Here is a 288358-nt window from a genome sequence, read left to right on the forward strand (position 1 = left end):
TCAGGAAACCCTGCAAACTGTCAAACTAATCTTGCAGGTTCTGCATGTGTGTGTGTGTGTGTGTGTGTGTGTGTGTGTGTGTATGTGTGTGTGTGTCTGTATCTGTGAGAGAGAGAGAGAGAGAGAGAGAGAGGGGAGAGAGAGTGTGTCTGTATGTGCATATGTGTGTATTTGTATGGTTCATACTCGACAGATGCAATTCTGTGTGTGTGTGTGTGTGTGTGTGTGTGCGCGCGTGTGTGTGTGTGTGTGTGTGTGTGTGTGTGTGTGTGAGGAGGATGGCCACTTCTGCAGCAGCCAATTGCTACCTGCAGCAGCTTTGACCGGCTCCAACACCTCAGGTGTGGAGAAACCAAATCGAAATTTACCCTGAAAACTTCCGGTAAGTTTCTCTTCTATCAATGCAGTTTGTGTTTGTTTGAACAGGAAGTCAAGTCTCTTTTCCCTCCAGTGACTTTTATTTATCAATTAATGTAACTGTTTATCTTCACAGAATGCATCCAAATTCACCATGCATTGGTATTATTATTATTATATAAGAAATCTCCAGATGTGAATTATGAATAATCTCTTGATTTTTTGATTGATTGATTGTTTATTATTAAGTTTCATGGAATTTCCTGCCAATTTCAAATTCTTTCATTTCTTTTAAGAGCTCAGGTAATATTCTGAATAACTCAAAACCAAAAGTTTGATGTTGATTTTTCCTGTGTGTGTGTGTTTCGGGCCAATATTACAAATTCTAATATAAGCTATATAGTTCTAACTCAATTATACGCCAGTACAAGAAATTAAAGACAGCGATTATAACTGCACCGTTAAAAATTTAAAATGTATCCAAAAGCACACATTTTTTCAAATGTTTTTTTGCAATGTATTTTTAGCTTCACAGTTTGACAGCAAAATATTTTTTTGATGAAAACGCATCTAGTTTCAAAACAATCTTTTTTTTTCTTATTTCTATAAAAAACACAAAATGATAGCAAAAATAAACAGGCAGTATTAAAAAGATAGATTTGATAACCAGAATAGCCACCATTAGCCTTGTAAACATTACACCTCCTCTTATACAACAATCCATTTCTACCAAATTTTAGTGGGAAATTTTTCCACAGTGAAAAAAATTTCTCTTTTAACTCAACCATATATTTAGGGAGTGATTTAATCAATTCTTTTGTTAATAATAATTTTTAATATTAATTCATCATATTTTTTTTAGAGGAACAGTTCTTTACATAGACAGATTTTTATCATTGACCTGTTTACCTCCTTTACACTAAAACAAAGGAAAAAAATTGGACTTAGTGTTACTTCTAGTTCATGATTTTACCAGTCCGGCCCCCTTGGCATCAAATAGGCCGTATGTGGGCCAAAATGAGTTTGACACCCGTGGATTAGATGATGTCTCTGGGGGATGGATGCCAAGGGTCTCCAAATTAATGTGATTCCATAAATCCGACATCTCCTTTGGCAGAGAGCTGGTTACTGTCATGGTTCTCCTCACCCACGTCAGCATCCTGATCCTCCTGGCGTGTTTTTCCCATCATCTGATGTTCGCCAGCTGCCAGAGAAGAAGCAGAAAGCGAGGGAGAGGAGAAGGAGGGGGTAAAGGTCGAGATGGGATCGGGGGCTCGAGGGCGAGCCGGCCGCCCGAACCCGTCTCCCCGCAGACCACGAGGGGGGAGGTCGTCACGAAAGACAAGTCGCGGTGCACCTGGTCGGCGGCGGGCCAAGACCTGGTGACCCTCAGCGTGGCCTGCGAGAAGGGGGAAAGAACCTTCAGCTGCCGGCTGGCGGCCAGACCGTCCGCCTGCCGCCGTTACTCCTCCAGGGCGGAGCTGTACTGGAGGCAAATAAACCAGGCGCTGAGGCGGCAGAAGAATCTGTGCCGGAACGGCGGCGCGGTGGTCAAGGCCGGGGTTTGCCGAGGGGCCGCCAGAGATGCTCATTTCAGGCTGGTGCCGCCGCAAGCCGGACCCTCCGCCGACCCCCGACCCGCCAGGGGGGCCGCCAAATCCTGCCGGCGCGTCAACAGGGAGCTGGCGGAGGAGTTCTGCGCCGACTCCTGGTCCAGCTTGTGCACGCTGTTTTTCACCATGGTGCAGAACGACGACTGCTGAGCGCACACTCATCAAGTCCCCTTGTGCAGATCTGGGCATTTTACGGCCACATCCGTCCATTTTTGCTTTTTTTATCTGGCTATTTTCTAAACTAATTTCTTTGAATATTTTAATAAGTATTTTCAATCCATATTGAAGTAATTTTTGATGATAACATACAATGTCGAGAGTGTGTCTTGTTATATGATTGTGTGTGTCAGTTATATGATTATATGATTTTATATGATTGGTTATATGGTTATATGATTTTACAGAAAATGTAAATATAAAAATTTTAAATATTTAATTTTTTATTTTGTTCAATTTACATGATACCAATTTGGCATGCGCATTGAAATTAAATAAGAAATGTGGACCGCAAGTCAAAATAATTGCCCATCCTCACCCGTAGACCCAGGTTTTCAAGCGCCTTTATCTTCTAAATTACTGTTTGGAAAATCATGTTTATAATGGCGTCAAAATGGTTCAAAAATACAGAATTTGATTTTTTTTTTAATAAATCTCAAATGAAGAAAAAAAACAATTGAATTAGCAAAGAAATAAACTCAAAGTGAATCTAAATTTATATGCTAACAGATTATTTAAAATGTGTACTACATAACGAAGCCTCTTACACCAGTTGCTCCTGGTGGTTTGTTTAGCATCTTGCAGGAATGTGTGTGTGTGTGTGTGATTTATGTATCGCCTTCTATGACATAAACCACTGTGGACCATTTTGAATTTATCGGTAATCCTCATCAAACATTTTAATCTTTGCATTTGGGACACGGGGATTCGGTTTGAATCCAGAAAGATTTTTCTCTCCGAGGCCTTAACCTGCATACCTCCACACCGATAAGCTTCTGAATCCCCGGCTGGAAACTATTAACGCCTCACATGATCACTTTGCAAATTTAAGCCACGGGAGGACATCGGCTCGATTCCAGAAGTTGCTATGTAACCGTAGCGACTCTGGATGAGGAATCTGAATCTCGATCCGTATCGCCCTTTCGTCAAAGAACGTGTTCGAGCTTTGTTTGAACACTGTCTTCCAAATTCGTTTAATCATAATTTTCAATTTTTTTTTTTTTTTGATGATTTCTGTGGTTATAGCATTAGTATTTTTTTTTTTTTTTGAGGAGGCTATGATATTAGTCTATTTTTTTTTTCTTTTTACTTTTATTTCCTTATATATTTATCTTTACTCTTAGAAAAAAATAACCCTCTCTGTTCTGACTTTTAAATACATTATATATTTTATAACCCAATACTATCATTTCTCAATGTCGACTATATTCCAAAAAATTTTACCGGAAAAACAAAAAGACACCTGCGACAAGGAACAGTGCAAATTCAGGCCTTTTATTTTGGTGAAGTAACAGAATACTCCAAATAAGCAAAAGCTTTCTATCCAGTATTTTATCCAGTGAACTAAAAACAGCTTAGCTGTGTGTGTGTGTGTGTATATGTGTGTGTGTGCACGCTTGTGCACATTTCAGGAACTAAATTCTCTTCTTTTTCCCGAGGTCATCTGTGCAGGATAATGTGACCCCCACCAAGGTTTGCATTAAACCAAAACCAAAAACAGGCTTTAGCATTAAACCTAATGCCTTTTCTCAGCCAATGAGCACAGAAACTGCTTCAACCGAGCAGAAAATCACAGCCTCGGGACGACATGTCTTTTGAGAGGGAGGAAGAAAAAGAAGACAAATTGTAGCAACTCTTCTTCTCGATGATTTATGCTTCGCCTCACCCACCGCTCCCTCAACTCTGCAGGGGGCGCTCTGGGATCATCGATATCCTCCCACCAAACATCGAATAAGGGAGGAACTGCGACGGATGAAGTGGAACGCAGAATGAAAATATATGGCAATGTATTGCATCATGATAATAATACAAAATGTTGTTTGTTTGTTTGTTTGTTTACTGAAGCACCAGTTAATTGACCAAGAGGATTTGGGCTCTGCAAGGCTCTGCTAGGTATTTGCATGTTCAAATGCATCTCGTTTTTAAACTCAAACACAACATTAAAAGTGACTTTGTGGGCATCCCGTCTACTTGGGTCAGCTGAAGAGGAGCTTCCAGTGAGGACTGTGTATATGTGTGTGTGTCGTGTGTGTTTTCTGGTCACTGACCCATGGTTCAATTGCCGCTGGTGCTTGTTTTCCTCACTCAGTTTCACTTGATCTGTCTGAGCGGTGGCTCGGCAGATGAGGGCATTAAAACTGTCGGTTTTGTTTTCAGGGGAAAAGATGTGTAAAGTCTCCACCAGAAAGATGGTTGAACAATCTGATTCTGTAGTTCCTTTCATTGTTGATGATAATGATAAAAACAATAAGAACAATAATAATGATGATGATAATTATAATAATTATAATAAATAAAACAAATAATAATGATAATGATAATGATAATGATGATAATGACATTACATTACATTTGGCAGACGCTTTTATCCAAAGCGACTTACAATAGAGGACATAGGTACTGCAAATACACTTGCGAATACACGATGCACAGGAATCGTGCACAGGAATGATAATGATACTGATAATGATAAAATAATAAGAACAATAATAAAAAATAATAAGAACAATAATAATGATGATGATAATTATAATAAGTGAAACAAATAATAATGTTAATGATAATGATAATAATTATTATTATAATTAATAATTATTATATTGTAATTTATAATGGTATTGTATTGTATTATTCATAATTATATTATTACTAATAATAATAATTATTATTATTATTATTGTTGTTATTGTTGTTGTTATTGCTATTATTATTATCATCATCATTTTTATTATCATTGTGATGATGATGATATACTACTACTACTAATACTACTACTACTACTACTATTAATAATAATAATAATAATAGTGATAATGATGATGATAATAAAAACCGGACCGGACCAGAAGCCTTTCTGTAGGTGAATTGCACAGGTGAAGGGTTGAAGGGGAGCCGAAGTCCAGAAACAGCATCCTCACGCGTGTGTTTTACCCTTCTAGATCAGTGGTTCTTAACCTGCGTTCGATCGAACCCCAGAGGTTCTGTGGAGGTCAAGACACACACCAGACTCATATAATTCGTGAGGACACTCGCCGCTCTGACATGACTGGCTGCAGGTGATCACGATTGGCGCCACGCTCTGGTGCAAGGAGGTGTTTAAATGAGAATGGCTCTGCATGACATTCGAACCAGAGCGTGAGTAGTGATTGTATGAATGACATGCGAATGAGTGAGCTAATGGTTCTTTGTCTTTTTTTAATTAAACAAGTTCATCCTGGATTTTTTTTCTCCATTAAATATCCATGCTTAGTTTCTAGCAGTAAAATTAAGAAGTTTATGTATCACGCTACATCCCAGTAGATGCGATGCTGAACATTCAAAAACTGCACGGCCCCGAATACCACTGGAATATGTCACCGTGAGAAGTGAATATTTCTTCTCGACTGCGTTTTCCTCCGCTCACGCCCCCCGACTGCTCAGCGTGGATTTACAGGTGGCCTGACTGCCTCTGCAGCCTGATTGGCCACCAAGACGTGGGCTTCGATCTGATCAGATGTGAGCGAGAACGCGCCCTCACACACCACTGACACGAAGGAGATTCGGCGCGTGTGTTTACTCACCGCAGATTACATGCTTGTGTGAACGCCTTTGTGTTTCGGTGAGGAAAGAGCTTTGGGTTCTGTGCAGCCCAGATTACAAAGGGCATTAATGAAATCCGGCATTGTGAGTGTAAAAATGAGAGTGATAAGTGTGTGTGTGTGTGTGTGTGTGTGTGTGTGTGTGTGTGACGCCCCCATCAGCCTTGCACACACCAGACGGGGAAATTGGCTGTGGCCAACAAAGACTGGAATATCAGATATCATGTTCTTAATAAGGATTGGAATGGAAAAGCTAAGTATACCTGCATAACACATAACCAGCAGTTGTGTGTTAAATTACGTAAAACATCCAAAGAGTAGGAAAAGCGTATGGAAGAGACGTAACTAAATTACAATAATTACACAGACGTCAATTCAGGAGACGTTTAGCCAAATTGAGCGAAATGGCCGTGCAGACCCCACCCCCGTGCCAAGAGGACGACAGATTTGTTTTTTTCAAAATTGAATGTTCAGGTTGTTTTTAAATAACTGTTGTCTGGCTTGCTGACATTTGCGTGAAAACACTTAGGGACTCTGGTGCACGGGCAATCTGCCAGAATCACTCCGCCTCACTTTGTGACACAATTAATATTAATTTGTAAACCCAGAGTCGTACTCATTTGCATTTTCCACTCTTAGAGTAAACAAGTTCCCATCATTAAGGTCCCTTTTACCGGAAAAACCCGTAACCCGCACATGAAGCTTGAAGTGATAATAATAATAATTATTTAAAATAAGCGGTCAGGACATGTATGCTCGCTGTGAGACAATATAAAAATATATTCATTCATTGCCAAGAGAGGAGCTCTGGTATTGTAGGAGGAAATCTGGAGTGGCAGAGAAGTATGTTAGACTGGTGCAGGACATGTATGCTAGCTGTGAGACAGTGGTGAGGTGTGCTGTAGGGGTAACAGAGAGGTTCAAGGTGGAGGTGGGACTCCATCAGGGATCACTTCTGGGCCCCTTCTTGTTTGCAGTGGTGATTGACAGGCTGACAGATGAGGTTAGACAGGAATCTCCATGGACCGTGATGTTTGCAGATGACATTGTGATCTGTAGTGAGAGCAGAAAACAGGTAGAGGAAAATCTAGAGAGGTGGAGGTATGCTCTGGAAAGGAGAGGAATGAAAGTTAGTCGCAGCAAGACAGAATACATGTGCGTGAATGAGGGGAACTCGGGTGGAACGGTGAGGCTACAGGGAGTGGAGATCAAGAAGCTGGAGGATTTCGGGTACTTGGGGTCAACAGTCCGGAGCAACAGAGAGTGTGGAAAAGAGGTAAAGAGACAAATTGAAGCAGGTTGGAATGGGTTGAGAAAAGTGTCAGGGGTACTATGTGATAGAAGACTCTTGGCCAGAATGAAAATAAAGGTGTACAAGACGGTGGTGAGACCATTTGTATGTACCTACTGTATGGACTAGAAACAGTTACAATGACGAAAAGACAGGAGGCAGAGCTAGAGGTCACAGAGATGAAGATGCTAAGGTCCCCTTTGGGAGTGACCAGGATGGATAGGATCAGGAATGAGTCAATCAGAGGGACAGCACATGTTAGATGTTTTGGAGAGAAGGTCAGAGAAGCCAGACTGAGATGGTTGGGTCATGTACAGAGGAGGGATAGTGAATATGTTGGTAGAAAGATGCTGGAATTGGAGCTGCCAGGCAGGAGGTCTAGAAGACGACCAAAGAGAAGATTTATGGACGTAGTGAGAGAAGATATGAAGGTAGTTGTTGTGAGAGAGGAGGATACAGAGAATAGGGTTGGATGGAGAAGGTTGATTTGCTGTGGTGACCCTTGAAGGGAAAGCTGAAAGGAGAAGAAGAAGAAGATATAAAATATAAGCAGTAACAATATCAGTACCTTCCTAGCTGAGGAGCCAGTGGTTCAAAAGAATAATTCTGAAGAACAGATTTGTCTCTTTATATGATATTTAAAATACCCATAAAGTCAATTTGTCACAGATTGTTTTTTCCCATACAAATTATGTTTATACATATATTTTATAAGTATAATGCTAATAACGGCCAATAAATTTACTAGTGCAAGAAATACATGTGAGAAGAAGTGTGATGGATGGTAGATTTATGGATGCAGCGAAAGAGGACATGAAGCTAATTGCTGTGAGAGAAGAGGATACAGAAAAAAAAAATGATGATTCACTGTGGCGACCTCTAAAGGGAAAATTCAAAAGTAAAACAAAAGGAAGGTGTCATTAGAAGTAGCGACAGTATATTACCGTTGCACACTATTCTGAGTCCATATGCATCCAAAAATATCGCATCAAATATATGTCAAAAAGCCAAATTCCAATTTAATTGCCGATCCCGAGCCATCCTCTCTGATCGTCACTGCTTTGACCTGCTCCCAGTTCCACACTTTCTTTCCCTGGGCTGTGAGAACATTAAACAATAACTCAGTCCACTACATGTGCAATAACTGAAGCTGTATGTACAATAACTCATGCTACGTGTGAACAAAACTATATGTGCAATAACTCATACCAACATGAGCAATAACTGAACTATATGTGCAATAGCCCATACAAACATGCAATAACTCAACTCTTTTTGTAAAGCTGTGCCTTGTCTTACAATATATTTATACTGCATAAGTATATATTTCTTATTTTTAGATAATTATATTTTAACACGTACTGGAGGCTATCCGGGCGCAAATGAATGGTTACATGCTGCGTGTCGTCAACTGAGAATATGCGGTCTTATAACGGGTTTTAGCTAATATATAGGATCTCTTTCTTTCCTTTTTAATTTGATATATGTTGATATGAAGTGATGGTTTTGATATGACAAGGACATTTCGCATTTCTTGAAGATTCACATTGTGATACAAAAACTCAGAATGGATCCATATTGACTTGAAAAAAAGGGGATGGATGGATGGATGGATGGATGGATGGATGGATAGATGGATAGATGGATAGATAGATAGATAGATAGATAGATATCTTACTGTTACATAAACAGCGGGGTTACAGCTCAGTGTATAAATGGATTAAATGACTCAAAGATGTCCAATCTCATGGAGCACACTTTTTATTTATCTATTTATTTTTCATGAATGTACTTTCATCCAGTCCTTCACACTCCTTCAAATACAAATTTGTTTGTTTTGGTCAGTGAGAATCATGACCATTTACTGACTTTCTATTGCTATACTTTTAATTTGTTCAAAAATGTGTATGCTTACATTTCATCAATAGGGGAGACAATGCTTTCTTTGCAAGAGTAAACTGGTCTTTCTCCATGTCAGATTGGGGCTTTGCTGCCATCCTGTGGTCCGGCTCCATCTGAGACCCTCTAAAAAGAGAAATGTGATCAATGTCGGGAGAAATCCTCCAGAAAAGATCCGGAGCACAGGATGGCAGCGATTATCTTATAGTGTCTCGTTACTTATTGATCGCTGACAGCAGCATTGCAAGTCAAATCCGGATCAGCGGTTCATTTGTAATGAAAGTGAGCTGGAGCACGTTGACATGACGTGTTTAAAATTTAAGTAGCAGGTGTTACATTCCTGTTGCGCGTCGGCACAAATAAGGGGAACAAATGACAACAAACTCTTCTGTATATTGCAGACTAAAGAGATACAATTTGGGATTCAAAAAACTTTTGATTATCATTCTGACATTGAAAAGATGGACTCTTTTCATGCAGCGGATAGCCATAAATGAAAAACAATACACGGGCAATTCACTCAAACTCAGGTCAAAACAGATTCAGCAACTTCCGGATCAATGGGAGCTTCATCCGGCAGCGGTGACTCATCATTTCCCGCCCTCGAACGCCAAAGACCACGACTAATCATTTCCACCGCAGAGGTAGAGGAGAGCCTTCTGGTAATCGCCCGTCGTGTCCTCCTGTGCGGACGACATGACGGAGAATCCTATCAACATCGCCGTCTTTATCCACCTCGGATCGATAGACAGACCATTTATCAAACCGCCCGAGCCTGGAGGTTTAACACTAATACGCTTTTAGTTTCTAGACATTTTGGGTCAGTGTGAACCGGATATTTATAAGAATGCAGTTTTTTTTTTTCATATATATATAGACAGTATAATAATCAAATGCAACTAATAAAGTATTTACAGTATTTATTTCCTCTACCATTAAAACGCCCACAGTATGTGCAGAACAAACCTAAATTAAGAAGAATGACATGTAATATACAGGAAACACAAAATGTTGTGTCCTCCTATGGCTGGCCACTATTTTCTTTGAATATTTTAGTATTTTTTAATATTTAAAGTATTTTCAATCCATATTGAATTTAGAAATGGCTTATTTTTTTCCTTTTATTTAATTTTGTATGGCTGATGGAAGCAAAATAATGTTGGTGCATTTATATGATCATTGATGATATCAAAGTTGAAATAAAATGCCAAAAATGTTTAAAATTTATATTGCAATTTTCATTTTGTTCAATTTACCTGATACCTAGTTGGCCCGCACATAAAAATGAAATAAGAAATGTGGCCTGCCGGCCAAAATAAACGCCCACCCCTGCCATAAAGCATGATTTTGTCTGAAACAATGCAACAAAATCATAATTCCAACTGTTTGTTGGAACGTGTTTTCATCCACATTCCAACATCTTCAAACTCCTGGAGTTTGAAGCATAGAAATACAGCGACGTATGTCAAGGATACATTCGATTGTGTCAAATACACGGACGGGAGATACAGACAAATGTGGAGTCGCACAGTCCGACATTTTCAAGATGTGATAAGACAAGTGGGGGTTAAATGTGATAACTTCCTTCAGAAATACATGTAACCAGGGGACTTTGGCATATAGCGGGGAAAAAAGTGCTTTTTCACATCGCTAAAAATGGAAACGCTTTTTCTGACCGGCTTTTGAAACCACAGTACATGATGACAGCAAGATTCAATCTCGAGGTACCTCTTCAAAAAATCCAAACATTAATGCTGTAGTCTGAGTTTTGTTTTCTTGCTGATTGATTTAACCCTATGATGGCGTCGTGGTTGGTGCTTCTTACTCAGAGCAAGGAGGTTTGCATGATTCCAACAGGGGGCCTTTCTGTGCGGATGGGTTTCCCCGTTTTTCTCTCCCGATCCAAAACTAATCAATTGTTTCAACAGTCTCTATGTGATCGACAGCCAGCGGCGGCCGGGATCTGCTGTAGCGCCACTGCGACTCTGAGAGCAGGCCAAGCATTATGGAGAATGAAGGAATAAAATGTAATGTTTTCAATTATAGACCAACTCGAGATACAAAGTCATTGATGGCTGACTGCTAATTTATGCCTTCCAGTCTAGGAAATCCTAATAAAAAGCCATTAAGTTCTAAAAATGTGCATGGAACTCTTCAAAATACACCAATTTTTATATAATGCCTCATGAAAAAAAAAAAAAAAAAAAAAAATAGAAATTGAATTTTTTTTAAGCTTCTTGCATGTCATTTTTATTACAGTGACAGACAATGTTTCTATCTCTTTTTCATATAACTGTTTCTCAAATCATTTATATGATGACTAACGATAACAACACCCGTAGGAACATCTGGTCCCTCGGGGGATTAATTTGATTACTTCAGCATGTGTAAAAAAAAAAAAAAACAAAACAAAACCGGAGAGCAGTCTCATCATGCTGATCAAGGCATTCAAAAATAAATCACTAAGCCATCGCTGCACCGACATGAATGATGCAGGAGCATTATCATAGTAAACCCAGCTGGTGCTTCAAACGCACTCTGAGGAATAGATGAGTTGGGCGAAATGGGAGGGGGGTCATTAAAAAGACGGTGCGGTGACTGCGGTCCTACCTGGATGGTGGTGTACAGAGAATTGCCGTATTTCTTTTTGAAGCAGGACCGGATGTCCAACATGTCCACCTCGCTCCTCGACACCATGATCCTCATTAGGGTTTCGTCGTCGGTTCCGGCTCGCTGGACACAAATTCGGCGGCTCCGGTTAACAATGTTGTCTCTAAAAGGCCTTCTTTCACGCGTCGGTCTTTTTTAACACAGATTCAGGTAAAGGAGCTAATTTATTTGCACTTTACTATTTACTACTTCTATGTCTTACTATTGTGCCATAACTGTAGCTCTTCCACAGCATGTTTGCTTATTACAACAGTCGTCTTTGAGCAAACAAAGCGTTGGGCTCGATGGGACGCCATTATCAACATGAAAGGGAAAATTCTGGGTAGAATGATGGTTTGGTAACTCGAGCAGGGGTGACAAACTCATTTTCACCGAGGGCCACATAATGGTTGCTCTCATAGGGCCACATGTAACTGCAACGGTATAAATGTGACGATATATCACCAAATGTGATGTAAAATAAATAAGTCTGAATTTATTACTCATTCAAATCCAAAATGTCACATACAAAGATAGCTTTCACTGCCAAGGGGTTTTTGGATGCGGCTTTTGTGAACACGCTCTGCTGTCGTTGTAGTTTGGCTTTTTATTCTCAGACGATTTGTTGGTTTTCTGGAAGGCTAACTTTAGCATACTTAGCTTCGAGTTGGGTGTCAAAATGCCGACGTAGATTGCCTCATAACGCCAAAGACATACCGCTTTTTCTCCTTGAAGCACAAACATGTATTGGCTTTCTCATCTTTCTTGAAACAGCCCTGCATCTGCATCTACTTTCTCTTCCTGGACATTTAGGGATCATTTGTATTTCTCAATTCCACTTGTTGAAAATGGTAGGAATTGTGGGAAAATGTAGTTTCGGGTCAATGCACACATTTGACTTATTTATTTTAAGGCAACCAGACCTTTTAAAATGTTCTCGCGGGCTGCATAAAATGACGTGACGGGCCACATTTAGCCCGCGCACTTTGATTTTGACACATGTGGCCTACAGGAAGACCGAAGAGTGAAAGAGGACATAAAGTTGGTCTGTACAGAGATACAGACAATAGGGTTGGATGGAGGAAGTTGATTAAGAATGGCAACTCCTGAAGAGAAGAGCCCAAAGAAGAATAAGAATAGAATAGGCTCTTACATACGTATGTCTGACTAACATCAGCCTCTATGGCAAAGGAGTCCTTAAACCGCCTATCATAAGCCTCATTGAAGAGTACAAGTTCTCCAAAGTAAAACTCCAAATGGACTCCAGAAACCTGACCAGCAGCAATGCTAGTCCACCCCTGTTCACTGGATGGAAATGGACACCATTGGACGCGTTGCAGCATGCTGAGGCACAGCGACATGGTGGGGCACATCCAGCTGGGAAGTGTAGACTTCGACCCTAGGACAACGGAGTCAATTTGGCCTCAACACCAGAGAGGAGGAGCGTTGTCAGGAGGAGTCATAGAGAAGCATCTCTCTTGCCGAGCAGGGACAGTTGATGAGGTCAGGCAAAAGGTATGGCGAGGACCCAACCTGTGCCCTCTGCCCAACTTCAGAAACTCTCAAACATATCTTGAGAGTAAGACCGGCCTCAAACAAGGCCGTTACATCTGGAGGAGGAACCAGGTCCTCAAGAGTTGCTCTTAGGAGAAGAGGAATACCGCCAACTTCTTCCCTCTGACAGCAACCAATACCATCACAACCCGAACCTTCATTCGAGAGGAAAAGAAAAAGTCCAACCATCCCGCGACCAAACCAGAAGCTGGACCGGTAGCCCCAGCCCTTGACTGGAAGATGCTAGTTGATATGAGCCAGCGACTGACCTTTCCACAAGAAATTGCAGCCACCTCCCCGAGGCCGGACTCGATATTCTGGTCCCTGAAGTCTATTTACATCTCAGACCTCACTGCCCCGTGGGACAGTTTAACAGAAGAAGCCTATGAGCGCAGGAAATCGCGCTGCACAGAACTGGCAGCAAAAGAAGATAGATGGTGAAAATGTATCCGTTTGAAGGGGGATGCGGAGGTTCTGTGGCCTCTTCCAGCCTCGGGCTGCTGTAAGATCCCGGCTCTGCGACGGACAATTATATCAGTCTCTGAAGCGCCCGAAAGAAGGAGCCGCTGGATATGGATCAAGCGGAAGGACCCTTGTTTGGCTCAAAGAGCCTCAACATGACGCACCTCCACCCCATCCCTCACTGGAGGACCCAGTCCACAACCTTCCAGGAGGGGCATCAACCAGGTATGCGGTCAGCTCGAGGTTTGACTCGGGTGGTAAAGACGACGTCCCCTGACTTGTATGCTCCCGTGGGCTGCTGCAGAAATTGGACCTATTTATGGAAGTCATCCGCTGATTTCATTAATATCTAAAAGTCTAATACACACTTGAAAATCTCATTTGAACCATCTGCTCTAAATGGAGGTTGGAGCAAATAAGGAGGTGTTTAAACTGCACTGCAAAAATCACAATTTCATTATAAAGTTTCGAAATGACAAATTGCTATAAGCCAATTTCAGAACGCCTTACAAAATAAAAAGATAGTCTCAAGACACGCTAACAAGCTTTATGTCAATGAGCATTATTTAAAGAAAAGATCTTTTCAATTACGTTTGTCAGTCGTTATATATAACCGTTTCCCCCCTCATTTGTTTCGGAGGTTGTTGTTTTGTTTAATCCCGGTCTCATCAGTTTTAGTGTTTCCATTGAAAGATGGGGGGAGTCTGCCAGCGGAAAAATCTATTTTGAAAAATAACTGCCTGTGACCTTCTCGGCACCAAATGACAAAAAGATACAATTTGCGGACGGAAAACAAAGCGGAGCATTTAGCGACAAAAGAGATTTCCCTCCGGAGTTATTGGACATTCAAGTCAGAGCTACAATTAATTTTATGCTTTTCGTTCATCAAGTGGGCATAGATGCAGCTCTGAAAGAAATTAAATCTCGATTTTTCTACTGAGGATCTGAATATTGATCGCTCAGAGAAACTTCACTTTACCAATTTTGAAAGACAGCTTGTCGTAGCTTTGGTACGTAAAATCAACCGTGTTGCACCAAAGTGGATTTTAGATTTTTCGTTATATTAAATAACAATCCGACATCTTATGAACTATTTTTTGTCTGTTTAAACTCCTGCGTTGCAGTTTGATATGAGTATAGAATTGGATTCAAGCGGTTGCCTTTCGGTCCTGGTACATGATGGGATGCTAACATGCTGTGAAACATGCATAATCAGCGATGTGAATTTAAGCAACCTTGACTACTTATATATTGATGGGGTCGGATGCATTTAAAATCTGTTGAGCACGGTGCTTTAAAAGCATCAGTTTTAGGGAAGGTGTTGAAAAAAGATATTGGAAAAAAAATCATAGATTTTCCAGTCAGCTAGTAGATCTGAAACGTCAGACGGCCCTCCCCCAGTCATTTTTAAATTATTCTGAAAACAGCCAGATGATGGACATTGAGAGTAAAGGGTCGGAGTTCCATACTGATGGCGAGTAATAAAATGTCAGCTCTGTCCAAAATGACGTCTGAAAAATAATATATTTCACATCCAGCGGATGTGGAAGGCATGCAGCCGGCTATAAATGAACTCGCAGAAAACAAAGACACCTACCCGCATGGATTTGTACAAGGATTCGGCGAAGAAGGCCGGGACACTGCGGGCGCACTTAACTGTGAAACAAGGAAAACAACATGAGGCTCTCACAACGCAGCGTCGCCTTCCGATGCTTGTCGTGTTAATCTGATTTGGATTTTTTTTTTTTTTCACCGGGATGTTGCACCGCATGTCACTGTACTGTGTCGTATAAAAAACAGGTTGTTATTCATCTGGAGTTAAAGGGGAGTCGGGTTACACCTTGAAGAATCATCTGTCTTACCAACAGCCAGCAGTAAGTTCTCCAGATTCCCCGCGGTCTCGCCTTCGATGCTCTCCTCTATATCCAAGCCAGATAGTTTCTTATAGGCATCAAACACTGGAGAGAAGAAACAACCTCAGCAACACTTATGTAACACCAAGAAGTCCAATAAATGCACTTTAATTGCAACCAATTGGAGGTAGCCAAGTAAGAAAAAAATAATTTTCCTTTTGCACTTGTATTTTGTTTAAGCGTCTCATATTAATTGACTTTTTTTTTTTGCCATTTCCCCACTCGGCATTGCCAAAATAAATCATCCACATTGCTTCAATATATTGATGATTTTGATGTATAAGGGTAAGTGAGACATCGGGGAAGGTAATTTCAAGGTACCACTGCTGTTGATCAAATGTGAGAAAGTAGAAGAGCTGAGTTTTCATCAATATTTAACACAATGCAGTCCCGAGTCATAACATCATCAAATAAAATAAAAATATTCAAAAGTGAAAATACACTCATTTGTGTGGAATTTTATATGTTTTAATACTAAATAAACACATGTTCCCCCCCTCCCAAAAAAAAAAAAAAAAAAAATCAGAGAAAAAAAATTTCTATGCAACACTCATTTTAAATCAAATTCGTAAATTCAATTCACCCATCTTTATTGAATTAAATTGTCAATGGTATTAATTTTCCAACGGATTTTTGATCAAAATATCCAAATTGTTGCCAGACAATCGCGCCTTGAATAAAACACATTTGGACTGTTGCTATGAAAGAATCCCATTTTGTTTAGAAACACAGGAAAAAGAGTACCATGGGCACCAAAGGGTTCAATCCATATAAAATATATCAAATTATTGAAAGAGTTAAATACTGTACCTGCAAGATAATGAAATAAAAGTTGTTGCACCACCTTGGTCGAGCGTGGATGAACAGAGCATCTTGGAAATTGAGATAATAATTAAGATAATTATATTTGTGCTTGAAAAATGCACCTCCAAAGAGGCTGTGAGGGTTGTTCCCAAATTCAACAGATGGCGAGAGGCTTTGTGTTTGAATGTCTCCCTCCACGGCCGAACTGACGTACAGGTGCTATTAGAAGATAACATTCGTGCGACAAGAATTTCAGGTTCAATGTCGTCGGCATCAGGAAACGACTCCAGCGAGAATTTTAAGCGGAGGATTTCAAAGGTCCAAAAATACCAGGTCGGATCCATAAAGCTGCATATTCCCTGCTTGTCATTCGAAAGACGAGACGCAGAAAATCCATCCTCATTGCCAATAAAGTTTGTAAATTACTCCCAGGCTTTCTATCTCTACACTGTTGACACTGACGGATGACAAATGGGAAATGTTCAGAATCGGCCTCCCAGATTTGTTGCATTGAGCATACTAAAGATTTCCCCTGTTTTTAGCCTTTTTTATAAAGATATATCGACGACATTAGCATCACTAATCTGCTTCGGAGCGTTTCTCCGAAACTCATCCGACCCTCCCGGATCAAACACGCAAACTCGATTCCAGATTATGCAAGATGCATGACAGGCCCGAAACCGCAAACCGTGACTTTTATATATCAAATTATTTTAATATATATACATATTTATATATATTGGGATATCTGTCCCAGGTTTCAGCCGGGTCAAAGTCTCGCCATTGTTGTTGCAAGTGCTTGCTCATTGGGGAAATTTGGGTTTCTGTAAATCGTTTTAAAGACCCAGACCTGCCCTGAGTGGTAAGTTTTTGGACAGATTACGAAAAATGTCGGCGGAAACATGTCAAAGTAAGTGGAGAGGGGATTTTACCGGCTTGTTTAAAACCAATGAATCAAATTCTGCCGACCAAGGAAGGAATCCAAGAAACCTAAATACTTATACCCGTTTGTTTTCCACGAGTCATTTAATAACTCCTTCAATTTCTATTGCCAGCGAGAATTTCCATTTTTAATCATTTTAATAGAAAATATCGAAGTAAAGCCTCTGTTGACGATTTTTTTCCCAACAATTTCCGAGGATCAAAATATTCATATCACCTTTTCTTAGATGCTCAGCGCTCCTGTTCCCCAGGATTTTGATCAGCGTTTCCTCGTCTGTGCCGAACTTGCCTTCCCCGGCGGCATATAAATCCTGGAAAAAAAAACAAGCGGAGACTCTCCTGTGCACGCCTGCAGAGGCTCGGTATGCCGCGCTAATTCAGGGAATTGCTCAGACAAAAAGTTTTGTTTTTCGGTTTCCCGTTCGTATGTGCCTTATGAAATCGCCGAGGGACAAATATCATTTGAGCTCATTTGCCGAGATTGAAAAATCACTTGTATAAGCGATGACTTTTTCCTGATTAATTACACATCGGTAGTTCCTTCCTTTTTTTTTGTTGACGGAGCGGTTGGCAGTTTGGCGGGAGAGCGTTGTGAGTCAGACAGGATTGATAAATATCCAATCATTAACCTCCTGAAACACAACATTCAGCTTGTTTAAATTTTCTAAACCATTTGGGATCAGAAGGGCGTGATTGAATATAAAACCGAGAATTGTCGCTGAGCACGCTCGGTGTTCTTTCTAGGGAAAAAAATGTACTAGGCTGATGGGTCAACATCAAAATAAAATAAAAACTGCCTTTTGTAACGTTTGAAAGTGGATGCAAATTTTCAGTAAACACAAAATGTACATTCTTATCAATTTAATCCAATAAAACAACTGGATTGTTGAGATTAAGTCCTGATGTTATCTACATAAACCACATTTCCACCTTTTAAAGCAGTTTGCATTGATTTAATTTACATATAAACAATGATACAAAATACAATAAATACACATTTAAAATAAGACCTTTAATTCTTGACTTTAATTCCTCCCCTGAAGATGTTTCACTTCTCATCCCAGTTCTTCAGTTCAAACAGACTCCGGGGAGTTATGCGTAAATAACTTGCCTGGGTCCAAAATACACTGCTCAAAAAAATAAAGGGAACACTTAAAAAACACATCCTAGATCTGAATAAATGAAATATTCTTATGAAATACTTTGCTCTTTACACAGTTGAATGTGCTGACAACAAAATCACACAAAAATGATCAATGGAAATCAATTGTATCAACCCATGGAGGTCTGGATAAGAATCACACTCAAAATTAAAGTGTAAAAACACACTCCAGGCTGATCCAAATTTGATGTAATGTCCTCAAAACAAGTCAAAATGAATCTGTGTTGCTTCCTGAGTGGACACTATGATTTCACAGGAGTGTGATTGACTTGGAGTTACATTGTGTTGTTCAAGTGTTCCCTTTATTTTTTTGAGCAGTATATTAGGAAAGACTATTAACATTTGGGCTACTCTGATTAGGCCTTTGCCAAAACATAAACCTGAAGAAGACAGAACAGGAAGACATGTAAAGACATTGCTACGCCGTACATTTTTTGTATTTCGGAAAAACTCAGAAGGCTTGTCAACCAACGCCTAATAGATACATTTCAAATCTTACAATACCCTGAAGGAAAGAGCGGTGCATCCCTAGGATGAAACACCAACGCGTAAGATCAAGACTGTCGTGTTTGCTTTCAACCGTAATGAAGATTGTCACGGCGTCTACGCCAGGGAGACAGAACAATCTTTGGACAAATGGATGGTCCGACACAGGAGAGCCACCACTCCGGAACAAGACTCCGCAGTCCACCGACACCTGAAGGGCAAAGGCAACTCCTTTGAATCCAGCAAAGCTTTCATTCTGGCCAGATGGTTTGAGAGAGGAGTCCAAAGAACCGATCTTTGTCAAAAAGGGAAAAAAAAAATGGACGGGATCCATCCCGAGACAGATCAGCTCACACAGAATCTGAATAAACAGAGTGCGCATAAAATGTCGGTCGAGAAGACTGTTCCCAGGATACACGATATAATACAAGATGTAAAGAGGAAAAAAAAGGGTAAAAAGGAATGGCCTTCTGCAGGACGGTGGCGATAAAAAAATCTTTTGTCGTCTTGAGGAATATGTACTTGATGTAAATAAAAGTTTTGCATGGATGAGGGTGGTAAAAAAACAGAGATATAGGTCGTGGGGTAGTGCAGAAAAGTGTTTCGGGATGCTAGTGAGCAGCATCGGCACTGATGGAATGAGGGACTTGTATTCTATTCTTGCTGTGTCTATTCAAATTTTAACTCAGGTAAAACCCCCAAAGTTGTACCTTCGTTCTGCTCAACGACGCCGCCATTAACACAACAATCCCAGTCGATCCACATTTCGCGAAAACAACCATTATCGTGACAAGCCGTCGTAACTCAGACCACTTAGAAAATTCCCCTGCGGTCCAACGGAACCAAAGAAGCCTCTCAGATAAGAGTTGAAACGTCTTCAAGGGAAGAAATTCAAGTTCATTTCTAAGATTTCAACAAGAATTAGCCTTGAACTGGTTGCCCGAGAACTTCCATAGATGAGCTTTAATGCCTTTTCTACCAAAGACAGTAAATCAGGGGTCTTTATACAGTGGGTTTAAAAAAAAACAGGCAAGGAAAAAATGAAAAAGTAACTTTGCAATGTATTTTTTTTCTTGAAATTTGAAAACAAAATAATTTTTGATGAAAAAGCGTCTAGTGACATTGCTAAAACTATCTTTTTTTTCTTATTTCTATAAAAAATCACAAAAACAATAGTAAAAAAAAACGGCAAAATTAAAAAGATAACCAGAATAGCCACCATTAGCCTTATAAACATGATACCTCCTCTTCTATATGCTACCAATCCATTTTCTAATAAATTCTACTGGTGAATTTTCCCAGAATGACAAGATTTTCTCTTTTAACTCAACCATATTTTTAGGGTGTAATTTCATCAATTCTTTTTTAATATTCATTTTTCATATTAATTCGCCATGTATTTTTTAGAGGAGCAGTTCATTACATATAAAGATTTGTATAATTTACCCGTTTACCTCCTTTACACTAAAACAAAGGAAAAATCTGGACTTAGTGTTGCTTCTAGGTAATGATTAACCGGTCACATAATAATTTTATGTGGCCCCCCCAGAGCAAACTGAGTTTGACACCCCTGCTGTAAATGTACCAAAATGTAACGACATTGCCGAGTGTTCAAACTGATACGGAAAATAATTGGAGTTTGGAAGTCAATAAATATTTGATTTTAATGCAAAATGATTTATGCAGCAATCAAAAAGGGAAAATTTGCTTCTTACCTTTGCATCTTTCTCAATCTTGCTCTCGTCTACACCCTCCTCCCTCCTCCCCTTCACAGGGGGACAAACGTTGAACCAACCATGGAAGCAGAGAGACGGGAAGGCAGCCAGTGAGTGGAGAGATTAGATCAGTCCAGGACCGTGAAAATAAAATTTGGGTCGTGTGAAGCAAATTGAAGCAAAACATTGTGCCCTCACCCAACGCCACCCACGTCTAAACCTCATGACTTTCTAATGCTGCAACCAGACGTTGCCGTTATCACCAAAGGAAATACGAGTCCCACTACCTGCAGCAGGATCACCAGCAGTTTCTGATAGTGCCCCGAAGTGTCGCCGCAGATATCTTTCTCCAGCTTGCCACCGAACTCTAGAGGGGGATGAGAGGCAGAGGACGGCTTACGCTCCCGTCACTAATGTTTAGGATCAACCTCAGCAGGGAGCACTACATTTTCTACATTGCTCTCTGACAACACAGGTTTGATTGGTGTGGAACGGAGTGTGTGGCCTTTTCCTTTCCCAAGATTAAATAAGCCTGCCTCTTTGCCTTTGGCCTCTTATCGCAAAGGTTTTTTGGGTTTTAATTTGTTTAATTTGTTTACAAGACAGAATGTTAATCGCTGGTAGTGCGTGGGAGTCGTCCTTACAAGTTTGGGTATTCTTCATACTACAGGTACACGCTAAGTACTGTGTTTTCCGCACTATAAGGCGCACCTAAAAGCCTTTAATTTTCTCAAAAACCGACAGCGCGCCTTATAATCCAATGCGCCTTATATATGGATCAATATTGGTTAGTTATGGCTACCGTAGTGGGATTGTCGCCAAAGTTGCAGCAGTAAAAATGGTAAACTTGTGCTTGTCTAAAGACCTCACAATGGCAGTTTTCAAGAGACACGCTTACGACGCAGAGTTTAAACTCAAGGCGATCGGTGAACACGGGAACAGAGCAGCAGCGATTAAAAATTCAACATTAATGAATCGATGGTGCGAAGTGGAGGAAGCGACAAGATGACCTGCGCCGAGTAAAGAAGACTAAACAGAGTTTCCGAGGAAACAAAGCGAGATGGCTGCAGTTAGAGGACAAACTCGAACAGTTGAACAAAGAGCAGCAAGTAGAAGAGTCTCTACAGTCACTATTTTAATATAGGCAACAGCGCTAGCTAGCGACATGAACATCAATGAATTTAGAGGCGGTCCTTCTTGGTGCTTTCGTTTTATGAAAAGCTTTGAACTGTGACAAATGGAGCTGGATATACATTGCTTTCAACGAAGGCGGCGCAAATTCTGGTAAGAGCTACCGGTACATATGATACCGTTTTGTGAATGCACTAACTTGTTTAGGGAGTGAACGGAGTTGTCAGAACATTGGTTGGTATTCTAGTCATGAAGTTTGACTGACTTATCTGACTGTTTTGTTGACATTCCCTTTCGCGCAGCTTCATCTAGTGCATGCATAACGCAACCCCAGCCATCACTGTATCTTCTATTATATGCGCCTTATAATACGGTGCAGCCTATATATGAAAACAGTTTTAAAACAGGCCATTGATTGAAGGTGCGCCTTATAATGCGATGCGCCTTATAGTGTGGACAGTACAGTACCTACAAAGTGATGACAGTAAATTATACATTTACTATTGAATAAACTTTATTTAATGGGTATGATTAGCACACAACGTGAAAGTATTTACTAATCATTAGCAATGCTTTCGCACACAGGCAGAGTTGGTGTAAACTATGTGGGTTCACTACAATCCTGAATGGCAGCAGCAAAAAAATGCAAACTGAAACAGAAAAAATTATAGATGTGATATCTCCCCCGCCTATCAGAAATTTCGAGAGAATACGTTAAAAAGTTATCAATAATTACCAAATAGTAGTGGTCAATATTTGTGGAATGTGTTTCAGTATATTTATATATACTATATATACATATATATAATATGTGTGCGTGTGTGTATATATAATATATATGTTGTGTGTATATATACATATATATATATATATATACACACACACACACACACACACACACACACACACACACATGCATTCTATCAACATAAAAATAATAAAAATATAGGATGTGATGTTTCTTTTACTGTACATTTCACTTTTATTCCCTGGTATATTCTTGGATTTCCTTTGTTTTTGCACCATGTTTAAAACAGAAATGACATTCAGCCTAAAGTGCGGCAAATGGAGTAGCACAGGGAATCTGTGAGGATGTCAATAAAGAAACGTTTGGGTCTGGAAATCCCTCCATAAACATTTATGGTGATGAACCGTATTTTTCTGCACTCTTTCAGTGTTTTTTTTTTCCACTGTCTCAGTCACCTGTGTGATCCTGCTGTGATGGATTAGATAGTTTCTATTTATTTATAATGAACTAGAGAAAATGACATACTGCCAAAGAACTAATCAATTACTTTTATGATAAATGTATGCTCAAGGAGTCAAGAATCAAATTAATATTTATTAATTGCAACCATAGGTTTGCAACCACTTCTATTGCTGAGGTCTGTTTTGAAGTCATATAAATAAATAAGTTATTGATGTCTGATGCAAAATTCTCAAACTGATGCAACCTCACTCATCACATTTTATAGCCATAATCTGATTAATCCCACTATTAATTTGATTAACTGCTTTCAAAAACGTTTGGTTCTGATCATTTGTGACTATTTTTATTCCCATTTTCTTGCATTGGTTTATTCACCAGACTATGCTTTTTCCTGTCATTTTTGAAAAACGATCTGTCATTCGCTTGCTTTTTACGCATTTCTTTGGTGATTTCATTGAATTTTCTTCTCATTTAACCTGATATGAACATTTCAACGCTGCTTTGTTGCTCAGTTTTTTTAACTTGTCAGGTAATTTCCTGCACTTTTTTAAGACAGCGACTCCCTAATTTGGTGCTGAATTCTCTCACAGCAAGATCTCTTATTACTCATTTTCAAAAAAATGTCTTGTAATCACTGGGGTGCAAATCAGGCACTAGATATTGTTTAAAGCGAGTAGAACAAAAAAACGGATTCATATCAGATTATAACGAAGACTGTCATTTTGTGCCCAGCTATGCATTCTTGATCCATGTCTGGGAATGGGGTAGATATAGATCACATGCATCTGGGGATTTATACAGCGAGTTTAAAAAAAAAAAAATCAGGCAAGGAAAAAATGAAAAAGTAACTGTGCAATGTATTTTTTGCTTCAAAATTTGAAAACAAAATGATTTTTTGATTACAAAAAAAACATCTAGCGACATTGTTTAAACAATCTTTTCTTATTTCTATAAAAAACACAAAAACGATAGCAAAAGAAAGGGACAAAATTAAAAAAATTGATTTAATAACCAGAATAGCCACCATTAGCTTTGTATACATTGTACCTCCTCTTCTACATGCTACCAATCCATTTTCTAATAAATTCTAGTGGCAAATTTTCCCACAGTGATTCGACATTGTTAAAAATATCTTTTTTTTTTCTTATTTCTATAAAAAACACAAAAACGATAGCAAAAAAAAAAAACGGGCAATATTAAAAAGATTGATATAGTAACCAGGGTAGACTTGGAAACGTGATACCTCCTCTTCTACATGCTACCAATACATTTTCGAATGAATTCTAGTGGCAAATTTTCCCACAGCAATTTTCTCTTTTACCTCAGCCATATTTTTAGGGCGTAATTTCATCAATTCTTTTTTAATATTTATTTCTAATATTAATGTCATGTATTTTTTAGAGGAAAAGTTCATTACATATAAAGATTTTTATAATTTACCTGTTTACCTCTTTTACATTAAAACAAAGGAAAAAAATTGGGATTCAGTGTTACTTCCAGGTAATGATTTTACTAGGCCGTATGTGGCTCCCGGACCAAAATGAGTTTGACACCACTGATATAGATAGTATATCTAAAAAAAAGAAATGCGGTAGGGTGTAAATGACCTGTACATTTTCATACGTTACATTTATCAGTACTTGGAGAAAAGTTGATAAAAAATGAAAAATGAGGAAATTGGGGACCAGCATGGAGGGACGTCTGGAGGAAATGAGGCAAGAGAGAGACTGCCGGGATCCAATCCAGTCCAGAACAGAGGGTTGCTGCAAGGTCAGACTTGATAGGCAAAAACGGGCACATTATCGGTTACTGCCGCATTTTAAATGTGTACTTCAAAATACAAGCCCCAAGTGGAAACTATTGATCGATCACCTTAATCGTGATCCTTCTTCTAGTCAGCTAAACCACCGGTCTAAATCCATAAAGGTTCGGCAGGTCAACAAATTATAAGATTATGTAACAAATCCATCGCTTGCTTCATGTTACCCAACGACAACCGATGTTTGTCCCCCTTAAGCAACGAGCGCAACGGTTTCCTGACCTTTCTTGTAGAGTTTGATGATATCTTTTATCTCTTCGCCGGTTCTGGATGCCAGAATCTCAATTAACACCTGGTCATCTGTGCCAATGCCCTGGGAACCAAAAACAATGACCACAAACTCAGTCTGAGACGACACGGGGTTCGTGTTCACAAAGCAATCTTATCTTTTCTCGTGTTACCTCGTCTTATCTTCGGCTATAATTTGAGCCCAGAGGTGTATAATTAAAGAACGAGTGAGATCACTTTTGAAAGTGTGGCACAACAGCAGATTCGCTTCTCGGCTCAGCTGTAACTCCGAGTGCTTATTTTTAATTAACTTCCGCGCAAGATTTTATCATATTTGCATTGTATGTGACGGTTGCCCAGATACATGCAGCTCTGCTGTCTATCTTAACAATTTATAGTTAGAAAATCAATTTAAACAAGTTTAAATATAAAAATCACCTCTTAAAAAGGTGTGCCGATTGGTACTGAAAGTAGGTTTTAACAAAAGGAACTGTGTCATGATACTAGAGGAAAATGTTCATGCACAGCTTGTTATAAGATAAACTTAATCAATCCCCATAGGGGAAATTCCTTCGTCACGGCAGCGTAACAGTTATGTCAAAACAAAAGGAAATAAATATCAATAGAAATATAAATAAAAAGACAGAAGCACTGACAAACAACCTTTTTGGGACAGCAACCATTTTCAAGCGGATCCTTCAATTTTCTTTCTGCTTGTATTCTGTTGTTTTGCACACAAAAAAACCTTGCCATTCTGGATGTAGGACTGTTGAGCCGCATTTTGTAATAACAGTGCATTTTGTAATAAATGTCCAAAATGTAAAACCTTTTTCATTGCACTTTAATAGACGCATTTTGTAATAAACTGCCCCAACGCATTTTGTAATAAATTTTGCCGCATTATGTGATAAGTTATTACATTTTGAGAAGATTGTTACAAAATGCACTTGCAACTTTTTTATTCTGTAGGAAATGTAATAACATGGAATTTATAGAATATTCTCTCTTAATGCAACTTTTGAATAGTGTACTGATAGTAATTGCTAAGTACTGCTACTAGGCTAATACAGTGATACTAATAATAGGCCTAGCTTTTACAAATACTTTAAAGTAAAATAAAACACAATTAACAAATAAACTATGCTTTAGAATTTTTATTACATAATGCACCAAGTTATTACATTTCCTAGAGAATAAAAAAAGTTGCAAGTGCATTTTGTAATAATCTTCTCAATATGTAACAACTTATTACATAATGCGGCAAAATTTATTACAAAATGCGTTGGGGCAGTTTATTACAAAATGCGGCTTTATTACAAAATGCGGCTCAACAAGGACCAGAAAAAGTGCACAAATTCACCTTTTCAACTATGAAAGTGATGGGTTGGAAACCAAACTTTCACAGCAAATGATAAGGGCCTCTATCTTGTAGACAACATTACATACCCAGGGGTTTATGGATGACCTAGTGAGGATCCAGAGGTGCCTCCTTAAAAATATCCCGGAGGAGGTTTTAATCTTTGGTAGACGTTGAAGGATGAAAAATTGGTGAAAGGGCTTTTGGTGGAACTTGAGGACCCTTCTGACCTTTGGGCATCTGCGTGAGTGTGTTTTACTAAAGTCATATAATCGTGTGCGCAAGCGTCAGATCACGACTTCGTTTCCACGTCGATGCAAGTCCGTCGCTCACGTTCCAGCGTTCTACGCTGCGTCGTCAGTCATTTCTTGATGAATTCCGGTTTCCCTCGGTCCGGATCGGTCCGAACTCCCGCCTCCGTTTCCCTGCCGTTCTGATTAAAAGGTAGCCTATGTTCCCCCCAAAGCGCAAACCCAGCTCCGCACAGCCGAGCCGTCTCGCTCTATCCGGCTCCCACTTGCCCTTTTGACTAAAGCAAAAGGGGCCGCAGCATTTATTTCGAGAGCTGAGGTTTTTTTTTAATTGTCTGCAATGGGAGCGGCGCGTTTCATGCTGCGGCACAAACCCCAGCGCAGCGGCGACTCCTTGACAGTCGGCAGACTTTTTGTCCAAGTGTTGAAAAGGGTCTTTTGGTGGATGCTGCGCTCATCACTCTGACAAATACCGCAAAATGAGTTCTTCCCTCCGGGGGCAGACAATACAAAAACAATGCTGGGAGATGAACCCGGAGCAGCAGGTCCAACTATTATTTTATGTAGATAAGGAGCTCAATCACATTTTTTTCTGCACAAATTTTCTGTTTCATAGCAACCAAACCCTCTGAGCTGGGAAAAAAAAAAAAAAAAAAAAAAAAATCAGCGCTTCCGAAGCAATCCTTCCAGGGGCGCACCTGGTAGTTGGAGCTTTGGGGAAAAAGACTATTTGGCTGAAAGGTCCTTCAAGAGTGCCATATTGCTTGTAAATTCCTTATTTTTCTTTTTTTTTTGCCTGTTTTTGTTCTATCCCAGTACAATCCAGTGTAATAACTCCCATGTATTAGCTTGCTGGTGAGTTAAAAGGCTATATACTGCAAAGCTAGGAGGCCAAAAGTTGTGAATTTGAGGTGTTTCAAAAAGCCCTGCTGTGCTTTCCATTTTTAAACACACCTTTTGAGAACGTGGTCGGAATATCAGAGAATGAAGCCCCTCTTTATGAACGTGTCATCAAACTGGAAATTTGTCAAGACTTTTGAGCCTTCGGGTGATTTTTGCTGTAGCCGAAGTGAGCGTCAAATCTCCCCCCGGTTGGGGAAACATGAGAGGAAGGAGGTTTTGGAGACTTTTACTGTTGGTTTTTCCAAAATGAATAATAAGGTAAAGCCTTTAGAGAGGCTTTTTATGTGTTTATATATAGCCTGACAGTTTCAGGAAAAAGCAATATAAGGCTACTACTACTCAATTGGTGAGTGCCTCTGCAGCCAAATAACATTACTGTGGTCCCAAAGGTACCTGGGAGGTTTTACCTTATTTAAAAAAAGGGCTTCCAACAAGTTCAGTTCTCTAACCTGTAAACCCCCAAAGCCCCCTGACTTAACCAAGCAGGGAAAATAAGCGGCGTAAGATAATGGTTTCCACATCGATTCAAGTTCTTTGCCATAAATTACATTTAATTGTGAAAAATATGCATCATCCTTGTTTGGTTTGACAGCCAAAGATATTGGTGAAACTACAAAAGAGCAATAAAACCATCAAAAAAAAGAATTCTACTTGGCAAGGGCAACTTTAACTGTTTTCATTTTAAAATTGAAATGAGGTGAATTTGGCAGCTGGCTAATTGCAAACCTTTTCAGGGAGGCCCAAAATCCCAGGATGATAGAACCCCGTGCTTTAAATGGACCTCGATCTGGTAAATGGACTTATTTGGTTTATTTGATTTATTTTGTGCCTCTCAACCTTAACAGTTGAGGCACATTTGGTTCACACCCAAACTGATTGCAGCCATATTGGACATCACAAACCCAACAGTAACAGGCTCCTCCTACTGGGATAGAGTCTCATCAGGTTTTACCAATATAATCAATAATGACAGGAATGCATTTCATGAAATAGAATAGTTTCACGCAAGGTACCTTGATGGCCTTGTGGAGTCGGGAAGCGTCATATAAGGCGGGTGGCGTCATCAAGGCGACTATCAGACTCTCCAGCAGGCCACCCAACTCCGACTTCAGCGCACTCACCAGGTCCTGTGAGGAGATAAAGGACGAGAGCCAAAAATAATTGAATATGCGTTATTCTATCAGCAAAAAAAAAAAAATCCAAAAGGAGGATCAACACAAGCCTGGGAGAAATTACATTTCCATGGTCCTTGTAGATTCAAGATTGCAGGCATGATGACATTTTGTAGTGAGAGCGGAGTATGTACAAGATTATAAATAGACAAGTTATATACATAATTGTCACGGGGGCGGACTCGGGCAGGGAACCACACCTCGGAGCAGGAATCTGGGTTGAAAGCGCTTTATTTGGGTTGAACGGCAGGTAGGGTGTCGCTGGTAAGCCCCTGGCCCCGAGACAGGGTTGCACAGGGCTGGGTCTCACCAGGACAGCGTCAAGGTCCAATGTTACACCGGCCAGCTGGGTCCGGTTGTAACAGGGTTTGTTGGGCATGGCTCCAGTAGGGGTAGGGTCATGGCAGGGCTCCGCAGTGGTCTGGGACCTCCACAATCCCCCAGCACCAGGCAGAGCGTGCCGCTGCCCTTTATAGGGCTCTTGATTAGCGGCAGCTGCTGCGGCTGGCGCCGATTGCGAATTAATCCCAGGTGTGAGACCCTGACAATAATGTAGAGCAGGGGTGGGAAATTAATTATTACAAGGCCGTTTAAGAAACCCGAACGCCATTGGAGGGCCGAACCGATGATAACAGAAAAGCAACACGCTTGTATAACATGAACAGAATACATGTTTTGTCATCGTCTGTGGTGGTTCTCGGTCATCCAGGTGAAGGTGAATTCGTGACGAAAATCTTGTCGAAAAGGTCGCCCCTTTGTCCCCGACGAACAACTCCCATAGACATAACAACTCCCTCAGACCCGGTTTCTGCCCCATAACCTAGACCCATCAAAAACCCTGGCGGTTTTATTCGGAAACTCGCCGCATTTCATTAGAACTAAAGAAGCCCTTCTTCAAGTAAAGAGATTCAAGTCCAGCTGCCACGACAGGAAGAATTCAACAATAATATTTGGTCATTCATGTTGTGACTGACCCCGCGTGGATGAACGGTTTACACCAGTGAATATGATTTATACATATAGCAGCAGGATGGCATGAAGGGTGATATGTATGAAAAAAGTGCATTTTAGTGCAAGGAGGTCTCTCGCAATGGGGAGACGGTTTGGGAGAGAGATCTTGGATAAAAGCTGGTTTTCAGCTGCAACGTGTGGGTTTTGATTGTACCGTTTTCCCGCTGGGAGCGACACAAACAGACTGTTGTGCCGTCCGGGGGGGGATGTGTTGCCATGTTCCTGGTCTTCTTTTGCATTACATTACATCTTACCCACTTACTGTAAATCGTAATAATTTATCTGTATATATATTCATAACTGTGCAATATTTCATTTCATAACAGCTGCATGTGCTATACTTTCATACTCTTGTGCACTCCTTATTTTTCACTTTATAGCCTTGACTTGTTACTTAGACACTTTATAGTTTTATCTGTATTTCTTATTCTCCCCCCTTTTGTATACTGTTTATACAATTTCCTACTATTATTTATCATTGTTATGTTTTACTTGAAACTCTGGCACAACGATTTTCTTCGGGATAAATAAAGTTGTTCTTAGTCTTAGTCTTATTCTTATTCTTATTCTTATTCTTATTCTTACTCTTACTTTTACTCTTACTCTTTCTCTTATTCTCATTCTAATTTTTATTCTTATTCTTATTACAGTCATTTGGCAGATGCTTTTATCCAAAGTGACTTACAAAAAGTGCAATTCAGTCACCGAAGATCCGAAGTACCAGTAGTCTGGAGTCAGAAGGGGCCACTCAACCAAACATCCATCTCAAAACCATATACGTACCTGTACATACATTCATTTCATCCCCTTTTTTGTGGGGGGTTGGGGGCAAAGTGCGATTAGAAGGGTAGTGCTTGGTGAAGAGGTATGTTTTCAACTCACGGCCAAAGATGGGCAGCGACCCCGCTGTCCTGACTATTTTCAGGAGCGGTTCCACCGTTGAGGAGCCGAGACCGAGAAAAGCCGAGACCGGTTCGATCGGCAGCTCCGAGAGACGGGGTGGACGGTCGCCCAGAGGTGGCAGATCGGAGGGGACGGGTAGGGACATGTAGCTTGACCACAACCTGGAGATAAGACGGGTCCGTCCCGTTCACCGCCCGATAGGCGAGCACCAGGGACTTGACCGGGTGCCGGTGAACGGTGTTGAGCCGTTTTTTGTAATAACGGTGCATTTTGTAATAAACGTCCAAAATGTAATAACTTTTTCATTTCATTTTGTAATAAGGCCACATTTTGTAATAAACTGCCGCATTTTGTAATAAACTGCCCCAACGCATTTTGTAATAAATTTTGCCGCATTATGTAATAAGTTATTACATTTTGAGAAGATTATTATAATATGCACTTGCAACTTTTTTATTCTCTAGGAAATGTAATAACATGGATACATAGAATATTCTCTGTTAATGCAACCTTTGAATAGTGTACTGATAGTATTTGCTAAGTACTGCTACTAGGCTAATACAGTGATACTAATAATAGGCCTAGCTTTTACAAATACTTTTAAGTAAAATAAAATACAATTAACAAACTTATGCTTTAGAATTGTTATTACATAATGCACCATGTTATTACATTTCCTAGAAAATAAAAAAGTTGCAAGTGCATTTTGTGATAATCTTCTCAATATGTAATAACTTATTACATAATGCGGCAAAATTTATTACAAAATGCGTTGGGGCAGTTTGTAACAAATTGCGCCTTTATTACAAAATGCGGCTTTATTACAAAATGAAATGAAAAAGTTATTACATTTTGGACGTTTATTACAAAATGCACTTTTATTACAAAATGCGGCTCAACAAGGGACATAAGAAGGGGAGTTGTGTGGGGAAAACTTGGGACGGTTGCATATATAGAGCCCAAACTGTAGCGCTGCTTTCTGTTGTTATCTTGTAAAAGTCTGTGAGCGTCCGTGAGGTGTTAGTAGCCCAGGTCAGGTCGGATGAGATGCGGACACCCAGAAGCTGTAATAGTCAGTCATCCCGAAGAAGTGCAACGAGACGTAATTTGTTTTGCTCTTATGTTGAAAAGCGGAGAAATTATTAGCAATTCACTGCTATCTTGCCATTTCAAAAAATGCAGGCTGATCATTAGAGGAACGGCCGAGGGGACAGATTTGTTGTGTAATATTGCCTTCAAAAACTAACTTGGAAAATTGCCTTCATTACAGACTAATTTCAATTTTCAACATAAATGTGGAGCGGGGCACAAGAAGATTCTAAGAAATCAAATAGAATTTAACCTGATTCAAAGTTGCCTATTTTGGCCATTGTGGTTGCAAAATTGATATAGACTGAAAGTTCATTTCAGTGTTTTTTAAAAGATGTCTGTTTCTAAATGTCTTGTTTGAAACGCAACAAAATCAGAATATGACACACTGATGGTCAGATAAATAGATTAATAGTTGATTTTTTTTTTCCCAGGCCTTTTATTGGCACATTCTCTGCATGGATGTTATCTTTTGTTTCTGTAAAGCCCAGAAAAAAAAACAAAAAAACTAAAGTTCTGTTTAAGGATTTGAGATTGGAAGAGTTTGGCAAAATATACAATATAAAGTTAAACCCCGTCCAAAAAAGAATCAGCATTTCAAAAATAAATGAAATTCTGAACATACAAATGGGAACAATCTTAAAGACAAATAACACTTACACTATTCGATTTGTCCTAACCAGTCTGCAGTCTTTTTGTCAGTTATTATTGCAAATGAGAGGCTTAATAGTTATTTCCGATGCCACAATTTACCCATCGAAATCGTCCCATGGTGATGCGGTTAAAAATAAATGGGCTCATTCAGTGCCTCATTTTGATTAAGCACCAATGTTTAGACCTTGCAATAGGAGGTACTTTGTGATTTTTCCAATGTATTTGTTTTTTTCTCTTCACTTTCGGAACCGCTTCGCCCGTTACATCTCAGATAGCAAGACCGCTTTTAAATAGCATCCGTAGAAAATAAATTGACTCGCTGTTTTCTGTTCACGGGTCTCCATAAAACACCTTGACGTTATGGCGGAACGTGGCGCACAGAAGAGCATAAAATGCCACGATTCCGAGTAACTAACGGCGCAGCATCTCCTCCGTGGAGGCGGCGAGCGGTTCTTTCTCGTTTTTCCATTATAACAATGAGGTTTTTTCCTCACTACGACCGTCGGTGCCACATATAGCGCCGTATTCAATTCTTAACGGCACGGAATTTGGGTTTAACAACTTGTTTTCAGGGCGGCGTGTAGCTAAAAACATCCGACAACAGCGAAAAACGTCACTGTTGCTGTTTCGACAGCGAAGATGTACATCTATTATCACTGAATTTTTCACACGTTGTAACATCTTTAAGCGGCACGGTGGCACAGTGGTGAGCGAGAAGGACCATTGTTGTGGGTTTTCTCTGAGTTCTCTTATGCAAAAACATGCACAAGGTTAATTGGAAACAGTGGAAAATCGGCCACGAGAGAATAAACGGTCGTTTCTCTCGAAATGTCGCCCCGCGATCGACTGGCGTCTGGTAACACGCCTTATATTATTAAGGATAAATACTTTCGTTGAAAAATATTCGGCACAAGCGGTGCATTTTGTGAAAGAAAGTTCTGACAAACCCACATTTTATACACGCAGAATTATTGAAGGTGCGAGTAATAATCTATGCTCCTAAATGTTCATCTCAAAGCCGGATTGAGATTGATGAAGGTAATGTCGGCGAGTGAAAAGACCCGCAGCCATCCATTAATGTAACGTCGGCCCCCTGCTCCTTCGCCACCAGCTCACCTTACCTTCCCATAGGCCTTTTTGTAAGCCGCTTTAATTTGCTGGCGTTGATCATTGCTGCGCGCCGCCAGTAGCATGACGATCGCGTCTTCATCCGTGCCTGGATCGGGGAGACGACGATACCAAAACAAATGTTAAAAAAAACATGAAAAACCTCACTGCAGCAAGTATTCTTCTGAGACTTTAAATCAAATTGTCTTTGCAAATCATTTTAATCTCTTATAGAGCGCAAAGTGCGCTGATTTGGCCCATTGAGAATAAATGTCGGCTTTCCAAATGAAGGGTTGAGCTCTTCGAATCGGAGTTTAGGGATCCAGAGGGATCAGTCAAGCTGCGGATCTGATAATCAACAGCGGCTCCGCAGAGGGATTCGGGCCGGGACGGTAAACAAGTTACAGAGCGACATGAATTTTCTCCTCTGAGGGATCAAAACGGCTGGGTAATTATAACACAAAGGCCTGTTGACCTGTTTTTTTAAAAATAGTTCGAGGTAAGGTAGGCAGGCAGGTAAAAAAAGGCACGTCTCATTTTTACATCCAAGAACCGAGTTGGCCAAAATCAGTCTCTCCTTCGTGGTGTCAAACGATGAGAAAGTCCACGTTTTGATGAGACCAGAGGAGAAACCTGGAGCCTTTTCAGTTTGTCAAGGAGTTATTAAACACAGATTGAAATTGAAGGTGATGTGACATCAAAAATGAGTCTCATAATGAGGACGTGGGTCCTAACAGGTTGAAAGTGAGAGACTACAAAATCTGGTTTTAACCAAAATTACTTGAAAAACAGTAAAGGGATGGTAAAAAAAAAAGAAGTACATACTAATGTCTGAGTTGAAACGTTCGAATTAATTAATGACAAAAATTAAATGGTCTGAAAATTTGGTATCATCGTTAATCGGTGACTTAACGCCGGAACGCTTCGCATTACATGTCAATGAAAAACAGCACGAAAGCACGGCGTGCATTCGTCCGTGCGGGTAGTTCGCCGCTTGTGATCGACTCCACAGATTTTTATTAATGAACGCAGGCGTTCTTATTGAGGGCTTCCATTTCATATCAGAGCAATTGAGTACAGATCCGCTGGCGGGGCAGAGAAGGTCAGAGGTCAAAGCATAAAAAAATACAGCGAGGTGAACCATGCATGCGTTGGAAAACACAAGAACTGCCGGACAAATGCACGATATGTGAAATGAAAACAGGGGTGTCAACCTCATTTTGGTCCAAAGGCCACATACGGCATAATTTAATGTCAATGGGGCCGGACCGGTAAAATCACTACCTAGAAGTAACACTAAATCCCAATTTTTCCTTTTTTTCTGTGTAAAGGAAGTAAACAGGTAAAGTATAAAAATCTTTATATGTGATGAACTGTTCCTCTGAAAAATACGTGACAAATTAATATCAAAAAAAGAAATGACACCCTAAAAATATCATTGAGTTAAAAGAGAAAATCTTATTACTGTGGGAAAATTTGCCACTAGAATTCATTAGAAAAAGGATTGGTAGCATGTATAAGAGGTATCATGTTTACAAGGCTAATGGTGCCTATTCTGGTTATTAATACAAACTTTTAATTTTGACATTTTTTTTTGTTTGTTTGTTTTTGGCTATTGTTTTTGTGGTTTAAATAGAAAAAAAGAAAAGAAAAGATCTTTTTAACAATGTCACTAGAAATTTTTTCATCAAAAAATCATATTGTTTTCCAATTTTGATGCAAAAAAATACATTGCAGAGTTACTTTTTCATTTTTTCCTTGCCCGTTTTTTGTTTTTAAACTCACTGTATAAAACCCCCAGATGCATGACAGAAAAAACAAACTAACGCAAAGATTTGATTTCAGGCAGGGGGCCAAAAAATATTGTTCCAAGGGCCACAAGTCCAACATCCGTGCTCTAAAACCATGTCTGCAGATCGTTTTCTCTGCACAGGGTTTGCATCCTTATTTAGGAGAAATCATTCAGCGGAGGAAGTTGAACGGTGGGAATGGTGTGAAATTGCATTATTTATAATGAATAAATCCAAGAAGAAAAGCTGGAGAGTTCACTTGGCAAAACAAACATAAAAAAAATGAATTATCTAATCAGACGTCTTGTCACAAACCAGTCGTTTCAAGATTTTTCAAGGTGGAAGTTGACAGCTGATGATTTTCGGCCGTCCGGTACAGAACTGTCAGTTTCAAAGCACTCCGTCATTAAAGTTCAAACTTTTAACTTGTTTAAGCACAACTTGGGCAACTGACTTGAACATTAACCATATTTTACACCATGCAACTTTAATTGTAACCAATTTAGCCGCGGAATTTTGTTGTCCTTAAAAGGAACAACTTCAACTCAAAAGCATTACGGACAATATTTGAAAAGCCCAAATTTAATTAACTTTATTATATATTATAGCTGTCAGAATTTGGTGAATGTACCAGAGCCCACAATTGAGTTTTTCCTTCATAAATAAGTATCTCACAGAATTAAGGAAAAAAAAAAAAAACAGGAAATGTCATATCACTTTTCCTTCACCAAAGTGCTCATTAGCGGAGTGTTTCTGCACACTATATGTGGAAGTGAAATGTGGGCTGTTTGCGGAATCGTCACTTCAAACCGACACCCAAACCCACGTTTAATTATTGCAGCCGCAGTGGAAAAACAGTGGAAAAACATATTTAAAAAGTTTCCCTGACAACTTCAACTATACTGCAAAATATTGTTTAAATATTGTTGTTGAGACACAAAACACGGGGAAGAGCAGGGGATTATATTTCGATTAAATAATGAGGAAGAACGCCGACATAAATTTGTAACATGAAAACAACAACAAGGAAATTAGAATACAAATTAGCTATTTGTTGCGAACCTTTTATTCTCAGAATCTGTCAAATTTGATAAAGACTACATTAAAAGTGTCACGTCACAGAGTCTGCTGCAAAGCCAATTCTAATTCTTTTTTTTCCTTTGACTTCATAGAGACATTCATAAACTTAAACCAATAAATGTGGCTAGAATTTGGAAAATGATTTAAAAAACAAATCTTGAATTAAAACAAATCACCCAGAACTTCTTCACCCCTTCTTCTTACTTGACCAAATGTACAAAATGTTCAACATTTTTGTCCCATAAATAAATCAGGTAAAGCATGATTAATGGCGATATTTGTCTTTACTGCCTCGAACAGCGTCGATGTGCAGAAATTATATCCTAACAAATGATGACATGTGAAAAAAAAAAAAAAGTGTGTAAAAGACAATGATTAAATGTTGATTAATATTTAATAAGGTGCAAACCCATGGTTTGGTATTACCTAACACAAAAAGCAACTAGAAAATAAAGAAACAATGACAAATCTAGTATGAAATATATTTATCACACTAAGTGATATGTTTTATTACCTATTTAAATGTTCTTTATTAAGGGAAAAAAAAAACTCCTGACTATTGATGGGCATCTGAAAACCTGTACCTCGCTTCTGTCTCTGCCTTGAATTTCCAAAAAAGGCCTTCCGTTGTTTACTTCGTCCCGGGATGTTTTTTTCATCTTTGCAAACAAAAAAACAACTGCAAAAAAACTGTGCAAAGCCAAAATAGGATAAAAATTCAGACAACCATTCTGGGCACACTGACCTATTCCTTTCATTGCCTTGTGGAGGAGCTCGGCGTCTTGTTTGACGTTGAAGCCAACAAAGGGTCTAACGCTGCCTCGGTGCGCCTAAAGGAAGACAACAACATAAATAAATGAGCAATAAACTGAAAAGTGTCTTACATTTTTAGAGTACATTGATCTAAGTTGGGGGGAAAATGTGAATAAGAAAGTTTTTATTGAACAGGTTAGAGAGCAGTTCATAAATACGCTTTAGAACAGGGGTCCCAGACTCGCGTCCCGCGGGCCAATTGTGGCCCTCAGAACAATATTTTGTGGCCCCCCGCCTAAAATCAAATCTTTGAGTTAGTTAGTTTTTTTTCTCTTATGCATCTTGGGGTTTTATACAGTGGGTTTAAAAAAACAGGCCAGGAAAAAATGAAAAAGTAGCTCTGCAATGAATTTTTTGCTTCAAAATTTGAAAACAAAATCATTTTCCGATGAAGAAATATCTAGTGACATTGTTAAAACGATCTTCCTGTCTTATATCCATAAAAAACACAAAAACGATAGCAAAAAAAAAAAAAACAGGCAAAATTAAAAAGATTCATTTAATAACCAGAATAGCCACCATTAGCCTTGCAAACACGATACCTCCTCTTATGCTACCAACTCAATTTTCTAATAAATTCTAGTGCTAAATTTTCCCACTCTTACAAGATTTTCTCTTTTAGCTCAGCCATATTTTAAGGGTGTAATTTCATCAATTCTTTTTTAATATTCATTTTTAATATTAATTCGCTGTGTATTTTTTTAAGAGAAACAGGTCATTAAAGATAAAGATTTTTATATTTGGCCTGTTTACCTCCTTTGCACAAAAACAAAGGAAAAATTTGGACTCAAGTGTTACTTCTAGGTAATGAGTTTACTGGTCGGGCTCCTTGACATCAAATTAGGCCAAATGTGGCCCCCGGACCAAAATGAGTTTGACACCCATTCTTTAGAATGATAGGTTTTTGACAGTCCAGTCACAAAGGAGTAACAACTTCAACTTTTGTCATTTGATGGATTAAGTTTGACCACCTTTAGTGAACGCCATTGAGGTGTGCCACATGTTTAAGATTGTGCCGTCCAAAAAATAACTGCAAGTCTTGGCCATATAATGGTTAATTTCAGTCCTTCAAAAATACAGTTTAACATTTTGCAAGATGAGAACAATAGTTTTAACTACAATGCAAAAGTCAAAAAGCTGGTCTCCTCCTTCACCTATATGTCCTGCTTTATTCCGACCCAGAATTATCTTGCCTCGCCTGCACGTGCAGAATAAAGCATGTTTGTTTTCCCCAGAATCTGATATGGAAAAACAAATAGTGCAGTCACATGAGCAACAGCTTGTCCAGGGCACAACAGGGATGAAAGTGATGTAAAATAATAAGATCCTTGGGCATAAAAACCACAGCAGGGAACAATATTCAAAATCCAGGTCGGAGCAAGATTGAAAAAAAATAAATAAATAAATAAATACATGGAAGTCATCACAAGATGACCGTAAAAATCTACCAATTCCTTAAACAAACTCAAAATGATAATATTAAAAAAAAAAAAAAAAAAAAAAATGCTGAATTCAGAAATATGATTAATGGGATTAAAAACAGCAACACATTACCTAGAATTATGCTTATAAGGAGGACAAGCAATTCCTAAAAATATCCCCTGATTCCAAAACATTATTTAGAAGTAGAAAATTAAAAATAAAAAAATTTAAGATAGGGGTTCTCGGGGGCCACCTCAAGGCTCCATGCTATATAAAGCTGTCCCCCATTCATCCTTAATTAAAAACCATAAAATCAGATATATCTATAAAATATTATCACCTGGGTGTGTTTTAAGTGCTTTTCTAATCTAGTGGAAATAAAACATCATCAGACGCAATGAAAATATTTCATTTTTCAGATATGAAAAATGTAACGGACCTGAATATCAAAGGAAAAGACTTATTGGCTGCAGCACCATAAAGAAATGTCCCGAGGCCGTCACAGCCCCAAAACGGATTCGGAAAGGGTTGGTCGTCACTCCGGGACAAAGTATGTTGGAATAACCTCCATCAAATCTTTGTCGATTTGTATCGCTGTCAATTTCACAAAAATCTGTATCTTTTGTTGCTGTTTATGAATGTTTAGGTGCAGGATAAGGAGCGGAGGATGGATAGACGAATGGAAAAAGAAAATGAAGTCGTTACTTGGTGCAAAGCGCTTGAAATGGGTGATGGAAAAAAATATACACTGCTCAAAAAAATTAAGGGAACACTTAAAAAACACATCCTAGATCTAAATGAATGAAATATTCTTATGAAATACTTTGCTCTTTACACAGTTGAATGTGCTGACAACAAAATCACACAAAAATGATCAATGGAAATCAATTGTATCAACCCATGGAGGTCTGGATTAGGAATCACACTCAAAATTAAAGTGTAAAAACAAACTCCAGGCTGATCCAACTTTGATGTAATGTCCTTAAAACAAGTCAAAATGAATCTGTGTTGCTTCCTGAGTGGACACTATGATTTCACACAAGTGTGATTGACTTGGAGTTACATTGTGTTGTTCAAGTGTCCCCTTTATTTTTTTGAGCAGTATATATTCCATCAGTAAACATTGTCTTCCCGCTCTCTTCATATGAAACTGAAACCGAGTGGCAGTACGATAGAGGCTCGTAACACAATATGTTACAAATTACACCCGAGGATGGCACTCCGACCGAAATCGGCTTATCGTCATCAGCTTCGTCTTTAATCAAGCCAGAGAGGATTGAATGAAATCAAGGATTTCAAATGAAGCCGCTCCCTATCTCCTCGAAAAAGTCAGTTTGACGGATCCGTGCGGCGCGTTAATGCATTCTTGTACGTGCAGAAAGCGCCTCTGGGAACAGAGTTAACAGGTAGAAATCATAATGTTCGGGCGACGCGGGGACGTCATTACGTTTGAATTCTTGGGAATTTGCAGTTTAATGCAAATCGGACGCCGGTGAAACAGCGTGGTGCCACTGGCTGCGAAAAGAAGTTGGACTTTTTAAACTTTAAAATGCGTCTTTGCTCAAAAACTGTCAGACACAGAATGGATGAGCTCGTCCTCCGACGTAACATTTTTCTTAATAATGGCTTATTCGAGTGACCTCTTGTTCTTTTGCAACTATCGGGTTTTTCATTTCAAGGAACATCTTCAGCAACTTTCTAATATGGCGGTTTTTAGCTCGATGCAATTATAAAGGCAAAAAAAAAAAAGAGTTTTCTTCATTCGCCGAGGGGCCTCAGACATTCAAAATCAATGCGCGTTTTCACCGACGAGGCGCCAAACATTTTAAGGATCTGTTTCATATCTTAATCATTCCATGCATGCGCGCTTGGGCGATCACCCGAGGACATTTTTGGGATAAAAAAGCTCACATCTGGTGCTCCGAGGAAAGCTCTTTGTCAGCGCACATTGTTTACGACTGATCACGCGGCACCATCACTGCAGCTCAAGAAGCCACTGACCTTTACAACATGAAGAGACACTTCAGTACACAAACAAAGTTTGTCTGGGGACAGAAAACCAAATCTCATCGACTATTGTTGCAGCGCAGGATGGATAGATGGATAGATGGATAGATGGATAGATAGATAGATAGATAGATAGATAGATAGATAGATAGATAGATAGATAGATAGATAGATAGCGCAAAAAAGAAAAAAAAAAAGAAAACTTACCATTCTCTCGGCTGATGGAAGCTGGAAGACAGAAGAAATAAATGATGTGAGACAATGGAAGGACCTTATTTGCGGCCTCTGCTGTGTCAGTGCCGTCCGTTCTCGCCAGCTGTTGATCTGGATCTGTAACACACCCGCACTTTGGGAAAGGGTTTTCTGGAGGATGCGGTTTTGTAGGGCGGCAAAGCCGACAAGAGGTTTCCTGGTCGGCGGTGTTTTCTTTCATTGCCTGTCAGCCGAGAAGGATACGTGACCTCGTTCACTCGGCCGGCTCTTTGAGTGACAACGGACGCGAACGTTTCCACATCTCCAGCTCGGCACTTTTGTCGTGAAGCATAATGAGGATTTTCCGACGTTATGATGAAGGAAAATGACTTCAAATTGCTGTTAAATTTGAGTGAAGTTTGACATTTGAAGTCACAATACAGGGAGCATTGCTGGATGATGGAGGAGGTGATGAAACACACCGCAGATCCGCTCCTCTGGGACCGGGCATTTAAAATGCATTACCCTTCTTTTGTTTCTCTTTCTAGCCCAGACTATCTTATTTTATTCTTGCCTCAAAAATTACATTGTTATTCCTCTATTTCTTGTGTTTATTCTTTTTTTAATGAGTGGACGTTTGCGGTGTTTGCAGCCAAACTCACGATCCATTCTCCAACTAATTCATGAGATTGTTATATATTCCTTTACTTTGATTAATATGTATGTATCATTTCCTGCTCCTATAATTACTTTAGTTTTTGAAGACTTAAGAGAGGGTCGGATGGTGTAACTAAGGTTTATACCACACACACTACGTGTTTTTTTTTCTCGTTTTTCTTGCAACTGCAAAAGTTGGACTGAATAATTTATCTTTTAATTAATAATTATTCCGCTGTTATACCGATACGCTGCTGTAATGTTTCCAAATAAAAAACATTTCCAAACAAAAGCTCAGTGCTGGAAAATGTATGTCAAGACCGCGGCATAATGTGGTCTTGGAACAAAACACACAAGAAATTAAATTGGAACTTAGGGACGCAAATTACATCAGTAAGGTGGACATTGAGCTTCAAAAGGGTAGAACTGCAATTATTTCAGTCACATTGTCATGGTTATGGTTATTCTGTTAATATTATATTATATTTCTGTTCATATAATATATTGAGTTTGGTAGATCGTTAAAATATCATGCCAGCTTTCTCAATACCCAGTTGTCGTGGTATTAACTATTGATCAGAAGAGCATCTATACGTACGCACTATTCCCATATTGTAATATGAAAAACCATTAAAACTTAAAACCACTGATATTGCATCTGAAGATGAGGAAGAACATTTGTCTTAATCACACTTTCCTGATGAGCCAGTGTTTGAAGGATGCTGGCAATATTTTTATGTAATTATTTCTAAACGATTAACTGGTAGCCATTTTAATTAAGCCTCCTGTGTCAATCGCTTTTTCTATCATTTATTTTTTTAATGTATACATTTTTAAATGTATATTTATTTATATATTTATATTTTATTTATGTATTTATTTATCCATTCTATTGTCCATTCTTATCCTTGATGTTTTTGTTGTTCTCTCTGCTGTCTATTTATTGGGGATGTCTTTTGCTACCTTCTAATAGTCTCTTTGTTTATATCTATATTTATATATGTATTTATTTATCCATTCTATTTTCCATTCTTATCGTTGATGCTGTTGTCCTGTCTGCTGTCTTTCTATTGGGGATGTATTTCACGACCTTATATTTATATTCATATATTTATATATTTATTCATCCGTTTTATTGTCCATTCTTATCCTTGACGTTGTTGTTCTCTCTGCTGTCTATTTGTTGGGGATGTTTTCTGCTACCTTCTATTTATATTTATATTTATATTTATATTTATTGACACTATCAGTATTATGCTGGTGTTACAAAAGAATTCCTCCTTGGCGATCAATAAAGTTTCTTATGTTAGACTACGTGTGTCGCAGTCGGGTCAATCTCAGACGAGTGTGTGTTACAAACAGGAAGTACAGGAAGATGCTCGATGCCAGGGGATCAGCAGAGCAAACCACGGAGGTGCAGGCTCGAATATCATCGCTGCTGTCGGCTTCGTCGCAACCCATAATTAAAGCCAGCACTTGTTAGATGATGAGAGAGCGAACGCCATCTCATGTTATCCAGTTACAGACGCTCACTGCTTCATCTTGCAGCCTGGCTGGCTGGCTGGGACCCAAGCCAATTAATCACAACCAAACATGCAGCTAAGAGCATTTATAAGATTAAATTAAGATTTTCTTCCCAAATAACTAAGCTTTGATTGTTTAATATTATCTTGTCAAATGGGCTCAGACTAAATCTCTTGAGAAACAGACAACAAAAACTTGATTTTGGCCAAATTACAATGTTGGCAAGATGAAGAGGGACATCTCAGCATTTTTTTTTTCTCAACAAGCTAGTAGAGCTTGTGTGACAGGCAGTGAGAAGTCATGTTAGAATTTAATTTTTACGTAAATACCCATAAATTTGGTAAATTAAGCAATTTTGATTTCTTTAAATCAATACTTTTCCCCCAAAATTCAAAAGTCTTCAAATACGCATCAACATGAGTCCAATATATTGTAATGAATGGACAAATGGGGGTAGTAAGATAAGATAAGATAAGATAAGATAAGATAAGATAAGATAAGATAAGATAAGATAAGATAAGATCAACCTTATTGATCCCCATTGGGAAAATTCCTTTGTCACCGCAGCGTGAAAATTATGTCAAAAAAAGGAAATAAATATGAATAGAAATAGAAATAAAAATAGAAATAGAAATAGAAATAAAAGGGCGGACGCAAGACAAAAAAACAAACAAACAAAAAATTCTGTAAATAAATAGACAGCAGACAACAACAACATCAGGGATGACAACATCAAGGAATAGTGGTGCGGGAAAATTCATAACTAGAACTAAACAGCAATATAAATAGAGCGACAAAAATAAATAGCAATGATTTAAATAAATGTAGAAAAATAGGCAGGATAGTAGAGGTTATCTTTCAGTCAGAAATGCAGAAATACAGCCACGAGCAGGAGCTCTCTCAAGCTGAGCATCGCTTCGCTTGCAGCTCCAAACCAGCCATAAAAAAAAAAAAAATGTGTCCATTATTTTAGAATTGCTCACTATTGTATGCAAATTGACGTGCATGCATATGCATGCAAGTAGCACTCATAGGCCATTACTTCTTTTTCCTTTCCACATTTGTGTAAAATAATTACGTAAATGTTAATATTGAATGTGCACCAAAGTAAGTTGATACGGTATGTTTATGAAAGGCAGTAGCTTGGCCACCCTACTCACTGTTACCTTGCATGCTTAAACTAAAAAATATTTGAACCTGGGTTTTACCTGTGTTATTTGCAAAGCTTAGTATTGAATGCACAATAACAAGGGATGTTTTCCACATGACACCAGCCCCGACTTAATATAAAAAGCAAGGGGTCTCAACACTGTCTCCATTCTTGTGGGGGTCTTTCACCTGAAAAACTAAAACTGAGAGACTAAGTGGGGGAAACAACCGGGCAAAACAAGGAAAAGCGTACAAAACGTTTGGTTTGTGGTTAGAGTTGTCGATTCGATTTACGGTCAACAAAAATTATCCTCACCTTGCAGCTGCCGTGGTGAACGGGCGAAAAAATGCCAAATCTATCATTCGATCATCGCGTCTCGAGCGCCATCCCCCCCCCCGCCATGACACGTGTGACAGCTGATGTCAACAAAAACATAAACATCAATATCTTAGCCTCTATAACACAGATCCTAAAAATTCACTGTCACAATTATATGATAACAAAGAAACATGAGTTATCACAATTGTCCTTGTTTACAGTCCATCAATGTGCTCTGCTCTTTCTGTGTTTTTTTACTTTTCTTTTTCTCCTTTTTTTCTGAGACTGTTAAAGAAATTTCTCATCTTGAGCATTTTTAACGTCTTAATCAGACTCAGACAACGGGTCTTCGTCCTGTGACAATATTTTTAGCCGTTTTTCTGACCGAAAGTTTGCAACACTAGAACTGCCGTCCAGCCTTACCTTGGAGTTTCTCCTGAAGACAGTTTTTGTTTCTGAAAGCGCTATCACAGTCTGACTTACAATGATAATATTAATTCTCCTTGGAAATAAGCTTTTATTTCCACTCTGTGTGGCATTTTCTATTACACGCTGGTCGCTTTCACTGAACTGCTGCTCCCTGAGCTCCAAGTTCAGGACTGACATTCTGTTAAGTCACAAAATCCATTCCATCACCACCGTCTCCTCCCAGTGGTCCATCAACGGTCCGACCAAGGAAAGTCTTAATGGCACAAGATCCATCGTCTTTGGTGCATTTGTTCCGATCAACGGCTCAACTTCGGAGTCAATCTCAGGTAAGTGAACATCTCCCAAGTAAGGCCACTTCTGAAGATCCTTTTGCCACAGAATATTTCCCTCATCCACTGGCATGGATCGGGCGAATCAAAGTAGTGCCAATAAGCCGACTGGCTACCAGAGCACAGCCTTGCAGCACCTGGTTCTCCCTTTGCCACTGGATCCTTTTCCTTTGCGTGGATGTGAAGCAGTGCAGTGGGTGCAGTAGCGCACGCACTTTAGCCAAGCTTGCAGCAATTTCTTCGTCCAATTGAAGCATCTCCTTGCGAAACAGGACCTTTTACCACTTCCAGAACTTGTTCCACTCGCAACACTTTTATGCAGATCGTCTGCGTTGCGCATTTGATATACTATCACATGGCTACACATCATCCTGTACGCCGGGGGTACCCACACTTTTTCGGCTTGTAAGCTACTTTTCAAATGATCTACCTCCACTAAAAATGCTGAATATATATTTATTGATATATCTACTGAGTATACTTAACACAATGAAAGTTTGTGGATCTTGCATAACTGAATGAACCCTGTTGGCACACTACAACAGTGTACTTTTTCGGTAAATACCTTATTCTGATGACTTGAATGGACTTAACAGCATAGTTGAAGGTAGCTGGGAGAAAAACGACTGCTGTCCTGACAGCTGGGATTTTAGTTCCCTTACCTTTCTCCTTCTCGGTTCACTTTCCCAAGGGAAGTCGGCGTCGTAGTTTTTATGAGGCAAACGCGCTTTGAAAATGACAGTAAAAAAAAAAAGTCCACCTCCCGTTCCGAATGGAATTGATACGTTTTGGTCTTTTTTACTCGGTCCGGCTCCCCCTATCATTTTTATACCCATAAGTTTAGAGGACATAAATTGGAGGCTAACGCGCTAGCTTGCTAGAACACGCCGAGTCAGAAAAGGTCCGATTGGACAGACCGACTGTCAGTCAAGTGACAAATTTTATAGGATGATAGCCTGACGTCTTCGTTTTAATGCCATGGTATCTACACACACTACCTTTGCGATCGACCGGTAGATCGCGATCGACGTATTGGGCACACCTGCTGGACGCCTTCTCGAAATTTGATGGGTCCAGTGCCGCTGCCGGTGGGGTGTCATCCGTCTGAAAGAGACGCACATCCTTTGATACTGCAACCGAATCATTTTCAAACAGGACTGGGAACATGTTCCTTTTTATCCAAACACTGAATCACATCATTCTTTAATATGCCGATTGAATATTCAAAACTTGATAACCGATCATTCTGTTTAACTCTTTCATCCTCGGGTAAGAGAGGAATTATTGTTTTATGCGGGTTAACAGCTGTGTCGAGGAGCGGAGTGAGAGTTTGCAACTGAGATTTCAACTCTCGTGCGTTTTCATTTTGTTCCATGAGCCTCTTCACTGCAGGTATGAAGCCTTTTATTTTATCTTAACTTTTCTTTTGCAGACTTTGCAGATATTTGCCAAGGCCTTTGCAGTAAGTTTGACATTTCGCTTCGCCTCCACCCCTTCAGGCCCATTGTTTTCCGCTCGTTCATCCGTTTCACCCAGTGATGTGCACAACAATACCCCAGCAAAGTTTTGTTTTTCCGCCTCCATAAGAAAACGACACATTCAATCCGTGCACAGCGTGATATGGTCCAATAAGTCTCTTATATAACACAGCGGTCGGGAACTTATGGCTCGCAAGCCATATATGGCTCTTCGGGTGACGGCATACGGCTCCCAGACAATTTTGAATTGAAAAAAACAATCGGTTAGGAACTGATTTTAAAACACTTGTGATATTTCTCCATCATACTCTGTCATTTTAAAGTAAACAGAAATTCATTTTGAAGATAAATTTCACAGGTCACCTGTCGGTCGGGTCGGGAACCGTTGGCTTCCGAGCACGTCTGGGTCATGGTAAAGGTGAAGAAATTAATTTTATCACATAGCCAACTGGTTTATCCACGTCAACCCTCGTAACCGAAAAGATGCATGGAAAGAGAAATTTGCATTTGGATCTGCGATATGTCTAATGTGCTATGATAAAATTGCACAAAACAGAAATCGACGAAACAGTCAAATATAAAGCGGCACTTCGAACAAAACCACGCAACACCAGAGGTCGCATTAAAAGTAAGACATATTTAATTTATCATATATTAAAAATACTATATGGCTCTCAGTGAAATATATTTAGAAATATCAACAAAAAGTCAACAAAAGTTAGGTTTTCCCAACTCGTCCCCTCACCGTGTAGCCGCCGGGGTGAACGGGTGAATATAATAACCAATCAATATATGCGGAAGAGGTGTGAAATGGATCGCTGATGTTGACACAAACATAAACGTAAACGTCTTTGCAAATGGCCTATAAACCCCTAGTCTAAAGGGGTAAACAGCGTGTTGACTCAATATTTATTATTTCATAGCATGTCTAACACACCCGAGGAGCCGTGAGGAACTTTTCAGAGTATGCGAGGCTCCAGTGGCATCTTTACACAAAAAGTTTTTTTTTTTCCAATGTTATACAAACTAAGACATATCAAGGGATTTCATCATCGCTTTTGTGCAGCGGGTTCAAAAATTGATCAAATAGAATTATAATAATGTCTTGGTAACCAGGGAACCCTTCAAAAAAGGGAGTTATTTCAATTTTACTGCAAATTTTGCCCAAAACTTTCTATTTTGACAGCAAGGAAGGACTAATGAGCCATGCTGAGAAAATAGGTTTTACACTCAACCCTGCAAGAAAAGTCATTTCAACACAGAATAATAATCATATTAAAAGAGCTGCAACATTAACCTTAATGACATCACTACATTTGTATTGTACTGTTGTTGTTGTTTTCCCCTCTGATAAGGGAGTTGTTTTCTTTCTCTGCTGTGTGTGTGTGTGTGTGAGCATAGAAAAAATCCACAGTGGTTTGCAGAGACTGTGAGTCAGCAGTGTGAACAGACGTTGACTAACATTTCCATCACTCCACCTTTAACTCATTAATTACAGTGTTTGATCATGTGTTACTTTGACTAATGGCATCGCGTCCTGCCTTTTGTGTTCATCTCAATGAGTTCATCAAGTTAACTTTGCTTCCGGACATTTTCATTGATTTCTCGGCGAGTGTCACGTGGACCCCGATGAAGGTTTGGATGCAATGAAAACACACACACCTCAGTTTCAGCTTCAGCTCCAGACAGCGACGGCCCGCGCAGCGTCGTGCCTTCAAGGACGCCTCGACTGGCGCTCCATCGAATTCGGCCGTTATCGAAACTCTCCGAATTCCCTCATTCTGTGAAGTTATCGGTCCTCCCGTGCTTCCGGTCGGTGCGGAAACGAAGCAAATGCGGCGCGCTTCGGTCTGGATTTCTTTTAAGTCATTGTGAGAAAGGCAGGCAGAGGAAAAAGCAAGAGTAATTCACTGAGCCGATCTTTTGCAGACTCTGTTATCGCTGAACGGACGGTGATTATTTCCACAAACCGTAACTTATGACTGGAGGCCGATGGCTCTGTGGTGTCCGATGACACGTCCACACGTTCTTACTTTAACCTCCGCGGTGAAAAATATCTTTTTTATGATGAGAGGAAAAATCGGGATCCCGCACACAAAGCTAAACTGGGAGATTATTTGGCACGGATGAAGCCACTCTGGAAATCAATTTGGTTTTTTATGAGAAAAGGATATTGGTTGTTTCCAGCCCGCAAAGTGCTGACAGTTGCTTTCACATCCAGCTGACATTCCTGAGTTGACACTTCGAAAACTGAATTCTCTGGGGATTTTAATTCACGAGCAGAGCGTTTGGAGTCAGCCCGGTATGCCGAGGTGTGGACTCAATTTGTCAGGTGTTGACTGACAGATAATAAACTCTATTATCCATCTGAGGGTCTCCGGAGCCGCAGCAGATGAGCTCTGTTTGCTGTCATCCTTTGTTTCAAACACTTGCCAAATATTGATAGGTCCACTTCAACAAATATGAACCTCCCATATTGCCCTTTCAGGGTTATTGTCTTGCAAAGCACCAGACTGGCTGTAGATAAAAGCTTATTTTTTCCTCATATGCATTAAGTAGAATGATGTTTCCTGTTGCATTTTAAATAACCGAGCAATGTCATCTTCCCTAAAATCAGGGGATGTTTATTGCTCGGAAAGGTTCTTCATCTTGCGGATAAATGCAACAGCAAAGGCTTCCTTTCACACATATTGATGATACCGTAAATACTCTACGTTCATCGGAAATGCAGTCTTTACGTGGCGTGTCCACAGGAGTGATTAGTGACACCACAAATATTTCAGAAGCCAATTTTGGTCAGGTATTGACAGTTTTGATGTGGAAACCTAGTGCTTGTGGTAAATACATGCACAGAAAATCAATGTCATCCTGCAGCTTGAGACTTTTAATGCCCTGCAGTTCATATCTATTTTTTTAATCAGAGAGGAGGAAAAAAGTCTGTATCGTAAGAATTTTAATTAGATAACCAGGGGATATATTGTATAATTTTTTTTTTTTTTTTGCAAAACTCAATTAGATTACCATTATTATATCTGAAAGTGAGTACTATGAGAGCACTGTTGAATGCCATGATCTATAACCTGAATCAGTTTATATTTAAAAGCTAAAACACCCTCACATTAACATTACTTTAGTGTCACTTTGTGCTCATCATCTTTAAGTGATATACATAGATGGCAAAAATTATTCAAAATTTAACTCTGCAGCCAGTTGCAGTTGTTGGACAATTTTCAATTGTATGTAGCATAATAAATCATTTTTAACATCATTAAAACATGTATATCCTTTCTGAAATATATTTACCCTGATTCATCTTCCATCCATTATATACTTTTATCTAAGCAGTTAATTTACCTAAGCTGTCAAAGAGCAATGTCTTGATATTTAGCTTACTCATGCTGTGTCATGTTAGAAAAAAAAAAAAAAACATTTGATAGTTTTTGAAAAGTAATATCATTGCAGACCCCGTGAACACTAAAAATAGACCTATTCTGTCTGTCTTATAACAACCCAAGCTGCAGGTATAAATCAGAATTTGTACTATTACCTCTGTGTTAACACTACATCCACAGCAACTAAAGATATTCGGCTTTTTTGTTCGTAAATTGAAATGAAACTCTAGGGCAATATGGGAATTTTCAAAATATTTGGGGAAAAACTGCATGCAAAATAAATATTTCCTGGTCTCTTTTCAGCAGTTGTTATCACTGAAAATGCACATTAAAATAAAAAGGTTGATACGCAATATATCAAAACAACAGCCAGGGACCAGCTAGTCCAACTGCAAACATCTACATGGAAAGCAAAAGCCCTTGGATAACAAAAAACAATATGGATGAAAGTATTCTGCCAAGTAAACATTGGTTAAAATTTGGTATAATATCATTTAATGTCACCTACAGTGGTCCACACTTTTTCACATCTCTTGCAAACCAGTGAGATAGGGCTCGCAAGCAAGCTAGTTTTTTTTTTTTTTTTTTGGACAAGTTAGTCCAATGAAGGGGAATTTCAGAGGAAACCAATGCAGACATAGAGAACTTGCAACATAAAAGCTCCCTGTCAGAACTGAATCAGGGAATATTTTACTGTGAAGCAGAAGTGCCAACCCATCACATATTTTAGGACTTGTGCATCATACTGTTAGGGGTCTAGCTTGCATTAAAAATATTTTCCTTTGACCACTGAGCCAATGTTTTCACTCTGAAGGGTATCATGAGCACAAAACACCACCACTGCCCTGCATGGAGTTGACATCCTGCCATGTTCGGGATGAGCCTTTGCTGATTTTCTGCTGTAATTCGAGAAAAGTTATCACGTTGCGTCAGTGTCGCACAAGAACCTGCTGGTTGGGAGCACAGATGAGACGTTTCTGTCTTTTATTCCCAAATCGAATCCAGTGCTTTGCTTCTACCTCCCACTTCTGCCACCCATTCCAAATCAGCTCGGCTTTCTCTCCACATGCTTACAGGTTTACATCCCGAGTAATTGCAACAGCACAAGGACCGAGTGTGTGTGTGTTATTGCAGTGCTGTACAATGGAATCATCTATGGTGTAATTAACACACCCCCCTCGGGGCTAAGAGCTTATTGATTCCTCTCAGACAATTCAAACAAGGCCCGATGACTGAAGAGACAAGGGGGGGAAAAAAAACCCTTTGCAAACAAACAAGAGCCTCCGACTCCCATGATGGACGGGAAGTTTAATCCTCTCTTTCCTCAAGCGCTGTCCCTGCACTTGAAAATTACCTAAGAGATACCAAATAGCAGACAGGCTCTTGATGTAAGGCAAAAGGTCTTGTTTACTTTCTATGCACTGGCAAGGACCGGGGGAATGGAGAAACAAGTGACAGACGGCACCCCCTTTTGTAATTTTCATCAGCAACATATCCTCAATAACCCTCCTGCCAATTCACCAATTAGATGAGACGTGCAAATTACCCTCCTGGATGTTTTCCTTGTATCAGCATGAACAAAGATGCAGGTTAAACAACAGTTAATGCTTTTTTTGTTTGTTTTTACTCTGCAATTGAGCTGCTTGATGAGCCCGGTGTCATCGGAGGGATGGAAAGAATTAGATCTTGCATTACAAAAATCGTTTTAATTACTTGGCACAGACTGGTCCAAGAAATAAGGCGGTTGCAACATAGATGGATAGAATAAGCAATGCTTTGTATGACCAACATGGACAAGGGAATATTAAGCACTCAAGTCCATAAATAAGTTGAAGCAATTTCCTTACATGAAAATGCAAAAGGTACATTCAAGACTGGCAGTTTTTTCAGAACGGTCCCTTTTTTCCTCCCCCCCAAAAAAAAAAAAAAAAAAAAAAAAAAAATCACACCTGCTGGAACCCTTTATCGAAGCACGGCTGCCTGAAGGAGTGGACCGGGTGCAGCATGGTTTTTGCGATCGAGTTCCTGAGCTGTTTCATGAGCATCCAGAGGAGAAGCAACATGAGCATCAAGAGCCCGAGCAGCATCACCAGGTACAAGCTCAGGTTCCAGCCCCAGCCCAGCGAGAGGGGCAGCGAGGTGGACGCCACCAAAAATTTTCTGGGCGCCGGCATGGAGGGGGGTCAAGGCATCAACCCTCTCGGATCTTCTCAGGGGCTTAAAGGATGTGCTGTTACGGCCATCGTTGGAACGGGTGCCAAGATGCTTTAAGGTTATAGAATTCCCATGGTTTAATCCCTCAGTGAGACTTGTGCTGTCAGAGATAAGGCAAACCTGCAGCTAGTCAGCATGGTCTCTCCACAGATGAAACAGTGAATATTTTCCCCTGCAGCTGGGCTGAGCTTCCCCTCTCCTGTCAGACTGCTTGCACAAAGCCAGCCTTCCCCATTTGTCATGAGAGAAAAGGGGGGCGAAGAGGGAACAGACCTTCAATTCCATTGGCTGCCTTTACTCCACTTAAACAATTGATTGAAAGGATGGGCCAATCCTTGACTCCACAATTTCGACCATCCGCTCCCGCAATTGTTGGCACGCAGCCGCCAACATTTCAAACAGTCTTGCTTGAATTTAAAGCAGCTTTTGTCTCAGACTTCCATCATACAGCTTAATGGTAGGATGACACCCCCCTCCCCTCAGGTTGTCGTCAATCCAATGACCACTAGTACAGCCTGGCCTTAATTCTAGATAATTACATTTAGCATTCTGAATTTCACTAATTTTAAGTTTCATAGTAGAGCTGCCTCCATTTTTGCCTTACATTTGGTGAATTTAAAAGCTTAAGTCTGGCCTAGCAACATTACTATTCAGACATTTAAAGATCATGAGGACAAAAGCATTTGCCGGTCCTGATAAGCGTAGGACCAGGCATGGTACTCTGCTGCCCCCATGAGTCCAGTCACAAAATGGAACAGAAATCTTAGTTATGGTTTATTTACAAGAGCCTATATTACAGTGCAGAGAATGCCAATAAGACATGTACTTCCCAGACAAGAGCTGACTTCGTTTTAATCGGTCCTTATGTGACACATTCAGCAGCAACTTCATCATTGTAAACCCGCAAAAGGTTTCATGTTGTCCAAGTCAGCTAAGTGATAAAGTCCCACAATGGTCTGATTAAAACTGCTGGAGCCTCAACGGTAACAGGAAATTAAAAAAGTTAAAAATACTATGTGCACGCTACTCCAAGAAGAGCAGGCCATGTCAATTTAAAACGTTACATTTCAAAAGACCGACGGGGTACAAATCTGAGAATGGGGACATCAGTTCAACAGCAATGTCGCTGGAGCATCAATGAGGGATACTTCGTGGTACCTGGAAGAGAAATAGAGTCATGTTCCAAAGGAAGCTCCTATTAAAAAAAAAAAAAAAAAAAAGCAGACTTACTTTGAGCCCTTGTACTTTTCCCTGACGGACTGCTGTGCATGCTGTGATGCATTGAGGTGCATCTGATGAAGATCCTGAACACACGGCATCAGATCAGTCAGGCTGTAGCTCGTCAGCTCCATCAGTGGCTCCGGCTGGAGAGACAGACAAACTGTTTACCTGCACTCGAGAAGTCCAGGAGCCTAAACTGCAGGCTAGCTTTTCATTTCTGGAATAAATCATTTCATAGCAACGGAAGACTTTTCAGGAAAGTCCGAGGCGAGCTGGAGAATTTGTAGTCACTGATGCGCCCCACCAACAGGATAATGAAGTCAGTTCAGATTAATTAGGTGTTTGTTATATAAAGAACCAGTGAGTAGAGTTCCATTAAAAAAAAAAAAAAAAAGCCACCCAAAAAAAGTCAACTCTGGCTCCGTAATCTGCATGTAAACTCCAGTGATACCTGGAACATCATGTCGAGCAAGCAATCGTAAGTAACCAAACAGCTTAATGTCATTTAACCCCCAACATGCCTGGATGAATTCTTAAACTCAGTTCAGTGTCATGGCCACTAGCTGAGCTATGTTTGAATATTCTTCATTAAAAAGGGTGCATAGCCAAGCTTTGACAAGAGTCCACATTTGAGTTTTCAAACCCACCCATGAGTGTCCAGTCACTGTGTAGATGGCCAGTAGGTAGGCAGCAGCCGCTGTATGTGACGGCAGGTACTTCAAGAAGGGATCGGAGTCAACCAGGCTGAGCTCGCACAGGTACTGAGGAGATTTCAAACGCGTTAAGGCTTTGCTTTTAACAAGTGGTTGATTTTATTAGCCACTACTCACCATCGCCAGGCTCTCTGTCTGTTTGTTAACCGCATGATGGTTGAAGTATTGAGTGAGAAACTGGTTGATTGTCGGTGCTGTCAGATCAAACGCGAGCACTTTGAGCACCAGATGCTCCATTCTTAACACTTGCTTCTTTGTGTACGTGTCATCTGTGATGTAAACAAACTCTGCCACTTCAGGGGGGTAGATTTCCTCAAGTTTCCTGAATTAAAAACACAGCAATAGTAGCGCAAGTAGCAAATCATCTTTGGAGTTCTTTTTTTAAAGCACTCACGAAGCCAAGAGCATGGCTGCAGTTCCAACCAGCTGAAGTTTCCCTCTCAGGACCGACATTGAAGAGAGGAAGCGGTCGATGTAGTTTACAGTCAGATACAGGGTCTCATTTTGGAGCTTGTATTCCTCCCCAACCTCAACCAGCCAGTCCACCAGAATGGCCCTCATGCTGTTTGTGATGTCTGGTTGCTTCTTCATGTAGCCAGCCTTGGGTCTGCTTTTCAGCTGCGGCAGAGAGGTCAAGTGTGACTCAGGGTCTTTTCCAAGGAGTTAGTTTGTTAGGCAAGCAGGCTCACCTCCCTCTCCCTCAGGTGGGTGTGAATTTCATCGGCATAGTCGGGCACCTCATTCACATTGACCAACTTTTCCTCGCTTTCAATCAAGGACATGTCCATTGGGGAGTCTGCTCAAACAAAATTCAGCATTAGTCTTGAACGCCGATTCAACTTTGTAATTCAGTTTTGTTTGAGACACGGCATTAGAAACGCTTACCGAGAGTGATCTCCATTGCTGCTGGGATGTCAAGTGTGGCCAGGGGCTGTCGAAGCTGTGCTGCCACATTTAATTTCAGGGGGGACTCATCTCTGATGGCTTTAACTTTGACAGCTTCCACCACCCGTGGCTTCCTAGGGCCATCAGGCTCATCCATGTGAACCTGGAAAGCTGGCTGCTTTGAGGACAGCTTTGCAAAGCAGCCTTTGTGGAGATCTCCATTTTTACAAGACAATGGTGGTGACGAGTCCTGGAAGCACACATAAGTTAAGCTGTGCAACAAGGGAAAGAGTTTCACAGCAAGCACTAATTGTGCATCAGTGAAAATGTGCTTAATGCAACAGAGACAAGAGTCAAAAACTGGTTCCTGTCTGAGTGAATCAGTAATTCATTAAGCTGTTTTTTTCTTTTTTACCATGCATGAGGTAACGGATCAGTATAATACATATAAAAGGACACATGCTCATTGAACGCGGTTGTGACTTTGCATGGCTAAAATGGCGGACAAAGTATCATGGGTCAACCCCGCTACATTAAAAGTCTATAGGTGCTAAAAGTAAGTTCTTAAATCCAATGTCGATTAAACGGTTAACGTTTTCTATAGACAACATAAGTTATATTTTGGCTCCAAAAAAAAGCGCCACCACGAAGCTAGCGACGGCTAGTTAGCATTATCGACCAACCTGTTTTGTTCCGAGCTGATTCTGGTTTTTCCCCTGCTTGTTGTTGTTGTTCTGCAGGGAACCCAGGGTGGTTCGGGTCCCCGCTGGTTTGGGTGGGAAATTCTCTTGGTTTTCGCCTGCAGCCGCCCGGGGTTTTAAAGAATCTCTGAGTCTAAGCTGCATGTTTTCCTGGTTGTGATGGTCACTCGCCACGCTCGCCTGTCCCCGGTTAGCCCCCGACATCGTTCAGTTTAATACGGATAAAAAAAAAAGAAAAAAATACGGCCTTTTCTGCACCGAGCTCCTGCGAAACAGTAACCTCTGTATGCTCTTGTACGTAAAACAAAAAGTAAAAAAAAAAAAAAAAAAAAAAAAAAAAAAAAAAAAACTAGCGTTAACAGAGGCCCGAGGCGAGAGTCAACGGTAGGTGCAACCTTCAAAACCAAACGGTTAAAACGGCATCTGCGTCGGCAACCGACAACTATGAACAGTCTCGCGATTCTGCTAAGAAAGAGATAAAACGTCACTTTAGGTTGCCATAGCACTTTCCTACCGACTTGCGGGCAAACATGTAGTGGTGTTGCTTCTCTTTCAGTTCAAGTAGCCCGCGAGGATTGAAATTGGCCAATCACTGGCCGTCCCGGCAGTGACGTAAAACAACTACGGAAGCCGACGTAGAACCGGTTGTCTGATTGTGGATTGAAAACCGGTTTGACGTTTGAATTCGGCGGTTGCTGGACTTTTTGGGTGTCACTCTTTCCGGAAAGTTCATTTTTTTGCAATGCAAATGCAAACAACGATAGACTCTAATTCTTTCCACAATGATGGTCAGTCATAGTTATATTTCATGCTGAACATACTTGTTGTAATTTGGCTTTTGTGATGTGTTATTTTATTGAATGGCTGTTAACCAGTCAACTAAATGCTTTACATATTCAAATATATTTATTTCTCTCTTATTATAGGTTATTGGCCTTTATTTGGGTTTGAAACATTCTCAAAAGTTCCCTGACATGTTGGGCATTGTAGAATCGTGTGCAAATACAGGGTTCAATCTGATCCGATGCATGGATGGGAATCAAAAATGTCCTAGTTCAGTGCAGTTTCCTTTCTCGTATTTTAGATCTTTGAGTTTCAGCATCATCTATTCACAAGAAAAAAAGGGAATATAAAAGTCCCCAAAAATATATAATTATGCTTTTAACTGGTCTCATATTTAATAACAGAACCAGAAAACGCGTGTCGCAGGAAAGCAAACACACAAGGCATAACAGCCTAGAGCTAACTATAGTGATTTATTAATCACATTATTTTTCAAAAGCCAAAGATTTATGAGGAACCTTTACATATGATAAATCATAGACTGAAACAGCAGTATATAATGACACTATGACAACGGTATTTACATTATAAAAGTATGTCAAAAAACAAAAAGCTGATCTACATACAATTATACGTCATTGAAAAATTCTAACAGGGAATTCAAATCATAATTATCCAATATCTCCAGCAAGGAAGACACCCTGGTTTTCACATTCTGTCCTTTGAACTTGAATTTATCGATGAAGAGGTCTGTGATCATTCCTGCAATAAAAAATAAAAAGTGGTTATACATTGTAACTTGACTAACAAGCTGCTACTTCTACTATCAACACAAAATGAAATTTACTCTAGGAAACGGTATTTTTAATCAATAAACTGGACCAGTCTGTGCTCCATATTGATTTTTCCTAAAATGCTGAAGGCAATCTATTTTTTCCTGGTATTTGTGACATGATGCTGGCAAGTGATAAATAATTCGATGTCTCGTGAGTATTTTTTGCCTGAATTATTCAACAACAATAATAATCAATCCTAAATGATGTTTAGCCATGCCAAGTAACAAGTGTAATTTCAACCTCTTTTCAATGCTTCTCGTTTAATCTGGATTATGGTGAGAATGGTTTAGTTTACAGCGGTGGCAGCTGAATAAAACTTCAAAGAGAATACAATGCAGTAAGTCAGGGGTGGGCAATTATTTTGGCTGGTGGGCCACGGTTCTTATTTCATCTTTATGCATGGGCCAACTAGGTATTATGTAAATTGAACTAAATGAAAATTGCAATTTAAATATTTCAATTTTTTGGCGTTTTAGTTCAACTTTAAAATCATTCATGATTGTATAAATGTGCCAGCACTATTTTGTATGTAATCATCCATACAAAATTAAACAAAAGGAAAAAATAAGGAGTTTCTATGTTCAATATTGATTGAAAATACTTATTAAAATGTTCAAAGAAAATAGTTTGGCGGGCCGGATAAAAAAGTAAAACAGGCCAGATGTGAAATGCCCAGGTCTGCAGAGAGTCTTGCCATGATTGTAAAAGCTTCAGGGAATAACTGAAAGGATCCTTGCTCAACTGATATGTTTTGTCTTTATGAATTCAATTCCCTTTATTTGTTGTTTTTTTGATGTTATGTTATTGGATACTGTTGTGTGTTTGAAATGGAAGACTGAAAATTTCTGTACATGGCAAGTGGGGCTGTGAAAAATGTAAAAAGAATGCCTGAGAAAACACCAGGAACATATTTCAGAGAAAGTTAGTGGATGGGAATAAACACCATAAAGTCTCTCCAAGTGTGCTGGCTGCTTTTTGTATTCCTCCAGGAGAGAGGCAGACTCATCCAGGATGTTGCGGTATTCTGCGATGAGAAAGTCTGCGTTTCCCTCGTGAACCTGAAGCTCCTACGGGGTGAGGAGGAGAACGGAGTTGATCACCAGCCGCGCTGAAAGATGTACACACTCACAGAGGTGATTGACCTTCTGTACGCTTACCTTGAGCGCGTCAATCAGCTGGACTTTTCTGGCCAGCAGTAACTGACACTCCAGTTTGGGATGGATCATCTTCAAGGTGTGACTCACAGAGTCATCATTTATATCTTAGCAAATTATAAGAAACGACACGAAAGCAGGATTAAAATCTTGATCAAAGAGTACAGGATGTCAGATTGCAGAAAGTGGATCAGACACAACTCACCGTAAGAGATGTTTAGATTGATTTTACGTTTAGTGGCCTCTTTCGACAGAACATCACTCAGGATGGAGATGGTGGATATGTTATCAGACTTGAAGTGGCCCTCCCCTTTGCTGTGAGAACAATGTAATAAATCAGAAGTTAACTGGTGCCCTGATTAGACAGAAGTCATGGAACTGAGTCAAAGTCAAACATAAGACAGGGTCTCTTTCAGGAGGTAATTTTCCTGGAGTTTTCCCAGAACAGGCAGTTAATCATTTCATGTATCTTGTAACAAATACGTAATGCTTCTGTTTTGGTGCTTTTCCTCATAAATTCCCCTTCAATTCTAGGCAGTTTATTTTCACTCCCATCCAACCAAACTCAGTCATGAAGCTGGGCTGGATGATCGGATACTTTAAGGTATTGATGTGCAATGATTTCAAATGCATCAACATACATGTTGATACTGATAAAAAGTCATTGTCTGATGAAGGCCAATAAAATGGGTTTAGAAAAGAATTAGCAAGACTGGAGCCAATCTCATGGAGACATACAACCGTTTACTCTCTCAATCACACCTCTGGACAATTCAGTGTTCATTGAACCTGAAGATCGTTTTTGGACAGAAGAGAGAGAACCCACCCGGGGTGGGTTCCCAAACCAAAACCGATTCACCACTGCAGCGCCTAAAATCTTCAGTTTAAAAAAACACTAATCTTTAAAAGTGTCATACAGGTATCACACATTTAGATATAAAAAATCTAGAGTCCATAAATTAAAGATGTGTGAGTTAATGATTGTACGTCCCTAAATGTGGCCGTGAACCGCAATTCTTACCCCACGACAGTTAGGATAGACTCCAATCGCCCCCGACCTTAACTGCTGGACATGCGGTACAAATATTAAAGAATGTAATTTTCTGATCATTTGTTTTTTCCAAGAGATTAAGATTGGGAATTTTTTTTATATATCATTTTTGTGCAACTTTATTCAACCCCACTAATTCTCATTTTACAGCTCTTTACTATCAAATAATTCATGTTCATAAGATTATTTTGAGATCATTCATATATATATTTTTACCCTTTCAATCTAGCAATTAACTCATCACTTTTTTTTAAGGTCCAGCATTTGCAATTCTTTCTTGCTTGTCGCCAAACTGTGCAATTGTAGTGAGTTTGTCCGCCCTGGAGCCAAAATCAAACAGAAAACCGAGCTCATGGTTACCAGTAGGTGGCTTCCAGCTGCGTGCCAAGGAAGGTATTGTGGAAGTAGAAAGTGATGTTCTCCCCAGCCGGCGTCTTCTCGGGCACCTCAGGCAAACAGAAAACCACCCAGGAGTGGATCTCTGCGAAACTGAACTGCCCCACTAGACTTAGGCTGTTCATGGGTCTGTTCCCGGTAGTAAAACACAGAGTTCACTTGTATTATTTAGAGCAGAAATAGAAAAATGATTTATATCACATTATCCGTTTCGATAACGGAAAAAAATCTGGCTTGGTATTGCCTCCCTGACATTTAAAGACATTGTATAATTTCAATAAGTTGGTATATTTTAATATGGCCCCTGATCTCTTTCTGAGCATTTGACTGGTAAGCTCTCAGCAATTTCTTGCCTATTTTCACATAAATGAAGCTGATATTCTTAAGCTATTTCATGAAAACAATGTGAACATTTATTTTCAATAACTATATAATTTTATTAAAAGCAGCATATCTTTGAACTAATATTTGGGACATTTTTGAAGGTTATTAACAAATCCAAGGATAAAAAGACTTAAATGAAGAATAAAACAGACTGGAACAAAGGAAACTGTCAACAACAAGACTGAAAGTGCTTGAAATTGTAATTTCCTGTAATAAGAAATAACAGTTCAACAATATTTTGGATTGATATGCTATCTTCTTCAGGTGGTTTCCTGATTTTCAGTGACATCAATCTGATTTATGGGTAATAAATCCATAGTCAGTCTTCACCTTTCCTGGTCAATGCTGTGTGTCCGCTGGTGCAGAGACAGAGGTTTGATCTGGTACTGGCGAACCTGGCAGGTCTTGGGCTGCAGTCGGGGCGTCACGTAAGCCTGCAGGGTGCCGTACTGTCCCTCGATGGATCTCACCTGCACGTGACACACACACACACACACACACACACACACGTCTTGTTCAAGTAATGGTGCTAAGGGACCAAAAAAATTCCATGGTATTCAGAGTTTGTATGCAAAAGTTACCTTCAACTCCAGTCTGGTGGTGTTGGCCTGACACCTGTATGTAGCCAGGAGGAAGTTCCCATTAGGTTGCTGTGAGAGAAGAGAGAGTCAGTAGAAAGACACACAAGTACACTGGGTTTAAACCAAAAAGCTGCTGACCTCAGAGTCGCACTCGCTGAAACTAACGACAGCGGAGTTCTTGTCCACATCCAGAAGGTCGATTGGGACGTCACTCTGCATCGGAGGGGAGGGTCACTCGGTTAAAGTTTATAACACATGTTGCACCATTGAGGGGCTTTCTTGCAGCGTGCTACCTGGAGCAAAAGGTTGTCTATGGCAGTCTGCACCTCCAGGGTGAGGCTGTAGCTGGCGTCGTCCTGGCAGAGGGTGAACTTGTCATTGATGCTGAACACGGGCACGACGGAGAAAGCCGTGCTCGACTGGGAGGTTTGCTGGTACTGTTCACGTCCCTGCAGGACTTTCACCTGCAGCTGCTCCAGCTCAGCCCTGTAGATTTAGGAATATCATGTGAAATTATTGTCAAAAAGTCAGACAAGAGTCGGGAACAAGACTTTTTACTGTTTATACAATTTTCTACTATCATTTATTATTGTTATGTTTTTCTTGTAACTCTGGCACAACAATTTCCTTCGGGATAAATAAAGTTGTTCTTATTCTTATTCTTGATATTGTATGTTTAGTGAGAACAACTATACCGGAGAGCCTCCACTTTAGACTGTGTCTCTTTACTCATCTTGACTTCATCTCCAGGGCCAACTTCAGCCCTTTGGGGTTCAGTGGTCAAACCTGTCACCCACCCTGGAAGTGGCAGTGTAGGAGATAGTGAATGTGTCACATTTGTATGTCTGGCATGGCAACATGTTCTTATATTTATATTCTTCATTATATTAATCTATATTAGACCCTGTTGGAATTGTTCTCCTCGTGGATCGTTTGAGCCTTTGAGCTGCATTTAGTAAAAAATTGGCAAACGGTAGAATCTGTTCAAGAAAATAGATGGATGGAAATAGCTGCAGCTAACCATAGCGTTACCCGCAGTAAATATTTTGATAGAGTAACATTCACACTCAAGTAAGCTGCATTCATCAATTTGCCTTTTTTACCAATAATGATTCTTGTTTCTAATTCATCACTTTTCAACTAGAAAGAGTTTCATCTAACCTGTATAAGTGGCAGCCAGCACCTCATCATAAGACTCCTTCCCCACACAGCCTCCCTGGATGGATGTCACACTCTCTGACAACACCTGTGGTCAACAACAACACACTGACCAATATCTAAACCTCAAATGTCGAATGGCTCACAGACTCTATGTCATCATTGTTTCATTTAGGGATGACTAGCATGTGACTTGCATATAGAAACAACTAGTAACTGAATGCATAGAAAAAATATTTAGAAAAATAAGAGATCTATATGAAAATGTACATTGTTCATAGTATTGTTGTTTTGAAACGATAGGAGTATCAACTCGCTCCAGTTCATCGTCTGTGCAAAGTGACAGCAACTCACATGCTCGAATCGCAAAATGGGTTCATTCGAACTGTCAAAACCGTACACCTCCACGGTCCCATCATCTCTGCCCACCAGGATGTCGCTTACTCCATCTCCGATAATATCGTAGGTGTCAAGGCAAAGGACTCCTGGAAACAGAACACGGTCCAAAAAAGGATGGGCGAAGAGTATGTGTTGCGGTGATTTTGCAATCATAAATACAAAAAGACATAGGATTTTACAGCAATGATTTAAAACCTTCCTTCAAGCTCAGTTTCTATGCTGAAAATGGCAGGTATTCAAGACAAACCTACCTCCTTTCTTCTTTTGATTGTCGATCTCCCATTTAGTTACACCTGCACTCTCATCGATCTTAATCAGACCTATTTTCCCATCCGTAGTTCCGTGGAGGATTTCTTCTCCTGGGAGATCATGAAAATTTTCATGATTTCAGTTTGCATCAGTTAAAAAAAAGTTTCATGCATCACTACGGTAGTAAGGTCACCCTAGAGCAGTTTCCATTGCACTTTGAGCATTAACTCACCTCCGTCTTTGTTGTACAATTCGAGGACGGACGGAGGACCAGGTACTTCAATGTCATAGGCGAGCTCAGATCCCTACAGTTACAACGGGACAACACAAAATTGGTTCCGTTGCTTTTGTACGTCAAAATACAGAGACAGAAATTGAACGTAATATGTCATTTAGCCTACTTGCAAGACTCTAATAATGCGATCCTGGCATGCTAGGATCGGCACAATGCGAGTGAGCTTGTCCGAGGATAGACACGTGATGTCGTTGATTTTGTCTCCAGACAGGTAGTAATCCTGGTCCTTGCAGTCACAGTAGTGGTTATAGATGTAACTTGCACAAACATAGAGGTCAGCACCTGAGATATGCCTGAAAATAAGTGTAGAAAAGCACTGTGTCTACAGACTTACAAAAATTAAACCTCAATATAGTGAAAAACAAAGAAAGGCTGTTCCTACATGGCATTAATGCTCTCGGTGAGGTTTGCATCAAAGGTGAGGAACTGTTTGCCTTTCTTAGTGAATCCTCGGACCTGAGAACCAGAACAAACAAAGATCTTCTCCTGAGGAGTCCCAACAGCCCCTCCAAGGTCCATTCGGGTTATTTTCTGCCCCGGCAGTGTTTTAAACACAGGCTGCAACAAATAAAGAATATTAAAACAAGCTATTAGAGACATGTGAATTGATACACATTTCACAAGTACTGCTGATTATTCAAAACCACCCACTACTGCCTCTCCCTTCTTCATTCCAAAACACATGAGTACGCCATCTTGGTCCGCGATAGCAACCTACAACAAAAAGATACCCGTTACCTTTCATATGAAATAAAATATTTTAACAACTGCATGATTTACAGCCCCTCTAATGTATCATTATTAGTATATCGCAAGCCATCAAAACATTGTAGTTTAGAGATGTCAGGTAGATTTAATACCTTCTGAGTTGCCTTTTTCCCCAGTGCTGGGAGCAGCCTCATGGTTTTCTGGGATGTGACACCCACCTGTTAGGAAGGATTAGAGGTAGATGATTGTTACTATGACCTGCATCAGAACAAAATGAATGAACGATGAATGCAAGGTCTGCGCTTGTCCGAGGGGCTCACTGTGACCAAGTTGCCATCGGCAGGGAACCATAGTAATAACATGAAGTAACTTTGAAAACACAAAAATAATTTTATATTTTCAGACATCCCTAAAAATGCTAAATAAAAAAATGACTACCAGCATGAGAAAAAGATTTTTCTCAATTTAATTTGATCACTTCAACAATCAGATCTTTTATTTAAACAGGTCTGAAAAGGAATGACAAATTATGTCAGAAGGGGAAAAAAAACATTTCTGGTTTGTTTTCCGTTTCTTCAAAAGGATACGCTGTCAGTGTAATATCCCGAATTCTGTACTTCGCACTGGGGAAATAATGTGATTTCCCACGAAACAGATATACACGAAACAGGAACTTAATACAATGATCCAGTGTTGTTACCTGGACATAATCGACGCGATTTAAATTGATCTCCATCGTCTTTTCCCTTTGAAAGTCTTCGAATTGTTAATTCTATCCGGTTAGATCTCTGTTCACATCACATATCGAGGTCCATTCGCAGCAAGCCCTCATTCCAAACTCTTTTCATACATAGGAAACGAAAATCGACATAATTAGTGAAGACACTGGGATTATCCAGATTAGCTCTGCATGCTAACGCCAGCTAGCAAGCTAATTGGCTGTACACGATTTATCCGCACGGCAGATGGCGGCTCGAGACACGTCGGTCGCTCCCTGGGCGATAATAAAACGTATTGACGGGAAAACTCAACGTCGCAAAATCCAAATAAATTATTAGTCGACGCGTTTATGGGGCTCGAACAACACAACTCATCTAAACACTTAAAATACACCGAGTGGACTAGCAATGGATGTTACCATGGCAACGTATCAAGCCATCAACAAAACGCGATTTCATTGGATGTCATAGTCAAGCGGAATAACAAGGCGGTGCTTCGATTGGCGGAGTGGCTTAGCAGAGGAGGGACGTAAGACTGAATAGTCATGTATTTTAGAATTCAGCTAATACGAAGGAAGCACTGAATGTACAGCAGACAAATAAAAACTATGCTTTCCCCTCGTATATGCGTCTTAGTTCGCTGACAGCTCAGAGTACAGCTTTACTGCTACATACACGCAGTACTAGAGAAAGTAGTTCAATACAATATTGAGACAACAGATTTAAACGTAAGGGTCAAGTAAATCGTTCCTAATAAAGCTTTTCAATCACAACAGTCAATTGTAGTACACAACCATGTTAGAGTTCTTCCATATTTTATTGGTTAATTTGAGATAAATTTGTAATAAAAATGTGATTTGTAGACAAATGAAACACATAAAAGGTGGCAGAAACTATTGAGAGCATGCACAAAGCTGGAAAGTGGCCAGACAAACGTGAACCATTCCAAAATGAGTTGAAATGTAGAAACTAGGTAAGAATGCATTTAACAGCAGTATATTTCCCTATTACTGACATGCATTGCACAACCCATCTAAAGAATGAATCCTACAGCAATTTGTCAGATAGTTTAAAGGTATTTGATAAAATACAGCAGATGTACATTTCATTTCAACACCTTAAGTAGACTGCTTTCCCAAAAATCTCAAGTGTATCTTGATGGCATCGACAAAGTACATTGAAAATTAGGCATTTAGATAGATCATAGTGGCAATTTGCACATAAAGAATATACCTAACTAAATAGAAGCGTCACACATACCCGCCCGCCTTCCCCCCAAGCACAGCATAATTAAAATAAAACCCTTAAAATTATGCACCACATTTTCATTAAGTTAAAAATATGTGTTTCAAAATTGAGTAGGCAAGGAATAAATAAGGAGATAAATGGTACAAACAGCAAAAGAGGACAGTTGATGTCCACTGTGCTCCACTCAGTCAATGTACAAAGTTAAGGGTGTCCACTGCTTGAATGAGGTCGTGTTTAGAAGACCGGGGGAAAGGAGGATCACAAGGAGACTTCAGTGCTTTACAGGCTGGTCTTCAACTTCTCTCAGATGTACAGAAGCTGGCGCACAGACTATTAAATTGACATTCAAAAAAAAAAAAAAAAAAAAAAAAAAAAAAAAGAGAGAAAAAAAGTTCCTTCTTTTATTTGGATATTTTTTCCCCCATCAAAGTGTAAGTCACATCCTAAATGTTGGTAAAACAAAATTAGAGAAAAGCCTTCAGGCAATCAGAGCCCCGTGGGTGCGAGGCGGCTGATAAAGGAGATACTGTTGAGGCACATTCTCCTGAAGAAGATGGGGCAAGCAGGCTTCATGATAAAGTGCTCCAAGAGAATTCGCAACTCTGTGAAGAGGGTTCTGTTGGTACAAGCAAAAAGGTCAATAAATATTCAAGCATTGTTGGCCATTCTGACATCACATTAAGTGTACATTCATCTTTTTTGGTTGACTTTTCTATTCCAAGAAACAGGATCCTTGGTTTCCTATATGGTAACATTTTACATTAAATGCACAAAATTATACTCTGCAGACCATCATGAAACACCCCTATATATACACATGCAGTGCCATATATGCATAAAATACAGCATATTCTTTCTACACTTTGGAGCATAGCTCAAACACTCAAAACATCTGGACTTCATCTCCAGGGCCAGGGATGAGGACTGAGGGAGAGAGTGGGACAGAAGTAGTGGGACGGAGGAAATATGGATGCGCAAACTGATTGTTATTATTGTTTATTGTATTATACTTTATAAATCCCTTGCGGGAAATTATTATTCACCCATCATGAGATGAGATGAGAACAACTTTATTAATCCCGAAGGAAATTGTTGTGCCAGAGTTTCAAGTAAAAACATAACAGTAATAGACAATAGTGGAAAGGAGGAAGAATAAGAAATATAATGAAATATAAATTGTCTTAGCTGTTAGCACTAACTACAAAGATTGAAGATTCCCTGCGGCTGAGGGAAGAATAATTCAATTAACTTAATAGTTACTAAAGCAAGAAGAAGTAATAGAAAAATAGAAGTGGAGAATAACCATGGCTATAAATAAATAACCATATTTCTCATGGCTGAACCATGAGCAGTTGGCAGCCACTTAGCGGCCTCAAGGGAGCAGTTAGGGGTTCTTTGCTCAACAACGTTCCAAAAGGTTCGGGATATTGCGGGAATCCAACCAGGAAAGCTCAGTTCCAAGGACAGTCATTGTTAGCCCTTAGTTTTGATAAAGATTGAATTCTCCTTTTTCAGCCCACTGAATTCAACAAACATGATTAACTTTACTAAAGTCTGTTGATCCATCGTTTGGCTAACTAGATCTGCCATATTATTGGCATTTTATAGATATATATTAAAGGTGTTACCAACAGGCACACAGCTGGCGACTGGTGTTGTTAAAATAATTCAATGTCCTGACATCTAATTCCTAAAGGAGATTTAGAAATCAACCATCAGTTAGTGTCTAATGAATATTAATGTTTTTTTTGCTCAAGAATTTCACACTTGGTAGAAAGCCAGAGTACATTACACCGAAATGCACACGAATATATGTGAAGTCTTATTTTTACATTTAAACAAAGTGCAAATTAAAATTAAGTATCTCCAAATTCCACAGCCTTGATAAAATTGTAAACATCACAAGAACCAAGACTAAACGGCCACTTTGTGATTGCCTGCTGTAAGAATCACTAGCAAGATGTAAAAGTAACTTTTGTATCAAATTTCTGGGCAATTTGTTGAACAATCATAAAAACTTTATCCTTTATTTTTCTTACAATTGTGGTGGGTGTTCAGGGACATGGTTGATAAGGTAAGGCTCCCTAAGAGCATGATTTAGAATAACCACTTAAGGTCAATCAGGAAAAATAATAAGAGACTAATTCTCTTAATCACACTTCATGACTGCCGTTAGTAAGCGAGACCCTCTGATGGTACCCAATGGCAATAAATAATGCTCTTATTTGGGATAGATTTGCCTCTAAAGTTAATATTTGGGTCATAATGTATTTTGGAGCCGAGCATTTCTCCATGCTTCTACTTTGTACAATTACAATGATGTAATGGATATCTCTTCAATCTGGGATTCATGCTCTTTGAAGCAGATTGATAAGATTTTACTAGCCAAACAAAATGCTGTCAATTTCCCGGGCATCATCTGCATGAGGGCTACACAGCACCTTGGAAGGATACCCAGCGGAGTTGGCCATATATTTCCATTATACTGTCATCATCAAACATCTTACCGGCAGTATGGGTTTCTTCTTGATGTGTAGCGGAGAGTGAGGAATCGGTAGTAAATGAAAGGCAGAAGCAGGCTTCCCTGGCCACTGGAAGGATGACATGAATAAGTGAGAAATTAAAAGATTATAAATGGTAAATGTTCCAAAACCAAGTCTGCGCATAAAATACAGCAAGACATTTAATCTGTTACTTTGGTGATGAAAAATTTCCTGCAGATCGCTTGACTTACTGCTGAAATGCACATATTAATAGTCAAGTGTTACCCATCCCAAATGTCAATATCTAAATATTGGAAATTATTGATCAATATCCAGATTAAAATATCCAAATTCACAAAATTAAAATATTCTTTCTTTCGAAGTGAATCTTCATTTACACAAACCATTCTAACACTACAAAATTTGAATGATCAATCTACTGTCACGATTTTCTCATATCCCACATAAATTGTTCATTCTTGGGCCACATTTGCTTAAGATATATTTACAGGTGCCGACAAACAATAGTTATGTCAATGACAACCGTTGATAACATGATAAACAAAAGGCATTTAATTGCGGTGTTCATAATTTTATTCACAGAGTTTGGAAGATAGGACTGACTGAGAGGCAAAATTAAACTTGTGCGGGAGTACGTGTATAAGTTGAAGAGTCAAATAAACAAAAGGAGCTACAGCAAACTATTCAGAAAATTAGTAATAAATAAATAAAAACAGAACTATATTGTGTGAAGATCAATGTCAGATATCAAACAAGAACTTTAAATAAAACCTGGGGAAGATTGTAAGATAGGTGATGAACATCAAATGAATGACCATATAATTATTCATATACATTCTGTTAGGGTCTCCTCACAAGAATAATAGCAATCATCTGAGTAGATTATGGGACCATTAACATCTTCCCTTCTTGTTTGATATTTTGTTGTGCTGAAATTACAAATTTGCATTTGAGTTATTAAAATAACTTATGTATTCACATCTAACTTGGATTGAGGTTGACACAGAAAACTTATTTTGTGAGCATGGAAAATTTTCAGATTGTCAGTGTTATGTACATAAATTGTTCTGCACACTGTCTGAATACATTTCAATTAACTCTTATAACAGGAGCTTCCTTCTGAATATGACTTGTGAGTATAAAAGCTGATCAGATGAAACACATTGCCTTCGTCTAATATTTGATACCCTAACCTCAGCTAATATCAATTTAGCTTCAGCTAAAATGTGAGTGAAAATGACATTTCAGTGGAGATGTGCACTGTACTAACCTGAAGAGCATGAAAATGGTGGCAGGCATCAAAAAGATCTCATTACAGGCAATAAACTTGAGAATGTTCTGCTGATTGGATGAAAGTTTGTCCAAGAGGTTCCTGACAAACATCAGGCTGCTCGGGCCCATGGACTGAAAGAGAAGTCAAAAGGATACCAGAACAGAAATCATGACCTCACTTTGGGTAGAGCACAAAAGCACACCGTTTGACAGGCGTTCATACTCCACTTGTGTGTTTCAAACTTTTCAACCATATAGTTTTGAACCTTGTCAGTAAATTATAGGAAGTAAATGTATTTGTACTTACATCGAGTACTTTTTTAGTGTAGGTAGTTGCGTGAAGCAAGGAGAAGAGGAAAACTGGAAAGATGCTCACTGGAGACATTTGTTAAGGATAAATATAGAAACAAAAGTCCAACATTTCTTGTCAGTTACAAGCTGCACAGCTGGTAACAGAAATCTGATTAAGTTTTAAAAAAAAAGATTAAAATCCTGGGATGAAAAAGCATTTGTTATTTTTAATCCCTCTGGAAGTTGAACACAAAGCATTTCCATGTGAAAGGAATTAAAAGCAAAGGATGGCATTCTGAAATAAGGGGGGGGAGAAACATTTTCCAAATTTTGAATGGGGGAGAAAACCCCATATAAACATAAGCAAAAGCAATTCTTTGTAGGTTTCAAAAAATACAAGCGGTATGAATAATCAAATTACTTGAGCCTGTTTCATTATACAACAACACAATCTAGATAACTTTCACGGTATCTGAAGGATACTTGTGATTGGGTAGGAGTTAACAAGGATGAGTGAGTACAGAAGGTAATGGCAGCTGTCCTCCTGAAGTGCCTGAGCCAGGAATGTTCTGCTCAGTTGGAATCGAGGAAGCCTCTGATGCAAGCGAAGAGCACTAGTGAGAGCATTGGCTAATAACGCCCGCTGATAGAAGTTTGCTGCAGCATAGGGTCTGAAAAATACAAACAGTGAAAAATATTCTGATATCTATACTGGGTGGGGAAAAAGGACAAAAACAAATGATATGCTGCTGCTAGTCTTCCTTGACATCCGATCAATCATTACAAAAATATTTTGTCTTTCACATGTCACTGCACTCACCCCAAGACTGGAAGAATAAACATGATGGAGCAGTAGACAGTGAAGAGCCGTGACAGCCACATTGCAGTTTCCAGTTTGTTACTCATTAAAAATTGCTGATGAGGGAGAGCAGAGAACATTGATACAAACCATGCACAACATTTTCAGAGCTGGAGACCCTGTCACACCTATGTTTGTTATCTCTGTTGGTTAGTAAGTATGATGTGTTGTACAAGCATCTATATTGTAATGCTAATTTGTTGACCCATGATTTTGCAATTCTGAAAAGCAAATTTAGCAGAAAGGCTAAGGCCTTGACTCGATGTCTCAGGCCAGCACAAAATGAACAAACTGGAAAACAAGTTAACTTAATCTGAGAGTTGTTTCTCGCACCCTTTCATTAAGTCAGCTGACAAGATGAAATTATACCTTATGAAAGTCCCTGCTCCCTCAGTTCAACTGATCAAATAAAGTTATCCTGATAGTTGAAAAAAAAAGCATTTTGAGAGATGCTAAAAAACAAGATGAATCAAGAGTTTTAAATACTGACTCTGTGAAAGAAATCAAAATGTTTTCAAGTGCTTCATGTCAAAAGTGACCAGACTGCCCTAATGAGCAGAACAGAGTTGGAACCCCTTTACACAAGATGAGCCTTGATATTTTGCAGATTTATCTATTGATTTATTTTTAATGGGAGTGAGACGTAACACATCTAACATAAAGTTCAATATCACAACAATTACCTCCACCTCTATTAAAATCTCACAACCTTGAAATTGTACCACTACTAGCTAGTGCTTGGTTAATGACCTGTCACATGTTTTTATAGATGATTTCAAAAGCTGCATCAAAAGTTGTTCGAGTAGGTCTATATATTAGAGCAAATAGTCATAAGATTAAGTTGCCAAGTAAAGAAAGCGCTTACCACAGGCCCTTGTTGAGGAGGAGGGCTTTGGTGGTTGGTGTCTGCCATCTTTTGGAGTGTGAGTTGTCCTGTTTAGACAAAAAAATGGTATTTAAGAGAGAAACCCTCACTCACTCACTCTGTCTGTCTCTCTCTCTCTCTCTCACTCACATTCATTCATTACTTAATCTGAAATGATTAATTTTAAACAAGTCTCAGTTATGATATGACTGTTTATTATTAGAAGATTTGGTCTCTGGTGCGACCGATTTATCCAACTAAGGGCTTCATCTAATTTGTTGATTAGCAAACATAAAATTAAATCAAAATAAAATGTGATCATAGATAACTTTGAAGTCAACAGAAGCACTTTTCTTTCTTTATTTCTATGAAAGCACAATGTGTTGCCCTATCAATTAAATTTACTATCCATAAATAAAAGAAATGACACACACACACACACACACACACACACACACACACACACACACACACACACACACACACACACACACACACACAACCAAACGGCCTAAATCCAACATAGGTATGATAGGCAGGAAAAAATGAGAGTTTGAGGGTGTCATACAGTTAAATGAATGGTAGAATGAAATTAAAAATGTCCGGACTTTTAGAGTAAATAAATAAATCAATAAGCTGTCAATGAGAGAAACCTTTATCGAATTAATCGTCATACGAAGAGCAATGGAGAAACAACTACTGCTGGCGTCTATGACTTGACCCTTTGATAAGTGGCTACGATATGCTAACTCTAACATGATGCTCGCCATGAAGTAACGAAGTTTTAAAAGGAAAACAAAGCGTCAGAACACAATAAAGGTGGATTACCAAAGACCAACGAGTGTAAAATGCCTTCAATTCTCTAAATATGTTTTTAATGCTACCCTTCTACCGGCGGGCATTAGCGGCAGGTGGATCTAGAATATTCTCTTACTTAGACTAGCGTGGGGGAGCAACCGTCTTCGCTAACGATAGCTACAAAGCACCACGAACGCTTGAATTTAGCGCCGGGTCGAGGCTAACTGACTCTGCTTTCTAAACATGCCAATTTAGAGTCAAATCACTACACTGAAAATAATCAAAGGGTATATATCGTACCGGCTTTCCTGCGTCGTATTGTACTGCTGAGTTACAGGGATGCTTGTCTCCTCTCCACATCGAAGTGAATGATCAGCTGACCTTGTGCCGTAAAGGCTTAAGTTATCGCGATGTTTCACGAGAGCTCTTTTGAGTGACGCATACCATTGCCGCAAAGAATGATACTCAAAGCTGTGCTTCCAACACAAAAATCATAAACAGACAAAAATGTGAAAAAAAATCAAATAAATAAAATTATAATGTATTGTACTGTGGTGTTAGTCCAGCTTAAAGGTGACACGTTAGTCTTGATTACAATTGCTGCACAGTTTCATTCATTAATACACAGGGCATGGTGTTAATGTCCCTTGTTTTTACCTTGTGCCTTGGTAAAAACACGCCTAGAAACCCAATCCGGGCTGTAGAGAAGTTGTCTAAAACAAACAACAAGCCAGATACCAGTAATGATGACTCCTAACCGCTCAACATTTCTACTTGCCTTAAAATGTCTGTTTATTTGGCTATATAAACTGAGTGATAACATTGTTCTATAATACATTAATATATGTGTAACTTACCAGCAAAGTGACAGTGCAAACCCTGCACCACAGGTTTCATTGAAACTGTTAAACCTTTAAATAGGGGATTATGGATCAAATGCAAAGTTACAGTTACTCATCTGTTAAGTTACAGTTATACATTGTTAGACTTGACCTTTGCACCAACACAGCATCCTTTATTGACCTCATTGCACTTGACACAAAACAAACTTCAGGGAATAATCTTTTTTTAAATATAATATGAACCATGAACAATTCATTAAAATTGAGGGTTGGACTCACAAGAAATAGGAACATTTGCACTGGGGAGGGAAGTATAAAGAAAATATGCAAAATTTTGGATGTATTCCACTGCAGGCCAATTACTGTAAGAGATTTCTGAGGGAACCTATTATTAAATTGTTTAGATGCATGGGGGGGGCTCATACCCACTGGCCTGCTCTCCTAATTATATCATTTCTAATATCTCTTCCTCTGCAAACAAGGGTATTTGGGGGGGGGGGTAAATGAGAAAATTGGAGACATCGTGTTCGTACCGTGCACCTCAGAAGGAGCTTGCAGCTGCTGATTATAGTTTCCCAGCAGGACAAGTCATATGCTCAGCTACACGAGGACGCTTCCCCTAGACATCACTTTCACAAATTTTGATGAAGGGGTGAATTCAGTGCACAAAAAGGTGTATCAGCAGATATCAGCCAAGTGTCATGATAAAAAAAGCATCTCTAAAAATACTTTATTTTCTGTTTACTGTCAAAAGGACTCATTGAAGCTGTTCCTTATCCAATAATTTAAGGTTCTACAGAAACCAGGAATGCACAATTTGATATGACCTACTCATTGTAAAAAAAAAATCAGTTTTAAATTTACCGGTTCTAGCATGGAGTTCATGTTTGGCAGAATAAAACAGCTTTAGTCTGAAAAACATTTCTATGGCCAGATGAGAGAGACAAACAATTCAACACAACAATAATCCAAAGCTCTCTATCCCATTTTAATAAATATATCATCCTATGGGTATGAAAACTTGTGTTGCAAATCAATTAATTCACTGCCTGCAGAGTAAATGGTTGATTTTTATTTATTGTGTTTTTTTCTCTGCCTGACTTACATTGGGGGAAATTAAATTTCTTGCGGGGTACGACATATGGTACATTTTATGCATTGTTTTTAATAATTTCCTCACAGTTTTTAAGATGTTTCTCAGTACTTAGAAATTCTTTTAATATAAGATAAGATTCTTTATGATTACTGGAAATTCCCATAGAGACTTTTTGTTTTACAGCAGCCCTTTTCACAGCAGCACACATGTGTTTGTAAAGATCAGAGCATAAATGATAAAATAGAATATAAACATTGCACTAGATATTAGCTTGTAGCACTTTCTTGCAAAATTCCAATCAGAAGTACGTGGTAATGGATCTGCTATCGATTGGGGGAAAGATGCAAAAAGAAACACAATAAGCTTTTATAATTGAAACCCACAGACCCAAAAAAGTAGGCAAGAGGTCACCCCATGGCAGGATGAGTAAGACATTTCCGTAAAAGTATTAAAATCACGAAATCACGAAACGCAAATCCCCCAAATCACTCAGAATCAAATGAAATTGTATGCAAAAGGACTACTGCTTTCACCAGGGAAGAAAACAAGCGTGCGCATGCGCGGCGGTCAACGCCCAAACCGTTCCCGTACGCAGTTGCAATACCACCTTTTGCCGCTAGGAGTCGCAGTTGACCAGGCGTTCGCAGCCGTGCAGCCGCTCGGTTGCGGCCGCAGCAGCGCATCGGATTATTATTTTAGCTTTAAGTGCACCTTATTTGGTCTCAACATGTTTTAAAAAATCTCACATCTGACCGCCGCCGAAGTGCGAACGTCGGCGGCCGACCGTCACAAAGTGTCGTGGTGGACGAGTGTGTTTCGCGTCGGATGCCATTTTGAAAATATAGGCAGTGTAAGCACCGTAGAATCTAATTATTTCTTTGCCAAAACCTAATTAGCCATTAAAAAAGGTTAACGCCAGCGCCTGAAACGTTTTTGTTTAATAATCCCATTACTGACGGCTCATCATGTATAAAATGGTGCAGGAGGACACAAAGTTTCCACTTGTAAAAGGGGAATCTCTGAGAAATAGTCGCAGATTTTTTTTTTCTTCTCTTTCCACTCTATTTTGCGTTTGGGAAATTAGAGCTTTAATTATACAGCGGAGAGCCCGCTCACAGAAGTAAGTAAAAAGGCTGCAGACTCCTGCTTTGCATGTGTTTTCTCTATTTCACCGATGATTCTGTCTTTCTAATGGTACACATTTATTCACCTCTCGTTTTGGTCTTAAATGTCTTTAAATGTGTGTTTGAAGCTTGGACTGTGTGGATAACCCCTCCTCCCACCGGAGATTATTTTATTCGTCGGTTTCGTCTTGTAAAATAATAATAATAGTTACAATAAAAAAAAAAAAGGGAGGATTTTTTTTTGTTTTAAGTCACTGAGAATGGGGAGGGAAATTGCCGGAGCGCATGTTTAGGAAGAAATCTGTCCCTCTGCCGTCCAATGAAGAAAATCATAAATAATGCAGATGTTTGTCTGAATTTATGCTAAAAAAAAAAAGAAAAAAAAGAAAAAGGAACCCCCCCCCCTTTCTTTTGATGAACATCAGGCAGTAATGAAGCATATTACATTGCAGTTACCAGTATAATATCTTCTTTTCAAGGAAATTGGAAATGAACCGATATGACTTCATGAGAAGAGGTTTATTTACTGATCCTCTCGTATAAAATATTTTTCTCTCGATATATTAAGTGTGTCAAGTCCCGAAACAAAGATAATGTTGTTCATGAAAAGTTCCAAAATGGGATATTTCCCTTTTTAAACATGTTCTGTTTAAAAACAAACGAACAATTTTACAATTCTTTTCCACTTTATATCAAATAGACAAAACGCAATTAAACAAAAAAGTGCTGGGATTTAGTGCATTCCTGTTAGATCGATTTAATAGTATATTGCTGTAATTATTTGAAACTGGGTTATAAAAAATACCGTTCACCAATTGAAAATCCCTTTATAATCTAATATCTTTTCAGCGTTAATCCCTTTTTTCGTTTTTTTTTTTTTTTAATTTCAAACGTTTTCCACGTCTTATTTTCCAGCTTCTTATTTGCATCTAAAATAGTATTAAATATCTATACATCTTTATATAAAAAAAAAAAAATAAAAGTGAGTGACAGACCGAAGTTAAACTGTTTTCTAAAGAAATAAAGCACCACGTCTTTCAGGGCCCCCCCTTTTTTTTCTCCCTTTTGGGCCTTAAACAAACAGGGTGTTGACGGGGCTGAAAATCGGGACAAGCGAGGAAGACGACGGGAAGAAAGAGCAAGTTTGATAGTGAGGAAGAGGAGGACACGGCGCATTTCCCTCTTTTACAAGCGAGTTATCAACATCCCCCTTCTTTTTTTTTTTTTACTTCTCCCTCTCCTCCATCGTCCTCGACCTTTCAAATGCACCGGTGAAGGGGAAGAATAAAAGAAAAAGAAAGAGGAGACAAACAAAACACGCACCGACTCATTGAGATTCACTTTCAAGATCTCATCTTTGCAGCAGAAAATAATAAGGGAGTCAAAAAGAAAAAACAAAACAAAAGAAAAAAAAAAAAAACGAGGAGTAATCGAAGTTGCATCATTTATCTTCCTCCTAACAGTATTATTCCCCGCAGAGGTCAAGGTTCTGCTTAACATTCTGCTTCTGGCTCCACTGCATCCTGCTAATTTAGTTTGCAACTTGCAAACAGGTTCTCATTCACGGCTTGTCAGATAAAGGCCTTTTTGGTGGTGTTTAGGAGCATGTGGACAGAAAACATTTATGACGCTTAGTCATATCTTGCAACCCCCCCCCCCATCCCCTCATGCCCCACACTTCTTTATTTTATTTTTTGGATTTTTTTTTTTTAATATATTTATCAGGATGGCTGCAAGTGTACTGCTTTTTATCAGGGAAACAGAAATAAAAGTAGGCTGTTGTTAAGAGGAGGTTATTTTGGGGTGGGTGGAAATGTGATTCGAGCTGTCCATCAGGGGCCACATGGAAAAGCGGTTCTTCTCCGGCGGGAATTCAAAATGTTGGATTTCTGCCTTCACGCTTATGCATTTAGAAGTACAGTTTAGTCATTTAAATTAAAAAAAAAAAGATTTATTTTTTAAACGATGCTGATGGAGCAACGCCGCCGAGGGTTACGGCTACAGCATCATTATATTTCCGGTTTGCTTGATAAACAGATCGGTTTCCTACGAGATCTTGGCCTTTATGATTAAGGATGTTATTTTACTTTATTTTTTTCCTTTTTGGAGAAGAAGTTTATTAAAAATTCAATTTCTTCATGTTATCCACAGTTCATCATCAGAGCATTAAGTTACAAAGTCATTTTGAAATATTGAGATGCAAAATCATTTTTCAGCATCTGGAAATCATGAAATCCATCAGTTCCCGAGCGGGTAAACCTTTGTTTGCTCTTTACCAATGATAATGACATTGTTGCACGCTGTTATTACACAGGATATGTCAGAGAGCAGCAACCTTTACTGCCTCCGAAAATAACAACAAATATATTAATTTATTTACCACATTCAAATTGCTACGACAAACCCAGATCGTGTTTTTTTTTCATTTCATTTTTTTTTTTTTTATAATTTTTACCTTTTTCGGGAAGAGGAGGTCGGATGGCCTGAAAGGTCTCCTGTGCCCACAGGAGTCAGGAGTCAGAAAACTAGTGACATAAAGCAGAGTGGATCAAGCAGAAAGCTGACTTTTCCCTTTTGGGTGTGTGTGTGTGTGTGTGTGTGTGTGTGGGGAAGGGGAGGGGGGGTTGAGCTATGTTTGTTTCTGGGCTGAATGGGGGCCCATAATGGATCTGATGGCATCAGGATTGTCACCACAAATGGTCTGGGCGTTTTGCGAGGCTGTTTGACAGAGCCTATTATGTCATTGGTCACGTCCCTCCACTCCTTGCTCGCTTGGGCTTGAAAGGGAGTGAATTAATCAAATGGTTTGAGAGAGATCGGCCAACTTAATGCACTTTGTGTCAAAGTCTGTGGCGTTGGCAGGGACCCCCCCCCCCCACCCCCGGCCCAACCCGGCCCCTCGGCCTCCCTCTACCTGCACAGATCCCGACGACGGGCGGCGGCAGCAGTCGGGTTACTGTCACGACATTTAATAAAAGGAAGTGACCGCTATTTTGAAAAAAATGATTGGAGGATTGGGCGACATGGGAAAATCAATTAATATCATGATATTAAGAAGCCCCTTTTTGATATTAGTATATATATATCACACTTATGCACTCAAGTATACGAAATCACAATTCATGCACAAACAATTCAAGCCGTAGTTTTACTTGTTGACAATTTCTGGGTGATTAATAGTTACTCCCCGAACCCCCATGCCGATTAAAAGACTGTTAATTCTAATTCTCGAGCTTTTCAAAATGGCTTGTTACGTTTTTTGACAATTTGGAGTGTCTTACTGCAAGTTCCTTGCAAATTGTTTTTTTTTTCATTTCTTTCTAACAATTTCAGACCATTTCTGGAATATCTGGGGGTCATTAATCACAGGTTATCATCCTATATGTGTATTTGTTCATTTAAATAAAGTCTCTTTCAATCCAATGGTGGCATTTTCCACAATTTCCAAGACAGTAGATTATATTGAGATGATTTTTATTTATTTTAATCACATTAAAAACAGAGCTTACCAGGCGGTTGACCATGTCTTCATATCATTTCATGACATTCACGACAAAATGAAAAATCCCAATTATAAATCCCCGATGGAATATTGCAATAGTCGATATACAGTGGAGCCCAACATTATTCATACCCAAGGAGTATGAATGATTTCTGGCCTGACTGTGTATTTACATATATATATTTTCAACAAAATGTTTCTATTTTTTCCTCCTTTTTATTCTCCCTTCATATTTTCAAGGGAAGAAAATCATGTTTTGCTGTATTGAAAGTCATACATCTGCCAAATCAAAAAATACATTGATATAAAAGAGTGTGAATCACCGGCTGATTAAATCCATGTTTGCAGTTCTGTTATCATCATTATTATTTCTTAATAATAGAAGGGGCCGGTGGCACCGACAATACATCCCCCCGACCCCCAAAGGTCGGCCCGGAAGTCAGAGGACCCCACCTGGATAACCACCAGAACTGACCCTAAAAAAAATGAATCTCCGGGCTTTCTAAATGAATAATTGATATTTGAAAATCGAAACACGGCCGGCGTCGTGTGCGTGTCGCATGGAGAGATGGCTGTGGGGGTGCGGTCCAAAGTCAGGCGCTATATTGCTTTATCAAACGCAATCAAAACGCGAATTAATCAAAGCGCTCGGCGGCGGAGCACGTATGCATGAGCATTGTTGCGGCCGTAATGGATGGCTTTAAAATTTGACGTTATTATTTTCCCGTCCTTTCTGGAAAACAAATTGAACATTTATTGCATATATATTAAAAATTATACAGTCGTCGAGAGAGGCTGATGTCTCTTTTATTGAGGCGCACCAAGAGGTGAGGTCTCACCGGATCAATTTCCCTGTCTTGTTACTCCCGCAAGAGGATGTTTGGAAAATGCCTGCACTGCTAAATTGATTCAGAAGCGAATTCATAACTTGAGGGGTTTGAGCAATTTCACCGCCCGCCGTTTCTATCCCTTCCTTTTTTTCTCAGCGTTGAATTTTTTTTCTTTTTATTTTTCAGACAGGTTTATCCTGCAGCCAAAAAGTCTGCAAAGCGAAGCCTATTTTTCATCCTTTGGAGAGAGAGAGAGAGAGAGAAAAAAAAAATGCATTTAATACACTGGGTTTTGGGTGGCTTCACAAACATAGCCATTAAGAAGTCACAATGCTTTTATTGTGCACTTGATCTCAAAATAGAGCCCGGTCTGACTGCAGGATCCAGACGAAACTATGGAAAAGGCCTTGTCTTTGTCCGCCCACCGGGAGATGAATGGCCCGTGTCAACCGGATGATTAGTTTGCACTATTAAATTGTCAAAAAGGAAGGATTTTTTTCCCTAATAATGCCTTTTGGTGAAGAATTATGGAATTCAGAGTTGTTTGCCACTGCCGGGGTACTTGCAGGGCTTCGCGAGGGGGCCGGGGCGAAGGTCAGACAGAGTTCTCAGCGCCGTGTCCGCTGTGACAGTAGACAAAAGTGGGCCTATTTCTCACAGCAGAGGAACAGAGCGGAAGCGTGCAAGAAACGCCGGCCTCTCGGATCGATCGATGGCGATATTTGTATTTGTCTGAGAGGCGAAGGGAACATGCAGGCGGCTCGGCGGCAAATACTCACCCTTGATATTAGAAAGTACTCTGGGAATACTTTGAAATGAGCACTGCTTTACCCGGCCAATGCGGATTCAAAAAGTGGCCGCTGGATGATCCCAGGGGCCGATTACGGCAAATGTCTGACGATTACGGCCCGATTCGACTTCTGACACGTTTCTCCCGTCGAATACGTGGATTTAAAAAAAAAAAAGGCGTCGGGTTCTCGCCGCAATTTCTTTTAAGCGCCGCGTCAAAATGGAATTAAAGTGTATCGCTAATTCCTTAAAACTCCATGTGCCTGGCAGCGCCACCTTCGACCACCGCATGTGCTGTCTTTCAACACGTCCAGCGCCATCTTGGAAAACCCCCCTTCCATTCTGCCAAACCTCTATTCTATTGCCAAGGTTTTTGTGTTAAATGTTAACAACTTGGCCCGATCCATTTAATCCCCAACAACAAATCTGTGTTGACTCTAACACTCGCCTCCATTGTGCCCATTATGCGCCTGCCCTCACTTGAAGATTTATGTATTTTTGATATTAAATTCCTTCTGTCATCAAGACTGCTCTCTTGTTGACTTTTCTTGACCTTTCGACCCCGTTCCCCAAACTTTCCCATATTTAACGCGGGACCCGGAGCCTTCCGCGCCCCCCTCCTCCCCCGCCCGCCCACCCTCCGAGATGTCCCGCTCTGGCCCGAGCTGAATGCGCTGTGGTCCCCTTTGTTGGCATGTGCTGTTTGCACTGTTCTTGAACTTCAGTCCCCCCATCCTGTACTTTGAACCCGGCGGCGCCATCTTTGCCTCGGGAAAATATCGTCTCGTTATGAACTCGCGTTCCGGACGAGGACTGTAAGCACTGCCGAGACGTCGTCATTTCTCCGGCTGCGATTTAATTCCCCCAACACACACACACACACACACTTCATCGCTCTTCCCCCCCCCCATGCTGCAGCTCTCATGTCAACGGCGTGCAGCTTCTCCCAAATTTCAGCATCAGTCACTTGGCATTCATGCCGCGTTGACGCAGACTGACGTATGCGCGTACCTTGGCGTATATGACGTCCGTGTTGCCTATACAAGCCTCCCCTCTGGCTGCCCAGCTTGCTAATTAGTTAAACAAACGCTCAAACTAATGATCCGACTGGCCTGGGGAGCGTTCGGGTTTTTGTTCCCCGCTCCTTCCCCGGTTTCTCCTGCTGGAAACTTGGCCCTGCTGACCCGAGCTATCAAGGCGCCGTGGAGATGGCCGGACCGCCCTGTCCGGAGTCCAACCCCCGGGGGTCAAAGGGCAGCGACCAAGGCCCGGGAATGCCACCACCAGCTGCTAGCGGTGACACGCCGTACAAAAGGGGCTTGGTGAGCAATCCCTCTATGGGCTGTCAGTGTTGTGACAGTGCCGGCCTGACATTTATTTTCCCTCCGCCACCCAAAAAAATGCACATTTTGGTCGAAACATTCAGACGCGCGGTCGCAGGACGTTAATAACCGGCGCTAAATGTGAATGTAAAAATGATTTATGCCCAGCAGCAACTGTGAAGGGTTGGCCGGTGGTCATAATATTTTAATAGGTATTCTCGAGATGATAAGAAATTGCAATCCTTAACTTGATTAAGCCTGATTTTGTTGTGTTGTGTTTTTGTTTATAAAATGTCTGTCTGTAACGCTCCTCGGACTACGTCTTGGTTTAACTAGGATGTAGTTTGTAAATCTTGACAAGTCTTCAATAGAATGTATCAAACCGGTGTTTGAAATGATTTTAACCTGCCGCTGATTTATTAGCCGGCGCGATAATTCATTTAGGTGAATCGATTCGTGCGTGGGGTTCCACAGTCGGGGACTGTTTTATAATTATTCTTCAACGTGTGGGGAGCCTTTCGCTGCGGGAAGGAGGAACTTAATCGTCGTGCCGGACCGGTGACGTCACGGGAAGACGCCCGTGGCACAGGCGAAGCAGCGTCAGGTCAAAAATCAAAAAATGTAAATGCATTTGTAGAAAGATCGCATTCGGGAAGAGTTTCCCTTTGCACGTGCCAGTTTACTTCAAGATTGACGATTGTCCCGTTGCAAAGGTGTCCTTAGTGCATCTTTGGAGGGGCCTCTGGGGATGAGGGAAACTTTAAGTCTTAATATTTAAAAAGTATTAAAAATGTCAGGGTACTATGAAACGTTTGGGTATTTTGGGATTTCTATCAAATATCAAGGAACTTTGAAGTATTAATAAACCTTAAGTATCAAGGAACCCGTAAGAAACCTTGAATTTAAGGAGCCTTTAGGAAAAACCTTTAAAGAATGTTTACGTTTCAATAAACCTTTAACTATCGAGGAACTTCTACGATTTAAGAAACCTCTGGGAACCTGTTAAGTGTCCAGGAACCTTGAAGCATTAAGGAATCTTAACGTATTAGGCGTGATTCTTAAGGAAAGTATTCAGAAATGCCGATGAGTATCACTGAACCTGAAACTGAAGTTTTAAGAAACCTTTAAATGGCAAAGAATCCTCTGTGTATCAGTGGACCTTTGAGTATTAAGGACCCTTAAGTATTAAGGCATCTTTCAGTGTCAACGAACCTTTAGATATTAAAGAATATTATAAATATTTTAGCGTTTTCTGTGTGATTTTGGAGTTGCTGGGAATTTTGTAGGTGTGGTTTGGGCTGCGATGAATTCTGTTTCTTTTTTTTACCTGGAATAGTGCGGTAACAGTTAGTCTTATTACAAGCTTGTGTGGCGTGGCTGCGGCCAACAACAGCTATTGCTTATTTATTGGATGTTTTACCGTCAACCAGGTGTTTCCCTGACTAAAACACTACAATATTAAGAAATGGCCATGAATATCTCTGAACCTGAGACTGAAATTTTAAGGCACCTTGAAGTATTGGCATCTTTCAGTGTCAAGGAACATTTAAATATTAAAGAATATCATAAATATTGTAGCCCTTTAATCAGGGAAACACCCGGGTGACGGTAAACCGTGTGTTTAATGAGCAATAGTTGTTGGTCACAATCTCGCCACACAAGCATGCATTGTAACTAACTGTTCCTGCTCAATTCCAGGTAAAAAAACAAAAACAAAATAGAATTCATTGCACGCCGAACCACATCACATTGCATGCCATCCCCCAAAATCACACAGAAAACAAGCACTAACATAAACCCTGACCCAAACCCCAGATATATGTTCAGGAAATTTTAAATATCAGGAAACCCTAATGAAAACTTTAAATCATGAGGATCCCTCAATTGGAAATAGCGGCCGGACACACACTCACACACAACCGAAAACACACATTTGCACAGAAACCCCGCTCCCTGTTGGGGTTCCTGCACGACGCGACGCTGGAGCGCAAGGACGCGTAAACGCGCACACTCCCAAGGAGGTCTGGACAGAAATGGACACTAATTGCGGGGTGGAAGTGGGAGTGGGAGTGGGAGTGTGTGTGTGTGCGTGGGGGGGGGGGGGGGTGACGTGCACGCCGCTGGCCTGCAGGCGCTCTGGAAGGAGCCGCTTGTCAGCGGCTAATTGACAAGGGCCTGTCTGTCCTGGGAGCAGCTGCTCCTAAGCGCCGGCGCGCAGTCGCGGTGGGGACACGGCCTCCTCTCGCCCGGAGGAGTTTTCTTTTTCTTTTTTTTTTTTTTTTTTTTTTGAGGGGAAACCGCCGTTAAAGGGAGATTTATTGGATCTCCCTGTAGGCTGCGACGGGGGGGATTAAGTACGCAATATATTGGCTTATTTGCGCCAAGGCGCAAAGGGGAGCCGCCGCTCCCGGTATTAATAAAAGGAGGGGCCGATCAGGGGAGACAGGTGACATTCTGCGGTCGCCTTATAAATCACGGCGTAAACAAGGCTGGGAGTTTATAAAAGCAAAGCGGGAAACCGCTTTTAAGGAATTTTCTTCGTTTGTAACCCTATCTTTAAACACGGGAATAACCTCAACAGTACCGGATAACATAATCAATTCATCATTCCGGGCTGGTTCTATCGGTTAATGCCTTTATATATATATGTGTGTGTGTGTGTGTGTACGTGGGGGTGAAGGGGGGGGGGGGTATTGTTTTCCTCTGCAAATGGAAAAGGGTTTTCCTGCACTTTCCCACTGCCTGTAAAGAAACGCTGCTTTTCTGGCGCCTTTGAACGGAAAATCTCGACCCCCTCCTCCTCCTCCTTTACCTCCTCCTCCTTCTTCTTCTTCTTCTTCTTCTTCTTCTCTCTCTTCTTCTTCTTCCACTTCTCCTCCTTCGCCGTCCTCTCCCCTCTGGCGCTCCCCGGACGCGCTCCTTTCTTCCCCCGGGGAACAATGACAACAGTGGAGCACCCCGACGGTGCGCCGCAGTCGGGGATCCCCCAGGATTGTTTTGGACATCTTTGGATTTCATCAATCAAAATGACTGCGGTTTTCCATAAAAATGCTGAATTTGGTTCCTGGAACCGAAGCGGGAAAAAAGGTAGAAAATACGAAGCTGTCCCTCTCGATGATAAATGGCCGTCCTTTGATTGAGCAAATACCAGGGAGGAAAAAAAAAGGGATCGGTAAAGGATGGTATAATTCATAGGAGATGTAATATCAAAGACCGAACACGTTTATAACAGTGTAATACACGCATTTAATCACTTTTCATTTGGACATCACCATTACCGTGCTTTCGGGGAATGATCGCTTCAGGGGCCGGAACGAAATCCAGGTTTGGGGTTTTAATATGAGGCATAAACCGAGGAGCCCCGGCGCCCCCCCAACCCCCGACCCCAGGCTGTTAACACAGAGATGCATCCTATCGACATGAAGAGCCAAACCCAATTAGCCACAGGATACGGAGAAGACCCCGGGTGAAATCCAAGGAATTGCGATAATATATTTAAAAACGACACGTTTCGTTTCCCCGAAAGCGTTTCTATGAATATATTACAATGCAAGTACCTCACAAGACGCCCCGGCACCTTTAGACAGCCTTAATGCCGCAGCCAATTATCCAATATTGACGTTTGGTCCTCAGGTCACGGGGTCAACAGCTGGAGAGTAATGGCTCCTGTAAGGAAGTCACTGTGAGTTTAGTGTCGTAATAACGCACGATAATAATAATAATCATAACAGTAAGAAAGGGAAATGCAAAGAAAAACAATGGATCGCCCTTTACAGGCTTTTGAAACATCCAGCATCCCATCGATGTAAAAACATTATAGATCAAATTCTACATTTGGACTTCCCCGCTGTGTGTGTGTGTGTGTGTCTGTTTTTTTTTTTATATAAATATATTAAATATATATCCACGCTTTTGTTGTTTATTTTTACAATATCAACAGCAGGATAGTCCACCCCGTGCCCCCCCCCCCTCCCCCCCCTCCCCCCACTCAAAGACGCAGCCGAGTTGACTGGCTTGTCGAGCTTGAAGAATTGTTTAATTTCAGGGCTCTGGCGTTTCCTGAGGTGAGGTCTGCATCGGCTGCTAATAGAGATCTAATTGATGGGCCGGGTCCCGTTTCCGTGCTCTGTGCCTTTATTGCGCCCCGGCGTCTGCTGTAAAATAGGTCTGTAATCAGATTCCGCCTATTCCTCCTGGAGCGGGATGAGAGCTCCGGGCTGCCGGGGGGAGACGGGGCTTAAAAAAAAAAAAAAAAAAAAAAAAAAAAAAAAGAGAGAGAGAGAAGAAAAGAACAGAGAAAAAAAAAAAAAAAAGCGGAAAAACAATCGTTATTAAAAAAGTTAAGCTCCGAGTAGAAATTGGACGAAGTCTGGAGGGTTGATGAAAGAGAAGGGGGTGAGCTGAACCGCAGATGCTCGCCTTTATTTCTCTTTTGAATCAACCTTTATCGACACGCTTGTAGTTCTGCGGGGAACACGCCACGCTGTCTCCGTACAGGTCCCCGTTCATCTTTTATTTCCTTAAATCGAATCTTTCTATTTCTAAATTCAAACTCGAGAACAATAAATGTCTTTTGGAAAACAAAAATTAGTGTGTAAGTGACCGATGTTCTAATCCAGCCATTTTTGGCTGAGAGAGGCCCTTGATTCATCTTGTACAGAAGGTAGAAGGGACGTCGGTCAAGTAAGGCGAGCGACGGGGGAGCCGCAGAAACAGTGATTCTCTATTTTTCCTCCCTTCTCTGTCCGTCTCCTATAGAGCTTCCTGGAGGGCTGTGATTGGCTGCCTGTCTGCGCCGGTGATAGCGGCCCCGGAGCCGGGGGATGATTGATGACGGCGAGGGCAAGGCCGCGCGCCGGCAGCATAAAGCCCCATAGATGCCTCAATAAAGACCCTGGCTAGTGGAGAGCCCGGGCCCCGCTCAATAGGGCCCCTCCGCCTCTGAGGACCCGCGGCTGCAGGAGAGCATGGAGAGAGAGAGCGGGAGAAGGAGAGGCGCTCTGTTTGCGGGATAATCCGTTTAGCTATCGAGCCAGCAGCCGTCTGAGGCCGGATAAGTGCAGCGACGGATGTGTGCGGGGTGAAAATAGCAGGGGTTGGCTGGTGGAGTGCTTGTGGGGGCTTTTGTGGCGGTGGTGATGGTGGAAGGGGAGTTATATGAAGAGAAGGGGGGGTCATCAAAGTCTCAGGATCCATAATGGTGTGTGTGGGTGTGTGTGTGTGTGTGTGTGTGTGTGGGGGGGGGGGTGTTTTCACATGAGTGTAAAAACTTCAAAACTAAAGTTGACTGTGAGAAAGCGACGAAGGGCTGCTTTTAGCTGGGGCCGCTCCCCGCCGTATAACAGCGCTGACCTTTGCTTCGGCACGTCAATGAGATCCCCGCTAGGTCGGATTGCTTCGGCGTTGCCGTCCGGCGCAGGCGCGGCCCCGGACCTCACGCGGCCCCCGTCGTCACACGCACAGCGGCTCTGAAAAGCACAATTAGGCGTCAATCTGCTCCTCCTAGGCGGCGACACGGCTTCCTGCCGACCCTCCTGCCTGGAGTTGGCAGGACGGAGGTCTGGGAGAGAGCGTTACTCTGCAGGATCCAAAGAGGCCAAAGACGGGACCTGCTCAAGTTGTCGCATCCTGTGTTTGTGTCACCTACCCCTGATTTATGACGTCCTGGAACCGTCGTCCAGTCAAAGATCGGTGTCTGAGAATATGCAAACAACAATCTGATCAGATCTTCTACCCATAAAATGACCATTTATAAAGCTTTCCAATGAAGTGTATTGAAAAGTCTGGCATCAGGTAACGAAAATCAAATGAGTTTAAAGGCTTTAAGGTCCCGAATGTGTTGTTCAATTCAGTCCAGAAAAAAACTATAATTCAAGTTTGGTTTATTTATTTATTATTTTGCATTCCGAACAAGCAATTGCCTTGTTTACTTGTTGCCGTCGGTGCCATTTTGTCACGTCATCGTCGAAAATAAATCTCCTAAAGTGACAGGCCGTTTCCCGTCGTTCTTGTTATTCAGGCACTCAGCCGAAGAACCTCCGCAGTTTAAGGTTTCATGAGTTCAAATTATTCATGTCAGCGGAAAACACTCCTGAGGGTGTTTTATAGAAGCACTTCAAATCATTAAGGACTTTCCCTTTCGAATCTGTTCAAACATAGAGTTTAGATCAACTCGCTCTGGATTAGTGGCCAGGCTAGCTTAGCGCTGTCATGCTTAAGTATCAGCCTATGATGCTAATAATACATGCTAGTGCACTGTGCTAAGATAAGCTAAAGCACCATCAAGTTCTAGTGTAAAGCTGTGATGCTAATAGTACATGCTAGTGCACTGTACTAAGGTAAGCTAAAACACCATTACTTTTTAGTGTTAGCCTGTGATGCTAATAATGTATTCTAGTGCACTGTGCCTAGTTAAGCTAAAGCTCTGTCATGCTCAAGTATTAGCCCAATCATGTTAGCAATACATGCTAATGCTCTGGGCTAAGATAAACTAAACAAAAGGCAAACAAAGGCTTAACGTTTACGGTGTGTCCCGGGGTTTATAATCAAAACTCGGAATTCGATTTACGTTGCTTTAGGTCCCTTATTCTCATCATTTTCCGAGAACCATTTACAAATTAAAATAGATATTTCACACGAAATTCCTGGAAATTTTCTGTTGAACACATTTTACAGTAGGATTTCATTCAAGACGCATTTCAGTGCAATTTACTTTTTTTCCCCTATAATATTTTCATATTTTTTCCAATTTAACTGTTCGAATAGCCCAGTGTTCACAATGCAGTCTCAAGGCTGCATGGCATCCTCGCCCATCCCTGCTTATATTTGGGCCATTACTAAGTTTCTGTGATTAATCAGTGACTGCTGCTATTTACTAATGAACCTAAAAATGTTGCAACTACCAACAAATGACAGCTTATTGCTTTATGGGTAATTAGAGCTGTGCAAAATTTGGAGGAGCGTTTTAAAAAGCAACGGGTTAATGAAAACACAACAGTCAAACATGTTTTTATTGATTTGTGATTAGTGCCGGGGGCTTATTCATGAGGTATCCATAACACAATTCCGCCTTGGGATTTAATTGGCTAATTGTTGTGATTATTTAGCAATGGGAAACCGTTCCACCTGTTCGCCATCCCCCGCGCTCCTGAAAGTGTCTGCCGATCCTGTCGGCGAGTGCGGCGGCATCCCAACGTCCCACATCCCATAAATATATCGCGCATAATACATCACATCACAATACATTGCATAATCCACGTGGATGTCAGACACACTTCACTAATCGGGCTTTTTGGGCTGTGAATGACAGAATTACTGGTAATTCGCATCAACCTAAAGTAATGTATAGATAATAATCAGGTAATTTATATGTGTCATTAATTTTAAGGTGTTTCTAGTTATTTTCCAGGATATTTATTATCTATTTTTTTTTCGGGCAATTTCCAGTCATTTTTTTTTGCTGGCATTAAGGCGATTTTAGATAATTTTCCTGACACCCTCTCAGGTATTTGATGATTATTTTTAATTTGACTTATTTCCTCTTTATTAGTCACACTTTCCCATTATTTTCAAAACAGCTTGCCAAAGGGAGGGGGCAACAATGATACGGGTGTCGGTACCTGTGTTGTATTTTCCAATGTAAAACGTCTTCCGCGATACAATTTCACAGTGGAGCGATATTGGGTGAGCCTCATCGCCAGAATTAGTACACTGGCATTTACGAACACAAAAGACGCATAAATCTTTCCTCCTCTCGCGATTGACCCGGAGATCGCGCACAAACATGTGTCATCTCGAGTGGCCGAGCCATTAGCCGACATTGAATTATTTCACATCACGACCGTTGTTGTGTGCATCGTCGGCGGGCAGAGGTTAAGAAAAGGCCGTGACGAATCTCCTGCCGTAGTCGCTGGCCGCGCAGGGGAAGATATTGGCAAGCCAAGCCGGAGAATAATCATAGGCTAATCCGATTTCCAGCTCTGATAATGGAGGCCGGGCTAAATAAGAAAAATTCCAGGCAAATTTGTGCAAATGAAAAAGGATTCCTCCTGACATAATGGCACGGTGCGAGCGAGCCTCTAATGAGCAATAATCTGTCTAAGAGCTACTCTCTCTCTCTCTCTGTGTTTCTGCTGCTTGATTTCCCCTGATCCCCTCCTCCCCCCCCGAGGAGGTGCATCTCGTAGCTCAGTGACACAGATACGAAGGAGCGAGGAGGGTTCAATGAAAGCGCGTTGCCCAGATGTTTAATGTGCGCTGCAGAATTGAAAATATAGCCGTGCGTCATTTCATTGGATTAAAGGGAACTAGACATGTGGCCTCATCAACTCTGCTCTCGGTTCTGTTTTCACTCGATACGCCGTGTTTTGTTTTTCAGTTTCGGGGCGCTGAGTCAACTCGATGGTCACTCTGGGGTTTGAAAGGTAACGGGCCCGCCATTTGACTGTTGAAATCACTTGCTCTCCAAGGTTTTACTATTGTCCTAAAGTCACCTTGAAGATTATGATCTAACAAAGATCTCATTACTTACATTTTCATCGGCACAACCGGGTCACACTAACAAAATACAGACTATTTACATGTACGTGTATATATGTATATATACATATAGACTACTGAACCTAGACATATTATATTGACTATTTACATATATGTGTATGTATATGTCTATATACATACAGATACACTACTGAACTTAAATACATATATATGTATTATATTGATTATTTACATGGATGTAAATACATATATATGTATTCACATACATGTAAATATACACACATATACATATATGTATATATATTGACATGTACGTATGTATACACATAATGCACATACACACGTGTAAAACTGTTTCTGTGTTATTGTGATTTCCCCCTTGCATTTAATGCATTTTAAAGTAAAAAAAGGGAAATTCTCATCTGGTGAAGGTTTCGTGAATACATGAATATGCATGGTGTCATGTCATTTGTATAGAAAAGATAACAACATTGATGTAGTATTGCTTGTGAAGTAGTAAGTGACGCGTAACAAAGAACTCAAGAGGCATGTCCAGAAGGATTCGATAGTTCTCTGTTATTTCAAAGGTGCAACAAATGTTTGCAGTATCTTTGCAATTTCCGTTGTATTTCTTGTTGCTTCTCAGACCAATTCATCGTCTCTGACAATAAATGTTCTATTGATGTGCTGCCCGTGGCTGGATGGAGTATTTTTTCTTACCATTCCAGACAAAGTGACTCATGAATACAGGACTGAGGGGGATAATACCCAAAACAAAACACGTACCTGCTGTGAGTCACTCAACATCAGTAGAAGGTCAAAGGTCTCCCGGGAGCGTGTCACTGAGCCTGATCAGAAGTGACTACCAACAGACAGCAAGAAATCAGTTGCATAATCCAGTGTACTGCATTGTTTTCATCACCAGGGTGGGATTCGTGGGACTGAAGAGGATACAAAGGCAAAAATGAAATACGTTGGCTGACACAATTCAGAGCTACGAGGAAAATCAACTGTTTCTATGTGGATTCCTTTATTAAACAGTATTTCCTATAATAAATATCATTATACACTAAATCTGAGGTACAATCTCACCATGATTGCTATATAATTCCCCAGATCCACTGCCGTTCCCACACACACACACAGCAGCGTACCAAAACGATAAAATAAAGAGAAATCAAATAAACTTCAGGCACATTTGGTCCCGGTCGATTTCTGACTATGTGTGTATAAAAGATCGGAGAGTAGAAAATGCTTTTTCATTGGCAGATAAAATCAGCCCACTCAGAGATAGCTCTGACCACATGGTGCATAATTTGAGATGTTATGTTTGATTTTTTTTCTTAAATACATTTGTGTTCTCGTGGATTTTTAACACCGCTCAGCCAACACGACAAAAGCTGGAATGGGCACGAGTGTACACACACACAACAAAAACACAAATATATGTATGTATATATATATATATATATACACACAAATGGAGAGAGAGAGAGAGAGAGAGAGAGAGAGAGTCGGTGTGTGTATTCAAACACCAGCACAGTGACAATCCCCCCCCCCTCCTCCCGACCACCAGCGGCAGCACATCGCCTCTGCGCTCCTGACAACTTCCATAAATTATTGGATATTTTCATATTTAAAATTTCATCTGTATTCATGCGGAGCGGCCGGGGCCCTGGCGGGGCCCAGCGTCTGGGTGTCGGGTGTGGAGGCAGCAGCCCCCTCTGTAGCGGCGTTGCCACCGGCTGCCTGGCTCCATGGCCCTGGAGACCCTTGGCTAATTGAATTGCATCCCCTGATTAGATTATCCTTGCAGCAGCTTGCTGCCAATCTGAAGTATGGGTGCCTTCTATCCTACTTAACCCCTCTGCCCCCCACCCGCTGCTGCAGGCGTGCGCGTACGCACACACACACACGCACACACACACACACATACGAATACACACAAAGAGACGGGGGAAGAGTACCCAATATATTCAGCGCCCATCAAAGTTGGCCAGTTTTGTTATTTTTCTTTTGCATTGTCTTGCCTTGTAAAAGTGGCCATCTTTCACCGCCTGGCTCTCGCCGCCGCCGCTGGTCCTTCAGTGAGCGACGGAGTCCCCGCAAGCTGCAAGTGTCATTATTCCAAGTTTAGGGGGTTTTGCTTTTTTTTTTTTTTTTCGGTGTTTTTTTTCTTCTTCTTCTCCCTCCCCAGCCTTTTTTTTTTGTTTCTTGACTGCCCTGCCAACTTTTCAAGGGCGGTTAGAAACTATAAAAAGACAAAGCGTCGCGGTCGTCGCTAAAGCCTTAACAAACATATTTCAAAACAAAACATATCCGTTCCCCACACATCCCTGGTATATTCACCGCTTCTTTAATCATTTCTTTGTTTTAATCATCTATCAGTGTGACAATCAACAAATGCCTTGTTACATGTTAATAACTACTAACTATAGTTTGCAATTTTCATCGGTTTGTTGCATTTTAGGTCGCTATTTACAGTTTAAAAACAAGTAAAAAGCTAGCGCTGATGCTTATATTGATAAAAGAGGTCATAATACGAGTCATCATGACAATATGATTGACACGTTTTTGTATGCCATATGAACTATATGATATGCTAGAATAACAACAAAGGCTGTAATACTATCAGCATGATACAATTATTCACATGAATTAATTAGTCATTTACCTGCTTATTTTGACAATGAAAAAGTTAACATTTTTAATGAAACGGTAACAAATAAAAGGGTGTATTATCCAATTGCATTTTACTTATAAGGTAAAAAACGCATTCGCCGACTGAGTGATGGTTTCATCTCCAGACTGAGAGCTGTGAGTCGATTCCTCCGGTTTAGGAAGTGGGCAAAAACACCATAAATGACCCCGGCGACGACTGCAAACACAGCCTCGGCTCTCCGACCCCAACCCGGCCCGGCCCGGCCCCACCTCCCTGCATCTGGGAGGCCTCATGCATCGCCACATTCAGCTTTGGGCCAGTGCATAACCAAGATGAATATAAGTGTTCACCCAGGGAAAGAAAAAAAAAAAAAACAACAAGAAGAAAAAAAAAAACAAACGCATGTTCTGATGTAATTATCATCTATTGCTTCCTGTAATCATATCAGATCTCTTTTGTACAATAATCTCATGGTGAACGTCTGGAACGGAGCCCTCCTCCCTGTTTATTGTTCTCCACTCCCGCAAAACACAATTGGATTGAGGACTCCGCTATTAGATTTTTTTTGCTCTGTAGAATAAAGCGAAATCGCATTGTTGCTGGAAATTATCAATACATCTCGGAGAGCAAGAGTAGGACGACACAGGGAGAAAGAAAAAAAAATGAAAATAAACATATAAAAAAAGTGGGCCCTGAGTGGATGAAGGGGGAGGCGGAGGAGAATGATAAAAAAAATAAATAAAAAGATGAAAGATGAGGATGAGCTGATGGGAAGACTTTCACCAACTGGCGGAGGGATTTATTGACAAAGCGCAGTAGATATATACGTCACCATCAACAAACTAAAACATGCCTCTCCTGCATGTGGAGGAAATTTTATTGTCATCTGTCACTTTGATGGGAAGAGTGAACTGAAGCGAAGACAAAAGTAGAGCGACAAATGAGAAAAAAAAAAAGAAAAATGCTAATTCCCTTTAACGTCTTCCTCTGGTTTTTGCGAAAACTTTCAAAACTCATTTATGAGACAAATTGCCACGTCTTTTATTCATTTATTCATAATTTTCCAGACAAAACGCTGCAAAATTACAGCATGTGATATTCTGCCTTGCTTCATTTATTTCTTTTCTTTTTCTTTTAATTTGATATGGAAGCAAACATCTGTTGTCCTCAACATCCCCAAACGCAATAAGCGCTACAAACATAGCTTCAGTTCCAGACGCTGGTTTCTTTCACCCGATAAACGATTGTGACATCTCAAAATAAAAATAAAAATGCATCAATCTGAGTCCTGCTCTTACTACAGGCCGCGCAGCGATGCGGCGGGTCTGCAGGGCTTCGCATCTGGTTCGGCCAATATTGATGACACACCGAGTTCAAGGCAAACAAATAGCCTGAATTCAATCAGTGAACTCTTGACAGTAAACATGAACCGGGAGAAGAAATCCGCTCTCGAGGCCGGCGCACAAAACAGGAATGCGTGTATGATATTTAAAAACAGGCAGGAATAAAAGCTGAATTAAAGGCCCTTCAGTGTTTAAAGCAGCTGGGAGGACCCGTTTAAATATCCCCGTATGAATTCCCCGTTAGCAAAAGTGCACATCCACAATGACAAGGAGTTGGGAAATAAAACCTAAGAATTAGACAATAAAATATGTCTCGTCTGCATTAAAAGGAACAAAACATGGCCCTGACCTTGAGAAACCTGCTAAGGAGTGCAAATGTCAACCACAAGTTTTCTAGATGTTCATGATCCAAGATGAGACAGAATTTCCCCCCAGGTTTTTTGATTCATAGCTGTGCATGTGTGTGTGTGTGTGTGTGAGAGGGAGCCAGAGGGAGACGTGATATTGAAACAAGTTTAAAGACCATTGACTAATTTAAGCCCCTCGTATTGCGCATGAGAGAAAATGTTTTCAGTTTAAAACCAACTTCAGGTCAAAGAGTGAAAGGTTTTGCGGACACCTTCATCCCCGTCCACGTCCGAATCCAGGTTTTTCAGGAGCAGCTCGTCTTGCTTGCCTTGACGTCATCGAATCAGCGGGCCGAGCGTCTGAAGGCAAAAGGAAAAGACGGTGTATTAGCCAGACCCAACGATATAACTTTAATTTGAGCTCTATACTCTCAGGCAAGAGAGAGCTAGACAATCATAAAGATGAAGTAAGTTGCCGAGATTCGATAAGAAACACGAAGGAGCGTTCGGTTTTTTCGGTGCAGAGCCTGCTCGTCAAAAAACTTCAAAAAAATCCGCGCCACGGAAGGAGGGATCCGTTCACCTGGTCCTGCCGGAGCAGACGGCGGGGATGCTCCGGCACGTCCAGACGCCCAGCAGACTCGGTAACACGGCGAACCATCCATCCATCCGACTCTCCTGAGTCACTTTTCATAATTATTGAATTACATTCCTGGCAACCCATTAAGCAGGACATTCTCTTCTTAACCACCTGCTCTTCCCCTCCTCCACCTCATTTTACGCCATCAATCTTTCAGCGTTACCGGAGCCCCTAAAAGCTTTCTGACTGCTCTATAATGGGGGACAGCGCGGGGTCAGGGGGTACTACAGGACTGTGTGCTCTGGAGCAGTGATGCCTCAGCATTCGGGGAGGGGAGCGGGGCAGAGGGACGGGTGGCGGGAGCGGCGCGAGGGGCGGCGGGGGTCACTCCGGGCAGCCTGGCCGTAGGGGTCAGCGACTGGACCTTTGGCTGGGAACAACAGGGGAGGAGGGGGCAAAAAATGGCCGCATGTGTGGATGTCGGACTTTGCGCGCTAACGTTCGGCTCCGACCCGAATAACGCTTTCCTCGGCTTGAAGTCGTATCGGCATCTCTGGTTTACCGATGTTTCCCGGAATACCTTTTGGATGATACGGGAAATTACCTTTGCGCCTAAATAATGTGCTCTTGTTGATGTTGTTTCAAAAAAAACGCGTATTTAATCTTTCGCGAGATACGTCGATGACTTAGCTCAATAGATTTTCGTGTGTATACTAGGACGAAATCAAATGCCTGCTCAGTTCTGGTGATTGACTTTCTCAATCGGTGTCTTTGTCAATATAGATTATATCCAGTGGTTTGTAACCACGTTTGCATTTTTGCTTTGTATCGCCATTTACCCCGCTGGTATTGTTTTAAACAGGTTGCTAATGTCAATATGGCTAATGCTAATAACGACGATGGCTCAGCTGTTTGAAAGCGTAAACAAAAACATCAGGGCGAGAGGGTTTGTCGATTCCTGCGATGGGAAGCCTCCAGGAGACCCGTCCTGTCACTTACCGCTCGAACAGATTGAAATCTGCGAGGGTATGTGATTCTGCGGCGTCGACTTTGCACGCCCTTTGATTGGCAAAATTGCTTGTTTGCAGAGGGGTTTTAAAGAAGTTTAAAGTGGGCGGATGGGGATCCTTCTTAACCGCCAGTCAAAACCATGACCCTCATCGAGGAGCCATCTCTACACAACCGCATGCCTCGAAGACACGAGGTTTATTGAAATGTAACAGAATTAAGGAGTCTGTCAGCCGGTTCCTCAACAGCAACACGATTAGTCGTGTTGAGATGCTTCATATTTTGACGTTAATCGCATGAAAGGCACTAACATTCTTGCATTTTGGTATTTTTATGTTAAGTGTTCTTTTCACTGTGTTGTCCGGGAGATCCCAGCTCAGTCAATGTTAAGTTAATATTATGGTTACATTTGTATTTACCCCGGTGGCTTATTGACTGGCCTGTCAATACCACCCTCCGGTTCCTTGCACCCCCTTCCCGCCAGGGAAAAATCCATAAGGTTTTCCGGTGTTATCGCAGCATCCTTTGGCGCACGTGCTCATGTTCCCCCATGCATTTGAGATTTTAAAGGTCTTACATGACAATATAATGGCATATTTTACAATTTTGACATATTCCCCGCTGACCTACCTTAAATGGGATTAAATTCCCTTAAATATCCAGATCACGTATTTCTGCATAATGCACAAACTCATTGCATTGGACTTAAATAACCCTGGAGTCTCTTTTGTTAAATAAGGGCTGTTTTGTTTTCGCTCTGTCAAAACTGATGAAAATATGGAAGATCTTCTCCTTATACCAGGCAAGTAATTGGATGTTATGGTGACATATAAACACACTGGAGGACAACATTATGACCTGCCTAAGAATACTTGGCCTCAACTTAACAGACGGCAACCGCAGAATCTAACGGCACTTGCAATCATTTACATTATAATCGTTTACAGGATCCTATTTGATCAAAATGTGTACCGGCTACATAAAACAAAAATACAATCTCTCGACATATATAATTTTTTTTTAATTTAAAAAAACATCTTTTTTTTTTTCTTGTAGGATGCTGCCGCTGTTTACACTGCAACACTGGCTGGGTGCTGACATCATATAGTTGCATTGGGCTCCGTCCCATTCATTTTAGCCTACGGTGCAAAACCATGCTATCGGTGCAACCCTTCCCATTTGAACCCAAGAGGGAGAGAGAAGGATAACACAGAGGACAAAAGTCAAAATGAAGACGAACAAAGACGCGGACGCAAGTGTCGGCCAAAGTCGCCAGTGTGTATGCGGCAACTGTGTTGCTATGCCAACAGGGGGAGAGAGTGTGAACTCTTCTTTAATTAAATGAATGCCGTCACAACTAATTTCCGTTATTACGATCATCCGCTGTTGTGTGTTTTGTACATTATGAGGATAACAAACAAATATATCTAATGACTTTGGCGGATGACTTGTCATCAGGTTCCTCTATGATAGCATCAGTCCCTTTGTTTCCCTCAGACTGGAAATTGCACCCAAAAGCCGCACATTATTGGCATTATTATCATATTCTTTAGAGTGAAAGTTAATACTAACAGAAAGCAAAAGTTGACACAATGCAACCAATTGATGTCATTAACCCAGCATGCGTTGCACTCGTAAAATAATGGCTGCGCTGGTAGCTTAAAATATGCATTATAAAGTGCGATTTTTAAGGAAATAGCAATTCTTCATGCTTTTTAACAACATATTCTAGTTAAAGGCAAGCATTAACGCTTATTTATGCCAATGACTTTGTCCAATTATCGTTAAATCCTCCCCCTGCCTCTGTATCCTTACCAAGTCGAAGCATCGATAGGCGGGGTTTCACCTGGACAGGTCACCTGTCAATCAAAGAGGCGCTTTTTGGAACAGCTAACCTTCCACTCTGTCATTCACGCCAACAGAGTCTTCAGATGACCTGCTGAATCTATCCCGCTTCTTCACCTCCATGTTTTGATTTAGATGTGAACCCGTCACCTAAGCGGCTCTAGGTGAACGTAAAAAAACGTGTGACTCAGCGTGACGCCGGCATGACAGCCAACGGCGCCGCGCTCCTGTCCAGGTGGCCTAAAGTTGGCCTCCCGGGGGCAAATCTGAGGCCTCGAGCAGAGCCTGTGAGAAAACGACTCAAGTAGAACTTGCGTAGGAGTAACGCATCGGAGCCGCAGCCACCCCGAAGCGTGGCGTCAGCGGTGACATTACCCTCCGAAACCAACCCTCACAAAAACCCCTCCACGGCCTTACCGAAATCGAAACCAACCGCAGTGCAGGTCCACGTCTTCCTCCCTCCCCTCTTGTGTTTTTGGCTTTGCCACGCCTCAGGTGCTCTCCCCGCTATCGGACGGATGTTTTCGAATTGTTCACAAATATTCCAAAGGCGTCACAACTCACTTACGGATGCTAACAAGGTGTCCGGAGCTCAGAGTGGCGCCAGAAGTCCGGACGATGTTCACCTTTTCTGAGGCGTGTCTACGTCAAGGATTTCATCATCTGACTCCATCTTCACGCTGTATTCATTTCGCCTCCTTGAACAAATAAAGATTCAAAGATACATTTTAAGTCATTTATAATACATTCAATGTATTTTGGACATGTGTTATCAATGGGAAATTGTAACATTGAGTGAAAGATCAACGCAATGTAACTGTAACAGACTTCTTCCAACTTAAACAGATTTCAAAACCTAAAAAAAGGCAACTGCAGGTTATTTATGATGTGATAATTCTTTTCCGCTCCTAATGAATTCAGTGTTAATATAGAATTGAATTTAGGTTGCGAATGGGTTTTATTGTGTTTGTGAGTAAACACCATCGCCGCAGACGGAGGAGCTCATGGCTCACCTCACAGCTTGCCGCTCATTACCCGATGCTCAGATCCGGCACATATTATTCATATCTGACAGCTCGCTCACTAGGTAATGAAAAAAAAAAACCAAAACACACAAAATAACAACAACGACACACACACGCACGCTCATGAACATGTATGTAATAAGCTGTCAAGAAGGCTGAAATTGTGTGGTGAACGAATTCCATACTTGCACGAGACACATGTGTCTCGTGCAAGTGACCTTGCCCACCAATCTGTGACATATGCCACACACGCACACACACACACACGCACACACACAAGCATATGAGTAATGAACAACCTTAATAACACCTCCAACTTTCTCTCTTCTTCTCTCTGCTGGCTGTTTAAATTCACATCCCCCTTTAACGTCGTTCTAATCTGATTACTGCCGGGCTAATGGCTCTCCTTCTGCTCCTCCCAGACGCTCGCTCTGCCCAGACCTTGGAAAATGCACACACACACACACACACACACACACACACACGCAGTATACTCAGAGTGTGTGCTTCAATGTGTGTGTGTGTGTGCCGCTGCAGAGAAGCTACATCTGCAAAGTATGATAGAGGGGAAAAAATCAGGGAGAAAGAGGGTACGAGGGAGAAGAGTTGGTGTTTATATGCATGTAAGTGAGGGTTTTAAGGGTTGGGGGGGGGAGTGACTCCACTCATACCACCCCTCCGCCTTCTCCTTGCTCTCTCCCTTTCTCTTCCCTTCCCCTCCCCTTCAGTAAATCTATAGGGAGGGAAGGCAGAGACAGGTGCATTTCTCCACAAATTGAGTTAGCCAAGACATGCCACATCCAATTGGGCTAAATTGATGTGAGAGTTTGTGATGTCTGCCGTGGGTATTACAGCAAAGGTCAGTGTGCCGAGACAATGACATCAATCTGCTCCACGTGGCTGAGTGCTCGGGCCTCCGCCTCCCCCCCCCACCCCTTTCCATCCGCCCCTGATTCAGATGCAAACCTGCAAACGCGGCCTGGGGAAGGAGAGGGCGGACAGACGGCGGCCGCAGACTGGTGGGCATTTTGAGAGTGCCTTTGAATGGGAGATAAACAAGACCTCGACACACCCCGCTAGCTGCTGCTGGATGTCATGTGCTTCTGGTGGCCATCTAATAATATGAGAAAAAGGAACTGTTGCCGTTCCAGTTCATTGTGTCCATGATAAAAGGATCCGCGTGTCCTGGAAAAACTGTTAGCATCATGCTAGGTCGAATATAAAAGGTCAAAAAAATTGCCTCGCAAGACTCTCATTCCAGCATATTTGTTGATTATAATACGCCTAATGTGAGAATATTAAAACTACTGAACTAAAATGTTCTGTAAGTTTCTATAGCAACCCGATATGTTTTTTTTTCCTGTTACCGAGCCGAATAGGTGTTTGAGAGAAAGAATGTAAAGAGAAACTGTATTTACAAATTATCTAACGTCTGTTTTAGATAATACACGTATTAAACTACAGATTTTTTTTGGAACGAATTTAAACTTAACTCTTTGATTTAAGGTCCACCTTAATGGACGGCTGAAATGTTGTTGTGAACAAGCATTCAGACATTTAGTTTATGGCTTATCTTTGGTCCTAAAATGTTAATTTATTGATCTGATTATAAAGTGTTCAACCACAGTACACTTGATAACTTTAGTGGACTTCATATATATTCCAACAGTGCCTTAAAATGAGGTTAGAAAGAGTTTGTAAATATTTAATAAAGCCCTCAGCGTAAATGTGCAAAAAGAAAGCATCAAAGAGTCATTGTTTACATAGTACAAATATTCTTTTTATCAGTTTATACAAAGGTTGGAGTCACTGGTCGGAAACAAGATAACATTTGAGGTGTATTTCTAAATGGAGTTTAAAATGGAGTAATTTTATTTCATGTCGCCTTAGAAATGTATCATTTAAAATGAAAAGCTCCTTTCGGCCCCTCCTTTCGACTTTTCCCTTCAGGGGTCGCCACGGCAAATTGCAACCCACCTTAACTATCGCTTATAAATGTCAATAATAGAATAACAACCCCTGTCAGCAGTCATTTGTAAGCCTTTTACTACAGTTCATTTCTCCTTTATAAAGACGAACACGATTTGTTAAATTTAACGTGTGCTTTTTTAAATGATTCAAGCTAATTGTAAAAAAAAACAAGTTCCACTTTTTTAACGTAACATTCTCTAAAGTAAATCTTTTGTCAGACAAAAAAGAACTTGATCCAGACTGGTGGCTAACTTCTTTTTTTTATTTGAAATGCAATTTTATCTTATTACCCATTCAAACGAAACGTGAATATGTTTAAATGATAATAATATAACATTAGAGAAATATCAGATACTGTTAGCCTGCTCATTTTGCAGATGATGGTTTTTTTTTTTTTTTTTTTGGGGTGTCCCGGTCTGTTATTTTAACAAAAGCCCACGTAAATCTCCCCGGGTGTAATTCTCCTCCTGAACACATATTGCCTATCAATTCCAGCACGTGAGTGACGGCGGTTTCGGGCTACTTTGCCTCCACTCTCTGCAAATCCAATAGAAACTTCATCACGCTGTCGCCTCTGCGGGGGCCTGCACGCCCCGATTTCAGGAGTACGGCTTCCATCCCACCTCGACTCGGAGAGCCATTTTCTTTGATCACATTAGCTTTATTGCTCCTCTCATGGTTCTCCTTCCGTCTTTTCGCTCTTACTCTATATCAGCCCGGGGCGATTGGTTTTCATTCTGTGGCTTCAATCTGGACCCGGACCCGGCCGGGCTAGACCACCTTACACTGACATTAATTCATATAATAGCTATATGAACCGATGAGTTCCACTCCTAACTTCTAGCGCTCAGTCCATCAGCGGGGTGGGGAATAGCTGACGCCATATTAAGAGGTAAATTTATGCTGATGGGAATTTATGGATAAATGTTCTCGCTCAGAATTCTCACGACAGCACGTTTGTTTGTTGTTTTTTGCGGGAGCATTTTCGCACGTTAAGATTCTATTCAGATTCAAACCCTTTGTTATCTATTGATTTCCTTCATCTATTTGGGTGAATTTAATCTGGCAAATGATTCTCTATTTTGTTATGAACAATAGAAAAGTGACAGGTTTGTACTGAAAAAAATCCATGATTTCCAAAAATCTCACCTACAACAATGATAGTCGTGATTGATTAAAAAAAACAGATGTTTCCTTTTTAATCACATCATCATTAAGGATGAATGTATCATTAGGTTTAATGAATAAAAAAACATAACTTTAGTAGGAATATGGTTGTGACAATTTCACTGACAATCTATGAGCTGATTCATTCATTTAATTACAATTAAATGAATGATATGAAACATTTAAAGCAAGACATGAAATCACATTAAAAAAAAATTGGCCTATTGATGCTGATTGGATGTGCACGAACCGGGAAGTGAAATGATGACAATGGCCAAATGGGCTTTCGGCGCATCTATTTTGCTTCAGCATTTCTAATTAAAATTGACAACATGTAACTGAATAAAAATCCCTGTGGCTGGTTTGCAGGCAAAAAGCCACTCCAACTACAGCTTTCACTCCACCAGTGGGGGGTTCGGAGAGAAAGGGGTGCAGGCTTTTGCTGGATGTGGCTTTTTGGTCGAGTGCACGTCGGGAATTACAGGCGTCCGGCGAGCCAAAGTCGCCGGCGCAACCTTGAACTCATGTCTGGAATCTGAAGGCCAATAAACTTAGAAACCTCGTTTGTCCCGTCAGGATTGGCCTTTTAGTTTTACAGAATACTTATTTTCTTTCTTTTGTTTGTTTCCCTGCCCTGAACAACGGCAGCTTTCTGCAATGCTGAGAGGTGGAGACCTGACTGCAACGGACACTTGCCTTGCGTCAAGTCAGATTTCATTCATCCGACCCCAAACCACGGCACAGTTGTCTGATGACCCTTTCTATGTATAACAGGGGTCTCAGATTCGCGGCCCTTGGAACAATATTTTGTGGCCCCCTGCCTGAAATCAAATCTTTGTGTTAGTTAGTTTTTTTCTCTAATGCATCTCGGGGGTTTTATACAGTGGGTTTTCAAATAAACGGGCAAGGAAAAAGTGAAAAAGTAACTCTGCAATTTATTTTTTGCTTCAAAATTTGCTAAAGGATTTTTTGACGAAAAAACGGCTAGAGACGTTGTTAAAACGATCTTTCCTTACTTCCATAAAAAACACGAAAATGGTAGCAAAAAAAAAAAAAATACGCAAAATTAAAAAGATTGATTTAATAACCAGAATAGCCACCATTAGCCTTGTAAACATGATACCTCCTCTTATACATGCTACCAAACCATTTTCTAATAAATTCTAGTGGCAAATTTTCCAACAGTGACAAGATTTTCTCTTTTAGCTCAATCATATATTTTAGGGTGTAATTTCATCAATTCTTTTTGAATATTCATTTTTAATATTAATTCGCCATGCATTTTTTAGAGGAACAGTTCATTACATATGAAGAATTTTATATTTGACCTGTTTACCTCCTTTACACTAAAACAAAGGAAAAATTTGGTCTCGGTGTTACTTCTAGGTAATGATTTTACCGGTCCGGCCCCCTTGACATCAAATTAGGCCGTATGTGGCCCCCGGACCAAAATGAGTTTAACACCCTTGATGTAGAACAAGTGTGAACCAGACTCTTTAAATTGAATAACAGGAACCCAAAATTCCCATATCAGCAAGCATTTGGCGACAGGGGTGAGGAAACACTGCCTTTTTACCAGGCCGTGTCGGACAGAGAACATCCCAAAGTGGGCGGCTCTCTGCCTCGACCGGTCGGGGTAGAAAAAGTCAGCGTGAGAGAAGGACAGAGATCTGGGGAGGGTTTGAGGGTTGAGAGCGACAGGCTCAGTCATAACAATAGCGCTAACATTTACATGGTGCTAGCTGACATGATGCAATTATAGCTTTAATAGTCATAAAAGAAATAATGGCGTGTGCCTGGCAGGGCCGCTGGCGTAGATCAAGCCAAGCCCCCTGGGAAAATGCGAGATGAGAGCGCCTAGGGACTCGGGAGAAGCGAGGAGGCTACTATCACGCGGGGATGAAGAGATATAAGTGCATATCCCTCAGTAGTGTAAGCCTATGGCAGCATAATTAGGAGTTTGGGGTCAGCGTGGAACTAACTATGACGCGATCTCACAAAAAAAAAAAAAAAAAAGGACACCCGTCCGGCCTTTTCAAAACGGTGAAGATACAAATTGAAAATATCGTGGCTGTTTGGCTGTTTTCGAGTCCGACGTTGAGCTTCGATGAGACACGGCAGCGGCGGAAACTGTTTTATCATCATCTTTTTGAAAATAAAAGCGGGTGGCGGAATTACTAGCTCAGAGGGACAGGCGACAACAATCTCAACGCCCCCCTAACCCGGAAATGGATACAATTTAAATGGCAAGCAGTCTCCAAATGGAACATACAGAAAATGCCGCTCATCTCAAGGAAATAAGACTTCATGAATCTGACATTACATGACGCCATATTTTTGAGGTAAACGCCCACTTGTCGCCTTTTACGGTTCCGGCAAGGCGACACAACACGAGCACAATGGGAATCGGCGACTCCAGCGGACGTGCATCCGTTAAAGGGTGATCTCTCCCTTTGGGTGGTCGCCTGACTCGAACATTATGGTTTTGTCTTCCAATCATAACCACAAAAGGTTTGCAAAAAAGGCTAATTTACGATTGCCCGATTAAGTAAGTCGTCTTTCACAAGGTTTCCTGGAACCTGCAGGATCCACCCAGAAGGTTCAATCCATCCGACGTCGCTGGAGTCCCCAGCCTAGAGATTTGTCTGGGAGGCAATTTACTGTCATTTGCTGGAGAGAGCCGGCCTAATGCATAAACATCGTCCCTAATATGCCAATTCATCATCAGGCAGCCGGGGGATTCTGGGTGTGTTCTGATCAAATTTGCACCCGGCGATGATGAGGGGCATGTTGATGGTGCTGCAGAAAAGTGCAGATCCAGCTATTTGTCACGTCAGGCTGCTTCAGGGGGCGCGGGCGGAGAGGGGGGGAACACGCAGAGCGTAGAAACAGAAGCCATAGAGAGAACCCTCTGCTTCGGACTGTCAGCATTCTGCTGATCCTATACTATCTGCTTTATTTTCTCATTGTCATAAATTCCCAAGAAAAGAGTAAAACTCACAGATGTTTTAAAACTACGGGGGAAGACAAACTAATAAAAGTGGGCAACTGAGCTGCGAGTACATCGCCGCTCGACGATCGCCCGCTTTTAGCCACAAGAGGCTAACTATCTCTTAGCAACAATAAGGGGGTCTGACAGCTGGCGGCTTGAAATACAGGGAGTCATCGATGCGTTTAAAGGAAAGAAAATAAAATGTCTGAAATCGAGGTCTTTCTTTATGATGCATTTACTGCATCTGCTGAAAAAATAACGGACGCCTGCTGCAAACCTACATTTGTTCGGCAAGCTATCGCCATACAGAGAGCAACGTTCGAAGGGTTATATCAATCACCGCATTGTGGGTGTTTGTTATCTTGCATAATTCCTCCTGTGACGGATCAAAAGAGAAGTAAAAATGAACCCCTTCGGATGGTTTCAGAGTAAATACCCGCTCTGTCGTGCACGTTTCACCCCCCCGAAGCGGCACTTCAGCCCTCGACGGATTCAGATTCTATCTCTCCCGGCTCTGTGGCTGAACGCCGTCCTTCAGCGCCCAAAGCGCAGCCTTCTGGGAACAGGAAGTGAGTCAGTCTGCGGTGGGCAGGCTTGCTCGGACGCTTCCCATCTGGCTGTTCTTTAAAGAATCCATCCAATCGAATTAGCTCTGATTGATCAACAAGTGCAGCCATTGGACGCTGGTGGGGACAATTTAAATCACCTCGCGCCATCAGTACAGATGGCGTTCTTGAGGAACAGCGGGGGTGACAAAATGCACATAAAATTTAAAGGAAGCTGCCTTATTCCTGCCCGATACGCGTCTCACCAACTTCAGGCGTCGCCGGGTGATGTTGGGATTTATGGCATTTAAATAGACGAATGAAAACTCTCCGCCGTGAATCCTCTGGGACCCGAGCATTTTTCTGTGACGCATTAACTCGCAATTTGAGATCATCTGGAGCTAAATGAATATAATGCTGGAGCTAGTTTTCACAAAGTAAAATAATACAGAGGGAAATGGCTTTATTTACTAGATAACACTTCCACTGAGGCCTTAAAGTGTTCATTTTTGCTCTTAACACACCCTGGGGAGCCTCCGTGATCAGCAGTTTACTTGATTCAGCCACAAAGTCCTAAAACTAGCATCATAGCTTGAGGTGTTTTGGGATTTCTGTGTATCTAATGTTTGTGCAACAGGCATGAATTTAAAAAATAAATAAATAAATGAAAAAATAAAAAAGAAAAAGAAATAAACAAGCGGGAGCTGAGGAGTTTTTATTTCTGGGATGTGTTAGCATCATGCTATATTGATTTTATCCTGATGGCATCTCTTAATCTTTGCTGCGACCAGCAGGCACAAAAAATAAGTGGAGGGAAGTAAAAAGTGAACCGATCTCCAACATTCTTAAAATTAGGAGGCTGGATCATTGGAGGACAACTAACATGAAAGAGTGCAATATTGGTGATTACTGTTGTAATGTTACCGATTTGCTAAAAACACTGTTAAATGGACACTAGTTTTGTCAATGATGCAATAAAAAGACCAAATTTTTTTCATCCTGTTTCAGATGTATTCGTTGGACATCCGTCTCAGGAGCAAAATGGCTCAATCTGACGGGATCACCTCGAAATGAAGCTGAAGAAAACATCGAAGCTGCGCCATCTTGATGGAGAAACTGTGCCGGTTTAGAGCAACAGGGCAGGCGATCGGATGTTAATGTGAGGAAAGTTGCACTAGATCACAAGTCGCCTGATGAAAAGTTACGCCAGAGATGCAAACACGAGGTCAGGTGACTTGATTAACATTGTAAAGTGTATTATTGAGACATTTTCCCCTTAAATGGTTTCAAATTTAATAGGAAGCGTTACGTATTCATGACAGATTTTATGAATATTTCTTGCCCGGTATTTGTCATTGCTAAATGCTTCTCTTAATTTAACATATAGGAAATTCATTGTCTATGGTATAAGCTGTAATGATCAACAAGATGACAAAATTTATCGCCGCCGGTCAAACAAACCCACCAACACACATCATTGCATCTCTCACTATCAAAATAAGACAACACTCACTATGTTTACATGTGAGTCAATGCATTCATTGATTTACATCAAAAAAATTCAAATTATTCTTCATTCCTTCTCTCAAATGAAAGTTTACAACAGCCTTCTCACTCTCGGGGATCAGATTATACACACACACAGACACAGACACACACACACACACACACAGACTTTGAAGTTCATTAGACTTTCAACTTTGCATCGAAAAGACTTCTAAATTTACAAAAATGTATTCAATGTAAGTGAAATAAACAAAGCCAGTGATTAGCCCTCAGATTAGCATCGACATTAGGATCCTGCAATTCCTCTTACTAATCGTGACAAACAAATGGACTGCGACTGCACCATTATTTCTGAGGAAGCAACAGCAGTGGTTAAATTAGCCACCTTTATCCAGTAATGACCTATTTCTAATGTTGATTTAAGGATCCGATGTTAATAACGCATTAATAAACGTGTACGTGACAAACAAACAAACACCTTCATGCCCGAGTAATAAGTGTTAATTTCCCGTCTACTCGGGCTTGTCCTCGTTAGACGCCGTGGAAGTTGGACTCCAGACCTGCAGGTGGAAGCCGGAGGCGAGGAGGCGCGTTTATAGTCGGAACACAAATAAAAATCATAATAACAACATGAATCCGAGGGGCCGTCCGGCTTGCGGGACGGACAATTTTGCAGCTTTAGAAATTGATAGCAGGTGTTTATATTTTGCATATGATAATGGCAGGAGGGGGGGTTAATAAACCTTACAATAGCGTTGCATAATCATCAGTTGGAGGCACAATGACCTTGACGGTTTATGATGGATCGGCCGGGTTAAGGCCTACTGTAATTGCAGCCCGCCCTCCTCCCTCTCTCCTTTTTTTTTTTTTTTCGGACATTAAAAAGCGCTCCATCATCCTCGATGCGCCGCCTTGTCGCCTGCCGCTCAGATGACCATTAATCGCTTAATTCCAGTAAAACCTAGGCGCGGACAAAAGGCTGCTGTCTACCGCTTAATGCATGTGTGATTAAGCTTTGACGGCATTATTATCCAGCAGGTCCTTGTATAGAAGGGCCAAATGCCTTCAGGGGGCCCGTGGGGGGTGGAGAGAGGGGTTGGGTGGAGAGGGGAGGGGACGGAGTTAATGACACTGACCCTCACTTCCCCAACAGCTATTCAATTCAACAATAATAACGGGTCACGCAGCTGATTTATGAGGCTGGGGGCTAATAATTGTCAATTGGTAATGCCGGGTGGGTCCGTGGGTGGGGGTGCGAGTGGGGGTGCAGCCTGTAGACGGCAAAATAAAATATGCCTTGACCCCACTAGGGGTGAAATGGAGACCAGAGAGAAGGGGAGGAGGGTGGGTGACGGATGATGTTGAGTTGCAGATGCCAGGTTAAAACTTAAACTGTTAAAATGCGTGCACGCACACACACAAGGCACCGTTTGCTAAACAAAAGGGTTGTGTGTGTGTGTGTGTGTGTGTGTGTGTGTGTGTGTGTGCGGTGGGGGGGGTCATTCCGCCCTCAGTGGCTGCAATGAATTAATAACAAGCAAACAATGTGTCGTGAAGAAGAGGATTCAATTACAAGTTTATTTACAGGGGATGGTGTGTGTGTGTGTGTGTGTGTGTGTGTGTGTGGGGGGGGGGGTCCGTGAAGGCCATTGACCAACGTTAAACAGCGCGGGATGAAACGATGACAAGAGCTCCGATAAGAATTTAATTCCCATCTCATTTCGGACGATTTTATGAATCAAATTCTTGAACACTGGCAAGAGATTTAATGATCACATCTTTGCGAAATCTTATTTCGGGGCCGGTCGATGGCATTTCTCTGCGTTAATGTCGACTTAGAGGTTGGAGTCATTTAGTAATTGATTCCTTGCCTGGCTCCCATCCGTGCCAAGGCCGCGTTTGAGGGTAATATGTTTCCTAATCTCACCCCACCCCTTCATAACCCCCCTCCCATCGACGGAATAAGATTTTTATGTTAATCCACTGCCCGGTCTCTTGGTCACTCATCTGGAGGGAAGGAGGACATTCAAGAAAAGTGAGGAGGAAGAGTGGGCATAAAAACTGAATCTGTTTAATAAAACACACCAAAAAGGGTCAGCCTGGTGTTGCCTTCAGGGACGCCTCGGATGTTTTTTTTTTTTTCCTCAAACTTTTTATTCCCTCCGTCAAAACACGAACGAAATAAAATCGCGGACATCTTCTCCTCTGCGCACATTTCTAATTTATTTTATTTTATTTTATTTTATTTTAACCCTCCTCCACTCCCTCCCGTGTAGGCGCCGGGGGAAGACACACCGATTCCTAATTGAATCTTCTTCTTCTCCAGATGTCACTTTCCATCTGCGCGCCTGGAAACGCGTTGTGACGCGCCGGCTCGGATCACACGCATATCCTGATTTACAGCAAATAAATAAGAAAGAATTAAATAGTGTGAATAAAAATAAAGCCAGAGCTGAGCGTGGAATTTGGACAGGGGTTTGTGATCATCAGGTGTTTTGTTGTAAAATCGTAGTTTTTCTTATGGGATTCTCGCCTCCATCCATCCTGACCAAATTGAGACATCACATTAAAAACGCCCCCCGCACCCCGAACACACACACACACACACACACACACACACACACACACACACACACACACACACACGCTTTCCCCTTCGGCAACACCAGCTCTTATTAATGACTGCCCCTGATAAACCGTACGATTGCCCCCGGGCGGAAAAGCTGCAGACGTCGCCGGTTAGCCCACACCCCCCACGCCGTTCATCCTTCCAATCCATCCGCAGACAATACTATTTTGCCACACACACACACACACACACACACATACACACACGCTTCCCCCATCCCTCTTTTTTGTCCCTCCTGTCGACCCGCATTCCTGTATCGCCAACGACAACGACGGCTGAACGGCGAGGAAAAGTGGAGGTGGTCGCCTTTTTTCCCGGTATATTCAAATTGAAATGAATCGCAAAAAAAAAAAAAAAAACACACCCTCCTCCCCTTTAATTACAAATTTTGGGACATTTATATATCTATTAATTTATTTTCAAGGGCAGAATCGTTGCGAGAAATTGCGTCATTTGCGTTACGCAAACAAACAAATGAATAAACAGGCTTCCGACTAAAAGAATGGGAAATATATTGAAACAAGGTGTGTGTGTGGGGGGGGGGGGGGGTAGTTAGTTGTGTGTGTGTGTAGACGGCTGGTGGACGTACTCTAAGGCCACCAGAATAAAGAGCGGCCTCAGTGAAAGGACGCGGCGGCTGAAGCCTCTAATTGTATTTGCCGCTGCGAAATATCAGGGGACAAAAAAGAAAAAAAAGGGAGTAAAAAAAAAAAAAGAAGAAAAAGAAAAGGAGCGTTATTCGATTAACGTCCAGAGATGGTTTCTTTTCTGGCCGCCAGACGCGTGTGGAGGGAGGACGGCCGACCATGTGGCCCTTTGGGCTCCAATAATCGAATTAACCATTTGGTACAACTTTTGGGGTTCCCAGCTCGTGTGTGGAGGAAAAAGGGGTGAAGGGGTGGAGGAAGGAGAGGAGGGAGGGGAAGGAAAAAAGAATTGGTAGAAGAAGAAAGCATTTACATAATAGACAGCGGGTTGTGTAAGGAAAGAGCGGGTTTTGTGCGGGGAGACAATGCGGGAAGAGAGAGGCTCGCCGCGGCGCGTCAGGAGAGACGCGGCCCTTCGCGCGCACACGCACAGAGAAAAAATTAAAAAAAAACGCCAGAAAATAAATCTATTTTCCATGAAAAGAAAATGACCTCAAGAATAAAAGCTCACTTTTAGGATCCTAGATGTTGCAATGTAACCATAACTGCAAGTGCACGAATAATTTCTTTTTTTTTTTTTTAAATCACACAACACACACACACACACACACACACACACACACACACACACACACACACACACACACACACACACACACACACACACACACTTTTCCCCGGCCTCCTCGTACATGTGATGAAAAGATGAGCTCAGTGCTGCGGACGATAAAAATCGAACAAGGACTGTAAAAGCTCAAAGTGGGAGATCTATTAGTATCCCATAATACAATTCTATAGGTTTTTAATCCGATGTCGAAAATGATTTTTAAGCCACGTGAAAAATAAGATAAAATGAAATATAAGAAAGTAAATGGGATAGAAAGTCGACTTTCCAAAGTGCGCGGGGCAGTAATTGCGTTTTCCACGTCTCGATAAAAGAGCCAATCGATAATCGATAACGGTGGGGGAGGGGAAGGGGGACCATCGGGCTGCACCTGCATTCCTGCAGCACGTCGTGTGTGCGCGCGTTTGTGTGTGTGCGTATTTGCGGGACAATCACCTGAAGTCTCGCCGGCGAGAGGAAAAACAGAAACGTGGCGTGTGTGTGTGTGTGTGTGTGTGTGTGGCATGCGTCCTCCTCCGTGCATGTGTGCGTGCGTGAAGCGCCATAGAAAAAGGTTCACCTTATTACGCAAACCGAATTAAAGCACTCAGCCAATATTGCGCGCTTTAAGAGGTCCGTCGGCCGCCTCTCCACTCCCTTACTTTCATTACGCCGCGTCTTATTGGCCAAATAAGGGAAATAATCAAACTAATAAAGACAATTACAAACTATTTCCGACCTTTGGAAACCCGCATCCGGATGATGTGTGTTTCCTTTTTTTCGTTTCTTTCTTTTTTGGCTTGCGTTTTGCAGAGGAGCCGCTGCGGCGGCGGCGGCGCGGGGGAAAAAAAATCGGCTACCGGTTTATTTACATATTGAGAATAAAGCAGGTGCGGGTTTAAACCCATCGAGATTTCATATTTAATATTTCGACCGCATATAATGATATATATTAAAAATATTCTCATGAAAAGGTTCACTCTAGAAACAAGCAAATGATGCTTTTCATCTAATAATTAATCAATAAATCACATGATGTCGCATTTTTCTTGGACTATTACTAATTATATTTTTGTGATTGTTCTTTCTGTAAATTTTTTTCTCCTGGCCCTTTTTTCTCATCAGAAACGTAAAATGAAAAACATAAAAACACACCGCGGCGCCACTCCAGACGTCCCCCCAACACACACACACACGCACACATACATACATACACACCTAGCGACGGCGTTGCAAGCAGAAGCCCGCTGTTTTTGTTGTTTTCTCTTTTCTGGGGGGTGGGGGGGGTGACCCAGGTCTTAAAAAATAAAATAAATAAATGAAAGAAAAACAAGAGCACGGAAGTCTGTGCAGGGAGAGGAGCGGAGAGACTGGAAGGGGGTGGGCGGGTCGTGTGTGTGTGGGGGGGGGGGGTTCTCCGTGAAATCCTGCCCAAGGTATACGGTCGCTTAAAAGGCTTAAAAGCTTGGAGAAAATTGGATCAGGGAGAATCGTCACCCAACTTTCATTATTTCCAAGTGGTGTGATTGAATTAAAGGGCAAGATGGTGGTTGGAGAGGAGTGGTAGAGGGGTGCAGGGTGGGGTGGGGTATGGAAGAGGGGGGGTGGTGGTGGTGGTGCGTAATGGCGTAGTATTAAATTCTAATTAGAGATGCAGGGGATCAATGATAGGGAGGTTGGACAGCCCGGGCCCCCAGTGCCAGCCCAATAGACTGATGAGTTATTGTCATGTAAAAAAGCGCCAGCAATAAGACCAAACGCTTTGCTATTGTCCAAGCGGAAAGAGCCAAGTTTATTATGAGGACTATATGCTCTAGAGACCTCGGGCTAGGCGGCTCTTAGGGGGCTTTTCATAAAACAGGGCTAGGTTCCTATAAAGGAGGCCAGTTTTGGAGCGGGCGCCGAGCAGTGAACATCTCCCCTACCGTCCAGCCTCCACCCAAAACCCAATCCAAACCTTCCCCGTCAAGACGCGCGTCCTCCACATTTTTTGGGGGGTTCATTTAACCCAATTTTGTTTTTTTTTTTTTTTTTTTTTAGGGGGGGGTTGTTTTTTTTTTTTTTTTTTTTTTTTTAAATGATCTGACTTTTTTTTTTTCCTGGGAAGTACAGCTTTCTAAGAACACAGAGCCTTCTCAAATGTATAAAATGGAGTATTCTTACCTAAATTCCTCCGCCTACGAGTCATGTATGGCCGGGATGGACACGTCGAGTTTGGCGTCGGCCTACGCGGACTTCAGCTCCTGCAGCCAGGCCAGCGGCTTCCAATACAATCCCATCCGGACCACGTTCGGGGCCACGTCCGGCTGCCCGTCCCTCACGCCGGGGTCCTGCAGTCTGGGAACCCTGCGGGACCACCAGAGCAGCCCGTACGCCGCAGGTAAGCAGCGACTCCGGCAAGCCCGTTATTATAGGACGCTCCTTGATTGCATTTGAAAATGGAAATGTGTTTAGTATTTACCAAACGAAATTTGCTTACACAAATGAAAGAATTTATCGCGTTAGAAGCGATTGCAGGCAAGGGGTAATTCGGTTACGGCGAGGAGGGGGGGGGGTATACTATCTCAGTCACACCCCCCCCCTAAAAAAAAAAGGACCTCAAACAGAATTATCTTAAGCTGCCAAAATGATCGGCGTAATTTATTTACTTTGCGACGAGACATAAAGCTGGGAAAATAATTAGATAACCGCAGACCAAAGCTCATTATTGACACCGAGTTGGAGTACAGTAGCGACGCGGGCGGCGGATGGATACATTATGACAAGTTTCCGAACCGGCGCCTCCATCCGCCGTGCAACAATTAGTTTAACATTACAATTAACCGCATCACGGGTCAGCGGCGTTATCTGCACCCAGCAAATCAAGCTGGTAATGGGATTGGGAGATTTAACTGGATTTTATCCCAAATATCACATTTCGATTTTTTTTTCCATTTTGAATAATGAGCATTTAACGCCCTGCGATCCACTATAGTTCCCTACAAGCTGTTCACGGATCACGGCGGGCTCAACGAGAAGCGGAAGCAGCGGCGCATCCGGACCACCTTCACCAGCGCGCAGCTGAAGGAGCTGGAGCGGGTCTTCGCCGAGACGCACTACCCGGACATCTACACCCGGGAGGAGCTGGCGCTGAAAATCGACCTGACCGAAGCCAGGGTTCAGGTAAGGGACCGGGTTCTCCGCCCGCCCCCAACCCGACCCAACCCCTCCTGGTCCCGTTTAAGCGCGTCCGCTGCGCGCTGGGGCGAGTGGGGAAGCATTTCTACCTCATATTGTGGTTACTTTTAAACATTTTCGACAAGTTCTTTAAAAGAAAAAAAAACCTGATGCACTGCATATTAATACATATCAATATTAATACGTGATATGATACTTTTCTGTACGCTCAACACGTAATCACCTGTTTGTTTGCTCTTCTCGCGATACTTCCAGGTCTGGTTTCAAAACCGCCGCGCCAAGTTCCGCAAACAGGAACGCGCTGCCGCAGCGGCGGCGGCTGCCGCCAAGTCCAGCTCCGGCAAGAAGTCCGACTCCCGGGACGAAGACAGCAAGGACGCCAAATCTACCGATCCGGATAGCACGGGAGGACCCGGCCCGAACCCCGTGCCCACCTCCAACTGCGGGGGGCCGAGTCCCACCGGAGGCCAGGTCAACACTTCCGGGAGCGCGCAGGTGGATCAAGTGAAAACCTCCGCGTCCACCGGCATGGGGGTGACCGCGCCTAGCCAAGGCTGGGCCACCGCCCCCGGGACCATCACCTCCATCCCGGACTCGTTGGGCGGTCCCTTCGCCAGCGTACTGTCGTCTTTGCAAAGACAGAACGGAGCCAAAGCTACGTTAGTAAAAACCAGCATGTTCTAATCCGAGCTCGACCGGAAACCAGAGCAGGTGAAACGTTCCCACTTCCGGAGACTGAAAAGCTATTTGCCCCAGACAGACTTCCGGACGATCGAAAAAAAAAAAAAAAAAAAAGGAATAAAAATACACGAAAACAAACAAAAAAAAAAGCGCTAAAAAAAAAGAAAAGAAGCTAACCGTTGTTTTATTTTTCTGCCTTGCGCTATTTCTTGTGACCCATTTTGACAAGTCATATCGAGACTTCCGGTTTCCGCGGGCAAAAATAGCCAATGAAAGAACAGGAGCAACTTGGCACGTGCAAGATTATTACATAGGCAAATTAAAAAAAATGTTTTAACAAAATCAGAGCAGCCGTTTCCGGTGCGAGACAATGAACTGATTCGATGATATGACTTGTAAAAATTGAAGGTTTTTCTTTTTCTGTCTTGATTTACGAGCAAAACACTAGAAACGCGCATCAGTGACTGAAGGAGCCTCTTTTTCTCTGGTCAAATTAGATGTCAGAGTTCAACAGCCGTTTTGTCTGGTCGAGAGACATCTAACAACCATGACTGCGGATTCTCTCTCTCTCTCTCTCTCACACACACACACGCACACACACACACATACAGATGCTCAAACCAACCTTTTCTCTAGTATGTTTTTTTTTATTTATAAATTCTCTTATTTTTTTCTTCCAAAATTCTGTTTCCAACTATGCTCCTCAAGTGTTTAGTTTCTTTAAATTATCAGTATTAAGCGATTTCCTCGAAAGAGACTGAGTGAGAAAAAAGGCACAAAGTACTTCAATGTTCACCCACTCCCCCACAGGAATCTGTATGTTTTGTGTGTCTTTCTACAGCAGTGTTTTTGTGGCTCAACTTGTATAGTGTTAATACGTATTCTTGTCTACCTATAGTTGTACCATAGGCCATAATCCCTGTAGACCCATCATACAAGCCTTTTTGATGTTTAAAAAAAGTATTCCCTCCAAGAATTTATTTTGGGTAAAAGAAAAAAAAAAGGACGGGAATGGATGCAAACACTGTATTTATTTCTATATAATTTGCATGTTGTCTCTTTGTCTAATTTTTACAATGTTTTTTTATTTTATCTCCCCATTTTTTCTTTTGTGAGGATTATGTAACAGTTTTTTTTCCTAGTTTTTAATTTTTGTCTGGGACCTGAAAGTTATTTATATGTAGGTAATGAATGCTTATATTTAAGAAGGAAATATTTCTACATGTGCACATAGTTTTCCAGGTGTACCATTGAAATGGTTGTTGACGATAAAAAAAAATAGCTGAAGTTGATTTGTCATGTTTTCTTTAGGATACAGCAGGGAGAGCAACTTCTTCTTCTTATTATGATTAGTTTTCATTAATTTGAGTTGTTAGGTTTTCAAGAGAAAAGTTGCCTCTGAGCACCGTGGACAGCTCTGGTGATTTCCATTTTCAAGGTTTAGTCATTTACAGCTTGGCTCTAAGTGAATTAATTTTAGGGTGAGTCATATGACTTGAGAGACAAAAATATGCATGATTGCAGGGATTGTTTAATTTATACTGAAAAGAAAAAAAGAAATTATTCATCGTGACTGTTTTATTGCTGTAGTGCGGTGCACCAAGAGGCAGGGCTGATTGGTGGTTTATTTTCAAACATTTTTTAAACAACAGCTCCATATTTGACCCAGGTCTTCGCAGGTAAAGAGTGCTAGTGTGTCGCTGATACAAAAGGATTGGAAAACCATTTCATTTTCAGCAGAATTCCAGCTTTTGTGACAGCCATCTGGCTTACAAGAAGAAAAAAAATAAAATCAAACCAAACATGCTGTCCTCTCTGTGGAAAAGTGATGAGAGGTGAAAACGTAGTGGAGCTGCAGCATATCAATGTTTTTGTAATTGAGTTTACTAGCCATTGTTTTGTCAATAATCTGATAACTCTCCAAAAAAGGACAAAATTAATTAAAGCGAAGGAAGTTTCTGAAAATGAACTGGTTTAGTGAGCAGAAAAAGAAACATGCTCGCTATTAATACACTCTTGCCCCACAAACTAAATTCCATCTGAGCATTGATAAGAATCTCTAACCTGACAGCCATGGATCATCTTCAGTTATGGGAAAATAGGAGATAGTCTAAACCGTTTTCAGTAAAAACTCAATTTTCCAGCGCTTTCAATGAGTTGTGCTCAACTGGAAAAAAAAAATAATTTCCAGGACATGTGGCCGGTTACTGTGACCCTTATCTGAATTTTTTTTTTTTTTACTTTTTGTCTCCCGACCCTAATGAATCTTGGAAAAAAATAATCATTTTCACATTCTTTGTCATTGCACAATAAAAACACTACAGCTGTATATGTGTGTGTGTGTATATATATATATATATATATATATATATATATATATATATACATATATATATATGTATACATATATATATATACATATATATGTGTGTGTGTATATATATATATATATATATATATATATATACATATTCCAAAATGTATAACGTTTTATTTATAAACATACAATATGCTATAAATGCAATTGCATTTAAACATCAAATTAATCTATATTTCGGATAGTGTTCAGGTGAATATTATGAATATTACAATAAATACAGAACATACGTAAAGGTTTTGCATTCCCCAACTATCCTGTTAAGAAGGCTGTCTAATCATACATATACATATATATATATATATATATATATATATATATATATATATATATATATATATATATGGTAGAGCTCCGTCTCAAAGATCCTGCTATAAGAGACTCAGCTGAGATTTATTCATGAACTAAATAAGAATAGACAAAATATAACGCGAGTGGAACAGAAGCTTGGAAATACTGAGGATTAGAGGAAGTGAAACCCGAAGGAGAAGCTTGGCGGCGGCGTGTGCTTGCTTTTTCATACAGCAAATCATTTGGTTTTAGGCTTAAAACATGCATTTCTTTTTTCTTTTTTTATTTTACATCCACAATACATAACCAAGCTCTTCTCAATTTAAATGAAAAAAAAGCAAAACAAAAAAAAAAACAAAAGGAAGCTTTAAATGTGCAGGTGGCACCACGGATCTTCAGCGTCATCGTGCACGGGTGCAGCTGCTGCTGGTATGTGTGTAACATGAACGTGTGAGATTCGCATTTGTACATTTTATAAATGAGTCCGAGCGCTTAGCAAATGTCAAAATTATCTCAATTAATCACATATGGAATTCTATTATTGCCCCTAAAATTAAAAAAAAAAAAAAAAAAAAAAAAAAAAAAAAAAAAAAAAAAAAAACAACATTCAAATGAACTCCATGGCTTCCCCTGCTATAATTGTGCCCCCCCCTCCATGGACACCTGCTTTTATCACTGCAAATCACTAAGGGGAGAGAAAAGTCTGGATGTAAGAATAAAAACAGTACGTAACATAACGCATTATGTGTGTTCAAATTTGGCCGAATCCCTCCCTGTGACGGAAAAATGAAAACAAAGAAATAAAATTGTAATGAAAAAAAAGAAAACACCACCCCGAGGCGGTGTTTTCTTTTTTTTTTCCTGCATCGTCTTTCTTTCCTAAGGCACGTTAAAGTCCTGACTTTCAAAGCTGACAGGCCGGCGGAGAAACAACCCGGAGCGCAACACGGCTCACGAGTCTTGTTATTGCCCTAAAAATCAAACTACATTCATAATATGATTTTATATTAGAAGGTCATTTTATTTTCCAGCGCTGGACGAGACGACGGCGGTCACCACGCCGCCCGGGAAAGACGTCCCACCCGCTCTCTTTTGTGTTTGCGGACGGTGACCTCGGTGACATTTCTTTTTAATTTTTAATTTTTTTTATTCTGTCGGTTTTAGTCTCCCATTTAGACCGCGGTGTCATCAAATAATTTCCAGATCCAGCCCGTAAGAAGAAATTCCACACACTGAATCCACCCCCACCACCCTTTATTATCCGAATTAAGAATGCTAATGAGGGGAAGTGAGCCCCAGCAAGTGTGTGATACTGCACTTCCATTGCACGGATTTGCATGGTAATAACATTGATTTTGAATTTTTTCTTAAACATTTTTTCTAAACCTCCTCATTTCCCCTCCCGTGCGAGAAGCATCAATACAATGGCGAGTCTTCACTAAGAGATGTAAAAACATGGTCGTCCACCGTCACATATCAGATGACAGACAAACAAAGAGTATGTATTTTTAAAAGGTTTGGACCCTCCGCCCCCTTCCCCCGTCCCCCCAAGTCCGGCCTACGTGATGAGTCAATGGTTTTTGAGCTGCAGCGGCCACGCAGAGGGTCCCGACGTGCTCCGAGGGACATCATTTGCAGAAAACCCGATTAAAGAGGGAAGGGATTTCTTCCGGGAACCTTGTGCTTCTCTGCGGAGCGTCACAACGTGGTCGGCTGTCCGGCCGCTTGAGAGGAAAGAGAGAGACGGAGAGGGTAGGGGATGGGAAAGGAGGGGAGAAGGGGAAACCCACAGTTTTAAGTGCGCTATAGGATTTTAAAAGCCTTCTTGCTTTCATAACCAGCGGTAGCGATTTATCGATATGTGTTAAGAAAACCAACACATCATCTGTATAATGCGCTTGCTTTTTCTTCCACCCCTGGTTGTGCTTGGTACAAATATTTCTAATAGCTTAACGTCCCCGTCCTCTTTTTCTGCTTTTCACATATTGTCCTCTTGACTCCGACTCCAATATTTAGCTAATCGTAAACCAGGTTTAATGCTATTATTGTCTAATAATGCGATCAAAAGGCCTTGCATGCATGGAATATGAATGACAACTGCAGCATAGCGCAATTATGAGAACATAAAATAGGTATTTAATGACATTGAAGATTTTAAAGAAAATAAAGCCCAATTGGGTTTGTGCACTGAATTAAACATGTTTTTTTTTAGCTTGTAAAGTGTCTCAGGATCTTTCCACTGTTTCTAGTGCTCTTGGTATTAAAGCGGCACAATGGCAGTACGTACCACTGCACCTGTGTGTGTGAAATAAACCCCGCTCGCTTTAAAACCCCAAATATGTGATGCAGCGTCTCGGTGAGGACGTTTAAAATCTGGAAGCGCTGTACTGCTGGACACCACCGGGGGGTATCGGATATGTGTCGCTGGCTAACTGTTGGGATTTCAGAATCACAATTTGCCGAGTTTTCTTGTTTTTAATTTTCTCTTGTCTGGTTGAGATTCCAAAGAGAGACATCATTTGTGTTCATTCCCGTTACTTTTGACTCGGTCACGTTATTATGTGAAAATTAGCTTCACATCTATGCATCCATGATTATCCTCAAGTCAAAATATTCTTCTTGCTGCCCTGACTGTCTGCGTCCATAACGTTATCCAGAGCCAGTTGATGAACTGAGTTGAAAATAGGTTTATGGCGAGAAGCAGTGGCGACAACACCAGACGCAATCAGCCTGTTGAGTTTCAAAATAAATGCTGACGTGACCTCGTCGATAGCACAAATATGAATTTGTGCAGTTTTGGTGTGTTTGTTAGACAATAAGCGAGCAGCTCTTAAAATGCTCGTTTTCCGAATGGAGTTTGGCATTGCTCGGCTACGGCGAGTACGTAGAAGGAACTCGTGATTGTCGTGCGCAAGTCTTGCAACTTTTCTTTTAGCATTAGCTGACAACAACTTTTCTTAAATAAATAGGAATGTGAGACGTATTTATGTATTTACTCATTCATTAACCCCAACACGAGGTCACTTTAATTCATATAAAATTAGGTCTAACGTCCTACATTTTGAGTAAGTAATGGATTAATGCACCTTTCTCAGGCGAAGGTGACCAAAAGCAAGAAAAGGCAACTGATCACTGGTTGTGGAGGTTGGACGGCTTCTTGTTGTGTCTGTTTTAATTGCATTATTGTTGTTTGTCCTACTTGTTCCGCCGTTGCCTGCGAATTTAATACACTCAAAGACGACTCTCTTGTCATTCATGTAGAATATCATCTGAGGGGTTGAACCTCTGGCCTGGCGCCACAGGAAGATGCAAGACAAGGTGATTTATTTTGAAAATAGATGATCCTTGCCATTGTTTTTTTTTTTCCCCATTAAGATTTTGCAGACGTGCCAATTATGAAAAACAAGATGAAACCCTTTAGACAAAGGGATACATTTGCTCCGCTAATCGACACGCGCAGGCTTTATTTTCAGCCGTCAGCCTGTCAGGAACGAGCCACAACACATTTGCGGTTCTCTTCCTGATCTGACAACGCAGCTGACTTTTTGTTTATTGTTTTAATTACATTTCTTCTTATTCTATTCAACATGGAAGGTGCCTCGCGATTGTCTTTTAATGCGAAACCGTGACAGGGACTCACAGCGGGAGCGGATGTAGCACTGGTGGCAGTTGAGGAGACCGTTTCTGATCCGGACGTCCGTGCCGGTGGTCGTGTCGCCCAACTGTCCTTTACACACTCCACACTGCACGACAAAGAGGCACAAACTGGCGAGGGGTGTTCTCACATCTGTTATTTGCTATTGCTCCCGCTAGCGGGTGCTAACTAGCAACCCCCTTTTTCATGAGCCTGCATACATGTTACACATATCCTGCCAGAATCTTACCCACCTTAAAGCAGTGAATATGGAAATAGAGGCTGAGGGTCTCAATGATCATGGCCGCGCCCTTCCCTAACGGCTGCCCACAGCTGGAGCACAGCTTCTTCCCGCTCACGGATCTGCAGGTGGGGGGAGGTTGGGGTGAGGACGAAATAAAACACAATGCAGCAAAACCTTACATGTGCCGCTGTGTCAGCGATGGCGGACACCGGGATAGAATGCCCACGAAGAGGTCTTTTGTCGTGTGTTAAATGGTAATTATACTGGAACAGGTCTGAGAAACATATCTGCATTGATGAAATATTGTCAATTCTGAATTTCCGAGGTTTAGTAAATGGAGGAGAAAAATTGCTATGCTCTATTTTTAATGTCCCTTTTTTTTAGATATGTACTAAGATATTCATAATGCCATGTAAATTGGCTTGGTTGATTTATGAATACAGGCCTTTACAATCATATTGAAAAAACTAAAAAAAATAACATTGTAATTTTTTATTGAATTCATAATTAAGATATTTGAAAAAAAAAAAAAAAAAATCTAAACACACACGATTCCTGCATGTTTTCAAGGCGAGGTCCACGCGCTCTCATGGAAAAACGGACCATAATAAGAAAGCCTTTATTTTGCTGTCAACCCTAGGAGGCTCATCCACGGCGCAGGCTGGGGTGGGGAGGGACGAAGGCAGCGAGGCAGGAAATGACGACAGCCTGAATGAGATGATGGTGGGCTGTTTATGATGCAAAATACCTGTTGGGGGCTGGAGGCGGTATGTCTGGATGAGGAGGGCATGCTGCTGGGGGCATGGATGAGTTAATGTCAGCGGGGCTGCTCCTGGAAATGGACAGCGAAATGCATCATGAGGCAGGCTGGACATCTGCCCGGACAAATAAGGAAACCCGAACTGCCTGGAATAATATGTAGTATTTTATATACAGACAAACACACCTATACATAGATATATATTTATAGGAATCCATCATATAATCACTGAAAGGTTGTCAAAGCGGATGGAATCAGTTGGACAAGACGTATAAACACTGCCCTCTGCTGGCTAAATAAGTAAACTGCAAGATAGATGACAAGCTATTCTTGCCATTAAAAAAATAATTCTTCCAGCTCTTCTGACATAAGAGGGAACTTGATAAAATAATAAAAATAATGTAAATAATAACTTTTATTCGTGAGAGATGTTTTAATTTGTCACACAGTTGCTGGTTTTTTTTGGGCAGGGGTGGGCAATTATTTTGGCTGGCGGGCCACATTTCTTACTTGATTTTTATACGCAGGCCAATTGGTTGAACAAAATGAAAATTGCAATTTAAATATATTAAAATTTTTTGTCATTTTATTTCAATTTTAAAATCATTTATAATAATATAAATGTAGCGGCCGACATTATTTTGGAAAAAAAAAATTAAAGGAAAGAAAATTAAAAAGGAAAAAATATGTTTCTAAATTCAATACTGGTTGAAAATACTTGTTCAAGATTCAAATAAAATAGTTTGGCGGCCCGGATGAAAAGGCAAAACGGGCCAGATGTGGCCCGCGGGCTGTAAAATGCCCAAGTCTGGATTACGGGGACAGATATATTCAAACACTGTTAGTTTTTGCAATTACTCAGTGACGAATACAAAAGATTTAGGGGGATCAAAGAAAAAAGTTCATATAAGTGTGTCTGGCCAAAACGGGTCTGGACTTGCGTCAATATGTTGCCAGTGAGGATGTATTTCCAACAAACACACATTGACAGATTAATTACAGGCAATATTGAAAAGCAGCATCATGATGAATGAAGACATGACGGAAAATGTTCATATGTTTTTCTTTGCGTATCCGACTCTCTGCCCTGAAAGCGCGGACACGCGGAGGCGGCTGCGGTCACAATTTGCCACATCAGTGTCGGGCTGGGTTGGCATGACGACCTGAGATCGTGGTTGGTTTTGCGGGACAAACTGTCAAAACACAACACGATCCACGCAAACACACCTGCGCTCTCCGGCAGAACGCCCGGGCTTGGTGCAATCCGCTGGCGGCTCCGCCGGTTTCTTGACAGGGGTGGAGGTTTTGGCTGCGGCGGAGGGAAGCTTCTGGCCGTTCTGCAGAGAGAGTCCCAGCGTCTCCACCTGACTGCTGATCTGACTCACCGAGCTGATAATCCAACAGATCAAAAAAGGAGAACATCAAGCTGATTATAAAATTGAAGGGAATTCTTATATTTTTCAAGTTTCTACTATAATCATTTCTACCTACACGGCTGAAGGCTGTGTTTTAAGAGGCATATTTTGCTGCACTTCTATACAGGCAAGTAATCTAAATTAATGTCTAAATGAAAGTGGTTTACTTTTTGCGATGACCTCCATTGGGATCACGTACTGAGGAGGCGGCGCTGTTTCATTAGCGGTTATTGCTTGAATATGGGATTGGTTCTGCCGCTTTTCCACGGCAGGATGAAAATGCATCTAAAAATGCCATTTTGACCTCTCAGTTATTATCCGAAGGGCCGTCCAGGCACCGACGGGCCCAGGTGCATTTCGGGATTCAGGCCCTTCTGAAGTATATAGGATCTGCGGGATTTAGGGCCTTAAATGTGTTTGATGAATCTCTGCGGGAAGTTCGAGTGTTCTGTTTTGGAGGACTGACACTGGCCAGGGTTTGTTTTGCATGGATTTTAAGGGCGTGTAATGGAGTTAGACTTGAAATACATCTGACTTTATTCAATACTGGAAACATATCTGCGCTACTTTTGATGTGATGTGCAGCGCGTGTGGCTCACAGCGTACTCTGTTATCTGTTATTACTGAAACCAATCCAATTCTGGACTCTGATTAATTTACCGCGAGGTGCTTAGTTGACACTAGGATGCCTGGAGTTTACGACTCAAACGACCCTTGGTTTACCGAATGAATCTTAATTAAGTTAGGAGGATAAAGTTTCAGCGATAACAAACCGAGTTTACCCAAATCTCTCGAAAACCGTGGCAACAAATTTCCTGATAAAGACTCCCTCCCAGCAGGAACTGCACCGACCTTCTGCCCGTCTTCATGCTTTCGTCCGCCTCGCTGATGTCACTGGTCCTGTCGTTGTCTCTCTGTCTCCACTCCACGTTCTCCGCGCTGGCCTTCTGCGCCGGCCAATCAGGGTCGAGGGGAAAGTACAAGAACCGTGTTCGTGAAACGCCGCACCGACGCGGAAATCAATCGATCGCAACGAAAGGAAGGAGGGATTCACCGACTGCCTCTCCAGCAGCTCCTGCTTGCGCTCCCAGTCGGCCAGCGATCGGACGATGGTGTCCTGGGCCTCGGAGGCGGAGGAGGGATCCCCGCGGCTCGGGGACGGCAGGGTGGAGGAGCGGGGGGTCAGTGGCGTCACGGTTTCCTCCAGTATTTTGCGCTCCTGCGTGCATGTGGACAACAAGTCCTTCTATCCACAACCAAAACCGGTGTTTACGATTGCAACGTACCTCCCGCAAACACTATACAGCACTATAATGCGATCAGACTTTTTAATTCCTCTCCATTCAGCCGCCGGCAACCATAAAAACCTATCTTTAACCTAAAAAAAATAAAAACTGTGCAATATTTCATTTCACTGTGCAATATTTCATTTCATAACAGCTACACTACAATTTTTCCTTTTATCATACTATTGTGCACTCCTTACCTCACTTGTTACTAAGACACTTATAGTTTTAACACTTGTTTACTGAGACACTTTATAGTTTCACTGAGACACTTTATAGTTTATTTTTATTTCTAATTCTGCCTTTTTCTTTTTATTATTTATTACTGTTATATTTTCTGTAACTCTGGCACAACAATTTCCTTGGGGATTAATAAAGTTGTTCTTATCTTATCTTATCTTAATAAAACCGATGTGATATTTGAACGTGAATTGTGCTTGACCGGCTCGGGACGAGCACCCACCTCCTCGTGGTACTTCCTCTCCTCCTCCGCCACCTCCCTCTGAGCCTTCTCCCACTCCTCCTTCAGCTTCTCTTGCTCCCGCTGGTACTTCTCCTGTTACCGTGGCAACAGACACAGCACATGCAGCAACAAAGCCTCAACCCAGCGAGGAGACTAGCCTAGCAGGTGGATCTTGCTGACGTCCACACACAACTTTATCTATTTATCCACTCCTCTAAGGAAAGGCTTTGGACTCGTAGTTAATCGTCGCCGGTTTAAACGATGTGATGAGATTTGATTGAGAAGAGAAAATATAAAAGCGAACCGAAGAGCTCGGAAGCGTGCGGAGCAGACGAACGGGCAGAAGTGGCTGAACCGGAGCCTCCCACGCAAGTCTTGCCATCAAGCATTGCCAAATATACTGCTCGAAAAAATAAAGGGAACACTTGAACAACACAATGTAACTCCAAGTCAATCACACTTCTGTGAAATCATAGTGTCCACTCAGGAAGCAACACAGATTCATTTGGACTTGTTTTAAGGACATTACATCAAAGTTGGATCAGCCTGGAGTGTGTTTTTACACTTTAATTTTGAGTGTGATTCCTAATCCAGACCTCCATGGGTTAATACATTTGATTTCCATTGATCATTTTTGTGTGATTTTGTTGTCAGCACATTCAACTGTGTAAAGAGCAAAATATTTCATAAAAATATTTCATTCATTTAGATCTAGGATGTGTTTTTTAAGTGTTCCCTTTATTTTTTTGAGCAGTGTATTTATGCCCCTGTGTGTGTGTGTGTGTGTGTGTGTGTGTGTGTGCCCCTGATGCCCCATCCAAGAGATCGGTTATTTCGCAAAGGCAATATAGCTCTTCTAGACTTGAGTGTGAGGCCCAGTGGGAGGCAGGGAATACAGGTCACATACACAGAGAGGCAAAGGGGTGGGGGGCACGAAATGATGCAACACACATTCATCCATCCAGGTAGAACTGCAACAACTGCACACCACAGACATCTGTTCCCCCCGATGTATAAGAACCGCATATCGCCAGTGTGGCGGGCGGTACTTGCTCTGTAAGTACCCGGGGGCCGCCGGGGACTTACGGCGGTTCTTATCGGCTGAGGAGAGAGAGGGCGATTTGGGCAGCAGCAACAGCAGCGAACTTGTCCTCGTCGGTGTGTTTGTGCATGAGATGGAGACGCAGAAGGGGTTGGCGCGGGGGAAAAAAAAAAAAAAGAAAACCAAAAAAAAAAAAAAAAGCAAGAGGGTTCTTCCGCTGCGCGGCAGCGCCCTCCGGTGGTCGCCGTATATCGAAGCGGCCGGGGAGAGCATGTTGGGGGGGTTGATACTTAATAAAAAAAACATACATGGATGCAAGCTTTGCGGGGAGCGACAGGATGCGGACGGTCAGACTGATTTTGAGCGCGGCTGCTTAGCAATTTGAGGGAAGAGTCCGACAAGTCCGTCTAGAACAGGGGTCGGCAACCTGGAGCCACATGCTAGTCGCATGTGTTCATCCTTACACTGCGGTTCCGAGTGGCTTGGGAAAATATATTATAAGTATTCAATCGAAGTGTTTTTTATTTGTGTTAGTTCCTTTTTTTTTGTATTTTTTGTTCTAAATTGAAAGATTATTGTGATCTCAAAATAAGATTTATTTATTATTTCTCAACGCCGACAAGCAATTTGTCGAGACTTTCAACCCGAGGTAGGCGAAATATGGAGAAATTTAGGAAAAGAAAAATATCTGAAGAAAACAGAACATTTAACAATGCCTGGGAGGATTCATTTGCATTTACCTCTGAGGAGAGTGGCCGACCAGTATGCCTAATTTGTGGAACAAAAGTGGCAAACAATCAAAAGTCAAACGTTGCAAGAGCTTTTGCTGAAAAATATCCAGAGGGAGAATGGAGAAATAAAGCTGTTTCGGAACTGATGCGGAAGGCTGATGTAAGGAAAAATCAATTCAAGAAGTGGGTAAAATGTGCAAAGGTAAGGTGAATCTGCGTCTGTAAAGGTAAGAAAAAGCAACATATACGTTGGTACCTTTATTTTAGATGTCAAAAAGTAATTGCGGCTACCAGTGTTTTCTTTTCCGCGGAAACCGGGTCCAAATGGCTCTTTGGGTGATAAAAATTTCCGACTCCTGGTCTAGAAAAACCCATTATGTTATTACGTAATAGTGGCAATATTATTACTATTATGTTACACTGCTTGTGCACTTTTTGTGATTTTTGTAACTAAATGTATATGTGGAACTCTTAACGTGGCATGAGTGAAAAAAAACCCCTCATCTCTTACTGAGGCTTGAAAACAGCAGAGTATTCTCACTGGGTATGAGGCTCAGGAGAGGTCAACACTGTCGTCATAATCCAGTAATACTTTGAATGTTAGTGTTTCCTCGGCTGCAGAGTGTTTCCCTTAAAGCAGGGGTCTCAGACACACGGCCCTCGGAACAATATTTTGTGCCCCCCTGCCTGAAATCAAATCTTTGTGTTAGTTCATTTTTTTCTCTGGGGGTTTTATACAGTTGGTTTTAAAAAAAAAAAAAAAAACAGGCAAGGAAAAGATGAAAAAGTAACTTTGCAAAGTATTTCTTGCATCAAAAATGTGAAAACAAAATGATTTTTTGATGAAAAAACATACAGTGACATTGTTAAAAAAAATCTTTTCTTATCTTGTTTCTATAAAAAAAAACACAAAAAATGATAGGGGAAAAAAAGGGCAAAATTAAAAAGATTTATTTGATAACCAGAATAGCCACCATTAGCCTTGTAAACATGACACCTCCTCTTATACATGCTACCAATCCATTTTCCAATAAATTCTAGTGGCAAATTTTCACATAGTGACAATATTTTCTCTTTTAACTCAACCATATTTTTAGGGTGTAATTTCATCAATTCTTTTTTAATATTCATTTTTAATATGAATTCATCATGTATTTTTAAGAGGAACAGTTCATTACATATAATTTTTTTTTTTATAATTGACCTGTTTACCTCCTTTACACTAAAACAAAGGAAAAATTTGGACTTAGTGTTACATATAGGTAATGATTTTACCGGTCCGGCCTCCTTGACATCAAATTAGGCCGAATGTGGCTACCAGACCAAAATGAGTTTGTCATCCCTGCCTTAAAGAAACATCGGCAACATGAGTTAATCTAATGCTTTCGAGGAACCTGACGTGTATTTACAATGAAGGATCAGTACTAGGTGTCAATATCATCACACAACAGTGAAACTTTAATTTTTCTCCCCATGTCGCTCAAATGTCAGCAGGTTCAGTATGCCTTGTGGAGAAATGCTGCTCTCCAGTGACCTTGAGTGCAAAGTACTCATCCAAATCGCATACATACAGATCTTGAGAGAAAAGCTTGTTTTTTTTTGCAACAGAAATTTGTGTTCGGGCCTTGAAAACTGATTTCACGGCATTCCCATGCGCCATGCTGTTCTTACTTATTTCATTTTTTGAAGGTATGCTGTGTACCTGCAGCATGCGCTCCTGCTCTTGCTGCCACCTTTCCTGACGCTTTCGCTCCTCATCCGGGTCCCAAGACCAGCGGTCAGCCCGCCTGGCCTGAGGCAACACCGGGCCTGACACCTAACAGACCCGACACACACACACACACACACACACATCAACATGCAGTACAGAGAAATAACCATGCGCCTACTAAATACGCACCAGCGCTAAAAAAACACAAACACACACACACATACAAACACCCATAGACACCGGTATGTGCATCCACCACAAGAGAAAGAAGGGAAGGAGGGGGGAGACAGAAATAGTTGGTGTACCACAACAGCACTACTCCAATGCTAGCCAAAGGACTCCTACTAAGGAGAGAGAAGACAGAGAAAGAGAGAGGTGAGCTCAAATGAAAAGGAGAGCGGTCAACGGCGCCCTCGTTCGACATGCTGCGGTGCCAGCCGAGTGTCAGCGACACGCCTGCCGCTCCCGGCGTCAAAGCACAACAACAGAAAACTGCATGGCAAAAAACACCTGGTCGCGGGAGAAGTATGGGGAAACCAGTTAAAATAGGATTTTCAAGATATGAGCGTTCGGTATATTTTTTTTTAAACTATGCAGATCAATATTCTTTTTTTTTTTTTTTAATTCCTTAATTGAAAGGATTCGACAGTTTTTGATGATGACGTTTGGTATGTGATTAAAGTTTGAGACATCAGTGCCGGGACGTTACCTATCGTAACTTGGATGCCAATGAAGATGTGGTGTCACAACCCAAATATGCTGAATTTACTCCTTAAAATCTAACATGAGCTGAGATGTAAAGTGCTGAGAAAGTGTTCTGTATCTCAACTTCTTAAACTTTTTTCTCGAAGCTGTTGGAGCGAGGACTAAATTGCGTTAGATTGTTGACCGGATAAGACGCTGTTCAAAAAGCAAGGGAGTCTTTCGAGAGTCTGACCGAAAAAACGGGATAAATATATTTAATATATTATATAAAGGATAAATACAAAATAATAAATAAGAAGAAAAAAGTCAAAGGATGCTTTTCACTCACGTTGCCACGGTGATCCTTCTCCGCCTCCTCTGTGGAGTTTCAAGTGAGAAAAAAATGTATTTACAATGGGGATTTTAAAGAACAGACGGTTACAGTTGTCATCCAGAACTTGAAGCGCGTTAAATAAAATGTTAAAATGGCGCCGGGGTTTTGAGACGGTTTGGAGGAGATGCTGGAAAAGGGAGGGAAAACAAAAAAAAAAAAAAAAAAAAAAACTACCAGAGAGGCAACAGATAAGTGATGTATGAAGCCACGGAAATGTTTTTTTGTGTTTTCACCAAGGAAAAACTAAAACATGTGTTGCAGCTTTGGGTAAATAAGCTGGCAGTGCAGTGCAAGCGATGAGGAGGGTTTCTAAAAAGAGGAAGATGATCGGTGATAATTCCTATAAACACTCCATGGGAGTCTGCATTCATTCATTATCAGTTAGCAGTCAATTGCAGGGCCACATTTAGAGATATGCAACTATTCACCCTGTCATTCACACCTCATACAGAGCAGAGCAGGTACCGAGCAGCAAAGAAAGAATAAAGCTAAAAATTAAATGCATTTTATTTTTTTCATTAGTCGTCCAGGTATTTTATTTTGAGAAATTGCTATTTCTGCGTGTGTCTCACGCCGGAACTTGACTCGGTCACAGTCAAACAAATGACACTGGAAAGCTAATTTGAAAAAGGAGAAAGAGCCGATGAGACTCCAGAGACGTGTCTGGGGGACTTTCTTGCCGAGAGTTGGAAATAATAACCACCGTGCCAACTCTTTTACAACCAGATGATGCTTTTACAAGCCAAAATGAAGCTAAATGCATTCGGACACATAACACGATGACCGGGACAGGGGTCGTACGAATGGGAAACGGGTTCGGAACATGGCCGTCGCCTCGTTCCTGGAGCGGAGGCGGGGGAAACCCCGACAATTCGAAGGGTTTACCTGGCGGGGCGAAGAAGTCCCAGCGCAAATTGGGGTTGCTGGTCGCCAACGGAGACCCGGCATTGTTTGCGGGGTCTGGGGCCAGAGGACGACGCGTGGGAGAGAAGGGAGTCATAAGTCACAACCAATTGGAACGGACATGGTAATAATATTGGGGTCCTTCAGGGAAGATGGGGGGGCGGAGGGGATGGGGGTGTTATTGTTCTGTGATAATGTAACGACACTAAACAATCCTCAAAACATAGTATGACAGACTGGAATCATTTAAACACGCTAAACAAACAAAAAAAAGTATTACTAGTTCCATATTTGCTTAAAAAAGTACTCACTTGGGAGGCTCTCTGATATCTATCAACCACAACCCGCCACCCATCCAACCCTATAATCATTTATTTATCAGTTTAGGTAGTGTCTTTTCAGTGTCTTTTCAATCTACTGAGCTGAAAGGGAAGATGGGAGATGTCAGCACGGAGGGTGTGCTGATAATATTTAAAAACAAATAAGGGAATGTATGGAAAAGAAGCAGCCGGTTTTGTGATTGGACGCGGTGGGTGGGGGCTCACCTGCCCTGTCGCTATGCGGGTGAAATTCAAACGACCCCGGAGACGCCAAGCTTGGTAGACTCGCTTTTTTTTGCAGCCTCTCCTGAAAAGCGAGGACGCTCGTCTGTTGGAAGTTTTACACGATATTAACGGGACGGGTAACCGATGGTTGGACTTTGCTTTTTGATTTTGAATGAGCCTCACCTGTGAGCTGACTGTTGTCTGGTTGAAGCTGGAGATCTTTTGATGCGATTGAGTCTTTTCTTGTTTTGGTTTGGTTTCTTGATACGAGCAGAAAAAACAAACAAGAATATTTTAGTACTGAGGTTAGAATGTTACTCTGCCGTCTGCAGACCCTTATATACATGCACTGCTGTAATCGGCCACACGGGAACGCTACTGTTTTCACTAAAAAAATCATTCTCAACCTTCATTCTGAAAATAATGATAATAAATACCTAAAAAGGATGTTTAAATTTTCGGTGAAAATCGATTGATCAAATATGTCTCTTCACATTGGGTATTTAACTGATAATTATAATACATTACATTACATTTGGCAGACGCTTTTATCCAAAGCGACTTACATTAGAGGACATAACCACTGCACAAAATGCTGCAAAAATTTTTGATGTGATACTTTGATATAAACAAGATTGGTTAGGCTGGGCACCTCAGGTGAGTACACACAGGGTGCGCTAGGGACCTGCTGTTTTCCCCTTCCTTTTTTTCCCCTTTTTTTTCGAAATACAATGAAAGTGTTACAAACAGCCACCAGGAGTCACCAAAGCAGCACGTTTCTCAGACCTGCGGCCGGCGTGAATTTGGTTGTAGTTTTGGACTTGTCCTCTGATCGGCTTCCACTGGCGCCCACCAGACTTTCCTCTGGCTTTCGCAGGTCCTGTCAGGACGCAAGGTGTGTCGGTTACGACAAACAGAACCGGGGTGAACTCGCGAGGGTCGACAGACAAGAGGAGGGGGACGGTTGTCGTTTTGGTATATCGACCGAATCAGACGGCAAATTGGCAGCTTGAGGTAGAACCTGTGCCTGCGATGACGGACAAATGTCGCCTATATCAATAGCACATCGGTGATCCATTTATTTCAAATTAGGTTTCGTCCGTGGCGTCGTCGGGCGTTTAGCCTCAAACATCCCGTCTGTCTTCTATCAGAATACCGTCATTCCCGGACGATAAGCCGCGACTTTTTTTTTTCACTTAAACAACGATGCGGCTAATATATGGACTTTTTTGGGGAGGGGGGCTAGAGAGACCGATGAAACGACCGGGAAATTCTGAGTCCTCCGACACCGAAGAAGACGACGTTGACGGTTTTAGTGCGCAGGAGAAAGCCCAAGATAGCGATCGGCTAACCGTTGCAGCTCATATTGAGGTGTGCTCAATTGTCCGGAAATTACGGTATACGAAAATACACGTTTAATAACAGCAATGATAAAGTACTCTCTATTGTTGTCACAAAAAGAAAAAAAAAATGTAGGGACAAATGATCAAAAATATATCGTACAGTAGACTTACGGAGAGGTATGTTGACATTTGTGTGATTGACAAGAGGAATACTTGGTTGTGATTTTTTTCTTCCTCACTGAAGAATTATTCACCTATTTTAATAATTTTACTATACTTCTTCAATTATATTCAACCCTCATATTATGTTAAGGGTCAATTTGACCCATTGGGTCAATGGGTGAAATGGGTCAAATTGACCCTTAACATAATATGAGGGTTAATACCTTCAGATTATAATGCAGTGTTAGTGATTGTAACTAGCGTATGTTAAGAGGGGGTATCTGTGACACTGACCTGCGGCAGGCTGGAGGGCCGACTCGGGGTCACCGAATACTCGGCGACCTTTTCTCCGGGGCCATCTTTAGACACGTCGCCCGCCGCCTCCACGACCTCAGACGACCCCGGGCTTCCTCTCGCAGGGGAGGCCTTTACACTGCATGGGGGCGAGGCTGCCGACACGGGGTCGTCCACAGCCGGGTCGGAGAAGGAAGCCTGGAAGTGGGGAGGGGATTCCCTTCCCTGGCTCTCCGGTGATGTGGGGACTCCGTCGCTACCTGCGTCGCCGTTGACTCTGAGGGAACTGTCCGCCTGGAGCAGAGGAGGGGGAGGAGGTGATTACTGCTGGCCTTCCACAACATCTCTGCCATGCCGGTCCACTAGAACACCTTATTTGTTGTTTTTTTCACCAGTTTAGCGGCTCCGTGAAAGGCCTTTAAATAGCTCATTATCTGCCAATCTTCTGGAGAAATCTGTTCTCTGGCTTGTCAGAAAAATCCGAGAAGAAATGATATCAGCTTAAACGCTACACATGCTACAGAATTCAGATTGATGAGAAAGGATTAGAGCAGATCTGGGCATTTTACAACCCGCGGGCCACATCTGGCCCGTTTTGCTTTTTTATCCGGCCCGCCAAACTACTTTCTTTGAATATTTTGATAAGTATTTTCAATCGATATTGAATTTAGAAATTCCCCTTTTTCCTATTATGTTTAATTTTCTATGGATGATTACATACAAAATAATGTCAATGCATTTGAATGATCAGGAATGATTTTAAAGTTGAAATAAAATGGCAAAAAAATATTCAAATTGCAATTTTCATTTTGTTCACCCAGTTGGCCTGCACATAAAAATTAAATCAGAAATGTGCCCCGCCAGCCAAAATAATTGCCCACCCCTGGATTAGAGAATTCACAATTCCTGTCACGTATTCACTGTACTTCCAATGCACTGATTTGCAGCACCTAATAAAAAGCCAATTATTATTTTACATGTACTTATATATGTGTAATACATCATCTTATACATGCAAGTGTATGTAATTCTCACAAAGGAAATTGACTTGGACGGTGTTTCCATGACAACTTATGAGCTCAGCTGGAGCCATCCCTCATTATTATTTATCTATTTAGATACTTCTGGTACGTAATCTTTGCTGTATTGTTACAGGTCAATTAACATGAGAAGCACACACTGCTGGGGATCCAAACTGCAGCCGTACAGTGGTCTGCGTGTGTGTGTGTGTGTGTGTGTGTGTGTGCATGCACAGATTTAATACCAACCACCTGAAATACACTGAACTGATGCGCAAAACTCACAGTCGACTGGCGATTCTTTCTCTATTCCGATAATTCAGCATAAAGCAACAGCTAATAATCCATTCTGCATGTTGGCACATGGTTGGCTGGCTTTAGAAAAAAAAAAAAAAAAACGGAATAAAATGAGCCCTGGACCAAGAACCCGATGGCCTCATTTGTGGTCATTACCAGCCTCTCTCCTGCGTCCGTTATTACCTATTCATCTCCGCCATAGCACCATCTCAGGCCTCCGTGACAAAGGCACTAATATATGTGCAAGGAGCTCCGAGTGAGCGGTAACTGAAGACACAGCGGCGGAGCAGGGTGAATGGCGCTCACTCCCCCCCCCCCGCCAATCGCCCTCCTCCAACTCCACCTTCTCATCCCTTCCCGAGCGCCATGTGTGGGCCCGCTTTGTCCATCGGGAGCCCACTCCACATTAAGAGGGCCCTACTTGTCAACTTCTTAAGTCAATAGGGAACAGTGGGTTGCATTCAAAGCTCCTCTCTGCTCAGACTCCGGACAAGACATTCCAGAAAAGCACTCTGCTCCATTTAGCCTGGTAATAACCCCTCACCCCCTTCTCGCCGCCTCCCCACTGCATCGAAACATAAGATCTCATTTTGAATACAGTGATCCCTCGCTGTGACGCGGTTCGCTTTTCACGGTTTCGCTACTTCACGGATTTGCATTGTGTTCTGCATTCCGATTGGCTAAAAAAGTCACTCCTCTTCTTCTCTACCTGTGCGTCAATAACGTCGCAGTTTAATATGTACACGTACGTAAAACAGCTTGCCGAATTTACATGACGTACGTGCAAATTCTCTCGCAATTTCGAGTTTCTCTAAAACCCATAATGTTGACAAAACGCTCGGGACCGACAAAAGGGCCCAAAAGGCAGCGGAAGATGCTATCTATCGCAGATAAAGTTAAACTTCTGGACACGCTAAGGGAAGGTAAAAGCTATGCGGCTGTAGGTCGGCATTGCGGAATTAATGAATCTTCCGTTCGTTCTATAAAGAAGGAAGAAAAAAAACGTAAGGACGACAGCAGCAATGTATAATAGAGTATTTAATTGTATAATAATTGTAAAAAAAAAAAAAGGTTTCTACTTCACGGATTTTGCCTATCACGGGTCCTTTTTGGAACGTAACCCCCGCAAAAAACAAGGGTAAACTGTATTCCCATTTGGCATATTTCTTTTTTTTTTTTTTTTTTTTTTTTGCGCTGAACGAAAAGAAAACAGGCCGAGAAGGCTCTGCGCTAAATCGAAGGAGGGGAAGCCTTTTGAGGTTCTGGAAAACCGGCTCATCGCCGTGGCGGTTCTACCGGCATTCTCATGGAAATGCCCAGAGAGCTGGAGGGGAGCTGAACCAGCAAACCCGTGGAAAGCGATCCAGACATCAATCGTGGTCTTCGTTGAACTATCGTGGCTGCATTTTATTTTTCTTCTTTCACCTGCTCCCTTCAGGGGTCGCCGTAGCCTCCATCAAACCCTCCCCTCTCACCCCGATTAACTTCCTGTCCTCTGTCCCTCCGTCCATAAACCGAGATCTCATCTATCCCCCCTCTGCACATGCACAAACCATCTCATCCCAAATTCGTCTCCAGAAAAATCAAACACAGGGGTCTCAGACTCGCGGGCCGATTGAGGCCCTCGGAACAATATTTTGTGGCCCCTTGCCTGAAATCAAATCTTTGAGATAGTAAGTTTTTTTCTCTCATGCATCTGGGGGTTTCATACAGTGGGTTTAAAAAAAAAAAAACGGGCAAGGAAAAGATGAAAAAGTAATTTTGCAAAGTTTTTTTTGCATCAAAATTTGAAAACAAAATGATTTTTTGATGAAAAAAGATGAAAAAGTAACTCTGCAATGTATCTTTTTTACATTACATGACATTATAGTCACTTAGCAGACGCTTTAATTTAAAGCGACTGACAAAAATTACAATTCAATAACCAAAGATCCAAAGTACTAGTAGTCGTTCAGAAGTCACCATTCTACCAAATAGCCATCTCAAAACAATATACATACATACATTCATTTCTTTTTTTTTTGTTTGTTTTTTTTTTTTTGGGTGGCTGCGATTAGTGGGATAGTGCTTGGTGCTATGAAATTTGAAAAAAAAAAAAAAACGATTTTTTTCATGACTAGTATAATCACTAGTATTTACACTCAGCCATTAAATTGGTTAATATAGCGAGGGAACGCCTTCCTGCTGCAGAATCTCCGAAAAGGGTGACGAGGAAACCTTTTTAATGAAGGGGAATGAATAGAGGGCATTGTTTTCCTCCTTTTCCAATGAATCTATTAATACAATGCATCTGCATTATCAAAAGCAATGTGATCATCGTAGCCGTTCAAGTGTTTGTATTGAAATTATTTTCCACATGTATTTTTGTGCACGTGTAAAATATACCGGTGAATGAATGGAAACTTGTGGTTTTCACCCGTCGGGCTCACCTTGCTGGGCGGGGGCCGCGACTGCAAATAAGGCTTGGACATCAGCAAAGGCACTGGTTTGGGCGACAGGGCTCGGGTGGATGGCGGCTCGGACGAGCGCGAGCGGATCTGGGGCCGCTGGTGCGGCGACGGGTCTTTGGGGAATTCCTCGATGCGCGCCTCCAGCGTGGACGTGAACTTTGGAGCCGGGGCGGACTGCTGTCGCAGATACCTCAGGGGCCCGTTGGGGTCGGCGTCGGCCGGCTCGGGGGTGGTCGGGGAGGGGGATAGGGAGAGGGGGAAGGTGGAGTAGGGGAAGGAAGGGTCGGCGGACACACTCCGGTCCAGCAGCTTGGGCAGCTGCAGGCGTTCCAGCACGGCCTCGCTGATGGAGAAACGTTGAGCGTAACGCTGGAGAATGGCGGACGCCTCCTCCGGGGTTTTGGCTCTCCTGTAAGCCGCCCGCAGCTCCTCCTCACGGCGCTCCCTGACGGCAGGACGGGGAAAAGTAAAGTTCAGACCCGCGTCCTCTTACCGCATTTCCCACGGCATTGATTTCGCTCACTTATCCTCCACGATCTCTCGATAGGTTTTGATGCTCCTCCTCCTCTGGGAGATGCAGCTGCCTCCGCACATCAGCTGCTCCATCATCTTCCTCTCCTCCTCCTTCTTGATCAGGTCCTGGGAAATGCTCCGCCTCCGGCTCTTCCACCTGGCCAGGTCCTGAAGCGCACAGAGAGAGGATACTACAGGTCTGCACGGCCGAGATCGAGCGATATAAAACTTCCGCTTTTTGACCTTCTCCCTATGAACATTTACTTTCTGGCGTCCTCTCCGTTCTACCTCTGCTTGCACCAATATCACGCCAATCTACACTGCTCAAAAAAATAAAGGAAACACTTAAAAAACACATCCTAGATCTAAATGAATGAAATATTCTTATGAAATACTTTGCTCTTTACACAGTTTGAATGTACCGACAACAAAATCACACAAAAATGATCAATAGAAATCAATTGTATCAACCCATGGAGGTCTGGATAAGAATCACACTCAAAATTAAAGTGTGAAAACAAACTCCAGGCTGATCCAACTTTGATGTAATGTCCTTAAAACAAGTCCAAATGAATCTGTGTTGCTTCCTGAGTGGACACTATGATGTCACAGAAGTGTGATTGCCTTGGAGTTACATTGTGTTGTTCAAGTGTTCCCTTTATTTTTTTGAGCAGTATATTTAGGTAAGCACCCAAGTAGGTTTGCGTGACAATTAAATACCTACCATTTTAATAATACTACCACAAATACAAACATAATAATGTTTTCATGAGGAATAGAATGGTCAGGAGAACACGCAGACTCCACATAGAAGGGCCCCCGCCTTCTTGTTAGGATTGCAAACCCTTGTGCCATAAATATAATAAATATCAATTTTTTTGAGAAATATCAATTTTTTTTTCAAGAAAAAAAAAAAAAAAAATCAAAACTCCTCCTTAGTAACGAACCAAAACAATTCACGCAGCTAGGAAAACATGGAACACTCTGGGCATCGGGTCCACTCACATCCTGCCAGTGATCTTCCTCCTCCTTCATCCGGTTGTACTGGTTGTGCATCAGTTCGTGTCGCACCTGACTGTGGGGCGGCAGGACGGCCTCCTCGTCCCCGCGCATGTCGATCATGCTCACGCTCCTGCGAAGGAGGGGGTAGACAGGTTACGCGTCACGGCTTCTCGCCATCGCCGACGCCCGGCCTTGCTTTCCGTGTAAGCACGTCTTATCTCCCATCCAGAAAACACGGAGTGCGTGCACGGTCGCGCAGGATGTCGCCCCGCGCCGTTCGGACAAATATATCTGACGCTTTGCTTTTCTGAAAGTCGTCGCGGTCTGGAAAACCATTTTTTCCACTTTCTGGAAAACCATTATTGCTGCAGTTTTACATCTTTTTAGTGCAATAAGTGATAACATGGCTTTTTGTTATTGGTGCAAACAAAGTCCGTGCACCACTCGAACTGACACTGACAAGGAAAGAGACGGAAACTGCGGGGGAGGTGTGGCGTAGGCGTGCGAGGAGCTATTATGGAAGCCCGACCGGCGATGTCAAAGTGCGGCTGTGCAGTTCGAAATGCTGTTTCAGAGATGGATATTCGGAAGAATTATTCTTCTCTGGAAACAGCTGCCGTCGCAGCAGCTCATCCCGTTGTCGGTTTCAGACGACCGGCACCCCCGTCATTTAAAATGTGTAATCCCGGCTGAACAGCTCGGCGGGCTTGACGGGATTACAATTTCAAACAAGCGCGGATTTTGAGTCTTCTCTAGCTTACCTCGGCAGGGGAACAAAGTGGCGTCCGTAGCGTTAAAGAGCCGTGAACAATGTCATAATCACCCGTTTTGCGGAGCGGAAGGAGGAGGCTTTCATAACAAAAACTTCCTCCGCAGTGACATTTCAGAGGGTATCAGTGCACGAGTCCAGCTATATAGTACTTATCAATTTCTATCAAGGTAATATTTTGATGGGGAAAAACAATTAAAAAACTCAAGACAAGTGAATGAACTATTCCATCAAAAATGTATCAACAAATCAAAGTGAAAGTGAGTTCGGAGAGTGTTAGGAAGGTCAAAGAGGTCAAATGCAGTGATAACTGCATAGTGCAAGGCAGCGTGGAAGGGCTCTTAGTGAGTGTCATGCACGGGGGAATGGGTTTTGACACGAGTGTTTGAATGCGTGATTAAAACAAGTTTTCCCGTGCACGTCGGCGGGCTGAGAAGACAACTTACTGCGGGTCACCTGACACGCTACAGAGCGCATGGGGAGGGAGAAAAAAAGAGAGAGAGCACAGTCACAACATCATCGCCTGCCTGTCCATGTCAATTGTGATGACATGGCGCTGCACGCACAGCAGCGGCGGCGGCAGCTGTAGGCGGCGGCAAGGGATCGCAGCAGAAGTGTGAGCGCTTGTGCAGACGTCATGGTGAAATGCCTAGATGGAGCACAAGGGGTCAGTATTATCCGTAAAGGCGACCAGACCCGGGGGTGGCGCCGCGAGCCGAAACACTGGTAGCGGGAACGCAGATGAAAAGGGTATGATCCTGGAACGCAGCTGACATTTATGAGAAGCACATGCAGATTTTATTAGTCAGCATGGAGGCAAGAAAGAGAAAAAAAAAAAAAAAAAAAAAAAATCAAGGTTGTGACTCTGGTTCTGTCTGTGACCACAGCTGGTAGGCTTGGCCTGGACCCCAAATGTGTTCACTTCCTTTTTTTTTTTTTTCTTCTTCACATTTGATCTTCTGCCTCTCTGATGGTGGAGAGGCACGAGATAAAGCCGCGGTCTGCGGTCCCTCGCCACGAGAGCAATAAGGAGCCCGAGGGAGGAAAGGCCGCGCTGAATGGAGACGAATGTCTGACGAGTGGTTCAAGATGGCCGCCGGTGACGCCGCATGGCTCGGCCGTAAAGCGGCGGCGGGCTTTTTTTAAGCGTTTGAGAATTGGATTCATGCGGTGTGTCGCCGGGATGACAAAAGCGGGTCGTCGTTCATTTCGCATTCAATTCCGCGTTCACAGTTGCGCCGTCGCGGGGGGGTCATAGGTCACAAGCCATGCCTTGTTACAAAGTGCAGCGAGCTGGGATATCTTCATTTCTTTACTGCGTTTCTTCTTCAAATAAAAAAAAATAGCAAAGGAGCGAGAGCCCCCCCCCCTCCCCGTGCATCCTGCGCTCTGCGAGTCAGGCCATGCAGTATTTCGGGTGGTGTAACCCGCTGTCGTGGGAGGCGAAGGTCACATGCGGCGACAAAACATTCGAAAGGATCAAGAAAACTGTTGATCCCTTGAGAGGTGGCGCCGGAGGATTCGGTTTCACAAATCCGCAGGGGGTGGAAGGAGGGGGAGCTCACGTTGCTGGAAGACTGCGGTCCGATCGAGCCGTCCCTCCCTGCGGCTCGTCGCTTTCACTCAGCGCCCTGGCCTTCCGCCGGCCTGCATCGGCTGGTGCAGGAGCGCCGGTTGTCATGGTGACTGGCGCAGGAAGAAAGCGGGAGGGGCTCGGGGAGCTAACGCGCTTCAGGGCGGCGGGAGTTTGGACCTTCCCCGCGTCGGCATCCGTCAAGTCAGCATCGGGGAGGTGTTTCACGCTCGCATCGACGGGAGTCGTCGCCGCCGCCGCCGCCGTCGCTCCTGCTGTGTTTGCCGCCGCCGCCGCCGCCGATGGATGCTGGAAGAATTCCTCTGAGCACGAGCGAGCCGGAGTGCTGCAGAGAGCAGAGGACACTCAAAAACACTGCCGCGGGGTTATCATCCAGCGCTCCGGTTTTGAAGGCGTCAATAAAGACAGGGCCGAGCGGGCCGGACGTGAAAACAATAATAAGGGGCCACGGAGCCCAAATCCGCCGTTGTTTGTCGTCCCGCGATGAGGGTTTGCTCTCCTGGATGCTTCGTTTTGACGGGTGAATTCCCAGAATGCATTTCAGGAGGAGAGACAGAAGCCGGCTGCTGGTGGCGAGAGAAGATCAGGCTCCGGCCCAAACATGCTCAGGGTCAGGGAAGGAAGAAGGCCTCATTTCCTCTCGTCCTGAGGGTGGAGCCCACGCTCACGCTCTGTGCAAGTGTGTGTGTTTGTGTGTGTGTGTGTGTGTCAGTTAAGCAGTTGCATGCTTTCATCCCTTAAGGGGATGGTGAATGGGAAAACCCTGATTCTGACCTGGTGGCCTGTTGTAAGATTATCGTAATCCCTTGTAGTTTAGACTCGAGGACTTGAAGGAGAGGGTCGGCGCAGAATTCAAGATACACATTGTTGTCGGGACATCCAGTGTTTCCATAACAACCGCCAGCTCTACCAATGGGAAGTTGCGTTTTGACGGTTTATCTTGTTTGGATTCAAACCCTCCATTTGACCACCCTGCTCCATTCCTCCGGCTAAAAAGATAAAAAGATTTGTGTTTCTTTCTTAATTCAGCTGTTTCTGCTCAAGTAGTAAAACACACACACACACACACACACACACACACACACACAATCCAATTCTGTTTCACGAAAGCACACACATCAGATTTCAGCTGATTTTTTTTTCCCTCCCTGGAAACACTGACAATCAAACTGTAACCATAACACCAGTGGCGGAAAATGCCGGAAGCTGTTGTGCATTTGTGTGTGTGTGTGTGTGTGTGTGTGCGACTCCCACAACTGTGAATGAATGACATCGCTCCTTGGCTGAGAGATGTTACCAGATAATCTGCTGCTGCATGATAATGAACAGGCGAGGACCTGATCCGCAAACGGCGTCCGGCTCAGGCGCGGCGGCTCCGTATCCACCTTGTCAAAAAAAAAAAAACTTCCCAAGCGCGTGGCTTGGACTCAGAATCGTCCACGACTCACTAGCGTCCGGTTCTGGCTGTGCGGAGCGGACGTAGGGCCCGCTGCGGAAAAAACTGTCCAGAATTCATTCAGCTTTCTAGTCATTTTCCACTTTCTACATGTTTTGGAGTAGATGTTATAAAGTGTTTACGATTATGACAGTATTTTATGCAAGTTGTTGTAACATGGTGGTTATAATATCCACGTTCCTGTTTAATCGTAAGGATAAACGTGTGAAATTAACAGTGCCACCTTTTAAAAGATCAAATTATTATAGTTTAACTAGAAAGAAAACAAACTGAGTGACAATGCAGAGGATGAGGACCTTTGCGGAGGTGGGACGTGCCCCCTCCCCCCCCAGAAAAAAAAAAAAAGAAGAAGCAGGAAACAGGGGAAAATAAAAACCCTCATAAAACACGCAAAATCAATCCATTTGATGGAACACGAGTTGCGACACAAGTTTGCAGTTTTGAGGGTAGAGAGACAGGGAGTGAACCGTGGGTGATGGAGGTCTGGGTCGTCGACGCTGCGATCAGATCCGATCCTAACTGGCGGTGTAAAAAAAAAAATCGATATGTATCGATATATCGATCCGACAGCTGACGATCCGATGCATCGACACGTCCGCGAGAGTATCGATCCACGTATGCATTTTACCTGTCTATTTTTAGTCTGCTCTGAGGCGTAATTCTCACTCCGTGCTGCGGGTGGCGGTAACCTACTTTGTCTCCACCTACTTCGCTTCCCTTACCCTCTTTCAGCGGACACACCCTCTTTGGCATAGCACTCGCGTTTAAACATACGGGAGGCGGACATTGATATGGCTGAGAAGGACGCGGACTTACACACTCCTGTAGGTTTAAAATCGTTCGTGTGGAAGTATTTCGGCTTCCGCAAAAACGGGAAAAGAATTGGTAAAGGATGTGGCGATGTGTAAAGAATGTCGAATTGAAGTTAGCGACTGTGGCGACACTTCTAATTTGTCGGCTCAGAAAAGCGGTTCAGAAAAAAGCACAGCGCCCCGCCCAGCTGAGTACATTTTTCCCACAAAAGTTACCGAGCAGTTCGAAAAGGGCCAAAAACATATCGTATTGAAAAATCGTATAGTAGTTAAAAAAAATCGTATCGAATCGAATCGTGGGGCATTTTTAAGTATCGAAAAAAAAAATCGAATCGATCCGAATCGTCATGATGGCTCTGATTCACACCCCTAATCCTAACGTGTCTGAACTTCCCCGTTGCCGCCCCTAAAAAACCCCAAAGGTGAGTCGGCCGGTGGATCTGTGTGTGGGGGGGGTTTCACGCCCGTCACTGGGGCTACAGCTGAGGTTCACACCAGGACATCACTAGGTCAAATGTATGGCTCTCCAACCAGTCACATGCACGGTCAATGAAGGGTTGAATTTTTCCCCGACTGAATTTTTGATGGGACTTTAAGGAACCAGACATGGGGAGAACATGCAAACTCCACACAGTAAGACACCGGTTGAAAAAAAAAAACGAAAGGACCGTCTTGCTGTCTGAACACTGCATCATCGTGCCACCCATTTATATCGATTATTGTCATCTTCTTCCACTTTCAAAGAGTTTTTCAACACTCTGTTCTGTATTAGCGCTTTCGGTTAGATGCCTGCGTTTTTCCTCAAAATATTTTATGTAAAATAAATCTGACCTGACTTCTTCACCCTACCATAAATAATTCAAGGAACCATTTAACATCCATACATTACAAACGTCTGCACGAAGAGCCGCCGTGACGATTACTCTCCGACGATGACACCGGGCAACAAATAAACGCCGAGTACTTCAGACTCGGGTCTGGTTATTTTACAGTTTCAAAACGGCACATCTGGCCTCCATCAGCTGCTCCCATCTGTGCGGGGCTGGACACACGCAAATAAGCAACATCTGAAACCCTTCCCTCCTGACATCTGCAAAGGTTTTTTTTTTTTTTTTTTTTCCCCCCCTAAATGTGCCACCTTCTCATTAAAAACTATTAAGCACTTAAAATGAACGCAACATCGTGAACGTGTTTTGAGTCCGAGCAAGCGGGTGATGGGATAATACGTACCGCCATTCAGCCTGTCTGGGTGGTCTTCGTATATTCAGCTAGAATTTCTTATGCTAATTTAAAGACGGGGACCGGCGATTCCTGCGTCGAGGCCTTTGAGAAACCATTCTGGCGCTTTCGGGTTCCGTCAAATAAGCGTCAAATCCGGGCTAAAGCCGAACAAGCACGCACAGCATCTTCCCCTGCTCCGGGCTCTTATGCAAAATGTCTCGGTAGGAGGGAATACCTTTCCATGCAAAGCGATTTTCGTTGTTATCTCAATAAGCAAATCGGATTCGCGGTGTTACAGAGCTCACTTTCAATGGAAAAACACGGCATGGAGGGAACGCTAGGTCAGAAAAATATTCCTGCGTTTTTTTTCTCTGCTGGATTTTAATACAGGATCTGCCCCACTCTCACCTGAAAGGCCTATCGCCTCCTACTGGTGAGGTGGTTGTGCTCCAGCTCTTACGCCCGCCATCCTCTTTGTCGTTCCTCTTCTTGCGGAGCGGGGTGGGCACGTACCCGCTCTGGTTGCTCTTGTTGGGCAGGTACTGGTTGAAGGGCATGGCGGTGCGCAACTCGGTGACAGAGGTCCGTCGTGCCAGCATGTCGTCCTTACGGATGTCTGGCATCCTCCTGTAAGGCGGGCCGTCGGACTCTGAGTCGCTGCCGCGTCCTGACCGTGGGAGAGAAATGGTACGGAATGAGTTCAGAGGTACCGTAAACCTCGCGCAACGCTGCAAGGTCATCTTCTAGATCAGGCGTGCCCGATACGCACGGCATTAAAATGAGACGGCAGCCTATCAAATTTGTCACTTGAATGACGGTCGATCTTTCCAATCTGTACCTTTATGATACGGGCGTCAATGCACATGTGCACATAACGGTGCGTTCTGGCAAGCTAGCGTGTTAGCCTCCACTTTATGTCTTCTAAACTTATGGGTATAAAAATGAGTGGGGGAGCTGGACCGGGTAAAAAGACTAAAACGTAATGGGAGGTGGACTTCTTTTTTTACCATGTCATTTTCAAAGTGCGTTCGCCTCATCTGCCGGTCTGCCATCGCTATACCGAAAAAGGGAAATGCGGAGCGGCATTTTCAGACCGTCCAGAAAAACTACGACGCCGACTTCCCTCCGAAAAGTGAGCCGAGAAGCAGAAAAGTGAAGGAGCTAAAATCCCAGCTAACTTCAACAATGCCGCTGACTCCATTCAAGTCATTAGAATAAGGTATTTACCAAAAAAAGTAAACTGTTGTAGTGTGTCATAAGGGTTCATGCAGTTATGCAAGATCCAGAAAATTTATTGTGCCAAGTATACTCAGTAGATATATCAATAAATATATATTCAGCATTTTTAGTGGAGGTAGATCATTTGAAAAGTAGCTCACAAGGCGAAAAAGTGTGGACACCCCTGTTCTAGATGGATTGGATTGGATTTAAAATAAATACATAAAATCCAAGCATATGTTGTAGAGCAAACTGAATGACTGCTTAATAGAGATTTTATGAATTCACCGAAAATACTCAATAATGGGATTCCTAAATACTAAAACATTACTCATGAAGATGAATGTTATCATATTGTTGAGGGCGCCAAGAATAAATGAGGGATGATCGCAAACTACCAGCTTTAAAACACTAATCTTGAGAATATCAGGGAATAAACAGAATAAAGTGACTCGGAAATGCAGCGTGTAATAGTTCAATAATGTGGCAGCAGTGCCTGACTACATTATGAAAGAAATAAATTAAGAAAAAGTAACATGAAATAGCAAAGGCAGTGGTTCTTGAGAGAAATGGAAAGTTTCCTCCTCGAGAGTGAAGAAGGATCCCAGAAAAAAAAAGATGGAGTGAAAGGCTGGGTTTAATCTGCACTGATCAGCTGTCCAATGATCAGCTGATCAGCTTGCAGACAATTTGGACTTCAATAAACCTGATGACTGTTTTTGGACGGAGAACCTGGAGAACCCAGGCAGGAGAACATGGAGAGAAAAAACACAAAACAGGTCGGGTACTTGAAGAGAACCGCAAAGCTTCTTGCCAGGATAAAATGACAACCACTCAGTCACGGTAAGCCTTTCTTAATCTAAGAAAATAAAAGCGTGAAACCTCTCGGATTCTATCTTTGGCCGGTAAACCAAACAGTGACTGGCCCGTTTTTTTCTTTAAAACACAGCGGAGGACATGAATGATCTCCACGGTAACTCGAGTTGAAAGAAGAAGCTGCTCAAATAAAGACCCGGCGTCCGAATCAGACATTTCAACACCTTATTAGCTCTTAAAATATCGGGGGCAACACCTGGATTTGCAGTAGCGAATCGCTCAAGGACTTTCCCCATTCAACATGTTAAACACTTTTGCGAGACGTTGCGTCGCGACTTTGAGCCCTAGACTAACGCGCCGTCTTTACAGCTCTGATGATGTAACTAAACCGTTGGTCCTCTGTCTTCAGTTAAGCATTTCTCACAAATTACAGCTCGCATTCAATACGTACAAACGGCATGTAATATATACCTGCGCTCTAGCTTTACTCAAGGCCTTTGAAAATTCCTCTCCAAGATGTTCACCACATGCACTACTGGAATTCCCCGTCTTTCTGAACGCCGGAGCACTACGTCTATGACCTTTCCCGACCCTCCGCTTACGTCTCCAAGGTCTAAACTTCGGGCATCGACCAGATCTGAAGTATATCGTCTATCGTCCGATCGCTCTGATCTCCGAAAAAGAAACCTCCTCTTCTGTCAGAAATGCTTTTCCCGAGTTTTGGCGAGATCCGAAAGACCGGCGGATCAAGGCCCGGGAGAGTTCTTGAGATACGTGCGATTCCGGCGCATACCCTGTCAATTGGAAACATGACTATCCATCTCCGAGGAACAACATCCACTCTGATTGGCCGACCTTCTCTCTCTGCACATGTGGTAACACTGAGGGAGCATTATCGGCGGGTGGTTGCCACCCTGTACCGGAGGCCTCTCCGAAATCAGCAACCATCAGCTTGATGTTAGACTTGCAGACTCGAAAAGGCTGCAGAGTCCAGTCGTGCGTTGCTTTCAACCGTCTGGAGGGATGGGAAACCTATTCCTGCGACAGAAAAACAAGATTTTCCTTCTTTTTTTTTTTTTTTTTTTTCGACAAATGGGAGCGGCTCTTTCCGACGAGAAAGGGCGGCACATATCAGCCCAGAGTCGCACGACAACCTGTGGTTTCTTTTCTCAAGGTAAATATTTGAGCTGCGGTTATGCTCAGTTCAAAACTAAAACGTTTTCAGTGATTTCTCTTAGCTCGTAAAGGATTAGCTTGCGTTAACCTTTGGAAATCTTGAAGGACAAAGTGGTATTCTGAGAATATTAATGTGGCTATTATATTGTATTTTAAGAAACAATGGCATCAGGCACCAGAGTTGCGCCTAAGTACCCGGGGAGCGGCGCATGAGATATTTCAGAGAGCCTATTGTGTTGGGGAATGTCTCGTTTGAAAAATGAAAACAATCTCAATGACATCACTCAGTTTAGTCTTTCAGACTGTCTTGAGCTAGCAGCGGGTTATTGAAAAACACAGAGAGGTTTGTACCGTGGACACAACAGGAGCACAAAGAGTCCCGTTTATCGATACCGTACCCGCCTTCCAAATACTGCCTGGAGAAAAGCAGCATTTCTGGTATTGGATTTCTCTGCTTGGTGTCATTAAACTCTTCTCCTCGTCCCTTAATTCTCTGACGGGGCGAAGTCACCCTGCAGAGGCGAATAGTGAAAGGGCTTTATCTGAAGGCCCGGACCGAGGAAACCTGACTGTTGTTGAATGGCTATTTCTGTGCCGATCGGCTGATAATGGCCGATCGCCGTTGTCTCCGTCAACTGGCTGTGCTCCGATATCGTGATATTGTGTAAAACAAAGAAGAAGAAAATAATAATAGACACACCGGCTAAGGTGGAGTGAGGAACCGGGGCGGATCAAGTCCTGAAGTTACATACAATCCAACAGCAAAGAGGTAAGACATACATGACGTACAAACCACCCTACAGAAGACGTGTATCAAGGTAGGTATAATTTGGAGTATCGTGCAGAAACGCTTGACTCGTCGCCCCCCCCCCCCCCCCCCCCCCCCCCCACACACACACACACACACACACACATACATGCATACACACAAACAAACGGGGTCTCTGAGCTCCAACTCCATTGTCAAATCTCCAGTATCGATGCACAAAAGAAGCTTTGGCACAGATACTGGGAGGTGGAAGGAGATAACTCGGAATTACTGGTCCCATCCGCGGGCGAGCTGATGGAGGGGCGATTTAGTAACATGCCTTTTTTAGTTGCTGCTAACTTAAAGTTAGTTCTGCCTGCAGCGCACCTGTTATCATTTAAGCTGTTTGTTGCACTGTTAAATAACGTACATATGTTTAGCTGGGCAAACTTCCCTTGTTTATGTCCTCAGAATGATAGTGTTGTTCCACAATGCCACTTAACTCATGTGACATTGGCCATTTTTGAAAATTTCTAAGAAGTGTACAGTTCAAATGGTTTCACAAACTACCCTCCTCAACTAAAACCGTTTAGTTTTTCCGTTATCACAGGCAATAAGGGACCACGGTAGGAACCAGTTTTTGCAGGTGTCTGCGGCGCCACACTGAAAAACAAACCACAGAGAAGAAGAGGAAGACGAAGCGGACAACATGGAGGGCAAAGTCCCGGCAGGAGTGTCCCTCCGGAGCATCGCAGACCAGAAGAGCTTGGACTTCTACGTTGGCCGATGTCCGGCTGGTTTTGTCCATTTTGCCGCACGAAAACAGCTGACCAGTGACCACAATCGTTTTTAAAAATAGCGCTCCATAGTCTGCAGGAAGCGAATGGGTGCGGTCGAACTCTATCGATCACCAAGCACCCGAGTCATACGGGTTCCGACTGAACCGTAAAAAGACCTTGACTTGGAGCAGCTCGGGTGACCCTAGGGAACTCAGGTCCATGGTAGCTGGATCCTTTGCTTTTCTTATGCATGGAGCCTATTTCCTGAAAAGGTTTAAGGAACTTAAAAAAGTTCCTAAAGTGCAAAAGGCAACAATGTTGACATGAGGTTCTAGTCCAGTCTCACTCTTTCATTCTTGAACAAGGATCAGATTGTAAGTCTTGAGAATTTTCTTGTTTCCTAAAATAGATCTTTTATGGTGCTGCTCCCTGCTGAACTGGACGGTGAACTGGAAGGCAATAGTTCGAGTGTCACAGTAACAATTAATGTGATAACAGCTATGTCATTTGATTTTTAACACATCGTGCAAAAGCACAGGAAGGACGGGAGCCATTTTTATACCACCGGTTCGTCACAGGAAATTAATAACAATTACTTCGGCCCTCACGTTTGACAGGCCAGGGGCTGGTGACAAATCAAATATAACACAGCTGCTATCATTTTTAACAGTTAGCACGGAGGCGATCCTGTTATGACACGTAATAATGGCTGTTGTCAAAAGCAACCGTAACCGTAAAGTGGTTCGTACAGGCAGGGAAACATTTTGATTAAACTTCGGCGGGGTGACGTTTTATTTTGACTTTTAAGCATAGCTTTGGGAGACAGAGGCTTCCCTTTGCACTTCCCTCAAAACAAAAACAAGGTATGACAGGAAGCCAGGCTTTTCTCAGGGTTTTTCCACATGTACGCGATGCCGTCTCGAGACGGCAGCCCATAAAAGGTTACGGGCGGTCATTAAAAAAAAATTTCAGGGTCAAATCCAAAACACCGGGGTCGCTATCGACAACCTTTTTGTCCCCTCAGGCACAGAGCGCAGCTTTATCAAGCCAATATATGCAACACGGTTGCGGCAGTTTGCGGTCGTAAAAGAAACTTCAGGATGTGGAAGCGAGTCTTGAACACAGCAACCATCCTTGATCATATAATTATAATACCAACGTGCTAACTGAGAGTAGGTATTTAAATCTAAATATATAATTCATCTGGAATTTCTTCCTCTCCACCTGTATTCTTTATACGTTCCAATTTAGCGTCCGTGGTTCTTGATGGTGTTCACAGGCGCGGAGTGACTTCACTTCAGTCGCAACGGGTTAATTTCAGATCAGTCGCTGAGAGGCCGCTGGAATCGGAGGCAGGAAATACCTGAGTGTCACTGTTGCACTTGCACACCATGGAAAGTTGGCTGAATACCCATCAGGTTCACAGAGCATGAACCCTGTTTTCATGACAACTGACAAAACAGACTCATAGTCACACACACACACTCACACACATGAATTTACAAAAGTACAATGATCAAATGTGTCTAAAGGGAACCGTTCTAAACCTTTCCAACTGCCAGATATCTAAATCAGATCTACTATGATGACGATGAGATGTTTCTTTTGCTCTGGGACGGAAAACTTGTCAGTTTCTTGTCGTCGCGTCATCTCCGACGGTGTCAAAAAGCCACAATCGTGAAAATAAACAGGTCTTCCTCTTGTCTCTGCCTGGGGCCGTCACTCATCTCGCTTTAAGAGAAACAGCTGGGTGACAAAACCCCTGACACGGGGGAGTGGAATTGATTCTTGCACGGATGTCAGCGGCGAAGACGGAGGTCTCGAGTGAAAGGCGTCAGAGGTTTTATCAAAACACAGGCCTTGACAAGCATGGTGACGGAGGAATCCACTAAAACTGCACCGGAGATGTTAACACAAGTACATTAGACTGATCAGCCTACCCATACACAACACACACAACCACACACACACACACACACGCATTTTCAGTACATACAGGTAATTTCGTTCCCTTTGTGTTTTTGGCTCGGTTGGAGTAACAAACCTCAATGGTAAGTTTGGGCTAAAATCGCAGCAGTTGTTGCTATAGTAGCAGTTTTTGACCCAAAAAACTAATCACAATTCATCCATTCATTATCTATATTGTTTATCCTTCAGTCCGGGTGACGGGGGGAAAAAACAAACAATCATTCACACTCTCATTCACACGTCTGGGCCATTTAGGGGCTTCTGGTGAAACTTCTGCATGTTTTTGGAGGGAACCAGAGAACGCAGACATGGGGAGAACATGCAAACGCGACACAAAAAAAGCCCCCCGTCGAAATCGAACCGGGGATCTCCTTGCTGTGCGCCATTATATCAGCCTCTTGGAAATTCAGAAAATAATGCAGTCACATGGCCACCCAAAAAAGACAAAACAGAGTGAAAATCTACCTCCCTGCAAACATTATCAATTCTTATTGTCTTGAGCAAAACCCCGAAAACACGGCGACCGCTACGCTACAATACACACCGCCATGTTTGTGAAACACACACAAACACAACGACTGCATTTTAAGCAAAGACATTTAGGATTGATCTGCTCAGGAAATGGATAGCGTGACCGCATCAAACAGAAGGACCCGTGGGGGAAGCGTTATCTCTAAGAGAGCGTAAATCTTAATTTAATCTTCCGTGCGTGTCCTTCAGGGGGCCACGGCAGGCAGGATGAGCTCGTCGGCGTGTTTTATCATTCGCAGGCTTACTTGAATGGGAGGAAGAGATGGTTGCAGAGGGTCAGATAGCTTGTCAAGATTGGCGCGATTTTTCATAACTTACAGTCAGAGAGTTCGTAGGGACATTTACCAAGTGTTGTCATCTGAAGAGGAGGGGTGACTCTTGAGGATAAAGGGGCTCCTTGTCTTATGTTGATCCCAGAACAAAAAAAAAAAACAAAAAAAAAGAACAGCTAAAGATACCAGATATCAACTCGTGAAACAGCTACCTGTTCACATTCTGGCCTCGTGGGGAGCCATCACCGCCTGTTTACGTTACTGAGATGTGACTGCATTTGTTATTGTTAGACAAACACCCTTTTTGACAGTGACAGTGATGTCAGGCAGATGGGAACGCACACACACACACACTCTCGAACAAAGAAGTGCACTCGGGCGTCTTTTAACACAAGAACATGACACGCTCCTGAGCAGATATTGGGAAAACAAAGGCTGTTTCATTTATGCACCTGCCCTGAGATAATACCTTCAATATAACCCTCCTTCCTACTATTATCTATTATTGTTATGTTTTTGCTTGAAACTCTGGCACAACAATTTCCTTCGGGATAAATAAAGTTGTTCTCATCTCGTCTCATCTCATTATAACAAAAGCGGACAAATTTCCACTCAAACTGAATCAGGGTTCCCTCTCTTTGCCACTTTTTTCTTGAAATGACTTCCCAGGACTTTCAATCATTCATTCGTCATCCAAACCGCTTACGTCACATTCGGAGTTGCGGAGAAACTGGAGGCTCTCCAAGCTGTCGCTCACAAAGGCTCACTCATTCACGCGCTATAGAGAAATACAACCATTCCAACATGGACCATTCACTTTTTCATTCACACATCTCAGCAATTTAGGGACCTCCTGCAGGTTTTTGGACTGAGGGAGGAAACCGGAGAACCCGGGGGACTCGGGGAAAACATGCAAACTCCGGCAAGAAAATCTCAGAATCAAACCAGGGACCTTCTTGCTATCAGTCAGCTATATCTTGCTAATATCAGCTATTTTTTAATTTAATTCCTCTTCCCTCAGCCGCAGGGAATCTTCAAATCTTTGTACTTAAGACCTTCTTAAGACATTCTTATTCTCCCTCCTTCCTACTATTATCTATTATGTTTTTGCTTGAAACTCTGGCACAACAATTTCCTTCGGGATAAATAAAGTTGTTCTCATCTCTCATCTCATCTCTCAGTCAGAAGTGCTAAGCACATGCGTTAATGTCGATCGATGTCGTTCAATTTAACTTCCTACACTACGACGGATAAGTTCTAACTTTGCCAAGATACATCACCCTGCCCCATAGAGGTGTCCTTTTCTATAAGAATAAGAATAAGAATAAGAACAACCTTATTTATCCCGAAGGACATTGTGTGCCGGAGTTTCAAGTAGAACATATCAATAATAAATAATAGTAGGAAATTATATAAACAGTAAAAAAAAAGGGGGGAGAATAAGAAATACAAATAAAACTATAAAGTGTCAAAGTCAAGGCTATAAAGTGTTTGAAGGTCTTAAGTACAAAGATTTTGAGATTAAAGTCTGGACAAAATATTGAAACATTTGCACCATGAAATTGAAATATTTATTACTGTCTATAGTGGTACATTTACACAGCATGCTTCTGTTTGTTCCTATTCTGCCCCTGATGTGGGGAATTTAGCTTTAACTTTAATCTGTGATATTATCTCTTAGGAATGAACGTATCACTCACGGAGCGATGCTAGAGACACTCATCTGGACGTGGCTAGTCTGGATGCTTCCGTCAGAAGCGCCTACCAGAGTCTGATAAGTGGCTAAATGGAAAAGCTGGGTAGCAGAACCGCGCTGAGGAGACGTGCAAATTTGATTGGTTGGTGGGGTCACATGGGGCGGCGAGCCCACTAGAAACGGGGAAGCGTCTCAACATGGACAATTAAAAACGCCGTGATGACAGAAAAGCAAGCGCTTCACTTTGAACCTGTCGATCTCACAGAGCAGAGGAAGAAAAATAATTTTTTTTTCCAAGAATAATTGACCTTTTCCAGGACATTTAGCGTTTTTTTTTTTTTACCCCTATTTGTTTTCATGACTTGTAACTCCGTCCATCATTTTCCAGGTTTCCCATTAATGTGTGGGAACCCTGGGAATTCCAACCTGCTGTTCTACAAATTCTAAAAATGCAATGCAATGCAGTGAAATCTTACCAAAAGCCTTTGGACTGGCGCTGGGCATAACAACAGGACTCCGCACTGAGAGAAATGCATCTAATTTACCCGTATAATCGAATTGAAACTGGACAAAAGAACCAGTGTTGAGTATCATCTCATCCACAGAACATGCGGCTATTATTGTCCCTCCTTCCTTTCAAGTGGATGAACTTTCCTCAGCATTATCTCATCATCGGCACAGGACGTTTCCTACCATCGCTGCTGCTGCGGGTCACCGGGACGTCGGGCGACGGAGTCTGTTGCGAGCGTGAGCCGAAGGAGTCCAGGCTGTCGAAGGAGTCCTCGCGACCGTGCCGTGGCGGTGAAAGAGAGTCGCTTCGCTCGGAGTCCCAGCAATCGATGTATCCGCTGTCCCGGATGCTGCGTTTTGGGCTCTCTGCTTCTTCCGCCTCCTGGACATTAAAATCGGACAGCCAGGAAGACAAGAGACGTCATAATGAATGGCTAATATATATATATATATATACACTGCTCAAAAAAATAAAGGGAACACTTAAAAAACACATCCTAGATCTAAATGAATGAAATATTCTTATGAAATACTTTGCTCTTTACACAGTTGAATGTGCTGACAACAAAATCACACAAAAATGATCAATGGAAATCAATTGTATCAACCCATGGAGGTCTGGATTAGGAATCACACTCAAAATTAAAGTGTAAAAACAAACTCCAGGCTGATCCAACTTTGATGTAATGTCCTTAAAACAAGTCAAAATGAATCTGTGTTGCTTCCTGAGTGGACACTATGATTTCACAGAAGTGCGATTGACTTGGAGTTACATTGTGTTGTTCAGCTGTTCCCTTCATTTTTTTGAGCAGTATATATTCAAGTCATCCTTTGACTGCAACCAGCAAAACCCATCACTGTCTTTGAATCTACCTCAACTTGTGTTTGGCAATGGCTCCCTCTTCACCTTGCTGACCCATTTATCCACTACCGAAGCATGTCTGTGCTGCTAATGGACGGCGGGAAAGGCTTTTTCTGTCCAGCGTTGGACGTCCTGTTCTTTATGCAACCGACGACCCTGGATGAACCCGACTTTGTTTTCTATAAGGGTTTGTGTTTCATAGTTTCTATTGCAAAAAAAAAAACCCCAAACACTCTGGTGCTAGAAAAATGAAGTCTGATAATCCGACGGAGCACGCTGCGATCTAAGAATCGGTTGATTTGCAAATATGACATCCTTTTCCAGATGGTTGGACGATCCGATTGCAGGTCTGGTTACTTAATAGGCTTAGGAATTTAGAAGACAATGTTGATGGACTGGTTACACCCCAAAAAAAAAAATACATAAATAAATAAATGAAAAATCAAACCTTTCGCATCTGTGATAGGAGGCCTTCAAACTCCCCCAGGTCCAGCGTGGGCCCGTTGTAGGAGGTACAGCCGTTGGCAGCACGACCTAGCCAGTAAATGGTGATTAGAACCTAAACACAGTAAAAAAGAAATCTGGTTAAATCATAAACATGCCATCATAATCAAAAGAGCACAGTAAGTCCTCTGTTGTGTTTATGTAGTAAAGCGAGACATTTTAAAGGGTCGAAGACATTTGCTAATTCAGTCACCAGGAGTAATCTTGTTAACCCTCATATTATGTTAAGGGTCAATTTGACCCATTGGGTCAATGGGTGAAATGGGTCAAATTGACCCCTAACATAATATGAGGGTTAATAAAAATAACTTCTTCATTTCATGTTTCATGGTCAATTAGATAGCCACCGTGTTAGTATCGTGTGAACTGAGACCTTCTGTCCATTAACTCCACCCAGCCGGCCGAAACCTGATCCATTTTTGCCCAAACTGCAGACTACTATGGTATATTAGCGACAAGTGGACAAACAGGATATGCGGTAGTGTAGGAAAGAAAGAAAAGCTTTTCGCTTTTGAAAATAAATATCTATAAATTAAATCTTGTCACCTCAAACGGCCCGACTGTTGTATTGAAGGAAAGGCAGTATTCACAACGACTAATAAGTCAAAGCATTTTCCATTCTGCTCCTTTCCCTTTTCTCAGTGTGAGTTGAACCCGGTCGGCTTCCTGGCCTTTACGGCTCTCCCTCCCGCCGGGGCCTAAACGTGTTGGCTGTGCCGTCCCTGCGCAAACACGACAAGACGCGGTCCATTGTTGCCGCGCCCGGCAGGCGGACGCGCTCTTCATACGCGGATGATTTACATCGGGCCGTCGGTGAGGTGGGTTATCGGGGGCCACGTTGCATCGTAGCGGTTTTCTACATGACGTCCCTTTGAGAGTTAGGGGCTATATTTACTGCATCCATGTCGACGGGCAATCCGCAGCTTTGATAGCCGGGCTTAATGTGTTTATTTCAGTCATACTTAACAGTTCAAACACACTTGAATAAGGGGTCTACGGGGGTAATGGGAGGTGCCCGAATCATTTGAGCCGCAAGGATCCGTACAATTTATTTTTATCGTTTATTTTTATTTTGAAATCGAACGCCAAATCCTCCATGTGTGTAAAGAGGTTTCCTAGCGTAGCATAAACTGAATTAAACCGAGTAATCATAATAAGGAATACCGTCTTTAGAGGAACATCTGTTTTGCATATAAATGCTAAAATAAAAGTTTCCTTTTGAATAGTTGAAGCTAATGTTTTTTGTCTTTTATGTATCTATAGCTGCAGGGATCAAGCAGGGGGGAGAAGTTAGCTGATATTCCCTCCGCGGGCCCGGCTGGAAAATCTGATTCATTGATTTGGTCCCATTTCTAAAAATGAATTTAGCCAGAGAACGTGGCAGCGACCTGATAGCGGTTATAACTGGCTTATGGGTCTGATACGGACATCACGCACTGGTGATCAGACTACTACCATTTCCTAATTTACAGTTGTTGTTTTTTTTACACTGCTTTTACCAGCCTGATTCCTCCGCGGGACTGTTAAGGCATTTGTTACCCGACGCTCTGACAATCGCTCCTGTTAGCGTCCAACTCCTTGCATTTCGCTCCTCCGGAGCTGCCAGACCTACGGGGCCCGTTGCCTCACTGAACACCTTCGCAGCTGTTTCTACATTTGCCGGGAGGAAAAAAAAATAAAATCTCAAAGATACATTAGCAGGAATGTGACGAAATATTTAGATGCATTTCCTGAATTAGGACTTTCAGAAAGGGGCCATGTGACGAAAACAAGGAAGAGCAGACCTGCACGAACCTGCTGAATTAGCGGAAGTAAGAGACTTTTGCGGGTATTCGCTCCAAAAATCACATCTTGTAAAGCAAATTGAGAACAAAGGTAGTTTTCTCATAAGTTTTGGTCCAATTTTCTTTGAGCCTAAACCTTCGTTGCTATGGTACTTTATCCTGAACCGTGTGAGGGGGATGTCACTACCAGGACACCAGAATGAATGACACCGCTCCAACTCCCCTCAGAAGTGGGTCAGCGACAAAAGCGGTTAAGTGGCTGTGCGGATCGCTTTCGACGCCACCGTTTTGATCCCCGACGCTTTTGGGATATCGTGACACATTATTCAAACATGCGACGCCAAAGCGGCATCAAACAACCGGGACAAAAATAAACCGAAACTCAAATCCAAACAGTTCAGGGTGACTGACGGGAATATAAACCACCGGCCTAGCATTGATGTGAACCATCATACTGGTTTTTCTCCTTTACCAAGCAGTCGTTTCCCCGGCGGGACCTGTCAAAAACACACTATCACGTCTTTGCTTCTGGTGATCGCACACTTGAAACGGGAGGGCGAGTGAACCCGGACAGGAAAATGAGCCGATGCATGCATCCCGGCACGTCACGATTACGAACCGATCAAAGCAGCCGGTGGTTCCCCCAGCTCGGAACCAGCCGTCGGTTCATTTCATCAACCCCGCCCATGCGGTGGCCTCGTTTTACGTCAGCCTTCCATCTATTTGCTCTACAACACCTCTTTTTTTTACCCCCCCAGCAAATTCCCCTCAGAGCATCCTCCTCCTCTTTGAATATATGATGCGCAGCGGAGGCAGCGGGCTACTGAGTGGCAGTCTTCGGTCGGCGGGGCAGATCCATATTAGCGGGTCTCGGCTAACGTGCTCGCTCCTGACAGTTTTGTAGGTCACTTGCTCCAAATGCTGGCTAATGTGTTGCCGGGAGTCCCTGTAGTCAGCTAAATGAGCTAGCGGCCAGCTCTGCAGCTCCACAAAGGGAGGGGGGGGGGGCTGTGTGCCAGTGTGTGTGTGTGTGTGTGTGTGAGATAGGGAGTGAGAGAGAGAGCTTGCAGAGTGACTGCAGAGCAAGGCTGCGATGGCATGCTCTAGGAGTTAAAGCGGTATTGTTATAAAGAGATCGGCGAGCTGCATTAGAACCTCTATTGCGACGAAAAAATTAAAGTAACAGACAGAAAAAGTGATGAAGCAGAAAGTGTTGAAAGCCCGAGGTGAACACAGAAATGTGGTATAGTATGCAGGGAGAAACACAAGAGCATTAATACCTGCTGGAGTTCAATTAAATACATCTGAAATAATATAAAACAACAAAACGGGGGGGGGGGGGGGACTACAAACGGAGATAAAATGGGGATAAAATGCTGAAATGATAATAATAGAGGCATTCCTCTAAGAGACTTCAAAACAGTAAAATGCAAAAAGTAAATGTGGGGCTGGAATAGTAATAAAGACATGATATTAATATTACATATTAGTAATAAACATGTCTTTTAGGTGTTTGACTTTTCAGAGGATTTCACTTTTTATTTTTCTTGAAAAAACTTGTTTTTCAATTCACCCACAATGGTCACACATGCATTAAAACAGTGAAGAAAAAAAAGGAAGAAAACAGGTAATAACATGTTAGTAAAAGCAGAAGAACTACAAGGTACATGTCATATTAGTGAAAAAAAATGCAGATTATAAAACCAGTAAAACACACACAGCTTAAAACTGACATTGAAATCCAAGGCGTGTTGACGTTTGTTTGGTGCCGTTGTTGTTGTTGTTGTTAAGAGGCCTCAGAGGGAAAAGAAATGGTAGACTTGAAACAGACGAGTGAAAAAGTGAGCAAATCTACAAACAAACATAACACCGGGCCACAATGACAGTCCCATGGCAAACGGAGGCTTTTTAGAGCGCAAACAACTAAAATTTACTTACATTCTTCAGCTTTCGGCTGCAGTCACTTCCCCTGCGGAGAATCAGACGGGGAGAGTGAGGCTGTGACATCTGGTGATATTTAATGGAATGAATTTATTACAAAATAAATCAGAAATAACTAGCAGCGACTCTCACGCCCCCGCGCACAACAGCGGGAACAGACGAACTTACAACAGTTGCGGATAATGCTTGCCGCCGGTCGCCATGGAGACCTACACAAACAGATGCGCTTCATCTCTGTGCTGTTGTTCATTGGATATCTCAACTACAACGTCGCCCGATGGGCCTGCGCGCCCCGAAACATGGCATTCGGTCCCAGGGCTGGAAAATCTTCGCTGCTGTTATTTTGGAACCCCGATCACGACGACTAATCCTTCTGCAGTGATACACGACGGAGGCCAATGTCACAGTGGCGGGCCAGATGGCCCGAGCTGCCAGGGGATCTCTGGGATTTGACGTGCGAGACAGCGCGGCGGGGACACTTATCGCTACAGATGTTGCCAAAAAAAAAGGGGAGAAAATAAAAATGTGGCTGTTTCAGATCAAAAAAAAAATGGAAATTCGAAAGAAGCAATTGGGAAATATGTCATCCCCGCGTCTGCGTGGGTTTCTCCGGTTTCCTCCCCCACCCGTAAACACGCGGGAGGTTGATTGGAAACCCACGCAGACACGGGGAGACGATGCAAAGCCCGCACGGAAAAGACGAAAACGCAGACGATTCCACGGGCGGGAGTCTCTAAAAGGGTCGGAGAGGCGCGGCCGCGCTCTGCCTGGTAAGCCTGGCTGCTGACCAGAAAGGTCATGTGACCATCTCGGGTTTAATGCAATATTACAAATTGCTTGTCAAAGGGCAGCGTCATAACAAATCAGTATTTCAGAATCCATACTGTTATGTTGCTGTTCATCATTACGTCATCAGGTATTCTCCTAAATCTATCAGCTGTACTTCCAGAGAAGGAAAGATCACTGCTGGAAATTGGATACATTAATAACATAGAATAAAAATAACACGTACCCTCAACATCTATTTCTGCACACGCACGTAAAAGTGATGCATAAAACTACCTCAAAAGCAAAATATAAGCAACTAGGGAATAAAATCTGATAATCCGCCTTCCAACGCTGAACACGTTGCGTTGGTGCAAACCGGCCTCACGAAGACCAAAATAAGTAGCGTGTTGTATGTATTCCCTTTTCTGTCACACTCGTGTTAACAGTGGAGCAGCTTCACTGACAGTCAACGTGGTTAAGATTCCAACTGTAAAATGCAGAATAAGTCGCGACTTTTTTCACAATGCGGCTAATATATGGATTTTTTTTTTTTGGAGGGGGCTAACGAGCTTTACGCCGCTCAAACATTTATCCGATGAAATGACCGGGAAATCCTGCGTCCGTTCAACTCCGACGCCGAAGAAGACGACTTTGACGGTTTTAGTGCGCAGTAGGAAGCCCGAGATAGCGATCGGCTAGCCGGTGCGGCTTATATTGAGGTGCGCTCGATAGTCCGGAAATTACGATACTTTGAACATCAGTCGGACCAAATTTCATTTTCTGTGCTCTAATACTGTCCGAGGGTAGTTTCGGGTGCCCGAGGGGGTCGCACACTCACTCATCACGCTGCTGGTGACACCCAAATTGCAGTTGTGTGGGTTTTCCATTACAGGACACGACCCAGGAAAAGAAAGGGAAGAAAGGGACTGTAAGGGGAGCAGGAGAGGGATGCGAGCGCAGCCGGAGGGGAAGATCTGTGTATACACACACACACACACACACACACACACACACACACACACACAAACCCGTCTCTCCCTCAGTGGAACACAGTTCCTTTTCTTTGCTCCGTCTTGTAGGAGCAAACCTGCTCGACAAACACAACAGATTCCACACGGTATTAGATCACATGTACTTCAGGGGCCCCGGTATGTGTGAACCTCTGCCCCCCCGCGCTAGTATTTTCTACCGCGCTGTCAATACAGAAGGGCTCCACGCTTTGTTTACAGGGATACGCCAGCTTTTTTTTATGAAATCTGCCTGTTTCAACCGCGATTCATGCAGGATCAGAGGACGGCTGCACGTCAGGGTAGATAGGCCAAAACCCCATTCAGAAAAACAGCGATTTAAGGTGGTAAGCTTCTGGCAAAGCATGAATTCAAATATACACTGCTCAAAAAAATAAAGGGAACACTTAAAAAACACATCCTAGATCTAAATGAATGAAATATTCTTATGAAATACTTTGCTCTTTACACAGTTGAATGTGCTGACAACAAAATCACACAAAAATGATCAATGGAAATCAAATGTATCAACCCATGGAGGTCTGGATTAGGAATCACACTCAAAATTAAAGTGTAAAAACACACTCCAGGCTGATCCAACTTTGATGTCAAAATGAATCTGTGTTGCTTCCTGAGTGGACACTATGATTTCACAGAAGTGTGATTGACTTGGAGTTACATTGTGTTGTTCAAGTGTTCCCTTTATTTTTTTGAGCAGTAAATATATATATGTATACAAAAAATGAGGTCGCCTGATCCGCAGAATTCTCGGTGAATCCTTTCAAGTGACTGATGTTCGCTGGTGACTTCAATCCATCTGAAAAGGCTGAAAAGCTGATATGTATTTCATTTCCTCAAGTGTTTCGAAACTATTTTGATTTTCTCTCCCCCCCCCCGCCCCCCCCCCGACAGCTATATTGAAAGGCAAACACTCTTTCCGCCTCTGGCAACCTTCACTTGAAAATGGACCCGTTTCCATCAACGCACACACTCAAACACACCGAAACGGCAGATATTTCAGGCCTGAGCTCATGCTGCCCCCCCTCCCGCCACCACCCGGGGTCAAAGCTGTTTCCTCGATGAGCAAACACCTGTCCGAAAACTCTGTGGCTTCCTCTCACGGGGGGAAAAGCTGCGCGGAAAACTCTTTATGACCGAGGGTTACATAACCGCTTGAAACGGCACGCAGCGACGACAACAATGACGTTCCCTTTTCGGACAAATCGTTTTTCCATCGACTGCAAATTCGAATTTAGCCGTTTCGTCGGATTTGAGGCCCTCCAAAGCGGTTCCTGTTACGTTGAATGGTGTGAAAATCCATGCAACGCAAAATTGAATCTACAGCGAAAAACACACGTGAGGTTTTGTCTCTGAAAAGGGGATGACGAGGGTTGCGCTTAGCCGCGGCCGGCGGGGTGTTCTGGTTTCGAGGTGCACGTAAACACAAGCCGAGCAACACGCTGGAATCTGCCATAATCAATCCTCCTTTGATTTCTGCCGTTGGAAAAACACTCAGCGGGAAAAAAATAAAATGAAAAAATATTAACTTTAAATCAGCCATGAAAACACATCTATGGTTATTTATGACACACAGTCTGATTGCCAGCATGGTTTCCATTTCATGTTTTCTTAAGACGAAAAAAAAAAAAAAGACCGGATTTTATTGCTTAGCTCTGTTATTAACAGCTGCGGGAGGGTTCCCCTGTGTCTGACGAATAAAGTTTACGGTGATTATGGTTGACTTTTGTAAGAAATAAAAATAGAAGAAAAGTCGGGTGAAGGTGGCTGCAGACTTGGCTAGACGGCCAGAAGATAAGATAAGATAAGATAAGAACAACTTTATTAATCCCGAAGGAAATTGTTGTGCCAGAGTTACAGGAAATATAACAGTAATAAATAATAAAAAGAAAAAGGCAGAATTAGAAATAAAAATAAACTATAAACTATAAAGTGTCTCAGTGAAACTATAAAGTGTCTTAGTAAACAAGTGATAAAAACTATAAGTGTCTTAGTAACAAGTGAGGTAAGGAGTGCACAATAGTATGATAAAAGGAAAAATTGTAGTGTAGCTGTTGAAATATTAAAATAATGAAATATTGCACAATTCGGAATATTGCACAGTGAAATGAAATGTTGCACAGTTTTATTTATTTATTTATTTATTTGTTTATTTATTTATTTAGGTTAAAGATAATCCCGGGTTTTAACCTTGACAGCGGATGATCTGACATTCAAGCGGGGATTCAGATCTGGAGACAAAAAAAACAAAACAACCGAAGGTCATCACTGACTGATAAGTGACTGGCAGGATTGATTTTTCCCACCTTTTAAAAGCGTGTGGACTTTGGTGCTGAACGATTGTACTGACACTTTTAGAAACAGTTTATTACAAAAATAAATGTTAATGAACCATTTGTATGCACAGGCATGCACAAACACACACACACACACACACAAACACAATCCCTTGCAGTGAATCCCGTGGCCCGACAGGACCCGTCAGGCAGCTCCTCCCGAAATCACAAAACCCTCCCCGCGCTCCCGCCCTCCGTGAGTGACACCTCGTCCGACCGGCATGAGGACGACACATGCGCGTCCGGCGGGTTACATGAAAAACTCTCGAGAGGTCGGCTTTGTTACCAGGCAACGGCCGAGAGTCACGCCCCCGGCGAGAGTCGTGCACGGACAGATATGCTATTGTCCCGCACTGAAAAGGCTTATACAAACTTCCATTAACTCTCATTTACTTATTTGTTTTGGCAGAGAAGCGGCTGATTGTCCAGTACGTGGACTGACAGGCTGGGTGACTGACAGAGTGTGACACACACACACACACACACACACAGACACGGTGATGCAATACAGTAATAAAGACAAGCTATTCTCTTCATTGTCTCCCCTCTATGCCGCGTTGGGTATCTAAACACAGTGCGTCTGTTTAATTAAACACGGCAGCCATTGATTGCGTTGCCCTTTGTTTATAATTTGTGGGATTAAACAGTAAATGAAACCATCATCACTAATTACTTAGGCCTGTTTTGGTGTGTTTACATTTAATTATGAAATGTATTGACTCAAAACAACTCTTCCTCCTCATCAGCATTTTTTTAGTTGACTGAGCTGCATGAACATGTCTGAAATTTCTGTTCAGATATTTAAACCTCTACCAGTTACACTGAAAAATCCATGACATTATTTAATAGGAGCCCCATCTCTCGATTCCAGGGGAGATCAGGGATTCCCGGGTTAGCTTAGCCTTAGCTGTCATTCACATTCGGTACAAGGTGTGATTTTACTTCACTGACTCCAGCGCTGTAACTTGCAAAAATATTGGAAAGAAATCAAACACAAACAAACACACACGGAAACACTCAGCAGTGACAGCTTACTTGGTGCCGGGGCGTGTCGACGTGTCCTGCAAGTCCCCGGGGTCAAACAGCTGCAAGCCCTTCAGTCCCAACTCCTCGCAGCCACGCAGAAACACACTGAGGTTGTCCTGCGTGCAAACACACACACACACACACACACACACACATACACACACACACACACACACACACACAGCGTCAGGGTCAGAAGGGCAAGGCTGCCGGCAGAAGGCCCGGCTTAACTCAGATTCACTTTAGTTGGCTGAAAAAGTGGAAACGAAGTCTTGTTTTGATAAGGACAAACAAAAAGCGCTGGGTGTGAATCCCAGCGAGAGTTTTCTAGAGCCGCGGGTCGAGTCAGGTGGAGAACGGGCTCAAGTTCAAGTCCGGGATAGAAATACTACCACGGCTGGACAGTCGGGTCACGAAACAAAAAATCTGAGATGTCAAGTAAGAATTTGTCCTGAATGGCCAGAGGAGATATATCTCACAAATCTCAGAATTAAAATCCTACCTAAAAAGAAAAGTAGTAAACTTTTAGTAGTAAAAGTAGTAAAAAAAAACTCGAGGAGGTTTTAAACATAAAATGTTAAAATGTTAACATAGATTGTTAATAAATGAGTAATTATAAGTCAGTAAATAAGCGAGGAGAAAAAAAGGGCACAAACATTCTTGAAATCAGGAATACCTGTTAAACGGAAACGTGACACCACCGGGGTTTGTGGCCGGCGCTCCCGTGTCTCCTCTCCCGGATCGTTCTTCAATTTACCAGCTCATCTGACCTCCCACCTCCTCCAAGTTCCCTCAGCTTCCCTTTTCTATCTTCCCTCTTTCACCTGCTCCACATCGATCGCCGCATCCTTCGGCGCCTCACTCGCTCTCCATCCTCTGCCGTGAAGCGTCTCCACCGAGCCTTTCGTCGGACGCGACCTGACCCCCCCGGCTGTCCTCCGGTTCCCAGGTTTCCCTCCGTCTTTGTTTCTGCCCTGCAATGGCTTGGAGGGACGCAGCCAAAGCCCTTCCCTCTCTCTCTCTCTCTCTCTCTCTCTGTATCTCAGGGTGTCACCATTTCCTCTCCACCCTGATTGTCCCAGGCGCTCTCTCTTTATCTCCCTCGCTCACCAAAACACAAATACAATGCACTCACATCCACATATTTTGGATTATGTTGTTTTCTCGAACGCGTAGCTTTTAGTGACACACGTAGCTTATTTATATATACACACACACACGCTGTTGTGAGAGCATACGTGCATGGATACGGGCAGGAACAGGCATTTAAGAACACTTGTTCTCACAGTGCTTTTTCTTTATTTGTAGACAAAAAAACAACAACCTCCAAGCCCAACCCATGGCTTCCTGTGTGTTTGGGACACCATTTGACCGAGGACACGGCAACCGCCTCTTTGACAGCCGTATCACGGGAAGGACATATTGATATATATATCAAATTAGCGCTGCATCTTCAAGAACTATGAAGTCACATTGAATCCGTTAGGATAAGTGAGAAAGCAAAGCTTTGTTTTGCGTCTTAAAACAGCAACAACGCCCCCCCATCTCTTCCGAAGGGCTTCTCGAAAACCGAAATGAAACCGAAATCATGTGACAGCTTAAACAACGTTGCTATTATTTTAGCAAACGATAACTGTGGGATCGGCAGACGTCCTCTTCTTCCTCCCGGTTTGTGCCACGTGACTGGTAAATAAAATAAACTACCTGCGGAGTCCTGAGCAGAGACCGGGTGTTTACTTATTAGCTTGCGTAACAGATCGAATGATGAGGAGAACTAGCTGCAGAGCTAATTGGTGTTGTTATGGAGTCTGTAGTTAGTCTACAACAGGGGTGTCAAACTCAAGTACACAGTGGGCCAAAATTCAAAACTACGACATAGTCGCGGGCCAACATTGATATATATTGAAAAAAAAAATTTTCCTCCAAATAGGACAATGAACCTTTTCATACGGACCCAAACTAAATATGGAACAAGCACAGCTTAATACTATACAATATATGACTTAATATTGCACACATGCAAAATCCTGTTTTCTGCCTAAGTAGCTGGGTGCCGGTATTAGCATAAGGTCGCTATGGCTACTGTACACAGAGGAGAGGGCGTTTATGGGTCCTGTTGGGATTTTCGTGCCAAAACACCAGCAGAAAATTCTGGGATTTGTAGAATTAGCGGTACATGCACTGTAGACTATAGTCTAAGTCGTTTTGTATGGCTTTGCGGGCCAAAAATAATTACAGTGCCGGACAAATTTGGCCTGCGGGCAAGAGTTTGACACCTATGGTCTACAATATATCATTTGTGACCAGCGATGAAACATCTTCTTACTTATTTGTGCTCATTCAATCAGACGGCACGGGACCACAACATGTGTTAAGAGTGTGACGGGGATTCTGGATTCTGGATTCTGGATTCTGGATTCTGGATTCTGGATTCTGGCTCGAATGCAGCTGACAGAGCAAATTGGATCGCAGCGGATCAAAAGACATGTTGTGTTATTGCATTAATGTGCACAATAAGTGTCACCGATGCAACTCTGCAGGATTGACATAGTCTGAAATAAATAGCACTCCAGCAGGACAGGTGCTGTGCAGACCAGACGCTGGACTGGACCGGGTGAAACAAAACAATGACTTAAAATGTCACAGTGCAACTTGAAATGAAAAGATAGGTAGGGAAAAATGTGTGTGTGTGTGTGTGCAGGAGGAAGCTTAACGCTGCTGTGATTCACAGGAAACTGGGTGTTGACCACAAAGACTTGACTGACAAGTGAATGTATTTGCAGAGGGATCGGGAGGCAAAAGGGTAAGTGAGATTCCAAAATAAATTTGGACAGAAGTCAAAGCTTGTGGTATGCAGTTGAGGCAACGGCTGACATACAAAAAAAGTTGTGCATTATGCCGCAGTCTTGGTTGGAAAAAAAAAAAAAAAGGAAAATCTAATGTGATCTAAGAGAAACATGCCTCCAGCTGTATCAGATGAAAGGTGTGTAGTTCCTCCTCGCATTTCTCGGGGAGGAGGATTTGAGTTCAGGCCTGATGGCGGGCCTTGACAGAATCCAAAGGACAGCTGCTCAGGATGAGGAAACGAGCCTCCTGGGTAGCGGAGACGTTGACTCTCTCTCCCGCCAAGGACAAAACTTGACTGGTATAAAACAACAGCAGGGTGAAGGTGAAAACCCCAGGACAGCCAAGGTTGCTGTCAAAGTATTCGTACATGGACGCGCGCATTGTGCTGGTAAATAACAAAAGGCGGGGATTATTGGATGAAAACTATTCTGGCAAATGTTGCAGCATCGCAGTATCTCTTCAATACCAGCTGCAGTATTTCATAAGTCGTCCATCCTGGAAAGCTTGACAGAAGGTAGATTCTATCAAATACACAAAAACGGTTTCTCAAAACAAGTCGACAAGGACATTATTCGTCGACTGTCTTGAGAATCCGTGGTTCTTTTCACTGTTTTTCAAACTGATGTACCATAAGAATTAGCGTTGGGACTTTAAGGCTCTAACTTTGATTAATTAATTACAGAAAAAATAACATGTCGAGAAAATTAATGCATATAAGTTGCAACGCGGGGCGTTTTTCGGACCGAGTACACGGATGCACACCGGCTGATGTGGAATTTGAATAAAACAAACTTCCAAACCAAAATGGGAGTATAAACAAAATGCTGTTATTTGTCCTTTTTGCAGGTAGGAGTTTACGTATCACGGGAACGCTTCCCTCCCTCGGCTACCACCTTGACTCTGCACACACATGTTGGAACTAGCATTAAGGTTGCTAATGTTAACCTCGTACGAGCATGCATGCAGGTCGGTAATGCTAACTTTGTGCTAACACGCAGGTCGCTAACGTTAACTTTGCTGCAGATTTTTTACCACAAGTGAGCAGAATGTCGCCAGTCAACACTGGAAAACATGTCGGGGATCAACTTCAGAAATGAAATGTCCAGATCCACGTCGGGTAAATCGACCCGTTTACTGGCGAGATGGATCACTGAGGCCTGCGGAGCGATGTTTTACGTGCTAAAAGATAAGGGGTCGCGGAGGGGCGGCAGACTGATCCAGATGATGGGAGTTACTAACTGCTGTCCAGAAAGACAATGTAAAAAGAAATCCAGCAGCTGAATAAGGATTGAAGAGAAGTAGAACAGGTCACATTGAAGAGACAGGCGTGTTTTCGGCACTCGTCTATTGGTCTGCGATGTAGACCGATGGGAAACTAAACCGGACTCGGAAATTTAAGCTCATGAAAATTGTCTAAATTATCAAACAAACTCGACAAACAACTTCTCATGTCAAATATTCAAATGCAATTCATTTCAATTAAGCAATTACAAAGCCTCTACAATATTCGATTCAAATTTTGGATTTAGTCCCGATCCCTGATGAAAGTACGGGCTTTTAAATATTAATATGACTGACCAACATTCACTTCTAGGCTCATTTCCAACTGACTAATATTGTTGCTATTAAAACAGACACTATACCAGCTATCTTGAGTTGTTTTTAATGTTACACCACCACTTTCAGTTACAAAAAAAGCTAACTAATTTTGGCTCCTGGGCTGAGCTGGCTTGATATCTCCATCCTTTTGTTGGTTAAATAAATAAATGAGGGGACAAAAAAAACCCTGCCATCTTTTTCTTAAATCCTAGTTCCCGGTACTCACTTCGCATGATATGAGTTACTGCTCGTGACGCCGGTGGTTGTTTACATTCTCCAAAAACCTAAGGATTCCCTGAGCGGCTAAACAAGCGACCTGTTCAGGAGAACGCCAGTCCCCAGTGGCCAAGCTGCCAGGGCACTGAGGTCGTCACTCTATTTACAACCCCGCCAAAAGTCCTCAGAGGCTCGTTTTCCCATTAGCCCCCAAACAGGAAGAGGAAAGGGGGGAGTAGCCCGTGTTTTATTACGATGGGCCTGATAAGAGCGAAATCCCTTATTTACTTGTTTCTCACCTCTCTAGCTACAGCCGGCAGCCAGGAATGATGAAACTGGAGTCGCACCGTCCAGAAGGGACTCGAACAAGCAAGCGTCTGTGCGTTGTTTACCAAAGACTCCCAAAACTTGCAGCATAAACTTTTCGTCAACAGATTCCGTCTTCTAGGGAAACGAAAGCCAAATCTGGATGACTTCAGCTATCACAGCTTCTGACAAGCAACTCTTACATATTGACAAAAAACTACACACTGAGAACTAAAGATGAGCCAATATTATACAATTTAATAATAATAATATGCGGTGATGCGGCTCAGGGGGATAAAGCCCTTGGAACTGAACGTGCTTTGTTCGATTCAAACGCTCCTCCTGGCCCGTCAAAGTGTTTTTGAGCAAGACACTGAACCCCTGGCACTGCTTAGTGGTTGCAAACTGCTCCTGGTTCATCCATGACGGGTTAATTCAAGAGCGGAATTCATTCAGAATAACAAAAATGAAATAGCAAAACAATGCATTTTTAACAGGTCTGTTTGCTGTCAGGTAAATAAGGAGTGAAGATCCAAGTGTAAATCATAATATCACTTCTGTTTAGTCAATGCTCTGCGTTGTCTGCGTCTGGATTTTTGAGATTTCGAATCAAAAGTGGAAAAGGAAAAAACAAAAACGCACTGCCTTTTATTGATTTTATCAAGACAAATAAAGTGACGATGAAATCTGGAAGATCCTGCAAGAGCAAAGCAATTGCGAGACAAACGGCGTTCAACTTTATTTATTTTAACGATTATCTTACCATGACTCGGCACCAAATTAGGATAATTGGTTGTAATGGCTGCACTGGGGGGGAATCTGCTTCTAAGAAATGTGGCTGTGTGATTATCTACCACTTGCAAAAAGGCCAGAAAAAGCCTCATTGGAAGCCCATTAGTGAAGGCATGAGATAAGGAAAGCCATGGTCGCCCAGCCCAGACTCCTTTGTTATGTCACGCGGTGATCCAAAACATCCAGATAGCCAGCGCCCCTTGTTGTTTATCCCTTCTTGATGCTATCCGACCTTCCACGCCAACCACCCGCCTCTGCCCTGAACGCCTAATGACCGAGTAAAAGACAGATGTGGAGAATCCATCAGAGGCGAGGAAAGATGGAAATACGTGAACGCGAACTCTGCTGATTTCTCAGTAAGCCTCTGTTCTCACGTCTGCCCGAATCCTTGAAAAAGCCGCTTCATCCAGACTCGGGGTTTTACGGAGGGCCATGAATGGGCTCCACTGTGCGGACCCGACTCAGGTTCGCTAAGAATCACAGGCCCGCCATTGAAAGCGGGTGGTGAAACTCTGAAACCCTTCCAGAACCAAAGTCGGACAGACGTTCATCATTAAATACCTGTTGTTGTCTTTTTGGTTGTCTGTTTTCAACCTTGCTATCCCCCCTCCCCATTCTGTTGTCCATTCTTATCCCTGATGTTCTTGTTCTCTCTGCTGTCTATTTATTTGCAGATACCTTTTGCCATCTTCTAATTGTCTCTCTATCTAAATTTATACTTGTATTCATATTCATTGATGCTATAACTGTTACGCTGCTATCGCTGTAACGCTGCTATCTTATCTTATCTGATCTGTCAATCCAGAAAAATCCGAATGCAGGAAATTCCAAACGGCAACATATCGGTAGGTGTGATACAGACGCACGCCGGCAATGACTGACGTATAAAACGCTTTTCATGATATGAGACAGCTGGCGTGTGACTAAGTTATCAGTGACCAGCCCAACGTTCTGCTTCAACATACAAACAGGTATTCAACTTTTAACTCCTGTTAAATGGAGCACGGCTTGCAATGCAACCCCTTTACTTGTGAGCAGCGAATGGACCTCATTTATCCATGTTGACTGCTCTCATCCCTCCGCCAATCGGAATTGCTTGATGGTGGCAAGCGTTTCTTCCGTCTTTACGGCTGCATGTTTTATGCTTCCACGGCGAGTTTTAGCAAACAACCAATTATAACTTAGCATGCCTCCGTTCTGTCCCTGAATCATCACTTTTTAAGCTCTTGGGGGAGAAATAACAGGCAGAGGCGATCTGTAGTCGCTAGTCACAATTAGCACAGCTTAGTAGTAAATGGGTAAGATGTAGACACTCCATGCAGATGTTCACTTGGCTAGTGTGCCGTAGAAGAAGCCTTGGAAGAAGCCACGTGCACGTTCGCAAGCGTGACAGGCACCTAAGACTCCTGTTGAGCCAGAAAGAAAGAGTGAATGAAGAGGAAGGACTTACCAGGCTGGCAATAGGGGTTGGAAGTCTGTTGATTTTCTTCACCAAGCCAGGTTTAATGGAGCTCAGTAACCTAAAAACAAACACAGAGTTACGGAGAGAACAAGAAGAAGAAGAAGAAGAGGGCATCTCCAGCTGATTTTAATTAATGTAACAAGATTAGATAGACATTTTGGAAAGATTTCCGGGACTTGCATCACAAGCAGAGACAAAAAAAAAAATATACAGCGAGAGAAGAAGAGGATCAAAACACAGCGAGCAGCGTATGACGGTTCCCCCGGCGATGTCTGGAAGCTTCGGAATGGAGTCGGCGTGTACAGGGGCTGCACTCCGCGCTACTTCCAGTGCATTTCATGCCCCAGTAAACTAGAAATGTGTCTATCGCCGCTCAAATCACACGTGGGGTCAGGCAGTTTGCGCACATTCCGGCTCAGCTCACGGACAGAGACCTATCGCCCACTCCGCCTGTCTCCGGTTTCATCTTTTGTGTGTCTTTTCATCAGAGGAAACCTTTTTTTAATGATTCAGGCCTGCAGAGGGAGGGGAAAAAAAAAAAAAAAACATCGGAAAGCCTCACGGTGTTCGGTATTGGCGGATGCAATTTTCCCATTTGGAAAAAAACCTTCGCGTCTAATCTATTTTTGCTTTCCAGAACTCATGCTGTAAGGTTCCCAGAATAACTCTCAGGCCGCCCTACCCACCCAGACCTCCTCGGGGGACGGGTTCCTCTCGCGCTGCGTACAGAACGTGTAGGCGGAGACGGGATGGGAATGATCTCGCACTGCACTTTACAAGCTTTTTTAAAAACCGGAATAAAAGTTTAATCCAATATCGACCCGTATTCTCTTTTCTTCCTACGGGTTAAGGATACGTACGAAAGGTCACACATGTACGTTTGGTCATTTTCAAGGGACTTCCCTGGGACATGACGTTTCACCGTTCAGGCAAATTGTGGTACGGCAGTAGTCGAAAAGTAAAGTGGTGAGATAAGTTAACCCGTTCGGTTAAGCGGTCTGTGTTGGTTTATAGCAGGGGTCCCCAGACTTTTACCTGCGAAGGCCAAATAATTTTTCCCTTTCGTGATGGGGAGCCGGGCCAGTTTGTGACAAAAAGTGTGACGATTGCAGGGGTGTCAAAACGTAAACATTTATTGCTTCCCAGAGAGCCACGCGTAACCAAACATTAACCCTTTCTGGGATCTTGACAGAAAAAATGAATAAATTAAAAAAATTGGAAAATAAATAATAACATTATTAATAAATAATATCACTGTCTCATCTCTTGACAGATGAGACAAACAGCCTTTTCTTTGACTTTAACAAAAAAAAAAAAAATTTGTCCACTGCAGGTAAAATACCCTGCATTCTGAATCTACTTTTTTCTTAACTAATCTTCTCGCCATTATTCTGTGTTATTTGGCAGGGGTGTGTCCAGGATTTTTTTTTTTTTTTTTGAGGGAGGGGTTTCAGATAAGGGACAGACTGCAGAAGGGTGGGATAGAAGTTTACGTTCAATGCATGTACAAGTCACGATTAAATGGCTAGGATTTAAAAAAAAAAAAAAAAAATCATAATGCATTTCTGGTATTGTTCAGGGGCCGGGCAAAATGTGGAGGCGGGCCGTATCCGGCCCCCGGGCCGTAGTTTGGGGACCACTGGTTAAAAGGGTTAACTTGGATGAAAGTGTATTTTCTGTCGTCTTGTGTCTCAGCAGTGATGCCATTTAGCTTGTGAATTGGAGGAGATTTATCTATTTACACTCCTCAGTGAGTGATAATGGTCTAACAGTGGCATTTTTTGGTCCAAGCGTGCACACTCGTCGAATTTTTGATTGGTTTTGTCGCAGAGTTAAGAATATCGGCGGCATCGTCATGCGCTTTTATTATTGACCGATCAATTATCTGATCACCTGTGGAAAGAAAAATCAATGGGATTACTCTCTGCTGAAAATAATCAGCAGAAAATGACGAAACTCTGAGCCATGACAAATTTCTCCCACGGCAGCCTTAAAACATGTCACTGACTTTCTTAATTCTTATGATCTATTTACGCTGTGATAAAGTCAAATGTCAACTTTTATTGTTTCATGCATTACTTTTTGTGCAAATAGTGTTGCCTAAAAATGTGCTCAATAAAACATCTGTCCTTATAGTGATATTGGATGATTGCTTCTTTTTCCTTTCTCTCCAACAAATACACCCTCATTGCCAGTATAAATAAACATTTCGCAAATATCAAGACTCCCATTAAAATGAATGAAGGGCTCCAGGTTACTTGAACAAGGGTCCGACTGATTTACAATATATATCGTTTCAACTTGGTCGCAGCTGTTTCCTTTCGTGGAAAAAACGAAAAAAAAAGAGTTGAACATTAGCACAGCTTTATATATCATAATTTTTTCAGTCATAAGCATAAAAATATCGGGTTTCAGCACAAAGGAGTTCAACGGAAATGGAAAGTTAACTTGGAAACTTCCATTTTTGACGTGTAAGCAGCTGCCTGGCTCAACTAGCTTTAGCCTTTGCTCACCCTGTCACGGTGGGCACTCACCAGTTGAATCAATTATTTTCCGGCTCATCAATAAAGTTGATTGTGAGTCTTCATTACACCAAGAATGTAATTTGAATACATGGTGTTTTTTTAAAGTATTGCTTAATATAGATGATTGTTCTATCAGATTTATCATTTATTGCCTTGCGCTCATTTCCTAAGGTTGTTCCTCGACTTCTTGTGATGACGCTGAAGTCATGCTCGTGTGTGTGTGTGTGTGTGTGTGTGTGTGTGTGTGTGTGGCTGATGCACAGCCACCTATGATGCAGTGTGCATCACATATTGATGCACATTAGTAGGTCACAGCCAACTGCTCCAAATGAATAAATGATTTATAAAATCACCGGCCGGTTTTGTGGCAACCGCTCGTTTCTGCACGATGACAATTGCATTGAATAAACAAGATTCAAACGGAGCTCGCATTATTTACCCGGGATCACACATGCAAAGAGGGTGAACGCAATGTCTTTCAAAGACGAGTGAAGGACAGAAATATGCGGAACTTACTCGCAGAGCAGTATCCCGTTCTCCAAACCTCCTCTGAAATCCTTGTCACCAAAGCATCTCCCCGTCACAGTCTAGGGAGCGAGGAAAGAACAACAAAAATGGTCAGCAAAAGAAACAAAATTCAGTCCGTGAGTCAAAAAGAAACGTGATTGGAGTAAGAGACCACCTCTAGCCGTGCACTCTTGTGATGTGTCGGAGCTATTGAACGCGCGGCAGTCGGCCATACATCAAGTCTTCCCCTCCCCACCTCAACCCCCCTCCGAGGAACAGCGCTAAACACTAACAAGCTTGACATAAGCCGCAGTTATCCTCACCAAATGGCCCGGGCAAGCTAATATGCTGTGACAGGGGATTTCTGGGTTGCTTCCCATTGAAGGAGGAGCCTGTTCGGTGACTTTAAATGACACCGTGCACTGTCAGGTACTTTACTCACACCGATAAAACAAAATGCCTATTTGTTATGAGCATCGGAGCCCGTTGGCAAAACGTTAGAAAAAACACATAGGGAGTTTGGACTGTAATTTATGTCTTTATTTTTTATTTATCCAACTCCTGCTGTTTCAACTTTATGAGAGTAAAGGACAGCCTATAAAACACTTTGTCTGCAAACATGAAAAACATCCCGGAGGCTATATAATCTCGCTCTAAAATCAGCCGCTGCTATGTTTTCATGAACAAAAGGTGGAAAAAAAAAAAGGGTGGGGGGGAGGAGGGCGCTCTGGTCGGCCGGTTTGGCAGTCAAAACAATTACAAGATGACATTTCCTGAAAGTGTCGCCAACATTTATTTACACAGCTGCTGAGAAAAAAGAAAAAAATATTGCGGAGGTGTGTTTAGTCTGGCCCGGTAGCTGTTTAAAGATGGCCGAACCTCTCGCGCCGTCACCGTCAGGTTTGATTTTTTTGCGGTTCTGAGGAGTTTGGACGATTGGCGCCAACCCCCGACATCCCCGCTGAACTTAAATCAAATTTAAACATGGGCAAAGGGCTGGAATCAGTTTATGTTTATGCTGTTAAATTCTACAAGCCTGACATTACTGGCATTATCTTAGCTCTTAGCCCAACAGCTAACAGAAGCAATTATTTGCTGCTATGTATATTTTTAATATACTGTATATTTCCTTCTGTGTTGAGCCACTTGTGACCACATTTTGTTCCTTGTACACTGAATGAAAATTAAATCCATCAAAGTCTTGGTCTTAGTCTAGTTTAAGTTACCAGAGGCAGGGCTACCACTTGCCCAAGTGGCTAGCCAGCGGTGCCTGCTGGATCCGTTGAACATCATCTACGTCAATTAGGAGGTAGGTTTATATTATCCAAATTTTACATGAGGTCAAAAAACACATTTGGAGAATTACACACTTCAGACATTTATTTTGATCTTAAGATTATCTATTTAAATAAGGGAATCACCCTCCAGTGGAAGGGAACTGCAGAGTTTACGCAGCTTCTTTGCCTGCAACAAGTCTGGACTTTTCGGAAAAAAAAAAAATCTGCTCTAAATAAGGGAGCAGGCTGACAATAGGCCTTATTTTGGTTGCTGGGGCTCTTACTTGGTGTCTGGGAGCAGCACAGAGAGGCAAATTATGAGAGACTGAGACAAGAATGCGGCACAGATTATTTTTTTGTTTGGTATTGTTGACATGTAGCTATGCGCCGGTGCTATCCCTGAATGCGCCAGCTCTTGTTAACTGCTCGGTGTAATGAATGGGGTCCGAGTGTGAAGCCTAAATACACAACTTTAATGACAAACAAAAAAAACCGACAAATCCTACATTTCAGGAGGAATTATAAGACTTCCTGAGGCGCAAGACTTATTATTTGCCAAAGCATTTACTTACACAGAAGTGCGGCGATACTTGCCGGTACCGGGACAGAATTCTGTGAGTTACATTCAAGCAACATTCCTGAGGCTCAGTGAAAGGATTTTAGCTTTCTACTCGGTTTTAGAGGAAATACAGAAATGGGAATTCTTCTGACCGCTAGGCTAACGCTATCTGCGTGACTTTCCTCCACGTACTCCGGTATCATCCGTTATTGGAAACCTTACATTGCCCAGATATGTAATTGATTGTATGTCTACCTTTAACATCTGAATGAGCGGGTGAATGGTTGTATAACATTTTACACCTGATTGGAACTTCTTGTGTAACATAAAGCTGACCATTTTATATTTTCACAGCCTAATAAATAGATATTTATTAATGGTGTCTGTTGAAACGGGCCTCGGCGACTTTGTGGCGAAATTAGGAAAAAATACCCACGCAAAATTATTTGAATATAAAACTGGTCGACTCTACGGGAAACCCTCGAATACGCAAATGAGCCGTGCCGTTTCCCTATCTGTGGTGTTTTGGAAGGTCCCAATCAGAAAAAAAGAGAAAATTGCTTATGCTTGAAATGTATTTATGGGAAAAGGAAAACGAGACAAAAGCCGGATGCGGATAGAGTTTCTTCCCAGTACCGATACATTTCCGAATTTGATTTCACAACTGTAGTGGGCCAAGCCTCCCGCTGCCATAAGGATTAGGTCAATTAATATTCTGTCAGAAGGGACAGAGTGCATTAACATATCCAGTACTTTTTTTTTTTTTTTTTGAATAGGGCCCAAAGAAAATATAAATACATTTGAATTAATTGAATGGTCACGATGAGGTCTGAACCGCAGAAAGTATCGCAGGTTTGTTTTTCTCATTATCTCGATGCTCCGCCCTGCAGCGTCTGCAGAGCTGCAAAGGAGCTTGATTTACGTGGGTCTGTTGCTCCCATAAGTGTCGTCCCGAGCTGAGGAGCAAATGAAACTCCCGCCCGGCCCGAGGGAACGCTGAGTCTGGAGACAAAAACGCACTGATTGTACTCGGAAGCATGCGAAATAAATTGTTTTTTCTTTTCTAAATAAATCAAGAAAATGTGCGCAGAAGTGTAGCACGAATGCAAAGGTTGCCCTTGAGTATCTTTAGATATGTTTTGAATCCAGTTTCTCCGCCTAGGATCGGTTCTCCTAATCACCGACGAGCCGGGTTGAGCATTTCGCGCACAGCGGTACGCCTTCTGGCAGGAAGACGTCCAGTGACGGTAAATTTGCTGCCCGTGACACGCGTTTCTTCTTTTGCCCACAGGGGAGTGCTGTTTCTTACCGGGCAGAAGTTGACGCTGATTGCAAAAACATAGGCACATAAAACATATAAATAGTGTTTAAGAGGTCACGAAGGATTGACAAAATTATAAACGATGACTTCCGTGCTTTGCTCGGAGGCGCTGGGGATTGAAATAGAGTGAACGGGTCCTGGTGCGACGCTAAACACAGAGTGTCTGAGTTAAATAAATTCCAAAACGGAGAGAGAATGGACCTTTAAGTGGCTGGAAACCTCTGGATCAGAGCAGAGTTTTCACTGCATATGGAGTTACTCCGTCTAAAACAGGAATGTGTCGCTTTTGTTGCTTTCATCGGAATGTTGCAGCCATTGTTTCACAGACAATCAAAAAATGCTGGCTGTTTTCTTTTTTTTTTTTTTGTGTATGTCCACCCCTCCTCCCTCATCCCCCACTCCTCCTTTTAATGTCTTTCCCATAGGAAGCCCTTCGTGTCCAGTCCACAACCAAACTGTGTCACGGAGAGAGAAGCGGTGTATCTGACGGTGACTCTGGCGCGGCGTACTTGATTTGATTAAAATTACACCGATCGTCAGAGTCTAACATTGGACGTGGATTTTTAAAGTCATAGAAAAAAACAGTTTAACATCTTTGGACTCTGTGTGCTACCTTTCAGAGGGAGGGATGTAGATACCAGACTGAGGTCAGCAATTTGTGACAATTTATTTGAATTCATACAAAAAATAAATAAATAAATAAAAACAATAAAAAAAAACAACACACCAATTCAAACCACTATCGGTGTCTGTATCGGTAGCAATGCTTCAAAAATAAATAAATGGCACTGGGTATCCAGACAATAGTGACACAACCTATAATCAAATACTGACTAACACTTGCTGGTTATGTGTGTAATCTGATACTTACATCCGAAATATTGATCTGGAAAGAGCTCATGTCTGCAACCGTACGTAAAGACGCCGCCGCCGCCGCCGCCGCCGCTTCTTTGACAGGCAGATTTTTAGTCGGTAAAGTCGGCTTACGTATACTTCCATCGGGCTTTACTTACAAGTGCTACAAAGAAAGCTTCAGAGAAGTCCCCCGGAGGAGAGAAGGAATATGAAGTGCACATGGTGCCGGCTGTCCTTCGTCAAAAGTCAAGAAATCACGTCCAGACAGCGGCCGGGTCCATGAACAAGCTTGTAAAAAGACCCTCCGGCCCCGGAGGCCATCCGAAGAAACAGATCTATTTCACCGCAGCTGTAATCCCAGGGGCCCTGCATCGGACAGCTACCTGTCGCACGTGAACAAGCGGTAATTCAAAGTAGGGAAGAGGAGAGGGAGTCGAGCACTACTTACTTCCAGGCCTGGAGGCAAAGTGCGATCGGCCGGCGGAAGAGTTGACGGCCGTTTGGCGAAGAGCGCGAACAAAGACGCGTGTTACCGACCCACGCGCCCGCTTTGCGGTCACGAGCCTTCTCCGCTTTACAAAGGCATTCTTCCGCGCAGGATGTTGTTTCAAATTTGTTGCGTAAGCCCGACAGGATCCAAAACAATGCCACCAAGTTCAAGAATCCGAACGCGTCTTAATCCTGTTAATTCGCCTTTGGCAAGCGGCGCTTAATCCGCAAACACATTCGGTTCCGATTAACAGTACAAAAACCAACAGTGTGCAACACGGCCGCGTCGACTTTCAAAAGTGGGAAGAAAAATCACAAACAACTCTGCAAATGCGTTACCCGTGTCATCCGCCATCTTCAAATAAAAGCATAAACAGCAAAGACAACTCGACAAATTCACTGCCGCAGAACTGGAATCAAACGCTTATTTGTAAAATTGATAGCATCTGAGTCTTTAGATGTCGGGGAATCTCTTGCCGGGGCGCCCCCACATCTCACCGAGCCTCCGCTGGTTCAGCCAAAGGTCAGGAGTGGTATCTCCCGACAATCAATCATCTGGACCTTTTCACAAGCTGCCACCGCTGGCATCGCCGCAGGGATCCTCTTTTGTGACGGTATGATTGTTTGCTCCGTGCTCAGTGTGTCGCTGCGTTGGAGGATGGAGTGAGGGGGAAAAAAAAATGGAGTTTGGGTGGGTTTGGGGAGGGGGGGGGGGTTGGAAGTGGTCCAAAACATCTAAAAACTGATTAAAAAAAAAACACAATAAATGAATGAGTCGATGTTTTAGTTCATTTTGCCGATTGATTTAACTTCGCTCACGAGTGGGATCGATAATCTGAACCCATTCATTCATCCATTCGTTATCGATACCCCCTTTATCCGACAGGTTGCCTGGCAACCACAAGGCCAAAGAAACATACGACTATTCACCCTCTATTTCACAGGTGATGCAGTGACTGACAGCCATTCACACGTCCCATAGAGACTTACAACCATCCGCTCTCTACTTCATACGTCTGGGCAATGAAGGCTGTCCGATGAACCTGCCGCATGTTATTTTTCGGACTGTGGAATTAAACCGGTCGGGGTCGGACAAGGGACCATCTTGCTCAGTTGGAAGTGTTGATCAGATTTGAGGAAATAAAGCTACTCTTGGTGATTTTTCCCGGCAGCGTCCATGGCCCATCCATCATCTATCGCTTATCCTGAACTCCTGGTCGCGAGGATGAAAGCGCCTTTGGTAGAAATTGTTTTTTGTCATTATCTTTCACCCATTCAAGCACTCGGCTGTATATCTTCATCCTGGCCAACTGAAGATTGTCGTGGAGGCGTTACCGTTAGAAGACGCGAGACGGCACCTTTGTTCTAGGCTTTCGTCAAACCCCTCGCTAATGTTTTGAATAAGATGTCATACAGCTTGCTTCTTCCATGAATTTTCCCAAAGAATTATCAAACAGTGGGGACTAATACTACTAATTTCGGCATCCTAAATCCTGACTGACTGACAAGCAGGAGTGGGTCACCAGAAGCTACACGGTGAGAGACGGGAGTTTTGGTTGATTGCTCAGCTCAAAACGCATAGGAAGATAGCCATGGGCGGGTGGAAAATATGAATATATCGAGCGGCGCTATTACTGATCGAGTATAAGAGAGCGAAAATCCCTCTTGTCCATTTCCAGATTTTCCCAAATTTCCCCCCGAAATAATGAGGTTTCCTCGGCCTGGCAGAGGTTGTTCTAAGACTTAAGCTCAAATTGGATCACGGTTCTAAAGCCTGCACGGCAGATCACCAATCACCACTAAATAGACACAATCAGAAGCGGCTCCTCGCAACGTGGGGCCTCTCTGGAAAGAATGATGACAGTCCAAGAGGCCGGAGCGTTGGTGCAGCCCAGCGCCCGATTCTAGCAAGTTATAACCCGAAATATTTGATCGACGGACACGATAGTTGACTCATAATGGACGTGACGAGTCGGTATGCAGACGTCGGAGCTCAGCGAATGCTCAGACCTTACTTCTTGCAGTTGGCGGGACTCGACGCAGACTTTGCTGAGAGCACAGAGGAAGCTTTAAATCTACTGGGCGGCGCTGGAACCTCTGCTGAGCCGCTGCCCAGGCCAGAGACGCCGAACAAAAGACCATTATGAAACTCGAATCATCCCAGGTAATGACAGTAAGTAGAGCATAATTGGCGTGAAGCTTCCCAATCCCAGATTTTGCTGCAGCATCTGAGAAGAATCTCTTGTTGACAGCAGACTGTTTACTGTATGCTCAGAATATTGCTTTGGATCACCACATTTCATAAAAAAAAAAAAAAAAAAAAAAAAAAACTCAGACCACCGTGCTTTCATGAAAAGACATGCTGAGTGTTGATTCTACAAAAAAAAAAAAAAAAAAATCCAAACTCATGTATCAAAGTATTTACACATGACTTTCTAATTTGGGATATATTCCACGTCTGAGACAAGAATATTATGCAACGCCACATGTTGGCCGCTCATGTTGGCGCCGTGACAGCCGCACATGGCTGATGGCGGCTGTGGTTGCCGAGGAGAGAAAAGGGAATGTAGCGTGCACAACATAATCACACACGTAAGGAGCATTATCCATGTAATCTACACGTTTTTTTTGCACGCTGGTTTTTTCAGAGAAACACATGCTTCTGTTACGAGGACGGATTCTCGTTCTTTGCGAAGTCCTTTTCTCTCGATTGATTTATGATACTTTCCTTTAGTCTTGTTGTATGTGCGAGAAGTGCGAATCTTCCCCGTTGCACGGCGGATCCTGAGAGTTGTCATCGAGCGTGGGAAACCTTACGCAACCCGCATTAGTCATGACTCGCTCCTACCCATCAAAGCACATTGATTTGCGCGCGGAAGCCGGGATGCTTCGTGTCGAGATCGCTGCTTTGGGCTACGAACGCGCTGCATTCATTTCGCCGTGAAAGTCAGGCGGTGACTTATAGGCGCGTCGGTATGACATCACGATGATGATGATGGACAGCTGTTGAGATTATGCCGGAATTATCTAGGTGTTTCACTGACAAGCAAAAAGATGAAGACCACCTTCATTTTAAATTTGGCAGATTTATAATATGCCAGTCGTACATTAAATAAATGACTCAGCGCGGAAGCAAACCGTCTGCATTTGCAGTAGAACTCTCCTCAGGGTTTGAACCAGATGAACTTTACAGTATATATCGGAACTGATCTTTAACGGATGGAAAATAAAAATAAGTTCCTGCAAAAGTCTCGCTGCTTCACTAGAAAACCACCTGATGATGTCAATGTAGCTCTTTACTCCTTTTAAAAAGGTGGCGGGTTATTGACAGTCTATGCAGTGTCTTTACATTTGTCTTTATTGCTATTAATCAATCACTTGGATTTAAAAATCACTTATATTTGTGAGGTATAAGACATTATAAGTTGTAATTTAACCCCATTGCTCGGATGCTACTCTCTGACGCTGTACATCGAGTGTGCCATTAGCAACAACACAAACATTGCTATATTCTCGTATAACAAAATAGCTGTTTAATCTCACGTAACACCACATTTTTTGTTTTTCTCCCTTACTTTGCATGTGTTCAGTCTGAACGGAGATTGCAAGGTTTTATTTGGTTGTCAATGAAGTTGTAAAATCCCAGCATTCGGGCCAAAAAAACGTATTATCATCGCTTTCAATGGGACAGAACCGAAACAACAGCCATTATCGTCCAAACCTTTCTCTGCTACATTCTTTGCGACTAAAAAGAAAAAAATCTCAGACGCTTGCAATCCAGTGGGTCGTCTCCTCTTCCTGTAAAAATTAACCTTTATTTCCTTGAGCTTGACCTTCGGCAGACATTTTTATTTCCAGCCAAAGCTTCTCTGCTAAGTAAACACTGGCGCTGCCGAACCTCCGGTCGAGTGTTTTCGTTAAAGCGCTTGATTTTTTCCGGCTTGATAAAAAATGTCTGCTTGACTGAGACACTTCATTTTGTCATGTCAATCAATTTGGCTTTTTAAGAAAACTGAACACGAATCCAGGACATGCTGGTTGATCAATACAACCGTGGGATGTAGGCGGATTTGCGCTCCCATCACAGGCAAGAATACTGAGTTTAATAAAAATGGCCAAAAACTGCAATGACAGACGGGGAAACAGTGTCGGACATTCATTCACAAGTTCCACATAAAAAGGAGCGTGTGGCGGTTTCGTGGGAAAGACTCCGCCTCCTGTATGTGGTAAATCCCGCCCGCCTCCCCCCCGAATACACGAAGAAGAGATGCTCACGCACAAAAATGAATAACCCCACAGGCCATCGACGGCGTAACAGGCTGAGGTCGAGCAGTGACAGATTTACTGTACTGTTGCATTTCTCGGCGATTACGTTGCATCGGCGTGGAATCCCCAACCCCCTTTTGCCTTTTAATCTTGGTTTGCGGTTACGCTATCCTATGAGATGAAATTATTCCATTGGGGTTGTGGCAGCAACGATTACACTTTGAGGGTAAAGAGACGCACTTTATATTTTATGACATTTATGGGCAAATGAAATAGCCTTGAACTGCGTTTTCTAACCACTTCCTCCTGGAATCCAATACGCTGGGCTGAAAAGCCTGCTGACCAGATCTTGGATGTAAAAAGATGTAAACTACAGTCGCAAACCCACACACACACACACACACACACACACACACACACAGCTTATTACACTGATGTAAACACACCCTGGCAGCAATTCCCATAGATGTGTGGAGCGACTGGGAGTGCGATGCTTTACCTTGTTTTGACCCGGCAATGAATCAAGTGTAAAATTTGCTGCTGTTATGAGTTCAAAGGTCAAATTACAAGTGCGCTTCTTTTAATCGCCTGCTCCTTTGTCTTATTGAGTCTCTCGGGAAGGAAGGACACCCGGTCTCACGAGGCTACGTAATGGGAGATGCGCCATGTAGCTAGTCCATAAATAAGATTTAGCAGTCCTAGAAAATGATGAAAGTTTTAAAACACGGTGTTGGCAAATGTAAAGTGATATATAAAAACAGGTCGTGATGCGCGTCGTTGCAGAAACGAGAGTTTCGAATGGAACAAACCATTTTGGTGTGTTGTCAGCTGACTTAAAAGCTTATAAAAAGTTATTAAAAGGGCACATTACAGTATTTGAATGTCTGCTGATGGGGAAGTTGCATGAAAAGAGTTGCAAGCGTCGTCTCCCATCCTGAAATGAAAATCGCTAGGTGGAGAACGGGAGGCAATAAACACCGCCCTGTTTGATCCAACGCCGCTGTTTTGAGGTCAAATAAAAAAGCTCTCGCGGATCTGAGGTGCGGTTGGCCTATCAAGAGCGTAAAAAAACAAAACAAAAAACAAAACAAACAGGCGTATTATTTTAAGGAATAACGAGGTACAAATAACAGTCAGCAAAGCGAGTTGATACAAGCGATGAGATTTTATTTTAGACAGAAGCTTAGTTAAAATGAACGCCTACCGGATTCCAAGACGAAGAAAACAAAAAAAAGAGATAAAAAAAGAAAAGTATCGGTTGATTGAGCTGTTATGTCAGCTGAACGGATTCAGGAGGAAGCGTAGTTAGACAGTTGTTATACTTCTAGGTTTGGCTGCAGGATGCAGTCCTTGATCCTTCTCTGGCGGGGCTTTTTGCCAATATTCACATAAACTCCAGGTCTGAGGAAGCGGGAAACCAAACAATAAGGTCGGCTTTCAGATGCGTGTTGAACTAGATGCCAGTTCCAACTTGGACTGTGTATTTTAAGTCTACTGTCTTATCTGCGTGCGATTCGCCACAGTAATAACGCATAACATCGTTTTTGAGTGACGGCTTCTGCCGAGCTTTAAAATGTCTTGTGATACTTGCAGAGGTGAAGCAGTATTTTTACAGGGAATAATCGCACATTGACTCCGAGACGAGGGAAACAGAAAATAACAAGAGTGAAATGTGATAAAGGACCATAACATTTATGAAATTTTGGTGGGGCGAGAAGAAAACCCTGTTCATTTCAATATTTCACATTATATTCAAAGAGGTAATTGCATGAATAAAGTTCGAAAGATATTCCTCCCTCTGTTGATCTGTGGTAAAGAATTTTAAAGGTACGTTTTGACTGCAAGTCTATGTAATGTTTCTCCGACATTTAATTAAAGATAATCTGCGTGTCTGATACTAAACCAGCTTCTGTTAGTTTTGCAAATCTGCCCCCGCGCTGACTGCCACCGTGCTCGGTAGATACGAGATCATTAAACTGCAGAAAAGGTTAAAATTTTCCAAACTTGAAAATTTAAAACAAGCATGAATTTCCTTTCACACAGAGAAGACAGCTTTCTTTCAAAACTTGTTTACTTGAATTCACACTACGCTTCCCCCCTCTCTGTGTCCGCTGTACCGAGTCTTAAAAAGCCCCCCCCCTGATTAAACAAGGCAAATTTCCTGCGAATAAAACGGCCTAGCCTTAAGCTAAATGTTAGCATACCAAACAGCCCGTCCCATTTCCACCCTGATTAGATGATGGAACAGTGTTTGGGTTGTAGATTAACCCCAGTCTTGGCCCGGATTGTTGCTACTCACGTCCACCCCCTTTTTCTCTGCCATGTTTTTCTCCTCATTCGCGTCCAAGTCCGAAGGGATATCGGGAACGGAAGGAGCGCTTGGCTCGAGGACCGCTTGGCAGTCGTGTTGGGGATAAAGCAGAGGAAGGGGACCTGTGCTGAGAGGGACGAAGGAAACTGACTGGCGTCAGATGCGAAATGGGGTGGGTAGGGAAATAATGTTACAAATGATGACATCGTCCTACTTAAAGGTGACGCTGATGGATGCGACTTACACGCCAAACCATCTACCGTTTCAAAGAGGTGCGTGTGTGCGAACGCGAATCGGGAAAATGGAATCCTCTTCTATAAATCTAATTTAATATTACATCAAATTTGGCCATATGGAAAGGTTATCATACGACAGTCTGGACAGCGTAAGGTGTCTGATACTCTGCTGTCACTATTATCCTTGGAAGAAACACATAAAAACAGTTAGCTGCAGCCAGACGGGAATAGCTGGACTATAAACCAGTTTGGAGGAAGATGCTGTGACTCGGTTTGGAGCTCCGACCCTTCACGGCGAGGAGGCGCTGATCAAAACATGGCTACTTGGCAGAAGTCCTGAGGACCTTTAGCATCGAGCCATTGACAAAAGAGCCTTAAGCTAAAGCCTCAGAAACGCATGGTGGAATTGCAGCTCCCAGACAGCATGGTCAGCCAAAGAGCTTTGCTGTTGAAAAGCCATTTAATTTTGAAAACAGTGACATCACCAGCGTGCAACTGAGAGATGTATTTCAAGCAATTTTGCAACGTGACTACAGCTACTAAAGTACTGTTACCTCAAAGGTTAGCATGATTGCTAATGCTACAACAGCGGTGTTGTTAAGTCATAGTCAAGGCTAAGAGGATGAGAGTGCCATGTATACAATTTTCAATGTTTGAATTGAATTAAAACCTCTGTTATTTGTTAGGTTTTCTTTTTTTTTGTTTATTGGTAACATAATCAGCACAGGAAATACATGTATAGATTTTCTCTGATAATTTCTGATAGATAATCCAATTTTAAAAACTTTTCAAAGTAACTTAACGCCTTACGCTTTTTGCCGAATCCGCCTCTAAATAAAAATCTGGAAGTAAACGGAGCACGGCGACTGAAAAAATAGCGTGTCTGATCTCACCACCCTTGGCCCCGAGGGCCAGGAGGACAAAGTCCACACAGGGCTTTCATTGTCCCAACCATTTTCCCTGAAGGTACGTGTGTGAGCGGGAATACGACTTCAAACCCCACAACCTGGCGCAAATGCCAAGGCCCCCTGAACGCCTCTCGCTGGAACAAATGGCGCTACTTCAATTTAGCCATTACCCTGAGTATACATTTCCAAATCCCCCAACTACTAACCCAGATCTTCTCGCAGATCTTCGTTGAAATTAGACACAGGGAGTGACGGCGCGGACACACACGTGAACGCTGTGGACTGCGCGGAGCGAAGGTGTTCTCCACAAAAAATTCAGTTATTTATCAGTGGCGTAACAGATGTTGGGGTAGACGATGAAAATTGAAAGGCATCATTCATTTGAAGTGAATCCGTAATGGGATCCTTGTAATCTTTTTCCGACCATCTAAGGATCACGCAGGATTGTGAGTTTGCTTTTTTTTTTTCCTCCTCCGCCCTTTTGCAGACAATAGTCATTTTCTTCTGGCATTAGTGATTGTTAATTTGTTAGTAAATGTATGAAATTTCTTTTTGTACCGTTCTTTCGAAGTATTTGCTGCTGGCCATGGCTCAATTTCAGGTATTTTTGACCTTTTTACTTGTAATTTGTTGCTTATTTTCAATCCTTTCCTACTTTTTCAGATTTTCAGGCCACCCCCTCCTGACTTTATTTCTCCTTTTTCAAATTTACTTCTAGAACCTGCAACGATTTGGAAAAGCAACCAAGTGAGTTGATTCATGAAAACAGTGATTGACAAACAGGGAATCAAATTGTGATGACCATTCATGAAAGTAAGTATTTCTTTGAGCAATTATCCCGGTAGACCAAAAAAAAAAAAAAAAAAAAAAAGACCACATTTTGAAATCCTGTTGGTCCCCAGAGCTGCATATTAACAAAGTGGAGCAGATCCCACATCCCATACCTCGCAGGATTTTAATGACACACACACACCCCCACCGCTCTGTGGGAGGCGGAACAAAGGGCCTCGTGTCCAAGCCGGCTCAGCGAGCTTCGCTTCCTAAGATGAGGGGCTTTTTCGGGGGCCCCTGCCAGGATCTAATATCCTGCTGGCTACCTTCTCCCTGTAGGCCAGGAGGAAGCAACATCCACGTCCAGCCTCGGTCAGACGAACGCCGTGGCGTGATCCGCTAAGAGTGTTGATGCCTGCGTCGTTGACGATCGGCCGGTACATTTTTGTTTTCCTTTTTTTCCCATTTTCTAATTTAATGCAATTTTGTTTCTTCAAATCGTGGCATAAGGGTGATGAGTCAAAAAAATAAATAAATAAATAAACACATAGAGATAAATATAAGAAAAAAGGTAAGTGAAATTAAACTATTCTTCATTCTCACTTGATGTTTATGTATTATAATATACTGATAATTTATTACATCTCGGTGAAAACCCAGATACCGTCAAAATAAATGACAAAAGCACTTTACACTAGATATAATACACACACACACACACACACACACACACACTGATGGTAGCAGAACTGCCATGCAAGGTGCTAACCAGGCTATCGGGAAGAAACTTGTGGTTCTGTATCTTGGAAAAATTCACCTCGAAATTCAGACAGGAGGAGCCAGAAAATCAAACTGCCAACCTTCTGATTGATCGGTACGTTTTGGGACGCAGCGCTGCGACGTAGGTTGTTGCTTCGCTTGCGGTGAGGCTCGGCTCCATCCTCGCTGGATTCACATATAAACTGACCGCCCAGGCTCTGCTTGCAATAGATTGTTCGTTTTTACAGATGGACAGAACGGCTTTGGTGCTTTTACATCCTATTTACTGATGTGAATTCAATTTCAGAATATTTTCCTGGGGAATGGTTGAATTTATAGCCATTCCTGCACAACTCCAAACTGAGCTTGATTTATGTAAGATAAATAAAATGGAGCATGCCATATTTGCTGAAAAAAAAAAAAAAACAACTGTAATCTGAGATTGGATTCCACAGGGTCATACATCACCAAGGTTTCACCGACTGTTTATGTTACATCCCAGAATAATATCACAGAGCAATGCAATGAATCAAACTTTCCAAATGAATATGAAGACAAACCTTGAATAATTGAATATTTCCACTTTTTTTTTTTGAATTATAATGAATGGGTTGAAAGTGTTTTGTTTTTTTTCTAGTATATTGAGCACTCTTGAGGAGCCCGGTAAACACAGCAGATATTACCAGCCAGAAGCATGTTGTCAATTTCGTCATCACGTGAGACGAAAAGCATTCTCTCCTGATGATCAGGCTGTGTTTTACTGTGTCTACGTGCTAAGACGTCACCAATGCTAGCTGTGATCGGGAAGACCTGACCCAATCAGAAGCTTTGCTATTATGCAATTCCAGCGGCAACAGCGGCGGCGAGCAGGAGCGCTGGTAAAACTTTGTTCTTGCGCAGGCGGTGTGCACATAAGACAATCTTTGGCAGCAGAATATATGCAGAGAGCAAATCAAAAACCTGAAGAAGCCAAGATACAATTTATAGTTAGCTCATTAAATTGTCAAGTTAAAAAAATGTGGTAACTATCTAAATGTACCTAATCATCTGGCAAGAACATATTCATGGATGAATATGATGAAGCGCTCAATTAGCACAAAAACAAACAAAAGAAAAACCTTCACGCTTGTCCAGTTTTTCCCTGCTCGTTCATCGATGTTGCGACGGTTTAAAGCCCTCTCACCTCACTTGAGTTACCTCCTAATTTCACGTGCAAGAGGAATGTATAGGGTCCCTGTTCCCCGATGGTTTCTCCAAGGTCAACACCGCCCAACCCTGCCCCCCGATGCCTGGCAACATTGGCGTCTGTCAGTCCAAGTTAGTGGTGAAACCCCATTAGGAAGAGGAAGTGCTGGGGCCAGGCTCCTTAGCCCAAATGCGCAGAAATCCCTCTATTGTGCCTCACACCGGGGGGGGCTCCGGGATTCTTCGGAAAGAATCCAAGATCCTATGCGACGTCTTCCGTGTTGGAGAGGGGGATAACGCACTCTGAACATTCTGGAGAAGCGGCAGTCAGAGGAAAGACGGCCAAGATTGCACCGATTCAAGCCCCCCAAAAACGTGTCCAAACGGTCTGGGGTTGCAAATTCAAAGTGGATTTACAGCTGGCGAGGCTGTGGTTCTTCATTGACATCCCTGAGCCCGAGGTCCGATGAAACTAATATGTCCAATGAAAAATAAAAAAAAGATTTGTTTCTGATTGATAGACTGTTAAAACGGAAAATGGCAGCAGAAACAGCAAAACTGACGAGTGTGTATTCAGGGAGCGATGGAAAATCAAAACCCATGAAAACCTACCAGGGAGGTAATATATGGACATAGATTAAAAAAAAACAAAAACAAAACATGTTTCTATTCTAGTACAATTATGAAGCGTGGATTTTCTTCATATTTTTGGTTGCCATCCAGACACAGAGTCTCGAGATGTTTTTTGTATTTTTCACATTTAACCCCAAATTTTGTTTCCAACATCAAGGGGATACACGTGGGCGCAATTTGCGCTAAAATTTGTGCTCCTTTCTTGGACTAAAACTAAAAGCTTGTAAAGGAATGCAGTTCTTCCAAATCCAAACCCAATCACAGAAAACAGAAAGAATAGTAAAGCAGTCAATGCAAAAAAAAAAAAAAAAAAAAAAAAAAAAAAGAAAAGCACACTGTCTTACTCTCAGTATGTTTTGTTTTTGTAGACCTCCATTGGGCAATTTGCCTAATAATTTTCTGCTTGCATTTCCATCATGGGAATATGTAAACTGATAACTTTCAAATATTTACATAGCTGCACTCACTCACTCATATTGCTCTTAATGTCTCCGCACGAGCCAGCAAAGTCACACATGCGAGCCAACCGAAAACCGACGTGGCGGTTCCTGGAGTTGGGCGGCTGGATTACCAATACCATTGTAAATACTTTCACAACAGCTATTTGTCTAACATCTGTAAAGGTTCATTAACTGAGGCTTAGGATTTGCTCATATTGCATAAGTTGCTTAGGATCTGTTTGAATAAGTTATTACCTCACTGAGAACATTAACATTATCGCAACGTTAATGCAGAGTGTAAATTTGTTCCGAACTCAGAATGCGTGGCCGACCTCCGTTGTTTGTGTTATTTGGTTTATCGGATTATTACTGTGTTAGAAAACGCATGACACGTTTGTTTCATCGTTTAGAAATGGAAGCAATGAAAGGCCAAATTTCACTCGGAGCTGTGAGGGGGAAAAGAAGGAACTTGTAAAGAGTTATTGATCCTGGATGTCGAGGTATTTGCTCAACCTGGGATGTGTAAATCTCCAAAACCGCTATCGGCGGCCCCTTGGAACAAGACATCCATCCCAATGGATGTCTCGTTTTCTGCTGAGGTCAAAACAGGAAGTTTTGATGCATGAGGCAGCTGAAGGCCAGCGAGTCGGGTATGATCCGCCACCGGAGGGCCAAATATTAGCAAAATCAGGCATAAGGATTGCAGCAACTCCAAGCAACACTAGGAAAGTATTTTGGGATACCTGCGCCCCAGTTACAGCTCCTCAGGAGTGAAATCGAATGGACAAACAGGCACAAAACTTGAATATTTTTTCACATCCTCAGAGCTCATTATATAGGATGCCTTTTACCTCTAAAGGTCAAGGTCACAGGGACACGGCAGCACATTACTCCCACTGTTAATGGCTGCGTCAAACTTTGACCCCACACTGGGGAGACATCGTGCACGACCCTAAAAGAGGGGAGATGCAGGTGGCAAGATTAGCGCGGATTAGCGTTTATCCCTAGCCACCGGCGATAGAATGGGGGCGAGCAGTGCTCAAGCTTTTCTACCAAAATGTACCTGGAAGCGTTCACAGGAAGTGAAAGGATCACGTTTGATCAAGGATATGAAACACCCCAAACTGACCATATTTGTTTTTAAAATCATGGGAAACACATTGATTAAATGAGCAAGAAATTCAAAAAATAAATAAAAAAAAAATCTACAAAACTGATATTACCAAAAAAACATGATCTAAAATATAGCAAAAAATATACCCTCAAAAAAAGAAATGAAAGACCAAAAGGTCAGGGGAAATGGAATATCAGTTGTAATACCCATCTATTTATAAAACCCATGTGAGAAAAGACCCATTAAAATTGCACTTTTCAAGGTCATGATCAAAGCAGGCGTAACGTATCCAACCAAGAGTAACTTCTAGTTTTCAGCTTCGCTCTGCACTCACACGTCCAGCCATTTTTATTGTGAAAAGGCCGAAGCCCCTTGACAGCCGATCCATCCTCCACGGATTAGTTTATTCCATGTCTGAGAACTGCTTGATACCCCATGAAAATTAAATTGCTGCCTGCATCCAAGGAAGAGCCTTCATATGATGAATAGCAGCTCTGGCAGCGGCCCAGATCAGAATCAGCCCGTCAGACCTCTGCCTGCTGCTGCGGCTGCAGATCCTGACCTGCTGCAGTTTGGAGAACAGGGCTCTTACTGTACAAGCCGAACATGTACCACTTTTATCCGCTTCACAAACCGTGACTGCGGGCATTTTCTCCACGGACGAGCCCAGAAATCTGAACCCCTAACCCCAGCAGGAGGAGGGTTTAGCTAAGGCCAATGAGCAAGAAACAATTGACAAATGGCAGCAAGCTGTGTCGTAGGTGATCAACTGTTGGGTTAGCAAATGGATTTTAATGGATCCTAGGGGTGGGGGGTGGGGGCAGGATGAATGCGTTTGAAAGCGAATATCCTCGATTTGTGGTCGAAGTTATTAACCAATCAAACCGGCCGATGGTTGCAATGCAGGTTGTGCTACTAATTAAAAGAGAAAACAAGGTCTGTTCTTGTACCATTTCCACATCATCTGGGAACCTTTTTCGAACCGCTCGATGTATTTTCAAAAAAAGAATACAAGTGGTTGAGAATGCTATCTGAAAAATTCATGACTTGTGAACTGCTAGTATCGGGAGAAAGCCGGAGCAGGAAAAAAAAAAAAACACGGGGAGAGTTCTACCGTGGAAATTCGATGTTTACGGTCACTTTGGTTGTTGTCAAAACTTAAGGGTCAGGAAATAACATCAGCAAAGTTGAAAACAGCGCCATCTGTCACACTTTATCCTTTCTTTCTGAAGCCATCAGCTGTATATGTCGCCAAAGATTACACAACAATAATAATTGTACTATAATTTATATTACATACAATTCCTCCAGAATGAAACAAGTCAACTAGCTAACTTAAGGAAAACACAACAAAGATGGGTGCGTATCACAGAATATATCATTTACAGACTGAGCGATGGGTTAGTCAGTCAGCGGTTTTGGCAGCAAGGGTTGGTTGTTTTCTCACGGCAGAAGAACCACGCTGGGGTTTGGGGTGGGGTGGAGACCACCCCTGTGTCTTGGAGATCTCATCCTGCTCATTCCACATCAAAGTGCGCTTGCTGTGTTTACATGCGACCGAACAAGAGATCTTTGTGGGATCCATCCATCCAGCCAAAACATCCATATCCCCCAAACCTCACCCCCCAACTCCCACATAGATACTCAAGACTGTGCATTATCTTATGTTATTTTGATGCTGAGGGGTCAGGAGTGTGACAAACGCAATAGTGAGTACCGTATTTTTCGGACTATAAGTCGCAGTTGTTTTCATAGTTTTGCCGGGGGTGCGATTTATACTCTGGAGCGACTTATGTGTGAAATAATTGAGCTCTCTTGCTCTGATGTGTGTGTGTCTCTGTCTGCGTGTGTGTCTTTAATATATCAGCGATCGTCACACACACACGCCAACCAATCAAAATTCAGCGGGGGCGGGTCATGGCAGAAGTGCGTTGTGAAAAAAGAAGCTACCAGCGACTTCTGTACCTGTGAAAATTGATCATTTCAACATTCGCGCTAACTTATAAAAACAACTAAGAAGGGCTGAACAAAAATGGGACCGAAAAGAAAATCATATTCTGCAGGTTACAAGCTGGAGGAAGTGAAATATGCAGCTGAAAATGGCGATCGAGCAGCAGAGAGACAGTTTGAAGTTAGTGAGAAACTTGTAAGGGACTGGCGAAAAGCGGAGGTTACTCTTACTGAAATGAAGAAAACTAAAAAAGCTAATTGCTAAAATTAGCTGGCCACGGCTAGAGGAACGAGTTCACACTTGGGTGCTTGAACAACGTGCTGCCGGGTGAGGCTTGTCAACAGGACAGTTGCGTCTTCACACCCAGGAAGTTGCCAAGGAGATGAATATAAAGGAGTTTGCGGGAGGACCTTCCTAGTGTTACCGCTTCATGCAACGCAATCGCCTCTCCATCAGAACAAGGGCGCCATCCTGTCGGGATCCAGAAAGGCTGGAATAATTGGAACTGCAAGTGACGATGACTCTGACGTAGCGACGTACCGGTAGATGAGGAAGCGGCGCACTGTCTACCTTCGGAGTTGGCGGAGTTGTTCGGAAGTGACACAGAAGAAGATTTCGTTGGATTTAGTGATTAGGAGTGACACAGATTGTTTGGTTGTAGCATGTGCTATATGCTATCGTTATTTGAATGACTCTTACCGTAATATGTTACGGTAACATAGCCTACCAGGCACGTTCTCAGTTCTTTGTTTATGCGTCATATAGGCTATACTTGTTCAGTCTGTTGTTCTCTATTCTATTTTCATTTTAAATTGCCTTTCATGATGAAATGTCTATTCTTGGTGTTGGATTTTATTAAATAAATTTCCCCCCCAAAAATGCGACTTATACTCCAGTGCGATTTTTTTTTTTTTTCGTTCTCTATTATGCATTTTTGGCTGGTGCGACTTATAATCCGGAGCGACGCATAGTCCGAAAAATACGGCACAGTGTGAAAACTGGAACGCCAATCCAAGGTTTCCGACTAATACACAGGACTAAGTTTTTTACCACTTCCGTATCGCCAGGCTGGATTCATAGGTGGAGAAACTAAGACAAGGTGCACTTAGGCCATCTGGGTGTCCTGCGGTGATCTGACGCATTACTAGGACACTTTGTCACCCATCTGTGATCTCACACACACACACACACACACACACACACACACACACACACACACACACACACACACACACACACACACACACACACACACACACACACACACACACAAACAAAGGGAAATAAAGAAAGTAGGCACTTATTCTCATGCAAATAAAAACTAATGGTTTTCGGCTGAATCTCTAATAAGGGTCAGCCAGGGCAGAAAAAGGGGAGTCCGACCGTAGAATAGAATGGAATAGAATATTCTTTTAATCATTCCCACAGTGAGGAAATTTTAATAATATCTTAACCTTTTTTCAATGTCATCCGTCCAATCAAACAGAAGATAAAAGACATGAAGATTCTGCTCATGTGAAGTCAGGATAGAGGGGGTAAATGGATAAAGGAAAAATATATCACTTGATGTTAGGAAGCCATTAAAAGACATATCAATATTATGCTGCCGACAAAATGTCTATTTCTTACATGGCGATATTGACAAACTTTATGCACACTGGAAAACCTTTCGACCATTACCTAATAAAATTTAACGATTTGCAAGCTAATATAGTGCAAAAATGGCAGAATGATGTCTTATATCTAAGATTAGATATAAGTGAACGTCAAACTCTGATTGGTGTGTAAACTCATACAACACTGTTTTCGTTTAAGGAGCGATGTCAACATGAGCCCTCCCTACTTTATTTTGTTACTGTGCATATTTATATTTTAAAGAGGACGTTGTTGTATTTGTCTAAACCAATGCTGAGCCAGATACACTCAAATCCAGACCGTACATTAAATTAAAACAGCAGCTAGACTGTAGCTATTCTTTGTTGATATTGATGTAACTGCAGGAAAACGTTTCAGTTTTGGGATTATGAATTACATCGATCAACACATCGTTCAACCTGCTTTTTACCACTGAATTAGCAGCAATACACAGCGATGGTGCATCATTCAACCCAATCCACACAAACAATTGCACGCAAGCTCTGGGAGGATGATGGGATGGCATGCATTGTTGTCAGGAGGCTACCAACGAGGGAGCTGTGTGTGTGTGTGTGTGTGTGTGTGTGTGTGTGTGTGTGTGCGTACATCTGAATGTGATAGTATAGTATAGGGAATAGTATATTAACAGACAGTATAGGGAACTCAATGTGCATGTCTGGGACGGCCCCATTGAATATCTAAGTGCAGATAGAATGTTGACATGTGACAGCAAATTTGATTTGCGTCTCAGACTTATATATTTATGGAGTTTCACTTCTGACATTTTGAAAGTGTTTGCGCACCCTTTCACCTTAGATTTTAGTGATGTAAGTTTACAGCCTTGGAACGTCTGGAAATTACTGGAAAGGTAGATGCTGGTATTTTCCATTTGTTTGTTTGTTTGTTGAGAAGTTTATTAGGACAGTGTACAATTACATTAAGCACAGAGGCAGAGATGTTTGTACCAGATTGTAGCTCATAGCTAATTTCCATCTGTAGTCCTGAACAATACAAATATAAAACTGTAAAAAATAGACAATATATATAAAATATACAGATAGGCAATAAAATAACTATACAATATATAAACAGACAATAAAATATGTATTTTGCAAGTTGAAAGTGCTATTGTTGTGACATTATTACTGGTCATCTGACGGGAATATTATCAAATATGCCCGTCTGGCATATTTAAACATGGGGCTTAGAAACCCAAGCATCAGGCTGCATATATGTATTTATTCTATAAAGATGCTTTATAACGCATGGCGCAAAGAGCAATTAAAGAGTTCTTCTATTAATTGCACATAAAATGATCCCAGTAAACTGCCTCAAATCCCACCCACCTATCCTGGACCAGTGGCGTCAGAGGCTTAAGGATGTAAACTGCATGGAACGCATAACGGCAAACTTACGACTTCAGACAGACCTATATCTTGACAAATGGGCACCCATTGAAAAATATTTGGAGAGTTGAAGATATTATCTCTATATGACTGAGTTAGATGTTTTTTTTTTTTTTTTTTTTTTTTTTTTAGTTTTATTCTATTTTTCGCTTGCTAGTGAGGAAATAAGTGACCTATAAAGAATATTGTATAATGTGTATCTTGTTATGAGGTGTTGTAAGAATGTGTGTGACTCTGTTAAGGAACCTGTTCTAATAAATGTTAAAAAAAAAAAACCAAAGAGCAATTACTTTCATGGTGCAGTCGCTCAGTGTCGCTGTGCCGCTGCCATCCAGCGAAGAATCTACTCCCATGACAGTCAGAAAGAGTCCAGCTCCCCTGTGCCCCCATGAAACTAGGAAACCAGTTCAGTTTGCGTGACCCAATTAGAAGCGTCCCCTGGACAGTGAGAAACATCCGTCACTGTCCCATCAAACACCCCCACTTGCTCACGAAGCTCAGCTCCAAATAGTGTAGTGTGTGTAACACCTCATCCAAGGTTGTTGTTTCTTTCCAGCAAAAGGTGATTCATTTCCAACCTATGAGTGTTTGCAGTGTCACTAAGCATGTTTCTATCTCAGCTAATTTTAAATCTACGTAGTTTCTGGAGCCTCTGTGTCGGTGGGGTGTGTGTCCTTCTGCAGGAGAGGGAAGGGCAGCCGATAGAAAGTGCTGGAAGCAGGAGCTGGGGTGGGGGTTGAGGGGGTGCAAAGGTTTTCTCAGCCGGTCTAAGTAGGCTTGTCACATTTTTGGTCAGCAGCCCTGCAAAAACATCAATAAATCTGAGCTAAATAGGAGGCATTCGAAACGACCCACATTGGCCGCGAATGAAGGCAATCAATAGAGTGGCGGCAGATTCCATGACAGAGGAGGCACGGACTGTAATTATTGGAAAAGATTGGAGAACAAGCCTGTCACTGAACAGCTTGGGTCCCTGAATAGAAGAGCTGCCCCCTCATTATTGACCAAAGGGAAGATTCTTAAGTGGGTGCACACCGTGTGATTTCGGTCTGTCCCGGGCGAAAGATGATTAAACGCGGCCCTGACATCTTTGGTCTTGCCGACAAAACAACAGTTGAGAAACAGTAGTGACCAAAATATCCTGGGGGGAAAAAAAAAAAAATTAGAGGGGGTAGAAAAGCAGTGTTGTGGTCAAGCCATAGTTTTCAAACCCACCAAGAGAAACAGAGTAAAATGTTGCTCTAATTAGTTTATTGAAGTCAGGGGTGACACGTTTTCGGCTTGCGTCCTAATTGTAAATGACCAAATCATAATGATCTACCCACTATAAAAATGCAAAACATATATTTATTCATGAATAAGGGCGGCACAGGCCAGTGTCTCCCTGAGATGGTCCCAAGCCCGGAAAATGCAGAAGGTTGTGTCAGGAAGGGCATCTGGTGTAAAACTTTTGCAAAAAAAATGCGAATCAAACTTCACAATTCCATAGCGGATCGGTCGAGGCCCGGGTTAACAATGACCGCCATTGGTACCGATGACCAACAGGGTACCAGGGGAAATTGGGCTACTGTGGGTTCGAAGACTGAGAGGAGGAAGGTGTGTTCAGAGGCAGAGAGATAAGAGGAAAGGCAAGAGTCTGGGACTGAGAGAAGGGACTTTGAATATTGGGACGATGACAAGAAAAGGTAGAGTTGGTTAACATGATATAGAGAAGGAAGTTGGATTTACTGTGTTTCCAGGGGACCAGGTGGAGCGTTAGTAAGGCTAGAAGCATAGGAGCAGGTTTTGAGTTGTACTATCATGCTACTGACTGGAAGAGAAATGGAGTAGGAGTTATCTTGAAGGAGGAGTTTGTAAGGAATGTTCTGGGGGAGAAAAGAATGTCAGATAGACTTAGTGTCTGAAACTGGAAATTGAAGGTGTGATGCTCAATGTTGTTATTGGCTATGACCCGCAGGTGAGATGTGAATTTGAGGAGAAGGAGAATTTCTGGAATGAGTTAGATGAAGTGATCTAGAATATACCTAGATAATATATCTGGAGATGAGAGGGTGGTAATTGGTGCAGACTTAGATGGACATGTTGGCGCAGGCACTAGAGGTGATCAAGAAGTGGTGGGCAGATCTGGTATCGAGGATAGGAATGCAGAGGGACAGATAGTGGTAGACTTTGCAAAAAGGTTGAAAATAGTTTAGTGAACAGATAAAAAGGAACATAGAGTGACTTATAAGAGCGGAGGCAGGAGCACGCAGGTAGACTGCATCTTGTAGAGACGAAATAAGCTGAAAGAGATCAGTGACTGCAAAGTAGTGTTGGGTGAGAGTGTAGCCAGACAGCAGAGGATGGTGGTTTGTAGGATGACTGGTGACAAGGAAGATCACAAGGAAGGGGACAAAGGCAGAGCAGAGGACAAAGTGGTGGAAGCTAAAAAGGCAGGAGTGTTGTATGGTTTTCAGGGAGGAATTGAGAAGGCTCTGGTGGTCAGGGAGAGCTTCCAGGTGAATGGACAACTACAGCTAATGTGGTCAGGGTAGGAGAGTACTTGGTGTATTGCCTGGAGGGAAAGTAGATAAGGAGACTTTGTGGTGGAATGATGAAGTGCGGGGGTATAAACAGAGAAAGCGGTTAGCAAAGAAGTGGGATACCGAGGGGACCGAAGGGAACAGATAGGAATACAGGGAGATACAGCGTGAGGTGAAGGCAGAGGTGGCAAAGGCAAAACAAAGAATGACTTGTATGCTCTGGAAAGGAGAGGAATGAAGGTTAGTCGCAGCGGTGAGGTTACAGGGAGTGGAGATCAAGAAGTTTGAGGATTTCAAGTACTTAGGGTCAACAGCAGCGGAGACTGTGGTCTCCTCTTGGAAAAATGACAGCCGTCTGAACAGCTGGGGTTTTAGTTCCTTCCCCTTTCTTAGCTCCCTTTTGAAGGGAAGTTGATGTGTGTGTTTTTTTTTTTTTTTTAATGAACAGTCCAAAAATGCTACACCACATTTCCCTTCTTCAAAACTGCAATGGCAGACAGACAGATGACGCAAACGCACTGTGGATATGACACGGAGGAAAAAAAAAATCCTCCCATTGCATACGGAAGCAGTAGGTTTTCGGCTTTGTCCAGCTCCCACTCTTATTTCTAAATCCTTTCTTAAGTTCAGTATAATTAAATTGGAAGCTATCAAGGCGTCTCGGTGGCTTGCTAGAGTTTTCCAGAAGCTGGTGCGAATGAATACACATGCATAGTTTGGTGACTTGCTTGTCAAAAACAGATCAAATATCAGAACGGCTGCCCTGAGTGTCAATCAAGTGACATACGCCATAGTGCGATAGCCTATCATCCGTCCACTGTTTTTTTTAAGCCATGCGATCGACCAACACTACCTTTGTGCTTGAGCGGTCGATCGCAATCGACGAAGCGAGCGCCTTCTAGTTAGACGGTAGTTCAGATTATAGCTCCACTGGCTGATGGATAACCCTTGCTTGATAGGTCTTAGTCATTGATGTTGTTGAGCAGTTCGGCTTGCAGCACAAGGTAGAACTTATCAGTTCTTAATAGAAAATAAATAACTCTAAACTTATCACAACTGTTCGGAGGGCTGGAGGACTGAGGAGGGGCAAACAACAAAGGGGAACTCAATTTATCGACCGTCTGCTGTGTTTGTGATCATTGATTCCGAGCAGCCACTTCACTGTTCCAGTACACATTTGTCAAAGGCTGGTATGAGCCTGGTGCTAAGATTGACCAAATTCCTCAACTTTGTCTTCAAGCAGGTTTAGAGTGCCGAGGCTTTTCGACACTTGCAGACACTTTGGGTCAAACTCCAGGTGTCATCAAGGTTGGTTCAAAAAATGCTACTGAGGTAAAACAACTCTGGAGCTTTTCGGGGAAGGAGCTCGTGTTGTAGTTTGATGAGGATGAAACGCACTTGAAACCGCAAAAGGACTGCTAAGGAATCTTTGAAAGAGCTTCACAGAGGATTTTTGATTATAAATCATAAATAATGAGCACCCTTGCCAACTCAAAACTAATTATGCTTCTTCGCAAAGTGCACCAGAGTGAAATTGTCTTGAACCGAAAAGCTTGTAATTTCAATCCAAGTGTTATTTATTGGAGGATGATCGCTTCTTGAACTTTTTTATTAGGGCACCCAAACTACTTTTTAACCCCTGGAATAATACATTAGACCAGTGGTCCCAAACTCTCAGGTCGTAGACCGGTACTGGTCTGAAAGAGATCAATTATTTCCATTGGATATATTATCTGAGTCTGAAAATCTTTCTTTTGAAAAACGGCCGCAATCTCTCGGTTACATCTCGGTCACTTGAGCACCAAAAACCGAACCCACAGGCTAGCAAAATTAGTAAAAAACAGACGTCAGAGGGAAAGTTTCTTTTCGAATGGGAAAAGGTCTAGTGAAGAGACAGAAGAATAGCCTACAACTTCCAAGAAAAAGACAGATTTTAACAGACAATACCAGGAAAATGCACTTGAAATGTGTATTTCTCTTTAACAGGTGGCTCCCACAGACCGAACTGCTCTGCATAATATGTGGCAACAAGGCGATGAAGCCTTCATTATATTCATCTTATAATGTTGGCGCAATGTTACAAGGAAGCTGCTAATAAAGTTGCATGCAAGTACACGGTGGATTCACGTTTATTATTATATTCGCAATATAAACAATCTCACTCTCATTCATATGTCTGGACAGTTTAGGGTCTCCAATGAACCTACTGCATGTTTTTGGACGAGGGAGGAAACTGGAGAACCTGCAGGAAACCCGCGTAGAAGGAAGGGAAACGCAAACACAAAGTAGTTTTAAACCGATGCAGTTTTAAATGCTGTCTTTGTGAACAACGTGCCCTTCCATAAATATGGAGACGTCATCTGACACAAGTGTGAATTTTGAGAGAGTTCTCTGTGTGGCAGAGTTGCAAGGGAACAACAAGACCGAGAAGCGCTTGAATCGAAGCCCGCTGGACTTCCATCACCGTCCGTCACCCTGTTGGAGCGTGAAGCCGATCTGCTCGGGCTTCTTTAAAGGCTCCTCTACCCTGACGGTGCACAACAGTTAAAAAACAGCGAATAGGATCTGCTTGTCACAGAGAGGCTGGCGATGTTAGGCATCAACAGACAGGGCAGACATCCCAAAAAAAAAACGTGTTGTCACAATGATCTGCTCATTGCCTGATCCACCTCCACCGATTCGTTCACTCATTTTCCGTGCAGCTCAGGCGTTCTGTGCCAACGCTACAAGTGATATCCATTCCAGCGTGTAGCTTAGAGAATGAGCACTAAAAAATGACAACAGCAGGGCAAAACAAGCCATTTAGGGTAATTATTTGTCAATAAATAAATAAATATTGCATGGACATCACCTGGATAAACTCTTTGCAAAAAGTAACCTTGAAAGTTTGATGTAGACATTCCAACAGGAAAAACAGCTGTTGTTGAAAAGTATGAATGTAAAAGATCAGTTCAGCCCTGAAAAACTACTCACATTCAATGTATCACGCACAGTCGTGTGGAAATACAGATTTGTATTTAGACTTGTAGACTCACGATTTTCACTTGAACCATGTTTCCCCCAGCCCTGAACAGGACACGGCTCGGCGTACAAGGTATCAGCTCCATTTCTGAGGGCTTCAGCGTGGCTCTTTGTCTCATGAAGCGCTGGAACGGCGAATGATTAGTAAATGTAGCTTTCAGCACATGAAATTAGCTGATGGAGAAAAGGCAATCCTGGGCATCTTTAACATAAGCCCCTTTCGCACTGCAGTCGTTTTTTTGCTGTTCCTCGAACTTTTTAAGAAACTCGGCTGTTTTTTGGTGCATTGGGACAGCATAGGAATCAAGGGACCGTGTATTTCAATTCCTAGAACTACCTTAGCGCCCACTCTGACGCAGGCTCTTGTGATGGTTCCTTAGGAACTCATGAAAAAGGAGCTTCGTTCTCGATAGGACTCATAAGCTCATAAGGTCCAAGCTCTCCTCGCCTGCGATGTCACAGAGGGGTTTCCAGGGCTCGTAGCGGGACATAAACATTTAAGCCAAAGTAAGTACAAAGTTTGCTAGCAGCAGGGTTTTTAACACAGCAAAACAGTGCAGGATGGAAATTTAACACTTCAACCCATCTGATAGTCCATGGTTACGATTTCCGCCATGCAGAACATGAATGCCGTGGTAACTTTCAATCCTTGCCGCCCGTGTCGTATTCCTCTTCTTCGTGGGGGTTTGCTTTTGAGGGCGGTGCTTAGAGGACGTGTCCCTTGCGTCACACAAGCTGCTATCATGTTGACGGATTTGCCTCCCGGCAAGCACAAACACGTATATGGAGAGAGACACAGGAAAGAGAGAAGGGACTAATCTTTCATCTTCTTTTGTAATCCAGCACACGAATTTGTGCATGTTTTCATACTGAAAACCGCGGCTCTGTTTACATGACGATCTTTCATCTCTTCCTGTCAATTTCATTTCCGCGCCATCAGCTTGAGCTCGACATCTGTCCACTTCGTGGTCCAAAGACTATCTTTGCATTTGTTGCGTTAGAAACGGGAAACGGTAGAGATTAAGATAGAGAATTATGTAAAATGCCTGATACAATATACAAAAATAAAAGCAGGTGTAAATGGCAAAGATATTAGCCTTCCTTTTTTTTGAAGTGTCTAATCCTTCGCTCTTGCTGTTTGAATGACGCCACTGTGTCAGCGTGCCGGCTCCTCTCCCTGCCTCACCAGGGGCCGGACAGAAGGCTTCTGCTGAGATTAAGAGGATCAAAACTGCAGGGACGGTGATTAGCATCTTACTTTCAGGGGATTTCCCCATTCGTGGGAGCAATTGAAGCGACGCACTAGCTGATTTGTGCGCCGGCAGAGAAAGGCCCTCAGTCATGGAAACACAAGGGCAGCAAAGAGTGTGCGGCTGCTTGGATGGTCTGAATTATCGACATTAATAACAACCTCGCACCGTCTTCTGAAATCTTTTGGAGATTAGCATCCGGTGCTAATCAGAGGCTGGTTTGCAAGGTCTCATCTACCACAAATTTGGTTTAGTGATCAGCATCAATCAAGATGGAATTATTTTTAGTCTGATGAGATTTTATATATGGCAAAAATAGCAAATAATAATCATTGATCAATGATTAAGATAGCATCCCTCTAACCCCTGAGTGCAGGATAAGCAGTATAGATAATGACTGAATGAATAATCAATGGTGAATATATCTGGTGCAAAGTAGCTCACAAGGGTCTCCTACAATCCCAATGAAAGAATCTTAGCTGTAAATTTAGCAAGCTATCTAGATTAGCTCCATCCAACCAAAACATTGGTTTTAAACATCACTGGACTGCAAGTCGGGTGAAGTGGCCTCAAATCAGGAGGTAGATTGCAACGAAATTGGCAATCCAGGAAAGTTCCCGTTTGATGAGAGCAAACGTCCCATAGAGGTCACCTCTACTGTCCGTGGGCGGAAGATCGCCATCTTTATATCAGATCATATAAAATTGCGATTCTCCCCTCACCTGGCGCGTCCCCGGTTACTTATTCTTTTCAGTGAAGAGAGAAACAAGAATCTCAATGCAATGACTGCATTTAATGATGGCCGTCGTGCCGAAAAGCGATCTCATTCATTTAGCTTGGAGAGAAAACCAGAAAAAAAGAGCAAAAGAAAACACAAGAAGCTGAAATGAATCATGTCTACGTTGCGTATTATGACACTGAAATACTGCTGTAAACTGGGTTCAGCTCCTCTTCTCAGACAGATGGCTGTGTTTGTGTGTGTGTGTGTGTGTGTTCTTGGATTTTGAGCAAAATGTAGCATTAAGATGACTGATGACGGGTACGTTCCCCATCTACAATAAACCCCTTGTCAGACAGGCACTTCCCTCCTAAATTAAGACTCTTCCACAGTAATGCCACTCACGTGCCAGACAACTTGACATTTGAACGTGTCGCGTCACGAAGAAGAAGAAGCTCAATGTGCCCGCCCTCCTTCATGCCAAATATGGAATGAGGTCACGGAGGGTCTGAACGGCGTGCAACACAGCAGCACAAAGGCTAACACCGTCTCAACGATGAAGAAGACAGAATCCAACCACGGGGCGAATTCTCAATGCTTATTTTTTGGAACGGCAAAGATGGACGGCAATTGATGGACAGGCTGCTGCCAATTTGTCAGCTGTTTGTTATGTTTCACCAAAGCCCACGGTTCAAAAGTGGAAACTGTGGATTACTGAAATTATCTTATCCAGTTGATAGACAAACCAGGAAGAATAATAGATAAAAAGAAAATCACATTAATGGAATAAATTCACATCCCATCTCTTCTAAAAACCCATGAACAGGAAACCAAGTTGGGGATGGGGGTTGGATTTGAGATTATGGGATGGGAAGACCCGAGCTGTTATTTCCCAAAGTTGAAGGCACACAAACACCTGGTCACACACCTTGTCAGTTTGTGATGTTGTTATTTGGTTGAGCGTAGATTGCTTCTGTTTGGATGATTTTGAAGTGCAAAGGTGGATTTTCGGCCGAAATTATCATTAGCATGTCTGTCTAACATTGATGCAGATATTCAGCGCAACTGGTTTTCACAAACTATTCATTCACATATGTATCCGTGCAAGCTCAACATCTGGCGATTTACCATTAGCATTAGTTTTAGCTTTATCGTTATTCTGTCACACAAATATCAGAAGCCTCTTGACAATTCCAGGGGAGGAAGAGGATCTTCCGAAAGAAAAGCCCCATTGGACAATGGGACAAAATCCGATTCATTTCATTTTGCACCTTGGCTGTCAAACGTGGCTCTCCTTCAGCGAAAAGTGACATTATGAAGAAACAACCATTTTAATCATGTGGTTTCTAGTATGTGGATGAAACGACTGCAGCAGTAACTGCCAGTGCAACTGTTAATATTAGTATGAGGTCATTTGTATCTGTCCTTCACCCTCTCTCTCTCTTTTTTTCTATCTCTAGCAGTCGAGGCAGAAGGGCATCCACATTCACAATGGCTCCAGCCTTGGTTTCTTCCCGGTCCAGACCCAATCTACATGAAGAGTGTTAAGAGACAACCGTGTTGTGCTTTGGCCCTGTGTAAACACAATATGACTTGACTTGTTAATTTATTTTTTTTTTTTATTCCTTTTTTTTTTTTTTTTTAAATTCCTCTTCCTTCAGCCGAAGGGAATATTCAAATCTTTGTACTTCTTAAGACCTTAAAACACTTTATAGCCTTGACTTTGACACTCTATGGTTTTATTTGTATTTCTTATTCTCCCTCCTTCTTACTTCCATTTATTATTGTTATGTTTTTACTTGAAACTCTGGCACAACAATTTCCTTCGGAATAAATAAAGTTGTTCTTATTCTTATTCTTATTTACGAAATGGCAGCGGAGCTAGCTACACATTTCTTGACACTGACTTCATCACCAAGGCAACCGCCATTACGAGACACGATTTCCTGTTCTCAGCTCTCTCTTTTAGCACTTTGCCGAAGGCGGCAAAAGAAATCCTGAAGTCCTCGCCGCTTTCTTGGAATGTTTTGCAGTTTTCACCCTTTAATTCGTCCTCGTTTTCCAAAACCACCCATCCTCCTCTCGGCCGACACACACGGTTCAGATGCGTGTTCTTCATCTAACTTGACGCGGAGCTACTTCTAGGAGCCGCTCGCTCACATTCAGGGTTTGATCATAACTCAACAGAGATGCGGGGATACAAGAACAGACCGCTGAGATGAAGAACCTGGGTTTCCGTTGATGCGACGCCCCGGAGCCGTACAACATCCAACCATCAAAGTGTTTGGCCCCGAATCAAAGAGCCAGAGGGTCCCCTCTGAAGCAGATCTGGGGGATTCTCTACCAGCCAACTTCCACTATTTCCTCAAACAGTGTTGACTAATCTATTTAGCGATTATAAAATAATCATAAAACCTTCTTTTTGAGTAGCCATGCAGCACAAAGCATAAAAAAATACTGACGAAAATGCAAATAATGCCACAGGATGCAGTGCGTGATGGTACTTGGGGTGCTCCTCCCGGAATATCCACATCCAACCGATGCAAGCAAAACAGCCGTCGTTTTGTTGCGTTTTGAGTAACCATGGCAATGACCTTAACATCAGGATAAGTGAGAGGGCATCAGGAGCACTCGTCCTGCCGTGCAAATCAAAAAAGCACTTGCCGAGCAAGTGTTACAGCTGTGAAAAATCCCACGGGGGAATTAATGATTTGAGAGGATCTCAAAGAAGATGATAATTGGAAGTTTGCAAAAGAAATAAATAAATTGATATATATATACTGCTCAAAAGAATAAAGGGAACACTTGAACAACACAATGTAACTCCAAGTCAATCACACTTCTGTGAAATCATAGTGTCCACTCAGGAAGCAACATAGATTCATTTCGACTTGTTTTAAGGGCATTACATCAAAGTTGGATCAGCCTGGAATTTGTTTTTACACTTTAATTTTGGGTGTGATTCCTAATCCAGACCTCCATGGGTTGATACAATTGATTTCCATTGATCATTTTGGTGTGATTTTGTTGTCAGCACATTCAACTGTGTAAAGAGCAAAGTATTTCATAAGAATATTTCATTCATTTAGATCTAGGATGTGTTTTTTAAGTGTTCCCTTTATTTTTTTGAGCAGTGTATATATATATATATATACTTTTTAAAAAAAAAATCAAGAATTATCCTCTGCGCCATCCTGCTGCTTTCTTCCTGCCCTGCATTGAATAGAAGGGTCATCTCATCTTCTCTTGCCTGCAGTCCTGCTCATCTGCATCAATTTTAGGCAGGAAAAGCTCAGGACGAAAAGTCTGAGTCAAGAAATTACCGGGGAAAGTTTCCCAAACACCTGGCAAGAAGATTTGTGAAATATCAGCGAAATGTCACCAAAAAATTAAAATAATCAGGAGTAATTACTGTTAGATATCATTAAAAAAAAAAAAAAAATGACGGCCAAGGGGGATTTAGAGAGAACAGAGGGACTGGAAGGAGGAAGGCCAAGCCTCCACCTGGCTGTTTGGCTCTGGGATGTCGGGTCACAAACTAGCAGACGTTTTGATCAGATTATGGGTCTTCCTTCCTAGCAAACACACACGCCTGCTGCTGAGCACCCCTCCCACCACACCTTGGTACCCCCTGGGAAGCCCGCAATCGTCCAAGCAAGCGCTCTGCTGGGATGCAACTACGGAAACTGCTGACCTGACTGAGGCTCCCCGAGGTGACTGTTACTATGTGTGTGTGTGTGTGTGTGTAATGAACCCCTAGCCCTCCCCCTGGACCAGGTGGTTCACAACAACAACAACAACAAAAACAAAAACAACAACAGCAGCAGCAGAGCAATCAATTTCCTCATATTTTCTCATCCCCGCTCCCTCAGGTGAGAAATCTTCACTCGGCTGACTTGTCAGGATACAAACAAGGCGGAGATGACCTCTCACTCCTCCGGAGATAAGGTCATGTGACTATGGTGACATCCCACTGCAGCTCCAGGAGGATAAAAAGTTGAGGTCCCTGCACCCCCTCATTTTATATATTTCCCCTCCAGCCCTGCTGCTCCCGGTCAGTCACTACCAGGCGTTGGACGTGGGGTTTAAATCACACACACACTTGCCTTTATGTGACCCTACCAGGCTGATAATGAGCACATAATAAGCCTTTCAATCAGTGTTTGGGGAGGGTAGGACAACAGTGTGTATGCGTGTGTGTGTGTGTGTGTGTGTGTGTTCGCTGCAGGATGACAAAGTCAAATGCGACGAGGGGGGGGGGCGATTGAAATTCTCCAGGAACAAAACCTCGCTTGTTGTGATTATTGTTCCGCCGGGCTCCCGATGAGGCAACAAAAAAGAAAAAAAAAATCCATTCCACATGATGCGTTCATTGTTTTCTGCCAAACACACACACATACACACACGGTCGCACGCACAAGGCCGGCCATCAGTGAAATCGGCCGGACGCCTGCTGGAACACAGAGGAGGCCGCCGCAGGCGTAAATCCGGGTGATGTCAAAAAAAAAAAAAAAAAAAAAAAAAAAGACTGTCCCGTCTGTTATAACTGTGTAATAGAGGCGTTCCGAAGTGCGATCGCCTGGGTGAGTCGGTCACACGCTTCTGGTGCAGAAAACACATCATAAATAGCGAAAAAAAATGAAAACCAACCCGAGAAACTTCAGGGTTCTATTTTGAAATGCACCTTTTCCAACAGGTGACGGAGCAAAAGCGTGGGAGTGGTGATGTCGGCGGATGGATGGATGGATGGATGGATGGATGGATGGATGGAAATGAAAATAATAACACGAACTCACCTCGATCCATTTCTGTGCTTCGTGAAAAGCGGCCGTCTCGGTCCCCGGTTGATGCTGATGAGACTCTCCTGCAACCGGACTTGCCATTGGCGGATAAACTCTGTCCTCCGGGAGTCGACGACCGCTCTTTTAAATTTGTGAGGAGGGGGAGAAAAAAAAAAGGAAAAATGGCAGCCCCCCCCCTTGCAGCCGTGTTAATCCGTCGCAGTCGGTAAGCGAGTTGTCGTCGGTCGGCCTCCTTCAGTCGGTGTCGCTCCGCGGCTTCCAGGCTTCCTGCGCCGGCGGGACGAGCGGACCAGTCGCTGCTCCGGTTGAAGTCTGAGGGAAGAGTTTCGGGCCGTCAGGCTGGCCGCCGTTAGATGCGTCACTTCCGCTGTTGCGTTTCAAAATAAAATCCTCGAAGCGGCTAGTAGCGTTGAGAGCGTGTTGGCGGGGTGTTAGCTTGCTACTGTTTGTGCTACCGTTCACAGGTAACGTCGACGTGAACGTCAAACAGTTGGAATCGGAGCGAACGGCAGTAAAATGTTATATTTATGGATTAGATCGCCGTTTGATCACGTCTGCGCCGATTCATGATCAATCATGTGCTCCTATCGCGTTAGCTCGCAACGTTTAGCATTTATCACATGAGCGATCGCTCACGGATGGGTCTCGCGAGAATTCGGGGAATGACCGGGGTCAGTGCCCCTATATATATCGTATAATTTTTAAATTAGAAAAAATTTGATAAAATTACACAAAAGGGAAATAATGACAGGATTAAGTTGTGATCCTGTAGAAATTACATGAATACAGACAATACACAGAAAATACAGAGTTTTAGAATGAAGTTTGTAAGTCACATGACCAAAGGTCAAGTGTCACTTAACAGGTTTTATTTTTCCCGTTTGGAATTAGCAGCCGGAGAACTGAAGTGGTACAGATATAACACCTTGATTTTTGAGAAATTTAATCCAAATGTGCAGACTACAGCAGCACCCTTAAAGGTCTTAACGTGACTTCCATGCGGCCCAGAGATCCCAGCTAACCTAAAGCGGCAAAGTTTTCTTGATTCTCCTTGTCAGTTCGCCACATTGTGGATTCGTGTCTGTTTGTTGGTGTTGACAAACATAGCTAAAATACTCTGGTCTCCCGACTCAGCTAGAAATGAAGCTTTGCTTTTGTTGCCGATTTCTCTATTTGACTCCCAATATTAGGAGTTCGCGTGAATAAAAGTGGCTCTTTAAATGCCGCATTCATTAATTGAAATCGACAACCGACGGCGCTTTTATTTTGATTTCAAATGTGCATCTCTTCCGGTTGTACGCTCGCTTTCCCCGACGAGCTTGACAGAGCCGGGCTGACAGCAGGATGCACGCTGCTGCAGGATTCTGCCGACTGGCTACACCCTGGGGAATTCACACCGCTCTTTTATTTTTTATTTTTTGTTGTTTTTTGCAGAGTTCACACTTAAAGCAGCAGTGAAACTCGCGTCATATGAATGTTAATGATTCGACCGTTTTGTTTCAGCCACATCTTTTCAGTTGTAGAGGTGATATGGCGACCCATCTTCAGAAAAAAAAAAGGTGTTAGGGAAAGATATGAAAGGTTAAAACAAATCTTTCTTGCACACCCAAGTTGGGCATAAAGTGCAGAATTAAAGGTGTTTTTTACAGTTAATAAATCAACAACAGAATTCCTATTAGATGCTGTTAACTGTGACCTTATTTTGCTCTTATAATTTCATACTGATGTGTTTATGCCTTTCTCAAAGTTTGAACCAATTAAAGAAATATAGTACTTGATGTCGGGGGTACGTTAGACGGAGGAGGGTCGGGTTGGCAGTTAGGAATCAGAGCTGTTTCAATATATGTTGACTTTACTCCACTAAGTGTGTGCGTCCAGTGGGTGGGCCCTCCACTTGTGTGAGAGTCCCATCTGTGTGTGACAGGACACACTCGTCTCCCGGACAGTTCCCGCTGCGGTTTTGGCAAGTATCACCATAACTCTCCTGTTATTTTAAAAATGACTATTTTTCCTATGCTGCATTCACATACTGCCGGTTCCAGGAGTTCCATTTTGGTCTTTTTAAATGAAAAAATGAAAAAGAACGTGCTCCGTTGATGCGTATTTTCAGTGTCTTGTGTTAATTTTCCTGTTTGAAATTCATTTTCACCTTTGATAAGTCCTTCGATATTTTAGATTTATTTACTTCCTCTGTCAGCGAGATAAAGTTATGAGGTCATTTTAATTCACAATTAGGAATCGAGGAGGAGATACTGAATAGCCAGGAGAGAAATTACAAAACAAGCAAGAGAAATTCATTTGCTCACTTAGTCATCAACAGATGTACTACTTTCATTAAAAATAGTTTGATCACAAGTAGAATACCTGTAGGGTGCAGGAGTGTCCAGCAGAGGCCAGCGTTGGGTTTCAGATCCGCAGGGGTAGGAAACCTGTGCACGGGAACAGGTGATTCTGGAGGGAGGAGCGCTACCAGTTGACTGTTGCCCCGGGTGTCGGGTGAAATATTTGACTGCGGGCGATTGCTTTGGACGTTTTAAAGGTGCAAAGAATAATCCAGGGGATGCACCGAGGACAGATCGGGATTAAGAGCTAGGAGCAACTATTTATATAAAATAAGGTGCACTTTTCTGAGAACGAGCCGCAACGGGTCGCCTGATTTTTAGTTCCTCTGAATTGTCTGCTCACCTCTAGGTTTTCTTCCCCCAAATGTGGCCCGTGGTCGTCTGCACCCCGCTGCTTCCCGCCGCCCTCCGGTTTTCCCCCCGATGGCGGCTCCAACTTGCCGCCCTGTGGCAGGGCGCGCGCACCCTGGCGCTGAGGCTGCTGCGGGGACGCGTGTGCATCAGACGTGCGCACGCCTTCGTGTTCACCCGATGCACCCACGGCGACGCCGAGAGCGTCCTGGAGACCTTTGACCTGCTTGCCGACACGCACCTGTCCGACTTCATCAGCCCAGCTGCAGGTCAGTGGTGTATTGTCAGTCCGCTGAGTTAAGTAAAAACCTCTGGTTTAAAAAAAAAAAAAAATCAAGTTATCGAGTCGGGTCCGATGGTCACTTACTGGAGCATCCGCCGCCGATGGCAGCGTCCATCCATGAACCAATCATATTGCAACTCACCGGGCCTATTCTGACGCCTCAGGGTGGGTCCTGGATGAGGCGGTGAAGCGAGTCCGCCCGACCCGTGTGCTCGTTCTGGGCACGCGCTGCGGCTACAGCGCCGTCCGCTTGCTGCGCCTGCTGCCCCCTGGGGGCTGGCTGGTGGCGGTGGAGCCCGACCCTCTGGCAGCTGAGCTGGCGGAGGAAATTGTCATGGTGGCGGGATTCAAACACCCACAGGTAGAGACTTCAAGCTCCGTCACCGAGATGGACACGAACCCCCTAACCTCGTTTGCCCCGCACAGTTCCGGGTGTTGACGTCCAGCTGCGGTGAAGCCGTGCCAACCCTGCACTCGCTCCTGGTGCCGGAGCCGCCGACCCGCGAAGGACTCCACGTGGTGCTGATGGATCAGGATCCCCGGCGGTTCCTCCCGGACCTGCAGGCTCTGGAGAGTGCGGGGCTCCTCTGCCACTCTGGATGCTCGCTTCTCCTCCTCACCAGGGATTCCACGCACAAGATCCCCAGAGAACTCTCGGATTATATCCAAACCCGGCCTGGTGCGTTCTGCACGGAGACTGAATCCGGCGGCGTGCTTGAGCTCACCTATAGGAGAAAAGGCAAGGAGCCGGAGTTATCAAACTCAGTTTTCTGAAAAGTTGGATCACCTGATCTGTGCCGCTTCTACACCTATGCCATGTAAAGGCAAAATAAAGCTCATACTCTAAAGAGTCAGCGGCAGAGTTTCTCTTCATTGGAACCATCTTCCAGTCTCCATCTGGAGGACCAACACCTTTACAATCTGATAAAGTGTAGTTTGTGTACATGGGCCCGAGTCATGCCGCAACAGGTTTACGCTAAGGGATAGCCTAGGAGTTCCTCACTTTTCCTATCCAGTCCACACCTGTGGTTCATCACTAGCTTTTGCAAACTCGCCGAGTCCTCAGTTCACTAATTCCCCAGGACGTGTTGGTCCATCTACTGCAGGTGCCCATCATTCCAGCAGTTTTGTCAAAGTACTTTCTTATGAAGGACTGTTGGTCATTTTAAAGACTTGTATGAAAAAGGTAAGAGGATTATGGTTTGGCACAAAAAGAAAAAACTCCTTTGGCAGCTTGTTCTCAACTTGAAATTGGGGCTCAAAAATCAGTCCTTTTGCATGACTGAAGGGTTTGAAGGTCTGGCAGCCAACTGAGGATTTAAAGGTCAATTAATGTGGCCCCAGTGAGTAACCGATCAGAAGCACAATTTGCGGCAGTTGGAGGTTACGAAGCTTATTTCAGGCCCGGACACTGATTCAGTCTGTATTAGGGATTTGCTATTGATAACAGCACAACATGTTACTCTGAAAAGCTTTATTTACACTCATGACAAAAGCCAGTTACTTATAACGGTTTTAGATTTCATAGTCACAGAGGACTCCTGTTATTGACACCAACACACAGAGGCTAATGGTAGCCAGGGGGGACAATCATGTCTCCGTACATGCAGTCTTCCTCCAGAGCCAGGTTGTAGTGGCTTCCGCTTCCTCCTTTGTAGGCACTGGTGACAATCCTGAGCCAGCCCTTCTCACCCTGGAGAAGAAGCGCAGCAGCGTGTTCGCGTCGATCACGAAGCGACCTGTTCGGGTTGCGGCGAGCGATACTCACCCACGGCTCCCCCCAGGAGTTCCGTACGATCCAGTACTCCGTGCCGTTCTCGTGCCCCCAGCCAGCCACCGACACGATGTGGTTGATGTCCGGGGTTTCCACGTACTCAGAGTAGAGACCGCCGGTGTACGCGTCCAGCTTCTCCGTGGCCATGATTCCACAGCTGAGGGACAAAGAAGATTACGACACTCGTCCAAATTGCGGGATACCGACCGGGACGGCGATACCTGATTGGTCCTCCGGAGAAAATCTCCGCCATCATCGCTTCCCGGCCGTCGACGGCTCCGTAGTCGCCGACCGTCCACAGACTGTAGTTCTGCACCACGTTACACATCCCAAAGGTGGTGCAGGTCCCGCAGGCGTTGAACGGTTTGCACTCTACAGAAACAGAAAGCGGTCACTCTCACGAAAAGAAACGGCAAACCCCGCCGCCACCAGCGAGCGCTCACTCTGATCGATGGCTTGGTAGTTGTTGCAGGTCTCGTCAGGGATGCCGTGGTTGTGGGCGTACTCCCACACGCCAGCATGGTCGCCCCCGTGGCAGGTGCCGGCGTCCGCGCAGTCGACCACGTGCTGCACGGACAGGTAGGCGGACGGCCACATTGCCTTCCGCTTAATATTGATCCGATCTGCGCGAGACAATGAGGCGTCCCACGAATCACACAAAAGGATTTGTTCACAAATCTAATCCGGCTAAGTTTCTGGAATAAACATAGGTGACCCTTAAGACTCCCTGACCTGCCATGGCGCTGGTGCTGCCATGAGCCCAGCAGGAGCCGCAGTACTGAGGGATGTGCTGGTTGCGGGTGGTGCTGGCGTAGTTTACACCATTCACACTCCTCCAGTCCCAGGACTTGGGCAGCTCAGACAGCTTGAAGAGTTCAAGGGGACGAGGCGCCGTTCTGAAACAGACAAGCAACGTAATACGCTCAGAAGGTTAAATTCAGAATGCAGAGGGAGGAAAAAAAACAAAACATAAATCTCACCTCACGCCAAAGTTTGGTTTCCGGGGTAAAGGCTGGTAACACCTGGGCCGGCTGCTGTCAAAGATTTTGGGTGAAACCAGCTGAGTCATAAACACAAAGACTAAAACCCCCAGATACGCCATGTTGAAGCAGAGAGGAATAATCGCACGTCTCCGGTCCCGGCCGTCGGCCTCAAATACCGTCCTGAGGCGCTTCTGTGACTCAATCACGGATTATTGAAGTCACCTGCTGCCGTTCGGGTGGACAGAACGCTGGATCCAATCAGAACGTCGACTGCACCTTGACTCATTCCTGAAACTGTGCCGTTTGTGTTGAAATAAAAAGAAATGAATAGGATTTAAATTGCTGCAGATGCCAGTTTTTACTGTTTTCACTCCTTAGGAAAACAAAAGCGTTTTTGGATTTGAACTTCTGCTTTGACCTGAACGGCGACAGCTGCTTCACTCTGACTGAACGTTTGAAGAATCAATTTCTTTTTAAATGATTTTTTTTTAAAATGATGATTAACATTTTGAATATCCAGTCACCATTATTTTTGAACAACTTTACACAACGCACTTTTCTTTTCTTTTACAGAATAAAAAAAGAATGAAAATAAATCAAGCACTTGTACAACGTGTTCATATGCAATGTCTTCCAAATTGAATGCCTGTTCATTTAAAGTAATCTAATCTAATATAATGTAAATATTTAGATAATGTTTAGATTAGTGTTGACCAAACTCTTGCTCACTGACACCTGGAATAGGCGTCCCCTGCGGGATAAGTGCCAGAAGATGATGGATGGATGGATATGGTATAATACGCTTTAAATTCAAGACATATGTATGTTAACATTGCCCTCCGTGACTCGGAAGTAAAACTTCAATTAGAATTTGCTTTTTTATTATTCATCTGAATGTATGTTTACAAATACGCTGGCTGGGTTGTGAATGAGAAAGAAATGACACACACACACATGCACACACACACACCCGCCTCCCTCACAGCAATGCATATGTCCAGATGCAAAGTGCTAAAGAGCCACCTGATGGCACTCTCCGCTTTGTAAACGGAAGCTTGGTTGAATTTTTGCTCAGCTGATTTGCAGAGGTGTGAAAAGAATAGGGGCTACGAGGTGGGGTGGATGAGTGTCGTTTTACAAACTACACATTATTGCGCATTATACCTTGGTTAATGTCAGTGCACAATGCAGGCATTCATTCATTAATATACATTTATTAGCCCTTGACGATTATCCTGCTGCTGCTGGAGTCATTATCAGCTCATATTTGGCTGAGAGGCGGGTTCGACTTGGACGGGTCACCTGACTGTCATGGGGACCCACATCAAAACATCCAAACTCTCTCGAATTTCGGAGGAGCGAAGGCTGGAGAGAACCCATGGAGACGCCACGCAGAAAGAATTGGATTTGAACCAGTAATCTCCGCACTGAAAACACAGACACAAACATCATTTCCATACATGGGAATAATAAATTGTTTTCCCCCAGTTTCTAGAATCCTCCTTATCTCATTTGTGAACTGCTGGTACATTTCTTTTTGAATGTAGTATTGATGTTATTGATTTTTAACGTTTGGTTAATTCGGTTTTTAACAATTTTGCTCAGGTAAAGTCAAATAACAATTTATGTTGCAGTTATTGTGCAGTTTTTTTGCATACGTTTGTGATATCTGTCAATGTTTTTTTCTCTCTATTCTCAGGTCATTTTGTTGGAACAGTATTATTTATTTCTAACTAAATCCTTGACAAACATCGTGTAAAGGTTTCACTTTTTATTACAGGCTGATAAATGTTAATGAAATGTAAATTTAAACATACCCACACTGTGACTCGTATCTGCTTTCTTGTTGTTTTATAGCAAAGACACCACAAAACACATTATTTCTTCTCTGTCTTCGCACAGAATATTTGCACCTTCATTGAGAGTCGCGGGAGCGCGAGGGGCCGAGACATTAGCATGCAAAGCTAGTCTCGTAGAAAAGGAGGCATCGTCATCTGAGGCGGTCACTCGGAGAAATTGCAGTTGACGTTATTGCATCGTCACGACGACCAGGGGTCAATGGGGAAACTTGAGAGAGCAGCCCCGGTTAAAAACAAGGTCCGAGAAGCGATGCCGCCGCCGACCGGGCCCGTACACGTTCAAGTATGTCAGCGCTGATATGCGTGACCCCTCACACGCGTGACATACGGCGATCAACTTGTCCGTTTGGTGCGATTCTAAAATGTAACAATTCCACCGTCCCTCTCAGAGGACATCTGGATTTACTTAAACCGCTCAAGCTCCAGTCGACAAATTGATTTTTCTACTTGTTTGTGGTTTAATTCATGTGAAATAGCAGGGAGATGTTACAAAGCAAAAATAACACTTTATATTAACATGTTTTTGATGTCACTAATATCACTTTTTTTTTAAAAAATACAGATTTAAGTCGTGTATACATGACAAAAATTTGGTTCCAAGTAGTTGGCGTCCTATTAGAGTTGAAAGCATACATGTCTGAGTTGAGGTGAGTGAGGTTACATTTCCACAAGTGTGCACACACACTCATGCGCAACCAAATGTAAACACTGGGCTCAGCAGCTGCTCCCCTTCAGATGCCTTAAAAAATCCCATTCAGTATCTAAGTTCTTGGATGTAAACAGTCCCGCTGCCTCCAGGCCGCTCAGCACAGCCTGGCCTTCATCCTGAGAGATCCCACATCGCCCTTCCTGCGACTCGCCCGCTCTTACCGCGCGCCTCCGCCCGGATGCAAGCTGTTAGCTTTGGGGAAAGTCACAGCCATGAGGAGCTAACTTTGCATGCTAACTTTGATCTCAGCCCCCCCGAAACAAACACTTTTTTGCATTTTGATTGGCTCTGCTGGCTGGATTTCACCCAGCCAGCCTTGAATTCATGGTCAGTGGCCTCCTTAACCTGCCGCACCGCTCCGGAACCATCCATCTGAGAAGAACTGCCCTCGGCAAACCTAGGACAGCGATGGAAGCAACAACAGGACAGACAGATGGTTGATTGATTGATTCGTTCGTTCATTTATTGAACGAAAGAATTCGAAGTGACTCGAACCAAAAAAAATGGGAAGAATACAAACAAAATTTGACTTATCCGTCCCTTCATCTGTCTGTCTGTAGAAAATAATGAGGACGGAGGTTTGACGCCACTGGAAATGCATAAACGATTATGTCTCGAAAACTTTAAGAAAGTGAGCAAAAGTGACAGTTCGGTCGGAAGGAGAAAAGTGAAGGCAATTAGAGGAGTGACGATGACAATAAATCCCTCAAACACATCTCAACGGATTAAATCGCTCTCGTTAGCCTTTCCTTGGGCTCCTAAAACCACTCATCCCAGTCAGTAGGGAGACATTATCTTTGAAGAAAGCTGAAGAACTGCAAAGAATACTTTTCTGAATCAGTCGGTGACCTCGGTTTGGATTACAGAGAAAGCAGCTGTCGGATGGTGATTGTACATTTAAGAAAAGGTGGGGATTGTTTTTTTTTTTTTTTTTTTTTTAATCCCTGAGGTGATAGAAATGAACCATGACAGGAACAGTCGTGAGTTTTAACGGTGTGACATTTGAACACGGCCGTGTTTTGTGCTTTTTGCATTGTTTGTTTGTTTCGAAGTTTATCAGGACAGTGTACAATTACATTAAGCACAGAGGCAGAGATGTTTGTACCAGATTGTAGCTCATAGCTAATTTCCATCCGTAGTCCTGGACAATACAAATATAACCAATATACACCAATATATGGGAGTGAGAATTGGCAGCGCCCGCATTCACAGCGCTTGTTTGCCGCGAAAGAAAGATTGTTCCTTCACATTGCGAACCTCCTCACCCCCTTCCCCAGTTCATCAAATGGAGTGGGCAGAGCAAAAGGAGACTCTTGATGGCCTCTCCGGAGACTGGGGGACTTCTATTTCTGGCCCCGCTGTGATAGCTTGCGTTTCCACCCCCTCACTGCCGCTTGTATTCGCCTCACTTCGAGCGACTGTTAGCCGCTAACACCTCCATAACCCCCGCCCGCACCGCGACCTAACCTCCGCTCTCCTTCACGGAGACCCAGATTTCACCACGCTTTGTTGTCCGCCGCTAAACCTCGGGGTCTTATAAATATTACATAACAAGAGGATGTTCGCCAAGGTCAGTGTGTCACTTCTTGCCGTCAAAGTGATCCAAGATGAAACAAGGGGGCGTTTGAATTTCATGCGTGACTTCAGAGTTTCGAAATGGAACGCGAGTCCTTGTCATGTCTGCTGAGAGGCCTTCAAACATCCTCTGCAAAACTTGGATTTGAAGGAAGCATTAGTCCCTTAGTGATGTTATTTTTTTCTTTTCTTATTCAAAATAATAATATTCTTTTTGAGCGGCTGTGAAAAACAGATGGAGATGACCCAGTGAACTGCAGAGAAATGCTATCGTGTATCATTTTTCAACATCTGAGCGCTTGAAATACATTGGACCCTCTCATGAATCTCTTACTGGAAGCAAAAATGAGTAAACAAAAATGAATTCCAACTAACTGGAATTTGTATCCAAAATTGCACATTATCGCTACAAACAAAGTATAAAAGTAAAGTTCCAGCATCTCTGAGACCTGTAACCTTGGATACGTCTAGACGGGGCAGAGCCAACAAACCTCTAGCGTTCGGCATCTAATTTTGTGTTACTGGATGTCGGAGCAAGAGGTTTCCACGACAACGATGACCAGTGACGTGCGGTGAGGTTCGTAGCTGGTGATGCACTGACGTTTACTGCAGCTTGCTATTGCTAAGTCTACTATTCAGTAGCCGAGTAGTAAGAAGGATCCCTGGGATTGGCGGCGCCCCCTGCCATGAGGCAGCATCACTGCGTGCCTCACTTAATGTCTCTTCGCAGTCGTTTTATGATTGCTCAGCACAAAAAACAGTTGTTGACAAAAAACATTATACACGTCAGTTAAACTATGGAAATTTATGTATTAAAAGTGTCTTTTTAATAGTGACTTACACAGAGACAGCAATACGGTCTCAGTGCATAGCATTCCAGCACAGTTAGCATAATCATTGTGCAATCCATAGTCACTGCACGTCTCTTCTTCATATTTAAACGGTAAATGTGAATTTTCTTTTCAGCAATTTTGGAAAGAAAAAAATGAAAATGGTGAAGTTAAGTGGAAAATTAATTTATAGTACAAATCACTGAATAATTTTTTGAATTTTTCATTTGAAATTTTTTTCTTTCCATGATGACAGGTGAGGCACGGCCTCCCCTGCCTCTACTGACTGCACGTCACTGATTCAAATGATAGCACTCCATTGTCTTTGCACACAGGAAGTGATTAACTGTTATCACAACGTTTTAAAAGTCACTAATAACAGGGTGGCATGGTGCTTTTGCCTCTAAGCAAGAAGGTCTCCGGTTCAATCAGACAAACTGACATTAAAATCCTGAAAAGGAATGACTCCAAAACATTTAAATTATGGAATTTAGCAAGATATTAGAGAAGCCAGCTTGGTTTATCCAGGTTTAATTTTGGTCTTTTCCATTCTTGAGGGGATACAGTGGTACCCCGTTGCGTGCAGGATGGTACGACCAGACGGTCGGTCTGTCGCATCCTTAAGAACAGAGGGATAAAAAGAACGGATGATCTTGAATATGAAGCAGAATCAAGACGTTTCCTGACAATCCTGAGCTTTAATCGACTAAGAAAGCTTTTATTAGAACAGATTAGTCCGTTTTCAGTTGTTTCTTATTGGAAAATCTGTTTTGGGGTTTACAAGCATTTTGGAACAACATTTAGACACAAATTAAATCTGTAAACTGAGAGATTGCAGATTTGCTATTTTTGTTATATAGTTTAGTAAATTAACATTTGAGTCTCCAGGCCAGAACCGGCAGACTGAAGGACAGCTTTATCCACCAGGCTGTCAAAAAGCTCAACTCTGCCCCCTGAACCCCTTCAGCCCCCATCCTCCACACACACACACACACACACACACACACACACACACACACACACACACACACACACACACTATTTTAATGGTCTCCCCCACATACACACCAACACTGACTCAGGGGTTACACCCAAAAAAGGCACCAATCTCTGCAACTGCACATTTTTTGCACTTGCACATTAACTTTTTTTTTTTGGACGTCAACATAACCTTATCACAGCTTGTTGTTATCTGTGATATTATCTAGAATGATTGTACCGCTGTACCGCGGGTCTGCGTGAAAATGTGTGACATATAGCAGTATTGACAATAAAGTGGAAGTTGACTTTGACTTTTTGAAGTGTAGCTTCACCTGGAACTAATTTAGACACACACACACATACACACACACACACACGCACACACACACACACACCATCGTGAAAAGGAGACTAACAAGACAGAATGATACAAAAATACGATGACAGTAAGAAAGAAAAAGGAAAAATATAAAGAGCAAACATCTTTTGATACAACTTAGAACACATCTGCCATCTGCTCACTGGTTGTGCGCATTTTGATTATTGCTCCGATGAGCACCACATCTTTAGACGCGCGCACACACACACGCACACATGCATGCACACACCGAGCTGCAAATCAACAGGAAGGCACATGGCAGTTCGTAGGACACACCTCATTGAGAGTGGCGACGCTCTTCGGAGCTGCGTTTCCAATCCTCGCCGCGCCGCCGGCGTCTCTGTGGTGATTCTTGCTAAGCAGCTTCTTGAAACAGGAAGCAGCTCCTCTGTTTCCAAAGCGATGCAATGGTGGCCTCGAGTTGTGTCGACCAGGCCTGATGTGATGTCACTTAGATATTCAGAAAAAGAGTATTTTTGAATTTCCGACTGCAAACTTGCATAGTTTGTGCCTTGACCAGAGCTAATGGGGATGTCAGGCTAAATTTCTTATTCTTCCTCCTTTCTACTATTATCTATTACTGTTACATTTTTTGCTAGAAACTCTGGCACAACAATTTCCTTCGGGATTAATAAAGTTGTTCTCATCTCATCTCATCATCATCTCATAAATATTTTGGCACTGCAGCATGTTTTATTGATCAAAAAATGATGTATTTATCATTGACTGGTGAAAAATCAACACAGAAAAACTGTAAATAAACAAAGGAAAAGAAACAGACCGCAGCCTCTGTGTTCAGCTGTCTGGAGGCTTGTTTACTTTTTTTTCCACTTTGGAAAAAAGTGAAGTGGAACGAGGACAGAGGAGGAAGGAGGGGAGATGCACAGCTAGTCGGGAACAAGAGAAGGACGTAGAGAAGGAAGTGACAATGTTAGGAAAGGAAGAGGAGGGAAAAAGAGGAGAGGAGAAATACAGAAGGTGGCGAGGAAGGAGGAAAGAAGGTAAGAAGGTAGCATAGAAGCAAAGGATCAGACAGATTGACATCACACATTTCCGGTAAGCATATTTTTGCTCGAAACCTCACGCATATGAGAATACGTTTTTTTTTTGTGTTATATGTAAAATAAATTATCTTTCTTTTTGGAGCACTTATGTTGGGCGGATTTTTCCAAAGTCCACATATAAAGCCATTCAACCGTTCACCCTCTCATTCACACGTCAAATTGAGACGTCACTCTTTCACGTTTGTGCACTTTCTGGTGAATCTCCGGCATGTTTTGGATCGTGGCAGGAAACAGGGGAACCCGGAGGGAAGCCACGCAGACACACACACTGAACTCCACACGGGGGGATTGAACCACGGACGTTCTTGCTGTGAAGCGGATGCGTTAACCCGCTTTAGCTACCAAAGTTAAAATACTCATTTTCAAAGAATTTGCATCGCAGGCGGGTGGATGCATGATTCATTACCATTAAATGGGGGCGTTGATGGGAGGCACAGCTCCATCAGATCGCAAAAAGGCTGATATCAATTAAATTTGCGGTTCATCTAAAATACACTATTCTTTCTTCTAGTACAGAGAAAGTTGAAATAAAGCGCTAGTAAGCAGGTTTTTAGTTTGCATGTGGTCTTCTCACAGGTTGTTAGCAGGATGTTAGCAGATGTCAGCAAAATTTTACTAAGAAGTAACACTAGAAGTAACACTAAATCCAAATTTTTACTTTGTTTTAGTGTAAAGGAGGTAAACAGGTAAATTATAAAAAAATTCATATGTAATGAACTTTTCCTCTAAAAAATACATGACGAGTTCATATCAAAAATGAATATTAAAAAAGAATTGATGAAATTACACCCTAAAAATATGGTTGAGTTAAAAGAGAAAATCTGGTCACTGTGGGAAAATTTGCCACTAAAATTTATTAGAAAATGGATTGGTGGCATGTAAAAGAAGAGGTATCATGTTTACAACTAATGGTGGCTATTCTGGTTATTAAATCAATCTTTTTAATTTTGCCCGTTTTTTTTTTTTTTTTGCTATCGTTTTTGTGGTTTTTATAGAAATAACAAAAAAAGATTGTTTTAACAACGTCACTTGACGCTTTTTCATCCAAAATTTTGTTTTCAAATTTTCAAGCAAAAAATACATTGCAAAGTTACATTCATATTTTTTCCTTGGCTGTTTTTCTTTTTTAAACTCACTGTATAAAACCCCCCATATGCATGAGAGAAATAACGCAGGGCCGCGCTAACACAAAGATTTGATTTCAGGCAGGGGGCCACAAAACAATATTCCGAGGGCGGCGAGTCCTTGGCCCCTGATGCAAACGCTAAAAAAAAAGGATCCAGTTCCTGGTCGTCCCACGGTGACTCAGGCAGATGCGGTGAACAAGCGAAGTAAAAACGGAGGGTCGATAAGAGGAGGGGTCGGGGTTTGGTTGGAGGACGGCGGTGACGAGAAATGACAGAAGTTACTTCAATAAACACACACTGACAGGACATCTTTTTATCAGTGACCTTTTTATGTATTGTTCAACCATTCGCAGGGCCATGATTCAAAAAAATAGATTTTGTGTGTGCTTGTGTGTTTGTGTGTGTGTCTCGGAATTCATGTAAGCCAATGTCCATTCACTATGTGTGTATGGATTGGACTCAACTGTTTTATTAATGGATCAATTGTGTTTCTGCATCATCAACCTTTCAAAGCTCACTAAAGGCGTTATCGATTATGCTGCAAAAAAAAAAAAAAAAAAAAGAAGGCACTAAAAGGTGGGTGGGAGAAAATGTGGATTTATTGATCTATAAGTTACCAGGTAAATAAGAGATGAATAGTAGGTGGAAAGTTATGACATATAGAGAAGAGATGATATACCTGGGTATAAATCCCCCTCCCATCATTTTATCAGCTGCCAGAAAACTAGCCGATCATCCAGAAAACACCTTATAATGCAAATGATTCAGATTAGTAAAACTACAAATTTCCCCGTAATGTAATTCCGTGGACATAATTATCGATTTGTAGTTTTTTGAAATGATCTATTTTTGTAGATTGCGGTGTACTCATGTTGTCTCGGATCACCAAACTATAAGATCGTACAGCACGGTCTCAGACTCGCGGCCAATTGCGGCTCTCGGAACAATATTTTGTGGCCCCCTGCCTGATATCATATCTTTGTGTTTTTTCTTACATGCATCTGGGGGTTTTATAAAGTGGGTTTCAAAAAAATCAAGCAAGGAAAAAACAAAAAAGTAACTGTGCAATGTATTTTTTGCTTCAAAATTTGAAAACAAAATGATTTTTTGATGAAAAAATGTCTGGTGACATTGTTAAACCGATCTTCTCGATTCTTATTTCTATAAAAAAACACAAAAATGATCGCAAAAGAAAAAAAAATGGGCAAAATTAAACAGATCGGTTAAAAACCAGAATAGACTTGTGAACATGATACCTCCTCTTCTACATGCTACCAATCCATTTTCTAATCAATTCTAGTGGCAAATTTTCCCACAGTGATAAGATTTTCTCTTTTAACTCAACAATATTTTTAGGGTGTCATTTCTTTTTTAATATTAATTCATCATGTATTTTTTAGAGGAACAGTTCATTACATATAAAGATTTTTATTTTTTACCCATTTACCTCCTTTACACTGAAACAAAGGAAAGATTTGGACTTAGTGTTACTTTTCATTCATTCATTCAAACCTTTATTTATACTTGTAAGACCACTGAGGTCTCCCTCATTTTCAGGGTCGACAAGTTTACAAGCAAGCAGAGCACAGCACAACAATACAGTGAGATCAAATTAAAAAACAGTAGATAAACTAAAAACAGGTGAAAATGAGATTAAATTAAAGACAGTACGGAAGCAGTAGATAAAACTTGAAACAAGTAAAAAATGAGATCAAATTAAACAGTACAAGGGGGTGGATAAAACTAAAAACAAGTACAATTGGCAGTACAACTTAAAAAGACAGTAGATAAACTAAAAACAGGTACAAATGTGATTAAATTAAAGACAGTACGGAAGCATTAGATAAAACTCATTACTTCTAGGTAATGATTTTACTGGTCTGGCCCCTTGACATCAAATTAGGCCGAATGTGGCCTAAATAAGTCTGACACCCCTAATCTAAATTATTAGTTATTATACTACTGCACAGAATAAATATACTGTATATGTGGTGCTGTGACTGACTGGCGACCTGTCTAGGGTGCAACCCGCCTCTTGCCTGAGTGCAGGATAAGCTGCAAACACAGATGATATATGTATATGTTTATGTATATTTATATGTATATGGGTCATGACGACTAGAGCGCTTATCCAAGCTGTCATTGAGCGAGAGTTGGGGTCGATCCTCGCCAGCCAATCACAGGGCCACATGTAGAGGCATACAATAATCCACTCAGTCATATATTATATAGCCGACCATTCACTCAGTCATTCAAACATCATGCAACCTTTCATTAACGTGTCATAAAGAAATAGATGACAGATTTTGGAAGGAGAATCCAGAGGAAACCCACACAGACATGGTGGGAATGTGCAAAGATACAGAAAGGCTGCAATTCATGCTCTTGTATTGCAGTTGGCAGTGAGTAGGTGGTGTTTTGTGTATGTGTGTGTGTGTGTGTGTGTGTGTGTGTGTATAGCATATCGACAGAAATGGCTGGAATACCAGTTATTACAAGGTGGGTGGAGATGGATACCCTCATTAAAACATTCATAATATATGACAGTAAATTCATAACATCCAGCCTTTTAAAGAAGTCCAAGGTAATCATCACATGTCCTGCCCGCTCTTCTCTCCGAAGAAATCGTGATGACCTTATTTCTAAAAGGATAATAACTTGACTAACTGCCACGGGTGGAGCAGAAACACTCGTGGTGCGGCTGAGTTTATTTCCCACGAGTCTATTTTCAATGATGTAGCCATACATATATTAAGCCTCCAAGCAGAATAAATACACTGTAATCCATGACTGGCCCAGTTGTAGCTGGAATTTAAATTTTATTGTTCTTTTCCTCTGACCGGCCCGCTTGAATCAAGGTCGTCTCTCTAAACCCCCCCCAGTGGCATCAATTCACTTTCTCTATCTCACATCCTATTTTCCGCGGTGGTTTGTGTGAATCCCCGCCCCTCTGTCCCCCCGCCGGCCGCGGTGGAAGTCTAATGTGACTCGGCCGTGGTCGGGGAGCGTCCCTCGAGTCTTGTAAAGCGATGCAAGAAGAAGATTCAACATTGCCTGTCGCCCAAATGGACTTTTCATCAGGGCTCCAAATGGGTTCTGAACGAAAACAGCAGCACAGCTGATCGAATCTCAAACAACAGAGCGGCCTTCACAAAGCGCAAGGTCTTTGTTTACCGGAGTGAGTTCAGGTGTGTGCGTGCATGTGTGTGTGTCTGAGCCCGCCTCGAGACCTAGCACGTGTCGGATGAATTGTCTCCCTGTGATATTTGATTGTCAGATAATTATTATGGGAGCCGGAGACCTGGCAGTGCGGTTCCTTTCACATGAGCTTCAACCACGGTACATTAAGCGTCACATCAAAATGTGGAGCATACCAAAATAAAAAATAAAGGGGGATTCTCAGTTCTGAAAATATTCTGAAGTTCAGCCAAGGCACTTCTACATCATGGATTAATATAATCAACAAATTATATATATATTACAAAGTGTATATTGAACAAGGGGTGGGCAATTATTTTGACTAAAGGGCCACATATCTTATTTAATTTTTATGCACGGGCCAACTGGGCATCATGTAAATTGAACGAAATGAAGATTAAAATATTAAAAATTTTCAGCATTTTATTTCAACTTTAAATTCATTTATAATCATATAACTGTATCAACATTATTTTTTACAGAATCATCCATATAGAATTAAACAAAAGGAAAAAAATGAGAAATATCTAAATTCAATATGGATTGAAAATACTTTTTAAAATATTCAAAGAAAATTGTTGTGGCTGTAAAATGGCCAGGTCTGATATTATACTCATCAGAAATCTGGTTAGCCCTGACCTTTTTTTTCCATTTATGTTCGCTTGTATGTATGTATGTATGCATGTCCTCTACATGCTCTATGTACTGTGTGTGTCTGTGCATGTATGGATGTATGTATTTATTCACTTGTTAATCCATTAACTCATTCATCATCTAAACTACTTGTCCTGGGCTCGTGGTCACGGCGTGTTACAGCCTATCCCAGAGGCGGAGTTAACACAGCAGTCAGTTACATATTTTATTTATATGTCTGATAAAAAACAAAAAACAAAACACTCTTGTCTTTTGCTGCAGATTGCCTATTTTGCTGTCGTGAAAATGATTCATTAAGTAAATGAGCAAATAAATGAATAAAGGAATTCATGAGTAAATCCACAGATTTATTTATCTCCATCCACAGATTTATTGCATTTCCTTTCCTTTTTTTCCCCTCTCACTATGACAGATGTGTCCACTGGCAAAGGTGTTACACTGCACCATGACGCATTTCAAGCCATTACAGCTGTCGGCAGCTCTATTATGCCTCAAAGGTACGATGGCCCCGACATGTCAGTGTGAGAGGGTTGAACTGTAAATGCTCAGGATTTGTATTTTGCCGGGAGGACGTCTCAGTTAAAGATCTACATCCCGACGTTTTATCTCATCCTCTGCAAACACCTCAATTAGGTCACATGACTTAAATGGAATATGTTTTCTTTTTTTCAGGGATATATATATATATATATATATATACTGCAATTTCCGGACAATAAGCTGCAACTTTTTTCACGTAAACAACGATGCGGCTTATATATGGACTTTGGGGGGGGGGGGGGGGGGGGGGGGCTAACGAGCTTCACGGACCGGGAAATTCTGAGTCCGTTCAACTCCGACACCGAAAAAGACAACTTTGACGGTTTTAGTGCGCAGGAGGAAGCCCGAGATAGCGATCGGCTAGCCGGTGCGGCTTATATTGAGGTGCGCTCAATAGTCCGGAAGTTATGGTATATATATATACATATGTAGCGAGGTCATGAGTCTTGGTGTGGCCACAGAGTCCAATCCACAATATCGGGCTTAGGTTATAGCTGTGGTGCTGGCTTCATGTCTATCAGTTCGGTCCTCCTCAAGTTTACGTGCTCCTTGTTGGCAGAGCCTTCAGCAGGTGGAGTGCCGGCTGGCTTCAGGCTGGACTTCTTCATTGGTTGGTCTTTGTATCGCCGTTTCTGGCCACCAGCAGAGCGGTGACCAAGATGTAATTGACCGCAGAGAACTTCCCGTGGGAGGAGATCTTTGGGCATCCTGATGACATGTGGAGTTGGTGCGGCTCACTGTGGCCTCCATACTGACGCAATCGGTCGTGCGGGGTTTTTCCACGTGAGGAATGCTGCCCCTCCCGAATATACCTAGGATGCACTGTTGGCATCTGATGTCGATCCTTACATGTCGTGCTTACAGTGTCCGTGATTCACAACTGCAGAGGAACGTTGTAAGGACTCCTGCCTGGTAAACAGAGTGTTTAGTGCATTTGTTCTGAAAGACCCATGAGTCGCCCAAAAAAGGTTGATGCTTGATTGATCCGGTTTCGTACGCTGCGATCACTGGAAAGAAAGGCATTTAAAAGATTCTGTAATTGCAAGAGGCTGGTCTGAGATGGTGAAGGTTGGCGGGTGAGATGGGGGAGTAGCTGCCCATTGACACGGTACCTCTGTCTATGCTACATTTACACCCAGACACCCAGTCTGGCATAGGCACTTGCAGAAGCTGTGAGTACAGCTTGATGTTCTTCTGATGAGTGCACAGTCGTCTGCATACCGTACTTTCGTGACAGCTTGAAGCCTTCTGATGTTAAGAGGGTTTCAAGCCGGTGAAGTCCACCGTAATCCCATTATCCTCCCTGATTTTTTCATGTAACAGCAGCAGCACAGATTGCAGGTAGCTATTAAGAAGTACTGGAGTGAGAAAACATCCCTGTCGTACACCAGTACAGATCCTGAAAGGGGCAGATTCCTGGCCTCCGGTAGTGACACGTGCCATCATCCCGATGTGGAACTGTTGAAGGCGAGTAACAAATTTTCTTGTACAGCCAAATTTCAGGAGAATACTCCATCGCAGCTCCCTGTTGATGCCGTTGAAAGCCTTTGATAGGTCAGTGAAAGCCATGAAGAGGTCCTGGTTTTGTTCTCCGCACTTATCCTGAAGGTGCCTTGCCGTGAAGACCACGTCCACAGTGCCACAGAGTAAGCAGTGTGGCTCCTAAATAGGGCTGCTTGGACACACAGGGGTCTTGATGGGCTGCTAACAACCATAGATAGCCCTGTGCCACTGCTGGGCAGGGAGGGAGCTTCCAGGGTATTAAGACCTGGTTCCGTCACCAGACACCCTGTCGCCACCAGACTTCGACCATTTCTGGTCGCTGGTCTCACCGAGGCACTGTTGGATATCTGTGCAAGGAGATTATTTAGAGTGCTGCTAGGGGTGCGCCAGTCCCAGCAACACTTCTTCACTGCAGGAGGGTGAGATCCGGTGGCAACCTGCACTCTAGCAGTTGCAGGGGGCTGCAGTTTTCAGGAGTGCTGCCTATCGTGTAACAACAACATGATGCTTTTATGTCGGGGTGTGCTCCCGTAGCCTTTTGTCATCCCAGACTCACCCACAAGGCAGTGAGACAGAGGTCGATAGGCGCCAGTTGATAAGCGACAGTATCCATTAGGGTGGGCCTGCGGGCTACATCTATGGAACCCACTGCTACTCCCAGATCCCCTGGCAGGTTAGCCTGGGGCCTGGCAGGAGTCTTGGTGATGGAGAGGCTTTGTCCTGGCAGGAGACGACCGATGCATGATTTGCTTCGTCATTCACGACAAGGTCTAGCAAGAAGCAGTTCTGAAAGCGAGAGGTAGCTTGTAGACAGGAAGAAGGCGTGCACCTTCCTTCCAACTACTGCACCAGACGCGTCACAACACCACAGCCATTTATGTTGATATACTCAATCAGTCACAATGAGCTCAGAGACATCCCCCCAACACACACACACACACACACACACACACAGACACACACCAGAAATATCATCACAAAATAGTTCATCCTATGAAATTAAATGCACAGTACTGTAAAAATTGCCTCCAGAGAATTTGCTTTTAGTGGCTAAAACTTGGTCAAGTGATGCTTTTTTTGACAAATAATGCATACAAAATAAAACTATGGTCAAAGGCACTAATAGAAGTCGGTCCCTCAGGGGTGCATATATGGGATTAAGAATGATATTTGCGGCAACCATAATCACAGATTATTGAGTTTTGCAGCTCTGGAGATGTTCTCAGAGCAGCTGAGGGAACATCGATCACTTTCTCATTGTGGATCACATTTGGGATCCAACAAAAGACAAAAAAAATATTGGATTCATGCTTCATCTGTCGGCTAAGAGCAGAACTCCTGCCCAACAGTGTCTTTGGAATAATATCACCACATATCAAACATACTGAGGGACATCTGCTCACACACACGGGCTGCCACGGTGACATCAGCACTCAGTAATGGTGTGTGTGTGTATGTGTGTGTCAGTAAGCTTTGATAGCTTTTTCCAAGTGTCTTAAACGGTGCTCTAGAAGATCTGCCTGCATTAAACCACCACAAAACGCCTCAGCTGTCAGCGTACGAGATAAACTTTTAATCTGCTGGACGTCATGTACTCACGTGCACGAGGGAGGAGAAATCGCCATATTTATTTCAGTATTATAATATAAAGCCAATATTATATCATGATCCCTACACTGTGCTGCAATGAGGCAAGGACTCTGACATTTATTAGTGTTGTCTGCATAAATTAAGAATAGTTGTACTGGAGCTGACGGAGTGCTAGCTCTCCTCCGATTCATTTTTTAAACAAACAAATTTCGAATCGAAATATAAAATGGTCGAGCGAAATCACATCTTTTTGCGCAAATGAACATTTATATCTTTGTGTCAATGATGTGGTGATTTAAAACATGTCAAACACAAGAAATTACACCTATGGAGGGAGTTGAGGAAGGTGTAGGAAAACCACACCCGGAGCCAAAGGTGGCCCTGAAGTTGTTGCGTACCGAAACTTCTTCGATAGGTTTGACACTCCGGTGAGCTCCGACGACAGATCTGGGCCACCATCCCCCAACTCCTCGCCCTCTCACACCTCTGCTGTAGGCTCTGCTCCCACCCTCACATCAACACCTTGCCTCTCCCCCATCCCCCTCCCTTTGCCCACCTTCAGCCAGGTGCAGAGGGAGTTCTCCAGGTTGAGGCAGAGCAAACAGAGGGCCAGATAACATCAGGGTCCTCGAGGTGTGTGCCGGGCAGCTTGCTACACTCTTCCACCGCCTCTTCAACCTCACTCTGAGGTATCTGAAGGTGGCTGACCTGTGGAAGACCTGTTGTATTGTCCAAGTACCCAAGAAATGACTACAGTGAAGTTGTTTGAGAGGCTTGTACTCCAGCACCTGGAGGAAGGGCTATCTGCTGTCCCGGATCCTTTGTGTACAGGCAGCGCATGGGTGTGGAGAATGCAATCATCTACCTGAAGGGTACAGGAGGCACTGTGAGAGACACCTTCTTTGACTTCTCCAGTGCCTTCAACAACATCCAACCCACCCTCCTTAAGCACAAGCTGCTGAGTACGCAACTTCACCCCGACATCACCGCCTGGATCTTGGACTACCTCACAAGACGGCCGTGGGATGCAGCACTGGAGTGCCCCAAGGTACCGTCCAGTGTCCATTCCTCTTCACCCTCTTCACCTCCGACTTCCGGCAAATTTCCAGTTCCTGCCACCTCCGGATGTCCTCCAAAGACTCTTACATTGTTGACTACATCAACGACGATGACGAGGAGGAGCACAGATGTCTGAATGCCAATTCTGTTGAGCGGAGCAACTGGAATCACCAACTACTTAACATCTCCAAGACCAAGGATGTGGTTGTGAACTTTAGGAAGAATGGGAGGAGACGTACCAATCACCATCCAGGGTGAGGAGGTGGATGTAGTGGACTCCTAGAAGTACCTTGGAGTCCACATTTACACTGAACTGGACTGGACACACAACACCGATGCTCTACGGGAAGCGTCAGAACAGGATGTTCTTCCTGAGGACACTGAGGTTGTTTGGCATCTCTGGCAGGCTCCTCAAGACCTACCAGTCTGTGGTATCCAGTGAGCTCTTCTTTACTATAGTGTGCTGGTGGGGCGGTGCCAGGACTGGTGAGGTGAAAAGGCTCAACAAGCTAGTGAGGAAAGCCCGCTCTGTGGTGGGACTGAACATCAGTGGCAATGGGGAAGGTGAAGGACAAACTGGGAGCTACCTTGGACAATCCTGCCCACCCCCTGCAGAAAAGCGGTGGCTGATGGGCAGCTCTTTCAGTAAACGGTTCATCCCACCCCGGTGCAGATCTGTACGCTTCAGACACTCCTTTGTGCCCACGGCAAACAGAGTGTATAACAGCAGTCTCTTACTGTCCGAGGAGCATCTGTGCTACCACAACCTCACTCATTCAAACATCTCGCCCTAATTCTGTTATCCGTTTTTATCTTTGTTGTCACTCCGTTCTCATCCCGCTTATCTATTTTTAATCCATGTTGCTGTCATTTTGGTTATCTGTTCTTGTCCTTGTTGTTGTTGCCATTCTGTTATCTATTTTTATCGTAGTTGTTGTCACTTGTCTCTTCTATTTATATTCATATTTAAGCGGTGACAAATGACTTTCCCCTACGGTCATTATTTTTTCTAGGAGGCTGGAGGCTATCACATCCGTCATTGGGGGTCAATGGACTTTGACCGATCTGGTCTTCAACTCGCAGGAAACAAGAGAACGTGGATGAAACCAGAACATGCAAACTCCACATAGAAAGAGCTCCTGTCGGAAATGAACTAGATATCCTGCTGCCGTCCACATAGAAATAACATACTAAGCATTTATTACATTCAGGATGGGGAAATTGCAATAAACCAACCAACCGATCAACAGAACGCGCAAACAAAAAAACAAAACGAAGCAAAGAAAAATTTCCAACAACATGCAGTGGAGTGACAATCAGTGAGTCAGGCTGGGGGAAAACCTTAGACAGTAAAAATAAACATGGCGAGGCCCCTCAGGGTCAAAACCCAAGGGATGAGAAATGAAATCACAAGATATATTTTCCAGGTCTGATTCGGACCCCGAAAGTGAGAAAAAAAAAACAAAAAAACTCAGTCGGTTCCGGATGCTTCTTCGCCTTTTCCATCGGAACTTTTCTTTTCTTATCATTCCTTCTCTCTCCGCCGTCCCTGAGCAGCAGCTGCAAACATCCCGCGGTAACAACGGCTGACCTCCAGGGTCTCGCCTCATGACAGCGGCGTGTGTTTGTCTCTGTCTTACTCTATAAATACCAGATAAGGGCCGCGGCTCCTCCCGCGCAGCAGCTGTATGGTTAATTGAGACCCGGCGTCGGCGACCCCGTCGTATGTCCAACCGCACCGTCACTCACGCTCGGTAATTGGTGACCGCCGAGAGGTTCTCCGTCTGGAGAAGCCGCGGAGCGATGGCGCGCCCAAAGGATCCCCGTCGGACAGATGTCCTGCTGGGGGGACGTTTTAATTGGAGACTTTTAGGAAAAAGGGTCATGGGTGAGAGTCTTGACCTGAGGAGATCGGAGTCCTTTTAACCTCCAAGAAATGCTACGTCACCCGCTAAAGCTGCCCCAATCATAAGCCTCAGTTCCAAAAAGTTGATTTTAGCAGTTCCTCCCTGGTGTCTTGACTCTAAGGCCACTTCTACTGACTTTCAGCGTCTTATTTTTTAATTTTTAATTATTCTGACTTTTATTTTTCATGCCAGATCCCGGTTTGACATATAATTAATCTGAGCTATTTCTTGCAGAATTTGGGATGAATCCAACAGGAATTTCAAGTTAACACCTGGCAGATTCTCATTCCTTAGTGATTTTAATTTATTCGGCAACCGGTTGCTAGTTTTAGCTTTTTCTTGTGCAGAGGGTTTCAAATATGCTAAATCAATCAGCCCGAGAAAAAATATAAAGCCAATCGGGCAAAATAACTGTCATTGTAGCTTTTATAGCGACTATAAAAGAAAAATTACCCCCTGGAAACATGAATTTAAGCAGTAACTTAGTTACATTTCTAAATTATTTCTGTCGTCGTGGCTGTAGAAAACATGAAACAAATAGAATTATAATTGTCATCAGGTACATTATATCATATAATTACAAATAGTAAAAACTAGAATTGAGGCTAGGTGTTTAGAACACGGTTGAGTGTGACTTTAATTAAAAGGACTATTGGGTTTAAACCACTCGCCAACACACACGCCGTATCGCCGTGGAAACAGCAGACTGTTGTTTTGACTGATGCGACAGCGGGAGCAAAGAGGAACCATCGACCAGGACCTCAGTATTACGAACCCCTTTGCATCAATTGAGAGGCTTTTATTTATTGTCGGGTGTCACCTTCTGCGTGCTAAACGTTTAACGTCTAACCAGCGTAAATGACAGATATCGACCGTAATCGAAAAAAAAAGACTAAACTGAAATTTTTGACTCTTTCTGGTCCTTCATCCAACTGTTTCACTTTAAATCGGTTAGTTAATGAGACAAAACTATTTTCCCATGACAGTAACATCACCTTGGAAAACCTGGTGGCCAGAAAGGTTATTTTTAAAGAAAACAAAAGAAAAAAAAAAAAACAGGTTCCAGGAAATGCTGTTTTTGTCTCTCACCGCAGGGCGTCTTTCCAAAGGTCTTTGTTAAATGTCAATAAAGCATAGGCGGACTGGAAACTCAGAATCAAAGAAAACAACAAAATCTCTAAATTTTAATCAAATTTCAAGCCTAACAGCACAGGAGGCGAATTCTAGAAGTGAATCTGTGATCTAAGGAATGATTGCATTTGTGTCTAGTTGCGGTTCCTGTTCCTGCACGCTAGATTAGCAGGGAGCTCCAATATTTATACTTCTAAACATATTTGTAAAAACATTTTCAAAACATCCTTGTAATGGACACACTTGAGCCCCAGAAATCAATAGTTAATATCTTGCTCTAGATTTGTTTTTTTTCCCTTCCACATTCAATTAGTACGACCCATCTCCATCCTCCGACACCAATGTCAGCTGTGACACAATAAGCAGCCCCAGGTATTTTATTATTATCATCATGTATTTTTTTTCCTCTCCTGCCTTCTCGGGAGCAGGACGGGAGGGTAGGCAGGTGGAGGGAGTAGCCATGTACATCGGGGAGGAAGACGGGAGGTCGGGGTTGGGGTTGGGGTGCGGTATTCCCATGGGGGCGCCGGCACAAATCCAATGAAACAAAAACGCATCCATATTTGGCAGGGCTTTTGTCTCCCCTGACAGTTGAGTGTACCGAGGGGGGCCACGATAATGAATTGGATTATATGTGAAAGTAAGAAAGCATGGCTCCTCAAAAGGGCAGGATGGAGGGTGGCGGCGGAGGGGGTCATTTGAAATTGGAGGTATGCTAATGCGTGTACATTTTTCGACACCCAAGCAGATTAAAGATGCATTACAGAAAATGGCGCGGCAAAGATTTGTAAAAGGAGAAACTATTATAAACGCCGCTCTCAGATACGACTCCTTGAAAGCGGGTCCCTTGTCTTAGGCGCAGGAGCGTTTAGGAGAACGCGTTCCCTAATGAGAAAAGATGCCGCTAGCGTAAATCATGCGAACTGTGTAAATCTGTCTCTCACACACACACACACACACACACACATACACCTCTAAGCTGATTAAAACACCTCACACCAAAGAGTATTGTGCGCAGTCTAGAACTAATTCCATCAGCCGTCCCGCTCATTCTATATTCCATTACTCCTCTGTCTTTCGACGTGACCTTAAACCTCGTCGGATTCCTTTTATTGTCGCACTTTAATGTATAAATCTCCCGAAGAGAGGACGGCGGCGATTTTTGATTTCCGTGTTATTGAGCTTTGGATTGCGTCGGGATAATGATGAGATGCGTGGAGCTGGTATTAATGTTCTTCATGTTGACCGCCGCTGCGCGCCATCTTTGTCTTCCCCCTTGTAGTCGCCGCTAGTTCCGCCGCGAGTAATTACATTCAGATACCCGGGGCTCGGAGAAAGGACGGGGCAGGGTCGACCCCGCCAGGCGCCGCCGAGAAGGAAATAACAGAAAGGCGTGAATGAAAGGAATTTCTGTGTGTGTGTGTGTGTGTGTGAGGGGGGGTGCTTATGAATATTAATGATGTATTTTAATGAAGTTGACGTACTGTGGACGACAATGTCCCCCCCCTCCACGCTTCATACTGTGAAAATATACTGCCATTTAACAAAGCTCGAAAGACCCGGGTATAAAGAACGGCGATGAAAAATTAAGACGAACTGGCCGAGACAAATATAAAGAACCTATTATTAGACATTGGTGTCTGTTTATGATGAAGTGATTTTTTTGATTTTTGCAGTTATTGCTGAAAAGGACAGTTGGATTAAAAAGCTAATCCAATTTAGATATAGTGGCAAAGAACCATTTTGGGTGAGGAACACTGAACGGCGCTCTCACTTTGCAAGTTAGCATCTGAGCAGTTCTGATTGGTCGACATTTGATGAACCCCAATTTAGCCAACAACTGTTTGGAAAATTAATTTCTCACCATCCCCTAAATTCCCAGCAGATTTTTTCATCAGTCCGAATGTGCCCGTTGTAATCTGTTCTTCTTATTTTCCCTTTTCATCTGAAGGATCAACGGTGCCTAAAAGCAGCGGAAGTGTGATGTGATTACCCTTGATCGTCGCCACCGACATGACAGAGCCTCTGAAATCTCACGAGAACGACAAACGCGGGAGAGCTTGTGCTTCGGAAAAAATCCAAGAGGTATCAAGTCCAAAATAAAACAAAAATGCACATTTGATTATAAAAGAACCCCCCAAAAAACCCTCTTTCCGTTCAAAGCGCTGCAGTATCTGGGCCTCTGATGAAACCCCTTCCCGTTGGACAATCCTGCTCCCAAAACCGGCAGTTGGAGTCGATGTGCGACGTAGTAAACCCGGCGTTTTGATGGAAAACCCAAATAATCTGCAGACCCTCCTACTTCTTTTCTGGGCTACAAGTTCCCCCATCAACCCTGGTGTAACAATATTTCTTCATTTCAGCTCCCAAACAGGAACTACATGGCAAACCTCGAGGTCATGGCCGTTAGAGTCCACCTGTCATAAAGCTCGACTTTTTGTGTCTCCATGGCGATTCAAACTCTTTTTCTTTTCCCCCCCCATCGGCTCACGATGCTCCGCAGACTGAAGCTACGGGCGCCGATGACACCGGACTGAGTTGATTTCATTCAAGGACAATCTGGAGTCCCACGATAAAATGTGAAAGTCACGGCTGGGAGTATTCTCAGCACGGTTCCTCCTTCGCTTCAGGTCCAATATCCGAGGCCGTCACTTCCTTAAATGTAATTAAGGGTCATTTCGCGTCACTGCAAGTAGACTCGAGGGGACAGACTGAGTTCAAGTCAAATTTCATTTAGATCAGCCGAGGCAGGGGGCTCTGGGATCCGCACAGGATACGACACCCTCCGTCTCCAGATGGGAAACGAGCCTAATGAATCCGTCCATCTGACACCGAGGCCCCGTTTATGTGACAACGTTCTGTTTCATTTTCAGACAGCTCCCCTCGCGAATGTTTCAGAAACAATATCGGTGCACGCCGGACCGGAGGAAACACCAGAAACGTGTCTCTGCCCAATAAAAAAAAAAAATAGAAAAAACAAACATCTGTAGAGTGAGAGTAAACATCAACAAAGGTGGGTAACAGTTTTTGTATGGACCGACGACAAAGCGGAGTCGCTACTCGGAGTAGCCTAAGCTACAAGTACATTTCAGGAGAATGTAGACCGGGAGTCATAAGGATACTCTGGAGTAATCTGGAGTAATCTGGAGTTCTCTGTTATCTGCAATTGGATCCTGCGCAAGCCGATTGACCAAAACCTTAGTGCGCTTGGTTTTCCCCACCTACAAGGGGATGGAGATGGATTTTCAAATATTTTTTAATGTGGCGCCTGTTTCCATATAACCGTTTTGAGACAAAACCCAATTGATGTTTTGCGTTTTCACCCGAAAAGGTTGTCGTCCAAACGGGATGCTGATATTTATTTTTTAGGGGTGGTTGTGATGTGTCATACTTGCAATATTGCCTTTGTCAGATTCCTCATGATGGCCGATATTTCCACACCCGCATCATTTTGAAATTTTAATGTATTAAGACGCTTCAGACAAACATTGATTTTTGTTTTCAAAATCAAATTTCAACTTAGCTCGCGGTCTTTCCTGCCCACCATGTTTAGCTCCAGAGCAAAAGGCACGTTTTACCATACGAGCTCATAAATAAGTTTGCTGGCTGAATGTATCAACTTTAAAAGTGGTTTTCAAAGAATTACTCTCGAATAAGACGCAAGAGAAAATTGTGGGGAAAAAAAAAAATCAAACCAAAGTGAAGTGGATTGGTCTCTGCTTAGCCATTAGCCCCTGGTTCGCGACAATATGTTTTTTATAGCGACCACTATTGCAGCACATAATCAGACATTTTTTTCTATTATGCTTTTTTTTTAAAAATCTATTCTCAAATGCCCAGTTGGAATAATTATTCACGGGTCCTTTTAGCCAAGTAGGTTATTATAGAAAATCCAAGGCTGATGACTCAGTATCACACCGTTCTGCGTGGCTAAACAGATCATTTGCTGCTTCGGAATGCATTTTAAGCCTTATGTTTTTTCAAAAGCTGTTTGTGGAACACACTCGATGAGGAGAGTTGTACTTTTCCGGCAGGATTTTTTTTCCTGCAGCTGTGAGGAGAGTCAGCCCTCGGTAAAATACTACCTGGGAGTGTTGAGAGCGCGAGGGAAACGAGATCTGAGATTCGATCGACACGGCTTACATCGGGGGGGCAGGCATTTTTTGCATTGGGATGCATTTTTAAATTTAAGCGTTTCAACAAATGAGCTTCCATACTGAGACAGTGAACATCAAATCGAAGTAGCCTTTGTCATTGCGGGAGGCGAAATAAACTTCCCCGTCCGAAAACACAAGCCGCTTCCTTTCGCTGTGATTATTTTTACAAAAATCCGCCCGTAATTGTAACAGATGTTGCGGCCGTACGGCCAAAATGGGAAGTGAGGAAATCGTGCCTCCACATATTTCCGCCGCACTCTCATCCCCCGGGCCTTAAAGGCATCGCCAGGGTAAACATTGGAAATCGCTTTCAAAAACACGGCTTCCTAATCACCCCTAATCAATGCCGCACCGCACAACGCCTGCTTTTGTTGAACCATCGCGGCGTGCCCGCCACGGCGCTCCCCGCTGATAGCCAGGACGCTCACGGTGCTCCGTCCAAGTCGCGATATTACTATTTACATCCAGACACCCCGAGGGAATCCGAACCGGGCCCGAGTCCTCCTCCATTTGATTCGCAACTGATCCATCCACGTAATAAACGGCAAGCGGCGTGGCCATAAAACACTTCATTGTCGAAGTTCAGCGGGAGTAATTCTCCAAATGACACATTCAGGGCCTCCCTTGATACACCTAAACGACCCTGGAATTGCATGATATTGCCCTGGAGCTGCGGCGTTCTGGAGAGCCCTGAGGGGAACGCGACTCCTCCTGTGAATTCTAAAGGTCACGGCGGTCTTTCTCTCACTCTCAACGCTGTAAAAAAAGAAAAAGACAAAAAAAAAAAAAAAAAAAAAAAAAAAAGGAGCCGATGGCCTATTGAGAATATTGTTTTCTATCTCCGGGCCCCTATAGTGCATTTTCGACGGCACCTTTGGAGACGCATTGAAAGGCGGCTCACAGCACGGCGAAAGCTCACAACACACTCTTGACGATGCCCTCTGTGCCTCTCAATATGCAAGCCGTGGATAATTGCATTCACGGCACGGTTGGTACCGACTTCCTTGCTCATCCCATGAATGGGCACGCCGCCTCACACTGCGCTTTGTGTTACTGGTAAACAATGAGCATGGCATTGACGGAGAGAGGGGGAAAGAAGGATGCTATCAAGTCACCGGCGACACCGTCATGTATTTTTCAAGACGGAGCGATGCGGCGGCGGCGACGAGTAGATCGGCACGGCCGCCGCCGCAGATAACAAGCTCCTTTCACCCGCCGCATCTCGGCAGGGGGGGTGGGAAGATATCTTCCAGTTTGTTGACAGTTGTGTGAACTCATAATTTGCAGGGAACATCACAAACAGATGGTGCTGCATTTGGGGAAATGCTGTGATACTGTTGCGCTGCAGAGGGATTGGTTGGTTGGTGTTCACTGAGCTGAATCGGGGAAAAAGAAAAAAAGAGAAAAAAACAGAATGTAAAACAAGCCGGGAGTTGGGAGGGGGGGGTCGGATAGACGTTTTAATCCCGCTGTGAGACGTTGATGTGATCCAGCTTGTCGGAATCAATTAAATGTGAATTAACGCGAGCGCTGGAGATGTGAGCTGAGCAGGAGGGAAAAAAAAAAAAAAGAAGAAAAAACGAGCAACAAATCACGCATGAAATAAAGATCACACGTTAGAATATGAAAAATCCATGTTTTGGGGGCCGAAGCTATCGAGGGAGTTCGGATATATTTTGGAGGATTTCTCAAGTTGGTATGTTAATAATCCCTCATAAGACATTTATGCAGGGTTACAAAATGTATTCTTCATAGAATGCGTACACATTGGTGAAAACCTCTGGGTGTAAACAGCGTCCACTCTTCTTCCCTTATCAAAACACAACATGTAAATTAAGTGCACTTTAATGAAAAAATGCCCCCCTGCTTCAATATAATGCGTATTTAGTCTTGCAAAAAATGATCGGAAAAGTGCAAATCCGCGTCCTTGAAGAGACACAACAAATACCAAGTGTGGCTGTACCATCTGTAGCCTGGAGCCCTTTAGCTTAGCTTAGCTTAGCTTAGCGTAATACCGGCAGGTCGGGGGGAACAAGCTGAGCGGAGTGGATTTGGAGGCCGGCTGTGCTCGCTTGTTTCAGAACTACACTTCCTATCAATTTCCTCCATCGCCTGTTCCAGAAAACACATCACGTAATTTAATTTAGCGCAGACGCTAGCTCTTGACGGTTACGGGTAAGGCGGTAACTCTGCTTCAGACGACAGAAGAAAGTTTGACACGTGGATTTTAGGGTCAACTCGTATTTGTTTTTACGGTTTCTTGCAGTTGAAGATTGCTAACATTTCTCCCTTATTTGGACGGGAACCATGAGATATTCTGAATATTGATTCTTCGCAGGAGGCGGAATCCATTACGCGTCACGTTATCAACTCACATGACAGAGAGTTGTACAAATCCAAAAATTATTCTATCGCTGCTGGCATTCAATTAGGTTCATGTGTTTGTGTTACGCCTATGAGATGGCCGATGGAATCCATACATAATCTGCAAGGATCATCAGTGTAAAACATTACCTCCTTATGATAATCCGACCGATGTTTTAAACATTCGACCATTAATATTCCCTGCTCCTGGAACACTTAGGATTCTAAATATACTCTCCATCCAACCCTTGTACGTATTTACATCCAAGCACTACTCCAAGCTCTCCGGTAGTGCTCGGCAATTCAAAATAGAGGATTAACCGCAAAACCGAGCCACCTCAGCAGCAGCGGCGGCGGATATTATGCCGGCCGGCATTGTCGCTAATGGCGGACGCCGAAATAAGCGGCGTTTTATATTCTCGCGGCGGCTCAGCCGGCAGGTTGGCCGAGAACCGAGCCTTGTTTGTGGCAGCGGCCCCCCGAGCGAAATCCACAGGGAGGGAATTAGGGGATAAACACGCATGCATATACATGGCCGTCTGAGCGCCGTGGCGGAACTTGTCGAGAGGGAGAGTCGCTCTGTTGTTTATTTAAAGTTCCACGACAAGAAAATGACCCCCCAAAACACGTCCGCCTAAACGGGGATGTGGGCCTGCAATCCAGAAAACCTTTAATCCCCCCCCTAAAAAAAAATATTGCAGTTGGTCCATGCAAACTCATTTGGCTGTTTTTATTTTGGACGATTACTCAAAGCAAGCCTTGGTGAGGGACAGAATCGGTGCGTTGAGAATTTAAAAAAAAATTCTCACATGGGAGGGGACCTCGACAGATTTGAAACAGAAATCGCTAAAGAGGTCTCCACTTCTAGAATGCTTACACTCTAGAAAGCATTCACCTGTTCACATGCATATGGAAGAGGTGCTAACCGGGGCATCTGGAGCCACTCGGGGTTCAGTGCTTTGCCCAAGGACACTTCTGCTCGTGAACCGGAGGATCCGGAAATTGAACCAGTTGAGTCGGGGGTCATTTAGATGAGATGAGTGAGAACAACTTTATTTATCCCGAAGGAAATTGTCGTGCCAGAGTTTCAAGCAAAAACATAACAGTAATAGAAATAGTAGGAAGGAGGAAGAATAAGAAATACAATGAAATGTAAATTGTCTTAACTGTTAACTGTTAACTACAAAGATTTGAACATTCCCTGTGGCTGAGGGAAGAGGAATTCAAAAGTGAATTAAAAATTTTAAATTAAAAATTTAAGTGCCACGCGTAGTTAAACACCGAATGGCAGGGAGAAAGTCGAGGCGGTCGCGACGTCGATCGGACAGAAAGGCTAGCTTTAAGCTGCAGGCCTGCTTCTGTTAGTGCCATTTTCCATTTTTTGTTTATCATAGCATAATTATTATATAATTACATTAATGTATTTAATTTTGCATTTTAGCTAAGTACATGTTTATTCATGGCACATGTATTCATGTTTAGGTTAACCAAATAAGAATAGGAGCGTGCGCTGAGCTATGACGTGGTCAGTTCACGTGTGACTAGAAAGTGAAAGTGTGTATTTGTACCTGGTTCAGTATTCAGTAAAGGACGGAGCGAACGCACTGTTTTCTACCGTCGTCAACGGTAAACACTCGTGGAGACTCGTTCTTTCCGTCTTAGAGTGGTTAAATAAGTGAATACTTTGGCAAACACTTAATGAATACATAGAGGGAACTTTAGCCACTTCAGCTTCGACTGGATACTGGATTTAATTGATGCGGACTAATATAAAAAAAAATAAGAAAACACAACAAAACCCAAAGGCTGATTCTTTTTGTGATTCACAAGCGCAACATATAACCCAACAAAAAGCAGCATACCTTGACAGTTTTCACTTAAAATAGAGCCTAGTTCAGGGGTCGGCAACCCTTAACACCCAAAAAGCCATTTGGACCCGGTTTCCTCGGAAAAGAAAATACAGGGAGCCGCAAGTACTTTTTGACGTCTAAAATAAAGGTACCACTGTATATATTGCTTTTCATTACCTTTACACTTTGTATAAACAAGTTTGAAGTGTGTTGCTTCTGAAATTCACAAAGAAAAATTAAATTTTATTCATGTAATGAACTCATTTTGAGCTTTGGGCTTTTTAGATCGTGTAGCAGAGCCTTGACCTGGATTTCAAAAATAAATCGGGAAAAAAAAAAAAAAAAAAAAATCACTGTGTCCGTAAACAATAAAAAAAAAAATGTTTGCAAAATATCTTCATAAATATTTATTTTACCTGGTTTATGGGACTTCTGCTCCTGAACTTCTGCGCACAGCATCTGCAAATCGGGACTTTATCGGCTGGCGGGTATAGCGGCTCCCGCGAGTGTGACGTTATTTTGAGCTATTTTAATCTTCCAACTTTGAACTAAAAGTTAAAAAAAGGAAGTAACACAAATGAAATACGCTTCAATTAAATATTTATAATTTATTTTCCCAAGCCGCTCGGAGCCGCAGTGTAAAGATGAAAGAGCCGCGGTTTGCCGACCCCTGGCCGAGTTGGTATGACGACATTTTCTTTTACGCCTACGAAACCAACATGGAAGTAGAAACCACATGTTCTCCCTACGCATACGCACTAATCCATTAACATGTGGGAAAAAAAAGTAAACACAATGCATTTAGACCTCGCTGTCACTCAAACGTCTATATTTAGGAAAAACTGCCACTCACCCTGCTCTTTCACGCCAGACACGGACGACACCACGGGCGCTGCTTTTGTCTGATTCCCGTAAACAAGCGAGCGGAGACATCAATCTAACGGCGCTGATGCAGAATCACTGTTTAAAATTGGAGCAAAAGATGGCGGGCTGCGTATTTGAAGCGACCGGAGAGAGCGTGATAACACCCATTAGCCTGCGGACCTATCGATCCGGGGTCACGGCATTCGAAACAAAACAAAAACAAAACAAAACCTCTCATCCTGTGGTTCTCTTGAAAATGAGAGAAAAATCGACCAGGGGATTTCAAAACAAAAAGAATAATCTTGTCGAGAAGATTGAGTGACATCGGTTCGGTTGTTTTTCCTCTAACCTGCTTTCTTATTGCCAAAGCCCTCCAGGCTAGTTAGCTCAGCATACTTCTTTTTTTAGCATAATAAATGTTAGCCCTCAGTCAGTTTTCACAAGGCTGATTGAAAAAAATGCGCATTCAACAAATCATATTCTCCCCTCTTCTCAGAACCAGGTGTATTTAAAATGTCCATTTCCTGAATGGAGTTTCACTTCAAACAGGTAGAAAATAATGAATAACTTGCAATTTATACAATCGCTATCTCATAACACGGAAAAGGAATAGCTTATGTGGTTCAGTTGCCGGAACGCAAATTCGCCGTGCTAAGCTAACGAACAAAACAAGGGGTACGGCCGCTTCCCGTAGAACATCGGATGAAGCGGCGCTACGCCACGAAAATAAAATAAAATGTGCCGATGAAATGCAACCACACGTTTGTGAGTGTCACTTCGCCGCGGGGTGCAGGTTCACGTTTAAAAATTCATCGTGACTGACAGTGGCTAAATAGCTGCCGCCAAAATCTGGGCCTCCCAGGCTTTCCTTTTTTTCTTTTGACTGCGGATTCATTTAAATATTTATCATATGCATATTGGACCCCGAGGGCGGCATTTGAAATTACAGCAGTCAGTCCGTTAATTGCCAAAAAATGGCACACAAGCTTTGGGTTCTAGATGTTCCATTTTATTATTAATGAGCCAGTGAGCGCGGTTTGACATTTATGTTCGGCCTCGCAGATGCAAATGAGTCCCCGGGTCCAAAAAAAAAAAAAAATGAAAGCGTACACAGGAGTAATCTGATTTGTGCTGAGAGAGGTCTGCAAGTTCTTTCCTTTGGACTTGTTTCACAAATGCGACGTGGATGGAAAAAAAAGCACTCGCGAGGTCAGCGGATTAAAACGATACGGACGGAAAGGAAAGAAAAATGGCTTTTTCGAGGCTGTGGTTTTATTAAAGAACGCATTACCGGTAATAACTACTCACCTCTCGGTATAAATTTAACATCCAGTTGTTGTGAACATAAAACACTGACAAGAGCCTTGCTCCGTCTGCAACTACACATTTTCCATTCATAAAATTAATTCAGACTTGACCAGCGCAATGAAAACACATCAAGTATATCAAGCTATTAATAGCCCGTAAAGTGAAATGTCGAGCATCGGTGTGTGTGTTTTAAAAAAAGCAGTCCTTTTTATTATGAAATGATTCATTTAGTTAAGAGGTCTGCTCGCGATTTGCCCTTCCTCCCTCTGCGCCGGCAAATGCTAAGGGCGTGCAGGAAACTGGGTAGATATTCACCCTCATATATGAGGATGTTAAAATTGGTGATTTCTATCAACTCTTAAAACGGTAAAGCTTACATTGATTCAACGTAAAGCAATGCCCGATCAATATCGCTACAAATGATACATCCGAACAAGCCCCACCCAGCCCCCTCTGTCTCCTCCTACTTCATCTTTCTGCAGCTGATCGGTATTATAATAATGATAATACATAAGATTTGTATAGCGCTTTTCATGGTACTCAAAGCCGCTTTACAAGTGAAAGACAGAAGACACAGGACATACACACAATTATTGGGAAAGGCTGTAGGTGTTGAAAGTGGTTTGGAAGAGGTGGGTCTTGAGGTTTTGTTTAAATTAAATTATTAATTTCAATTGTTATTTTGTCAATTATTTACAGGATTTCATTTTTTTTTGTGTATATATATGATGAATTTCAGATGTTTTTGTAGTTATATTAAGCCTGTAAATTGAGTGACATGTTATCTTACTTACAAATAACAAACAATGTTGCTATTTGATTTAATTTGTAAGGTTATTTAAATTGCAGATGGAAGGAGCTACGTTTAAAATCAAGCCCAGAGCGCTGCAGGCCAGGGGATAGGATGGAAGAGCGGCAAATCTTATCTTTTCTTCTAAACTGCCGTCCAGCAAAACTTAGCTTCCACTCTCTCCTCCCGGTACGGACGCGGAAAACCCTTTTAGCCAGATGAGTGTCTCCATGTCCTATCGAATTGATCCGGTAATTGGTTACCAAATGCCTTCATTGGCGAGCTCAGAGCGGGGCGGTTCCCGAGGACCTGGGCTCGGACGTCGTCCGCCAGCTTGAACTGCAGCGCCGATAAATACATTGCGCTTCCATAGTCTACCCTTAATCTGATTAAGGCGTCACAGATTGACTCCGTCGAGGCACTATCAGCTCCCAGCTTCATCCAATCCCCTCACACGTTGCTTTTTTTCGCATTCATCCACTCCATCCTCGGCGTGCCGCCTCTGCGTTACTTCGGATTTAGAAAACATCTCGAGAAAACGCGGCATCTCCGTCCGCCTGCTGTCGTCTTTCACCGGCCTCCTCGACGTTATAAAGCTGTGACAAACACCGCGTTTGCTTTTTCTTTTGCGTCTATCAGAAAGAAACACGCACTTCTGTCGGTGCCTCCAAAAAATGCTATCCACTAGCATAGCCCTTTTCCCACATCTACTGAAAAGAACAGCAGAAAGGTCTTATTTTCAATGTCTCTGTAGGCGTCCGTACTCTTCTCACTGCTCTGCCGCTGCTGTTTTACCCTTCACTTGGTGGAAACATTTTTCAAACAAGGTCAATATCACTCCTGTTTTTTACAATTATTATTTTTCCGTCCAGTGACTTTTCATCAATCCTTTCAGTCTGGCTGCAAAAGTCCTTGCCAGGCTCTGAATACCCAAGGTTTGACTTCACTCTGCCTTTTTGACTTAATTCTCGACATTACTTTTGACGTTGTCCTTTTCCTCTTCGACCAGGTTTCATGATCGTTGGCATCAGTGATGTCGCGCCACCCTTTTCTTGATATTTGGACTTTAGTGATGACGTTTCATACTTTAGTCTCATCATATGGACTTTGCACACTTATACGTATGTGTGTGTTTGCAAAACAAAGTCAAAATCTCTCTCTCTCGATAGATAGATGTCACAGAAAATTAGAATATTGTGATAAAGTTCTTTATCTTCTGTCATGCAATTACAAAAACGTTATACATTCTGTATTCATTACAAATCAACTGAAATATTGCATGCCTTTTATTATTTTGATATTGCTGATTATGGCTTACATCTAAAGAAAACTCAAAAATCCTATCTCAAAATATTAGAATATCATGAAAAAGTAATTTTTGTTTTTTTAATTGCATTACAAAAGATAAAGAACTTTATCGCAATATTCTAATTTTCTGAGATAGTCCTGTAGATAGATAGATGTGTGTGTACACGCACTCACACACACCCACATATATATGTGTATATATATATATATATATGTGGGTGTAGGCCTACATCTTGCCTCCTTTTTTTTTTTTTTTTTTTTATGAAGGGGCATGATGCTATGTTTTTATCCTAGAAAAAAAAATTCAAGAAAATATGGTTTGATTTCTTTTAAAATCCTGAAATGTATCGAGAAAACAAACCCCTCTTTATTTAAGAGCTTAACCCCGCAGTCAAGATTATCATCTGAATTAGTGCCATTCGGATCAGAGTCAGAAAAAAATTATTTGTCACATGGGGTAGTAGCATCAAATGGTGAACATCAAAGAATAAAAAAAAATAAAACACACACATATTAGGGTAGACTACCACCACTACTACTACTCTACGATAACAATTAGGATCATAAATAGATTATCAAGCATAAACAGAAGACAGTTTTGTGACCTCATCATTTGCTTTCATATACGTTCCAGATAAATTAATAATTCAAATCTGATAAACTCAAACAATAAGACCCTTCGGCAATTACGCATCCATTATATGTGTCTCTGTTGCTGAAGGTTGTTGGTTCAATTCCCAACCTGGATGAATGCGATCTAACGTGAAGCGCTTGGAATCTGCAATGTGTGAAAGCGCTCTATAAGAGGAGACACTACGTCTTATTTTATGTAAATGCAGCAGAATGTGCATCGCAAGGGCGATATATGGGTTACAGCATGAGAGAAGATCAGGATTTGGCAACTTTCATCGCTCAAAGAGCTGCTCACCTATTGCAGATTCAGTCTTCCCAGGCTGGTGCAGGTTTACAATTTTGTTTTCCCTTGTCCTCTGACAGCTCTTTGGTCTTGACCATAGTGGAGTTTGGAGTGTGACCGTTTGAGGTTGTGGACAGGTGTCTTATATTCTGATAACCAGTTCAAACAGGTGCCATTAATACAAGTAACGTGTGGAGGACAGAGGAGCCTCTTAAAGAAGAAGTTACAGGTTTGTGAGAGACAGAAATCTAGCTTGTTTGTAGACGACCAAATATTTATTTTACAGAGGAAACCAATTAATTCATTAAAAATCCTACAATGGGATTCCGTGGATTTTTTTCCCCCGTTCTGTCTCTCACAGTTTAAGTTTATTTATGGTAAAAATGTCAGGCTTCTCTCATGTTTTTAAGCGGGAGAACTTGCACAATTGGAGGCTGACTAAATACTTTGTGCCCCACTTTACTTTTTTCCTCCCCTTTAATGCTATGAATATAAAAAGAAAACTATACAGTGTTGCAGTGATGAAATCTATGAACCACTATAGAGAAAACAGAATTCTATTTCTGCATGCAACAAAACCGTTTTGAACTGTGGAAGAACATGACGTTCAAAGAAAATAGTCAATGTCTATTTGAGTCCTCCTCATATTCATGAAATAAAAGGCTGAACTTAAATTATCCCCTTGCAGCAAACCAAAAAATGCCATCATCTTTTTATGGCATGTACTGGGACGTGCAGTCAGCTATCACCCAAGATGAAAAAAAAAAGGACTATTTTTCACTACAAAATATATATTTGCAAATTAAATAGTTACTTTAAATATCTATTTTACCTGGTTAATGTGATTTTTGCTCCTGAACCGAAGCAGACGGCATCCGTCATCAGGGTGATATAAGCTCAATTAATCGTGTTGCCAGTGGGTTTTTGCGCAGCAGCGACCGTGACGCATATTTCAAGGAACAAGAAATTTGTGAAGAAATGTTAATAGATCACCATCTGTAGCTGTTTGGATTTCATTGGCTTGCGGTTTGTTGTTTGTCTTTTCATTTATATTTTTCATATTTCTGATATTTCTGATATTTCATATTTCTGTTTGGGTTGGGGTTTGGCACGGACACTTTTGGATGTTGCGCACCTTCTTCTGACTTCTGACGGCTTCTGACTCGTGACTCTAGCTAGCAAGCCGCACGCTGTTCAAAGTTTGAAATTCAAGTTCATTTCCGTCTCAGTGGTTTGCTGCCAGCGAGGTATGTGTATTTTATGATGTATGATTCCTTTGACATTTCGTATTTGTTTGGGCAACTACCCACAGCCTGTGACCCTAGGTGAGGGTGGGAATGTAGATCGATTAGGTGAATTGAGAGCTTCGCCTCCTGCCTCAGACCGGCACACCGATCCGCCTGCAGATGTCCCGCTCCGTCCTGCTCTCTCTCGTGAACAGGGACCCCGAGATACTCGGACTCCTCCAATTTGGGCAGGACCTCTTCTGTTTCCGGTCGAACACCGGATTTTGAGGTGCTGATTCTCGTCCTGGCCGCTTCACATTCGGCTGGAGCTTGAGAGCTGGAGATCACGGGCCGATGAAGCCGATAGACATGAAACGAGATTTATTTTCCAAAGCTACATGCAACCTCAGGAAATGGATGAAAGAGTCACATGTTGCCCACCCCTGGTACAGATGATGGCAAAGAACAAGAAATAAAAGAACTTTATCTTCCAAAAACAAACTGGACATGCCCTTTCCTGAGCCTCGGAGCCGCTCTGCCCATCTTTCTGATGAGAAAAACGGGGCTGGAGGCAATGTTCCCTCTTTTTTTCATATGTCTGGATGTACAGACGACGTCCTTGAGCACACCGAGGACCACTGTGAGCAACATTAGATGTGCAAGCTGCGGCCACACACCAATATCACACCTGGGATTATAGCATGTTTCATGCAAAAGAATCAAATTACTACTTTGGCTTCGCTGCATGTTTTGCAGAGCAGACCTTTCTCGCTCAAAAAAGAAAAAAATCTCACCGCTTATTCTTCTATTTGCACGTACTTCGACAAATGTCCACTTTAAATGAACCGCATTTCTTTTTTACTTTGGTTTGATAAGTGGACATTGTCACATTCGCCATGATAAGGGGTTAGCATGTTAGCATTAGCGTCACTTTAATCCTGCACACTGTTATTATTGTTACATGGCGTGGAGAGAGCAAGTACTGTCAATGCCGTGATTGGCTGCGTAGCGTAATTGCATCGTATCGTATGATTGGCCGGACACCTGTCACTCACTGAGTTATGCAGCAGAATGACAAAAATGTTATATATCTAATTCATTTGCAGCGCGCTCACCGCGCCGGATAGGTTTTCTTGTACGGCAAGAGTGTGCAAGCAGTGCGCATTTCCTTAGAGGGAACATCGGCTGGAGGCTCTTTCCCAAATTCCCTCCAAACACAGACATCGTCAGACGTCTTGATGTGCACGGACGCGCTCTGAGGCGCCCGGTGTAACACGCAGGCCACATCCACAATGATGAAATATAGCACACGCGTAGGTCCGGAAAGGTCATTTCTAATGCAGTCTCTAATGGGCTCTCCATATGTTTCCAGCTCCTGCCACCTGAATTCCATCAGAGCTGCTAAGTGAGGTTGTGGGTGGGGGAGCACGGAGGGGTGGGGGGCGGTAGACCTTTTCCATAAACATCTGTCGTGAAATTTTAGTTTTTGAAGGTCAGGATGAATAGAAGTCTCCCCGGACTCCTGACACGATAACCCGGAAAGGTCCGCCGTCATCTGTATCCCCGCTTGATTCCCACCATTTTTTGCTTTTTGCAGACATGAGAGATTGAACCAGATACCCCACGGTCGTCGTCCCCCCCGCCTCAACGCAACTCCCCTGAACTTTGCGGCTTATTGAAGGCAGGAAATGAGGACACACCGGCTGATGACTCCGCGACATTGATGAAGCGGTCCGCGACGGCCTCGGACCACTTCACTTTGGAAAAAGATGGATCGTCTAATTAATATCCGCCACCGAGGGGAAGCGCTCATGTTTAGGGCGGCGGTAACAGGATGCGATACCCCGGTCATGCCTTCTCTGTGGGTGATATCATTTTTAAGGAAAAAAAAATGAAAAAAAAAAAAAAATGCGAGGGTTCAGGTCTGTCAAGATCGGAATGTGTATGTGTCCTTCACGATGCGACACATTTTGTTTGCGTTGACATTTAGAGCTTGGGGCGGCCTGTTGTCGGGATATTGATCCGGATTCAACAGCAGTAAAATTGCACGAAAGATCACATTCCGAGATACAACTACAATGGAGGCCCCAGATGGAGGATGGGGATCCTCGCAGCTGACGTTGGAATCGATCGAGAATTGACTCTTCCCGTGCATGGTTAACTCAGGGAGTATCATACCATTAATCTCAATAATGATAAAAGCAACATGCACAAAACAATGCAGGCTAAAGTTTGATGTGAGGTCTCGCTGTTTCCCGTCAACTTTTTGGGGATTTTTTTCCCACGATTGCAGAAATGAAGAGGGTTGTTGCTCTTCTCTTCTCCTCTCTGTGCGTGCCAAGGGTAAGTTGGTGCAATTAATGGCAGTCAGTTGAAATATTTAGCCTGAAAACCATCGTGACGTATCTAACAAATGAACTGTGAACTTTTGCCAATGAAAAAAAACTGGAGTTGATCCATCTCATTTTTACTGAGAGGTTGTTTTCAAAAGTTTCTGATGTGAAACAGCAAATGGCATTTTTCTTAAAAAAATAAAGCCGTATGACTTTCAACTTCATTTTGTCGTCCGTGTTTCCACGTCAAACGCTATCCTTTTTTTTTTTTTTTACAAAATAACATTGTGATTAAACGAGGAACAAGACGTTTGCCATAAGAGTGCCACGCTAAGAAAGCTAGCAGGAAGTGAGCATGCTGCTGCAAACAGTGTCAGGGAGAATAATGCAATCAAGGGTACTCCTCTTCGTCAATAATCCCGGTCATAATGTCACGTTACACAGGTCATCAAGCTAGTTGGATAACTAATGATTAAAAGGTTGCTGCATTTGATCTCCCCCTTGCTCCGGTTGTTGAGGCAAATTTGTGTCAACACTTTTGGCAATAAGCTGCCCCATGTCAAGTCGGCCATTAAAAAACAGGATTTGAAGTCCATTGTGTTTCGCCATGCTTGACGTATGTGGGGGAATTCACTTCAGATGCCCCTAATGACTCCCTGTGGTGAGTGCATGTGTGTGTCTATTGATTTTATGCTAGCTATGCTGCGTATTTCCATAAATGCCCCTAATGGTGGACACTCACCCGCACCCGGGCTATGATTGTGATATTGATTTGTTTTGATTGTTCATTAAGAGCATGACTTACATGTACACTGATGGAGAAAAAAAAAAAAAAAACAACAACCCCACCATCTGTTTCCCCCTTTGAAATACCCCGTTTATGGGGAAAAAAAAGTCAAGATATTTACTGTTCTATAGTTTTATAGCAATAGATATTTTGCATTTTTTTTTAAATATCATTATCACAAGATGTTCAATTAGGAGAATTTGTATCCATCTAACCTTCCTAATCTGATCAAATACGAGACACAGCGTGTATAACTAACAAGTACGGGCTCACAAGTCACTTTTAAATAAACAAATTCAAGCATGGCATCACTGCCACCATCCTCTGAGATTATTGATATGTAATTACAATCATTTGATTTTCTTTTTTAAGTATTTCTTCCCTTGGTGATATTAGGTTTTTACCAAGTAACTTGATGATTTTTTTTTTCTTTTTGTTTATTTAAGGTCATCTCTTCCAGCCCCCCGGCTAATTGTATTTTAGCTGCATCTTATTGATTTGAATATTTTTCATGCAAAAGTATTCTTTCGGACTGAAAGTGTTGAAATTATCAACTGATCATTTTCCTGTCTTTGAGAGTGCTATTTATACACACACACACACACACACACACACACACACACACACACACACACACACACACATACACTCACACACACACTGCCTTGGCCTCGTTTCAAGCACAAATATCGTCACATACGGAGAAAATTAGGCAACATAATCTGATTACTTTCAGTAAACTATCCGCCTTTGCAGATACCTTGAAAAGCGCACGCTAATCCGGGACGCTCAGACATGGAAAGAAAAAGTTTGTTTCCGTACAGATTATAGCTGCCAAAATTTCATCCCGGCATAATCCCTGTTGCCCCCGAATCTGTTGCTCCTTAACCAATAACCCCCTTTTTCTCTGGGAGCAATTAAAACTAGCTCTTGAAACTCTGTTGCCCAAACAGGATGCATTAGCGGCTTCAAAGGGCCGAGCTGGAGTCGAAGCGGGAGGATGTGCTTCGGCTGCAGCGGAGCGCCGCTCTTTAACTCCCCGTAATGCACAACATTGGTGCGGTCTCAAGTTTTGTCAAAGAAAAAAAAAAAGAAAATGCCATGTCTGACTGAGCGAGAGTAATTCTCGCTGATTATTGTGTGCAGAAGAAGAAAGGGGGAGGCCGTAATTTGATCCTGAATGGGTCTCTTGCACGATGATGAGATTTAATTTGGCTTTCACCAAAACAAAAGGTAAAAATGCAAACATGTTTGTATTTCCGCCTTCATTTTTCCTTTTGGTTTTGTTATTTTACTTCTTTAAACTGCGTTGTTTTGAATGTTTCTTGTCTTGCCACTGCGATGCATTGAAATAAATGACTCGGTGAGACGCTTGCCTGCGCTAACTGCGCCCGCAGACGCTAATCTGAGGAACATCTTGCTTCTTATGGTCAGGAATGGCTAGATATTTGCAGAATATGTTTAGTTTGGTCTAAAATTAATGCTACCGTATTTTCCGCACTATAAGGCGCACCAAAAAGCCTTTTATTTTCTCAAAAACCAACAGTGCGCCTTATAATCAGATGCGCCTTATATATGGATCAATATTGGTTATTATGGCTACCGTAGTCTGGGGGCGTCGCCGAAGTAGCGGCGGTAAAAACGGTAAAGGGGAATTCCATTCCCACACCATCTGTGTGTAGAAAGACCCCAAAATGGCACCTTTGAAGAGACACGCTTAAGACGCTGAGTTCAAACTCGAGGCAACGTTCAAGCAGTAGAGCGTGGAAATAGAGCAGCAGCGAGAAAATTCAACATCAATGAAGCAATAGTACGGAAGTGGAAGAAGTGACAAGATGACCCGCGCCAAGTAAAGACGACTAAACAGAGTTTCCGAGGAAACAAAGCGAGACGACCACAGTTGGAGGACAAACTCGTACAGCGGGTCATTGAACAAAGAGCAGCAAGTGGAAGCGTCTCTGCAGTCACTATTCGAATGAAGGCGACTGTGACAAATGAAGTAGGAAAAACATTGATTTCAACGGAGGCGACGTGGTAAGAGGTACCGGTACTTACGGTAACGTATTGTAAATGCACTGACTTGTTTAGCGAGTGAACGGAGTTGTCAGAACGTTGGTTTGCCTGACTTATCTTACTGTTTTGTTGACAGTAGACGAAGCTGCGCTAAAGGAAATGTGGGATTTCCCACTAGATTCTAGTGGATGCATAACGCAACCCCAGCCACTACAGTAGCTTCTATTCTATGTGCCTTATAATATGGTGCGCCCTGATTATGAAAACAGTTTTAAAACAGGCCATTCATTGAAGGTGCGCCTTATAATCCGATGCGCCTTATAGTGCAGCCATTGATGCAAAAGTACTGAAATACTGCAGAAGGCATGAAATACCTGCAAGCAAATGTAGACGTTGAGACAAAAATACCATGAATTTTCCATGTATTAGCTGCAACACGGGGTCGGCCGCGTCGCGTTGCGGGAGCCGGCCCAGCCTGGAGGTTCAGTGGCCCTGCATCCGGGGAGTCAAGACGTACTGCACATGGGGCCTCACCACATGATGGATGGGTGGACGGATAAATATCATGTACGGGCTATTTCATCCCGCTTACATAAATAATGACCAAATGCTTAATGCGCTCATCCGAGTCAGTTGGGGTTAACTACAACATGGAGTGCAATTAGAAACCCGTGCAGTGAACGCCAGGTTGTGGGAGGGTTTACGGATAAGGATTAAGCCAAATGTAGTGAAACCTTTATTTTTATTTTTGTGCTACTGTATCCATTGGTAGGCGCTTGTGATATATTTGAATCTGCAGTTTATTAACAGAGCATTGGCGGTTGGGGACCCAGGGAACCAGGGATTATTGACCTCTGTTCCAAGAACTTGCTTCGCTCTTATTCCGAGTCTCTTTGCGGTCCTGTTGGAACTCATACGCTGTAGAGCAGGTGTGCCCAATACGTTGCGTGTGATCGACCGGTTTAACTCAAAGGTAGTGTGTCTAGATTGCATGGCATTAAAACGTAGACAGCAGCCTATCATCCTCACTACGAACTTTGTCACTGGACTGAAAGTCGGTCTGTCCAATCTGACCTTTTCTTAAACGGGGGTCACTGCGCATGTGCACATAACGGTGCGTTCTAGCAAGTTAGCGAGTTAGCCTCCAATTTATGCCCTCTAAACTTATGGGTATAAAAATGAGTGGGGGAGCTGGACCGAGTAAAGAGACTAAAACATATCACCTCCATACGGAATGGGTGGTGGCCTTTTTTTTTACTGTCATTTTCAAAGTGTGTTTCGCCTCATCTGCTGGTCTGCCATTGCTATGCCGAAAAAGAGAAATGTGGAGCGGCGTTTTCAGAACGTTCATAAAAACTACGACGTCGACTCCCCTCCGAAAAGTGAGCCGAGAAGGAGAAAGGTGAAGGAACTAAAATCCCAGCTGTCAGGATGGTAGTCATTTTTCTCACAACTAACTTCAACTAGGTTGCTGACTCCATTCAAGTCATCAGAATAAGGTATTTACCAAAAAAGTACTCTGTTGTAGTGTGCCATAAGAGTTCATGCAGTGATGCAAGATCCACAAACATCTATTGTGTTAAGCATATATAGATAAATGTATATTCAACATTTTTAGTGGAGATTATTTTCACATTGTCATTTGAAAAGTAGCTCACAAGGCGAAAACATGTGGGCACCCCTGCTGTCGTGCTTGGTCATAAGTGGAAGCCACGGCCATTATCGAATACTTCTTGCGGACTGAGGAGTGCTGTTTTTAAAAACTATTGTGGTATCTATTTTCTTGCGACAAAATGGACAGAGCCAGCGAGCAGTGGAGCAACAAGGAAGTGCAAGGTCTCCTGCTCTGCTACACCACAGAGAGGTTTCCAAGACTCACAGCGGGATTGAAACATTTTGGCAAACATAAATCCGGAGTTGGACGCTTCAAACGCTTCAAATGCTTTGTATTGTCCAGGACCACAGATGGAAATTAGCTATGAGCTATAATCTGGTACAAACATCCCTGCCTCTGTGCTTCATGTATTTGTACACTGTCCTAATAAACTTCTAAACAAACAAACAAACCAGTTCATGCCTAATCACACCAACATGCAGAACATGAACCCTGTGGTGACTTCACCTTCACCAATTCTGGCTCTCTCTTCCTGTTTGGTTGGCGTTTAAGGTAAATGTTGCAGACGCATGCGTCAGACCGCACCGTGGTTCCTTACTGTGCCGGTGAGAATGCAAAGCTAAAAGGTTTCCCCAAAGGAGAGCAGTTCCTGGACCAAAATCCAAGGTGGACACTTAACAGAACTTTTCTGTTCGAAAGAGGCTCATGTCTTTCGGGTCGATTGGTACTTTTAAATCCAACGTCCATTTATTTTTTTGGATGGCTTCCTATTTTGTTTGGTGTTTCATCACAAGTCATAAAAAAAAAACCCTTTTGTCAAATGATCAGGGAGATCGGGATGTTACTGGATCTTATTAAAACTCAAGATTAACTAAACCAGATTTGTGTTTTGGATGCTGAATGTTTGTTTTCAGACCCATTTGTATCTAAGAGAAATCTTTAAAACCTAATTTCCCCTTGCCCAAGCCAGCTGTAGCTGTTGCCCCCCCCCCCCCCCCACCACCACCACCACCACCAGAAAGCTGATTTGTCATTCAATACTATTCAAGCTGTTTTCATTTTAATGGCTTACTTATGCCAGAGGCGTTTAGCGTAATCGCGCCGGCTTTGTGAGAAGACGAGCAGAAATCCTGACTTCCTGGTGAAGAATTTCCTGCAAAATCATCCACTTAGCTGACGCAGGCCGCCATTGACATCCTTTTTCTTCTCGCCCCATGTCGAGGAGGGAAAAGCAGTGCTGAGGTTCAATCAACGGCCACAGATAGAGACAAACAACCGCTCATTCGCGTCATATAGAGAAATGCAACCGCTCATTTTCCGATTCACATGTCTGGGTAACTTAGAATCTCCAAATGAACCTCCTGCATGATTTCGGTGGAGCTGGAATAAAACCAGCACAGGCAAGGAGAGAACATGGAGACTCCACAAAAGAAATCCCCTCAGGATTTCAACCAACTTTCCATGAGGTGGAAGTGCGAACCATTGCTAACAATACGTTTTTTGTAACGCGCCAGATCACCTCATTGCCGGTTCACCACCGGAGGCAAACACGAAAGTGGCGGCCTCCCCCATCCACGCCCCAAAATTCGGCCGTTCCAAGAATCATCCATTTGTCTTTGGGTAATGAATTCCCAGGAGTGCACAGGGGGGCTATTAGGCACACAGACTCAGGTTTATGTTACCATTTTATCAGTGGCCTTGTTAATCCCGGACCCTCCCCCTACACACACACACACACACACACACACACACACACACACACACACACACACACACACACACACACACACACACACGATCCGCCATGCTGGCTGCCACTAACGTAGTAACCATAAATCAATTAAACGCACGGTGGGATTTTACCGCGGGGAGAAAAGTGTAAACACATCAGAGGAGGTGTGATTATGTGGGTGATTTTGATTTTGTTGTGCATTTACTTATTTATTTTTTGTGCTTATCTGTTTGGTAATTAGTAAGACAGGTGAAGAAGCTCTTGCAAATGGATATTGGAGGATGCGGCGTGGTTTTAGAAAGGATCCAACCTCGCTGTGAAGAAACATCATCCGAACCCCTGTTGCGTTTTGACGGAAATGTCTCGGTTTTCTCCTACTTTTAAAAAAGTGCTTATTGCACATTTGTTATCTGGTACCAAAATGAGGTAACTGGAACAAGCTATGTTGCTTTTTAGTGGGTGCTCAAGAAAAAAAAAAAAACACCCAAAAATGAAAACAAAGTATGTGAAAGTCCCTCCAAAACTACTCGGTTATCAAATACTTTGCTTATCCTTCGTACTTTATTTAAGTGTGTATCATGCCAGTGATTTAGAAAATATAGAAAGCTGAAAACAAACGGAAGCAAGGCGTTCGGTCGAATAAGTCACAAAAAAATCTTCCAAGTGCACTTTCGCACATCCTAACTTTCATTAATGGATCCGCCCCTCCTTTTTTTATTACTCACTCAGTAAGGATAATAAGCTGAAATTTGTTGGCGCAGGAACTGCAAATGGGAAGCGAACGACATTAATGAGGGTTGACTACCATTTAGGTGAGAGCCTTCGCTCCCGCTCTCTCGCTCGCTCTCTATTTTCAAATATGATATTCAGTTTGTGCTGAGCCGGTGGGAGAGAAATGCCGCAATAGCTTAATGGGCATTTCGGAGGCGGTAATTCAAAGCTGTTTGGGGCTGCAAGGTTTGGTCATTTGATGAGGAGGCACTTGGAAATTAATTGCAGTGGATGTTTTGACTCGGAGTGATTTCAGAAGCGACGCTTTTGTCACGTCGTTGAAGCTGAGGAACGCTCATGTAATTCACATATGGAGACTAAAAGGAGGAAATACTAAAGGAGTTTTTCCTGCGGTCGGCTGAAAGTCTCCGTAAACGTGATATCAAACCGCTCATAAAGTCTGCGCAGCCACGGGATCAGAGTGTTCAAGAGGTCTGTAACACCCTGATATTATATGCACGCTACACGTGTGCTTAAGTTCAACTCTAATAAACGATAAATTATTGTTCTATACGAAACCTTGGACAGATCCAAGCTCAAAGTGGGTGGCCATTTGCCACGACCGGTTGGGTTCAACAATAACAGAAGCGCTAACAGTGACATCCTAATAGTTGACGTGATACAAAAATAGCTTTGGTTGTTGAGTGAATTAGAGAAGTGCATCATCTAAAATTCCTCAGCTGATGGCAGCATAAACAGGAGCTAGCCTTGCGCTAACGCTAAGCCAGGGGTGTCCAACTCGTTTTGGTCCGGGGCCACATTCGGCCGAATTTGATGTCAAGGGGGCCGGACCCGTAAAATCACTACCTAGAAGTAACACTAAGTCCAAATTATTCCTTTGTTTTAGTGTAAAGGAGGTAAACGGGTCATTTGTATGTATTCATATGTAATGAAGTGTTCCTCTAAAAAATACATGACGAATTAATATTAAAAATGAATATTAAAAGAGAATTGATGAAATTAGACCCTAAAAATATGGTTGAGTTGAAAGAGAAAATCTTGTCACTGTGGGAAAATTTGCCACTAGAATTTATTAGAAAATGGATTGGTAGCATGTAGAAGAGGAGGTATCATGTTCACAAGGATAATGGTGGCTATTCTTGTTATTTAATCAATATTTTTAATTTTGTCCGTTTTTTTTTTCTATCATTTTTGTTGTTTTTATAGAAATAAAAAAAAGAAAAGAATTGTCGTTACACGATTTTTCATCAAAAAACCAAATTGTTTTTAAATTTTGAATCAAAAAATACATTGCAAAGTTACTTTTTCATTTTCTCTGCCCAGTTTTTTTGAAACCCACTTTATAAAACCCCCAGATGCATGAGAGAAAACAAACACGAAGATTTGATTTCAGGCAGGGGGCCAGAATATATGTTTCCGAGACCTCTGCTCGAAGCGTTCAAACTCCTTAATCCTATTTTTTTGACCGTATGAAAAATTGAAATTGAAATCTAACATTTTCTCAGTACTGCTACAACACGCACAAGACGTAAAAACAAACAGAAGGGGAAATTAGCAAGCAAGAAAACAGAACCCTTTCAAAATAAAACGCGCTCACGAATATAAAAACACTTTTCGTTTTCCTCCTCGGGTGCTGAGTGAGTAGACAAAGACGTGGAGAAAAAGAAATTCGTCAGATTCAAATTTTCTTTAATTTTTCTTCAGTTTGTTGTCATTTTTGTTGTTGTTTATTTTATCTCTTCCCGCTCATGCAAAAAAAAAAATCCGCGCTGATGTAATTCCAGGGATTAACGCCATCACAGCACCCAGTTTAATCCCTGCCAGCGTAAACAAACAGGGACATGAGCAGGGAGGTTATTTTATTATGACATCGAGTCATTTTATTGGGTAAGAGTATTTGCGACGAGAAAATTGAAATCAAAACAAGGCGTTTACCGGTTATATCTTGGGAAACTTTCTCAAACGTTCACCAAAACATCTGGCAAGGACCCTTCAGGAGTCAAACGTGGGGAACCTGCCTGAGGTCCTGCAGGGATTGAACACCATAAAACATTTATTACTGTGTAATAAAACCAAAGTGTGGTATCTTTAACAAGCCGTGACCGTGTAACCGAAGACCGGGGAGTCCGTCGCGCATCCGGGCCAAAACCGGCGCGGATCACATGTAGGAAATCCAACGATAACAACAAGATCTCCGTCTCCGCGGGGTCCAACGTTCAGAGGTCACGGTCGTTTTCGGAACAGCGGCGTGAAAAGAACCAGAAAGGCAACGCCCGCGGTGTGTGTGCGCGCCCCCTCAACCCCCACCCCGCCCGCCACATGGGCAGCGCACATGTCACAAAGTCATAATAAATGCAAAAGGGCGCCGTCGGTCAAAAGGTACTTATTTCACGGGCCCCTGCCCTAATGACAGTCTTTTTCATATCTGGACATGATATAGAGGCCTGACCCGGGGAGCGTTAGCTCCTGGAGCACAGAGATAGCTCTCCCCTTTGAAATCCAGCAGACCAGCAAATGCAGGAGCCGTGAAGCAACCATCCCCTCCGTCTTCTGTTTCACTCGGAGAGAGGGGGAGAAAGAAAAAAAAAAAAAAAAAAAAAAAAAAATAGCGGGATCTGGAGCTAAGTGTCGTCCCTCGGCGGCACAAAGGAGCTGGAGATTACCGCGGTGCAAATAGGTCAAGCGTGCACGACAGAAACGGGAATGTAAGCATTCCATATCTCAACCTGGAAAAGGGTTCACGGCGGGAGGGAAGCGCGGCCAATCGGACGACGCCGTACTCGTGGTGGCGCTGGAGGAATGGCTACCGGCGGGTTTTCTCGGGGAAAGCAGTGATGTTTGGACTTAAGCTTTAAAATGGAAGCGCTGTTGATTTTTTGGTATTTAACCGAGGCGGTGATGTTTCCCCGGCTTAAACACGAGAAGGGCGAGGTGCTCCTCTGTGAGCAAATATTAAACACCGGGGGCAAAATCAAACAATCTGGCAGGAAGGCGCTCAAATAGAGACGTTCGGTTAGATCAAAACTAGGGCTATTAAACGATTAACATTTTTATTCGGATAAATCACCCTTTCTGTGTGGAGTTTTCATGGCGACGGGTTCAGGGTGAACACCTCCTCTCGTCCAATGACAGCTGGGTTACCTGACGGCTCGTGACCCCGAGTGCGGGCGGATGACGGACGGATGGAGGGATGAATAAACAAACGAACGTTCAGGCTTAAAATTTACGGGGCAAAGAAACATAGGAAAAAAAATATGTAAGAAAGATGTAAATAGATGTAAAAAGATGTAAAAAAATATAATAAATTTTGAATGACCTTAAGAAGAGATAGGGGATCAAGATAACAAAGTAAAAAAGAAAAAAATATTTAAGAAAGATGTAAATTAATGTAAAAAGATGTAAAAAAAAATATAATAAATTTTGAATAACCTTAAGGAGAGATAGGGGATCAAGATAACAAAGTAAAAATGAAAAAAAAAATCTTTCATTTTCAAAAAAAAAATCCAAATTAATTATTATTATCCAAATTAAATTCATTTGTTCAGGTTACCTGAGGTCGCTTCATTCCACAAGTACTTGCAGGATAATACCCAACTAGCATATGCGCCGTGCCGATGTTTGCAGGAAGTACTTTGGTGAAATGAAAACTACTTCCTGTAGTTTTTGACACAATACGTCGGCCTCAAACGTCCCGACAAGATGGAAGAAATACTTTTGGAGTCAATTCTGCCAACAGATAGCATTGGATCACCAATCTGCACCACTTGATAGATTTGTGGGCTTTTGAGCCATTATTGTGACTTATGTGCATATGTTAATCACATTAAACATTTGACTCAAACTAATCAAGCAAATTAATTCAATCAATTCATTAACGTAAATGTTAATCTTGACTGTCAGTCTGCATTAATTATCACAAATGACCTGCGTAAATTCATTGTTTGGCTTGTTAGGTCCCATATAGAAGTATAAACAGCAGAATAAAATAAACTCATGGAGTTAGGCGGATATTTATATATTGTAGCCACGTGGGAAAACTCACCTCTCGTAAATTATATAAATATCTACAACAGTAACAATTTCGTGGAAATTAACTCAAAGCAGTTTGTGTGGCACAATTTAGTGCACAATTTAAGGTAAGGTGTTCCATAAACAAAGGATTTTAGGTCACAGAGCTGACTGAAACGGAATTACTATACACAATAAAATGAATAAAAAAATAAAATTCAGGAAAAAAAAATGTTCATAGAGGACAAATTAACTATGATCACTCTTTTGCAGTTTTTTTTTTTGCAAGTTTTCAGCTCCGCATCACTGAGCTATGATTTATTGCAGTGTTTCACAGCAGTAGAACAAGGTAAACTGCAGTCACTACAGTAAAATGTCATACCATTAAAATGGTGTATATATATATATATATATAGCATACATGTAATCCAATATGCATCACTGCACGGGAATGAGAAATAACAAGATCAGGAAAAGATTTATACGAATTGTCTCACGTCGGCTCTGTTTCTACTTTTGTCAGGGGGGGAACGGAGAGACCTGCCGTTTCCATGGAAACTGCGGCCGGCCCGGCGGCAGGTGTTTTCCGCCCGGCCATATGATGCGCTGCCTGTTGAGACGGGTATTGGCAGATGGAGGGTCTGACCGTGATGTTTACCGCTATGAAAGCAGGAAGTGGGGAGCGCGTATCACCGCAAACATGGTTTGATTTTAACTCCGTGGCGGTGGATCTCCACGGACCGCCATGTTTGACTAATTCACCGGCGGTGCAGCCGCGGGGGCAGTATTTCGTTTTTTTTATAAACATATTATAAAGGCTGCATAAATGCAACAGAAATCAAATAGCCGTTTGAATCTGTTTTTATGGATTTTGGAAATCCGTAGAGGTGTTTTTCAAAAAACCTGCTACACCGATGAACTTTTTATTATATAACATTAGCGGAAGATGCAGCTGAGCCCCCCTTCCCTTCGCTTTCCCCCCGGGGAAAATGTGCTTCTCCCGGTTCTGGGCAATTTGACCAGCGGCCTTGAAACTACCTGTCGACATTGATCAGTCACGCGGCAGGGCTTTCTCCGAGATGGGACTTGCAGTTATTAGAGCAAGAGGCTGTTTGATGGAGAAGCCTGTCGTTGGCCGCCTCTGACGATTCAGGTAAGCCCTGAGGAAAAAGGAAAAAAAAAAAAAAAAAAAAAAAAAAAACAGCCTTCCCCCGCCTTTTCCCTCCCCGCCTCAGCTCCAGCCCATCAGCCCTTCGCCGCCGCTCAGGTTCAGAGTCAGCAGGCCGGCGTGATGTATTGGCTCTCCTGAAAGAAATTGTCAGGCTGTTCGGAGCCACAGCTGTGTAAATTAGCACATCAGCCAGTACTGTAGCTGTATTTTCCTCGGTTGAAGGAGGAGGGGGAGATAAGTGTAGCTCCACTGGAAGCTGGGGGAGCAATATATCTGCGCTGATAGCGCTGTTGATCAATACTGGGACCTTAACAATAGCATCTCCTGCTGTAGATTCGTCTCTCTTTCGTGTTCGGATTCAAATTTATCGTCATCTCCGTGCCGGGATTCGTCTCGGCGTTTGTCGATGACGCAAGATTAAAAACAAAAACTGGGCGGGGGGAGTAAAATATTAAGTGTGAAATGCACAGAGATCCGCGTCGAATGAGTTTGAGGCGCTCACTCACACACTCGGGATATAATTTTAAAACAACAACGGAATTATATTTATAATTATCCTTTTTTGTGGCAGTTTCTCAAAAGTAATATTTTTTTTATGCCTATGTGAGGTGCCTTATCAAACACTCAAAAAGACTATACAGTCATATACATACACACCAAAACAATGAAACAATTTAAATAAAACAATAACTGATAATGCAGTAAAAAAAAATGATATATACATATTGTAGCGAGTCATGAATTTTTCCGTGTGATTTTTGGGTTGCAGGAAATTTTGTGGGTTTGGTTTGGGGTGCAAGGAATCCTTCTTTTTTTATATTTACCTGGAATTGGGCAGCAACAGTTACTTGCTTTGCAGTCTTGTGTGGCTATTGCTTATCAAACACACGTTTTACCATCAACAGGGTGTTTTACCTGACTAAGACGCGACCATATATTTATATATATATATATGGTATATTTGATTTTAGCTTGCGATTCTAAGATTTGAACTACAAAAATAAGAATAAGAATAAGAACAACTTTATTTATCCCGAAGGAAATTGTTGTGCCAGAGTTTCAAGAAAAACATAACAATATTAGATAATAGTAGGGAGGAGGGAGAATAAGAAATACAAATAAAATATAAAGTGTCAAAGTCAAGGCTATAAAGTGTTTTAAGGTCTTAAAAAGTACAAAGATTTGAAACATGCAATTATCAGAGTCTCTGTGTCTTAACAGCATGCTGGAGCAGGATTGGCTCATACTCTGTCATCCACGGGCCGTCACGCCGGATGAGTCTGGATTTTGTATCTGATGACTCTTGACGCCGTCACATTTAATAAAGTGGTATCTCTTGTGCTAAGCTAATTAGCAAGAAGTGGGTGTTTGGCTTCCTTCCTGCACACTTTCTTGTCTTCTCTGGTGTGCAGGAAAAGCTGCATATTGGTGAAATCCCTTCCACCCCTCACAGCTTGGTAGCTCCTCCAAAGCCAACCCCCTGCAAACTAGCGTTGGTTGCTCTGATGCACGCTTGTCCAAAGTTTGGCCCGCGGGCCAAATGTGGCCCGTGTTCAAATTTACAGCGGACCGCGACCTCTCTCATAAAACACAACAAAATAAAATAAAACATAATGATATTCATAATAATAATAATAAATCGAATTCAGTCCGGCAGCCTGTTTTTCTACTTTGTATTTTTGATCTGAGTCTAAAATTGAAATAATGATTCATACGTTTTGTGCTTCTGAATAATATCACTGTCAGTGATATTTTCCTGTTCACATGTTTTGAATTAAGAAGTTCTTAGTGAGCATTTAATAGTGAATAATATGTAATGTTTCAAGTGAACTTAGATATGTTTAATCTTTCTAAAACTTTTTTTTTTCCCCAGACAGACTTTTTGCTCATTTGATGTGGTATTTAAATATGAAAGACAAATTTGTGTTTTGTGTTAAGAATTAAAGAGTATGTCATTTGCGACAAAAATGTCATGAAATATTTAATTTGCATTTTACGTTAATGGTTCAAAGAATGTCGACCCTCGCACATTTTCGCCTCACCAAATATGACCCTCTTTGCAAAAAGTTTGGACACCGATGCTCTAATGTAATAAACCGTTGTGTTTTTTCCTGGGATGCTCGTCTCTGAGCCGCCGAACAACCTCCGCTTTCGCCGATTACGTTGCTCGTCCGTCAGGTCAGCGCGAACCCGTGGCGCTCGGAGGAATTTCAAATATTCCTGTGCATCTCCTCAGAGCGGCGGCCGCGCGCTTGCGCTTTGTTAGTATTTTTCCTCTAAAACCCCTTTTCACAAAATCCATCCAGCAGCTGTCTTTAGAACCCTCCCACCCCCGACCCCGTCCTATAGAAGCACCCAGCGGGTAACATCTCTCTGGGGCTGCTGGTGTCAGAGGCTTTCAAAGCCTATGGACCAACGGGACGGCGTCAGAAAAACGTGCACTATCCTTCATCCATTTTTCAGCCCCTCCTCTGAGATCGCACTTCATCAGAAGCACCACCACCACCACCACCACCACCCGAGGAGTCGGGGATCCATTTAATCAGTGGCAGAGATTACAGTAGCGACTACCAGCTGGCGCCCGCTTGACAAACATCTCTGGTACGGCCTGTTAGCTCGCCGCCCGCCCGCCCGGTGGCCCCCTCGCCATAAAGGGGCAAGGACCACCAATGGGCTCCAGTCAAACCTCGCGGCGTGTGATTGACGCCGCTGTTGTGTCACCCTTCATTGTCTCGGGGGTCGTATCGTTATTCGCCTCTGCAAAAAGCGGACCGGATCGGAGCCTGTGTTTTCCCGTCGCTCTTTGCACGAAAAGAGTTTTTTTTTTTTTTACGCTCGCATATAAACGCGGCTAGGTTTTGCGCCCCCCCCCCCCAACCCCACCCGCGGTCAGGCTTTCCACGCATCCCTGCATGCAGCAGAATAACATTCTGAAATAGACGTCTCTGTGTGTCAGCCATGTTTTCTCTCAGCAGCTGAGATTCTTAAACATATTCACAGTCATACCGGGCAAATCCTGAGCTCCTGGGTTACTGAGGCCTTGTTTATAGAATTTTGTTTCCTGCAGCGAGTGCTTTCCCGCGCCAAGCCCGGCCTGAGAACGTGGCCGCGAGTCACCGCGAGCTACAAATGTGTTTCCTTTTTTTGTTTTCATTCAGTAATAAAACATTCTGTCAAATTAATTCCTAACGATATCCTGATGGGATCTGTTTTAGTTTGGAGCAATTTTGAAGCTTTGGATAATGCTCAGTGGAAGTTACTTCCTGGTTTCATTAACTTTATTTACCTGCAGCTTCAAATCAGGTCATAATTGATGTTGACGCTAGTCTGACCAACTCTATTATTCATGGATATTGTTAAAATAGGAATGCAAAGCTGGAAGGGAATTCTGCACCTGAACTTTCTCAAAAGATGCAAAGTTTTCACTTTGCGCTTTTCCAGTCATAGACTTAAAACTGGCAGTCGTAAGGAAATCTCAACTAGAGTGGTTTGCAGAGTTTTAGCAAAGTTTGAGCTTGTAGTCTGGCGTCTTAGTGCAGTTTTAGCTCAGTCTTTTCCTAGTCTTAGGGTTTATGATGATATCAAACATCTCTGATATTATCGCTGTATGTTATGTTATAAAATTTCCCTTGCATTAAAGATTGAAAAAAAAACAAAAAAAAAACAGAAATGTTAATGAGTCCATGTTTTTTTGGATTCTTATTTCCCATCGTAATTCAGACTCAGAAAACTTCATTTACTGTCTGCTCACCAATCCGTACACAAGCACGATAATGATTGCATTAATTATAGCCCTAATTCCATGTGGAATCGAAATGTATTTATTATATTTCCAGATTGTATTATTCATGAGAATTGAAACGCACAAAGAATTTTTTTTATTTTTTTCCTATTCAAGTATAGGAATGTGGAGCCAGGATGACATGACTACAGTAAATGTAATTAAATGATATTATATGATATATAATTATTATAATGCATTACAATATTATAATTTTGATAGCGCACCAGTTTGCAGTAGCAAAAGTGTTTTTTACGTTGCATTTATTGGATTAATGTCAGGGGTTACATTTCAGCGGTTTTGTTTGAAGCTTTAGTTCACTGCACTGCAGGAAACAAACAACAGAAGTGCTAATTTGGAGGTATTTAAAACCACTATGTGCCTGAAACGCTATTTGCCTGAGGCTCACTGAACCTGGGGGTTGAAAGAGGGCCTTGTCCGGGGAAGTCGGGTACGAGCTCGCGCTCATGAATGTACATGTTATACCATCGGCCAGATGGCGGTACAATCTCCAGGCTGTTAACGGGGAGTTTTCTTTGGCCTGCAGGTTGCCGGGGGACTCAAAGGCATCATACAGCTCATGTTGGCCGCCGCTGCTCCTGCACAGCTACGCCCCTGGAACCCTGATGGAGAGGAGCTCTGGACTTCCACCGGCCGTTTGTTTTGTCTGGCGGCGACACAGAGAGACGCTCGCCGGCTCGGTCGAGCCACTTTCCTTTACTCTGGGATTTTCTCTGGTGTGTTGTGAGTGCAGAATTGGAATCACATTGAGCTGGAGTGCTGCAGAATGGCACGGTCATGCTGCGCTCCCCATATGGCCAATATCAGCTATTACCATGTACCTGTCAGCATTACTATTATTTGTAATAATAGATCATTTGTCCCTGTTCCTCCTATTTGTCCCTTGGGCCTCTGCCAGTCATCCTAAAGGTGTGGTCCAGCTCTGGTCTACATGGAAAGTGATACGAGACAACTGTGTTGTGAATTCGCGCCATATACCGTATTTTCCGCACTATAAGGCGCACCTAAAAGCCTATAATTTTCTCAAAAACCGACAGTGCGCCTTATAATCCGGCAACAGCGTTAGCTAGCGACAGGAACATCAATGAATTTAGAGGCGATCCTTCTTTGTGCTTTTGTTTTATGAAAAGCTTTGAACTGTGACAAATGGAGTCGGAAATACATTGTTTTCAACAAAGGCGGCGCAAATACCGGGAAGAGCTACCGCTACGTAGGGTACCATATTGTGAATGCACCAACTTGTTTTGGGAGTGAACAGAGTTGTCAGAATGTCGGTTGGTATTCTATTAATAAAGTTTGACTGACTCATCTGACTGTTTTGTTGACATTCCCTTTAGCGCAGCTCCATTTAGTGGATGCATAACGCAACCCGAGCCGCTACTGTCGCTTTTATTCGATGCACCTTATAATGCGGTGCGCCTTATATATGATTTTTTTTTTTTTTTTTAAATAGGCCAATCATTGCAGGTGCGCCTTATAATCCAGTGCGGAAAATACGGTAATAAAATCTTACCAAAATTGACGTGACATACATTTACAAATGAAAATCTGATCCTGGTTCAACTTGGAAATCCCCAGATGTAGCGGAGATTGGCCTGCGTTGTTTTTACACGCCTGCGTAGAAATGGCAGGCATTCTCACAGGTACATTCGGTACATGGAGAACAAACATTTGACCGAGATGCATACCCTCTCCGGGTCGCGGATGAGGTCCTGGACTTCAAGTATCTCTGGGTCTCGTTCACGAGTGAGAGAAGAACGGTGCGGGAAATCGACAGGCGGATCTGCGCGGCATCAGCCGTAATGCAAACTCTGCGTCGGCCCGTCGTGGTGACGAAGGAGCCGAGCCGACGGCCGAAGCCTTCGATTTACCGGTACCTGTGGTCACGAGTTGCGGGTGGAGACTGAATGAACCGGAAAGTGAGATCGAAACGAGTTCACTCCGCGGGAGTTCGATCATCACGGAAAAACACCAGAGGAAAAGAAATGAGACGAGCTGGGGATGAGACCGCCGCTGATTTGAACCGTGTTACCGTGGCGACCCTTTCTCCCGCTGACTTCGAACAGTCTCACTTCGAGGGATCAGTCTGCGTGAGAAACTTTTATTGCTTTTTATCGCTAAGCGTTGAAATGAGCTACAAACATTCTGACCTGGAAAACAACCGACCCTCTTGGGTGTGTGGCCTAAAAATGCAGAAGGAAATTTTTTTCAATAAAAAAAAAGATTATAATAAAACAAAAAGGATTTACAAATGGGCTTTCACAGGTACAATACAAGGTTTTGTGAATACAAGACTTCACTGTTCCCCATTTTCCAAGGAGAAAATATGATAATTTGAATTTCATTGTATTTTTTATTTTTTTTTATCCTGGTGTTTCTGCCTCCGTCTTACCTCCGCCATCTTCAGACTGGCTGCCAATCCTCTAAAACCAACATTGCACATCAAACTAGTCACAGCCACCTATGAGAGCCACATTTTAGAGCAGGGGTGCTCAATACGTCGATCGCAATCTACCGGTCTATCGCAAAAGTAATACAAGTAGATCGCATGACATTAAAAAACATATAGACGTCAGCCTATCATCCATCCCGTCACTTGGCTGATATACAGGGCAGCCAGTCAAATGACATCTGATTTTTTCTGACACTGAGGTCGCTGCACGTGCACAAACAATGGCGTGAAGTGCAGTAAAAAGGGGCTAAATGAGTGGGGGAGCTGAACCAAGTAAGAAGACAAAAGCTTATCACTTTCATATGGAAAGGGAGGAGGACTTTTTTTACACGATGACATTTTCAAAGTGCGTTCTCCTCATCTACCGGTCTACCTGCGCAATACCAAAGAAGGGTAATGGGTTCTCCATTTTTGGTGGAGAATACGACGTGGACATCCCGCCGAAAAGTGAGCTGAGAAAGAGAGGTGAAGGAACAAAAAATCCCAGTTGGACAGCGGTCGTTTGTCACACAACATACTTCAAAAGCGAAAGCCGTGACCGAAGCATCATTCTGGGCGAGTCGCGTCATCATTCATAAGGCCGGCTGGAAGCAGCTACTGTCCAGACTATGATTCAATTCAGTGCAAGGCATCAGAGCGAACTTGGGTAATGACAAAAAATGTAACGTAATTTCCGGACGATAAGCCGATGATGCGGCTTATATATTGATTTTTTTTTGGGTGGAGTGGGCTAATGAGCTTCACCCCGCTAAAAAATTTATCCTCCTCATAGCGGACCGATGAAATGACAGGGAAATTCTGAGTCGGTTCAACTCCGACACCGAAAGAGATGACTGACAGTTTTAGTGCGCAGGAGGAAGCCTGAGATAGCGATCGGCTCGATGGTGCGGCTTATATTGAGGTGCGCTCAATAGTCCTTAAATTACGGAGCATATTTATTTTGTGTTGTGCGATATCGGCTCATGCGGTTATGCAAGGTACATCAACATACATTGCACATGTAAAGAATGCTTTGCATTTTTTGTTGTGGGTAGACCATTTTGACTTGGTCATTTTATAAGCTGCTCGCGTGCTGAGAAAGTGTGAGCACCCCTGGTTTAGAGTGTAAACAAACATGGCCGACAAACGGCTAGCGCAGCTATCTGCTCTGTCCTCCATTAGCGTAGTAGAGTTTATCTTTGTTGACCCTACCTTTGCTGTCAGCAATTGTTGTTTTGATATTCCAGCTAATATTCCCTTCTTTGGACGCTCTTCCAGGTGTCTTGCATCGTCTTTTCCATTAGTTGACGGTGACATTAGCTCACGGTCTGGTCGGTAATCAGAAGACGCCGCTTGATCGAGTCAGCTCGACAATTCAAACACGTTTGATTGACAACGAATGAGCTCAGGTCCGTTCCCCCCACATGCAGACAAATTTCCATGCCGACAAGCCATGCTCACTCTCCCTAACTTCTGCTGACTTGTGCTGTCACCGCCCAACTGTCAGTCCTGGGGAAAGCATTAATCGCGGGTCTCTTTTTGGAGGTACAACATACTTTCCCCATTGCGGTTCATGCTAGGCTAACACTTCCAGCTGTTAGGCTGTGTTTTCATTAGAGCAAACGCATAGATCACTGAGCTCGGTGCCGCAAAATTACCGGCCGGGAAATAAATCAATAGCTCCTTCAACTGGATTCGGTAGAATCCCAACATTAATATAAAGATAATTCTCAAGAAGGTTGAATTTATTGCATATATATATTTTTTGGATCGTACCGCGTTATGTTTATCCCCGTGTAAATTGTAATGTAAGTGCACATGAATGGATTTAAACGTCCCGTGCGGTGATCGATTATTTTTTATGAGATTTTTAAAATGCAGCCGCCCTCCCCCCACCAACGCCCACCAACCCTTCAACCCTCTGCAGGAATCAGACTCCCATTGATCCTGTGTACATGAACTAAGTAACTAAAGTTACCGGCATAAATATTCCATCAGGAAAATTGCTTTCAGCCATAAATACATCATGTGATAGGGGGGTAGGTGATGGGGGATTGGAGCTCAGCCAGAGCTTCAAGTAACGGGGCAACTGGATACGCATCACCTCATAAAAAGTCGGCAATTAAGCGTCCGCTCATATATCAGTTGCCGTTCCCTCGCCAAGTCACTGCTTCGCTTCCCGCTCTCATTATCATCACATACAGCACGGGAGTCAACGGGAGGGGGGGGGTCATCAGTGATGGGGTCCCCCCCCCCCCGCCCCTCCAGTCCCCTCCGGATCGAGGGCGATGGCTTTGCCACATGTCCCCGGTGTGACGTCTCCATTGTGCTGGGAGAGAAATAGATTCACGCGGCCCTTTGAAGCGTAGGGTTTTTGACAGCGAGATGTGTATCAAAGTGAAAGGCCCTGTATATCGCAGCGGCTGCGGTGCCGGGTTCACCGGATGGAAACAACCGGGCGGAGGGGAACGGGATGCCTCTCTGGGGCTCCGCATGATTCCCTTTGACTAATGGGGTCAGACAGTGGAAATGGATTTGAATTATTAGGGGCGGGCGGTATGTGTGTATGTGTAAACAAAAGCTTTTACCTGGAAAGGATCCAAAATCAGTTCTGGCAAGAAAATAGATTTGACTGCGTTTTCCTTTCCTGCATCAAATAAATGGAGTTTAAATAAAGTGTGCAATAATTGACGCGTTGACTGAAATTGTTCTTGTATCAAAAAAAAGATTTGGAAACGTAAACAGGATGTTTTTCGAAGCTCAGTCGCCTTAATCCAGCTCATTAGCCGCTTAGCAACATCAAGCTAAAATGACCAGGCTGATGCAAACATGTTTGCCTAAAAAATATTATTATCGTCATTGTTAATTACATTGTTAATGTTTGAAACTCTGGCACAACAATTTCCTTCGGGATAAATAAAGTTGTTCTTATTCTTATTCTTATTGTTATTCTTATAATCATTCTCTAATAACATAAGTAGCAAATTCGTAATGGGGGCCACTTCTGTTTTTGTAGAACCAGCAGAGACAGTGAAAGAGATAAAAAGCAAGAGCGAAATTGAGCTAGACAAAGGGCATCTTGAAAATTATGCGGCGGTCTAACCCGATGTTTCCGACGTCCTCGTCTAAGGACGTGTTATTTTGGAGTACAATATCTTTCAAGCTAAGATGCTACCAATAATTAGCAAGTGCCTGTTAACCGTCTAGCTCAGCAGAGTGGGGTCTGGAGGAGGCATTTAGAAATAAACAGTTTAATACTGTGATGTAACTATTTTACAGCAAAGTAAACCTACTGTCCCCATATGAGGACACCTTTCGGTGAAACCTGCAAAAATAATTCAGGATTAGATTTTTGTTATTCCAGCCCTGCAGATCGCAAATGGATATATGCCATACTTTAACAACGATGTACACGCCGTGGAGTTATAGAGGAGTTGTAGACAGATAAAGATGGAGGACACAACTTCCCCGGGAGAGCAAGAAAGACTTCCCGCGTCCTCCTTGGATTGGGAGTCACCGAGCGGTGGCTCAGTATAATCCAGAGACGCCCAGGAGCAGATAGAAGTGGACTTTCTGCGGGTGTCGTCCAATCACGAGACGGAGGGGTTCCTCATGAATCCACTCATAACAAGGATTATCCGAAGCTACTGGTCCGTGCTGTCCTCAAAAGTGACCTTCCTGTTTGGTGCGGTAGTCGGAAATGCCGTTGCGCTCGAGTGAGGCCGGGCATTTCTAGCATCGGCGGAACTGAAAAACAACTCCGGGGTGAAGCGGGACGCCCCATCGAGGAAAAATATCTCAAATATTCTGAAAACTTTGGAACATATGACTCTGCTTCTGCTGAGTCGTGCTGCGCTGCATTGTCTTTACAGCCTGAACCTGCACATCTCCTACATTATTGACAAGCCGCCTTCTTCTTCGCCCTCTTCTTCTTTTTACATCAGGGCAATCTTGACATGTGTGTCCGATGAATGATCGAAACACTCAATTTATTTTTCTCACAGGCCCTGCGTGAGGGCGGGAGGGAGGTTTCGATCTCATAAGGAATAACTGAACGGGAGCGAGTGGGGATTCTAGTGTTGTGTGTGTATGTTTTACCACCGTGATCTGTATCGGGGAGTGTGTTTGATGACGTGAGGATCTACAGAAACCCTTCGGCGCGGTGAGAAATAAACTCGCGAGCCTAAAAAGACGGCTCATTAGCTTCATTCATATGCAAAACAAGTCACCCCGCCTGCAGGGCGCCCGGCCCGTTGATGTCCATTTTTGCGGATTGTTCCGATCAAGACTGCGATCATTTCCTCGCCGGCGACGCGCGGGCCAAACGAACGCCTCCCGCGCACGTGTAACGAGGCGGGGTTTCTACAGGCGAGATGCGGTCGATGCACGCGTGGTCCGCGGGCATTCTCGTTGGCGCCGTTTGATTGACGCGCAGGTACAGTAGAAAGGAAAAGTAGTATTCTGGAGCGCTAACCTCAATAATACATATTCATATTAGCCGCTGTCGAAATGCTATCCAAATAGATCTGACCTCGCCTTGGCTGCACTTGGAAAAATGAATTATATATAACCTATCCAGACTTCACTCGGGCAAATAAGGGGGGAATAATACATTCTATGAAGAGCCGAAGATGCACTTCTCAAGCCTTTAAGCCGGGGGGACATCCACATTTGTGAAATGTCAAAGCCCCAAATCCACAGGAGATACATTCCTGGATTTGTAAAGGGATTTTCCCTCAGAGCAGATGCTGGTGAATATTAATGTTCGGAGGAACTGCGGTTGTCTGGCTTTGTGCGGCTCAAAATAGTGGTGACAGCACGCGGGGAGGGGCGGAGGGGGGGCGCACAGGTTGCATTCACGTCAGAAATCACCTCCGGGTCAAACCTGCTCCGCCGTTTTGAATAAAGTCGGAAAATAAAGGACCTCTCCTGAAATATTTCAGCGAGCTATTGTGTGTTCAGAAAGAAAAATCCCACTTCACGCTCTTGTACTGTAAGAATGCTGAAAGACAAATAATGGCCTCACGCTTTTCATCCTCAGGACGCCGGCCTGTTTCTACCAAAGAGGTCGATTATAATAATGCGGATGGATATTCCGAGAACCTCCGATTAAATGCATTGGACTGAAGTTCGTCGCCCTCTGAACTCAATGGTGTCCCGTCTCCAAACTGTATTAAAAACCTGTTTTTTTTTTCGGAATCCTCCGCCGTTTTCTGGCTTAACGCGGTGAATGTTTTGTTCGCTTCCTGACATGCATGACGCATTGCGTTTTTTGCTCCTCCGCCGCTCTTTGGTCATTTTTTGTTTTTCGACCTCTAAAGTGAACCATCTTCTTCGGGCTTCGATTCAAACTCCAATGGCATTCAGGAAGTCCATTTTGAAAAACGGTTACGGCAACATCACGACAAACCGACTCGTACTCACTGAACAAGAGGGAGATCGACGTTCGAGTCACATGACGGCGATGACGTTCTGTGTACATGATACGATACGCAGGGTGTTACTCTGAATTGTAAACAACAAGCGGAACCTGTCCTTACAAATTTGATAGTTTTAATGAACCGAAATGTTCGTAAACAGAATCAACGTTTTCCGTCGATCTGTTCTAAAGCCCCCGCAAAACACGCTGTGCTCTTGAAGCTTTTTTATGGGTACATTAGTGACAAAAATACCGAGAGAAATGAAAGATGACCTTAATTATTACTGTGTTTCCAGTGTTCTTTCTCTTCTTGCCAGCACTTGTTCTCCACAGGATGCAAAAATAAAGCCTACTCGCCATGGCAAGATTTGTAAAACAAACAGTGCTCTTCCGTTTGGCCTTCTTTACATCGACTACCATTTTTAACACCGCTCTCGCGACTTTGTTGGACGCCATAATGAGGGCTAACTTACTAAAAAAAAAAAGCACAAAAAAAACATTATAACAGAAGACAGCAACGAAAGATGGAAACAACGGAGAGTACCGCGTATGACTGCCACGACGCTACAATGCCGAGAGACCGTGCGCAGAGACCTATTTGCAACTTGATCAAAATTTGATTGCAAACTCTATTTTGGATTTGTAAGCCGAGGTTCTATATTTTTAATATTATTCTGTGGCCGAGTAGTAAGAAGGATCCCTGGGATCGCCAGTGCCCCCTGCCACGAGGCACCGTTACTGCGTGCCTCACTTAATGTCTCTTTGCAGTCATTTCATGTTTGTTCAGCACAAGAAAGACGTTACAGTTGTTGACGAAATGGAAATTTAGTTCATATATTAAAAGTGTTTGAAAATTTTAATCGCGTTATACATAGAGACAGCAATATCGTCTCAGTGCATAGCATGCCAGCACAGTTAGCATAATCATTGTGCAATACATATTCACCGCACGTCTCTTCTTCATATTTGAACAGTAAATGTGTTTTTTTTTTCAGCGATTTTGAAAAAAAAATGGTGACGTTAAGTGGAAAATAACTTTATAGTACAAATCACTGAATAAATATAACCATTTAATTTGTTTTTTCATACATTTTTTTCTTTCCATGATGACAGGTGAGGCCCGGCCTCCCCCTGCCTCTACTGACTGCACGTCTCTGACTGTATGTAATTCACGCAGTACAGTACACTCAGCACCTCTGTTTTGCCAAATAACATACTTCAAAAACATACCTGACATGCAGCCAAATATAAAACTCAAATATACTTTTTAACCGCACGGTTTAAGTCGCGATAGAGACCGAGTCAAAAATTCAACAGTGTAATATTCACTTTTTTGGTTGAAAAAACAAACCAAAAAAAAAAACACACCTAAGTGGTGCATTCAAGTGAGATGGTTGCCATGGGGACAGCTTTTGATAGCCTGAATCAGTTTTAAAATAGCAAAAACTAAAAACAAAAGTGCACGGCATTTGTTTTAGTTTAGCTGTCTATTTATCACTGCTCTATTAGGAATGTGTGTGTGTGTGTGTGTGTGTGTCGAATAACCTGTTTATCGCCTGACAGTTGTCAGGATCTTCATGAATAATGTGAAGCTCCACTTTTTGTCACAAAGAAGTCCAGCAACGACGCCGTCACGCAAATCCTGCGGTGGGAGAGGCGGCATTGTTATTACACAATTTTACATGCAAGCCGGAGGAATATTTAAATGAGAAAGTCAAGAAGACTGTGGAAATGAATAAACGGCTATAAGCGGAGGGCAGGATAAGTCATCCGGTGTCATAGAGAGATATTATCTTTTGGGAATTTCAAAAACAAACAAAAAAAAAAAAGCTGTAATCATGATCGGGGTGGAGAAAATAATAATGATGGAGAAGATTTACTGCTGCATGTTTTGTAACGGCTACAGAACAAAAGAGGGAGGCTAGGTTAAGAATGCCAGTGATTTCTTTCAACTGTGTGTGTGTGTGTGTGTGTGTGTGTGTTGGGGGGCCACCGGAGAACACCATTTGATATAATTGCATCCATATGCGCTGCCGGCTCTTGAGATAGCCACCGTGCCACCGGGTTGTTCTCCCTCCATCAGATACATAAGTCTGAAAGAGTCATTTCAGATTCTCCCTCCTTTAAACATCTCAGGCTGGACGGATAATAACGCCACCATGTGGACCTGGTTCAGTCCAGAGGAAAAAAAAAAAAAAAAAAGAAACAAACATTTCCATATGTTTTGCGCGCAGGCCTCCCCTTTCAAGATTTATGAATGAACGAGGCTCGGACGCTCAGCGTAGGCCGGTGACAAGCTGGCGTTTTGGATTTCACAATGAAATCCATTCACTCCTGCGTCGTGTTTGTTTGCGGTTTTGCCAGAGCACTTTCTCCGGTGGAACTGATGCTCTTCCTCTTCGGGAAATGATCCTAAATATGTGGCCGCACCACAACCTACTTTTGATGACAAAGAGGAATGCCCCGAGGAATACTTCAAACGCGCTCCTTTCAAAGTTGCCTCTTTCTTTTTATGTTTTTTTTTTTTTTTTTTCCCCAGTTTTTCCAGGGGCTGTATATATTCACTATGGTAAATATACCGATAAATGTACAGATTTACAGATGGTTTTAATCACGAGTCCACATCTAAAGCAGATGAGGAAGAAAGAAATTGCATCTCAGTTGGACGGATCAACACATCTTTGGCTCTTTGGGTGCAAAAATAACAAGTTAGCATGAAAAAACAAAGCGAAAACAATAGATAGCAATGTTTCCAGCGTGATTACACATCCTCCAAAATGAAAAGAAATGTAATTTTACGGTGAAATGGTGTATTGTTTCCCTGCTGCTGTAGATTTGAGTAGCGTGGCTCATTTTTAAGTTGTTTATCTCGACTCTGGAAGAAATCCACATGAGGAAGTATGTTAGCATGTTAGCACGAAAAAAAAAAAGCGAAAACAATACTTAGCAATGTTTCCAGCATGATTACACAGGAAATAGAGGAACACTAAGCCTCTCCTCCAAAACAAAAGAAAAGGTAATTTTACAGTGAAATGGTGTTTAGTTTCCCCGCTGGTGTAGGTTTGCGTAGCACGGCTCGTTTTTAAATTGTTTATCTCGACTCTGGAAGAAATCTACAGGAGGAAGCATGTTAGCAGTGCTAGCCAGGGGCGCCGTCGACGATAAGCAGCAGCTGGCGTGGACTTTGCACGCTAAACTTTTGAAATAAATCGATAAAGACGAAGAGATAAGAATTTTTTGGGGAGGAGGCCAGCAATCGAGGGACACAAAAGACCGTTTGTTTTTTATCACGACTTGATGGTTGATCCCTCGGATTGCGGATTCTCAGTAAACGTGGGAGATTTCCCAACGACTCTTGTCGCCAAATGATAGGACGTCACCATGGAAACCTGAAGCGGTGTAAATAAAATCTCCATACGGTGAAAAAAAATGGATGTTAAAGCATTTGCCAAGAGCTCGAGTCAAAATCCACGTGGTCTTATGACTAATAATAGCAACTTGATGAGCATATCTCTCTATTTTTGGGTTTCTGAAAGACTTAAACCAAAACCACAATGTTTTCTTAACTTTTTCATTTGACATTTTCCCCACTGTTGCATGAATAACAGCACATCTCTATTCTATTCTATTAATACGTCATTGAAAGTCATACAGTTTGCAAACTTATTTGGATTTGAAAGAGTGCATAATAACAGATATAATAGCATGATAACAATAACAAACAGTGCAAACACAAGTACGTTTGTTTTTTTTAAATCCTTCTTACTTTAAAATATTTGAATCACTCCAGTGTAAATCCGTGTTTTAAACTCAAATTAAAATGGGGACCTTTCCGAGCCGGCCTTCGCTCCGGCGTCCGGAGCTTCCTCTGCAGGATCCTCCTCGACCTCACGGGGGCGATGCAGACAGCCAGCGCCGCTGGAAGGAAAGGAGAGGGGGAGGCGGATTCCTCCACCTGACGTTTCCCATCATGCCCTCGCTGCCTGCATCAGTATTCACAGCCCGGGTGGAAGAGGCCACCAGGGAGGAAGAGGAGGAAGAGGAGGAGGAGGACATGGAGGGGGCATCCAGCACTGGACGCCTTTTTCCCCCCAATCTGAGCTTTCCAGAAAGAGCCGCTTCTTTCTGGCCCACCTTTTTTTTTTTTTTTTTTTTTTCACACTTTCCCTGTGAGCGTTTAACTCCGGTAAACTCGAAAAACTTGGGGAGTCACGCCTGCGGGATTAAAACGCAGGGGAATAAAGCGAGATGGGAGATGCGGTTTGAATTTGGAGCAACTTCTTGGCCCGGGTCGGCCCCTCCGGTCCAAGGTCTCAGGAAGTGATTAACCCTCAGCAGATACCACAGGATGTGGTGTATGTATGTGTGTGTGTGTGAGTGTGTGTGTGTGGTGGGGGGGAAAGCTGGTGGGAGTTGAGCACGGGTAGCCAATCTCTAAGCCCTTCTCCTGAGGCTCTCCCTAAAAGTAGGGTCATCGCCCCTGATCTTGAAATTGAATTCCTATGATTCTGCTCCGCCGACCCGCCCCCGTGTAAAATCCTCTTCCCCTCAGGGTTTCCCACCCACGACCCCCGGCCTCCATCCACCCCCCTCCCGTCTCCGTCTGAAATGTACTCGCCGCTGAATCAGACGCTTTGGAGTTCGGCTCAAGAGGTTATTTGAGCTTTACTGTTCCGCAGGATCCCGGCGGGTTTTTATTTTTTACTTTATTTTCAGCCCGAACAACAACAGCAAACCCGCTGATTTGCACATTGGTGTCGGCGGCGCCTTGGAACCGGAGCTCGGGCGCGCTTTCATTTAAGCCGGGAGGCAATTTGGGGAATTTCCTGGATGAGAGTGGCGGCGGCGGCGGAGGCGGCGGCGGCGGCCTAGGCCTCCACTTCTGGCACCCGATTCGGGCTCCGGTGTTTTTGGACGCAAACCAGGAAGAGTGGATCTTGGGGTGCTTTGAAGACAAAGAAGCACATTTCCTGGATGCCCATTCCTTCCCGGGAGGGGGTAGAAGTGGTGGGGGTTGCAGATGCAGCTGTGGAAAATCTGCCAGATGAGCGGAGGCCAGCCAGCCGAGCAAACACACGTGGGTTCGTCGGGTGTTTTCGCCGTGAAAACCGCGACACGGACGCCAAGCGCGGCAGGTGCAGAAATCGGGGAAGCCGGCTGCCACCCCTGCAACCACCAAAGATGCAGGGATGGGTTTGATTAAAAAAGGGGACATTTTTGTAAATCAGTCGCTTCATTACATTGAAAAAAACAAAGCAACCAAATGTCATTCAGATCATATCCAACTGCTTAAAATCGCGATATATTTGTTCTCGTGTGCTTTGGATTTATTATCTGCTGTCGCCCGTCGGCGGGTCCCCCCTGACAAATCGGAAAAAGAACGGATGTTTTTGCCTTACGCACAGAGTTAAAAAAAATAGATAAATAAAAATTCCCTTAAACAAATATATTTGTGTGTATATTGTAGTTTGGTGAAAAACAGCTTTGTTTTTTAATAATAATAAATGTAGCATACAATTTTTTTTACCATCAAATCATTTTTTTATATATATATATATATATATATATATATATATATATATATATATATATATAATATTTTATTCCCCTTTTTAAAACTTGATTTTGGATTTCTTTTTTTTTAACCATGATTGTGCTGCTGCTTGACATCTCAGGTCACATGACCCACCAGCAGGAAGATGCTGATGTTCAGTGTTTCCACGCTAGCGTGTCCCATTTAGGTTTGAATTTTTTACCGATTTCACACACTTTGAATCGAACATTTTACATTTTCCTGGAACTCTTGTTTAAAATGGGAAACGACACATTTTTGGCGCCCTCGTCAACCAGGTGTGTGATTCGCTTTTCCATTCATCAACAGCTCTGCTGCTCATACCTCTTCCTCCTCCTGGGTGGTGACAGATAATCCCACCGCACCGCAAACCTGATTCTCTCCCACCCCCTGTTTTGTTTGATTGAACCTACAAGTGCAATAAAACCCATCTGGCTAGGAGCAGTCGCTTCCGGCTGTGGCTCTTTGTGCGGTCGTGACAAGATTTCCCTGGAGTCCGGTCGCGACAAACTACTGTAAATGGCAAAAATGTGTCAAAAAAAAAAAAAAAAAAAATTGACATCAAAAATTTGGTAAGTATCCATAATTATTCTGGACTTGATTTGAAAAATAAAACAAACAAACAAAAAAAATATTGGTAAGTAGAATTTAGTGCAATACAAATACATATCAATAACTGAAAAAGCTTGAATATTGTCACCCTCTTAAAATACTCGCCTAAGTCAATTTTTTTTTTTAAAAATATGTTTTTTTTTCCCAAATCATCTCCTCACGATGTGGACGACCTCTGGCAACATTGCCAGGGTGACGATATCCAAAATTACTCTGGACTTGATTCGAAAAATAAAATAAAAAAAATAAAATTAAAAAAAAAAAACCCACGCCACCCCTGAAAAACCTCCTATATCTGATGTCTAAAAAATTCCATACTAGAGCAGCTGAAGTTTAAATCCCAATGAGGACAAGCTGAGCGCCGACCACCTCCTCATATTTGCGCCAACCGACTTCCCGACGTTGAGTGAGATGATGAGTCTTCTTGCAGACTTCATGGGGTCGAACGCTTCCCAGCCCCCCCAAAAAAACCTCCTGAAGTGGATAACGCACCTGTCATATTTGATAGACGCACCCGATACGAATCCCGGGAGTTAGACCTGGCCGGAGACGACGAACACTCTAATTGAAGCCGAAGAAACTCCGGCCTTCGTCGAGGCTGACAGCCATTTTTACATTTTCCACAGCGCCGGAGCCCGTGGTGCGTTCGCCGCCCGTCCGTCCGCCTGCCCACCCGTCATGCCTTCAATCACAGCTCAAACTAGACGGGGATGAAAAACCCGAGCTGACAGATCATGTCAAGTTTCCTGAATTCTTTTTTTCTCTTGTGTTTCACCTTGAAACCGTGAGCACGAGATCTGAGGAGCTGATTGGCCGCTGTAAATGTCAATCATAGCTGACAGGAAGTCCCGCCCTGACTTGCTAACAGGGGGGTCAAACTTTTAAATGGGGACTTTGACTCATTATATCAGAATAAGAATAAGAACAACTTTATTTATCCCGAAGGGAATTGTTGTGCCAGAGTTTCAAGTAAAACATAACAATAATAAATAATAGTAGGAAATTGTATAAACAGTAAAAAAAAAAAAAGGAGGGAGAATAAGAAATACAAATAAAACTATAAAGAGTCAAAGTCAAGGCTATAAAGTGCTTTAAGATCTTAAGTACAAAGATTTGAAGATTCCCTGCGGCTGAAGGATATCATCATTATATTCTAGTTGGGGTTTCTTCCATAAATCTAATTGAAAATAGCAGGAAACAACAAGTTTCGCCTTCCACCCGCTATTACATCATGAAAAAAAAAAAAATCTCAAAAGGAAACAGAAATCCTCGGCAGAAGTATTACAAGTATTTCTAGTTATATTACTATCTCCATCAAAATGTGTTTTCTTCTTCTTCCTGTACAGGTTGCTGTGCTAATTTTATTTTATTTTTTTATGATTTTCAGGTCATGATTTGAATTCTTTTATATATCTGAATTTTTTTCAATTAGATTGGTGACATCGCTCGCCCTGCGACCCCTGAGCGCAAAGTAAGCAAGGTAGATATTGGATAAATGTTTTTGAAATATACATTTTTAAGGGATAAAATCACAAACATCGTGTCGTTCGTCACTCTGGAACACGGAGCAACAAGAACGCGCTATTTTTGAATCTGCGTCGGATTCTGAAAGTGCGCCCCCTTCTTTCACCAACGCTAATCCGCCCGCCTGGGCGACGACCGTCTCATCTCAGCCGACGTTTCCATCTCCGACTCGCCGTTTGCTTTAACCCCCCCCGACACACACACACACACACACACACACTCAAATATTCCCACTTGGGTTTCCATGCGGCGAGAGTTCACATCATTACGCGGCCGTGCTCACAGGCGAGGCGAGGCGGCGGACTTGACAAGAGATTCTTACTTCACCTTTGACATTTAGCATGTCAATGAACCGCTCAGCGTCTCCCTCTTCTGCAGCTCCTCTTCTCATTACCCTCTTTGGCAGGAGCTGCGCTCTTCATCTCTCTCTCTATCTTCTAATCCACTCCACACACACACACACACACACACATTCCCTCTCCCTCCGTGCCGCCCTTTAATTCAGCGAACCACTGCACCTGAAGTGGAGTGGAAAACAGAGGGCTCGCTCACATAGTTCGGGCCGCCGTCCGTCCGTCCGTCGAGCCGGCAGTGATCCTCGCCCTCCTCGGTATCCTAAGGGGAGGAGGCGGAGGCGGGGGGGGTCGTCGGGCTCGGCCCCGTCCTATTCCAACCTGGATAAAGTATGCTCGCTGTCAGCACTTTTCCCCCTGCAAGCCTGGCACTCTGTTTATTTTTGCAAGACACAGAGCTGAATGGACTTTAATAAATAACGCGGCCCGAGAGTCGGGGAGCCATCGGAGCTTGTCACAACTCGTAACCGCGCCGGTCCAGAGCCGGCCGTCAAGCGTACGCTTAACTTAACGGCTGAGCGAGCCCCGAGCTTTCTCTCTTGCTCTCTCTCTCGCCTCGGCCTTTTCGGAAAATCGCGCCGGCCGGATTGTGCTTTTAACACGACGGGGTGCCGCTTTGAGGAAATGCTGCACCGGGAGAGCCAGAGAGAGGGAAAGCAATAGACAGATCAAGCGCAGGTGTGTCGAGTGTTTTCCTCACTCATTTATTGGGCGGGGGGGGTTTCTAAATATAGGCGATGTCACGCCCGGCTGTGTTTTCAATCAATCCCGGTCAAAGATGGGACGGAGAAAGAGAGAGACGTTTAAAAAGATCACGAGGCTTTCCTGAAATGGGAGTCCTGGACAAACAGAACGGATGCGTCTACGCATTTCAGGTGGTTACGAGTTCTTAACAGGTAGGTTTGTTAACAATAGATTGACAAATCAAAGGTTTAAGCATCTAAATAGATGCAAAGATTGGATATTGGAATATGTGATCATTCGGTCCATTTGTGCCGGAAAAGCAAAAAAAAAAGACGACGTTTGACCTCAAAATGTACGAATTGCACACGTAACTTACATTTTCTTAAAAAGTCCCCGGAGGATGTTTCAGCCCACATAGTTTGTCCTCAATCACAGACGTAAAGTGGAATATCTGTTGCAGCTCAGTTTTGCATATGATTTTTTTTAATCGTCATAAATTAGGCATTAGGCCAGGGCTGGAAAATTTGGGCTGGCAGGCAACATTTCTTATTTTTATTTATTTATTTATTTATTTATTTAGATTTTTTTATTTTTTTTAATTTATTTCTTACCTATATTTAAATTGAAATTTGAATATTGAATTTTTTTTGGCATTTTATTTCAACTCTAAAATCATGAATAGTCATATCAATGTACCGACATTATCTTGTATGGAATCATCCATACAAAATTAAACAAAGGGAAAAAAAAGAAGGAGTTTCTAAATTTAATGTTGATTCAAAATACTTATTAAAATATTCAAAGAAAATAGTTAATAATAAAGTAAAACGGGTCGGACATGGCCCGCGGGCCGTAAAACGCCCAGATCTGTGTTAAGCATGTAACGACACTGTACCATTAATGTAATAACACTTTTTTGCAACACATTAATATCAAAGTGACCACATCGAGCGGTGCTGAAACCAAATCAACCACATTGTTTCGCAAAGCGATGCAGGCAGGTGAAGGTCAAAGGTCAAAGCAACCATCCCGGACGGCCCGCCGGGGGGAACAGAGCGACAAGAGACACAAGAAATCGGTCAAAACTTCTGGGCCGGCTTCGGGGGGGGGGGGGATTCAACTCGGGGTTGCCGAAAATTCCACAGTGGTTTCATCCGGCGTTAATCTCTGGAGATTTGTATTAGTGTCCAGAGACACCTTTGATCACTCTGAAGACTCAGATTGGATGTGTGAATGTGGGGCCACTTTCCCATCATGCATCCACTGGATTAAGGGAGGGGCTGTTGGAGTGGATGGGGGTTATTTATAATTTTGGAAGTTGTTTTTCAGGTCAGTGCCGGCTTTCAGAAGCAATCAAACCCAATTCAGCGGTGTGTGCATGTGTGTGTGTGTGTGTGTGTGTGTGTGTGTGTGTGTGTATGTGTGCGCTCCCGGGCACCGTTTCAAACTCGGTGAACTTGTGACGACAGCTCACCGTTTCGGCGCTTCGCTTCTGTAAACTCTGGATGCATGAGAGCACAAGAATGAAGCTGCCGGGGGGGTCGGAGGGTCGGAGGGTCGGAGGGTCGGAGGGAACATGGAGCCGGACATGCTGTTTTATAACTCAAGCAAGAAATTTCAATTGGGTGGAAAAAAAACAAACATCATGAAATAAAAAAATTAAAATGAGGGTCCTTTCTGCTCTGGTAATCGATACTATAAACAGGATTGAACAGCAGAAATTATTTGATCTTTTTATTTAACCGAAATGTGTACATACCTCATAATAAATAAGGTATTTTAATGAAAAAATTCATCTCCAGAGGATGAGGTACAGGGGTACAACAGTCACAGCCCATTTTACTTCTACTTCGAAAGTGTATAAGTATAATGGCTGTTTATATTTGGGCTTTCCGACTTCTGGTTGTTATAACGTGTAATAACACACACATCTCCCGGTTTGCATCTCCAGAAACCCTCCTTGAGAACGGTCGCTAACAGCAGAGCGTTTTGTTTTGCTGACTCAAATCCGCCGGGCTTCTCTGACAGCTGGTTTCTGCGCCCCCCCCCCCTCCAGTTTCCCCTTCAAGCTCCATCCGCGCTTCACCTTTTCAAGAGAAATGGCAGCTCGTAAACGTCGCCTCAGCGATGCCCGAGAGTTTTTTCCCGTCTCCGAATGAGCGGCTGCCCAACCGCCCGCCTGCAGCACCGGGGCTTTTTTTTGATTTGCCATTTATTGGAAGCGTCTGACAGCCCGCTGTGCCGGGCGCCCTCCGTCTACGCCGCCTTCTGCCTCGGAGGGACACGCTTTCCCCTCCTGAGAATAAGCCTGAATTGTACTTTTGGATGGAGAACGGTACGAAATCGAAGCCTCGGGCCGCTACGTTTAACCCGTACGTGCGCCGTGCCACGTGGTTTGGCAGAACCGGAGACTGGATAGCGGAGCTCCATGGGGTGCAAGAAGACTTGAACCCGGTTCAAGATCTGGACTGATGTAACGGTCATTCAAACACTAATTGGCTAATGCCTCAATTTTGTTGCTCTATCTTAAAAAATATGATTGTTTTGGGTCGGTAACATTTCAGAATGCACTCCCTCTGAGCCAGGGGTGTCAAACTCATTTTGGGCACATACGGCCTAATTTGATGTCAAGGGACCAGTAAAAACATTAACTAGAAGTGACACTGAGTCCAAATTTTTTTCCTTTATTTTATTGCACAGGAGGTAAACAAGTCAATTATAAAAAAAAAAAACTTTATATGTAATCTAACTGTTCCTCTAAAAAAATACATGATGAATTATTTTTATCAAAAATGAATATTAAAAGAGAATTGATGACATGACACCCTAAAAATATGGTTGAGTTAAAAGTGAAAATCTTGTCAGTGTGGGAAAATTTGCCACTAGAATTTATTAGAAAATGGATTGGTAGCATGTAGAAGAGGAGGTGTAATGTTTACAAGGCTAATGGTGGCTAGTCTGATTATTAAATCAATCTGTTTGATTTTGTACTTTTTTTTTGCTGTTGTTTTTGTGTTTTTTCATACAAATAAGAAAAGATATTTTTAATGATGTCACTAGACGCTTTTTCATCCAAAAATTATTTTGTTTTCAAATTTTGAAGCAAAAAATACATTGCAAGGTTACTTTTTCATTCATTCCTTGCCCGTTTTTTTAAATTTGAAACTCACTGTATAAAAATCCCCTGATGCATGTGAGAAAAATCACGCGGGCTGCACTAACACAAAGATTTGATTTCAAGCAGGGGGCCACAAAATATTGCTCCGAGGGCCACAATTGGCCCCCGGGCCGCAAGTCTGACACCCCTGCTCCAAGTGATCAATGCATCCTTCTGATAAGCTGATTGCAGCGGCCCCTTGCTCTGCACACACTGCATGGATGGTTTATATTTGCATGCTAAAAAGGCAAATATAGGCACTTCCGAGTGAACCGGAAAAGTACGGGCCGAAAAAAAAGTTAGATGAAAGCTCCTTTGGACACAGAGAAATACAAAAAAAATTACAAATAACTATTAATTGATAGAGTGAGAGTAATGAATCAATAGATCAAATAAAGAGATAGCAGAAAAGTGGTGTCAGGATATGTGGTATAATCTGCAGTGTTTAAGTCTGGTTGGTCGTCCATGGTTACCAAAACCATTTTTGATCAATAAAAAACAGACGGGTGTTTTCAAAGTTGCCATCACTATTTCTGAAGTTATTTTCTCATCTCCTTTATGAATGTACAATGCATTAGGTGTGTGTGCGTGTGTGTGTGAAATATATTATCAAAAGTGATTGATTGTGCCAAAGTGCCACTGGAGTCAGTTTTACACCTGTG

General features: G+C 42.6%; 9 protein-coding genes and 1 long non-coding RNA gene across 21 annotated transcripts; 3 read left to right on the forward strand and 7 right to left on the reverse strand.

The window, feature by feature from the left end:
• The first annotated feature begins 111 nt into the window (after positions 1–111).
• fgfbp1a (fibroblast growth factor binding protein 1a) lies at positions 112–4045 on the forward strand. 2 transcript variants are annotated; one of them, XM_086158539.1, is made up of 2 exons: positions 112–382; positions 1475–4045. In XM_086158539.1, exon 2 carries the CDS (start codon positions 1491–1493, stop codon positions 2118–2120), a length of 630 nt encoding a protein of 209 aa, XP_086014665.1. In that variant the 5' UTR covers positions 112–382; positions 1475–1490; the 3' UTR covers positions 2121–4045. The 2 variants fall into 2 exon arrangements, with proteins under 2 accessions (XP_086014665.1, XP_086014666.1); XM_086158540.1 differs by having other exon boundaries at positions 1514–4045.
• Positions 4046–8865: 4820 nt separating this feature from the next.
• On the reverse strand, positions 8866–40929 carry anxa5a (annexin A5a). The gene is made up of 12 exons (XM_086158236.1): positions 40796–40929; positions 37092–37176; positions 33491–33585; positions 28554–28667; positions 25024–25114; positions 20929–21008; positions 20642–20692; positions 17496–17589; positions 15482–15577; positions 15217–15275; positions 11565–11687; positions 8866–9637 (listed from the first exon to the last, which is right to left on the reverse strand). The coding sequence occupies exons 1-12, from the start codon at positions 40796–40798 to the stop codon at positions 9578–9580; spliced, it is 951 nt and encodes a 316-aa protein (XP_086014362.1). The 5' UTR covers positions 40799–40929; the 3' UTR covers positions 8866–9577.
• A 12172-nt stretch (positions 40930–53101) lies between these two features.
• Positions 53102–56141, reverse strand: ccna2 (cyclin A2). Its single transcript, XM_086157889.1, has 8 exons — positions 55774–56141; positions 55091–55340; positions 54895–55001; positions 54600–54823; positions 54323–54527; positions 54140–54253; positions 53502–53635; positions 53102–53429 (listed from the first exon to the last, which is right to left on the reverse strand). The coding sequence occupies exons 1-8, from the start codon at positions 55993–55995 to the stop codon at positions 53378–53380; spliced, it is 1308 nt and encodes a 435-aa protein (XP_086014015.1). The 5' UTR covers positions 55996–56141; the 3' UTR covers positions 53102–53377.
• An 893-nt stretch (positions 56142–57034) lies between these two features.
• On the reverse strand, positions 57035–64928 carry bbs7 (Bardet-Biedl syndrome 7). Its single transcript, XM_086158541.1, has 19 exons — positions 64486–64928; positions 63938–64003; positions 63729–63791; positions 63460–63635; positions 63184–63370; positions 63015–63087; positions 62785–62892; positions 62489–62619; positions 62138–62222; positions 61672–61774; positions 61270–61462; positions 61115–61189; positions 60977–61045; positions 60726–60865; positions 59976–60140; positions 58770–58879; positions 58568–58671; positions 58354–58477; positions 57035–57336 (listed from the first exon to the last, which is right to left on the reverse strand). Exons 1-19 carry the CDS (start codon positions 64519–64521, stop codon positions 57203–57205), a joined length of 2142 nt encoding a protein of 713 aa, XP_086014667.1. The 5' UTR covers positions 64522–64928; the 3' UTR covers positions 57035–57202.
• A 374-nt stretch (positions 64929–65302) lies between these two features.
• tmem33 (transmembrane protein 33) lies at positions 65303–72729 on the reverse strand. The gene is made up of 8 exons (XM_086158083.1): positions 72642–72729; positions 71544–71611; positions 70640–70734; positions 70303–70490; positions 69836–69903; positions 69527–69660; positions 68260–68343; positions 65303–66368 (listed from the first exon to the last, which is right to left on the reverse strand). Exons 2-8 carry the CDS (start codon positions 71589–71591, stop codon positions 66239–66241), a joined length of 747 nt encoding a protein of 248 aa, XP_086014209.1. The 5' UTR covers positions 71592–71611; positions 72642–72729; the 3' UTR covers positions 65303–66238.
• Positions 72730–92911: 20182 nt separating this feature from the next.
• Positions 92912–114694, reverse strand: LOC147227943 (uncharacterized). 2 transcript variants are annotated; one of them, XR_015107021.1, is made up of 4 exons: positions 114617–114694; positions 113380–113562; positions 98699–98828; positions 92912–95057 (listed from the first exon to the last, which is right to left on the reverse strand). It is a non-coding gene; the product is annotated as an uncharacterized LOC147227943 (long non-coding RNA). The 2 variants fall into 2 exon arrangements; XR_015107020.1 differs by lacking the exon at positions 114617–114694 and adding an exon at positions 113696–113749.
• Positions 113268–115223, forward strand: phox2bb (paired like homeobox 2Bb). The gene is made up of 3 exons (XM_086158145.1): positions 113268–113596; positions 114191–114378; positions 114649–115223. The coding sequence occupies exons 1-3, from the start codon at positions 113356–113358 to the stop codon at positions 115075–115077; spliced, it is 858 nt and encodes a 285-aa protein (XP_086014271.1). The 5' UTR covers positions 113268–113355; the 3' UTR covers positions 115078–115223.
• A 1364-nt stretch (positions 115224–116587) lies between these two features.
• LOC147227945 (LIM and calponin homology domains-containing protein 1-like) lies at positions 116588–209420 on the reverse strand. Of its 10 annotated transcripts, XM_086158144.1 has the most exons (28): positions 209124–209420; positions 174710–174780; positions 171657–171726; positions 164456–164562; positions 159289–159319; positions 155511–155621; positions 154384–154582; positions 144895–145153; positions 140969–141322; positions 139850–139867; positions 138638–138764; positions 137643–137800; positions 137099–137564; positions 133354–133647; positions 132341–132434; positions 131738–131814; positions 131555–131657; positions 130992–131066; positions 130062–130090; positions 129020–129133; positions 125545–125637; positions 124850–125014; positions 124648–124742; positions 123608–123769; positions 122369–122452; positions 121631–121739; positions 121383–121485; positions 116588–119466 (listed from the first exon to the last, which is right to left on the reverse strand). In XM_086158144.1, exons 1-28 carry the CDS (start codon positions 209208–209210, stop codon positions 119441–119443), a joined length of 3681 nt encoding a protein of 1226 aa, XP_086014270.1. In that variant the 5' UTR covers positions 209211–209420; the 3' UTR covers positions 116588–119440. The 10 variants fall into 10 exon arrangements, with proteins under 10 accessions (XP_086014270.1, XP_086014262.1, XP_086014260.1 ...); XM_086158136.1 differs by lacking the exon at positions 129020–129133; XM_086158134.1 differs by lacking the exon at positions 129020–129133 and having other exon boundaries at positions 124850–125041.
• Positions 209325–212879, forward strand: LOC147227946 (transmembrane O-methyltransferase homolog). Its single transcript, XM_086158156.1, has 4 exons — positions 209325–209334; positions 211821–212091; positions 212270–212466; positions 212532–212879. The coding sequence occupies exons 2-4, from the start codon at positions 211836–211838 to the stop codon at positions 212877–212879; spliced, it is 801 nt and encodes a 266-aa protein (XP_086014282.1). The 5' UTR covers positions 209325–209334; positions 211821–211835.
• A 793-nt stretch (positions 212880–213672) lies between these two features.
• On the reverse strand, positions 213673–214981 carry LOC147227947 (cathepsin Z-like). The gene is made up of 6 exons (XM_086158292.1): positions 214860–214981; positions 214612–214775; positions 214323–214502; positions 214101–214251; positions 213874–214036; positions 213673–213798 (listed from the first exon to the last, which is right to left on the reverse strand). Exons 1-6 carry the CDS (start codon positions 214979–214981, stop codon positions 213673–213675), a joined length of 906 nt encoding a protein of 301 aa, XP_086014418.1.
• Positions 214982–288358: the final 73377 nt, after the last annotated feature.

Source organism: Fistularia commersonii, chromosome 13 (genome assembly GCF_037954325.1).
Source record: "Fistularia commersonii isolate RoL2024-O1a breed Wild chromosome 13, RoL_Fcom_v1.0, whole genome shotgun sequence".
Taxonomy (NCBI): domain Eukaryota; kingdom Metazoa; phylum Chordata; class Actinopteri; order Syngnathiformes; family Fistulariidae; genus Fistularia; species Fistularia commersonii.

Coding starts and splice junctions, on each gene's coding strand:
- fgfbp1a (XM_086158539.1), top strand. CDS start 1,491: ATGGTTCTCCTCACCCACGTCAGCATCCTGATCCTCCTGGCGTGTTTT.
- anxa5a (XM_086158236.1), bottom strand. Junction 28,668..33,490: donor ACAAAAAGGCCTATGGGAAG/GTAAGGTGAGCT, acceptor ATCTCCTCACAG/GACCTGGTGAGTGCGCTGAA. Junction 11,688..15,216: donor CCTTGTACAAATCCATGCGG/GTAGGTGTCTTT, acceptor ATTTGTGTCCAG/CGAGCCGGAACCGACGACGA.
- ccna2 (XM_086157889.1), bottom strand. CDS start 55,995: ATGTCGGGGGCTAACCGGGGACAGGCGAGCGTGGCGAGTGACCATCAC. Junction 53,636..54,139: donor CAGTGACTGGACACTCATGG/GTGGGTTTGAAA, acceptor CTGTCTCTCCAG/CCGGAGCCACTGATGGAGCT. Junction 53,430..53,501: donor GAAAAGTACAAGGGCTCAAA/GTAAGTCTGCTT, acceptor TTTCTCTTCCAG/GTACCACGAAGTATCCCTCA.
- bbs7 (XM_086158541.1), bottom strand. CDS start 64,521: ATGGAGATCAATTTAAATCGCGTCGATTATGTCCAG. Junction 62,223..62,488: donor CCATTTTGCGATTCGAGCAT/GTGAGTTGCTGT, acceptor TGTTGACCACAG/GTGTTGTCAGAGAGTGTGAC. Junction 58,880..59,975: donor CAGCTGGAAGCCACCTACTG/GTAACCATGAGC, acceptor TTGTTCTCACAG/CAAAGGGGAGGGCCACTTCA.
- tmem33 (XM_086158083.1), bottom strand. CDS start 71,591: ATGGCAGACACCAACCACCAAAGCCCTCCTCCTCAACAAGGGCCTGTG. Junction 70,735..71,543: donor CTCCTCAACAAGGGCCTGTG/GTAAGCGCTTTC, acceptor CTCCCTCATCAG/CAATTTTTAATGAGTAACAA. Junction 66,369..68,259: donor AGAAGAAACCCATACTGCCG/GTAAGATGTTTG, acceptor TTGTACCAACAG/AACCCTCTTCACAGAGTTGC.
- phox2bb (XM_086158145.1), top strand. CDS start 113,356: ATGTATAAAATGGAGTATTCTTACCTAAATTCCTCCGCCTACGAGTCA. Junction 113,597..114,190: donor GAGCAGCCCGTACGCCGCAG/GTAAGCAGCGAC, acceptor GATCCACTATAG/TTCCCTACAAGCTGTTCACG. Junction 114,379..114,648: donor TGACCGAAGCCAGGGTTCAG/GTAAGGGACCGG, acceptor CGATACTTCCAG/GTCTGGTTTCAAAACCGCCG.
- LOC147227945 (XM_086158144.1), bottom strand. CDS start 209,210: ATGGCAAGTCCGGTTGCAGGAGAGTCTCATCAGCATCAACCGGGGACC. Junction 145,154..154,383: donor GACCCGCAGCAGCAGCGATG/GTAGGAAACGTC, acceptor TCCCACGGTCAG/GACGCGGCAGCGACTCAGAG. Junction 124,743..124,849: donor AGCTGCTGGAGAGGCAGTCG/GTGAATCCCTCC, acceptor TGGCCGGCGCAG/AAGGCCAGCGCGGAGAACGT.
- LOC147227946 (XM_086158156.1), top strand. CDS start 211,836: ATGTGGCCCGTGGTCGTCTGCACCCCGCTGCTTCCCGCCGCCCTCCGG. Junction 212,092..212,269: donor CTTCATCAGCCCAGCTGCAG/GTCAGTGGTGTA, acceptor CTGACGCCTCAG/GGTGGGTCCTGGATGAGGCG. Junction 212,467..212,531: donor CGGGATTCAAACACCCACAG/GTAGAGACTTCA, acceptor TGCCCCGCACAG/TTCCGGGTGTTGACGTCCAG.
- LOC147227947 (XM_086158292.1), bottom strand. CDS start 214,981: ATGGCGTATCTGGGGGTTTTAGTCTTTGTGTTTATGACTCAGCTGGTT. Junction 214,252..214,322: donor CTACCAAGCCATCGATCAGA/GTGAGCGCTCGC, acceptor CTGTTTCTGTAG/AGTGCAAACCGTTCAACGCC. Junction 214,037..214,100: donor TTCTCCGGAGGACCAATCAG/GTATCGCCGTCC, acceptor TTTGTCCCTCAG/CTGTGGAATCATGGCCACGG.